The 288358-nt window shown below is 38.4% G+C and overlaps 1 protein-coding gene across 3 annotated transcripts; it reads right to left on the bottom strand.

Annotated features, from left to right (window-relative positions):
• Window positions 1–90385: 90385 nt before the first annotated feature.
• NXPH1 (neurexophilin 1) lies at window positions 90386–225812 on the bottom strand. Of its 3 annotated transcripts, none has more exons than XM_063152076.1 (3): window positions 225309–225812; window positions 224445–224606; window positions 90386–92324 (listed from the first exon to the last, which is right to left on the bottom strand). In XM_063152076.1, exons 2-3 carry the CDS (start codon window positions 224496–224498, stop codon window positions 91563–91565), a joined length of 816 nt encoding a protein of 271 aa, XP_063008146.1. In that variant the 5' UTR covers window positions 224499–224606; window positions 225309–225812; the 3' UTR covers window positions 90386–91562. The 3 variants fall into 3 exon arrangements, with proteins under 3 accessions (XP_063008146.1, XP_063008159.1, XP_063008154.1); XM_063152089.1 differs by having other exon boundaries at window positions 225562–225812; XM_063152084.1 differs by lacking the exon at window positions 225309–225812 and adding an exon at window positions 225126–225185.
• Between the last annotated feature and the right edge of the window lie 62546 nt (window positions 225813–288358).

Here is a 288358-nt window from a genome sequence, read left to right as displayed (position 1 = left end):
GTACACAAATTGGAAGCAGAGCAATGTGTCAAAAAAAGGTTTATTCAGCCTAAAATCATAAGTAACTATATCTGAATAAAGTATGGTCTTTGGCAGGTTGCAGTTGTGTGGTTTTTCATTCCATATGCTTAGTACTACTCACTATCTGAGAGTGGTGAAATATTGTGTATTAGTAATAATCTTATCATTAGTAATAATCTTATCATTTTCCCACTGCTTAACTTCTGCCTTGAATCCAGACTTTACCAAAACTCTCCCAGGTTGCAGAGTGCTATCACTCCAGGCTTTACTAAAACTCTCCCAGTTTGGAGAGTGCTATCACACACAGTCCCACCAAATCTGTTTTACTGTTATTCCACATCTCTAACTTCAGTGGTTAGTCCCTTGCCTCCCCCCACCCAGGTTTCCCACAAGGTCTTTACTAGATAAAGGCCTATTCTACTTATATTGACTGTAAATCAATAATTTACTGTGGCTTATCAGTTTTGTCCTCTAGTTACTGCCTACTGATGAACAATCCTCTTCAAGATCTCAATCTTTCCTAAAGGACTTAAGGTCCAGTAAAACATTCAGCTGGAGATTATGCTTTGGTATTTTAATTGCATATCTAGGCCTGACAACCTGCCCATAAGAAAAGAGGATTTTCAGTGGACCTTTGGCTTCGTCATGTTATCGAAGACTAGAATTGTGGCTGTCCTGTTCAATACCAACAGAGAAGGTAATCTCCACCAAAAAAAAGTGCTTTCTGCTTCCTAGATACTTCCTGACAAAAGAGGAAAGGCTGTAAAACTCTGTGCAATGTTATCCAAATAGTAAATATAAGGGAACTAATCTAAAGCAATCATGTCAACACTGAGAAAACCAGAAAAATATCTCCATAAAATGAAGGGGAGAAAAGGTAAGCAATATGTTGAAAAGTGTTTCAATGTGATCACCAAAGTCAAGCTTGTCAGAAGACTATGCTCTCTCAGACAGTAGTGAATATGCTGTGACTCTTCTATTGCTACCAGGTGCTTAACAGGAGAGAAATTCTCAGTTAATGAGAACAAGATCTTTTATATATATACATTCAGAAATGCAATTTAGGATCTGTAAATAGTTGTTATTCTTTCATGTCTAGGACATAAACATCCCTTATTTGGATGCCTGTGAAATGCTCACACCAATGCTTATTGCACTCTCTGTGATCCTCAAAAACAACTTCATGACATCAGAATTGCCATTGATTCCTTTCCAAATTACTTGTTGTTGTACAGGAAACCACCAGATGGCGACTGGAAATGCAGATCATAATTTCCTGAGCCTGAATAATGTTCTGTCTTCAGGCATGGCTTGCTGGTGGCCTCAAAGGGCAGTCAAGTTAGAGTCGATGAAAGAAAACCATTTATCACCTTCTGCAGTTTACACCTGCCTGCCAGCCAAAATCTTAAGAGAGCTGCAAACAACTTAAACATGCATAGATCTGCTCATAATGTCATAGTCTGCTATGAAATTTATTTTACAAGCTCTCCTTTACCCCCAGCTTAGCAACACATACAGTCTCTGAATGTGGCAGAGATAAATCTGCTATTGCACTCGAGAAATTCTAGGTCACCTATCAGCTCAGTGTCTGAAAGCAAGTCATATTGTAACAGAGAACAGAACCCAATTGTTCTGAAAGATAAAGTATATTAACTGCAGAAGAAAATCAAAATAAAGGGGAAAAGGCTGAGGGCAGAAGTGAGAAAGTTTTTCTATTATAATAATGCACATATTTATTAATCTGTCTCAGTGTTCCTTTAGTCCTAAACCTCTGTGTATCAAATGAATGAGAGTCTTCTTGTTGCCAGTGTCAGCTTAACTGGGTTTATGATTTTCTTTGCTACATCTGCTTCATTAATTTGCTGTAAATGACCTGAGAAACTGCTGGGAACATATTTTACTGCTAAATAATTTATGTGGACAGTAATGATATGTGGATATTAGTCTGCAGTTGCCTTCCTTTGTACACGTTACAGTCCACTCTTCCAGATAAAAAGCTAATTACCAAACATCCACAGTTTTTGAATCCTCTGGTTTGACTAGCTATGCAGCTTCAGTGGCCAATGGCACTCACACTTGTCCATGTTACATTGGGTTTCCTCTGTCTTGCTCAAAAGAACGTTTACCGTACTTGCACTGTGTACATTGTGTATATGAATATGCAAACTATGGGTTAGAAGATTTTAAATGAATCTTTATGCTCAGACTCTTAAGTTTATATGAGGAAAATATAGCTCTGCATGGAAGAGAGTATTTTGATATATTCAGGAGCTAATCTTTCTTCTTTCACTTTTGAAATAAGCTGTTGAAGTGTTTGGGGTGTTTTAGTGGATGGGAGAGAGAGGGTTTTTTTGCTTGTTTTGATACTTCTACATATCCTGAACATCTTTAACAAGGAACAAAGTAGGAATTCTTCCCAACTATCTCTTGATAAAAATGACAATGACTATTTAAAATTCAGTGGAAGAAGCCAATTGTCTTTTGTTAATATATTTTCACAGCTTCAATCTGATTAATTGAATATGACCAAGAATATTATTTCTTTATCATGTTAAGAATTTTGCTTTAAATAAAGACATCAAAATATTAAGCTAACATGTAAAAAAAGCTTGGAGAAGCTGAGGAATCACTACAAGTGAAACAAAACTTGTCATCAAGAAATGCTTAGTTTTATGAATTTTGGTTTGCAATGAATAGGAAAAGAACTAGATTCAAAACAACTTCACCAAAGAACTAGATTCAATACAGTTATGGTATCAAATACCAACTGCAGTTATAGTACCAAACACAACATTTAATAGTAGAGGAATTAAACATGATTTAACTGCAGGTATAGCTTGCAATATATTCCTATCATCCAGAAAACTCTCTTTGCCGTTCTCTTTAACAGAGAAGATTGTTCAATTGATTTAAATTTGAACTTGTTTTTTAGTAGACCTAGAACCTGATGATGTGCATCTTGATGGTGAGTGGAATTTGAGGTGTCAGTTTCTTCGGTTTTCAGTCACCTTTCCAAAGAAATGTTTGGAGCTGGGCCTGGAGAAGATATCGAAAACTGAAGGCACAGAAAGTGTTCTTCTATATTGGAAAGTGGCCTAAACAGGTAAATCATCTCAGAGACACCACTGGAATTAAAGGACTTATAGAAAATATCATGTTATTGCTACTATTGCTATTGCAAATATTTTCCTTGCTATTCCTTTTGGTACTGCAGCATACATTCTCCACTCTCCCAGCCAACTCCACATGAGGTGTATAAAGATGCAAGGGAACAAAGTAATTTCCCATTTTCTTCAAGCATGCTTGAACATCAGCTCCATCATTCTCTTCAGATCCTTTAGTGGTTGTCAGGTGCCTTATAGCTTCCACAGAAAAAGGAGAGATGGCAGATAAAAATGTAGTGTTCTTACAAGACCTGTCTAACTCTTACTGTTCTGCGGGCATTTGCCATTGTCTGAGTAATTCAGTTACCTGAATTTCATGTTGAACATTCTGTATTCCATAGTCTATAAAAATCATATTAATGCATGTGTTATGTGTATACATGATATATTATCCATAATGTCAAATACATATTCTATAATATATTAATATCCTGAGCTTTGTCTTATCCCAAAATACTCATTTACCTGCCCTTGATGACCAAAATATGTCTTGAGTGCAAATTTTTATTTCTAATTTTTATAGATCACATGCAACGACCATGCCCATTACAGTTTAATTGGATTTGAGCTCTTTAAGACTGGTACAAAACTACATCTACCACAGTCTGTGATATAAAATATTGCTTCATAAATGCAGTGAAAATGTACTAAGAAGTACAAAGAAATGAAAGAAATTGAAATATTCTTTAGAGCTCTTGTTGATAAGCCTTTAATGTGTACTTGCTCTGACAATAAGATTTCACTTACTGTAGGTTTCGTTTCATAAATAAATAAAGTAGAAAACATGCATGTAAGAAATTTTTAAAACCACCTATTTCCTTCAAAACCAGAGCATATTCCAAACGCTCTGTTTTTTGTATATCTAGTAAATGGGAATTGTGAACAACAAAATGAGAAGCATTTTAAATAAAGTTTGGGTGTGCTTTTCTAACACTGTTCATTAATAAGTTAAAATAAAACAATCAAAACTTCCATTGACCTTTTGCAGGACTATTAGTCAGTCTCCCAAATTTTGGCTGAACTAACTCAGAAAAGCTTTTTTGTTGATATATGAGATGTACAAACAGCTGTGAGAAAAAACATAAACTTCTGAAAACAGCCTTCTTTCCCTATGGATCATGGAAATAGCCATCATCATCTCCAACATACAAGGGTGAGTGGACTAGGCCATGTCCTTTCTTTGTAATATTAGGTCAGATAAAGCCCAATAAATTTAAAAGAACACATCTCCATTAATGGTGGAATCAAACTACTTAACCAAGTAGCAAACTATTTTAATATTAAAATTTACCTTGATGCTGGCTTTTGAGATTGGAAAACCAATATGTGGACATGGTAAGGAGGGAATGTATTACCTCAGTGGTGCTCTTTCTAGTCTGACTTTTCACCCATCAGGGCAACTCAGAAGATGGTAATTTCAAAGGCACACATTCACAATTCTTGTCCTTCACTGTATGTCACAAATTTCAGGATCTAAACAATTTTAAGAGGCATCAATGCTTGGTGTGATATAAGCAAAATATTTTAATACTTATCTCAGATGAAGTCACCACAAATCTAAAGAAGACATATTACAAGATTAATGTAACTAAATGAAAAGTTTGTTTTAAAAAATATGGAAAAGAGGATTTTGCTATAGACCCTACTTGTTCAAACTTTTAACTGTAATGATAACTGTAAGCACAGTTTTCTACTTTCAATTGTTTGCTATTTTCTGTTGTAAACTTCCATGTTTACTTGAAAAATTTATGAGAACATTTTCTATGCTAGAGAAAGTGTAGTCTGACACTACAGTGAGGCAAAGACACAGAGTTTTATTCCATAAACTTACTGTTCCCACCAGAAAGTCTTGCATCTTCATTTTCTCTGTAGTGTGGCAGATTGTTCCTCATGAAAAATGATTGTAACATCAGACACAAGAGGATTTCACACAATTTTCAGTGAGGCAGATTTCCTTTTATACTCAATTTATGAGCTTCATTCTCCCTTGACACCAAGACAGTCAAGATGTCCAGTTGGAAACTGAAATCTCTGAGTGTGCAATTAGAAAGTCCCAAATCCAGACTTTATGGGGCAAGTCAAGCAATGCCCACTGCTGTGCCTTTCAAAGTGTTTTGAGCTAAGGACATTTTCTCTGTTTCTAATAACAGCAATGATAAAGCTGTAGATGGGATGCCCAGAGAAGCTGTGAAATCTTTGGAGATCCTGGGAACCTGACAGTACAAGTTGTCCTGGTTTTGTTCAGGGGTCACTAAGTTACAGTTCTCTCCAGGTGGCAAAGTCACCCTGTGTGACTAGGTCTCCCTATGACTGAACAGCTGAAAGCCAAGAGGCTGAGCAGGCTGTGTTACTTCTCCCACTGTTAGAATGGTAGCTGAGGGTTGCTCTGGACATTCAGCTCAGGAGGGACTGTGTGGGGGGTTATGCTGTCTTGTCATTCCATCAAACAACCCCACAGACACCTCTAGCCCTCAGTTCCTGGGTCATTCACTATCAGAATTTTTGATTTCTCAGATCTCAGAAAAATCCTTTCTTACCTGCTCTCATCTTCTGTCCTCTTCTGTTACCCATTTCCTCCTTCTGTCCTAGCCTATGGATTAACCACGAAAATGGGGCATCATAACCCATTATGGTCTTCTACGTTAATATCACCTTAGAAGAAACAACAAATCTTGAGCCCTGCCCCCTAAGTGCTTCCATTTAAAGCATACATCATCAAGTTGGACATCCCACCATCAAAGATTCCCTTGCCTCCTCTAGATAGAAGTATGCCATTCCTCCCTGATAAGATATAATAATAGAAGAATGTCCTGTTGTAAAAGCCAAAACCCTCAAGACAACACCAGCCACTAAACCAGAACTTAGTTTGCATAATATGTCTGTCTCTGGCTGCACCCTTTTCTCTAACTGGTAAAATACAAGAAAATGGAACTTGGGTACCAATACTTTAGTTGTACATCCAGAGCTTTGTCATTTTCTTTGATTTTGTCCAGGTCCTGGCTTGCAGTGTTGTTTATTCCCATGTGAAAGGGTAGCAATGGAGAGAAGTTTGTGCTCTTGACAAGCTGTGGCACTCTCTGGACAGCATCTTGTACTTTAGCTCCCAGAAGGCAGCACAGCTCTCATGGCTCTCTGTCAGAGCAGCAGATGAGCTCCTGAGTGCCCCTTAACACAGAATCACCCCCTCATTGTTTCTTTCTGCTGTGTATCCATTTGAAATATCTGTAAGGTAAGAAGCATTTTTGTCCCCATTTCTGAGCAGAGAATTGAAGCACTGAGAGATTAGGTGAAGTGCCCAAAGTGATAGAGGTAGTAAGGAATAAATCCTAGTCTCTGACACCAACTCAGTGCTTTAGTAATCCTCTCAGTTACAGCTGCTGTAAGAAAATAAGCCTGATCCCTTGTATATTGCCTAGACCTCCAGATGTGTAATCCTGCTTGAATGTGTGATGTCTGTTTCATTGGCTGGAGAGCAGAAAGCCAGCCAACAACATGAAGATACCATAACAACACTTTGAGAGAGCCCATGACCACACTGGATAGTACTGACACTCTGACACTGTGGCTGCCCTGTACTGCCACAGTAAAGCCAGGTCAGAATCTGCAGAGATGTAAAGTTATAGATTCTTCTTCTATCCAAATGTTAAATAATGGCTTTGAAATTTAGCGCACATATAAAAGATTGTATTTGTACATATTCCAAACACAGTACTTAGGGGGTTTTAATATTTTTGAACCAACTACTTATTACACCTCAAAACACTGCCTTCATGAGCTAAAGGCAAAGGCCTACGCGTTGAAGTCCTAGTAGGTCACGAATAACAGAGAAAAGCAAAAAATAATCAATATTACACAACTAAAATGTACCTGTGGCTTCATGGGACTGGTTAGTTATTGCCAAAATATGTTAATGTGAATCCCTGGCATTCAATTTGGAGGTATGTAAATGCACAGAGAATGCCCAAATTTTGCTCAGGTTATGACAGGAGAGACTACAAAAATACTAATGAAGGCAAAATCAACAGGAGACGAATTTTTAAAGCACATCCAGAAAAAAAAAAAAAAAAAAAAAAAAAAAAAAAAAAAAAAAAAAACCACAACTAGAACAACTAGAGAAGATAAGATTCAGTTAATACTTTCAGGTATATTCATGCATTTGAGAATAATGACAAAAGGAAAAAATATCACAAATTTGAAAAGACTTTACAGGTTTTTTGAGTTTGATGTTTATAAGTGGTGTTCAATTGTAATGTTAGTTATTTTATCTCTAAGCTTTGCTAAATGGTTCACATGTAGCCAACCAGAATAAATCTCCACTGGTTCAGAAAGGTTAACTATACAGTATACTGTGACAGGATATTTCACCACATATTAATAAAATCTCACTGTTTGCTTTCTCTTCTACCAAGTATTTTCATTTTAATTCCCAAAAGCTTCTGCTGTTTCTTTGTTCTCTGATTTACTCTGAAACACTTCCCCGTTCTTTAGAGGGGTTATGCAGACACTGTTTTGTCCCCTAACACAGGAGAGACAGCATGTGAATGAATCTCTTCATGTCCTTCCTTGGCAATTTATTAATTCAGATAAAATTGTGGAGAGTCACACAGCACAAAAACTCTTCTCATTATAAATATGGGTTGCAAGGGTCTCAGTGTCTTTCATTCCATACTGTTTTTTCTGCTGTTAGACTCAATCTCTGCAGGCATTCTGTCCCACAACTCACCACCACTATTAAAAGCTCTTTATATTATCAATATTCCCTTCTCACATCTTCTCACCAAAAGCAGATAGCTGGACATGCCTGCCCCAGCTCATTCAGGCTGTCACAACCAACCCCACCTCATTATGAGCACAAACCAATAAACCTTTAAGACTCAGGTGTGATTTTGTCTGCTCCAGAGGGGTCCATCAGCCTGCTCAGAACTGCTCATAGAGAATGAAAACAGAATAGGCATGAAAAGGGGAAACTGGGGGTAAAGAAAAGGCAAACCAAGGCAAATTTAAGGCTAAAATAAACAATAGAAGTACTGCTTTTTTAATGCCATGTACCAAAACAGATTAACTTGAAATATGCAAAGATTAACTGCAATAATGGAAAATATTAAATTGATTAACAACTGAAATTTATCTGACTTTTGTCGGGAAACTATTTTATGATTCACTCCTCCACCAGTCATGCTGAGGGGTGTAAAATCTACCCTTTTTTACAAAGAGTTTAAAAATCTCTTTAAGAATTTCTCATTAAACTAAACCTTTGGAATAATAGAAATCTCTACCTGGGACCGTGTTACAGCAGAGAACCTAAATGCTAGAAATATCTTGGAGGAGCAGAGAAAAGGGAATTACACCATGCAAGGATGCCGTGATGTAACCAGCAGATTAATGAAAAATAATGTAGGTTACCAGCAATAGCATATTAACCATCCTCCTTGAAAACCTCACTAAAAGTATCTCCAGTCAAAAATTAAGATGTTAAATGCTGTTATCTCCAAATCAACATAATCTGCAAAGTTAGAAAAGATTCATTTTTGTGGGAGAGAAAATTCCAAAAGATCCTAGCACTTTGTGTGATAAGGTATTAGAATGGACAGATAACTTTCCAGGTTTCAGTGCAGCCGACAGAACTCTGCATTTGGCCTAATCTGCTCAGTAGCATTTCCCTGAGCAGGATGACATGAAAGGTCCTTGGCCTGGTCACAGGAGGTCAGTGCTGACTTCTGACACAGCACCTCCCTTTGCCCTATCCCCTCACAGCCAGGAATGTGGTACAAAATCAGGTACTTCTGTGATTTTTTTGTTGTTGTTGTTGTTTTGTTTCTTTGTTTGTTTTTGTGTTCTTCTTTTGTTTCTGCTGAATGGAAGTCCCTTCCCTCAGGGGTACCCCACTGGCAGGCAGGCTTTAGGAAGGCAACATGGGGAAAAAGTTGGCAGGGAGATAAAATGTAGCTACTCTCTCCAAAGGAGTTCCCTTAAAAAAATATCTGAAAAGCTACCACCATTTATTCCCTTAAATCTCCATGATATGTAATTCTACGGCACTGGGAATACTAACATTTTTTTAAAGGCAATGCAAAGTGATGCCTGGACACTGAAGAAGCTACTTATATTTATACAAAGTAAAATATGCCATAGAAACATGATATATATTTGCACATAATTACACATGCTTTGGCATACTGCTGTCCCTGTAGGTTTGTGAATTCACTGTCTGACCAAATTGGAAGTGTTCTGAGGCAAAGGGTGGCACCATATCTTTATACAATGCCTCTACCAGTATCAGCATTTAACTGTAAGAATATTTGCAATGGGAGTTTTGAATTAAGCTTTTCCCCAAAAGGGAAAATATCAATATGCCTTGGAAAAATTGGGACAAGAAATCATTATTTGAAAATAAGCTGGCGTTATGCTTTTGATCATAAATTTCTTTTCTGATATTAACCTGAGAAGCAATTATCTTGAATTTAGTTTAAAGGAAAAGTAGAATTTGTTTGCAATTGGAAATAGAAAATTTTCAGAAACAAGAAATTAACAATTTAGAGAAAGCATTTTATATTTCTGAGAGAAGTGACTGTAAAATAACAAACAAAACACTCTGCCTTCATCTGCTTCCTTACACCCCCTGTGGGGACAAACAAGAACAAGAAAATAACAGAAGAACAGTGGGAATTTCTCTGTCTAAAGGGGGAATTGTTATCCACCGCTATAGCTTGAAAGCAACAGGTTGAAAATGTTTTGACAGCCATTCTTCTGGGTGAAAATTCTATTTCCCCTAAAGTAAAATTTTCAAAATGAATGCAGCAGGAATTTTGTGTTGGAAAGAGTCTTTAAGTATATTGGATTTTTTATCCACAAAAGAAAAGAGATCTCATCCAGAGAAGTAATAGATCAGTAGTTGTGCAGTTACCTGCATATATGGGTCCTCAGTTTAAGGCCCTTTTTTTGCCCAGCTCAGAAAAGAACATTTTTATACCCCAGCTGAGTATCCTAGCTATGGAAATAAGATCAATCAAACCCTTTCTTCAGCATGGCGATATTCTATATAAAAAACCCAGTGGGGCAGCTACTTAAAGACTGATCCAGTAGTAGCTGCATTCTCTTGAGAAACAAGAAACAAAGACCCAATGTCCCTCTAGGATAAATATTTAACTATTTATCTGATATGAAACAGCTCCACAAAGACAGCTTGGAAAAGGACACTGTACTCTGCCAGCTACCATACATATCTAGTCAGCAGGAAAGACCTTGCTTATCTTGTTCCATCTATAATTATACACTAAAGAAAGAGAAACATGGTAATGGACACCTTTTTGTTCTAGCATACTGCTTTGATCACTATAAAGGCTAGAAAAGTTCATATTGGAAATAAGGGGGAAGGTTTTAGCTAGAGCTATTTATTGATGACAGTGATAGATAATTTTTCACCAATTTTTGAATCAAGATGTGGTCCAAGTTCAAGCAGCTATTATTCAGGGAACTCTCAGGGCCAAGTCTGTCAGGATGGCTTATTAGGCAGTTACAGTAACTTCTTTGGGCTCTGTAGGTTTAGAATTTATGAAGATGACACAGTACAAGAAGGCAAGTCAGCAGTGAAGGACAGTGAAGTAGCTGTGAGTGACCTGCTGATCTGGTTGCATGGTTAGGCCATTTGTTCTGAACAAGACACATACCAAACATTGAGACAGTGGCCACAGTCCCTCCAGATTTGAGGGTAAACATCTACCCTGAACAACTATGAGATTTTGGACAGAAAAGGGTCTTGTGGGCTTCTCAACAAATCCAAAAGAGCAAACAGAAATCAGTTCTTTTCTTCCAAGGCTGTTTGCTGTTTAGGCAGCCAGAGCTGCAATATAAAGTTCTACTCCTCTATGAAATTTTTTGTAACCTGAATATTATTCTTAAATTGAAGTGCTGTCACCAATAAGTAAATTGAAATAAGTCACCAGTATTTCAACCAGATTCATTGCAGAGCACAATGGCTGAGAGTATGAAATTCTTACTCTGGATATCTACCATTTAGCCTGTCCAAAGCAGACTTACTGTCTGAATTCCATTATATTCTTGGGGAGATAATCAATATAGTTAATGGAGTTTAAAGAACAATTCATCTGATCAAATTTAGGACAAGATTAACTGCTCTCTAGATGCCATGGACTGTATTGGCTATATCTTCATTGATTCTAATGGGACTTATACAATTAATTCAAATATGGCCAGATGCATTACATGTAACCAAGGCAAGATGAATCTTAACTAAATCCTTTCCATTAAGTGGGTAATGAAAATACTCACAGCTACGTTAGACAGTGTACATGATATGGCTGCACAAGACGTTTTTTGTTTAAACCTCTTTGTTTCATCTGAAATTGAGCTGAAGACTGCCCTCAGCCTTTATCATGGCTAAGAAGTTGAGAGCAAGCAGACATATTGCTAATAGTACTGTTCCCTGTGTGACATGGTGTAAAAGAACTGCAAATATGCCCAATTCACTAACACAAGGGATGACTGGACTTCAGGGTTGAAATTTTAAAATATTTGACTGTTCTAACCTACACTGATTAGACATGAGAATTTTGAATCTTCAGTATTCTACTATTACTTGCCTTAGATTATAAAATATGTTTAGTTATGTGTGACATAATGCAATTATTTTGACAAAAATTTGAATCCAAATACATGAATACAAAAATTTAAATATAGAAAAAAAAAACAGAAATAAAAACATTATGGATCTTTTAGAAATATCTAAATGCCAAAATATTTTAAAGAATGCTAGAAGGTGAAAAGTTTCTTGTAATAACTGTTCTCATAAAGTATATGCAAATGTTCACTAGTATGAATAAAAGATTATTAAATTCTTTTGTACCCTGAATCCATGTTTGGCTCGACCTTATCTCATTAAGAACTTGGTTCTGAAATAATATCTGCCAGATGGCATTATAATGCTGGGTCCAAGGAGCATGGGCTAATTCCTTCAGGTGAAATGTTTTCAGCCAGGACATATCAGAAGTGGTCTCCAGCTACCTTTAAAATGTGTTTAAGGGAGACTGACAGTTTGTTTAAAAATAAAGTCATACAGTTCAGTCTAATTCCAATACATTAACTGATAGGAACACAATTTCAAATGACCAGCTGGGCCATTCCATTTTATATCTTGTTCTTGATTCTGGCAGGAAGAATAATCTGTAAGGTTTTCTCAGAAGTTCAGTAATACAAAATAATTGTTTTCTACAGAATTATAGGGAACATGGATCTTTCAGATTGCATATCACATTAAAATTTTGTTTCCATTACTGCCAATATTTCTGTAAGATACTTATTTTCAAAAATTCTATTCCTCTCTGGCCACATATTATTTACCGGTAAATGTAAGCTAAAGGATGTATTTCCTACAAAAACATAGGACGACCTTCAGTTCCTATGTCAGATGGCAGCAAGGAGATTCTTTGTAGCTTTACAATTGAATATATGAAACTTGCACGTGCAGACCATAAGAAATGACATTTGAAAGGGACTTATGTCATTCTGAGCATGTAGTTATGAACAAGCACAACTGCCATAGGTCACTAGAGGCAAAAGGATAAAGAAACTCTGTTTAAGCTTTCAAAACCATCGGGAAGTAAAAAAAGGTACATGAAGCTATTAAAAATGACATGATACAAAATCACAGATCTCATCAGTTTCACCTTTATTTGAGTCATGATACAGAATTGTCATGGTTTAGGAATGATATTGCCCAACTTAGTACTCTCCAAAGGAAACCACAAACCCTCCCTCTCTGGTGGGAGACAAAAGGCAGAGATCACAAATGGAGATAAGAATGACTTTCTGGAAAAAGCAATGAGATAAGAAAATGAACAGAAGTAGCAACAATGCTAATAACAGAAAGTCTACAAAAGAGACGATTTACATGATGATTTACATGAAAAATTCTCACTCAGACTGACCCAAGGCAGTTTGACCCCAAGACAAAGAACAATGGCTAAAGGGTTCCCCACCCTGTTCCACCCAAAGCTATGCCCCTCTTCCCAGAAACAGACTCCCTTCCTTCTGCCCCCAGGGGTGATGTATTTTCTGTGGAATAACCAACCCAGATATGCCCACAGGGCTCTGAGTCACCACCTACTCACTGGCTCCTGTGAAAAAAATTAACCCTGTCCTGGCTAAACCAAGAGCAGGAACCACAGTGGCACCAGGTGGATTACATAGACTGTCCTGAGTAGTGAAATTATGGGACAAAGTAAATAAAAAATGAAGATTAAACAAAAATAAAGGCAGAAATATAATTTTAAAAGTCCAAGTGGAAAGAAAAGTTGCCAAAAAGTCCTGTATGAGCAACAAGGACAGTCCAGTCATCCCAGACAAACTCTCTTCCACTTAAGAGTCAGCATAAGGACATGAACACTGAAAACAGTTCCATGCAAATATTCAGGAAAGGCTGAAGACCTTTTTCTGAATGAAAACTCAGAGAGAGACCAACGGGCCAGTAGTGTAAGACTAAAACTTGAACATAGCAAGCCCTAGCTTATACAAAGTATGTGTTTTAATAGGGCAGTACAATATTTATTGAAGGTATGGCCACCCTGAGTGACTCATTCAAAACCTGAATTTTTAAACAGTATTGGGGAAAAGATGGTTTTTGCCAGTCAGAAGGTTTTCAGACAGAATGATAACGCTCAGAAAGGAACTTCACAGATTTGCTTTAAATACCAGAGAAACGCTGTAACTTGACGTGGACAAAAATCACCACAGACTGAATTTATCTACTAGCAGAGTATACAAACACCGCTACACTAATGATCCTGAATATCAGTGGACCTCTACAGGATCATAAACTAAACACAATAAATCCATTCAGGTCTTCTAAGGAATTATAGCCTACATTATCATGGTCAGGAATTTGGAGATGTCAGACCATAGTCATTGACTATGAAGACACATCAGTATCTTCTGTGTTGTGGATCCACTAGGTAAAACTACGCTGCTACCCACATGTATGATCATGTAATACACATACAACCTCAACATCTCAATGATAGTAAGAGATTGCAGAAGTGCTTTATTTTCTCCTTTTTCTTTTTTGTAGTTGTCTGTGTGTGTTTAATAGCATTGTGTTGGTCTTCAGTTTCATTCTTCATGCTTTGGGACTAACACAAAGTAACCAAAACTAATAGTCAGCAAACAGCAGGGAAATATTTTCAAAGAAGGAGGAAAAGAGAGGATATTTTTGATCATGTTTTTGACCTGTCCCAGTGACCCTGTGGGCACAGCACAAAACTTCATGAAAAGAAATATTTGTTTAAAAAGGTCTCAGAATCCCAGGGTGTTGTAGGATGTTGTAGTAGAAATTGTAGGCTGGGATTATTTTACAAGTCTCTTTGCAATGCCAACTGTAGTTACGATGTAGAGTCTATTCTTAGCATCAATGTTTTATACTGATCTTAAGCAGTATACTCATTTTTGTGCCTCACAGATCTCACCTGTGAGATTTACCAAAATTTAATTTTCAGCATGGTCACACAGCATTTGGTCAGCTTAGCATGCGGATGTAATCTTAGTTTGATGATGTTTCTTTAACATTAGCTACATTACGAAAAAATTCTGTGCATTTTCAAATGTTAAGTTTCCACAGTTGTAAACACCAAAGTAATCAATTCCATGTGCAGAATTGCAGATTGGATAGTGGTATTAAATCACATTAATCCTTCTGCTTTGATGTACACCTTCTTTATCCAGCAACAACAATCACCCTAGCAGGGAAGACAGTAATAGCAGATCTTCTGACACTGAGAGGGTTCAGCCACAATCTATGAGGTTTAGCAGAGATAACTCCTTAAATCTCTGAAGCCAAATTAGAACATAAGACAAACTAGTTTTGTTTCAACTCTCAGCTTCCTGAGTTTTTCTCAGTTTTCTTTACAGCATTTATAGACTCAATCTTCCTGTGCCTAAGACCTTTCAATTCCATAATCCTCCTCTAGCTGTATGCTCTGTAACCTCTAAATGCAAATCAAGGGACCTCAGCTGGTGATTCTGACTGGCCGCTAAACAATCTTCTCACGCTCCTGGTAAAGTCCCCATGTGTTACATAGAAAATGCTCCCTAATTCACTTACAGTTACCTTACACTTTAGAAAAGATAATGGTGCAAAGGATTTGCACCAAACCATTTCAGACTTGTATATTTCTGCAGAGGTATTTAGGTCTGAATACATAATTAGCAATTTTATTTATGGAGAAGAGCAAAGAGGAATTCCACAGGACTTTGGATCTGATTCGTACCAGTTCATCTGATAGGCCAGAGAATAACTTTGTGTCTCCACCCTCACTCCTGACCTTGTATATGAGCATAGTCTGCCTGTAAATTTGAAAGTTATATTTTATTTTATGGGGAAAAATTTTAGATTTGCTTCATTTTCGCCAATCAAGCATAGTTCCTCCACAATATCAGTTAATAAAGAAAGAGAACTAAATAGAAACATTCAACAGCTGAGAAGACAGCTAATGGAATTTATCTATTGTGTAAGTCAAACTTTTTCTATAAGTTCTACATTCTGTTAACTTTGTTTCCAATTTTTGTCTCCCCTCTTTTGCATTTACTTGAGTCCCATTCCCCCTCCCAGGGCAACAAAAAGGCTGATAAACATCAGCAATCTGAGTACAGGCAGGCCATTTTGGAATAACTCTCAGAAGACTAGGAACAAGCAGATCCTAGGATCGACCATGGCCAGGGGAATTGACACAGATCCCTACTTGCCAAAGGTGATTTTTCCAGCCTGAGTTTTCTGCTGCAAATGCTAAATGCTTTGCTCAGCTGTTAGAGTCAGAACGTAGCAAGTTCTTTGTAGATCCTGCAAAGTATTTGAGCGTATCTGGATGGTGCCATAGGGTCTCTACAGAATGCATCTCCAGATATTATTGATGACCGATCCTGTGCATTGTCAGAATGAAGGTGCAAAACCTACAGATGAACATAGATACCATGGTTGATTGGCTGGTTAGTTGATGGGTTTGGGTTTTTTTATTCCATATTCTATAAGATCTGACATTGTTTCTCTGATTGAGGAAAGGGATAGCTGAGACATTTTCACTCCAATGTTAACAATGAAGTAGATAGATATTCCTCCCCAGAAGGAGGAAAGTGTAATTTTCTTGAAGGTTATAGAAGGTCAAATGTATGCCTTTAGAAGGTCAAATGTATGCCTTCACCCTGAATAACATAAGGGGAGTTTTATGGATGTTTGACTACCTAAAAAATTATGACAAAACCATCCATATTCTTTATAAACAAGTTGATTTTGGAAATGATGACTCTATCTGTTGGGAGGTCTTGCTTGCAGGCTACTGACCTCCGCTCTTGGGGAAGAGAGATGATGCTACTCAGGGCTCTTTTAGTCTATTGTCTCTGAATGATGGTGTCCAGATGAAGCCCACCATGTAGAATAGGAGCATAAATCAACATAGTTCTTATAGGATGTCAAGAGCATTTGTTGTTTGGGAATGGTTTTCTGACCTGTTCCAGCAGGGGAAAGAGACAACACCCCTGTCCTGTTTGTCTCTATGAAAGTTCACCAAGTTTCTTATTCTCAGCCTATTCTGCAATGACTGCTTCTCCAGCTATCCTGGAGGGCAGAGCAGTTACTTCCCATGAACATAAATGCTTTCAGAACCACCCCAACCTGAGTAGTCAAAAGACTCAAAAGCTATAAAAGAGAATTGATAGGCAAAGGGATCATAGACACACATTTACACAATTCACACACAAGATTTAAAGTATGAACATCTGAATCTTATTCTCTGATAAGATCAGACTGAAATACATTAAAATGTGTGTGGAGACATTTGTTTAGTAACTAGCAAGCAGAATATTTTGATCTGGCTCATGCAGTCATTAGGACACACTAACTATACAGGCTGACATTCCCACAGGCAGCAAGAAAAGAGCTACTATTGTCAACAGCATACACACATATGTCTTTTTTGCATTACTTTGTTTGGGCTTGGACTAAAAAGATGTGGAAGTAAAAGACTACATGTATTTCACAAGATTAAAGCAATGTATCCAAGTTCAACAACTATCTGCTTCTGTTTTTTAAAAAAAATACTATCTTGATGTTTTTCTATGTCATCAAACAGCTCTTTATCCTTGCTTTTCTTCCACTCCTTACAAGACAAAACATCTCTTTTCCTACAGAGTTAAAGAAACAACAATCTCACTGGTTCTAAACAGGGGAAAGGATGGACAAGTTATTGTATACTTGAAATTCCCAGTGTGAATTTTAGGAGAAACAAGGAGAGGGTTAATTTCTCTGTATTGTCAGCAAGCTTCCTTCACTCCACAGTGAAAATTCCAGAACAGAACAGTAAGACCCAAATAACAAGGCAAATCATAATAATGATAGCAAATAAATAACAGTATTAAGATATATTCCAGTCATCTCTTCTGCCTTTTATTTTGCCAGAGGCGTTCTACTTTTTTTCTATTAAAATAAAACAAATAAAAAGCAGCAATGTTTTTTATCAGCTTTGAAAATATTACTTTAAAAATGGGTCCCTCTCAGCAATTTTATTAAAATAAAGTTGAATGTCTTCTGCTTTTAAAACTGGAAATGATTCCATGCTTTTAATTTCTTTCTGAAGTAACGAATTGCACAGCACCAGAATGCTGCTTACCATTACTGGTTCTGGCCTTAGGGAATGTTACTTTATTACCTTTCCAAACCATACTTCAGAGGAATTAATTAATTGATGCTCTTAGCAGCCTCATCCTGACAAAAACATATGATACTCAAATGTTAAACATGGAAGCTAAGATGAAACTGTCAGGAGAAGGCTGAAAGTGGTTATTAATATGGGTTTTGATAAATATCTTCTCAGGCTCACACTGTGCCTCGTCTACTTTCATCTTGGAAAGTAGTTAATCTGATTGATGAAGATCCTGTTTCAGATTGTCTCCATGCTGAGTTTAATAACTGCTTCTTTTTTTTTTTTTTCTCAAAAATAAAAAGTCCCTTATTGCACGGCAAAGAAGCTGTGCACTGGCATGTTTTGCAATCATGTAAGAAGCCTAATGGCGAAACCCTTGGGTTTTTTCACATTCCATGCTTGAACAGTGTTGCTTAATTACCACACCATTCCATATATGACAGTCCACTCCCTCCTCCCTGAGTGCTTTGCAAAGCAGACTCTGATAAGAAAATTGTCATATGCTGCTAATGTTAAGCCCTTAGGCTTAAAAGAGTAAGCTCATCATGGCATCCTATCAGGACTGCAGCACAAAGGGGTAGAACAGCAAGCCAGTTTTGTGTCATTACTAACATTCCAGTGTTAAAAATCAGCAAGCAGGGGGCTTTGTTATTATTTAAATTATTCTGTTTTAAACATATAGTCTCAGATATGGTTGCTAAGTTGAATAGAAAAGGGTACAGATTAATATCTGCAGATGAATTTCCATACAGAAAAAAACCTTCAAAATCCAGTATATATTTTAGAAGAGAACTTAAAATATTTTCTAATCAACTAATTCTACAGAAAAACTTGGATAACACTGAGGGCTAGTGCAATACTGAGGAATAGGTGTATCCACGATCTAGCCAAGACTCTACAGCCCTTTAGGAAATTGTCTGGGAAATGTTATTTTGTGTGAAAATACTGACTCATCAAAAAATAAATTTAGAAAGGTCCAGTTTTTGCTGCCTTTTTTTCCAAAAACTGTGTAACAGAATGTCCTTTTTTGTGTGTGTTTTTATCTGAAAGAACTCTTTGTTTTAGATTTTAGTTGCTTTTCCTAATTAAAAGCATCAGGGGAAAATATATCTAAGTAAATGTAAAAAAAACCATTCCAATTCACTGAAGCTTTGTTTTTATACTGGTAACATGTAAACATTTCTGAAAGGGCAGCAAAAATGTTTTCATTCTGTAAAGAATTATGATCTATAAGGGCAGAGTTCCTTGAAGTCTTCTCTTAACAATGTAGGCAAACTCAGTTTTGTTCCTGCAAGAACAAGGGTTTACCAGGAGCACAGTGCTGCTTGTTCCAGCAGCTGAAGCCTTAGCAGACTTCTGAGGAGACAGGGAATATGGGAACCTGTGTAGACTGAAGGAAAAACACCTGAAGGGCCCCGCTGTGCTTTCCTGGCAGTAGCAGTAAGGAACAGGCAAGGTGAGAATGGAAACTGGACATCAATTTGCTACCTTTCCCCACATTCCCAAACCCCTCACTGGTGGGACTGGTGGTGCTGCAGAATATGGTTTTCAAGGGCCTAAACATCGTTAAATGAAATATGAAAATATGGCTGTTCCTGCAAACGAGGGTCCTTCCTTCCTTCCTTCCTTCCTTCCTTCCTTCCTTCCTTCCTTCCTTCCTTCCTTCCTTCCTTCCTTCCTTCCTTCCTTCCTTCCTTCCTTCCTTCCTTCCTTCCTTCCTTCCTTCCTTCCTTCCTTCCTTCCTTCCTTCCTTCCTTCCTTCCTTCCTTCCTTCCTTCCTTCCTTCCTTCCTTCCTTCCGCCACTTCCTTCCTTCCGCCACTTCCTTCCTTCCGCCACTTCCTTCCTTCCGCCACTTCCTTCCTTCCGCCACTTCCTTCCTTCCGCCACTTCCTTCCGCCACTTCCTTCCGCCACTTCCTTCCGCCACTTCCTTCCGCCACTTCCTTCCTTCCTTCCTTCCTTCCTTCCTTCCTTCCTTCCTTCCTTCCTTCCTTCCTTCCTTCCTTCCTTCCTTCCTTCCTTCCTTCCTTCCTTCCTTCCTTCCTTCCTTCCTTCCTTCCTTCCTTCCTTCCTTCCTTCCTTCCTTCCTTCCTTCCGCCACTTCCTTCCGCCACTTCCTTCCGCCACTTCCTTCCGCCACTTCCTTCCGCCACTTCCTTCCGCCACTTCCTTCCTTCCTTCCGCCACTTCCTTCCTTCCTTCCTTCCTTCCGCCACTTCCTTCCGCCACTTCCTTCCGCCACTTCCTTCCTTCCTTCCTTCCTTCCTTCCTTCCTTCCTTCCTTCCTTCCTTCCTTCCTTCCTTCCTTCCTTCCTTCCTTCCTTCCTTCCTTCCTTCCTTCCTTCCTTCCTTCCTTCCTTCCTTCCTTCCTTCCTTCCTTCCTTCCTTCCTTCCTTCCTTCCTTCCTTCCTTCCTTCCTTCCTTCCGCCACTTCCTTCCGCCACTTCCTTCCGCCACTTCCTTCCTTCCTTCCTTCCGCCACTTCCTTCCGCCACTTCCTTCCGCCACTTCCTTCCGCCACTTCCTTCCTTCCGCCACTTCCTTCCGCCACTTCCTTCCGCCACTTCCTTCCTTCCGCCACTTCCTTCCTTCCTTCCTTCCGCCACTTCCTTCCGCCACTTCCTTCCTTCCTTCCGCCACTTCCTTCCGCCACTTCCTTCCTTCCTTCCTTCCTTCCTTCCGCCACTTCCTTCCGCCACTTCCTTCCGCCACTTCCTTCCGCCACTTCCTTCCGCCACTTCCTTCCTTCCGCCACTTCCTTCCGCCACTTCCTTCCTTCCGCCACTTCCTTCCGCCACTTCCTTCCTTCCGCCACTTCCTTCCTTCCTTCCGCCACTTCCTTCCTTCCGCCACTTCCTTCCTTCCGCCACTTCCTTCCTTCCTTCCTTCCTTCCTTCCTTCCTTCCTTCCTTCCTTCCTTCCTTCCTTCCTTCCTTCCTTCCTTCCTTCCTTCCTTCCTTCCTTCCTTCCTTCCTTCCTTCCTTCCTTCCTTCCTTCCTTCCTTCCTTCCTTCCTTCCTTCCTTCCTTCCTTCCGCCACTTCCTTCCTTCCTTCCTTCCGCCACTTCCTTCCGCCACTTCCTTCCGCCACTTCCTTCCGCCACTTCCTTCCGCCACTTCCTTCCTTCCTTCCTTCCGCCACTTCCTTCCTTCCGCCACTTCCTTCCTTCCTTCCTTCCTTCCTTCCTTCCTTCCTTCCTTCCTTCCTTCCTTCCTTCCTTCCTTCCTTCCTTCCTTCCTTCCTTCCTTCCTTCCTTCCTTCCTTCCTTCCTTCCTTCCTTCCTTCCTTCCTTCCTTCCTTCCTTCCTTCCTTCCTTCCTTCCTTCCGCCACTTCCTTCCTTCCGCCACTTCCTTCCTTCCGCCACTTCCTTCCTTCCGCCACTTCCTTCCTTCCTTCCTTCCTTCCTTCCTTCCTTCCTTCCTTCCTTCCTTCCTTCCTTCCTTCCTTCCTTCCTTCCTTCCTTCCTTCCTTCCTTCCTTCCTTCCTTCCTTCCTTCCTTCCTTCCTTCCTTCCTTCCTTCCTTCCTTCCTTCCTTCCTTCCTTCCTTCCTTCCTTCCTTCCTTCCTTCCTTCCTTCCTTCCTTCCTTCCTTCCTTCCGCCACTTCCTTCCTTCCTTCCGCCACTTCCTTCCTTCCTTCCTTCCGCCACTTCCTTCCGCCACTTCCTTCCTTCCGCCACTTCCTTCCTTCCGCCACTTCCTTCCGCCACTTCCTTCCGCCACTTCCTTCCGCCACTTCCTTCCTTCCACCACTTCCTTCCTTCCGCCACTTCCCCAATCAGGGAAGGAAGCAGTTACTCACTGTGAGGGAAGTTGCACCACTGCCTGCACGCCACACACACTGCGGCATGCCAGAGGGAATCTGATTTTGCTGCCAGTCAAAAGACTGATGATATCTCTGTCTCTTTTGAAATGGAGGAAGTGCTTCTCACATACCCCAATTCCAAGAGAGCGCTAAAACATAGCACTAACAGAACCCTTTCTCAAAAAAATGGAGTGGAGGGAAGGGGAGGGGAAAAGAGGAAGTCTCACTTCCCTGAAAGTTAGTCTCCTGAAAGTTATATGTCTTGGTAGACATATAATACAACATGGTTAAATGGTACTTTTATCAGTATCATTTTATGAGATCATGCTGCTCACAACAATTTTAAAATCACACAAGTGCCTTGGGTGCTGCATCATTTTAGGTGTACTTTCCTAGAGGAACAGCATGCTGAGCCAACTGCCAGCAAATCTAGAACACAGACTTTGCAGGGAGGACTGGAAATGCTCAGGCTGGCTCTCTTCATAGAGCTGGTGGATTTCCGCTCCAAATTGTTGTGGCTTGTATTGCTTTGTTTTGTTTTGAGATAAGTTACAAACATTTTAAGAAAAATCAACTGATCCCAAGGGCCAAGTAGAGACTATTTCATATCAAAAGGGAAATAAAATCACACTCAATTCAATTTTTAAAAAAGAAAAATATTTAAAAATTAGTATTTTTATAATGATGCTAACTCAGATTTTCTCTTGCACTCTGACTTTTTATCGTTTCACAATATAAGACAATAAGAAACTGTATGTCTGCCATTGGGAATTATTTTTGCATGGTTGTCCCAGCAGAAGAAAAGCAGATGCAGATTTTGTCATAATGGGCATCTTCACTCATTCCCGTAGCAGGACTGATACACTGTGTATCAATAGAGCAGCAGGAGGACTGAAACGAGATGGTCTCATTCATCCATGATTTTAAAGATGAATTGCTAAATAAAAACCTTTCATCCCCAAAAGGATACCCCAAAAACTTTCACAACTGATTACATTATCAGAACTTTGCTCCCCAAACCCTTCATGGTTAGCCTATTTTTGCCAAAATAGGCTAACCATGAAGTACAAAACCAAAATTTATCTTTCAGAAGGGTACTTATAATCTGCACCTAGTAAATATGTCTTGCTTGTCTGAGGTTTCCTCAGACATGCTGTAGTTGAGTCTCTCATCTTTATGCATTCTTATAAAAAAGGAGCAACTTTACTGTCTTTTGGTGGGAGCTTGATATAATCAAAAAGAGAGAGATGGTTTCCTCTGGTGAAAAACAGCATTATGAGTACTGTAAGTACCAAAGGCAATGCAAATAAGTGCGGTTTCTCAGTAAGAAGAGACAGAAATCATGTCCAGGTCAGAGAGGAAGGGGAAAAAAAAGGAACTTTTAGGTAAGAAAGATATTCTTGGTGGATGAAGATAATAAATTCTTTGTTACAGCAAACCCAGGAAAAGCAAGTAAAATTAGATATTTTGCATGCAAAATTTAATATTTTTATCCTTCATATCCTGGGTATAAAAGTTTTTTGTGGTTTCATTGAAATTTTCCTTCAAATTACGAACATTGTCTTTCATGTATGGATGAGGAAGGAGAAGGGGAAGTGACAGAGGAGTGCTGATTCTACTCATGATGGTTCATAGTAAAGAAATTAGTACAACCATCTTCTCTTTCTCTCCATAAATTACTAGTATTTTCCTGTGTCTTCCTATCAAGGATATATGTAGCAGAAAAAACTCAGTGGAGGAACTCTTAAAATTTCTTAAACCATCCATTTCACTAGTCAACTAGGTCTTCCCACTCCATCCACTTATCTTCTCATTTATGTATTTGTTCACTGTCTTTCCTCCCATGCCAAGGCTGCTGGGTCTTATTGAACCTGGGAAAGATTTTACAATTGACTTAACTCCTCATCTTGGAATATAGTATTTATCTGTCAGGCCAGTGCTCAAGGAGCAAATTTGTATCCAGTTCTGGGCCCCCTAGTTTAGGAAGGATGTTGAGGTTCTCAAAGGTGTCCAGAGGAGGGCAACAAGGCTGACGTCTAGACAAACAAGAGTCTAGAACACAAACCCAATGAGGAGGGGCTGAGGGAGCTGGGGGTGTTTAGCCTGGAGAAAAGGAGGCTCCTGGGGGGACCTTATCCCTCTCCACAACTGCCTGAAAGGAGGTTGTACCCAGGAAAGGGTTGATCTCTTCTCCCAGGCAACCAGGGACAGGACAAAAGGACACAGCCTTAAGTTGCACTGGAGGAAGTTTAGGAAAAAAAGGAAAAAACTCTTCCCAGAGTGATTGGGCATTGGAATGAGCTGCCCAGGAAGGTGGTGGAGTCACTGTCCCTAGAGGTGTTTAAAAAAAGACTGGATGTGGCACTTAATGCCATGGTCTAGTTGACAAGGTGATGTTAGGTCATAGGTTGGACTTGATGATCTCAAAGGTCTTTTCCAACCTAATAAATTCTGTGATTCTTTTGTAATGAGCACATTCTATTAACATAGTTAAAACTTGTCTGCTAACAGGTAAAGTTAATTGGCCCATCAGCTTGTATGGGGTGAGGGGGGAAGGGGCTGGTAACAAACCTGCCTCTTGTTTTATTTCTTTGCTATTCCTACATTTTAATACAAAGAAAACATGTAGTCTTCTGGAAAAATGATAGCTGAAGTTTCATTTATTTGAGAGGAGAGAGATTAAATTTCTACACCAATACAGTAGCTGTATAAAAAATACAGTACACTGTTGGCAAATTACTATTAATGCTGTTTTAAGAATTCAAATTGGTGGCAGTTCTGAGCAGCTGTGAGGATACATATTAGTTACTTTAGCAGCTGTGGAAGAAAATGTAGGCCTGAGTGTGTTGCTTTTGTTTATATCAATCTGTGTGACTGTTAAAGCAATAAGTATGTCTGACGTTTCATTTCAAAGAAACCTCTTCGTGACTAGCAATGAGTTGATCTCATTACCTGCTTCTCGTATCATTCTGGTGAAAGAGTAAATCTGAAGTTCAATTTGTCAGTCTTTCTTCTTAATCAGTCTGGAAAAAAAGTCTTTAAACTAAAGTGACTTATTCCGAAAAAAAGAAATGGAAAAGTCGATGTTCTTATCTTTTGAAATCTGGGCTCTAGCTGGAAGCTATATTTTTTTATTAAAATACCTTTTATAAGCCTAAGATATTAACTAGTCTAGAAAGAACATTTATCAAAGCTGCAGTTAGTCTCTGAAAAGCAGTTAGGTTTGAGGAAAATGAAATTAAATATGAAAATTCAGTGCTGCTGTGGAATGATCCCAAAAGCAGTGCATGGTAATATGAAAGTATTGGTATATATTACAGTAGTTTAGCATGTACCACACAGAACAAGTCATTACATAATTATAATTAAAGTTTTTTATTTGTATTCCTACATTATTATTACCAAAGGCCAAGAATCAAGAAACCTTCACTCATATATGTGAGTCTCCTTCACTGAAGCTTATGGCCCTTGGCAATATAGGCAGCCACAACAGAGTGAATCTGAGCACCAGATACTCTCTTGGTTTGCTGCTAAATCCTCTATACCACTCCACCTTGTAAAATATGACCATTTAAGAATGCATTGTACGTGAGCTAAACTTATTGTAAAGAATTTCAGTTTCAAATAAGAGACTAAGAGTACTCTCAAGAGTAGGACAACACTACTCAAGCAGGAGAAAATGCAGGTACTATCAAAAAAGCAATATTCAAACTGAGTCATTGAGTAAGGAACAGAGCAAGATGGAGTTACTTGAATGGATATAAGAGCAAAAGATAGCGGACAAATTGGTGGGGGAGGGGAAATAAAGGGCAATTTATAGCATCAGTTGAAAGAAGAGAGAAGTCCAAGAAGCATCAAGGTGACCTCAAAGACACTCAGTCATAAAAGGACCTGAAATGGGAAGACTTAAAGTGTCTAAGTACAAGTCTCTCAAGGAGTATCAAAGAGTTCAAGGTGAGATTAAGCAAACAACATGAGCTAGAAATGGAAAATGAAACATTAAATAGATAAGTAATATTTCAAGTGTTCAAACATGCTTATTTAAAGTTCAAGTTTTGACTAAAAGAAACAAATATACATGTTGCCCTACTTTACATAGGGTATGTTTGAGTCAATAATTTCATCTTCACAACCATGATGTGGAGGAAAAGCTTTTCAGAAATGAAAGTTGAAAGACATATTTTTACAAGAATCCAAAGGAACATGCCAGTTTATTCAATTTTTAAAAAAATTGTTTTAAAAATATGGCTTGGTGTTCCTAATGACCTAAGAAATCATGGGGAAGAAATCCACGTGAAATTGAGTGATGAGTAAAAATTCCATACAACAAAAAGGAAGTCCAAGTTTGGTGGGGAAGGTTTGCTAAGCCTGGCACTGAGCATCTCCTGGCATGGCCCCTGGCCTGGTTGGGGCTGTGTAGCACAGGGCTCAGTCTGGTAATTTTGCTCTACCTCACTTGTCTCCAGCAAACCCTGCTCTCAGCTCCTGCCACTCCATCTCTTCAATTAGCAAGCAAATTTGTGCCCTGCCCATGGCATATGTGAATGGGGAACTTCCGCAAGATTTGTTCTTTCCTGCCCTATATTTAGCACTTTCCCACCTTTTTTTATGTTACATCATGAAACCTGGTGGCAAGAACTTCCTAGGCGTTTTGATTTGGATGCCAAATTATATTTTCTTCTAAAACTTTGGCTTTTTAAAAGCCAAATTAAATCTCTCACAATAGACCAAGTTTACAGAGTTTCTAGCACATTCCTGGAAATGAGGCAAGGAAGAGGCTGGAATACATTAAGAGAAATGCAGCCCATACAGAGAACTCAAATCATCAGAGAGAAAACAAATAGGAAGTTCCAAGACTGTAACTGGAGTGCATTTATTGTTGTTCCAAAATAAAATTTCTTCATTTCATTTAAAAATGAAGATATTCCAGTTAAGGACAGCTCTACTTGTGATATTCCTAAATTGGTAACAAAAATGTTCAAGCAGTACCCTATCTTCACATTGACAATATATTTCCATGTAGCAGCCCTATGCCAGAAAGTATTTTGACAGAAAATTGCCAATGAAACCTTCCTTTGAGGATAGAAATGGAAAACACTACTGCAACAAAACAAAAAAGAAGAATAATATCAACAGAAAACAGGTTTAAATGCATAATTTCACAATTTTACTAAAAATATGTTTGCAGCAGACACATGAGGTAGAGACACCAGTGAAGGTTGTTTAGTTCAGTCACTCACTCAAAGCAAAGCAAGTGATGTTGGTTTCAGAATTTCTTTCTCTTTGCCAGGAGGAGAATGGTGTTAATTATTTCTTCCCCCCCCCCCCCATATAGGGAAGATGGAAGATTCATTCTTCCCCTGTGTCTTAACATTTTCCAATATGCTTTCATGTTGCACTCTCTCCATTGATCTTCATCTCGACGCCACAATGTTACATGCAAACATACGATAATCAGAGACATGATGGAGATTTGTTTTTTGCTTTCTTGTTTCCTTAAAGCTGTTTTTTCCCTTGCTCACAAGGTTGCATTCCATTAAATGACCAGTGGTTTGTAGAGTTGGTATATTTGTTTTCAGCTCCTGTCACTTCCGGCAGTGTGTGCATTCTCTCTTTCATCCTGTCTTTATCTTAGCTGCTCTTTGTCTTCAGATATCAGGCTCTTGCATTTTGGTGATAGCAGATGCGTTAATTTTTTTATTATTCTTAAAACATTATTTTCCCAGGGGTTGTAAACAATACCTTTGTATTACTAGCTAGGTTTCCTATGCATCTTAAAAGGCTAGATGATTATATTTATTTTCTAAGGGAAAAAAATGAAAAATAAAAAAGGTTTTTTCAGTATTAGATCAGTAACCTGATATCAGAGAAGAAGAAGGCTGAGTCATGATTTCTGAATGCTGAACTCCTGAGATTGGCCATACTGGTGATTAGGAGAAATGTACTCAAAGGCAATAGCAAAAAAGAAAAGAAATGATTGTATGCAGTTGATTTACAAGTATAAGAATGAAACAAAGAGGCAGATGGTGGAGAAATATAAGGGCAGGAGAAACTGGATGAACATCGGTATTTACAGGAATGGTGATGAGGGAGAAAGAAACAAGGGCAGTAATGGTAAGTGAGGAACATTGTCTGTGACAGTCAATACTCAATGCGAGCCCTGTTCAATCAATATGCAAAGAAGCAGCTAAAGTGGCTGCAGCAAAAGGCTCCGGCAAGAAGTGAAAATGGCTGCAGCACATACAGGGCTCATTTGTTAATCAACAAACAGCTGGAGTCCTGCCATCCACTGCAACATGCAAAAGAGCAAAAGAGGCAGGGAGCAGCAAACAAAGGTTAAGTGACTAAAATGTGATTGATTATTAACAAGGCCAGCAAGCAGGTGAGAAGCAAAGGCAGTTCAGACTGGAGGATGAAATGCACAGTTCTTTGTAATGACAACAGAAAATGCCTAACACACACACACACACACACACACACACAGAGACACACAGAGAGACACACAGAGACATACACAGAGTTCTGAAACCCTGCTCTGCTCAGAGCCTTTCCAGCCTCCCGCACACCAGAGGAGCTGCAGAGTAGCTCGGACAGGCTGGAAATCTCCCACATAACCCCATCTTTTTTGTCTCTAACTGCTAAAGAGAATTCTCTGGTGCAAATTTTGTCTTGTTCCAGGCATATCTTCAACATTCATACAATACCCCCCTTTTTAGTCCTATATTATAGTAAGTAGGAGCTATGATTACCTGCTATCACCACATACATTTTATACAGCTAGAAATAATGTGTACTCTGCTGTTTCAATTCCTTTCAATATTCAATGCTTTGCTGGTTCTTTAGCTTTTTACCTGTCCGGGTCTTTACTATCGTTTGTTACTTCCACTTACGAAGATTATTGCAACATATGATGATATAAATACAACTTGCCAATGGAACAGAGGACACATACAGAGAGTACATTGGCAGTAAGCCTGAAAACAAAGAGTAGAAACATTTAGTTTAGATCCCTTAGAGGCAGGAAGGACAGCCATTACTAGACTTCCTCCAGTGATACTGTGACATTTTTTTATTATGGTTTGTGTTTGTTTGTTTGGGTTTTTTTGCACATGGGGTAGAGTTGGGGTTTTTTTCAGCTTACAAACAAACTGAAATGATTCCCAAAGGAGCTATATTATAAGTAAAGGTTCAATCGGTTATATCACTGTTCTTAAGCAGGATCTATCAAGAAATATGTGACCCATAAGTTGTATACCTTGTTTGTTTAACAAGACTGCCCAGGACAGCTGTTCAGAGGCAGTTTGTCAGCATAATCAGGAATCTGAATATTACCTTTTTAACATCTGAACAGATCATGAAATTATCCACTCTGAGAAGAAGGATATAGTCAGACTGTGATGGAAATAGCCCTTTTGAGCTTACAGTACCATTTTCTGCCTGGATGCTGAAATTCTACAGCACATTGCCCATTTTAGGTAAAAAATATTCAAAACCAGTAAAAGGCCCTGAGTTATCAGCAAATCTGATTTAGTTTTCCCATAGTAATTTGGAACGGAAGACATTTAGCAAAGGAAAAATACCATATGCGTTTCTAAGAATGACTCCTGCAAAACTTGCTCTCTCTGGTCCAACATAATTTTACACCATGATATGCTAGAATTACATGTTATAGATTACATATCACTCCCTTTACACTCCTGCAATAGTTAAACAGTAATGGGCACAGTATAGAATCGAGTATTTTTCACAGGTTGGCTATGTTTGGAAATATATTTTAGATAAAAACACTAGGAAAATTTTTTCCAAGATTCTTTTCTGATGATAAAACAACTAATTACTTTTGATTAAGAAATCAATATAAAACCATATTTGTACAGATCCTCAAAATAATTTTTGCTTAAACTCCTATAACTTAAAAAAAATCATTAAATTTATATGCAATCATGTTCTCTAGCATCTTTTATGGCATTGGCATTTTCCTGGAGGAAAGCATATAAACTCCATGAAAGCATATAAACATCTTACTCTCAAAAAGATTTTAGTATAAAGAAAGAAAAAATAGCTGTTTCTCTGTGCTATTTCGTACAGTTACTCTCAGATATCATTACCAACTAAAACACTTATTCCACCTAATAGATTTATCTACAGACACATGGAGTCTGCATGCAGCTCCATAACTACCATTAAAAAAATAGACATCAATATTCAGATAGATTGATAGTATTATCTCCTCTTTCACCTGCAAATGAAGAAAAAAAATAGTGTATAACTTAGAAGTACAAACATTAGCAATAATGCTCAGAATACCACAAGTTTAACATTGAATTTTATATTTTCTATAACATAAACAGTGAGAGTATAAGCATGCTCAAAAATGAAGGGGAAACAGCACTCTATAACAATAGGTGCACATTGTATTAGGTTAAGAGAAAAAAAAATCATAACAAAGGCAAGGAAATTCACACATCTTGAGGAGCTGCTTAGCAGAGTTTCACGCAGGTGTGTCTACATCTACTGAGGTTTGGGAGCCCTCAGTAATGATTTTCAAACCTATTTGTTAATCTCACCCACAAAGGACAGAAGGTAAGAGCCTCTAAGATATCTGACAGAAGAGAAAGACAGCATCAATGAATAGTGATGGAGGACTTAGGACTGTTTTGGTGTTCAGCTATTGCTGATTACTGGGATTTGGTTCATCTGAGAGCCATTACAAGCTTCACAATTGTAGAAATTCTACAATTGTAGAATTTTCACCTTAGCAAACATCACATAATACAACAGCTAAATCCAAATCCAAATCCAAAGGAAATGGAATTGGATTATTCACACTTACAGAGAAAGTTTTCAGAGGAGATCACTGCTCTTTATTTATTAACATAACTATGAATTTCTGCAGCTTGAGCAGAAGTAACTTGTTGAGTAATATGATGCTAGCAGTAGAGACTTTACAATGCCTTGTGGAAGTGATCTAGACAGAGGCCAGGGATTTGTAGGACATTGCCACAAAGGGGAGCCTTTCCTAAAGGAAATGTCAATGGAAAAGGACTCTGAGAAGGACAGATTGCCTAGTCATTGTATCTCCCATAAGGTAAAGTTCTCAAGTGAACGGGGAACATAACATAGTCAGCCTCAGTGAGAAATCTTTATCTACAAAAGAAAAAGTGATGGTTACTGGAGGAGGAGTTCCTTCATATAATTATACATATCTGCATAATTATAAACTTTAGCCTACCCAGCTGCTGTGATATGGATTAAGGTACTGGAGTGTAAGGGTTTATTCAATATTAGTCCACTGTGTTTCAACAGGGAGGAAGCTATATGTTGAAAAGGGAGTGGGGATAGATATTTTCATGCCAGCTGCTTTGATACCAAAAGGGCTGAGAGGGAGTTTCCCACGCTCATCTCCATGGGTCTGAACTCTTAATACAAAGTGAGAAGGTGACATTAAAAAGACATTTGTGTGGGCTGACAAGAAAGAAAATGATGAAACCAGACAGAGGTCTGGAGATGTAATGCATTGATAGATAAGCAATAAGCAGCTATGGCAATCTGAGTTCATTTCAGAAGACATAAATCAAAAAAACCTGATTCAGTCAGGACACAGGGAGATGCCATGCAGTACAGGAAAAAGGCTAATCCCGTGACCTGTCATAATGTCAGAATTATTTTAAGGCAGAAAACATGGGGCTGACTTTGAAGAGTGCTTCATGACATATGCAGGCAGGTTTGCCAAATTCAGGTACTGGGGTATACAAAGGAAGTTCTGCCAAAGCACCCCAAAGGACACTGCACTCAGTATTGATCCTATGGGAAAGTTACCTCAGTATCAATTTAAGAAACTTAGTCTTGCCCCCCCTTCCCCACCTTTAACTTTCCGAAAGAGAAAATGCTCTGTAAATTGTATTCTAACTACTCCAACTGTATAATTCCTGAATTTTTTTTCCCAGCATTGCTCTCTTGCAAGCATATAGTGTGCAGTGTATAATGTATAGTGTATAGTATATAGTATATACATGTTGAAAAATGCTATAAAGATAGGGCAATGTAATTCCTTCAGACTCTTAGGGGATCTGTCAGTTATCCCCAGAGCAATAGTACTGGGAATTGGGAGGTATGTTTCCTTGCCTTTCCCTTCCCCTGGGGAAGCCTTAAGCATCTTTCAGGTAGGATTTTCTGTGAAGGCCATATTTATATGGGCTATGTAGGCACCTAAGGAATAGTAAGAATCACAGTGAGATTTATAAAAGCATCCAATTTAACGGTGGATTAAAATTTCAAACCTAGGCTGAAAAGCAAGGGGAAAAAAGTGAATATAAGACTCTCACAGTATTTAAACACTCAACTAAAAAGTCTCAACTAAATCAAATTTAAAAGCATGCAGCACATGATAAAAACCAATGGGCCTTCTGTTCCTACATTATCTATGAGCTTATGAAAATTCCACCTTTAACAACTGTCACTTTTTGATTTTGACAGAAAATGCAAATGTCTCAGTTCTAGAAATAAATGCAACATCGTCTTATATTTTCTGTATTAAACATGAAAATAATTAGGCATATAACACTATTCTTCTGGTCACTCAGGAGCAGTGGTTGCCAAACATTTTATAAAGTCAGTGAATTGACTGGACTGTTTCAGTGATCATTGATGGCTGCTACCTATTTCACTGTCTGTAGTTTCTGCAAAAATTATTAGTCGAACTAAGACAAAAATAATGTTAATATCCCAGAATTCTGTTGCAAAGTAAAATGAGTGAAGAGCCAGCTTTATGTTTGGATCCTATTTGAAACATTATTCATGACATTTTCCAACAAAAGTTGCAATTAGTGTCATGGACATTGCTGTCATTGCAATGCAAACACTTTGTTTCTTGTCTGTCAAAATCAGAACAGCTGTCACAATTTAACTAAATTGAAAAGAATTGTAATTAGGAAGCCCTACTTTATAAAAATTCTCTTATAGTTTAGCTAAAGTCAAAGTAGTAATTATACAGATTTCAGTCAAAAAAGCAGTCTTCAAACTTTTAAAATAGAAAATATTGTGGTTTTTGCTTTTCTGACTGCCAAGAGCAATTAGAAAAAATGGGGGTTAACTGAGATTAAAATATTACTGTATATCCTTACTATTAGAAAGTAATACTGTAAAAAATATTAAATTACATAGATTGTATATAATCCTCTATCTCTTAAGTTTTTTCTGTATAGAAAATGGATGCATTTACCCTAGAACTAATAACATGTAATGGGTACAATAAAGAGGCATTTAGAATTAGAGATTGAGATTGCATCATAATTTTTCAGGTACTCAGACAGATTCCACAAAAAAATTCGTGTTCTTTAAAACCAGTAAATGATGCTGAAAAGTATCTATAGCCCCAAAATAGCTGCTGGTTTGGGCAGAATAAATAGGGAAAATTAGTTTTAAACCTTTCATCTGACTCAAATCTCTATGCGGCTGGTGTTATAGTGAAGGCAGTGTGGTATCATAAAATTTATGAAAAATTTTGCAGCTGTGACTGGCTTTATTAATTTATTAAGAGGTATTTTAATTAGTCTAAATGTCATTTAAACTGTACAACCATTTGTTCTTAAAAATAAAATAGTTTTCAGCAAATTCCTTTGCCCTTTTGCAATAATTTGCAAATATTTCTGCTTCTTAAAAAAAGTCTTTTTAAAACTTACCCTTTGTTGTTTAGCAGTCATTATTCAGACAATTTTTTTTGCTGTTCGCTTGCCTTTAATCTCAGCAAATTCACCAGCATTTCTTACAGAGTAAGAAATAGACTCAGCAAAATATTAACAGTCAGGTCTCTGTCCCAAAATTTCTGCAGAAAGATAACAAGGCAGCTGAATAATGAGGGAGTAAAGCTTCGTCATGAACAGACATAAATGTTTGAGTTTGTTGAATAAATTACTGGCTGGTATTCATTTTTATTATTTCCAGGTATTCTTGATTTACTTCTCATTTGAATGCCCATTTCATCTTTTTAAATATATTTATGTCTCCCTTTATACAAAAGCCCATATTTTCAGAGTTAGGCATATGAAATAAAAGTACATTGAGTTACCCAAGTAAGTGACCTGATTTTTGGAAATGTTGAGACTCAGCTCCCAGTGTGATCAATATATATTGATTCTACATACTACATTCTCTTTATGCAGTTGAAAACATACCAATATTGCCATGCAGTATTTCATCAGGAAGCTATAAAAATTTCTTAGGTATCTGTATTATTGACAAACTAAAAATAAGTGTTCAACTAAAATCCCAGTGGTGTATAATCTTAGTAATGCTCAAAACTGATTTTTGGAGTTTGAATTAGAAAACTTATTTATGTATTCTCTGAAATGCAACAAAAGTTTTCAAACAGAATGCTACAGAAAGGGCTTTGAAAGTGTCTCTTACCTCTCAGACAGTTCACTTGAATCTTTTTTCTTAGAGATTTGGTTATTAAAAGTATTCTACATTTCATGTAAGAAATGTTATAATCATATTCTACATTTCATGTAAGAAGAGTTCCTCTGTGAAGCCAAGCCACTGATCCTAAAAGGTTTGTTATGTTTTGCTCATATCATTCTTGCCATCCTGAAAATGCCATAACTTCCCTTACCTTATAGCTCTTACTGGATTATAAACTGGAAAAATCGACAACCTATCTCTGTTAACCTTTGGCAAAGCTTGAGGAACTATTTCTTGCTCATGAAAAAGCCATCTAATTGCTAATCTATAATCCTTTTAATATGCTCTACGTTGTGGATTGATCTACTGCCAGCTGACCCAGCAGTGCCCATGGCTATATTAATCCTATTATTCACATGTTCCAATGGAACTCTTTAATGAAGTCTGAAAGGCTTGCATACTACTGATATTAAGGATGGTTACACTTGTATTGTACCTAATTATGGAACATTCTATTGTATCACCTAATTGTGCAAATTACTTTTTTTCCCAAGGCATAATTTATTTCGACAACGAGCTTTATCATATTGTTTTCATCTGTGTTCTTTTTTTTTTTTTGGAGGCAGTGACTTATTTACAGCTTCACTGCTATGTTTTTAATATCCTAATAAGTGTTACATTGCTTGACCAGACTGAAACTAAAATTAGCAAGGTAAAGAAAGATGTTCTGAAAAACAGGAGTCATAAATAGTAATATTTTGTATAATTAGAATTTAACTAGAGGATTTAAAACTACTTGAAAAACAATGACAAATTGCTAGACCTTAAAATACTCTTTTATGAAAGCAGATTTAACAATATTATAGATCTGTAGACAAAGAAATTAATGAAACATGCTAATAGCAGTGACACTCTACTATCAGCCAATAGTTCTTCAATCCTGACTCTTTGACTTTCTTCCTCACAGAAAATACAGTAACAGCATTTGTATTGCTTTCTCCTTTAGGAGTTTGAAGCAAGTCACAGCTGTTGTGGCTGCTGCAATCACTTTCAGTGTCCCATACTAAAAAACAAATTTGTCTTTCCACTTCATGTATTGCACAGAAACTAGGCACATCATCTGTAAGTACAGCATCAGAAAAAAAGGTTCTAATCCAGGCATCTGTAATCCAGCGCAACTTTGAAAATAATAAAGGCCCCTATTTCCTTCACTGATGCCCTTCACTGAGTCTTATTATGGTTTGGGTCATGTATCTCCACAAAACCTGCCCTGCAGTTGCAAAAGAAATCACTTACCCTTCATGATGCCATGAGAAAAGCAATAGCCTGTTCACTCAAAAATCACTCAAACCAATTGTCACATGTTTCCCTGTCAATCATCCCAAAAAATGGTCAAGAACACAACTTGTGTTTTCTGTACTGCATCTCTGGTATGTTATCATCTTACTCCAAATTAGCAGCAGCCTTTATTTGCATTTTATTGGTAATTAGCATTTTATTATTAACCCTTAAAGAATAGTAAGCATGTTGTAATGTCTCAGCTGTTGAGTGATCAGCAGAATACATGTGCTCCTCACTGGTAAAACAGAAATACCAAAGCCTCAACTGAATAGTAGCCTCCAGGTACCTGAGCTTTTTCTTTTAGGTCTATTTCAAAATATTAAATTTATCCCATGAAGCATAACCTTAGACAAGTAATGTAACAGTGGAGTATTGATTACTTTCTTAGTCTTGATAAGGTTTTTGGATTTATACACAAATACAGACTCACAACAAAATACACTTAGGATAGCCAGCTTATACTACACAATATCGTGCAACTGACTTTTGCTTGTGCTTCCTAAACACCAGAGAAAATGAGGATGAATGTATGTTGTCTCTGAAGCACTTCATTAAGGTTGTCTAATTAGAATGCTACTCAATTATCCAATATAATGGCTACAAGTGCTTATAAGACATGCAAATACTCATAGACACGTCTAATTCAGGATAATATTTTAAAAGGCACTACGTTGGTGGCTTTGGGTGTCATAACTGTAAATAAAACTGCAGCAGCTGCACATTACTCAACATGTGTGAGTTTTCTTGACAAAATACTGGTCTCACAAAATTCTCTTGAAAGAATAATCTCCTCTGGCAAGAAGTAGTGCTCGCTTTCAGTTGAGCTTTTCTTGTGAGTCAGTTGCTTTCCTAGGTCACTCTGCCTAATTCCTTCATGAGTCTTTCCCTAGAGCATCCTTCTTTCCTATCAGCACATGTGTCTGAAGTTCCTGACAAAGAAAGGAGAGACCCTAAGGAATTCATTCTGCATCAGAAATTTGGGACCTACTTCAGAGGATTTGTGTCTTACAGCAGAGACCCAGACAGCATTTCCCTCAGCTAAGGGGCCAGGAGCATCTCCAAAGAACTTTCTCACACTATTTTATGTCACTTCCCTGTCCTGCACAACATAACTGTGCACCCTGCCTGAAATTTTACCCGCACTACAGAAATCACTTAGAAATGAGACATACAGCACTTAAAGAGACTTGATAAGCCAGAACTGGAGACCAAAAATTCACCTGAAGTTGCGGTGCAGATGCCCACACTGAGTATTCTCCCTACTTACCAGTACCCTCATTGTAATCCCAAAGAACTTCTGAATCAGGTGAGATTCAGCATGGACAACAGTGTAACAAGTTGGGAAAGAGGATGTGTAAGACAGATAAGTGAAAAAATAAGTAGTTCAACTAAGGGAAATCAATACATTATTCAACCTTTAGCAATACGTGCAATTAACATAAATGTGTTCATTAGTGCTAATAGATTTATCAGCCAAAAGCATTCTTCCCTTTAGGAGCATGAACATCACAGAATAAAAGAGTCTCTGACTGTCTTAAAAGAAGAGAACCATGCCAATATTGGCTGCATTTCCTTTGACCAACACTTGCAAACCCTCACCAAACTGGTAACAACAACCCACCCCAGTCAACAAACTAACCAAACAAAACAAAACAAAAAGCTGGTTAGGCAGGAAATCAGCCTTGCTCTGTTGATAGCAGAGTAAGAACTAAGTTAGTACAATGCTATCAGTCACATAGGCTGAGAGAAAGGATATGAAAAGCCCAGAGGACCATGGATTGCATGCAAAAAATGAAAACCATCTGGGAAAATATATGTATAAGTTTACTCTTTTTTTCTATTTCAGATTCCTGAGATCCTGCCCAAATCCATTATGTTCTCCTTTATTACAATTTGAATTTATTTTTGGCTCAATTTTAATATCTTATCTTTGCAAGAAACTAAAAAAAGGTGGCTAAGATTTTTGTTTTGGATGGAAGGAGAAGAGAGAAGAAATTATGTCTGTAATCTTAGATTTTAATTAAATGACATTGATATTCACTGTCAGTTTGTTCCCACAGTATTTCTAAGATATCTCTGATAGTTTATACTTAGCAGCCATATGTATGTATCACTTATCTGATATGTTATCTAGGATCTGTTGAAGTAAATTGGCACAGATTAATTTGGGTCTTAGGTTTTAGGTTTCTGTTTTTCTTTGGTGTGTTCTTTTCAATCAATTTTAACCCATCTTTAATTGCCATTAAAAAATCTTCAGTTACTTCCATAGAAGTAGTAATAGTTTCTTCATTTTTTAAAGTTAAAGATGAGATGATCTTTTCTTTCTGGAAATTAATGAATTTTTAACTCTGCAGGTTGTCAATTTGTTGCTGGAATGCTGCTGAACTCGACTTCCACCACCTTTACAAGGATTCATAAATTTTCTGTTGTTGAGGATACAGTTAGAGGATCTGAAAGAGTGAAAACAGTTGAGATACTTCTGCTAATTTATTGATGGGCTCTCTTAAAATTATCAGATTCACAAGTGTCTTAAATAATTTATCTGTTGTTTTCTGGATTACATCTGTTATTTGCTTTCTCCGGAAATATGTACTAGAATTCACATATCACTGGTTCATCACAAGGATTTAATCCATCATAAGAATTTGCAAGTGCAATATGTGATGCTTCTCTGTACAAAGTACAGCACAAATATTAAGTTTCCCAAAAAATGAAACTAACTGGCCATTGTATCTTTTTCCTGGTAGCATACTGTGCTCCTAATTTCTACCAAAATATCATGAACAAGTCAATATTCAGAAAATAAATAACAGTAAATTTACAGATTAAGCACCCATTACAAAGAACAGCTCAACTATATTTAGAAGCCCAAAAATCAAAGTTAATTGTAAATTGTCATAACTATCTGATTTGGGAGTTGATCGATCAAACAAACTTAAGCAGCAATATATTTCATAAAATTGTGAGAACCTTGCGGCAAAGCCATCAAACAAATAGCAACATTAATCAAAAATGGCTCACTGCAATAAGTGAAGGTTTAATAAGTATAAATGGACTGAAGCAAAACATTTAGTTAACCCTACATGCTCTGCTGAATCAGAGCATAGGTTGTTCTAGTAAAGCATATTTGTATCATAGAGTAATTGAAGGGATCAGTTCCTGTGGTGTCATCCCTGTCTATATATGTGTGAAGAAAATTTTAGTGTGGAAGAAGAAAAAGAGGTAGGCCGTTCATTTGCAGCAGATAAAAATAAATCTTTAGTTTATGCTAAGCCAGCAGAAAAAATATTACCTGACGACAAATTTAAATATTTTCTGGAAAATCTTATAGTTTTTCTTAAAATCTGACCAGAAAATGCCTGCTGTAGGTAAAAGTTGACATAAATGTTGAAAAACATTTAACCTTTTTTGGGGGAGATATATTTTCATGTCCTTGTTTTATACTAATGCAGACTTATCAGAGGTTTTTGTTTGGTTAGATTTTTCCCCAGGCTAATTCTAGAGAATATTTCTTAACAGTCTAGTTAGTTATTCTGAAATACAGTTACTGCTCTTAATGGACTATTATGAGTTACACTGTGCAAAATCTATCCAGGAGAAAAAGTTCCACAGGGGAAAAAAATCAACATCCTTAAAACGAGTCAGTTTGGAATGTACTTCAAGACAAATTTCATTAGAGTGGGGAGTTTTCCCCTCTTGGCTACATTTATGCTCTGTATAAGTCATCAATGAAAAATGTGGTTCAATGGAAAAAAAAACTTTTCCCAACCTGACAGTGATATCTTTTCCCAGTCTTAGGAAACTGAGAGCCGGACACAGTTAAGGGATAAGGAGGTTTTGCCTCAGTACTTCAATAAGGGTCCTTATTGGTGAACAATTTTGCCAAAGTGGAATGCGCCGCAAGGCACACACATGACAAACCACATTTGCAATTTAAAGACTTTACAAATTAGCACATCCTATAAAGATAGCTCAGTGGGAGGCCTGGATGAATGACATGGTATTTCCATATTTGTGGAATTCCCCCTTGGATGGGACAAATCTCTGTTTTCCAGGACATGTTCTAGAGAGGACCTTGGTTTCTCAAGATAGTGTAGGTTTTCCAGCCTCCTACTATGAGGCTTTTAGGATGTTTGGTCTCCTGACCTATTACAGCGTCCTGAGTGTGTCGCTGAGGATGAGAGAGAGACGGCGAATCTTGTTTCTAGATCAGAAGGCTGGATTTATTGATCTATCATATATAATACATTATAACTATACTAAATAGAATAAAGAGAGAAGTTTGCAGAGCTGCTGCTAGGCTAAGAATAGCAAGAAAGGATCTATAACAAAGTTGTGTCCAGGGACTCGGTCCCTAGCTTGCACTTTGTGATTGGCCCTTAATTATAAACAAGAAGCATGAGCCAATCAAGGTGCATCCCATTACATGTCCCAGCAGCTGATAACAATTGTTTACATTTCCTTCTGAGGCCTCTGCCCTCCAGAAGACACAGAAATCTGAAAGAAAGGATTTCTGTGAAGAAATGTCTGCGACACTGACCCAACAGAATACTGGGGCTATGCTAAATTACCAACTTAAGGAATTACAAGTATGCCTGCTAAGAATACTGAGGACACATAAAAGTTATATAAAAGGTATATAAAAGAAAATACAAAAAAAATCATGTTGGCATCAATAGAAATAGATGACATAAATTCAACCTCAAGAACAATTCCTTCAATACATTAAGATAAACTTAGTAAAGTCTATGTGCAGTTCAGCCTGTAATGCCCTATGCACTATGAACCAGGCAGAGGACATGCAGCTAATCCAGGCCCTGAAGTCTTTGATATTTTTCTTAAAAGAACTATGGCTGAATAAATATAAGGGTTAAGATTATAAGTGTCTGGAAGGACACGGAAATATGGATTAAGAAATAAAACAGTCTACTGAGGATGGACACTGGGTCTGGAGGGCTGCTATTCAGTTCAGGGAAAGTTAAGATATTAAAGATCTGTGCAAATAGTGTGTGCTGTGGAGAAAAGCAACAAAATTTTTCCATCTTCTAAGCTTTTGAACTAGCATCCAGAGGAACTTTTAAGCATGCACTATCCCAAAACAATGTACTGCAGGAGGGTGAGAATAGGCAATCCTCAGATGAGTCTCCTCCCACTTCCAATCCATCCCACCAGTTTCAGGGTCTTGTGGGGGCTACTGCTGCTATGAGTTAAAACTTCTGCCATAGGGAATTGTCACATTTCATTTCTACCCATGTGTTTTGAATGGCTCCCAGGGCCAGCAATTGTGTGGGGGAAAAGATCTATTGACTCAGTCATACAGCAAAGAAAGAATTTGTTTCTTTTTGTTATCTCTTCCACTTCCACACTAGGCTTCTATTAAACTCTTCAAAGTATTGCAAACACAAATGATGTAAATACAGTTAGAAATTTACTTATTGGGTCAAATATTTAAATCCTTGGAGAACTAAACTGAAACTATTTCTGAATTCAAAACAGGGACTTGGGTACCTTTTTTCATATTACAAGACTACTCTGACAAATTTTTTACTGGCTAGGGTCCAACAGATATTTCTTGCTATCTCTCTCTTGGTTTTGAATTGTTAGAGGTACAAAATAACTTCCCGCACTGTAAAAACTCTACATAATACATATATGTCAGGTAAAAATTATAGAAGAAAATGTATCAGATTAAGTAGCTGGAAATAAAAGACTTAAAAATTAAGGTTATTTTCTGATCCTTAAAAAATAGAAGCAAATTTTTAAAAAAATTTAAAAATATGAAACAACAAATTTAAGCTAAACAATTATATTTAGTCATCTGCCAGGACAAGGTAGGTAACTTGTTAAAAATAATGAATCATGATCCAGGAAAGAAAAGAGACTGTAATATCTGAAAAGCAGTATCACAATTAAGTACATAAAGCTAAGTCAGAGTTATAATTTTAATTGAAAGATTCACCTTTGCAGCTTTTTTGTACTTCTCTGATGACCATCAGATCAGGAAATAGCCATTCTGTTGAAAATTTCCTCCCAGTCTTAGCTGACCAAGCAGATCCATTTTGACACAAAGTGATTGCTTTGCTTCACCTGCATAGTTTCAGTGTAGCATTGGGCACAGAAATTCCACTGGAAGGATGCCTATGAATTTTGATGTTCCCTCTGGGATAGCAGGGAAAGAGATGGAGGTGACTCTGCTGGCTCCAATGGACAGATTTGTCAGCTGTTGCTCTGATGAGGTCTGGTTATATATATTAGCTTGGTGGATGTTTGGTTTGTGTGGTGAGTTAGCAACCTCAGAATGTTCAAATTAACAAAATTGTCTTTATTAGAGGGGAAATGAAGGAAGATATTTTAAGATACAGTGTTCCAGTACCAATTGCTATCATTCAATGATTTTCATATAGATTCGTTTATGTTATACCACATGAAAACTAGAACTACAGAGTTTGTGGTGTTTGTAATGTGTTTAGCCTCTACTTTCTGCTTTAAATTTGTGCAGGATATTAAAGCATTGAGAAACTAGAAAATACATACATTAGAATTGTTACCTATTGTGATGCTTTGTGCTTTACAATAAGGTTCTTAATTGCTTGATCTCAAATTTCTGTGAAAATATGTAATAATTTGGAATAATTTTTCACTACATGCGCACAAACACTTTTATTCACCAAGGTTTGTCTGGAAGGAGATAGCAAACTGAAACCTTTTCAATACTCAATACTGGTATCATGAGAATTTATTGAAAGTTTTTGTTGGAAGATGCTGGACTGGTCTGTAAAAAGTCACAGTCTCAATGCCATGACATGAGCCACAGTATTAATTTATTTTATAAAGGACCTGGAATAAAGTTCCCAAATCTCATTCTTCCATTTTTCTATGCTATTTTTTATTGTGGCTTAAATCTCTAATTTTGATTTGCTGCCATATTTAGATCCAAAGAATCTTTCTGCACAATTCTGAACTTATCTCCCACACTACAGCAGTTCCACAAAGTAGTTCATGTCTAAGGGAAATTTTCTTATTATCTCTGGTCACAGGTGTAGTAAACAGTCATTGGGGGAAAAGCTGTCTCATCCTCTGTGTCTAGGCAGATATCTTAAAATGGAGATTTTTGATTATTCCAATTAAAAAGTAAATCTTCTAATGATATTCACCTTCTTCAACAGATCCTGAGATAGGAAGATGAAAGTTCAGGGAACAAAGAATCTTATAAAGACTGTTGTTTGATTTTTACTGAGTAAGGTTTTACTGATCAGGACAGAAAGGTGCATGTGTTTTTAACCTCATATTAATTGATCATTATTTGTGAACACTGTTTTAAAGACAGAGATTTGATTCATTGTAAGGCTTACTCATGCATGGAAAATAAAATCTTATATTTCTGCCAGTTCCTTGACTAATGTTTTAAAGAAATTAATTAAATAACTAAATATAAATTCTTGCATTTTCCTGTTTTTAATTTGGTCCATATTCTAAGAGTAGTTTAGAGTTTTTTCAAAGTCGGTGCAATAAAAATTAATATAGAAAGAAAACACACACAAAAACACGTGCGCACACACACACAAAAAACCCATAACAAAACCTTTGAAAACTCAGAATACTTTGAACACAGAAACATTTCAAAATATTGCAAGTTCTTTCTCTCCTGCAATTTCTTACCTCCTTAAGGGCATCACCTTTATGAGAGCACCTGCTAAATCACAGTTATATGTGTAAACTTTGAGATAGAAAAAGACTTAATGACAAAATACAGAATTTGGCTTGACATGGAAACAGAATATTGATTCTTCACAATAGAGAGTACTTTGACAACTGAAAGCAGAGTAAGACTCACTGAAGTGAGCAAAAAGATCATTGATATCCTTGTGTTTTATATATTTTAAGTAAATATATAAACACATTCTTTTGTAGTTGTACCATATGCATTTAAGGAAAGATTCTGAATTAAATATGGAACTTTTGTTTAGAAAAAGCCAATTATTCACCCTGGTATTTTCCAAGATAAACATTATTGCAAATAGTGAAAATGGTCAGAAAGTATCATTTGAGCATGAAAACAATCTTAAATAGAAAAAAAAAGCCCAACATTTTCTATTTCAGATTTCTCATCTTCCTATTAAACATTATCCACTTTCTCTAATGCAGAATTCAATTTCCAGCACAAAAGAGATAAAACACTGATAATGGTAATGGATATTAATCTGAAATGGAGTGAAGAAAAAAAAGAAACATGCATTAATATATGCTAATGTTAGTGTTTGCAAAATATCCATAATATCTTGTTTTTAATGTATTTAGGCAAGCTGAAAGCAACTGACATTAACAGTGGATTACAAATCCCTTTATTTTCTGTGTCCTCGTATAATTTACATGCTGAGATCATTATGTTTCTTGACACACATTTGCAATGAAAATAAAAATGAAATAAATTGAACTGGAATGACTGAAGTGGGCACTACTATACTGCAGTACAGTATCTCTCAGGTTTTGAGCCTCAAATATACCCCAAACAAAACAGGAGACACAGTATCATATATCCTAGCTTACCCCACAGAGATCTCCTAACATACAGAGAAACTGCCACTATGCTCTTGTAAAATATATTACATTAAACATGTCAATAGCAAACATTATCAGCTTAATGAAACAGCTGTTCAGGATTCCAAGTGGATTGAATGACACTGATAGCTTTATTCACAAGTAATAGTCAATATAAAATATGATTTTCTTAATAGAGCAGAGCACAGTATTGATAATTAAATAAACTTTTAATAATGAATCTGTCACAGAGCAAGAAGTGCCATGAATCATTCATCGTTACATGCTTGAGGCAAAAAGTGAAAAATGGCTGATTTTCTTCACTTTTTTTTTCGGACAGATTTTCTTTTCCAAATTAGCTGGCCAAATCAGCTGAATTAAGAGGTCAAATTTTTGACAGGGTTAAAACATCATAGGTTTACATATTTTAAATAAGGTGGCAGTACAGCTGTAATGTTCAGTAAATTATTCAATATTATTTAAAGCAAGAAGCTATGATAGAATGTACATGAGGTTTCCATTGCAAAGCTGTAGTAAACAATAGGTGATCTCAATAGTTCACTGTACCTAATTCCTATGAATATATTTTTTATTCAGTTCAGTCCAGTCTGGAGGTGTCTGACATGACTTGGGGTAAGAACTGAAACACAGCACAGCTGTGTTTTACCAGGAAAGCTCTGAGGCTTCTAAAAAGTGGTCTGCTAAAGTGACCTCAGACAGGCACCTCACACAAAGCTGTGTAAAGAGACAGAATTTCCTCAAGAAAAAGAATACTGGGGGAAGATGAAAAGTTCTGTCAAGTTTGCAGATGGCACCATATTGGAGAAGACAGTCAACAGGTTCAAGGGCAGAGCTGCCACCCAGTGTGGAATCTGGAGGAATGGGCAGCAGGAGCCTGATGAAATTCAGCAAGGACAAATGCTGAGGCCCAGGCCTGGGAAGGGAGATCACCTTGTAATGATACTGGCTGGGAAGAAGCTCTGCTTAAATGTTCTGGGGCAGTTTGCAGAAAGTGATTTAGGTGAGCATGAACTCACTGGTAGTTATTGGTACTGAAAGGTTATAAACTGGTACTGAAAGGTTATAAACTGGCCCTAGTATTTTTCATTCAGTCTGGCTCTGCTGAGGTTTGTGAAGATGAAGACAGACCAGGCAGAATAAAGACTACTTAGGTAAATAGGCAATGAAGACTGGAAATGGTGCTAGAGACCTTCTTGGATAAGACACTGCCCAAAGGATCTTGAATGCTCCTTTTCTACTCTTCTCTTCTTTTTTTCTGTTCTAATTACAAAATTAGATAAATTAGCTTGCATTGAGCTCCATTCTGCTGAGACTAGTTTTCTTCCAGGTAACTCACTGACAACTTATTTGACCATAGTGACACAATTGCTGCAAACTGCAAAAGAAAAACAGCTCAGGAGAGAAACTACTCAGAGATAATTAGTGACCTCCAGTATCAGCTCATCAGCGATGTCTCGAGCATCACTGCTGTTCAGCACAACTCTGCATGCTCCTATAGGACCGTGCACTTTGTTTTCTGCAGGGCTGCATGGCAGGGTTAATCGTTTCACAAAGGCATTTTCTAGTCTGTCCCATATTCTTTCTCCTCTGTGCCATATTTCTTCAGTTTCTTCATTCAAAAGGATTTCCTTCCTTACAATCAGATACATATGGTAAGTAATGCAAGTAGCTCTGTATTGTACTCACGTTCTCAATTAGTTCCTCCCTATTGAAGAAGTAGATCCAGGACAGTTTCTCCTCTGGTTGCATTTTCTACTTTCTGGATCATAAAGCTGTCTTCTCAGTATTCTTGGAACTACTTCTGTGTTTTACTGTCTTCATTACCTAATGGGTTTCAAAATGGTTATTGTTAAGTCCCTTATGAATATAGTAGCTTCTGCATTTTAACACTTCAAGGGTTGATGTAAGAATTTTCCTTTACAAGTTAGGTGACCTATAACAAACACACACAATCATATCTTCATCATATTCATTTATTTTTTCCCCAAATATACAGTATGTCTAGCTGGTACTGAGGTTTTTTTCCACTTATTTTTATATTTAATTATTCAAATAGTTTCTATTATATAGATGTATTATCACTTTTAAAATTTATTTTGTATTTTAATTTTCCCCTAGGAATATGTTGGTTTATGTTTTCACCTCTTTTGATGTCATAACACTTTTATTGCCCTTTCTTTCTCCTGACACATGTTGCATCTTTCTTTTCTATTCTTTAATCCAAATAGCCTAGAGCAACTAAAAGATTTCTTTTTTCTATCAACTGAAAATTAAGCATTTTACCCTATGGGCTTTGCCAGAAAAGACAAAGATCTTTGTCATGTATTTGTATACATTCCTTTAAGAAAGCATGTTCTGTATATCAGCTAACAGATACAGTAAGGCACGATAGTTGCTAGGAGAATTTTTCACTACAATAACAGAACAAATAGTGATTTGTCTGAATATAATTTATAGCTTCCCTAAGGCTGCAGTAAATTATGCATCTTCTTTTACTCACAGAATGTCTTAGAAATGTCTACTGAAGATACCTCTTTTTTCTACCTGTGTTTTTTTCTTGCAATGCTTCATATTTTTAATACAGACAGAAATATGTTCATAAGAATGAATAACATTTTGGGGTTTCTTTTTAAAGCTAACATACAAAATAAATGTGATTTCCTAATATGTACACTCTGTAAAGTAGCCAGCTTCTAATTACATCTAGTGATCGTTAATTTCAAATCATTATGGAACATAAAATTGGTAGAATGTCCATTCCTTCTTCCTTCTCACCAAGGGCATTAGGACATTCTGTGAGCAACTGAAGTGTTTAGGAGAATCACAGAATGGGTCCCATTGAAAGAGGGTCATCTGTCCAACCTCCCTGCTCAAGCAGGGCCATCCTAGAAAATGAGTGCTAAGTTTTCAGAAATGCTTCTAACTTCTTAGGGCAATTTTAAAACATGCCCTTTGAGATGCTGAAAATCAAATTTTTTTTTAAATGATTTTTTTAAATGAGTTTCCTTTTACAGAGAATAGTTCTAGTGAACTCCCTAGAAAAAGAACTCTAATTTTATGTTGCTCATCTTGGTCATAGAGTGAAGCATCAGCGACTGTCACTTGCTTAACTGCTTTTTCTTGTCGGAACTGACTTACTGACATCACATACTTCTACTAAAATTTTTGGGAAACTTCACATCTTTCAGTTTCCAGACTACAAAATTATTTACAGAATAGCGGTATAATGCACCTATAGAATAAATTTGTTCCAAAGGAACTGCAAATTACCCAAAATAAAAAAAGAAGTCTTGCATGAATCACAGTTATGGCTTCCAACAAGTTCCAGTGCTCTCAAGAGAGCACTGAGAAAGTAAAGTCAAAAATAAAGAAGTGAAAGTTCGAGCACTCTAGATTATAATTTTTGCAGTGTCCAAAAGTTAAGAATAGTCGCATTCTTTTGCAGGATGAATTTCAATATTTTAAATTATAGTTTGCTTTCATGGTATTAATTTTAAAGATACAGGTATTTGCACCCAATGAAAATGTAGTTGCATTTTATACACTGAGACAATGTGGAGTCTGAAGGCAGTGGTATTTTTGATGAATGTAAAACATAATGTCTAAGGTGATGAGTGCCAAAAATTACATTAAAAACCATGATAAAAACTTCTAGTAAGAAAATTTCTTATTTAAATGATCAAAGAATTTATTATTTATGGAAAAATGCACTTTTGACCTTATATTTCTAAGCTTATATTGTCCTCAAGTCATGGCAAGGCATAAAAGGCTGAACAAATCCAAGAACTTATGTGAATTAAATGATTCATTTCAGTCATAGAGCAAGTGCAGTAAATTATACTAAATGCAGAACAAGACAGCAGAAGACAAAGCAAATAGCTCAGGAAACTGACTTTCATTTTAGAAGGCAAAATGGTCTTAAACTTGCACAGCAAATATTGAAGAAAATTCATAACCATATTGTGCAGGTTATCTATATTATTCCAATGCATGACTGTAGCAGCTTGCCCCTGGCTGGATATTGGGTGCCCACAAAGCTGTTCTACTGCTCCCCTTCTCAGCTGGGTGGGTGGGAGAAAATATAAGGAAAACCTCAAGGACAGGATGAGTAACTCAGCAGTTACCATCATGGGCAAAACAGACTCAACTTCAGGAAATAAAATATTTAATTTTATGCATCAAAATATGAATAAATGAATGAGCAAGCAAAATCTAAATCTTAAAACACCTTCCACCTACTCCTCCTTTCTTGCTGGGCTCAACTTTACTCCAAATTTTCTCTACCTCCTTCCCCCCAGTGGCGCAAAGATTAGGGAATGGGGTCTGCAGTCAGTTCATCACACATCATTGCTTCTGCTCCTTCCTCCTCAGGTAGGACTACTCACAGCCTTCTGCTCCAGGGTGAGGTTTCTCCCATGGGAGACAGTTCTACATGAGCTTCTCCCACATGAGTTCTTCCCACAGCTTGCAGTTCTTCATTCACTGCTGCAGTGGGAGACTCCACAGGGTAACAACTCCTGCCAGAAAATCCGCTCCAGCATCATCTCCTCTGACTCCGTGGCTCCACAGGTCCTTCCAGGAGCTTGCACAGTCCAGGCTTCCCATAGGGTCACAGGCTTCTTGGGATGCACCTCCCTGCTCTGACATGGAGCTCTACACAGGCTGCAAGTTGTTTTCTGCTCTGCTGTGCACCTTCCTGGGCTGCAGGAGGACAGCCTGCCTCCCCACTGCCTTTTCCAGGGGCTTCAGGGAAATCTCTGATCTGGCACCTGAGGCAGCTCAGCCCACCCCTTCTTCACTGATCTTGATGCCTGCAGAGATGTTTCTCTCTTGTATCCTCAGCCATCCCTTCTCTGTCTGCAGCTGCTCTTGTGCAGCACCTTTTTTCCGTTCTCTATTACATTGTCCCAGAGGTGCTACCACCACCACTGACGGGCTCAGCCTTGGCCAGCAGTGGGTTCATCTGAGAGCTGGATGGCTTTGTCTCCACTGGAGATTAGAGAAGCTTCTGGCAGCTTTTCACAGAAGCCAGCACTGTAGCTCTCCCTGCTACCAAAACCTTGCTGAACAAACCAAGTACAAGGACTTCCTCTTAAACATTTTTATTTAAAGAAAGGAGACAAACAGTTACATCTAAACAGTTCTTTTTTTTTTTTTTTTTTTTTTCTTTTCACTGCTGATTTGATTTTCTTAACTGACTTTGTTTACAATATTCAGCAGGATGATACGAGTGTCATTAGATGAGAACATGGCCGCAGTGGGCGTGGGCAAAGATGACCAAAATATGGACAATTGCAAAAGAATGCCTTAAACTTTCCTAGAGAAAGCCACTTTATCTGCTGTGTATGGAAAACCAAATCCTCATTTATATTTTCAGGACATGTTTATTCTCTTAGGCCTGTGACATTTAGTTTTAAATTCGATGCTGTTCCAAATTACTCTGGGAGTTTTAACTTGCTATGCAAGAAGTTTGCAAATATTAGCTAGCTTTTAAGGAAACGCACTGTGCTGAAAGGTATGAGCACTGAAGAACTGTGTAGGAAATTATTTTCTTAGCCTCTGGTAAGTCTGCATCAAGCCAAACCTGAGACTTCTGAGGGGTTTTATGGGAAAAAATAGAGAGCATCTGTTCAGAAGAGGCAGTAGCTCCCATGAGAGATGAGAATTGCAAGTTCAAGACATTAATTTCAAATTAGTCAGGGCAAAGACATAAAGTCTGGTTTTTCATACCATCAGTGCATGGCTATCTGTTAGCAACTACAGGATTGTGGGGCTTTTTTTAGTTTCGACAGAATAAGTGCTGACTAAGAGAAATCTTTCCTGACTTAAAGAAAAATTAAAATTCTGTACAGTCATGTGGGTAGCTCCCTCCCAGTAACTCAGTATTTTCTACTGAAAATTTCTCAACTTCTAGTATCATTTTTATAAACTCTGTTACTTAATTCCTGGCTTTTTCAGACTACTAAAATTTGTCATAGTACATTACAAAAGTCTTCCATAACAGAAGGAAAAAAATAGCCTAGAGTTAGTGATAAAAGATTCTTCAACTGTAGCTCTGCAAACTAAACCATTATACGGGCTCAATATTACCATTAACTTTTAGCTTTTACTAAGGAAATGTTCCTGGTCTCTAGTTCTTTCTGCATTTCTAAATTATAGCCAGTCTTTAATTCCTGAATTTGAGACAGTGATATATTGTGCATGGTTTTTCCTCTATTGCATCTTGAAGATAGTTTTCTGCAGTGTTAATTTTCTCATGTGTCACACACCCAAGGAACTCAGGAGGTTCAGAGGAGTTAATAGTGACAAATGTTTTAGAATATATGGGGGTTTGGAGTTACTGCTGATTTGAAACCTATGACCTCATACTACAAGGTCCAGGGTGATTCAAGGGAAAATTTTCAGATATTTTCAAATTTTCCAAGTTAATGGTTGATCTGACTGAGCACATAGGAAAATTTTAAGCACAGACTGACACTTCACCTTGATCCCTGACTCAAGCAGAAAAGGGGAAAAGATTTGACTGTCAGCTGTCAAGGAATGTAAATGAAGATTGCTGTTTTATTATTAACTTGATTGATATATTCTAGGTAAAAGCACTCTGGAGAACTCCTGTTAGGTAGTGATATTGGGTGAAATAGCTGTTTTGCATCTCCCCAGCTATCATTATGTTAATTAAGTTAATAAAGTTACAGCCTCTAGCAGTAATCATATTCTTATGTGTGAATCTTATTTGCCTGAGGTGTTTAGATCAACACACAGGTGTTACCAAGCCCGACAAAAATCCATATTTTGTTACATGATTACCAGTTTAAAAGAAATTTTGGGGGTTTGGGATGTATTCAGTTACTGGTACATTGAAATTTTTCCATTGTTAGGAAATATACCAAAGGGATATATACAAAACTTTCAAAGTACAGCTGCATCCCACACATACAAACTCAGGTTGCATCAATGAGGATTTTTAATGAGCCCAGAGTAGTGTAGACAATCATATTTCTTTTTAAACACTATTTTATAGGTCATTATGTCAAATGGGTTAACCTCTACCTATTTATATTCCTTTTATCTAATTGGATGGTATTTTTCCAAATATCCTAAAACTTCTCATTTCCACAGTTTCCACAGCAATTTTTGACTTTATAACTAAGAGAGCTGTTGTCTTCTCTTGCCCTTAATAATGATAGTGTAATTGGATTTGAAATTAAAATAATAGTGAGAGGAGAAAATTCACTTAAAACTGAGTCAAATAAACATTTATCATTCCTATAATTTAGCAGTTGTAAATTAGCCTATGGAATCCAAAAGGCATGATGGAAACCTAAGGATAAACCAGCTCTATCACAGTTTGACTTGTTATAGTTTGAAAAAAACTGATATTGAAATAGAAACATCTGTATAAAAAAACCCCAGAAGCCATTTTTGTTTAGATATAAAAATATTTTGAGGACATCTGAAAGAAAAGATTTGATGAACAGGTTAAGCCTGTTGATCAAGATTATTTCTACATTAAACCACATCCAGCCCTCTGAGGAATCCAATTTCAGCTACCGTCTGAGAAAAGCAGTAAAGTAAATGTTCCTTTGATTCTACTGAGGAATATCATTATATCAGATCAACATTATTAAAAGAATTTTACACATCTAAGGTTTACTTCCTGATTTGTTTCTTCACCTCACTATAGCCATTCAGTATAAATGCAAAATAGAAGGTGGCAACCAGCAGAAGATGTCACAACCAGGAGTTGTGGCAAGATGCACTCAACAGAAGATTAATCTGTAGGCTTTGCACACTGTTCTGGAAGACTCTTCAGGCTTTTCAGGGTGGAAGGCAAGTGCATTGATGGAGTTGACAGCCCTGAAGGATGGGATGACATCCAAATGACCTGGACAGGCTTGAGAAGTGGCCCATGGGAACTCAAGAGGACAAACCAAGCCAAGTGCAAGGTCAGGGCAATCCCCATTATCAATACAGGTGGGCTATGATGGGTTTGAGAGCAGCCCTTCCCAGAAGAGCCTTGGGGTGCTGGTGGATGAAAGGCTGGGCACGACCCAGCTATGTGCACTCACAGCCCAGAGAGCCAAACGTGTCCTGGGCTGCACCCAGAGCAGCCTGGGCAGCAGGGCAGGGTAGGGGAGGTTTTGCCCCTCTGCTCTGCTCTGCTCTGGTGAGAGACACCCCACCTGGAACCCAGCACCCAGCTCTGGGGTGCCCAGCACAGGAGGGACATGGAGCAATTCCGGAGGAAGCCAACAAGATGATCAGGGGGATGGAGCACCTCTCCTAAGAGGAAAGGCTGAGAAAAGAGGGATTTTTCAGCCAGCAGAAGACAAGGCTTATTAAGAGGAGATCTTATTGCAGACTTTCAGTATTCAAAGGAAGCCTATAAGAAATATGGGGACAAAAGTTTTTTTGCAGGGTCTGTAGTGACAGGACAAGGGGAAATGGCTTCAAACTCAAGGACAGTCAATTTAGATTAGATGTCAGAAAGAAGTCTTTTCAATGAGGGTTGTGAGACACTGGAACAGGGTACCCAAAAAGGTGGTAGATGCCCTCTCCCTGGAAACATTCAGGTTGGACAGGGTTCTGATCAGCCTGACCTAGCTGAAGATGTCCTTGCTCATTGCAGTGAGGTTGGAATAGATGATCTTTAAAAGGTCCTTTCCAACTCAGACTATCCTATGATTCTATGAAAAAACAATGAAAAAATCTAAGTGAAGGTCTGGGTCAGAATATGTGGCTACATGCTGCTTCAGGGCATGGTCAGATATGGTGGTTGAATTCAGACTTTCTGTGGGCCCTTTGGGTCCAGTAATGATTTGGCAGTTTGTGGAAAGAATGTAGAAAAGGAATTGTTGGTGAAAGGGACATTGTTTAAATAAGTTCTGAAAATTCAACTCTGTTAGGTATTTCATACCACAACTGACAAATTAAAATTCAGGAACCAAAAGATAAACACACTTAAAATGTATTCATTAAAAAAACAGTGATCTTATTATTTTTCAACTAAAGTCAAACTCATGAGTCTCTGATTTGAAAACTTATTCTGGCTGGGTTTTTGAGTTTTTTCCATAATACCAAGTAGAATTTCTATGGTGATATTCAGTAAAGCTCTTCCGTGTTCATGTGTGAAGTACAACAGAACAATCAGTTGATAGACTACCAGTTGCAATGAGACTTTCAGTTGTAATGAGATGATGTGTCAGCCACACTGATACCATAAACAAAAGTCTTTCTTTCTATAGAAACCAGTAAATTAAACAGAAATCTTACTGGTTTTGTTTAAAATATTTGGGTTATAATAATAAATTTCAGATCTAATCTGAGATATCTTAAGGTCAATAAAAAAGATGCCAACACTCACCAGGTCTTTTGATCAGGTTTATGGGTTTTTTCTGAAAGGGAAATCACATCATGTTTTCCTGTGGAAGGAGTTCACTGGAGATAATTTTTACACTTTATTTGATGATGTATGGAGAAGTTGGACAATGTTCTTTTCCCAGATAGTTCCTTTTCCCCCCTTCTATAACTACAGCAAGTTCTGGTTTACCTATAATGCAAAGATTTAGCTAAACTCTATATTTGAAATTTTGCTCTGCAATTTCATTCTCAAAAAAACCAAAAAAAAACCAAAAAAAACCCCCAAAACAAAACAAAACAAAACAAAACAAAACAAAACAAAAAAAAACCCCAAAAAACAAACCCCAAACCAAACAAAACAAAATCCCAATCTACCATACTCTAATGTACGATTGCCATGATCATTTGATTAAACTGTGTCTGCCTAATTTCAACCAGCAATGCTAACATGTCAGGAAATATTATCTCAGTGTAGCCCATTTTCAAAATTGTCACTGTCTCAAAATTTTTTTTTAGGTGAACACAAAACACCTGAAGTCAATGGGCATTTTCTCTTGAATGAAAGCTAGGACAGACATCACATGCATAGTGTTGATATCAGCACTTCCATAGTGTGCAGTCTGTTCTGATTTTACTGTAAATGCTTTTTCCTGCATCTGATTCACCTAAAAGCCTCAGATATTATGAAACAACAAAAGTGTTTATGATAGCCTGTTTGTATAGTCATAATTTTAAAAAATACTGATTAAGAATATCAATTTTACAGAGGTTGTCATCCTCCTTAGATTTAGAGAACTTACTTCCATCATGTTTGTGTTTAGTTTTCATTTTCTTTGGGTTGGAGAATTTAGAGTGGAGTTCTTTTCCAGTTCTCTCTAGTTCAGAAAAATTAGCAATGCTAGTTCTAGTACAAATCTCAAAGTTTTGGTATTGATTTCACAGACACCTCAAACAAGATTTTGAAAAGGAAAACCTATTAGGAAATTTAATCATTTATAGTAAAATTATGTTAGCTACTACTTGGCAAGATTGCTTTAGAACTAAGGCTTTGAAGCCTGTCACAAGTCTTAAAAATAAAATTGCTTGAGTAGTTGAGGAGAACTGTATTAAAATGCAAATTTCCAGCTGCTAATATTTCTTCAAAAACCAATAATCCCTCAAGGCCACCAATATGTCAAATACTTAATGGAAAAATATCCCTTAGGCAGAATGGCCTTTCTAAGTTGACTTTTGATTAAACTTAAAATACTATATAGCAAAAAAACTTAAAATCAAAAAGAGGATATAAATATAGTACTAGACTAAAATGTCATAAAGAATGCAATTGGAGGGGCAAATTTAAGGTCGCTAATTTTTAAGTCATTTTCTAGCCTTTCTGAGGATTAGTCAAGGAAATAATTGCTAATATAAGGTATACCTTATAGCACACACCCACAAATGGGCCTTGGAGGAACAAACGCTAATATTTTTTCAAAATAATACTGATGTAAACAAAAAGTTCTGACACCGTTGATGTGTATAGCACAGAAATCAAAGTCTCCACTGCCAAACACTTCTGCTTCTGCTCTGTCGTACAAAACCTCAGACCTAAGGCTCAAATTTATCAAGTGAGAATGCAATGGATCTTATTTTTCCTGGCCACCAAATTCCAAGGCTCTGTGCATCTCTGTTAAACACAGGAGAGAATTTTGCTTTGAAAAGGAATGACTCAGTAAAAGTCTAACCCCATTCCTATGAAAAGCAGCGACAAAACATTAGTGTGAGGAGAACTGGGGTATTGTTTTGCTCCAGTTGCAGTACACTTTGAGTACATCAAAATTTTGAAGAAATTAAAATGTTGTTTGTACATTAAATCAATCATAGAACCACTAGCTGCTAGCATATTAAATTCCATCATTGCTAAGTGTTGTCCAATGAAACAGATTTGTGGAAATCACAAGATGTCTGTTTACAGATTAGCATACTCTCTGACAATCATGAAATATCACCTTTTACAATGAAAACTTCATGGCAGAGAAGGTAAAAAAACAGATACACAGAGTTTGTAATCTGTGTCAGATTTGTAATCAGAGTTTGTAATGTCCCTGAGTGAAGAGAATATTTAGTAATATAAAAATGCAACACCAGGTGTCTGATGAATAATCCAGGCACAGCTCATTTCTAATGTGAAGCACAATTGGTTTTGAATAGGAATTGGACAAGTGTTTTGGCCAGATAAGAAAATCTTATGTGATCATGAAGAAACAGCAGCTGAATTCTCAGCTGGGGTGAAGCAGAATAGTCTGACTGAAGTATCTTGAACATACAAAGATCTGTATCAGTAAAAGACGTGACACTGCATTTGATCTTTATGGAAGATGAGTTACGATGTTCTTAATCTGCAATATAATTCCAAAGGACATGTTTTCAGTACTAAAGGTATCTTATAGCTCTTCAAAATATAACAATTTGTATAGCTTCACCTTAACTTTTGAGGCTTCAGTCACCAATGCATGAATCTAGTGAATGTGAAACAAGTAAAAGGAATGAAATTACCCCGAGGAAAAAGTATGATGTAGAAACAATATCAGGCCCCTGCTTTTAAATAGTTCTAGATTTTTAGCAGCATAGATCCATAGCTTCCCTGAAGAGTTACAGAGTCACCCTGAAATCTGTATTCCTCCCAATCAGCTCCTTACATCCAAGGAAACAAACTGCTTTAGGTCTCACCCTCAGATGTCTGACCACCTTCCCAAATAACATATGGTTATGATACAGGATGCGGAATTTTAACTTTCAAGTTTACAGAATATAATGCATTTTCTCTCAATAGTCAATAATCTAATCTAGTAACCTTCAAAGACTCTTCAAAGAAAGGTACCCATCCTTTTGAAACCCTATGTTTCTGGTTGAGCAGATAAAGTAGTATCAGACATGGACACTTCACATGATCAGCAGGTTTCCAGTTCACCAAGTACCCAGCTGTCTTTGTAAAAAGTGATTGAAGTCTAAAGAAACTTTAATTTATTTTTTTCCTCGATCACAAGGAGGTCACTTACTGAGTGTTGAGGACACTGTGTTAAAGGCAATGACCAGTGATCATATTCAAATCTTGGCTGTGATCAATGATTAAAATATACTTGTTGACAAAGTGTGTCACAGTAGCATTTCTCACTGGATCCAAACAGCTACACAAACTGTTTCATTTGCACTGGGTGGAGGATGAAGAGTAGTACTTCTACATTTTCAGTCTGACAATTATATGCTTAAGAGATGGTGGGAAAATAAAACCTAAGTAAATTTGGGTCAGCTGGTCTAATTGAGTCCCCTCTCAAGATCTTGTCCTCTTCCAGCCCCTTTGCTGGGGGAGGATGTTGAAGACAGAGCTGATGCTGTGCCAGCACTGCCCAGAAGTAGCCAAAACACTGGCGTGTTATCAACACAACTACCAATTCCAAACTATCAATGCAAAGCACAGGACTGTGAGGGCTGCTAAGGGAAAGTGAACTCCATCTCAGCCAGACCAAAAACAAAGACATATTTTGTCTTTTAGTTTGGTTAGGAAGTTACTTGAGCATTGTCAGATTTCTAATTAATTCCCCAAATGATAGTGTTATTTGTAACTCATTTTAGAGGTTTTGGGTTTTTTACTTTGTTATCCAGTTATAGCATCAGACAGCCTTGTTATATTGTAGGTAATTTTTTAAGCATTCACACAACAATGGAATCAGGAAGGGATTATTCAATGGTTTACATTTAGACATATGGAATTTTTAACTACAAATTTCAAAAGAGCTTTATCTTAAATAGCTGAGAAACAATTAAAGTTTCTGCCAGAGAAAGAACATGAATAAGTTAAAAGAAATGAGTTTCTATAAAACATATCCCAACAATCAGTGTTGTCTAAAAATTAAATCCTTTGGCATTCTTATAAAAATTGCTTAAACTAAGAATTATATTATGTTGTAAAATGAGGGTTTATCATCAAAGAAAGAAAAAAGTAAGAGAGAAAAATTCTGATAACTGACTTGGATTTACTGCCCAGCAATAATGCTTATTCTGAATGGCCACTTTGAATCACTATAAGTAATGGAATTTTCCCTGTTGTGCCTGTTGAGTAACTGTCATTTTGTTGGGTGGGCAAGACTAAATTTATCTGTAAGATTGACTGGTATCTTAAAGGTGAATTATTTTCTTTGTCATGAACTTATGATTTGCTTGTGTTTTGACCAAAGTGGCAAATAGATTTATGACCTGTCATTTCCTACTTTGGTGGCTTGAACTTGGCCAGGTGACAGATTCCCACCCAGCCATTCCCCCCTTTTTATTCCTCTCACAAGCATCTGCTGGGAGAGACCAAGGATGAAAGAAGCTTGCAGGTTAAAACAACACCTTCGTTCTATCTGTCCTTCTTCCCAGGCTCACCTTCACTCCTTCATTCCCAACTTCTCTGCTTTCTTCCTGTTCCAAGTAGTGCAGGAGGATGAGGAATGATAAGGTCACAGTCAGTCTGTAGCAGTTCCTTTCTGTTGCTCCATCCTTTTTCTCTTCTCCAGTGTAGGTCTCTCTGTGGACTGCAGTCTTTCAGTGAAAACCTGCTCCAGCAATGGGCCCTCCATGGAGCACAAATAATCTAGGAAATACCCACAAGCTCCAGTGTAGAGTCGTCCATGCAGAGTGGATGTATTCTTCCCATGGGTTGCAGAAAAATACTTTCTCAATCATCCACAGAGGATTCTCTGCTCTGTTCCTCCTCCTCTTCCATTTGTTGCATATGTCAACAAACTGGCAAAGACTGCCAATCATACTGCACATCATGATATTCATGTTCTTTAAACATTGTCTGTAGAACCATGTGCCCTTAAGTCAGAAAGAATGCAAGCGAGAGTTTAGTAACACAAACTCCCCACAAATAAATTTGAATTATTTTATTGAAGAGCATTTTTGTGTCTCTATTAGTATTTACTTCCTATAATGGTTTTGCAAAATCATGCAAAGCAAGCAGCAGTTTTCTGTTTTAAATGAAAATAGAGGCAATGATACCAGATGGATGAGGAGACAAAGGGTCAAATTAACCATAAACAGAACTGTCAGAAGAAATCTGATTACTTCTCAACTTGTTGGTAAATAAGGCCCTTTCATTCCATTTTCAGCCAAGACAGTGGCTGTAAAACAGCAATACCATAGGCAGACAAGCACTCTGCATATGCATTTTATGCATATGCATGTATGTGAGCATTGTGACACCAGAGGGGCAAAGATGTATGTGGTTTAATGTAGAAGGGATTCAGGTAAAAACAAATTGAAGAACGAAATAAGCACAAGAGGCAATTATATTATATTGCCTGCAAACAGGCAGAACCTATTGCCAAATACATTGGAAGGATCCTCACATATGAAACACTTATTAAAGTTTAGCAGCTATGTAGATGCAGCGATCATAACAAATAACTTGTGGAGGCTTTAATGGAGGAATTTGGTCATGTCTTTTTCTAAACATCAGAACTGTTCTGTTTTGTCAGTGTCTTAATCACCTCCATTATATCGGTCTCTAACTCCCTGAATTTTTCTATATCTACATATATCTGCACATGTAATAAACTTCATGGCATTTCTCTATCAGCATTTTTAAATTTGAAAATTTTAAAATTTTCACATCCAGATGTTTTCAAAATGCCAAAGAATTACCTAGGCATCACTGCACAAACTCATAACAAGTCTCAAAATTACTTCAAAAGTATCTCCTTAAGCACACTTCCCAAGAGCATCTTACAAGCTAAGCTAATCTACCAACTCAGCAAAGCCAACAAAAGGAACTTAATCAAGGCATGTTTCTTCCTCTCTTTACCCTAACATGGTGCTATCACCTGCACTACCAAACCCTAGCTCCCCAGTGGCAGAGAAGCTTGAGATACCAAGTCTCTTCAGTGTTTCTTCTCTACAGGGAGAAGCAATGTAACTTGGAGAGAACAAAATTCAGGCACACAAAACTGCCTGTAAAAGCATCAAATGTGTAAAGTCTAAGGCATGAGGCAGCAATAGGAAATCTGGGAGGAAAGGTGTGGTAAAGGTGTGATCATCAGCATTAGTCTGCTCAGATCTCTCTGGGAGTACTGAAAAACTCATTTTTATAGGACTCCCTGAGGAGTCTTCAAGAGCTGGTTGTCACATGAAGTTCCTCAGTCTCCTCAATTTCTTTAATCACATTGGCATTTTCTGATGATGATGGAGATTGTCCACATCCCATATAGGAAGTTAAGGTTCAGTCTCTGGTGATCAAAAGTCTCTGCATTTGGACTCTGTAGAAAACTTTCCCTAGAAAACATATGCAATGCACTCTCAATGTCTACTCAATACAGTCACCCCTTTCTGGGGAAAACCAAAAAATCGAACAGAATGAGCATCTTACAAATGCAACAAGTTTTGGTGTATGGGCTAGACAAGAACCCTGATGCATCCTGGATCATTTACCCATAAAATGTGTATCAGCTGTACATCACTCCAAAAAGCAATCACAGAAAGGGGAAGCTGTGTCTGTTCTTTACTATTATCCCCAAACCTGATGCATAGATGGCTTTGTTAGTCTGTGTGTCCAGTAGTACTTGGAAGGAAAAAAAATGACAGTATGAGAATACACTTCAACATTATGCAATGTGTTATGTAGAGAAACTTTCATGTAGGAAAATTCTGTTACCTTAATTTTTCTTTTGAAATACCTTATGTTTTGATTTGCTGTTCATTCAAGTGACTGAAAGTTTCTTCTGAGAGCAGATTTAATAGAAAATAAAAAAATAAGTGTGGAGGGAAAAAAAGGAAAAGAGAGAGCTAATGAATATGATGTTTAGTATGCTATCAGCTATTTAAGGCTTATGCTGCCTCAACTCCAGTTAGCTGAGCACAGCAGTAGTTATGAGGAGTAATGAGTTTGCCAGACATTTTGAAATTCCTCTCCTGCTGTGTCCTGTCAGTTGAAAAAGAGGGAGACAGTGATGGCTAACAATTTAAACATAACGGATTGACCATAACTGGCACCTAAAGAACAATAAAGCAAAGACCAAATGGCAGCATCTGACCAGCTAGTTTCTAAGTTCTCTGAATATGACAAGGATTGTTACATTTCATGTTTTTCTTGAAAAGAAAAATGCAGCTATAGATTCAGCAGCTGGAAAACATTTAATTAGAAATAACCACATTCTATTGGAAAAACAAGATAATTTATGACATAATAATGAATACTAAAAATGGCCACATATTTTTTTTCTGCTCAATTTAAGTTAGGGAGGTATTTCTTGATAATTTTGGGTAATAGATAAGAAAAAATGCATGTCAAATGTATTTTTCCACTTATAGTAATGTGTCTATGAAAGACCGGAGATTACTTTCCTTCTACATTTCTCGTCAGAAAGATTGAAATCTGGATTTTTAAAAAACAAAGCAGATATTCATAGCTGTCACCATGCTGCACAGAGTATTCATTATATTCTGGTAGAAGAGGGACTGGACATCAGATTTTCCACTCCAAAAGAATATGCCTCTGCCAAGTTATTTAGATCAGATCTATATGAACAATTTATCCTGCTAGAACTTTATTTCCAAAATAATACTTTAGTATTGATAAGAAAGATGAAAAAAAAAAAAAAAGAAGAAATCTCAAAATCACAACAAATGGCTTTTCAGTTCTACTATTTAGCTGGACCAAGCCACTCTGTGAAGCTGTTCCCTCTTCTGGTATGAAACAGAAGATTCATCAAAGGAGGGGGTTTTAATTTCTCGTGCTAAGGAACCCAAACCCTAGTTTAAGGAGCTGAGCTACTCACCCCATGATTCTGCTATAGACAGCAAAGAAAAAGGAAGGCACATCTAGACACTGATTTCTCTCCCTAACATGACAGATCAGATTAATTGTATACATTTGCGTTTATATTTGCTATGAGTGGAATCTCAAGTGTTTCATTCTGAATTAAATATCCAGTTTTTAAACACCTAAAATTTGTGAAAATCTTTTTTTGCCACCAATGTAGCTTATTTGGCTATTTTTCTATACATATTCTATTTCAGTCCTTTTGAAATAAAAAACACAAAGCTCTTTTCCCTAAAATCCAATACTTCATGATTCCAACAGGCCCTTTTTCAAAGGGCAGAACCTTCGGACTAAATATATAAAATTTGTATCATGTGATATCAAGTTATGCAAAGCAAATAAATGTAATATTGATCATGTCTGATAATGCATATCTGCTGTACCTGTGACACAAGAAATAACAACCATTTATTTTTTTTTTGCAGACCTCAACAGTGACTTGTTGCAAGGCACGTTTGGACAACTGTAAGTTCACAGCATTACAAGATGATGTGGGAGCCCCCTGCCCCTCAATCTGTGATTCAGCCCCTCTGGAGTTCACCAGAATACTGCTTAGTTCACAGACCATTAGCTTGATGGAATAGCTATCTTAAATGCCTAATTAATTTCCTTTTATTTTAAATAGTAAAAAATGTTGGGATAGATTTATTTCAAACTAAGAAAATAAGGATTGGGCATGCTAAGCCCAGACCTTCATCTGCTTTGTCTCCATCAAGCATCCTGGCTGCAGAGGAGTTATGCAAAGAAGCCTCTGGACTACCTGAACAGTGCATGAAGCTCAGCCAGATTTACCTAGGGAAGGCAGTGCTGGATCACAGGGTTCAAATGTCTGCGTCCAAAAGAAGCACAGAGACACAGAGTCAATGTAATGACTAAAATCTTCCCCTCCACATCCATTGGATGCAATTGTATTCCCACTTTTGTCACACACACAGGGAAAAGGGAAATGTTGTCACGTTACTTGGCAGCAGCCTCACAGCTTGGTGTCACAGCACATACCCAGGAGAGCTCGGGCTGCAGCAGTGCCGGTGCTGCCCACACGAGCAGCAGGAAAGGAGCTGCAGTTGGGGATTGGCCGCATGTAAGCTCCCAGTGCTACTGCACCGAAGGAAAGCCTGGCATCCAACTTGCCTAAATAATTCCCTTAACACACTAAGCACCACAGAAGGACTGCAGCTTTTACAACTAGATAAGGAGAGCAGCTTACAGCAAGAATGGCAATAGGCTTAGGTACCATAATCCACAGCCATGGCTGTAGCCTTGACAGAGTTTTGTGAACTGCATATAAACCTATCCCGGTCTCACAGAGTGTTCTTGCTATTCAAAACCATTTCAAAAAGTGCTTTTACATGTAGCTCTGTCATCCACTGTAACAGCTGAACTGTATCATCTTTTCTGCTACATGATTATTTTTCATCCAGGATTCCTGGTACAGTTCCTACTCCTTGAATGGACAACACAGAAGTTTAAGCAGGGAACTTACAAGGGAAAAACAGGAAAGACTAACCCTCTTCAAATAAAAAGAGGAATATTCTTGTTGAAATTTCTCCTAGCCTTTATATTTGGAAATATTTTTATGAGGAAAATAATGATTTTTTTAAATAATAACACTAAAAAACACAATAGGGGAAACAGACACAACAATCATTTCCAAAGATATTTCAAACCATTTTTTCATACAAGGACAATTCTCTATTTCACTGCTTTGCTTTATCACTCAAAGAATAGTATCACATTAAACAAGGGAATCCAGGGTATTTCCAGAAAATGGAATCCAGGGTGTTTCCAGAACATGTAAGTCACAACTGAGTCCTTGAAGAAATAATTTTCTCTGTTTGGAGCAATAAGAACAAAACATTGAGTGTTAAAAGGAGGTGTGACTCTAATTCTCCAGTTTTTGAAAGCAGCATTTATGAGGTTAATCAAATTTGCAATTAGTTAAGAGTTTTGCAGTTAAATGAATGTAATGCCTATACCCACATAAACGTCAGTCGTACAATAAACTCATATTGTTTGACTTAGCTGACAGGAGCTGGTTTATTCTAGGTTGGGGACTCAGTTCCTGTTCTGACATTGATCCTAATCATGTTTTGAAAGCAATAAAGCTTTGGGAAGCTATTGTTTTCCAGAGCTGCCAGTGTAGGGCTGATATTTTATTCTTAAATCTGAATAGGAAAGCAGAATGGTCTATGTTCTTAGGGTCTTCAGAGGGGCCTGGCTTTTACTCTGGTCTTGCCTTTTTTCTGGTGTGTAACAGGACGCCACTCACCTGTCTGTGTTGCCGTAGTCTGTCTAGATTCTGGCATTGTCAGGGAAATTCTTCTAACTATAAATGCACAAATTAATTCCAAATTGCTATACCTTGGGTTGGAGGCTAAATCTTAGAGCATATTGACTGCACAGTCACTCATCTCAGTACAGACACCTAATCTGAATCTTTATTCATTTTTGTCCATGAGAATTCTTTGCTGTGGTACTGAGATGCCTCTACACAATAAAGAGTGTTTATTAAAAATCTGTCTGAAATTCAATAGCAATAATTTTGTTGTCTGAACCAGGTTATCATCTTCCACTTTAAACAGAGATAAAGAGAGATTTCTGAAAGAAATCTGTCACAAGATACAAGACAATATCTAAGTTCAGAAAAAGGAAATGATACATGTCAAGCAGGAGACATAGGAGTCAATTTCTTCCCTTGTCCCTAACTGTTAATGTCCTAAGGCATGACAATCAGCTTTTTTTTTTTTCCTGTGTTGGCTTTCCTTCAAAGGTTAATAATATCTCCCCAATAATATTTGGCATATAATCCATATAAAATTCTGAAGCATTTGGATACAAGGCTACCAGTACTAGTCTACAAAAGGGTATTCAATTGAGGCTCAACCAGACTCTTATTATGGGCTCCTCTTTGATGCCTTCACTCATGGCTTTTCATTTCCATCAGACCAATCCCCACCCTGCACAGCTGCACAAAGTGCAGCCACCCAATGATCAAGATCAAGACCAGCTTCCACACTTCAGTTCATGCAACCAGCTAGACGAGGGTTGAAACATTTCTATTTTTTTTTCTCAAATTTCTCTTATATTTTTTCATTTCTTTTCTTTGTTGTTCCTCCTCCCACCTTTCTTTCCCATTTCTGATCCTGAGTCACACTGAGTTACCTCTTGAAACAAAGGTTTCTCAGTCCTTTCCTAATTGGCAAAACCCTCCTGAGAGGATGACTTTTTAGCATTTCAACATCTCACATTATTGCTGTGATCTTTTGCATAAGAGCCGCCAGACAAAAATGATTCAGGTTCAGTTTTCCAAATGAAATGAGTAATGTGAGTAGACAATGGATCTGCAGATGGACCTGTTTGCCTCATTCTACCCCATGAATGTGCAGATTTATTACCATATAGAAGAGTGGCATTTTGGGGGGTTTGCAGGAGTTATTTATAGCATTTTTACACATTTTACACAACTAGAAAATAATCCTCCTATTTTCAAAACCATTATCTCTTAGAGATTACATAGCCTCAAAGTCATATTAAATCCTAGTGTTGGATATAAAGACTTTTTCTAATTAATTCGATTTGGTTATGCAGATTTGGTCCTGTCTACATAATTTTTTCATAGACCATTTTTAATATTACCTCTTTTACAAAGAGATTAGACTTCAGAAATTAAAATAAAAATCTATGTGAAAAATAGGATGACATTGGTCTGCCTTTAACCCTAGCATCTACTTCTTCTGTAAGATAATGGCTGCTGAGCAGACTAAAGTTCTTAAGTTGAAATGTGAATGCATAAATCATGCAAAACAATTCAAAGTTTCTAGGCATCAAGAGGCTTGCAGACTTGAGGTGTGATTGAAGAGTAATAATGTGCGTTTGTCAGTGAGTTAGCTTGAATCTGAAAAATAGACTAGCTGATTGAAGGACTTGACCTAATGATCTCATTCTTCCATCTCTACTCTGTCCTTGTTTCCAGTCCACTCTAGATTTTTGTTCCCCAATTCATAGTAGACTAAAATTTTCCCTCCGTTCCACTTATGTAAATGAATTTCACCGAGTCTGTTAGTTTAGGTGGCATGACTCTTTATGGTACCCTTACTATTTTCAGCTGATCTGACAGACCTAGCAATAAGTAATAACAATAACTTTGGCACAGAAATCACCAACTTTTTTCCCAGAAAATTCCACATTATTTAGGTAAAAATTTATTTAACTAGAACAATAGCACTTTAGGTAAATATAGGTAAGATTTTTTAAAAAATGTTTGCAGAAATAGTAAGCATGAGAAAATATACCAACTTAAATGTGACTATTTAGATTTACCTTGATTATATCTGTGTTGATTTCACATAGCCTGGTTTTTGGCAGCAGGTTGGGCCACAAAGGTGGCCTCTGTGAGAAGCTGCCAGAAGCTTCCATCACATCAAGCAGAGCCAGTCCCTGATGGCTCCAAAGATGGACGTGCTGCTGGCTGAGGCTGGCCAATTAGAGATGTTGGCAATGCCTCTGTGATAACATTTTTAAGAAGAAATCAAAACAAGGAACCCTTCATTATATTTTCTCCCCTGTCCAGTTGCAGTGGGGAGTGAGTGAGAGGCTTTCATGGGTGCCTGGCATTTGACCAGTCTCAAACTATAACAACATCGTTTGATATAAAGTTTAGTCTGCTTTATATTCTTAAATCATTCACAATCTAGAAAACATTAGTATGAGTTTACCAGTACCTTTCCCAGACCACATCAATAATTTCACAAATATTGTTCTTACGTAAAATCTGTGCTAAAGGACTACCTGAGTTTTTTTGACCTACACCAGACTGTACTCACCTCGTTACAGCACAAAAGAGAAAAAAACCTCCTAGCTTGACACCTGAAATAAACTGCTTTCTTAACTTCACACAAAATTTTGTATATTTCCAATGCAGGAAAAGCATATTTAACATTTTAATAAACACTGGAAATAAAAGGTCATTTAAGGAACCAAAAATGCAATTTTCATTTCTTAGTCCTTTCATAAGTTGCTTTATCCATAGTTGTCATCTTTGTCTTCAAAGCAGAAGGATATTCAAATTTTAATAAAACTTATGTGAATGACAGTGCAATAATTCACCGGTGATTTCGGATTTCAGTGTTCCTGAAGAAAAATGCAGGTTTAATTTTGATTGGTTAACAGGGAAATTAATGAAAATGTATGATTTAATTTAGATATAACTGAAAATGGCTGCTATTAGATGCTTTCCAAAAGTGCATTCTTTCTAACCTGCTCTATCACAGAAAATAGAGAGATCACTTTAAGATATCTTTCCATGATCTTTATTATCAATCATTTACCACGTGCTTTGGTTGCTTAAAAATAAGAACAAAATCATTGATCTAGTCTTGCTAAAGATAATGCTGCTTGAAATTAAAGGAATAGTTTTCCTTCATGTTATAATTTTCAGAGTGCAACGAGCAATTGATTTTTTCAGTATGCAAACTAGTGCTGCACATTTGTAAATGCTATTTCTCTGTCTTATGCCAATATTATATTTGTGCTACTTCCCACAAAAGAAGACATCCATAAAGGGAAAAAAAGTTTACTTTGCTTATTTTTATAGCTGATTTATTGTTTCTAAGGATTTAATCAAAGTTTCCCCTCAGAAGCCTAATTTTTGAAACCAATTTACATATACCAGCTATTCTAAAATGCGACTAATCATCAAAAGATCCATTTTTATGTTCAATTCTTTAGCTGAGAGAGTGGTTTTTAAAGGGAAATTCATCCAGCACAAAAATGTTTGCAGAAGTTTTGCACTCATTTATGCACTCCATTCAGGCTATAAGTGACACACTCAGTGCTGCTTGCTCAGGAGGCTTTAACCCAATTAAAAAGCCCTTGACAAAATAGGCTACAGCATTTCAGGCTCAGTTAGCCTCAGGAGAAAACATCAGGGATAGGGACATGACAACATGGTCAATTAACATGGCTTCAGATATGTTAGCCCAGCTCTTCAATGCCATTAACTAAAATCAAGTGAACTAATACAATTAAACAGAGGAGCCTCTTTATCCATCCAAATATACCCCAAAGACTAACAAAGATGACCCAATGCCTGCCAGATCTTTTCAGGGAAGACACAGTTAAAGTTCCATCTGGAGCAACATTGCAACCTTAGGAACAGCCAAGTATTTAAGCCAAACTAGAAATCAGTCACAAATTTTGCACCTAGCCTCTGTTTCTCTTGCATGGACACCATTCAAATGCATTTTAGGAGCAGTGAAGCATCATCCCTGCCCTTTTTTTCTTCTGTGATCCATCCACACTGCACACTCAACAGGCTGGCACTGGTACAGGACCTGCACAGCTTGGTTTCTGTTTCCTCAATGTGTTATAATGACCTTCTTCCAGGAAGGGCTTACTTGGAGGTTTTCTCCAACATCTACTTTGTCCATTGAGGCAGTTTGATGGTAAGATTATTCATCTTTTCTGATCAAATGTGGTGACATCGACATGGAACCAAAAATACTACCACTCACTTTAGAAGTTTCTTTGACCATGACTGGTCATTCTACCAAAATTTCATTGAGATATAAAAGCAAAAGTGGAATATTATTTATAATGTATTGACAGAACAAAAGATACAAAACTAATTTAATGTTTCTTGAGTGTAAAAGTCTCATATATTGTATAGACCATAAAGAATAAATCCTAGCAAATTTTAAATACAAGAATAGAGACAAACCCAAGAACTGCATTGAGCTGTGACTTGATAGTGGAATGCTGATAATGTTAAAAATATGGTTGTCCAATTTAACTAAAATAATTATTAAAATAATGCAGATGGAAAGAGAGAAAAATGTTAATACTTTCACAGCACTACATAAGTTCTCTAAATTATATTGGATATTAACCCTCAGAACCTTTATAGAACCTTTATAGTTCACTTAGTCAGAACTTTTATGGAATAACAATGTAGTTGCACAGTGCACATCAGGAAATACCTTTCTCACAGCTGGAGTCCAGAGCCTCTTGATCAACATGTATCACCTGCACCACATTGTTTACACACTGACTTGAAATGAAGCTTCTATTTATGGACGTAAAAAACAAGGCAAAACTTCCACATGATTTGTAACTACCAAGATCTGTGTGTGTCAGTGTGGCAAGTCATGAAACTATTACACATTTTCATCCCTATCCTTTCAATTTTTTCTTCTCCTTGTCTTCTTGTTTATTGCATTCATTGTGACCAATTTTTGATTTGATCCTGACCTCTCCAAGGGAGAGATTTTTTCCTCTGGGTATTTTGCACAGTGAATTTTGTTTTTTTTTAAATCAAGTAATTTTTTACAAATAATATTTGAAAGAACTATTCATTGGTTCGAATAATCAGTTTTAGGCTTTTTGATATTGAATCAGAAAAAATAACCATATTTGCTAAATAATAATTTCAAATTAGAATCTAAAAATATTTGGAAACTAATTTGACCAAATTCCGAAACGTCTCAAATTTCTCCTGGAAAAGTCTCATAGACAAATAGTGGTAAATGCTGTAGGCTGTTTCCAAGATTTTTTCTATCATGGAGAGAGTAGGATTTTACAGGCTTGTAATGGCTTTCAACCATGCAGGTATGGATTACACCTCTTTCGTTTAAAGATCCTTTGGTTATTTCCAGATGGTAATCATTGCTGTCACTCATGATACTCTGTAGTTTCATGGTTTTCATAACAATGAGAAACAATAAAAAAAAACTCAAAAAAACTGTAGCTCTCCATTCTCACCATTCTAAATGTCTCCCTCAAGTCTCCTTTTAATTCAAAATAAAATTAAGATAAATATTTATTTCTGCAGTATTTGACCTTCCAGCACATCGCATTGAATGGGAATATGAACCACGCAGCAATCAGAGAATATAGATTCAATAAAAACTGATTTTTCAGTCAAATAATATAAAAATATATTGTCTGTGGGGATTTGTACAAGATTGTCATGGCTATTGATAAAAATTTAGCTTACTGTCACAGAAGGAACTGAGTTTGCTCAGTCTGGAGAAGAGGCAATTTAACAGGGAACATGAATGCCAGAACCCACAAGGAGGGCATCAAGAATGGCTCTTCACAGAGGTGTGTGGTGGGAGGATGACATGGACATAAGCTGAAATAACAGAGGTTCAGACTAAATATAAGGAAAGCAAAATTTTACCATGAAAGGAGCTTGAAAGAACCAGTTTGCCCAGAGAGTTTAGGTAATCTCTGTCCTTGGAGATTTTGAAGACTGGATAAAGCCATGAGCATCTTGCATTGAACTCATAGTTAACAACGAACAGAATTTTCCAATGATCCTTTAATCCTATATCTAACAGAAATGTGGAATATGATAATGAGTTATTTGTGTGGTTGAGTAACACTTAGAATTGTATGGAGATACACTGAACACAACATTCTTCTTTTTATCCATGGAGAACCATTGCTGCTGGTATATAGGCAGAAGAATTCAGCTGATATAGTGGTTTGCACAATACTCAATACAGTAGGGGACCAGGCTAGGGGAGTTTAAGTGCTCAAGTAGCACAGATCCCAAATAATGATATTAAGCATACAGTACCAAATATTTAAGCATTATGACTTCCTTGCAATAAGGCAGGGCATTCATTGATTTTAAATATATTACTAATACAAAAGTATTCCTCTGGGTAATTACGCATATTTCTGTAAATTCTTATAGACCTACACATACAGCAACACATAGCATATTATAAAAAATAAAATAATTGAAGTAACTATATATAACCCACAATATAGTCACAGGAATTTCAACATACACATGAAGCTAGAGCTGCTTATAAATATAAATTTCAGCCTTGACTTCACTGGAGAGAATTAGCATAAACAGCATTCGCGGAAAGTGTCAGCACTTTTGGAAGCTATTTCATAAACCTGGTTATCATTTCTTTTCAGGCTTCAGAGGAAAACCCCTTCACCAGCTACCTCATATGCACTTATTCATGTTGCCCTGTTTTTGCCAACAAAAAAGAATTCCACCTTCTCTCTGAGTGTGTGTGAATAATTTCTCTAGCCATCTATGGGTACAGATACAGAAATAATAACTGGAAAAGAGCAGGCTGAAGAGATTAAAAGGATACGTTGAGATGTAGCACTTGACAGTCTCCAAGGAACTAGTATGCTCCAGAGAACCAGAAATGCTACTGAATCTACAAGAAAGGATCATCTGAGAAAGCCAAGATTGGACAAATCTGTGCAAGGGCAGGAGCACACATGGGGATCAACAACAGACTGTGCCTTGGGCTGCTTCCAGAGAGGTGATGACTGCAGGACTAGGGGACTGTGCATTGTCCCTCAAGAAGGGACCTCGAGGGACTTTCCAAACACCCAACTACAAACCATTGGCTCATCAGTTTGCAAACATTTAAAATAGGTGGAATCTGGGATTTTTGCCTTGCAGAAAATATAGCAGGAAGATGCAATTATCCAACTTATCTCAAATAAAGGCAGCAATGAGATTTAAGTTTCTTGAATCCAATCTTGTGATTGGTAATTACTAATCATGCGATTGGTAATGCCTAAGAACATATTTCAAGAAATGTTACTTTTGTTCCAGATTTTATTCATAAGTTTACTAACTCTAATGGCACTTACAAAAAAGGAAAACATTTTTCAACATCTTGATATTTAATGCACAATTTTGTCTTATTTTACTTACTGTTCCCATAAACAGGAGCTGACCTCTCCTTTCAGTTAGACACAAGTTATAACTTTTGAGTGCCAAGATAGGCACAAATTGCTATTTTCCTTTACTCTGTGATTTTATATTATTTCTGTGATTTGTGCTGCAATTTCATTTGTGGTCTACGCTGTCTTTCTAGGGAGATCAATTAAAGATAACAAGACAAATTCTTGATTATATTCAGGGAGTCAATTTTAATATTACTTCCAAGAGGGGATTGTAATCTTCTCAAGGATGTAATCTCTCCAGTTTTGCTTTTACTTAATGGGAGGTTTGAGCATAGTGATTCAAACCAATATGATATGGAATATAAGCAAAGTCCAATTTAACAGTGTTACATCACATAATTTAAATAAATAACAGTGTAATGAAGAGAAGTCAAAGCTTAAAAAAATCTGCCCAGAAGTGCAGTGACATTTCGGATGGCATATTCTAAGAGGCAGTGAATCTCAAAGCCGGTGCAGAATGTGAGAGAAGTATCAAATTAATACCAATTTCAGAGAAAAATACAGCCTCTTACTGTATTCAGAATGACTTTAGTTCATCTTTATATTTAAAAGATAGCATAGTATCCTTGGAAGAGAACAATGAGGTAGCTTGACTCCATTAACTGCTGCCTTCAGTGAATATGGAAATGTCAGGTACTTCCTTTTCACACAGGATTTGATGAATTGTTGATAACAGAACACTGGTTATGAGGTGGGTGTGAGATCTTGTCTTATTGAAAATCAGAACTGATATCAGATTGCATCATTTTAGATATCTAACTTGAGACTTTTGTAAACAAACTGTTGAGATACATAGATTATATTTCTATCAAGCTTTCATTTTGCATACATACCTGAGGCACTGAAAGTCCAAAGTTTTTGCTATTGAACAGATTTAGACTTTTTTGGTCTGCTGAAATTAGGCAAATGCTTTTGCAAACTAACATATTGGTGTGAATAGGATTTGATCAATAATTTAACAACTTCCAAAACACTTTGCTAGTCATTTGCTCATAGGTCTAGGTAAAGAGTTCTGAGAGAGGATGGAGTAATTTCATGTATTCTGGAGGCTTTATTCCTACAAGGCTGGTCCTACTTAAGTTAATGGAACTATCCTCACATATAAAGGTGCACCATAGTGTAGTACTGTCTCTGGTTCAACAGAGGTTTTAATTTCTGCTTGATCTTCACTATGCAAGACCTAGTTCAGCTCATTTGAAATTCAAAGATAAATTTAGGCACAACTGTATTTAATTATTTGGGCTCAGAAGATCAGGCAAGAAGTAAAAAAACATAGCATTTTTTGTTGCTTTCATTACACTTTTGTAAGAATGTGACTAACCTTAAACAAAAGAAAGCTGAGTGTCCTGAGCTTCATTAGGAGAAGTGTTGCCTCATGCAGGTCAAGAAATGTGATCCTTCCCCTCTGTTCATCACTGGTGAGGCCATACCTGGACTACTGGGTCCACTTCTGGTTTTCCCAGAACAAAAAGACATGCTGGAGACCATCCACTGAAGGGCCACAGAGAGGATTTATGGGCTGGAGCATCCTTCATGTGAATGGAGCACTGTTGAGCCTGACTAGGGGAGTAACCCCATCAAAGCACGTGAATATCTGAGTGGAGGCAGTAGAGAACATGAAGCCAGGCTACTTTCAGTGGTCTGTGGCAGAACAGGAGTCAATGGACACTGAAGGTTTCATCTGAACTGTGAGGGCAATGGAGCACTGACACAGGTAGAAAATTCTACATCCTTGGAGATACTTAAAAGCCATCCAGGCCTGGTCCTGGAGTATCTGCTCTAGGTGACCCTGCTTAAACAGGGTTGGATAAGATGACTTGGAGAGGTCCCTTTCAATCTCAATGATTTGGTGAATCTAATTCTGTGGCTCTGGTATCTCATATTCTTTTCAGAAAGTATCAGAAATATATTGTCTTTGGTTTTCTCCCACAGGAGCAGAGCCTAGAGCTGTGTGGATGTGGCTGAATTGCTGTTCTACACCATCCAATGCATCACTCTGGGCATGGCTTTGAGGGAATTAAAGAACAACCTCAGGACAGAAGTTCACTCTTTTGCTCCATTTCTCCCTTGAGGAAGCCACCAGGACCAGCACTGAGGACTCTGTACCTCTCCTGCTGCTGCCCTTCCTGTCCCCCAGAGAACGCAGCTCCAGGCAGTGAACACATCTGACCCATGGCACATCTCCAAAAAGCAACAAACTCAGCCAAGGCTCAGTTCTGAAGGGGCAGTGAGATGAGCCTGAGCTGAGCCCAGTGAGTCCAGCGGAGCCAGGCAGACAGGTCCGAAGCAGCAGCACCACAAGGAATTCAATCAGTGGAGTCAAGCAGTCCGGAGGTGAGCATTGCAGTGCTGGGCAGATGATCCAGATTTTGGGGGGGTTGTTCATCATCATTTTTCACAGTGTTGGGCATGGAGATGGGGAGCAGCAGCTGTGGAGAGCCTCTGCCAACTTGTCTTTGTCTTGGCAGCCACATAGAATTTTTGTGTAAAGCACCTTTGTTTTGTATACTTTTGTTATTGTTGCTGTTACTGCGTGTTTCTTATTCCATTGCTGTTTGTGTTCAGTAAATTGTTGTCTCAACCCATAGTTTCTGCCCTCTGTCTATCTCTCTCACCAAAGGGGGACTGGGGGTAGTGGCTCATTTGGAGTTAAAATCCCAGCTGTTTCTTTTTTAACCACCACAAATATATAAGGCTTTCAAGACCAGTTTTGGCAAATAGGGGTTTGTGAAACCAGGGGAGTGTGAGGAAATAAAAAACAGGAGATACAAGGAACTGAGCTCACAGCTCAGCACTGCAACCCTTCTGTGGGCCTGCAAAGCCCAAATTCAGCTAGATCCCACCACACAGGTGCATCTTGACTTCTTAGTACTTCATGCTGCTGCAAGATCTGCATTCACTGAGCACCTCTTCTATGAGCTGGGCCAATCTGAAAGTCTAGTATGCGCTGCAGGCTGCAGGGAGCCTCACATTTATCTGGAAAAACATCCACAGGGCCAGTGGGGGCACGTGCATCTGCATCAGCACAATTTTTTATAAAAGTCTTTGGGCCTCATTTTTAGAAGTATTTAGGGGTCTTTTAGCTGGTCAATTCCCAGTGGTGCTAGCCAGATTTGAATGACCTGCTGTGTAGGCATCCAGGATCCACCACAGTGGAGAGTGAGAGAATAAAGTGTAAGGACTCAGGAGCTGGATTTGATAGCACCAAGACTGATAACTTGTCCCACTGTGCATCTCACATGAAATCAGGCTTCTCAGTCTCTCTTCCCATTTACAGTACCTCTTTCAGACACAGCTGGTGTCACTTGACTGCTTATGCAGATGTTCCAGCTGTTAAGGACTTTAATCTGGCCCTTCTGCTACAAGGTTTACAGGATAGAAAGCGTAAGGCAATTTATGTGAATTATATATCATTTACCAACTAGATGATCCCAGCCTCTGTAATAGTCCATCTTCAAGGCCTCAATGGTGGAGCTGGTGCTCCAAGCAGCTAATCAGTGGGGAAAGTTGCAGCAGTGCTTTGGATGCTGTGAAGCTGCCAGTTGCAAGAGACTATACACGTAACTGAATTGGACACCTGGGAGGTTGGGCTGTAGTTATAGCTGTGAAAACAGCAGCCGTGCCAATGCCATGATTCTAAGCACCAATCTGTTGTTTTGGGAGCCTGAGTTATTTTGAAAGACCTAGGAAATGACTGTCAAGGAGACTTAGAGCTACAGCTATTACTTGTGATGGGATGTTTCACAGGTCCTTTCTTAGGTCCTGAGGTATTCAGATCTATCCAGGTCCACTCCAATATGTGTATTTACTTTCTCAAAATGGGATGGTTGCTTAGATAAGAGCCCTGCAGAGACTGGTACAATTGGTGACTGGGAGAAAATTCAATTAGGAAAGAGCTACCTTTTCTGCTCACAGCAGTACAGGGTGGATATCCCAAAACTCCAACATCCCTCTGTGACTTACGAAAACTGGACTTCAGGTTCCCAAGTTGTTTTATACTGTCTTTTCACATCTCTTTCTGAATTTCTAGAACAAAAATAATTGTTTAAAACCAGTGAGAAGGCAATGGTGAAGTTAAATATGGTGCATTCAGGGTTTATGTTCCCATGAAACATCTGTCTCATGAATATAAGTCTCTCAGTTTGCCAAGTGAAGACAGAAAAAAATCTTATTTAAAGCAGCACTGTTGAAAAAGCAGTTTTCTCATAACATAGAGCTTCTAATGTTTGCTTGTCTTCCTCCTAGTTTTAGTAAAACTAATTTTATATTTGTAGCAGTATTTAATGAAAAAGCAGTTTTCTAACTGTTTTTTCTAACACACAACAAAAAGAGTTCTTCCTACCTACTCAACCATTCCATCTGATGTATTTTAAACTAGCTTTGAGATAACATTGAATTTTCTAAATACATTTAGCAAAGTTAAATACAAACTAAAAGTCAGCAGGGCTAGTGACAAAGCATAAGGCTTACTGACACTTTTTTTCCTTCATAAAATGAGACTTGTAATTCAATTATGTACTCATAGGGGGAGAAAATGGTGCATGTTCCAGCCAGCAGCTCCCATTGTCCACATGTGCATTCTCAGATCAAACAGATCTAATAATTCCTTGTTAAAGTCATCATTTCCCATTAGATGAGCAACTGTGGCTGGTAAAAGGTAATGGTTACAGTGTGTTACACAATTAACACAGTGTGAAATGAACTGAAATATGTTTTCCAAAGAAGATTTTCAATGGAAGTAGAGTATTTAGACTGTATATATCAAAAATACATACCCAGATGAGGATTGTACTGAATATTTTTACAAGACTGACAGTGTGCTCAGTCACAGCAGCTCTTATACTATAAATAAAATTAGTATGCTGTCAAAAGCATAGCAAACATTCTTTAGGGCTGTGAAAGAGAAAACTTGCATTAGAAGAAAATAATTTCAAGTTGTCTGGAAATACATAAATGATGGAAATATTTTCAGGCTTTGTAATGGTTACTGCCACAAAATGTACTAAAAATTCAGAAAATGAGAAGGACTGCAGTAGATAATAGACAGCAAGTTTAGTGTAAGTAGAATGAATTCAGGGTCTGGTGATTAAAAAAAAAAAAAAAGAAAAAAGAAACTAGCAAACTCTTAAGTGAGCAGTTTACTGTGTTGTCTGCATGATATGTTTCAAACTACCCCAGAGTAACTCATGTAGTCAGTGAACCACAATATCCAGCAGTTCTGAGGTTCAGAAGTTGCTTATCAATTCATGCTGTTTCTGCCTATCAATAAAGAGAGCAGGTTTCCTAGCAGATATCTGATCTGAATTTAAAAAAATAAAAATCCATATATCCTTTCATGTTGTAGAGCATTTTCACTACCTGTAGGCTAAATGCAGTTCTGTGGAATTTAGCACAGTGAAACCATTTTATATGTCACCTGGGTAGTGGCACACTGCTGGAATTTGATAAAAAGTGCTCCAGAAGATAATGATGTGAAATTTGTTCTTTGAGTGCATAAATCATTACCAAAACTAGCTGAGACTCTAGAGTCATTTAGACAGATCTGTATGTGACCATGTCCCTGCTAACAATTCTTGCTTCTCAAATGGGTTTATTGATATAATAAACCTGGCAGTCTGACCAAGTTAGAACACTGGGCAAGTTAATGTACAAGCAGCAGCCTCTGACCATTTAGACCATTCCTGAGGTAGTTGTGCTTAATGGAGCAAATATCTAACTCTCAGGCGGCCCTTAGGAACCTTTAGTGTTAAGAAGCCCCATGTCAGAATTATAAAATCACAACATGGCTTGGGCTAGAATAGAATCAGAATCACAGAATCATAAATTATGCTGAGCTGGAAGAGATCTGTCAGAATCAACTCCGGGCCCTGTGCAGGATCACACCTTGTGTCTGAGAGCATTGTCCAAATCCTTCTTGAACTTTGACACACTTGGTGCAATGACCACATCCCTGAGGAGCCTGTTCAGTCATCCTCTGGGTGGAAAGCCTTTCTTGATATTCAACCTACACCTCCCCTGACTCAGCTTGACTACAAGAGTAGAAAATCTCAAATTGGGGTGGAAATTCCTATCATACAGTCAGAGAATCATAGAAACATCACAGAACCATAGAATGGTTTTGTTTGGAAATAACCCTAAAGAACATCTCATTTCAAGCCCCCTGAAAGGAGCAGACACACCTTTCACCAGGCCACTTTGCTAAGAGCCCCATCCAGCCTGGCCTAGAACACTTCCAAAGATGGGGCATGCGCAATTCTGGCCAACCTGTTCCCGTGCCCTCACCATCTTCACAGTGAAGAATTTCTTCCTAATATCTAATTTAAATGCATTATTTTCACTTGAAGCCATTCCTCCTTGTCCTGTCACTCCATGCTCTTGTAAACAGTCCCTTTCCATCTTTCTTGTAGGCTTCCTTCAACCTTGCAGTTGGAAGACCACCATCAGGCCACCTTTCTATTTCCAGGCTGAACAATCCCAATTCTCTCAGCCTTTCCTCTTTGAAGAGGTGCTCTAATCACCACTCTAATCATCTTTGTGACCCTCCTCTGGACTCTCTCCAACAGGTCCGTGTCCTTCCTGTGCAGGGACCCCAGAGCTGGAGGCAGCCCTGCAGGTGGTGTCTCACCAGAGCAGAGCAGAGCAGAGGGGCAGAATCTCTCCCTTGGCCTCCTGGCCATGGTGCTTAGGATGCAGCCCAGCATACGGTTAACCACGTACAAAGATATAGGTAAGCATCTCAGAAAAGGATTTCAAAACACTGACACATACTACATTTAGAGAAAATCTGGCTGAATCTCAAACACAGACAATATTCTGCAGGTCCCTTACTGCAAAAAGATGAAGTTCTGCTTCCAGTCAGGATGAGATCACACCATTAGTAATTTACTTACTCAAAAAAAAAAAAAACAAAAAAAAAAACACACAAAAAAAAAAAACCAAAACAAACAAACAAACAAACCACAAAATACACTTATATATGTCTTCCTTTTGGGTCAGGAGTACCTGACCCATCTCAAGTAACAAGATACAGAGGCTAGATGCTAGATGTGGAAAAAAGAAAGACTTAAAACCAAGGGTCTATCTATACTGTATAATGGAGCACAGTATAGTAATCCCACTTGTAACTACTGAAATAGCATGGCAGATTTCATTATCCATTTTTTGTATGTTGCTCTCATGCTAGACTCCTTTTTCACAATAATTCTATAGCTCTTCTCTTGAGTGTTGCTCTACTGTATACCACTATGCTTGTCCTTGAGGCTTTCATTCTACAAGACTACCAGGTATCAGGTATCTGATGAGACCAGTTCAGAGAATAATTAGGAAATGCCCCTTTTATGCTATCAATAGGATACAGTAGCACTGAGATAGTTTTGAAGCACCATGCAGCATCTCCTATTAGCCTTTATGCCTAACCTTCCTTTTTATCCTCCATAATGCACATCTTTAAACTCCCATCTCTGTTTGTCTGGTTTTTGGGACACGGACTGTCTGCTTCTATCTGCACAGTAGGATAATATATCCCATTATGCAAATAGTAACCAATAAATAAATAACCATATGAAAAACACCAAAAAAACCAAATTATTTCACTGCTCTGATTGCACTCCTTTGAAGGGAGACAACTTTTTGTAGGATAGTTCCTTTGGCAGTATCAAGATCACACTGTTCCCTGGGAATGGGATGGAGAGGGATTTAGTTTCAAAGATGAGGAAGAAAAGCCACCACTAAAACATTCACTGACTAGATCTTGTCTCTCAAAAATAGTGCAAGATTTATTCAGCTATCCTGTCTCATTGAGAAGATTCAGCTATGTTAGTCTGTGAGACAATTACGACTTTATATATAAACATTATGCCTTTGATTGTAGTAGTATTCATTAAAATTAATAAATTTAAAGTATTCATTAAATTTCTCTGGCAGAAAACCCAGAGACTCCAAACTGAATATTGATGGGCTTGAAGTTGGACATCACGTGAACACTCTGATATGCATTTGAGACTGTTCCAAACCTGAGTGCTTCAAATAATGTCAGTGGTTTTGTATAAGCAAAGAACACCAGAAATTACAGACCAAAACTTGACCTAATATAAATACTCAGAAGACTTGATTCCCTCATAGTGTAAATTTGACCTTTTAATTATGCCCTCAGTCAAGATGGTGTCATGCAACTTGCCTGAACAGTGAAATGCTGGAGCATGATATCTCCTTCTATAGTTGAAAATACACACAAAAGAATATATCTGCTCTTAGATCAAACACACTGTACCCATTTGCAGATGATGTCCAGATAGGTTACTTCAGATGATTGGCAGACAGAGTTTACAGCCAAATCCTTAGAAACCAGCAATTTATTTTCAGTCCACAGACCTTCGAAACTAGTCATCTTGACTCAGATTGCCTGAACATGATTTTTCCAATACACTAAGTTCATTTGATAGTTCAAACTTACAAAGAAGAAATTGGCAATAATGATGCTCTTTTCAGAAACTCCAAAACAATGACCTGTAATTGTAAGTAAAAAAATATTGTCATGTCTCAGCAGAATAGCTTTTCTTCAAGTAGAATATGTGCAATAAAAAGCCCGTACATAATTGTCTAGAATAGTGGTGCAGGGGACAGAGGGAAGTGTGAGGTCCTTCCCACAGGTCATGCAGAAACATTCTAAGGTAGGAAAAGGAGGAAGATCTATCTTCTTTCTTAGAACAGCAGGAAGCAGTATTAGTGAGGAGAGACCACATGGATGCACGAGCTGATGCAGCTCCACATGGAAAAGCTGCTCTGCAGTTATTATCTCCTCACAGAAGCATAGTCCTTGGAAAGCAGAGGTTCCACACTGTCTCTCATTTAGGCTGATGTTATACAGGGCAAATAACATCAGAAATATAAGTGAAGAGTGGAAAGACACTCTTCTGATAGAATTTCTGCAGGAAATGAGGTAATTTATGCTTATCAGCCTGTTAGGCAATTGAGAATAACTGGTATTTTAATTCCAATAGTGAACAACACTGTAAATAAATTCTGAGTATATTGATTAATCAGTGAACAAGTAGCTAGAGTGAGAGAGACACTTTCTTCCACTAGAATGTAAATGGTCTTTCATTTATTTTTTGATTAAGCTTTAGAGGTTAGCGCCACAGAAGGACAAACGCACTTTGAAGCCCATCAGGTTTGTCCTCATGATATTGTACCCAAAATTTTATGCTATTCTTTCCTAGCTGACTGACTAAACTGTCCCCTTGAATAGTTAGATCTCCTTCCCCAAAAAACACAGGTCAAAATTGCCCTTGTTAAGTTGCTGTCTATCAGGAGAGAAGGTAAAGCCTATACTTCTTACAATTTCAAATTATAAAACTCCCGGGTATTTGAAAGCTTCTATTCTGCTTAAATGCTGAACAATTAATACCTAAGCCTTACTCTTCTCTCTTCCTGAAATCTTGGAGGTGTTCAGAATGATAGTTTTATTCAAGCACATAGAACAGAAAAGAAGAGAAAGCATAGCCTTAGAGAATGCAAGTAGAATGGATGATTTGGCAGGGTAGGGAACACTGAATTTTGAACTAGAATTCATGTCTTCCACTTTCTAGACAAGTGATGTAACCAGATGGTTCTCATAGAAATGGTGAGAATGAAACCTGTACATTTTAAAAGGAAAAACTTTTTTCATTGTTTTGAAGGAAACACAGGACTGAGGACTGATGCAATTTATACTGTAGGTGTCATGAGATCTGATTCTAAGAAAAAGAAAAGTCTGAGTATTTGGAGACAACAGCACAAGAGGCAAAAAAGCAGAACATTTCTTTTAGGAGCAAACTGCAGAAATTAGACTGGTGTTAAATAAAATCACTTCCTCAGTTGCAGTCCAGGATCCACAAATTTGCTCATTCACTTTTTTACAGCCAGGTGTGAGCTGACTTCACTTATGCTATGAATTTACCTCCTTTCAGCCTGAAAGCTGTGCATATTTATCACCTCAGAGATATTCTCACATTTAAACCCATCATGGAGGTCTATTAGCATAGGTGAGTGTGTTAATGCAGCTTTTTTCTCACACACATTTTGATCAGAGCACAAGCAAAGTCTCTGCCTGCAAGTAATCAAAGAGACCTGGACCTTTGTTTTCACACTCTGCGTGTTCTGATAACCACATTAGAACCAGAGGTAAACAGAGTTGATGGCTAATAGGAAAATGTAAAGAGTAGACATAGGTGAGTTTTGTTTTACAAATATTAAAGTTAAATTTTTATAAAGAAGGATCAAATTGAGATTAAATCTAAATGATGAAAATTTAATGATGAGAAAACGGAAATAATATTTAGAGAGCTAAAGTCCTTGTTTGTCTAGAAGATACCATTAACATTTCTTAGACATGTGATGCTCATTGAAATGTGGGAGCTTGTCTTATAGTTATATAAACGTCATTTTCCCAAACTAGAACCTCTGATCTAGGCAAAGATTTTATTTGTAACATATACATACTAACAGGCCAGAGGTAACAGGTACTTCTAACATATTAAAAAATGTCAGCATAAATCCCAAAGGAACTATGAACAGCATTCTCTAAGGAATTATTGCACTCATTAATATGAGAAGGAATTAGATCCTTATTAATTGTCACTGCTTCCAAGAGAAATACTTTTCTGCCTTGACTTTACATGCAAGAATCTACTTAAAGTTTATGACCTTTCTTCCTTCCAAAAGCAGGTAAATTATAAAAGTAGCTCATTCCCTCAACATATTAAAAGTATCTCTTCTGGTGAATAATTTTTTCTGTTTCTCCTGTTTAGTCCCCAGTTAATCATTGCCTTAAATTTGTGTGATTGTAGTCTAAAAACTGTAAGTGTAAAAATGCCGGCTTGGTTACTCTCAAAATGTTCAGACTCCACCTGTGCCATCTTGCAATGATTTACAATATCATTAAAGAGTGCAAAGACTATGAAGAGCTGATATAACTGTGAAAGAAAAAAAAGAGGGAGGAGAGAAGTGCTTTATTGAATACCAAAGTTATCTTGATAAATGGGGGGATTGGTCTGAAATCAATAACAAGAAATTCAATAGAGACAAGTGCAGAGTACTACACTTGGGGCTTGTCTACACAAACAGATTAGTACAGCAAACTAAAGCATGAATTTACAGTACCCTTGCTGCTGCATACTAACTTTTCATGCTGACACTTTGCTAAGCAGTAAGTATAGCTCTCTGTGATGTCTTCTACTTCACATTCTGCACGGAGACAGCATTAGTGCAGGCTACAAGTATCCACAGGGGAATCTGGCATGAAGAAGCAAGTGTGCTGTAAATTTATGCCCTATCTTACTGAAATTTGGTAGTTTAAATTCTACCATAGGCAGGAAAAAAAAAAATTGAATGCTCAAAGAGAAAATGTGGAATTATAGGTTAGACAACATTACTGCATAAGCAGATTGTAGTCAGCATAACCAGCATAGTCATTGATAAATAATGATAAATAACTGTGTTATTGGTATTACATAGAGCACTGCTACAAGTACATAAAAAGAAAAAGAAGAGAATTATTCACATTCTGCTTTTCTCACTGTTGGCAAGACATAAGCCAGAATAGTCTGCTTTCTTTGGAGTTCCACTTAAAAGGGTAGGCAGGTTTTGGAGTAGTCAGAAAAACGCAGTCAAACATGCTATAAGATCCAAGATTGCTAAATCCAGAAAAACTAGGACTGATGGCTGAGTATGGTAACATTCTTCAAAGACATAAAAGGGCGCTTTAAGAGAACTTCCTTTTTTTTTTCCAGTCCAAGAAGACTTGGAAGGAAACAATTGTTTCATTTTCAATTTTGATATTTCACACCTTGGGAAACCAAGTGTTGATGTATAACATCCTGAGAGGTACAAGAGCAAAGCAACGCTGGAAACAATGGTAAATGGGTCCATTGCTCTCATTTCTAACATCATGACATGTTCTAGGAGTGAGTGCAAGAACAGCAGTAAGAAAGAGAAAGCTAAAGATTCAAGATTAACTTTCTTTGAAGAAAGGGTACAAGAACATAGAGTTTGAGAACTGTTGAGTTTGAAGACAATTTACCCAGAAAGAATAAGTAATTAAGCACACTGGAAGGTCCTAAAATCTATTCATAGACAAACATCTTTCCATGTGGTCTAAACATTCTTGAACCTTTCTCTGGGCAGGAGCTCAGAAGTAAACAGCTTTGCAACTCCTTTCCATTTCTTTTTAGACGTATAGCAGCCTTACTAAAATGTAGACCTTGTAGTGACGTGTACTTGGCTCAAATATATTATTTGCAATTTGCTATGGAGCAGCAGCACCCTATTGAGTGAGGCCTAACAAAAGTCAATGGGGGTCTAATTTTATATCTGATTATTTACCACCCATTTTTCAGTTTCTCATTTAACTAATCATCCTCATCTTTGCTATATGCAAGAAGAAACTTTAGTGTTATATTTCTCATAGTTGAAAAGAGAAATAAATATGTAAATTACAATATATGCGAATTATGCTTATATTTATATGTGCTCTTTTATTATTAATTTGCATTTGCTTACTTAACTGTCATTATATGTGCCTCCTAGTTATCCATATATATTTTTCATTATTGAATATGTTGTATGCTGAATTTACAACTTGCATGTTACGACGGATTTAACCCATCATATATTGGGACCCAGCTAGCCTAAAAATAAGCTTTTGAGTTGGCTGCATTTCTCTTCCACAAAGACAGCACATAGAAATTATCTTAAACTGAGAAACCAAAAATCAGTACCTGCTAGAAAAAGAGTGAAGAGTAAATATAAAGTATGCCAGCTGGATGAACTAAAAGTTCTGAAAATTTACAAATTCAAAAAGTCCAAGGGGAGAGTACAGTTACAGAAAGTTAGTTGCCTTCTCTTGGCAACTAGCCATCAGATGGTCTAAGTAATATAAGAGTAGCAAGAGGAATTCATCGTAAATCCTTTTTAAAATGTTAATAATATCTGGGAGAGAATAAGAAAAAGTGAAAGGAATAGAATAGCCCTACAGGCTAGCAATTACAATTGTATATTAGCCTTCTACCTAGGAAGATACAAGAAATATTGGGAAACTAATTGGAAATGGTGTGTATTTCCTAGGAATGATATGAAATTTTATTACTGATTTGTTCTACCACCAAGCTAATCACTTTGCCTTTAGTGATATTTGGACACAGGCAACACCTTTTTTTACATTAGTTCCCAGTCCTATGAATAAAGTAACTCCTGATTTTTTTAATGGTATACCTAAATTCTTATCCAAGGATTAGTTACCACTACCCCTTGTTACTTAGTATTGCTAAATGAGTTCACCTCATTAGATCAATTTTTAACAGAAAACATGTACTTCATCCTTTCCTATGTGTAAATACATCAGTGACCACTACTCACATCTGACCTGAAGCCGACAAATGGACTTCAAATCAGAGTAAGAAAAAATACACCGAACAGGGATGAAGGCAGGCCAGAAGTCAATCAGAAAAGAACAACAAAGCATTTCCTATCTTTATGGCATCACAGCAGTTAGCTAGAAGTCTAAGTAATGTGCTAATGAAGTTCATAGACAATTCCTCCATCTGTGAGGTTAGAAATGTATTAAAAATGGGTCTAAAGAGGTAGACTTGCATAAAGAAGTGGCAAAGGAGAGTAGCCATGAATACTGCTGAAGACTGAAGACTGCTACTTAACTCAAATGAGAAGGAACACAGGAAAGCAGTATAATTAAGACTTGCTTCTAATAGAAATAATAGTGGAGAGCTCATTAGCAGTAAATTTTTTGCAATTTGGGACCTGAGAGAAATCACTGTAACTATGAATATGAAGGAATTTCATTAGAGAAAGGTGATGAGACCATGTAAAATATTGCATTCATTTTGTAGTCTTTAACTGTATCAGAGACTGATGATGTGGGAGTTGCTCTGAAAAGACCAACACAGTTCTTTTGGAGTGGTTAATTAAAAGCAACTTTGCAGGTAATACTTGTGCAATTAGCAAAAGTAAGTAAATTGGGCAAATTTATGTGATTCCCATGAATTAAAAAGGGGTGCTCTTACCACAGTAGGGGGAAAAGCCTTCTTTGGGGAGAGGAAATTCAGTAAAACCATAGTCTGCAGGGAAAAAGCAGAAACTTGCTCAACATTTGTAGAAGAATAGTACAAGAAGTTTTAGGAAAAAATACCTCACTGAAAAATGGGAGATTATTTGCTAAAACATTTCTCAGAGTAATACCTTTGATTAAAGAAATGGTAAGTCTCAGATATGCAGAAGAGCTATCATAATTGCATGAAATGGGATGGTACTGGAGAATATGGCTGAGATCTTGAGAAAAATACAGTTCAAAGTTTGTGAGTATTACTCCTGTTTTCTGAAGGGCTACAGCTACCTTACTGAAGTTCCTCAGCTAAAGGTTTCAGTGATTTTTTTCTCAAGTCAGGGAAGATGCATTTGGGAATTCATTTGATACACAAGCTGTGATGTTAGTGTCTGTCTACCTTGTTAAGTGGACATGACCTACAGGTTATTAGCAAAATAAAGACTAGAGCACCTATACACCTATTTATCCCTTTGTTTCATGGAGTTTACAAGTGACCTCCACACTTAGAATGTTAAAGTGAATCATGGCTGAATAACTGCATTTCTTGTACCTCTAGATTTACAAAAATACAAACACAAAACCAGAAACAGACAAACACAACAAAATTAGCATACAATGAGCTCAAGATCACCATGGTTCCTGCCTTTCAAGTTCTATTATTGCTGTTTTGTTCACTATCAGCAATCACAGTTCTGGACTCCACATGAAGCCAGCTGAAAGGAGTTTAGAGTATTTGCCTCTGGAAGAAGTATGCTGCAGTTGTAGAAATTTCCTTGAAGAAAATTCCATCTTTATTTCCACTGTATAACTAATCAAAATACTTTACTTTCACAAAAGAAATTTTAAAATGCTTCATAAATATGCCATAATAAATTTAACAATTATAGCTATTGGATACTAGAAGAATTAATATGACTTTTCATTTACACTCCATAAGTGAGCTCAAATTTTCCTTAGGTTACCTGGTTCTAAGTAGGCTTTTGCATCTCATTCCGGATTTGCTGTGACCTAGATGAGGAATTAAAGATCTCATGTTATTTATGCCTTTGCCAACTCTGGTTTTATTTATTTCCTGTGATGAACAGGTCTGCAAGTGCATTGAGCTTCTCCCAAAAACTCAGTAGCCCTTTCACAAACTAGTGATTTACTTTTTGGAAAGGCTAATTGCCACATCTTCACTGATGTGTATGAACTGCTTCAAACTTATAAATTTTCTTTTGATGCCTCTAATTTCTTATTAACAACAGGAAGAAGTCATTTCACACACCACTTAAGCCTTCCCTCATAGCAATATCCCTACTAGATACATGACTGAGGTACAGTTTGAGCTAGGAATAAATCCCAAACATGCTCTTTCTTTCACAATGGGAATATAATTCTTAGAATTAAAGTTTGAGTCATTGGCTTGCTCCTGACCTAAAGCACCTACAAAAAACTACATTGCTTCTTTATCTCAAAGGCAAACTAAGATAAAGGATTCAAAATTATGTATATCATACACAGGACATCCGTCTAAGCACAAGCAGAGATTCACCAGTGTCCCTCAAACAGAATTTAAAAATTGTATAGGGATTTTCCAATGAGAAAATACTCTTGTACAAAACAAAGTAATCTGCTTGCTAGTTTGGATACATTAATTATCACAGAATACAGGAAACAATGAGAAAATGTAATTTTTAACTATAAGATGGATCAATGTTTTTGGAGAAATGCTACAAGTATTAGATCATATTGTCAGGTGTATACTACTCAAGGAAATACAATATTCCCACAGTGCCAAAATTTATTGTAAATTTACACAGGACAGTTTATTTTCAATAGTGTTCCTCTTGCAAGCTGCAAAAGGTGTTAACCATATCCACAGATATTTATTTTGACAAATTAATCCAGAAAATTATGTAATCTGCCAATTTTATCATAATTTTAGTAAGATACTGACCATTAAAAAAAAAGAAAAGATGAAAGATTATTTTACTACAAAATACTCTGTTTTTTCAATGTCAAAAGATTTTTGGAAATAGTGTTCTTATTTATAAATTATTAGGCAACTGTAGCTAATCAGAAGGGCCAAAAGTGCTTGTATTTCATTGAGGTGTGTATGTATGAGATATTAAAAATGCTTTTTTTGAGAACTGTGTATATTTAACAAAAAAATCATAAAAAGTATGCTTCAAATTTATAAGTACATGGCTCACAATACCTCTGCAGTACACTGTCTTGGAAATTAGGAGTTCTTGGCATCCAAAACTTGGCATTCCCAAATAGGTATTGTATACATTATATATTATGCAGCTCCTAGCACAACAGGTCCTTGATGCAGCCATTTGAGTTTTCTGGCAGTCCTAAGGCATGCAGTTAAGTACAAATCACTGGAGAGAAGCTGCTCTTCCTTTACTAGATGCAGTCAGACTCAATTTTACTACCTCTGCCATGGAAGGACAATAGAAGGACCCACAAGATGCCAAGACTGAGGTTCATTGTCTTCTATTGAAGAATAATTTTTCAGATCAGTTGTCTATGCTTTAGGCTGGTTTTACTGTAAGCTTAGCAGTAAAAATGGATATTTTTAATCCATTTTCTTCCACAATTCTCTAACACATGATTTTCAGGGTAGCTTATGATATTCTACTAGAATTGCAATTTACAACACCGAGTTCAGAACTCATGATGTCATGATTCAATGGTAGCAAAACTGCCCTCTGACCAAATGACTTGAATAGTATTATTTAAATTTCTGTGTTAACATATAACACTAAAAAACTTTCATTCTGCTCTCCTATAAATGGAGTTTGAATATTTCTAAGTTTGCTGTAAGTTACTACAGTAATTTTTAATGTTTTCTGACATCATTACTTTTTAAGTAAGGGCAAACTTTGAAAAACAATATCTGTATAAAGATGAATTTATTAGTTTGGTTACTATCAGTGTCAGAGGAAGAAGGGAGAAAGGGATAAAATTTTACAAATGATTTCATAAGGAGAAAAGATAATATATTTTCTGCTCCAGGCTGAAATATTTTTATAAAATTAACAAGTGAAAGCCTTACAGGTCACTACCACTGTTTAGAACTTTAATCAGTGATTTTTGGAGGTTTTTTGCAAACTACCCATTTCCTAGATCTTAGACTCCTTTTTTCAAAAGCACAGGAACTGACACATAAATAATATCACCAATCCATGCAGGGCAATTTTAATATACTGATACTTGCTCAAGTGCATGATCCATGTATTTTTCCACCAGAAATCATTGGTTCCATTAAAATATCTCTATCTGTGATTCTCTATGAAGTGCAAATAAGAGCCAAAGCATGATTTAAAAGGTTAAAAAAAAGGCTGAACAGAAACAGTCTCCTCACTTCTTAAAAATAAGTAACTTAATCTTCTTTAATCTAAAAATATACCATTAGAGATATACATCTTTATTACTCCTAGAATTAGTGAGTTATAGTGTGGCAACATTTGCCTGGCCTAGCACTCCATTAAGGCATTTTTCCTGTGCAAGACCCAGACACTCATACATACATTGTTTAACGGACTTAACACATTCATGTGCATTAAAATCCTTTTCCAAGTGACAAAACCAAAAACATTCTTTAACAAAGTTAGTAAACACATAATATTTCCTAAATAGATTGAATGAAATGCAATGAACTAGCACCTAAGTAATACATTATCTGTTCTGGTATTAGATCACTGTTTCACAACTCAATCACCAAAAGAACTCTTTCAAGCTAAAACTCAACAATGCTTATGAAGAACAGCAAATTCTTCAAAGGCTTCAGACTAATTAATAGTATGAATGACTGTGACAGAGGCAGATAAAATACCAATGACCACAATTAATAGGATCAAACATTGCAGGATGAATAGTTCCTTTTTGTATGGATGCTACCTGAAAAGTGGACAAATATTTAAACATTTAGAGAATGTAAATGTTTAATATATTTATGAGAAGTTTTAGAAAATATAGAAAATAATGAAACTGTACCAGCAATAGTATTTCACATCAATTTTCCAGGAATATAAACGAACCATATAATGCTCAATTGTAATATGGATTGCTGAGATTGTTAATCATATTTAACACTGGAGTTCTATATACTATTAAATGGAAATTTATATTGAAATCAATAGCAAAATTCCCATTGATTTAATGGACCGAAGATCTAACTATTGGCAACAATACAAATTAATTTATGGTTTATACTGATAACAATTACTTTTAATAGAGCACAAGGGGTAAACACTTTAAACCAGTTTAATCATGATCCCTGTTAAAAGAAAAAAAATTGTGTCAGCATATTCCTGAATGAGATCAGAATATGGACTACGCAGTTTGGAAAATATCTTTCTCCAAATATAGACATGGTTTGGGGTCACAATTTTGTCCTGGGAAATGTCACACATAATGAGGAAATTCCCACAAGCATATCAATTCAAAGAAGCCAAAGCAATAATAATATGAAAGTCTCCTACTGGTACATCAGTGGGAAAACATTTACTTTCAATGACATTATCCATTTGCTTTGTTCCATTCTCATGTTCTGCACATTTCAGCAAAAGAGGTTCTCAATTGATAGTTGTTTTGAACGTTTCTGTTCTTGAAACACTAGTAGAGTGTTTATTGGGATTTTGGAGAAGCTGTTCATAATGCTGCACATAGTTGGAAGCTGACCTTGATTTGCATCTGTGAACCAAGAGCACAGAACATGGGGGCAAGGGTGGAAGGGGAAAGGAAACATTTCCAGGACTGATAATTCTGAAAGATATGATACGAAATACTGAGTTCTTTTGGTAGCCTTCTTTTAGGCAAGGACTTCTTGCAGTTGCTGGTTTTCTGGATGTTGGGGGTAAAATATGCCACTATCCACAAAATATATATATATAAAAGCTATGAGCTTTTTTTTACAGGAAGAAAATTCCCTAGTACCATAAAAAGGGATCTCTTCATTCCATAGAGATCAGGACCTCACAGGAGGCTAGAATTAAGGCAAAGACAGGCCTTTGTACACAGAGAGTGGCTCTATGTTTTCCCACTTCTAAATTATAATGACTCATTTTAAACAAAGCCCTGCAATTTCTTATCAGAGTGGGGGCTTCTGCTTGAACTAGCAAGACTTTCAGTAATGAGATCTGCTTGCTAGGAAAAGGGGTCCAGAAAGTTTTATGTATTCAACATATATATGTATTTTCACACACTCACACACACATGTACTTATACACACACAAATATGCATACACACAAATTCATAAATAGATGTCTATATATGTACATATGCAAAGGGACAATATTGAAAATCATGTTAGACTTGGAGTATTACCCGCTTGTCAGAACTATTTAAACTACTATCTACACAGTACATATTGAAACTCAACTTTAAGATTTTTTATTTTTATGTACAGTTCATTTTTTCCTCTGGAAATAAAATATCTAAATACAGACAGACTGTAATGTTGTATATGTATAGCTTTCAACAATACTTTAGCTGAATAAATGCTTTGTACATAGTTCTGTCTTTTAATGGAGTTTACAGCTACATTGATAAAATGGATTCCTCATTTCCTTGATTGTTTTAAACAATAACAAGCAGAGAGACAATTACAAGTTAATATTAATAAGCAGCTCAAATAACACTGGTTAAATTATGTACAATACAAACCATTCATACAAATGAAGACTAGGATATTGAATTTCTTACAATATTTTGTAATAAAGATAAGACAGCCACTTATAACTTACATGTTCTCTGCCAGGCATTTTCCTTCTTAGAGATCAATTCCAGTTTTTAAGCAGTTTAGCTGGCCTAAACTCAAACAAGTTTAAAGAATCAGAGCTTAAAGAGTCAGAGAAACGTTAAACCAGAATGTCTGCTCACATGTAAATTCCAAATGTTTGCCCATCTTTACTAGAAACGGGCTTGCTCCATGGAAAAAGAGCCACCAACACCACCTTGAATGTGCCTACTGTGTGCTGGGAAAAGTCACGACGCTTTGCTGTGTTCATATAATACGGAATACTGAACTCTAAACACACTTTTTCCCATTTTAACAAGTACTTATTCCTACAGTATTATTTACCAGTACAGCTGCTCCAAGCAGTAGAATGCATGAGTGAGGATTATTGATTGGCATGTACTCAGAGGACTTTCAAGGAGATTTCCATAACAGTCTGCCTTAGAAACCTTGTACTGTCTAGTTAATCCATTTTGCTTGATGATAGGTTATGCTGAATCCTTAGGTATCAGACAATGAAAGATTTCTTAACAGGAATCTCAATAACGTGAGCTGAAAAGTGTGTGTGTGTCTCAGTGTATGTGAATGGTTTTATTTCAAATCCATAGTGATTTACACCTAGATGGATACATGGAGCTGACTGGGCAAAAATTACATTAGATTGTTTTCCACTAACATATTTGCAGCCATTTGACATCAGCAGCAGCAGGTAGACACATTCCAGGCAATAGATGTGGCCTTCCTCCTTGAGGTTACAGCCCTGTTATTCGACCTCTTTTATTCCCCAGGCTTCAGTCTCAGACACAAGTTGGTCCTCACCCTGAAGGGAAGTAGGGTGTGTCACTGTGGTAGTTGTAATCAGGACACACCTTCTGTACTAGTTTATAATCTGTACTATAAAAGGAAATGTAAATACAGATTACTTTAAAGGGCTTGGAGCAGAGCCATGACACGTGGCTCTGGGTCTGCTCCTGATAACAGGTTTTTGAAGGGTCATAGTTGCAGAGTGTATTCTTGGTAGCCTTGTCAACCTTTTCGTACTCGATTCGACAGTTAAAGGACTTGGAATCTTTGGCATCAATCACTGTCTGTTGTGCCAAGTCAAATTCCACTATTTTTGTAGGGGGCACTAGGCTCACAGATACATTTCCTTGACCAGTGGAGTTATGCCTGAAGTAAACACTAAACGTCCCATTGCCATGGTCAACGATTTTCCCTGTTATTAACAGATTTAGCTTCACAGTCTTGATGTTGGAATGAAAATCTCCCCAGCCAAACATTTTCTTAAATTTCCCAGTCTTGACGATGGGCCGTCTCTTTGCTCTGGGCCGAGGCTCTTGCAGATCTGTGGAGTTCCTCAGCCAGTCCCAGAGATCTTGCTCAGAATAAGTTTCTGGGGCATCGTATCGCAGGTCCAAATCTGTATCATTTTCCTTTCCACGAAAAGTCTGTGACAGCAGTCGGCTGATGGACAAGTCTTTGCTGCTTTCTGTCCATATGTGCTTTAGTGTGGATTTGGAGCTTCCTGATTTTAGAAGTTCTGTTTTTCCTCCATTTGTTAAATTTGCACAGGTAACCTGAAAGAGAAGGGAAGAAGAAAGAAACAATATATTGAGATATGTGATACAAACCCCATCATTTCTACCTGAGACCAAAATAACCAGATTTACCACAAACATAGATAAATATTTTTTTGAGAAATTAAATTTTACCTCTCTACTCAGTAAACCAAAAGAGAAATGTCTGTTTTCCTATACTTTCCAAGTATTATTACTCAATTCTCCTTTGCCAGTTTTTTTTAAATAGGCCTTCAGATTTAATCACAGACATTCACATTATTTGTCTGTTATGATGTCTGTTAGTGATGAGTGCATAACAAAAACTGAGTTACACAGTCTTGTCATACTTCAGGCTGTATGTGACATCTCAGAGTGAATTGTTCTTGCTTGAATGTTCACTCTACAAGGTTGCTGTGTCCTCTACCATCAGAGACACATTCATTTACTTTTGCTGCCCCTGGAGTGCACTGTCAGGGTGCTGTCTTGGTGGTGCCAGCCTGACCATGCTTGGAGTCCATGTCATTATGAATCTAATAATAATAATACAATTTCCTTACTCCTTTTATGTATACTCATTGGTCTATGTTCTTGACTGGGATCTTCAGTCACAACTACAATATTAATAACAGAATAATGAAAATTTTAATGAGTTTTGAGTTGATAACTGTACATAAAGTGTACTCCATGTCAGTTAATGCAGGAGGAGTCACAGCCTATTCTAACAATCCCTTATAGACCAACTACTGGTTTGCCTTGTCTGTATCTAATATGACAAGCATTTCTCCTTTCTTGCTTCACTTCTTTTTTCACCATTTCCTCCCCAAATTAAATAGAGATCTGTGTAAGACAGAAAGCCTTTTGTATATTTACAAAAAAAAAAAAAAAAAAAAAAAAAAAGAAAGAAAAAATAGAGGCACCAATTTAAAAGCAGTAATAAAAAAATCCTGCAAAATCACATTTTAAAAGAACACAAAATCTTGCACCAAGTTCCTACAAAATCATATATTTCAGACATAGTTTTTCACAAAATTTACTGTCAGAGCAATTTGTCTTATTTATATTTTTTCTCTTTGCTTTAATTGAGTGGAAAACAGAGAACAGATGCAGGCTTGCAGCTGTCTAACATGCAGCACTGGCAGAGAGCTCTGACAGAGCGTACCTGGGAGGGCTGGAATTTGTGCAGGGTGGATGGAAAAGGACTGACAACATGTGTAGTCCTATTCCCCCTAAAATTTGCACCTCACACACTGCCTAATTTTTTAACATTTGCACTGCTCTGAAGAGGCCATCAAGTTTCTTATTTCCATTTTCATGGCTACATATGAGATTCCAAATATGCCTGTTTTATTCCTCTGTGTTCTGGCACTGATTTATGTGCTTCTATCATACTTGCAGTTATATCTTTTTCTTCACTTAAAAATGAATTGAGTGCATTTCATACCTAGGAAACCCATTGGAAACCAGAAAGTATTTAAATCATGTCCCCTCCCTACTGGTACAACTGGAGGTATATGTCACAGAGGATATCTATCACAGCATGGCCTTTTCATTTCTTAACAATCATGAAATTGAAACACACTTTCATTAACTTCAGTAGTTTTCCAAGGTCATTTGAAGGCACATAGATAAAATCAGTCTAAATTGTCTTAATACACTGATCACACAGGAGATATGCCCCCAGCTTTTTACAGCAGCTAAATAGGTAAATAAATCTGTCGCATCCTACACTATTCCTGCCCAATCCATTTCATGTTGGGCCAGTAAGGATAATAGATAAAATATGGATTTAATTCAGGATTTTGCCAAAGAGAAAGCTTCCCCCCCTTTCAAATGGACAGAAGGATTAAAACACAGACTAGCATTTTGATAGCCAGTTCATAGCTGCATTTTAGCAATAACACAGTAGGCCAAGAGAGAAGCTGTAATAAAATGCACTGATGGTGCACTGGTTAATGAAGCAGCAATGAAGATGTCACAGGGAGAGAGAAAGAGACTCAGAATATTTTTTTTTCCTATGTCATATGGGGAAGGAGGGCAAAATAAGAAAAGAAATGTGGTTAAAAGGAAAAATGTGCCTGTGTAGAATGAATCTATCAACCATGATGAATCAAAGCAGTTAGCTAGCAGAGCTAGTAAACCAGCAATCTGTAGGTAGGATACAGATTGCTTACCACTCTCATTTTCTTTGCTTACAGTTTGTTTTTCCTTTGTTTTCCTCTCTTCATCTAATGATTTACATTTCATAGAATTAGACTAAGGGTTCCATGTAACAATATGTAAGAGTTAAAAAACCTTGAAAATAAGTCTCTTTTTTTTCCAAATATGTGAAACTGAAGACTCAGGAGAAGGAGGAAATTTTCTGAAATGATTGATGACTGATCCTATGCGTGGTTTTTTGAAAGCCAACATATTTCATGGAAATGGATTATTTAGGCCATAGGCATTCTATACTGCTTCACATCCAATCTAACAGATACAACTGATTGTTATTGTCATTGATTTTGTAATACCTGAAAGATGTCTGGCTGTGCAGTTAGTCCTGAGACCTCTGTTTGTGATTTTCAATGTGGGTAACTGGTTGTATTCGTGAGTAAAGGCCTGAACCTGTCTTTCCTAGTCAAGAGTCCTTGTTAGCACTAAAAAACAGCCCACAAGCATTAATAAAAAAAGCTCTAGAATTCATTGTGCTTCGCTAACATTTTCCATCCAACTGCTTTTTCATATACTGCTAGTATACTACACACTATAGAAAGTATCCTCAGAGACTCACACACCCAATAACACAGAGCATTGCTGTGTAATAGAATTTCTGCAAATGCAGCAGTTCTTTCACATGAACTGATTCAGTTTTCTTCAATCTCTCTTTTTCCCAAACACAAGGTTGCAATAGTACAAGAAAGACCATGCAAAAGCATGAGGTTTTGCACTTAGTATTGTGAAGCTTAAACATAGATCTATTTTAGGAGATCATGGAAAAAGAGCCAATTTGAAGTGAGCAATAAAACATGGAGCAGCTTAAAATCCATGGTGGTTTTCTTGTCCTCTTCCTTGAGGATACCTACATATAATTCAGAAACTTGCATACTCTATCAATTAGTACACGCTAACCAGTTTTGCCTCCTTTTCCATAGCCAAGTGTCACTCCTAGATGAAACATTTGAAACCCAATTTTAATGGCCCTTTCTAGGATGGAGTCCATTTTCTTCACAGAAGCTCATATGGTGCTGAGGTTGAGACTTTTGACCCAAATGCTGGTAACACACTTATGTTCTAGCTCTGGTTAAAGAGTACAGCGCCAAGGCCCTCTCTATTTCTCTCAGCTTCTCAAGTGAATAGACTGGGGAGGTGTACAATGGATTGGGAATGGACACAGCTGAGCAGAGAACCTGAATTCACCAGAGATATTCCATAATATGTCGCATCATGCTCAGCAATTAAAAGAGTGGGAGTTTAGAGGAGGTAGACATCTTTTGTTCAGGAACTAGTTGGTCATCATTCTACCTACTGGAGTAGGTTGTCTGTTCAGTATTGCCTTTGCATCACTTGTTCTGGTTTATTTTCTTATTTTCTTTCTTCTTCTTCTATTTATCCTTCAGTAATTAAACTTTACTTTATCTTGACTCCCAAGTTTTCTCACTTTTATTGTTCTGTTCCTCTTCCCTGTCCCACTGGGGAAAGGGGGAAAGTAAACAAAGAACTTTGAGGTGCTTAGTTGCTCACCAGTGTTAACCCAAAACACCACTGCAGTGCAATAAATCAGTGTTGCAAAAGGGCTGAGTAGGGGCATTTCCTCCATGTTGCATAGCTAGAAATGGTTCTGAATGATGATGATGGCAGAAATGTTTGTATAGAAAAGTAGTAAGGGGTAAAAAACATTTAGAAGTGCTTATCTAGTGTTACAACTGTCATTGGAAAAGCACTTATTAAGCATGGCAGACTGATATTTGGTTCTGCTCTTGTACGTTTACGGGAAAGTATACATTTACAATATCTAGTAAAGTCTACTGATACCAAAAAGGCACCAGGAGATTTTACTACTGCCTGGCAACTGTTCTCCAAAAAATACTGACAATTTGTAATTCCATTTCTTCTACTTCTTCTTTGAAAAAGGAAAGACAGTGATTTCATTGGGCATAATTTCAGAAAGCATCATTAAAACACAGGAATTAATCTGTAAATAATTTTTTAATGTATTAAAATAGAATACTCCATTCCTTTTGTATCCTATGTTTTGAGGGTGATTAATTTTTTTAATGTTTAGCCTCATTAAGCATGTTTTAATTAATATAGTTCTTTAATTAAAATAGTTCTTTTAGAACCCCCTAAAGGATAGGCAGTTTATTTATCTCAGAAGTTTTGGAGTTCTCTTTCAAGACACTGAGCTATGAATTCTTTGCCAAATTAAACCTTAACATTTGGAGCAGAGAAAATGAAGTTAAAAAGGAATTTCAGGAAACCATGAAGGGTTCAATTGGTGATTTAAGTCCTCTTCTCGGTGTAAAATCAACCACAGGTATATTAACATTATTAAAGACTGATCAGTTTAAGATTTTAAAAAATATTAATTAAAAAATGTACAGGATGCATCTTGATTTCTCACTCTTTTCCTTTTATTCTAGCTCTACTACAGTTCATTACCTATAATTACAGTATTGGTTTAGAAATTATGCATTTATTTCCCAGAATATATGACTACTTCAGAGCAAATGAAAATGCAAACAAACAATCTAATACTCAAGGTGGAAAATCTCTCTCTTCAGGTAAATAACTAATCAAAAACCAAGACTGTTTTTATTGGCCTAGAACTGTAAGAATTTGGCAGCACTGTGTTTGCAAATGCTCTGTATAAAAGAATTCAGAATTTCCTTTCCTCGGTAAGATATCTCAGATACAACAAAGGCAGGATAGTATTGATGGACACTACAATAAGCTGGGCCATTATCAAGGCAGGGCAGCACACAGAAAGTTGTCACTGAGTCCAGTGTCCTTATATTCATCCTGTTTATGCAATGGGTGGAGGGAAAACAAGACCAAATTTACCCTTCCATTTAGGTCCATTTTTCTTCCTGCAGCTGTCTACACATTGTACGAAGTTAGCAGTGGCATGGAAATATTTTATTCAGTGAATAATTTCCAGAAAAGTCAAAGTCAGTATTCTACAGGTATTTGGTAATAAAGAAACTGAGAATGCAAATTAATGGAGATATTACTGTAATGGGAGAGTGAAACACACTGAAGGACTTGTACCTCTTAAATGGACACTTTGAGAAAGAAGGATGAAAACAGAAAACCATACACATGGATATTTCACAGAAACAGGCCTCTCTGGTTTTAGCTTACAAACCTTTTTGCTGAACAACATGAAACAAATAGGGATGTATGTTGGTCATTCAAAAAATCTGCAAACTCAGATGAGACTGACAAACAGGACAGTAACCCATGATCTAGTATCAAATGAGAAATCAAAAGTCACTATGCAGGATCAAACCTAAGACTCATTTAGAAAAATCATCTTGTCTCCAACAGCAACTATAAGAGATGCCTCGAGAAGAACACGCAAGTGCCTTGCAGATGCCTTGCAAGAATATGGCAAGTGTATTTTAGGCCCCTAATTTCTTTCCAGCTGTCCAATAATTCTAGTTTCCTCTGCTAGATGTTGTTTCTGTGTATGTTTTCTGTTTCATCGTTTCCCTTTCAATTTCACAATATTATGCTATCACATTTAGAAATCTGTGAACAAATTAGATTTCTGTTTCAGTAACTCTAAACAGACTGATCTTCTGTTCATTTGATCACTTTGACACTTTGCAAAATTTAACAATCATAAGATGCTTCAACAGTGAGTTCGACAGCTCTGTTTCCTCCTAGGGTTTGTTTTAAACCTCATTCCTGACACCTTCTTTGGAGAACCCTTCATGTGGAAAGTTCTGCCTCTATCCAAATTTCCCATGCTCCTCAATATTTCTCTTTGTTGCTATGCTTTAAGTATTTTTTCAACAAATACCACTGAGTGGAAAATTTGATGATTTCTAGCTGCATGAGGAAGCCTCCCTCTCGCTGACTAGTGCATGCCTCAACTATATCCATTCATAATAGTAATCAGATATTGACCTCTTTTCCAGCCCTAAAAGCCTCCTGAATCATGCAAATAATCCCTGTACATAAATTGTTCTATACCTATAGCTTTAAATTTCCTTTTTGTCCTTCTCCACTCCCAGTTCTGTTTTTAAATTGAGAATGGTACATGGTATTCAGGATGTGGCACAAACATGGTCCTGTATGATGGCAAATATAGCCTCCCATTATTTGTTCAGTCTTTTTTCTCTACTTATTCAAAGTATTTTATTTGGGTTTGGTCGTAAAAGAGCACTGAATTGATTATTGACCATATACAAATAAGTTTCTGAAGTTTTTCATAATATTTTCTAAAGTAAGCTCTTTGGATCATTTATTTAAGCATAAAAAATGATAACTTGTCACACAGAAAACAGAGGGAATGTAGGTTTGTTGTTTTTTTTTTTTCTTTTACTATCTTTAGGTTAAGAAATTGAGTTTAACATACACTGTTACTGCAATTTTTGTATAGAACATCCTTAGGAATCACAAAATGCAGAATACTTCTATTAACTGGTCGGCTCAGCTTTAAATTCTGTATTTTTCTGGTTTTAATCTATGAGCTATCATTCTTGCTTCAAATTGCCCTTGTTAAAACAAAAATGTAGCTACCTGAGCTTTCTTCATCATTCACACAACAGCAGTTATGCAAGACAAGAAGCTGATATAAATTCAGCTGACAGCAGCTGATATAAATTCACTGAAATTTAACATCACTGAAATTACAGTGCCTGTAGCAGTTGATATCTTTTTGAGATCTGACTAAGAATCAAAGACTAATTAGAAAATTTGTACCCACAGAAAGATGAGGGTACTAATAAAACAGTAGCAACACAGCTTTGTTTAGGTGCATTATAATTCTTAACAGTTGTTATCATAAAATATTAAGATATTGGAATGGCTGTTCTGCAAAAGAAAAAAGCTAGCAAAAATTACAATTTTGCAGTGCTTTCTACACAGTGAAAGTTACCTTACAAATAAATCCCAAAATTAGCTAGTCTCAAACAATTTTCAGGAAATGCAAAGGTGGTAAAACACCTCAAGTATTTGGTCCCAATAAAAATCCTTAAGAATTAGAGTTTCATTTCCTCTCCCTTGCATTCCTGGACTGTAGGCTAAGCTGTGACACTTCCACAAGCTCTGTGAATAGTAAAAGATTGATGAAAAAATCTGATGGCCTGCCAGCTATTAGGTCCTGAATTATATTATATCCTTTGCCAGTCCAGACCATGATCTTGGGAGGGATTGACTGATCTATTCATTCACCTGGAATTCTAGGCCTATTCCATAATCAAGAGAGAAACAGAGTGGATTGTGTCCTCTACCTCCATGAATGTTGATGAACTTTCCAAATTGAATAAATGCTCTTCACCTAATCACCCAATGGTAACCAAGAACAATCTGACCTATGGTGCATAACTTGCCCTGGAGACAATTCTATGGAGAGAACCCAAAGGCTGCAGGCTGGCAGCAGGGCAATGAATGCTCTGTGTAAATGCCTTCTGCTGTTCTCCAGTCCTGCTGAAGCGCACTTCTCCCTGTACATCTGTAGGCATGCTGAAACTGATGAAGTTATATGGTACTCATGCACCAAGGCATGCACACTTGCTAGTATTGCTCCTCCTTTTAGATATAGGAAATTCCCCATCTGGAGGAATTTCCTGTGAGAAACAGTATAGATTTGTACTATTCTGTTATCTCTTGAGTTTGATTTAATCACATGAAAGATTTTCACAAGTATTTAGAATCTGAAAAATTAGTCTTCTTGATCCTGTTTTGTCCACTAGTGACTTGTTTAGTAAGCAGGCTTTTTAAGAAGTGTTTAGTCATCTGAGACAGATAGGTACTTTAAATCAATCGGACTTAGATTGTAATTACAGAGACACTTCTTCTAGTAGCAGTGTCCTAATGGATATTTTTCTCTTCCTCCTTTTTTTTTTTTGTCTGCTTCATTCTGCCAGGGCTGCCTTCTCCCCATGAATGTCAGATATATAGAAGGATTTTCTTTATTATTTCACAAACTTTCAGAGTGGAAATCAGACTCGGAATTAAACATCCAGGCTTCTCTATCTGCCTGGATAAGACTGGGACCTTTGAACCAAGAATCAAAATCACAGAACCACAACAGGAAGCAATGAAAAGCCAGCCCTACAGTTTGTTCCACCCTTTTCCTGGAAAGCAGGAGCGAAGACAGGCACTGCTATCACTGTTGTTTCAAAGAAGATAACTCATTGTTTTCTCTCCAAACACATAGCTTTTAGAAGACAAAAAGAAAAAAGGAAATTATTGCCATTGTCTCTGTCATTTAAGAATTTGAAAGAATTAGGAAGTCAAAATGGAAGTCTATCTGGTCCTGCACCATGCATTCAACAATGGCTAAATGTTGATTTTATCACGAAATGCAAAATGAGGAGAAGAACATACTACTTGTACCAGCAAATATTTTTAATTTTCAAGCCTTTGCAGATCAATGGCTTCTTAAGTTGTGAGTGGGGCTATGAATTTCTTCATTTTCAATAAATATAGCTTACAAGCACTACAAGAACATGAATCTTCTACCATGTGAAACACCCTACCACCTCATCTCTACTTCAGACCCTCAGAACTTTCTCATCCTGTTGTTTTGAATGAGTCCCCTGCCAGCTTTACCTGATGCCACCCAAAATCTGGTCCAGCATGACACAACAAAACGGAGGAAGGAGGCAGGATTTTTCCTGTGGAGTTCAGGCAGGAGTTTGGTGCCTGCATGCTGAGGCAGGCAAAGCTGTAATCATCCATGGCTGGCACTAGAGGAGCCTCCTGGTTAAAGAAAATAAGGTGTTGTCTGTGTTACAGCTACTTCCAGAACTAGGCAGCTCCAAAGGTTTAGTCAAGGAAGAGTGTAAAACTGTAGGTTTCAAGTACATAGGAAATGCATGAGTCTTTCCCAATCAATTTGTGGGCCAAATCTTCACCCACCAATAAAGTCAATCATAAAACTCCCAGAGGAGCAGAAGGATGAAGACAGTATGGTATTGTGTACCTTAATTTCATTTTTGTGCCCAGTTAAGACAGAATGGAAAGTATTCAGTTTGTAAAATGTCATTTCTGTTTCAGTTTAGAAAATATTATGCTGTCACATATAAAACTCTGTGAACTCAAGGACCAATGAGTTACAATACCCTGTGAAAATCTTTGCATTAGAATTTTGCAGCTTTCTGGTTTTTGCCTTAAAAGAACAGAAATCGAGCCCAAGTATTTCTGATGGCAGAGATGCAAGTGAATGTACGACGATTTGGAAAAGGATTGAAATATAACTGTATGAAATATCCTATTAACTCTTGCCCTAAGTTTAACATTTTTGGAAATAATTTAAACTAAACTCTTGAAGCCTGCTGTCTATGTTGTCATTACAGATTTTTTACTTCAGTGGATTATGACTTTTGAAAATTCACTCCATCTCCATTCAGCAGGGGATTAAACTACCATGGAATAAATTAAAGTGGGTTAAAAATGTCTAACAGAGTTTTAAAACCACTGTATTATGCCAGTATCACAGAGTGCTGCTAACTTTGAAATGAAAGTCTAGCTAGGTAAATAAATTTTGACAGGGATCTATTGTTCTTGTTCCACATTCCTGTAAGCCTTCTTTTATTAATATTAGCTTGCCATTTTCTGCATACATGTAGAAAGTAATATTAAATAAAATTAGATTTTATATGAAAGGCCACAGAGCAACATTTTAATCAAAATTTGCTCTATAGTTTGCTTTTCCCGTAACACACTGAAGAAAATATCCATTATCATATGAGTAGCCATATCTTCTGAAGAAAGTGAAAAATATTATAACTTGACATATCCTGGTACAATATAATGGACCACTGTGCACAGTTAACATTGCTCATTTTCTAAGTGACGTTCCAAATCATCCAGTCAATGCAAAATTTAAATAAAATTAAATCCACCCAAAGAGTTTGTTGCTCCTGTGTCTGATGCTATATTTTTTCCAGAGAAAAGCATCAGAATGTTGATACAGCTGAGTCACTTTCCACACAGATATTCATGGGTGCTTCCTAGAAATCTGAATTTGAACAAAGATGCCATTTGAGGAGATTTAACTCCCACTGATGTTGGCAGGGTGCACATTGCCACACAAAGGAATTTTATATCTATATGAGATGCTTGGGGGAGGGGGGAGAGGGAGAAGGGCTCCCACAAGTTCAGGAAATTCTATAGCAAAAATACAAATTCCTTTCATTAAAATTCCCTGTTCTTCACCATGTGTTATTCATTGATTACAAACAGCTGAATACTTCAGGAGAGGTATTTTAAAAACATAGAGGAAGCTGTTCCAATGTTCAGAGTTTGACATATCCTTGCTAGCTTTTATGCCCTCCTCTTCACCCTATGCCCTTGCTGCATACATGTACTAACTTCTCAGAAGTCTTTTGTGATCTCAAAGAAGAAGGGTTTCTTCTCTTTGAATTTTAACCAGATACAACAACATACTGCTTTTTTAATTGTGTTTCTTTAAGAGGCATTGCTCGTTCATTTTTTTGGTCAGTGGATATCAACAGCTATTAAAATTCATTTCTGAGGAAAGAGGTGTATTTCTTTAAAGTTGTTCTGGTAAGGAAGGGAAGCATTAAGCAGCTATTCTATTGCAAGTGTATTCAATTAATTTTTATTGAGATTTTCTTGATGGTTTTGTCAAGGTCTGCTAATTCTTACAGGCGTATGCTCAGCAGTAAGCAGCATGTGGGCACCAGCTCTGCTAGGCCAGCCAAGCGCTGAGCATTGTTTTCCTGGCGATGACATACACAAACATGCTGCAACGCTCCCAAAGTGCAAAGATGTCAAAGAAATATGGATTGGCCTGTTGGAAATCAGGAGACACAACATGTTACATATTTACAAGATCCAGGCAAAATTTAGTCTTGATCCAAATCTGAGCAGGACTCTATCATCAGTGTACACTTGCTCAGTCAGGATGCAGGGAAACCAAGCAGCCTCAGTAAAAGTCCTGGCCACACTTGCCTGCAGAGCTGGTCTTTATGTGACCCTGGACACTGCATTATAAGAGATTATTATGCCATTAAGAGAAATAGAGCTACTGAATACTGGAAGGGGTTACCATAAACCAATTTCTCTACATCCTATAAACTATTGATATTCAATCTACATGGTGCTTCTTTGTGCTGACTATGACTGAGCTTGCACAGACCTGTTTTAAGGTCTCTGGTACCTTTCTGAGCTGATCCAGACAGACATTGCCAGGGAATTTACCACAGCCAAACAAACACAACAGAATACTCAACAGAAAATCAACATTGTCTCTGCCTGATAGTAGTCTTGTATTTTCTCCTGCAATAGTATCACACCTAATTAAAAGTGAAAATTGATAGCCAGCAGGATTAATCAAATTCCATATGCAAATAGCTGGCTCATGAGAGCCATGGTCCAATTGCTAATACTATCAGTAAGGTCATTAATTTAAATTGAGATGAGTTAAGAGTCCTTTGGGCATTGACACATAAGTTGAAGGAGGTTATTCATTGCTAAGTTTTTCACACTGTAACAAAAAACTTAGGAAGAGAATATGTGAATATTGCTCCAGCGGGCCAGCTTCTAGGATGAGCAGCACTGTGAACTTGTCTATGAACTTGTCTATGGGGGCCATGAGGCTTCTCCTGAGTAGCTCTTATACATCAGTTTAAATTCTTATTAAGATGTACTAAGCAAGTTAAATACAAGACAGTCCAAGGTCTAGTAAATTTACATCTTTGGGATTTATTTTATGACTGCCGACTTCAAATAACAGAAAGACTTCTATTTTTTCAACGAGACTTGAGGACCAGTTTCATAAATCCTTCAGAGACTTTCCCAACCTTCAGCCTTCATAAAAGGTCCAGACATTTCCAATTAGCAAGAAGTATTAACTCAGCTCATAAAGAGAAATACTGCAGCAATTCTAATGCAAATACAGTGCATTTTCAGTTTACCAGCTCGCCTCAAAGCTAGTTCCAGTGTCTTGATCTATCACTGCATTTCTAGACAGGGTGACTAGAAAAAAATGTAGTATTACAGGCAGATTATTATATAGTGCTACACACCTATGAGCTTTCTACAAATGCTGATGGCAAAAATATTTTAAGTTGCATAGTAACAAAATTACTGCAGAGTAATAAAGTAGTGATGTAATTACATAACTTATCCTTCATGAAGAATAAAAACATTACATTTATTACTCTGACCTTGTATCCCAAGAACTTCTCAGGAATGTAAAAAAAATTCAATTGGTCTATCAAAACAGGCTTAGACTAAAGTGAGACCTGCAAATCTTTGTTGCCAGAAGGCTTTTTCTAAACTTATAGAGACCACTGGAGTCTGGAAAATTAAGCTGGAATCCTTAGAAGTTTGGGCTTCATTACTTTCTCAAGAACCTGTTTTTATATTCTTAGAGTATAAAAAAATTCAGGTTTCAGGGACAATCAGGCATTCTTTGTCCAAAATCTGCTCAAATTAGGAAATGAGACGGACTCCAAAAAATGGATAGACAAACAAAATCTTTTCACATCAGGTTTCCAGAAGCCTTCATCTTTTTTGACTGATACATGAAGTCTGCTCTGCTTTGATCTCAGACAGTTCTAAACATCAACACCTTGACCACACTGAAATATTTGAGCCAATTCTCCCTGCATTTCCACTCATGCAGCCTCCTGCATGAACAAGATTTCAGTGGAGTGATTCAGACAGGAATTAAGTGCTTCGCCTTTCTTAGCATAAACATTTCATCAAGGGCAGATCAAGAACACTGTTACATTCATCTGTCTGCCCAAAAATGCAAGTGACTTTTTTACATTGTCTCATCCTTCCATATATTTGTGGCTGAGCAGCAGTACAAAACAATTTAACATTAGCAAGAAAATTTCATTTGTTACCTGCCAAATGCTGATACAAAAGATAAATATGAAAAAAGCAATAATATCTTTATTCTAAGGCAGAAGGTAACATGTCTTCATTATAATATACTTCCTAAATAATATTCAATAAACTCGTAAAAGCATTTAATTCAAATATAAATGCTTAGCAGTTCTGTTTTTCAGGGAGTAAACGACACTCCTGCTTGTGTTTATCTTAAATGTATTTTCAGAATAGATATCCTTTCATAACCTCTAGTTAGTGTAATATATTATTACTCTTGCTGCAATGCTCACAGACCTCCCTGTGGTCAGGGTTAAGGTGTACTAGAAGCTAAACATACATAGTCACTGACCTAGAAAGATTTCTCACTGAAACAGATTTGACAAAGGCAAAGCTAAAAGAAGAAATATTACTGATGTCCTAACTCAGTTGCAGAGTTAAGAGCTAGTACAAATCTCTGGACTTCTCTTTCCCATGTCATATCCAGTATGTACCAATGAAAAGGCCAATTCCAATGATTACTTATACGTAATGCCACTTTAAAAAGGATGCAAGGAAACAAAGTCAGCTTTGAAGTGAATTGTGTCAACAAGAAGCCTGAAAATAATTTGTAGACCAGTTTTCTACAGGAGCAGGAAAAACTGCCCTTGTTAATGAGAAATGTTTGATTTGTTCTTCTGCCAAAAAATGATAGTGAAAATAATCACTATCAATAATGTCTTGCATTCCGTCGCAATGTGGTTAGAAAATCACAACAAAAAAGAAATAACATTGGATTTACAATTTGGAAGACATTATAAATGTCTTTCAAAATGTGAATCCCTTTATCTTTCAGCAGCCAATCAACACCAGCTCTGGGTAGAATATAAGCTACCTAGTGAATAACAAGAATATTTTTCCATTGTTTCAAATTTAATATATAAAAATCTAATTATATAATTTTTATAAACTTAGAGGAAACCAGAAGAACTTTTTCAAGTTATTAGCTTTTTAGAGTGTTTTCTTTCTTATAGTTTGCTCTATTGACAGCCAAGACCGTAGAACAGCAAAAAAAGTCCAGTTGGTACTTGTTACATGATACTTTAAGCTTTTTATTAATCCATTACAATTTTTTGTCCACTTATCTTTTGGATTTTATTGCTAAAATATGGAAGAATTTTCACCTAGTGTAATCCAGCAATATTCCTAGATGAACTAATAGAACAGATTTCCTGGTAATTTCAGATCAGCTTTTCCATGGAGAACAGGATGTACACAGACTTGCTCTAAAAGATATCATATTTATGAGAAATACATTATATCGCTCATGAGTTACAGGAGTATGAGAATACAAAGCTTTGGAATTTAAAGTTTTGCTATATCATGGTAGTAACCCTAGGCAAATGCCTGAAACCTGAGCCCCAGCCCCAAACCCTTACTCATTCCAAGCCCCTAACTACAACCTCTCTCCTTATCCTAAGCAATTTGATGGCAAGAAAAAGAAGGGCAGGCCTTGTATGTATAATATACATAATTTTGCAGTACTTTCTCTAAAACAACTTAAATATGATTGTGTACTTTGAGTAATGCAGAATTGGATCTTTTACCAGGTTCACTGACTACTACTTAACTAATTTTTCAGCAGATTCACGTCAGATTAATCCGGCTGAGGATCAATCACATATATTTGAAAATATCAAACAAAACCTTCCAGAGTTAAAATGCAGGTTATTCTGCATTCAGAGGCCTTCAAATAATTTTCAGCTTTATTTTGGGCCCAAAGTATGATTTCTTATAATTTCTTTCAGGGCAAAAGATAACCAAACAGAATACAAAAATCTCAGACAGAGAGACTGAAAGTTTCAGCTTGTCCTTGAGACAGAAAATGGCAGTAATTTTGGTTATGGGGAATGGCAGCAGCAGCTTCATGGCAGCTCTCCATGCCTGTTCAATTACTGTCCATTCTAATCAGATTGCTAACAAGGGATCATTAGGAGTTTGGTGTCTATGATGTAAAATATCTACCAGGAATTGGATTTTGATCATCACTTCATTTTACATCTGTTTCCCACTAACCAATGGAACAAAGATTGTTAATCACTCTTGACCTTTCCTGGACTCACACTAGTAATTTAATTGCTAATCCTTACCGAGGGACTCCGAAGTGCACTGCAGAGCCCCCGAGGCATGCAGCTTGACCCTCTCTGCTCAACACTGGCTTTAACCAACAACATCATCAGGAGTACACTCAGGTTTGACAATGTTAATTGCAGCCTTGGCCAGAGTTTCCAGATGAAGTAGAAGAAACTGTCTAACTAGAAACATTAAAAATATCTGTCGAGCTCTAGGTGATTCTACATGAATCAAAAAATGTCTCTCCAGCCAAGAAGACTTTGCAGCCAAGACAAATCTTGCAGACTCACACTACTGCACTGTCAATTTGCTCCTAAGAAATGCCCAACTCCTGGCAATTAGAATTCTTAAGGGGCTGGTGAAAATCTGTTAGTTTTGGCTTGTTTCAAAATCTTCCCCCAGATGGTAATATAATTCCAAACCAGCTGAGATTCACTTTGTGTTGAATTTCATTCTAAAAAAGGATCCTACAGAAAAAAACAGGAACAAAAGCTTTTCCTCTCCTCAAATTTCAAGTTACAACATGGAGAACATTTTCTTTGAATCATTCTTCTGAGTAAAATTAGGTTATTCTAAATTCTGTATCTCCAAATCTAAACTTTCTCCTTGATTATTTTCAAATCTACACTCAATTATATTTCAGACTAACATTTGCAAACTAAGAGAGAAGAAACATAAAGCAGTATGATCTATCATGCACTCAGGTCTTAATGCAAAGCTTTAAACCAGAACACAAGCTTCTACCTGCACATTTTCTGCCATATTAAAATCACATTAAACTGATAATTTTCCTGTAAATACCAGTGCGTAATACTGCTATCGTTTGTCACATAGTTTCATGCCTCTTACATGTGTTTGTCAATATATATTGTTTTATTACAGGATTGAGGGTCATATCTGTAACTAAGATTAGAACCACATTTCTGTTTTAAACCTGACTAAAGACTACATTTACTTTTCTGTAATACTTAGAGGGCTTTGTCATTGCAAACTGGAATGCAGTGTCTACTGCCCTGAGATTGTAGTGATTAGTATCTCAGACAGAAACACTAGCAAGGTCCCTCAAAGCAGACAAACTCTGTGGACATGAAGTTGCGCAGCAGATAATGAAATCCCCCTATTAGACCTTAACTGGGGCACTGTTTAGCTCTGGGGTTACTGGTTTAGGAAACAGCTTGCACAGAGGTCTGTACTGAATTTTTTTATAATGTCAGAGCCCTATTCTCTTTGTTTTTATCCATTGAAAAATGTAGATCTTCCAAAGTAAATACAAATCACTGTAGTTGTTCACTGGAGGGAGTACTTTCCCATGAAAACTGAGTTCAGGCTTCACAGAGGAAGGCATTAAAGGTACCTGTCAGTTTGATGGGATTCCAGGCATTTGGGTTGCACCTCAAGGGACAAAAAGAGAATGATAGTTTTCTAGTATAAAAATAGATTCATTGACTATACTTTACTGGAGTTATTCCTGAACTATGCTGTCATAAACAGAAGTTCTAATCTGTTCCACACAGTAACTGAATAGCCCAGTCAATGGCAACTTATTCAATGAGCAATTGACATTTGTCAGGATTGAGAACACTTCCTATTTTCTACTGTCTTGATCACACTAAGACAGGCCTACACAGGTAACAAAAATTATTTTTAAATAAATATTTTTGGTAGTATAAGCCAAAAATTAAAAAACTCCCTCTGCCCTAAGATCTTGGCAAGAGACGCACGCAAGTCCTCGCAGAAAGCTGACTGAGAAAGTGTGTTGTGTTGGAAATATTTCTTTGACCAAGGATTTACAAACTTTCATTTAACAAATCGCACACCAAATTTTCTTAAGCATTTCAAAGAGCCAGCAAAACACAAGAGCCATGAAAAGACTCGGGACTTTTGAACCATTCCCAGCCCTGTTTCTGTTGCTGCAGCTCCTCCAGGAAGGCAGCTTGCCAGCCTCCACAAGCAAATCCCCAGCACGAGGGTACCGAGGTGTTGGATGGAGGCAGTCAACAGGAACTTGTGGCCAGCGTGCCAGGCCACCTGTTCTAGGGGGGATCAAGCCACAGAGAAGGGTTGAATTCAATTTCCTTAGCAATTCTCTTTACACAGCTTCCCAGCATTTATCAAATCTCTGCCACCTGGAGAAACCCTCTTTATGTCTGGCAGAGAGAGGGAACAATGCAAGAGAATGTGTTTCCCCATCCCCATACCAGATTGACACTGGAAGCCCCTAACTACTACAAATATTACAATGGAAATACAAATCTTTTCCTCCAAAGAATGAAGACATTTCTGGCAAAGACAAAAAAAAATAGCAAAAAATAGTCATTAATTTCTGTGAAAATTAATTAAAACTTCAGGGGGCTGAATTAGTGAATCAGATGCAGTCTAGAGGGAAGTTTCTATCCATTGTTGTCTCATGTTATTTACCACAATAAAGCTCAAAGGTTGCAGGAACTTAAAATTATTCACCACAAACTTAGTATTCTTCTTGTTCTTAGTATTGTTATAGTCCAAGGTCAATGATCTCAGCAATAAATCAAGAGGAAAATATAACACAGACAAATACAAAAATAAGTTTTTTCCTTTACTTCACAGCATAGAGAACAATAAATACTTTATCCATACTGGAGAAAAATATTTAAATTATTCAATGCTAGTATTGACCATTTATAAAATGCTATATTAGTCTTATTATCTGTGGGAACACAATATAAACAGTTGTTTTTGTTTTTTTTTTAATACTGAATTTTCCTAAACTTGTCTAAGAACTTTAAAATAGAAATAAGTTGGTCAACTGCATCAGAACTACCAAAGTACTGAAAGTTACATAATTTTCTCACAGCAACCCAAAATTTTTCTGAATACTGTTTTGACTGCAAAACTGTAAAATTGCCAAAATGAATCCAAGAAGAACCAAGGACAGTTGTGTTGGATTTTCAGCAAGAGTAGTATTTCAAATGTGGTCCTGGCAGAAAAGAACAGGCAATAGATTTTTTTTTTTTTTTAAGTAGAATCAATTTGAAGTTAATAAGTATTTGCTTCAATTAAAAATTCAGGAAGTAATTGCAAGATTAAAAATAGGAAGTACATTTAAGTACTAGCATATTTTGAAAGGAAATGTGTACATTTAAATACAAATTATTTTTTTGCCCCACTACACTACTAAATTTGGCATAATGAAAAATGAGACAAGACAGACAAGAATGCAAAGCTTCCCAGTGCTGGTCCATCACTGGCAAAGTCACAGAGAGAAATGAAGGTTTATACTTGGTGTGGACCCGAGTGACACTTTCTGGAGAAGCAAGCTTTTTATTCAGAAAAGGAACAGATGTTTTGGCAGATAGCATAGAAAGAATCCTGTCAAAGACTATAAACTAGGCTTGAAGGGGAAAAAAAGACTCTGGAAAAAATGTGAAGTATAAAACAAAAGAACCAAAATGACATGGATAAAATAGAAATGCAGAAAAAAGACAAGGGCTTTGTTAAAATTGAAATGAGAAAGTAAATGTGTTCAACTCTTTGTAACTTTGTAAGAAGTTTTAAGGCAAAAAAATATGAAACTTATCTCTCTTCCACTGACACAGCTCATTGCAGCATGACACTGGGAGATTAATTTTATAGCTCCAGACAGAAATCAAATAAAAGGAAGAGTCAATGCCCTTTTTAAGCATCAGTAGAGAAAGATCACAAGTACACAGCCAATATTAAAATGCAGCCAAGGTTTATGGCCAACATTTAAGTAGATTTGTACTGGAAGAACAAAAAATAACCAACTGTGTAAATGGAGATGGGCATACTACCACCTCACCTGCTCTGCACCCAGAAGTTTTCCTCTTTCATTTCTTGGCAGTAAAGAAGCTCCTTCTGAACCAAACAAATATGCTTAAGACTCAAAACTCAAATTCACCAAGCCATTTCCTGTCAATACCTTCAGTCTTCATAAAAAGAGCTTTGTCAAGAAATTCTCAGCCTACTCCATCTGCAGCTGCTGGACAACATTCTAAAAAATCCTGTATAACCTCCAAGAATAGCCTTTTCTGAATAAACACACCCTGGTATCAAGGTGCCCAAGCCAGTTATGCACAGCTCCTTCCTGCCATCTGCTAAGAATGAAGAACCAGCCAAAGAGACTGTGGCACGTCTTGGTACAGACATCAAAGTGGGAAAAAAATGTGGCCATACAGAAGTTGCACTGCCAGCTAGCTGTGCATCTATCTAACTGTGATGACACTGATACCTGAGCAAGCAATCACAAAAGATTCAGGTAATGTATGTCAGCCGTTTCACAGTCAGAGCCAACGCACCTATCCTTACCATGGTGTAAACCCAAGGCAATTGAAGACCACTTGTGAATAAACAACAACCAAAATTTATCACAGGAAAAAAACAAGAGCATGCATTTTTTATTAAATACTCAAATTTACATTTTAAATTCCACTGCAATAGGCTTCTCACACCCAAAAATGGCACTACCTGGCCTGGAGGGATGCAGCTTAGGGTGAAAATATCTTAAAGACTTAATTTGTTGTTTAGATGGTGTCCCAAATCGCTGTTTCTATGAGGAAAGACCCATACAGTAACACTGACTAGAGTAAAAATTAGAAATTTAATATTGCAATGAAAGTTCTATTTTTTTGTCTTTTGGATTGTAACCCCTATATTAAGTCTGTAAGGAGGTGCTGTTCCTCACACAGCAAGACACAGAATATCTGTAAAAACTAGAAACCATGAAAAAATTTATAGTCAGAGAAATATACAAGGAAAAACTGCAAGAAAATGAATCCAAAGTCCCAGTAAAACTGACAGGAAGAAATAAGAAGGTTCATCTGGATAGAAAATTGACCGTATAAACACTTCTTTGCATTCCATATATATTTCCATCAAGGGTTTCCATTTGAAATGTTCTCAGTCTGCAGTCAAAACCAGATTTTCCTGTCTGATGGACATGAAAGCTCAAATTCACCTCTGCAAATTAACTATGTTCTTTCCGCTTCATACATCAACTATTAGAAGCAACGTTATTTCTGGAACTGTATCTTAGCTTACAATTTGATGATTATGGTACATCAGGGAGAAGAGAATGCACCTTACACTGCCACAGCTACATTTTTATTGACTCCACAGTACTGAATTGGGAAATTTCTTTTTGTCAGCAAACTAAGCAGGTCTGACTTGGAAGATTTAAAGGCTGCAGATCTGGCATCTGTGATCAGTTGATGCCTGCAATGACAATGGGATGGCAGAAAGAATCTGCTTAGTCTAGGAAGCTACTGCAACTATTTACAACAGAAACACTGAGGGATAATAGTGTACCAGACTTTTGCCATCATTTTCTCCAGGCAGAATGTGCTTCTTCTTGAAAGGCGAGATTTTTGCACTCTCACCTCCAACCCACCTCAGCATTTGCAGCCTCTTATTCAGGCTGCAAATTACTAACCCACAATACAAAGTTCATTACTGACCAACAATGCAAAGTAATGGCCCCAGTGGTTCGCAGTGAGTCTGTAGATTTTGGGTTTGGTGATATATGATCCATCCTTCTGGGTAAAGTCTCCAGCTTCCCAGTTTAGACCCTCAGACTCCAGAACCATGAAACATAATATTAAGATCTCTGAGCTTGCACTCTCATGAATTCTCTGAGACCTTTAGCAAGACCTTTCCTCACGTACTCCTAAAAACAGTACTCCTCACGTACTCACTTCTCAAAATCTTCTTTGACCCTGAAAACTGGGTTTCTCTCTCCTGAGGAACACAATCTTTAGTGGCGATGTCTGATTAAAAGTCTATCTCCCTTATTCTGTGAAGAGGAAACAACAGAAATCATTTCTTGCTGAAGGAAAAGCCACGAGTCCAAAATTTCAGAGGAGAGGGGGCTTGATCAAAACAATTAACTTTGATAGTCTTTTGGTCTCAGGTCATCAATCAGCACTGTTAAGAACTGTGGATCTTGTAAGAGGTATTGTACTGGAAAAATAGAGAGAAAAAATATAATCTTGACATTTCTACTAGACAAGAAAAACTCAGGGGATATACTCGCAGACAAAGCAGAGCTGCTAGATTAAAACAACCAGCTTTATATTTAAATAAAGCAGGTCAATGACAAATTAAATATGGAACTAATGGCATTTTGTTCATCACTAAGTTTTAGGACTGATTGTTGCCATAACTGGTGGCATACACATTTTTATTTTCATTTTAGAAATAAAATTAGCTGTGGCTAAAATAAACACATTTATGCTTTCCTTTCCAGAATTATTAGCCCATATATTTTTATACAGACATCCTCCGTGTATCAAGATATAACTAGAAGATTAAAAATTACACAGACAATAGAAATTTTGGTATCACAGATTTTGTGATTTTTTTATAGCAGGCTAAAATAATTTATATTCAATGCAGTATTTATTGAATTTTAAAGTCCCTTTGGGTTTTTGCTGTTATTACATAAATAATTATGTAAAAAAAAAGCTATATGCTTATAATTCATTTAGATCATCCTCCTGATTAATGTTAATTTGCATGTGACTTTGGCGTGTTTGCTTTTTCTTGTTCCTCCTACAATTCTCTTACATTTTTTCACTCAGTATGTAGAAATGAGTTCGCTGAACTTGCTTCCCAAGCTATCCCAAGTAGGTATGAATTACTTTGCTTACTTGCATCAAAATGCCAAATCCTACACCAATTCTACTTTTTGCTGTTTTACTTACTTATGCTCTCTGTTTGCGTCACTCTAGTAAGCGAAAATTAGCAGTGCACTGACCCTCACAAAATGGCTGAAGTAATTTGCTTTCATTTGTGTCTTTTATTACCTGGTAACTCCAGAACCCTTTCATCTCCTGAAGATAATCACTTTCCCTGATCCAAATAAGATGAAGGTCTCAGTGGTTGCTGCAGCTGCCAGTGACCAACATTTATCCCAATCTGGCACCAATGCTACTGAGGATCTGATGCATGCGGAGCCTTCCTGGTTCCACTGAACCCTCAGAACACTTCAAGGAATCACCAGCTCTGAAAAGGAAGTCCCAGGAACATACACATGCAAAGAGGTGCTGGCTGGTTAGAGAAGCTTCTAAAAGTCTGGCCTGTCCTTTAGACTGTGCTATAGACAAGGTGTCTTTAAATCATCAGCACTTACATGCCTTTCTTCCTCTCCCTAGTTCACTTTTAATCTGAGACCACTACTTAAAACAACTAAATGTTTTCCCTTTCTGAGTTCTGCCTGTAAACAAATACCTTTCTGAAAATGAATGTTTAGCTGTCACTGTCCTCAAGAACAGAGGTGATACCTAAATATCATTAATTTTCTATAAGTTTCTACTCACCATTTTTAAGTTTATCAGTATTTTCTATTATAATATGATATTGCCTCTACTCACATAGATTCTTGGGTTTCTCATCTCTGGGACAGACTCCATCTGCCCCTGAAGTTTTGTTAATCTTTAGACATTCTAATATCCTGATCATCTGTTCAGGTATGGTCTTGATTTCCCTCAGTATTTCTTCTTCCTCTCACAGGAAATTTACAGCCATTTCCAGCATCTGTCACCCACTCACTTGTGAATGTTAAGGCAAATCATTAATTTAATGTTTAAAAGTTCTGTCCATTAATTATGTTAGCTTCTTACTCCAGCTACCTTTATGGACTTCCCATGCAAAGCACGTTAAAATTCCTTCACAAAACAGCTCAGCATGTCTTTTCTCATGTTGACTTTTTATAGGATTAGGCTTCCCACAAAGAATATGTATTTGCCTTCCTCTTCCATAAAAGCTAAAATAGAAATCTATTGTGTGCACTAGTTTTTTTTTCAAATCTCCCATTAACTACCTGGTCTCAACTGTGACATGTACTAATTGCTTCGATCATCTATATTAAACCCCTGATTTTCATGGAACCTAACCTTTTTTTCTTCAAGCTTTTCAACATAATCACTTTTGAAACTGAAGTTTGAATTGTGAGGATTATTTTAAAAATCAAAGTAACCAGACCTGAAGCTTTTGAAAAAATGTAAAGGGATGGCATAAGTACATCTTCCAGAAAACCAAGCAGAAGTTTCTATTGCTATGACTACTCACTCTGTATTTTTCTACATATTTACCTTTTAACTTCCCTTATTGTCCTCATTCAGAAAAAAAATATTTATCTTTCCATACTAGAAAAGAGGAACAATCTACACACTGACACAACTTTTTTTCAACACCAGACAGTGTTTGTCTTTTATTTAAAAACTTATCATGTGTTCCTCTAGAAAGTTAGATCACATCATCTGCTTTGTAAACAAGTCAATGTCTACTGCCTTCAGCCTAAATTTTTTGGTTATTTCTGCATAGCACCTTTAATGAGTGCCCATTGATGTTCACCCACAAAACTCTTCTCCATACTGCCATAATCCACTTCAAATCTATATCCATCAGAACGTCTGTTCCTCTGTTTACCTATGATCCCCTCACACAGAATCTGATGGAACAAAAGTGCCAGCCGTTTTGACCAATGCTTGTTTATTATTTGCAAAATAATCAGCTGTAAGCTATTTGCCTTCATCTTCAAATTCTTCCTCATTTTCATCCCACCTATCATCTTCTATGATGATAGAAGATGTGTCTTCTATGTCTCCAGTTAGACCATAATGTTGGCTTCCACTATCCATTTGTCAGATATTTTTAAACAAGCTCCTCTGTGATTTTTTCCAAGCATCTGCCACACAACCTCATTATCTTCCTTCAAATCCCTCATTAAAACTCTCTTGCTGTGATGCCTACAAAAAAACATGAGAAAATATTTAAGCTAATAATGCACTGAGACGCTTTCTCTCATACTGACCAACATTGCCTCATTGTTTCCTTGTGCTCCTTCAGCTGTCTCAATACACGTGTTGTCTCTTACATTTGAATCATAACCTCCCCATGTGGTCCTGGTTTATGATTTAGAGCTCTGGTGTTGATAATATAAATAAGAATCAGAAGAAAGGCTTTTCCCCTCATTATACTTTGCTAGCTCCTGCAAACATGTTCACACTTCTCTTTTGTGTTAGTTTCTGGCAAGTAATTATAAAAAGCACCTCTAATATAATCTCAAAAACCTCTCTCCCTTTTCAGAGGGAAACACCCAGCTGAAGGACTAATTCATTCTCTATTCAAAAAAAAGTATTTGTAAAGGGGAACTATGGGTAAGAGGGAAAAGCTAGTGTTTCAGCACACTTTTTCCATAAAGGAGGGAGAAGTTCAGCTTTGATTTCTCTCCATCTTGTTCCTGCCCCTTAGAACAGTACAAATAGGATTCACTTCAAGGTAAGGATGAGGTCTTTCTTGGGAATTAGCAGTTTCCTTTCCTCCTTCCCTGACTGCCATTGCTTGCTGGATAAAGCCCAAATCCTGCTGCTTTTGAAGGCACAGACTCCTGCTCTGGCACTTCTCATGGAAAGGATTTTCCTTCAGGATGGGAAGGAATTATTTTTCCACAGATAATGGAGAACAGAATGAAAAGTGAAAGTTTTTCTCATCCCATATTTCACAGTCTCTCAGTTCAGCATTATTTTCATTCTCAGATCACAAAGTTATTTGTAATCTTCCCTAATACATGTACCTAAAGCAGCTCTGTGCCTCTACTAAAAGGAGTTCTTTCTAAGAACTGAACCTCCTCTGCATGGACCTCAGAGTTACAGTGAGTGTTGATGTTTCCAATTTGGCTTTTAAGTCCTCTATGTATATAATATGTCCATAGCCACTGAATTTTTCCTTTTGCATCTTGTCTCTTTTAGTCCTTTTTAGCAGGATTGATCTAACACTCATGGGAATGACCCCTATTCACAAGAAGGATAGGTATTTCCCTGGTCTGACACATTATCATTGCAAATACTACAACAGAGGTGTAGAAATCGGTTTAGACAGATATGATTTAATAATGTGCTCGGCAGATATCTGTTGATCAGCTGGAGAACTTTAGCACCTATCCAACAAGAGATACACATACAAGAAAAAATATATAAATTTATACACCTACCAGATTTCCCACAGACATCAGTAAATCCTACAGCAATTTCTGATTTTGAGATGTAAGCAGTCAGTTTTGACATCTGTATGTTCAATGTTCAGACAAGAACACATTAAGTCATGGGGTTTATATTGCTCAAATTATTTAGGACTTTAGGAAAACTTGATACTATTTTTTTCCTGTGTTTCCATTTTGTTAATGCAAAGCACCAACAATGCAAGCTACAAAATTATATCTGTTATGCTCATGAATTACACAACTCTGCGTCAAATCCTTTTATTCCATTTGAGTTATGGGAAAATGATTTAATTATGAAAATTGAATCAGTCATAGAGTTCATTAATCCCATAGCACATCCACAGGAGGTGAGCATGGAGCTGCAGTGCAAGTACCAGGCAGAGCCAGAGGCTATTCTAGCACAGAAGCAGTTGGGAGACAACATGGAGCAGGTGTAATCTTCACCTCTTCAGGAAGCATTTCAGGATTGCAGCCATGGAGTTTCTTTGTGCTTCTAGGGGAGTGAGACAGCTCCATGCTGTTAGCATAATCACACTCTACAAAGCCATCAAACACAAATGCACTGTCCCCCCTTTGATGTCATGTTGACAACATTGTGTCATGGCTGATCAACCAATCTCCATCCAATTGTAATTTTTTATCTCAAGAGAAATTCAACTCTTTACAACTTTCACATCAGAAACCTGTTGGAAAAATAATAATAAAAAATGCAGCTGAACAGGAAGCTGTTTTCTATAGTTAGCACCTGCTAGTCCCTTACTAGCAGCTATGCAACTCTGATGGACCCATTAAAAAAGAATGAACTTTTGCTCCATGCGACAAAGAGGTTTGCTTATTATAAACGCAGCAGAAGCTCAGCTTTGAGAACTCACGGTGTAAGGACTTTTTCTTCCACATAAATATGGCTAGCAGAGTCCTCATCTTAGCCCATGAGAAAGCTACCCAAAGCAAACAGCTTCATCTTAAAATGCTGAACCACTTTAAGAAGAAACTCAAGTACCCTTGGGGAAAAGAAATCTAGGAAAAAAAAAAAAAAAAACGAAAAAAAAACCACACAAAAACCCCCAAACACCTAAGTAAATAATCTTCCAGAATTTCACTACCCATTTCTGGTTTCCTTCAGAGGGTTTTGATCACTTTTCTAATATCATTTCCACCATATCTCTTACCAATATCAATTTCAATCTGTCTCCAAATTCAAAAAGACATCTTTACCTGAAATGTGCTCTGATTTAGCAAGAAATGACCTTGCAAGACAGTATGATGGTCAATTTAAGTGAGCTGAGGAAATGTTAATTAATAAGAGATTAAGATATTAGAACTTGGTTTAGATTATTTGTGCAATGTTATGAATTAAAAAAAAACTTAATCAAAAAAGAAAAAGCAATAATGTAATCATGTAACAAATGAAATTAAGGAGGAGAATCAATTACCTGATCTATAGTCTATGGATCCAATTTGAAGTTATGCACCATTTACAAAGATCTTCTGAATAATTCACCCAGGGGAAAAAAAGTTCAAAAAGTGCTGCCCAATAAAGCACAGAGCTTTACAGTTCATTTAAGCTATGTTTCTTTATGCACAAGTACCCATATCTCCATTATGCATCCAAGGGTGCACTACCACAAAACAAGGTGGACTGTGACAGAAAGAGACATGACCTGTTCCAGCACACAGTTCTCATTTAGTTGAGGAAAACTAAAATGGGTATAAAATGTCAAACTGCCTGATGTACCCTAACTTAAAATAAATGCTCATTACCTTTGATGGTTTTATTCTGAGCTTTGCTGTAATAGAAATAAAGGATGAAGGGGATAAGAAAAAATGTAACCACTTAAAGAAATTTCCCAAGGAAATATTTTTATGCTGAAGCTGAGACATGCATTTTGCAGCTTTTGTTGCCCCACATATCTTACCAACATCTTTCACTGATACTGCAAGGTAACATCACCAGTAAAGGTTTTTGATCAACCAGATTTCAAAGTCATAGATAGCAAGCCCACAGATAATTAGACAACATAAATCCATAGGACAGTTTAGTAAGTTGAGCAAAAGCATCAGAAGGGATTTTTTAAAGCCTCCCAAAAAACATAAATTCTATGAAAAAGGAATTGTCAGGATCTTATACCACTCCATGATCTACAACATCTGAAACCATTGATAAGGAGGAGACTGAGCCAGCTGAAAGTTCCCATCACCTCAGCATCTTTAGAAATTTTTAGTAAAAGAAAAATTTAATGGGAAAATGTAGTAATGCTATTTTGTATATTTGAAAATGGCCTAGGGATTGTGAGAACATACTGTCCCAATCTGCTGTCTACATTTCAAGAGAAATGTTGATACTCAGTTGACAGAAGAACCTTCAGTGTGCATAGCAGATCAGATCTCCTCATAGCTAATACTCCAAGAGCTCAACACTTCTACAGAAGTTTAGGAATTATTTCATCTACAGCTTAAAAGAATGTATATGGGAAGCAGAAATTTAATAATGGCTTCTCTGATTTACAGCAAAGAACAATTTTAAGGAGTCGTCCCCAAAACTTAAAAAGCTATGAATAACAATATGAATAAAAGCCATCAGCTTTAGAAAAAAAATAGGAATTAGAAATGTGGAACATCTGATCTTATACAGGCTAAAAGTTCCCCAAACTCTTATAGCCCAAGCAAAGCAGAATCACAGACTTCTCAGAGATAAGATACATGGAAATAGAGAAGGATCTACATTCACAATGACAGAAAGACTACAAGACATTTAATGAGAACAGTTAAAATATATTATCAACAGAAATACCTTTGAAGCCATTAGTGGACAAATATTCAATTAAGATTAAAAGGAGATAGCTCAGTGTTGACTTCAGCAATATATCTACTTTCACTGAAGATAAATAAAGCTTATTAGATGATGAATGCACTGAATATGTTCAACAGCTGTAAGTTTACAGTTTCTACTGGTTTAGTACAGGAAATGAAGATGTTAAAAAATGGAAATTAGTGTTTCATGATATTGAAACTAGATTTATTCAAACAGATTTTATAAAGTGCCTTTACAGAGTACAGCATTTTCTGCTACAAGTACCCACCAACATTGGTGAAGAGCACAGATGGAGTTGCTATTAGCTAGACTGATCATGCACTTACTAAGTGAAGACAGAAATCTTTGCCTCTTGGCATCAAAAATCTGGAGGGAGGTAGCAGTAACTCATATGACTGTCTCGTAAGAGACTCATAAGAAAAAAATTTACATAGTAGAGAAAACATAGAATATATGAGCACATAGAGAAGACATTGTCTTTAGACAATTCAAATTATGCGCACAAATGGGAAGTATTGATTCAGGAAAAAATTCTGGAGTCTGCTAGATTAAATTGCAGATGCGTTGGTAGCAAAGAGAAGGACATTTGGAAAACAAAGGAGAGCACAAAAGTGGAGCTCCAGAAACACATCCAAACGTAAATGAGCAGCTTTGACCTAGTATGCAACATGGCCAGTGTGCCAATGCAATCAATATAACCAAAAACTACAGAATGTGAAAAGACTGAAGAAGAAACTGCAAATCTACAAAGAAAATAACAAAACTTCAAGGAAAGAATGAATCAGAAAAAAAATTACTAAAAACATGAGTGTCCTTCATGACTTCAGGACACATTTAACTGCACAAAGAGCGCTGTGTTCACTCTTGGATCCTTGGTACAGGGGGGCAATCCCCTGAAGCACCATGAAAACCTCTAAGGTGCAAAAGCAGATGACACATGCAACTAAAGAAACTGCGTTCAGTCTAGAGAAAAAGTGTAAGGAAGGACCTTATTGTCAGATTCCTACTATCTAAAAGGGAGATATAGAGAAGATGGAGACAGGCTTTCCTAGGAAATTTTGTATGAAAACAAGAAATAAAGAAAAATTCCTGTTGAACATGTTGAGAACATGAGTGTGATCAAACATGGTAACAGTTGCTTGAGAGACTAACGCATTTCTTTACAAAACTGGATTAAACACAGCCCTGATCAATCTGATTAGCTTGAAACTTAGCTCTGCTACGAGGAAAACATTGAGGTAAATTACTTCCAGAAGGCAAAAACAAAATACACAACTGTAGTTTATGTAAGCCCTCCCTCAGATCAAAACGAGTAACAAAATTCAAAGTTCAATGAGTTCAAAATTCAAAGACAGGCTGAAAACAATAGCTGTATTGAAAAAACAGTTCCAAAATCTGAGAAAGAAGAGTTAATTGATAGGGAGAAGTAGGGGAATTTTAATAGGACTTTGGAAAGCTGAGAGGCCGAGGAAATTATTGGCTGATTATTAGCAGAGATATGAGAATATATAAGAAAAACAAGGAAGTTGGTTTAAAACAACTGACCATTACTGTTCCCTGAGGTCTGTAGTTACAAAGATTAGCCTTTTAGTTTCCAGTGGCATAAGTAATTTTGCTTTACAAGCTTTTCTTTTAAAGGTATTTCATACCTTTACTGCATCAGGCCTGAAAGTTCAGAGAGGGAAGGAATAGTTTGTGAAAAGCATTCCCCCCCTGAAAAATGGATGTTTATAGCCACTGTTGTTTGTCTGCAGGGGTTCATTCAAGTGTGAATTTGTTGTTTAGTTATACCAGTTCCTATCTCCAGTTTCCCTAAGAGCTTTTGGTGTGTTAGGTGAAATACATTATATTCTGGGAAATTCAAATACAAAATTCAGAGCTTTCAGTGGTTCTTTGGAGGAGATCCTTACTATGGTGTGATGATGAGTGTTGGTAAGTTTTACATGTGTTCCTTGGGCAAGAGTGGACCTTTTCACAGGATTATAGTTTGTAGACAATTTGCTTCTGATGACTGAGTTTAAGGAGCCTGAGACTGTTCAAAAATTTTACAGGGGTATCAATGCATGAAGAAAAGAATATCAATAACAAGAAAGTCTGATAAAATATAAAACTGAAAATAATCTTATTACAAGGAATGGAAATAGAGAAATATGGTAGGAGTGCTTAGACAAGTCCGGTAAAGAAAATGAAAAGGCCAACAACAAATGGCCACCTTCCAGGCAGCTGAGCCAAATTTTAAAGAGATTCAAGAGGCAATCAGAACCCTTAGGAATAACAAGCACCAGGTGTCAACAGTGTTGCTGCTGAAATGTTAAAAACAAGAAGCTGTAATCTTAGAGACCTTATCTATATATTTTTTTATATGGAGGTCTGTGAAAAAGCTAAGGGAATTGAAAAAAGCAGGCATATTTCTAATTTCAAAAGGGAAGACAAATGTAAAGAGACAGTCTGCTTTCTCTATTTATTATGATTCATAGAATCCTAGCTTTAACACTTTTATATAGATTTTGCCCTTAGAGGCAACAAACAATAGGAGAATACAAGTGCTTCCAGGCATATATAACATTCCATAAATCTCATATCTATGTATCAGATGTTTTCAATGCTTCAGTGGCAAAGAAAAATTGTAGTATGATCAGCATACATATTTAAATAGATTCTAAGGTCTGTGTGATAGCACCCTCCAACATGGTCTTTGTACTTCAATGAAAGAGATGCCTAATAAAATAGTTAGGGTAGCCCAGTTGTCTTTACGTGACTGAAATTTAGACTATGGAATAGGAAATTCCTATGCATTTTGTCAACAATATAGGATTATGAAGGGCAAGAACTGGGTATGGAAAAATTCTGGCATGAACCTGTAGGAAGATTACTACACAGGACAGAAAAAAAATAGGTCTCAAAAAAATTCAGTAACAGATCATACAGTCAGAATTCTGGGAAAATATTCCAGTTAAACAATTCAATATACTGTTCTTATACCAGTATTGGATAACCACATAAAATGCTGACCAAGGAGGAGGCAGAAAAAATATGGCAAGCATTACCAAGAATCTGTAATGTCAAGGTGATGAAAAAGAAGAAATGAGAATCTGAACTTAGTGTATCAGCAGGATATAACAGTTCACCTTCTTCACTGCAGTTGATTGTTTCTTGAGTACAATTTCAGTAGACACTCAGGATGGGTATAAACTCAGTAGTGAGATTTGTTTATTCATTGAGCAAGAGGTTCCCTTGTTAAAGTGAGTATTTATGGCCTGTCCTTAACCATACCTTGTTGAAGGTAAGCTTCTGAATTATTGTTATATTTGACTTCATATTGTTACATTAAAATTTTCCTGATGCCCAATTTTAATATTCAAATGTAAGACACAACATTATTTTGTCTCTATTTTGTTTTAATTTAATAAAAGCTACCTACCTCAATCATTTCTGCACTCCATTTTGCTTTCAATGACCATTTCATGCCCTTCTTTATCTAGTAATTATCCCTCTAGGCAATTGCTAGATCCAGTTACAGTAAGTTCATTACTAGGCTTGATTTGAAGATTCACATTGTTTTTCAAAATAATCAGCAGAAGAATCACCTTATATCTTATTGAAGATTAGCATATCTTGCATAGAATATATATTATTCTTGTCCCTTTCTAAAATATAATTTCTAATAGGAATAAAGCTGCATATTGGCATCTCTGAGCCAAAAGAAGGATAAATAGGTCATTGACCTTGGAAAAGAATCACATGCAGAATTCAGGGCTATCATGTAGCATTTCATCATTATGAGATTTTATTCAAGAGGCAAAGTTTGCCCCTGCTCTCTTTTCATGGATCATTAATAGCTTTTTAATCAAGAAAAATTAGCTGAAAATAGTGTCATTTAGCTACAGCTATATAATGATCTTTATAAATGTCTCCTGAATACAGGGTCAAAACTGAGAGATCTCCCCAACAGTTCTTTTATTTATTTGCTATTTCTGTCTACTTTATTGTCTGGCTACTGTGTTATGAAAATTACAACTGCATATTACGGCTGAGGAAAGAATTGAAATAGAAATAACAAAATAAAATGCATCTTCTTCTAGTTCTCTCTTAAAAAAATATTGAATGTATTGATCAGTTTATAGAATGCCATAAAATTCAACAAACAGTTTCTATTGGGCCAAAATGAAGAAATAAAATCAGAATCCAATAGTGTCATGAATAAGGTTTTTTCTAATCCTTCAGGATTCAAATCAGAAATCATTCCATTAAATCTCCTCTTTTAAAACTATATAGTTTCAGAAATTTTGTTTTAAATTCACAACTAAAAACATAAATTATACTACATAGACAAAAATAGACCGTACCTGCATATGAAGAGTGCCATTTATGTACAAATACTAAATGTATCTCTTGCAAAAACCAACCCAGAGGCAGTGGGGTGTTCTATTTAAATTGGCTATTTCTGAATAAAAGTGTGATTTTAGGAGTATTTATTCAAACATCCAGCATATAATAATGATGCTAAGACAGAAGACATTCAAAGCTTGAAAGAAAATTCCTTTGTTCATCCAAAGATTTATTTTCCTTGAATTTAGAGAATAAAATTTTCCATCCACACAAATCTTAAAAATTCAAAGGTAGGTGTGATCCAAATTCATAAACAAACACAATATAAATTATGCAGATGTACTGCTAGATCACCTAAATAAATAACATCATCAGTGCACTACTAGTCTAATCTGAATTTTAGGAAAGATTACCTAATTTTTATAGCATCTGGCTATAAGGTTCTGTTCACTGAGGTACAACAAAGACGTGTATTCAGAAAGAAAGAAAAATAGGCACCTACACATCTGATGATCCTGCTGTACCCAACCATATTGCTAAGCACATGAAAGCCTGTGTGCTTTTAGTTCCAAGTCATTTGTTCAAGACTTCGTGGAAGGAAATGATCACTAAGCAAAAGATGCAGAAGGGGATATCTTCTACAACTGGTTGTTTTTCTTTTTCTAAGATAAGTTTGCCATAAAAAGGCATCTTCATTCAGGAACTCTTTAACCAGGAATTCAGAGCTTGCTAAACATTGTCAAATGCATCTGAAACACTACAAAAGCATCAAATCCACATTATGTGTTTAAACATAGCCATCTAGTGCAATTTTAGATACACTCAAGTTATCCAAGTTATCAGATAACCTAAGCCAATAAAAATAAATGTATAAAATCAAATGTTAGAAAGAGGAATCTGTCTCAAGATGACTACCAGTACAACAATCTCCATTTATCCCCATGATCTGGTTGATCCAGTCATTTTTTATTCTCCTGGATTCTGCCTCAATTGTAGATCAATTCTAAATAGATTTCTATCAGTTTGTGGCACTAGACAGCAGTGTACACTTCAACTTCCAGCTTGCAATTACACAGTTGACCTGGTAGAAACTACTTACAATATAAAAAAAAAAAAAAAAAAAAAAAAAAAAAAAAAAAAAAGACAAAATAACCCCAAACAACAGCAAAAAATGGTACACAGACCTGCCAGCAAAAGTCTGAATATCTAACTACCAATGATGTATCTATGTTATGAACTCAAAAAAGGTTTGAAATAAGCCCTGGAAGTTCATGCTAGTCTAGTCCCTCTCCCCAAGAGGGCAGCTGTAGGGTTTCATCACACCCCTAGGAATATTTGGGCTTGCACAGAGACTGTGCACAAGTGTAATACAAGCAAAAGACTCTAATCCTGGGGTTAATGCTGTCATCACTTAGCGTTTTAACTCGCCCTGAAGAAGCAGCACAAACAGGATATCTTGAAGGTATCTTCTGCATAAACTCAATTGGTGCTTGGCTTTAAGTAATCCCCACAGATCTATTATTAAAGGTAAGATGAAAGGAAAGAACGTTCTTTTCTGAAACAAGGAGAGGGTATTTGAATTGCTCTCTAGATTAGAGAAGATCTTGGTCAATGGCAGCTCCCACCAGCACAGCCTACCTTGGATCTTGGGTGACCTAAACAAAGGTGGTACCTGAACTGAAGGGTTTTAAAACTGAGGGGTTTTAAAACTGAAGGGTTTTAAAACTGAGGTCTATGTGAAATGAGAGACCTATTGTCATTGCAATAACTGAAGTAAAGATGGCTTGAAATTTCAAATCAATGTATAAATTCAAAGGAAATTATGGAGGAAATGCAGAAGATTCATGTTATGGCAGAGCCTCTCTCCCCAGAGTTCTTGTCCCCTCACCATGTTTTACAGCTAAGTGACACTGGCTCAGGAAGAAGGGACTCCATGCAGAGCACTGCTCTCACTGTCTGGACTCACCTGAGTTCCCCCTGCAGGCTTTCTGCACCCACTTGCTTTTGCCCTAAACCACTTCATTAGTTCAGAGGCCTGTAGCAGTAATTTGTAATATTCCTTTTGAATTTGGAACATACATAAGATATTGCTGAGTACATTATCCAATACATGGGTGTCCACATGGATTTCTCCCCTTCTTAGGTGTATTAACTTGCTGGCTATTCCATGTCCTGTTCTGATCAGAAACTAAAGAAGATCAGCAATAACAATAAAACCAAAATATTCTTCTAATGGCCTATCTACAGTATATTTTCTGGAAAACATCAAAAAATACCAAACTTACCTGACTCACAATTCCCCATGTACTTTTACAGGATCAAGAACAGCTGGGTAGATAGGCAATGATAAGAGAGTTCAGAAAAATAGGGTGACAGCAAGATACAATGGTAAATTTAGTAGAAGAGGAAAGGTACAAAGAATGGTCAAAATAAGTGAGAAATATCAGGAAATCTAAAAAGAATTCACTTTCCTATATAAGAGGTGATTTCTGAGTGTGGATAGAGGGACCATCTCAAAGGAAATGAAAACTGCTGCTACAAGTGGAAGGGTTTCATGGTGGGTGTCAGAGGTTGGTTGTTGTACTGAGAGGTGGGGTGGAAGTCAAAAGGGTCAGATAAGAACGGAAGATCCTTGCTCCAGGTAAAGCTCCAGGGTGGCTTTGAAGAGACCCACCTGATCATAGACCTAACTCTGCTGCTCATTTTCTGCCCTCAGGCATTTAATTTTGTTTCTTTGAGATTCTGTTTTTTCCTCCTGTCGTTCCTGACATCTATCTTGAACTGTATGTTGTTTAGGATAGCAGCTGTTCTTACACACTTCCTTGAACAATGGGGGTCTGATCTCACAGGAATCATCTAGATGCTCCTGGAACATAAATAATAAGTAATCTTAATTTAGCAAATATTTATTGAGTTCTCTCAGGTATTAGAACTAATTACTGCCACTTTCCCTTAAAGAAATAATCCATCACTCTGCTGATGATAAAAGAGCTTTTTGAACAATGGATTTAAAATCTATCTATTCAGATAAATAATTTGTTCTTATTTCTTTCCTATCGCTTTATGCAAATTTCTTCCTTCCCTGTGGGATAACTCTAAACTCTCTAAATAGGGTGAACTAAATCAGTATTGAGCAGGTTCAGATTCTGTGCAATGTAGAGATGGAAAGAGATAGTTTCTATTTCCAAAGAAATAGAAATAGAAAATGTGTACATACAAAACTAACATTCCACACACAAGTAGTTAATAGAAGAGCTGAACTATGTGGGAAATGACTGCATAACCATATAATTTGATAATTATATATTAAAAGTGGCATTCTCTATTTATTAGATTTGTGATTACACTATAATAATTCTAAGTAATCCATTGTACCCAGACTATTTTATAGTAGCAGACCATATAGCTCAACTACACCTGTGGTAGGCACATTTTCAGGAGTAGACATTTCCTTCAAATGGATCACTTTAAGAGCTTAAATTCAGGTATTCAAAGACTTCTTTTCATATTTAAATGGGACCTCACAGCCCACTCTCAAGAAAGAGACAGAAATTTTGAAGTTTGACATCCTGCATGGGATGTTTGCCTGACTAGAAATTGTTTACTTCAGCTACTTAGAAAGGGTTTCTCTAGTCATTACCGGAAATATTCCCATGAATTTCAAAGAACTCACCACAGGGAGATGGCTAAAAAGTAGCAAATCTCCTTTCTAGTAGAACAAGGGGAAATGTTTTACATTTTGTCTATGTATGTCAAATATGTGATGCATCAATACAAAACCACAGAAACCTATCTTAAATTTCAGCTCAAAAAATGTAATGTGATGTGATATAACTGAAAAAGAAATGCTGTAAATAAATTTTTTCATTATTAATTAATTTTGTGGAGGTCTGAAATCCCATTCTATGTACATGCAGCAATTTGAGCTACACACTGTTCTGACATCAAGCTGCTGGTTTGCCTGCTGTAACTGGAATGTAACAGGAATGAGAATTTTGGCTCATTACCCTAAATTTTTCTAGGATAAAGGTTTAAAGAAAAAGCCTTACAATAAAAAAAGGCTAATGGCATTTCTAGCTGGCTTTTTAGAATTTTATCTACCATTAAAAGAGAGCTCTATTATGGTCCCACATGGTAAACCAGATTAACCTAGAGAGGATGCTAAAAAGAGAAAGATACTGATAAGATAAATGAAGTAGTTCTTCATTTACCCTATTCCATAAGTATCAGTCTCAGGGAGCAAAACTGGATACTAATCTAGCGACAGAGGGCTGAAAAAACCCCATACATGAGAAATACTGTGGTGAGTGTGAGTGTGAGTCATGGGTCAGGTGATGAGAGATGTGGTTTCAGTGACTGTTTCAGTCCCTGGACTATCAAGCAACTGATGGTCCCTAAAGCTGTATCCATTCATTCCATTTAAGAGTATTCCTGGTCTAGCAGTGGACTGAATTTCAAGGATTAGGAGGTTAATTCAAATTTGGCTACTCTGAGGTGTATAACCTTCCTTATTTCATTGTGAGACTGACTTTTCCCTTTTGTCCCTGTACTGTTTAATCTTCAAGCTTTGTGTGGCAGGCACTGTCTCATACTATTTATGCACACAGCTCCTAGCACAAGATGGCCTCAACCTCATTCAAAATCCCTGGGTACTTCAAAAACTAAAAACAGAATCAGAAATTCCATCGAAGCAACTCACTACTCCTCTAGAGGAATATACACAGACCTGGGAACCTCATTTTCTTCCCAAGTCCGTATGGAGGCAAACCCCCAAAATGAAGGCAAACCCCCAAAAATGTGTTTAAACATCATCCAAGCACTGAAAGAATCTGGTTCAGTCACAACTTTTTCTAACCAGTGATACAGACATGAAGAAGATTAAAGGAAGAAAAAAGAAACTGGAAAAGAAAATGGACATGGAGACTGGAGAGATGAGGCAGTGGAGATTTCTCACTCTCCAGAACTATGGGCACTAGGAGGATAGTATGTGATTTTTCTTGATAAACAAGTTCAAGCAACATCACCACAAAATAGCAGGGCCACAGAGCTGCTCATGTGAGACTTTCTTTGGCTCCATGAGATATCTGACAGCCCAGACTTCTGCACTGTAATCGTGCCTTAGGGAGATGATGGTCTTATGCACTGCCTCAGTGTTAGTTTGCTTTCTGCTGATAAGTTTCTGAAATAAGCTCAGAATCAAATTGCATCAAATTAACCAGTTCCACAACGGTGCTCCAATCTCCTGGATGCCTGTTGATTGTGGAAAGTCTGCAAGCATCAAAGCAGGACTTGGACCTTTTAATCACCTCTGAGATTCTAAGCTGATTCCTCTCTATGAGTTTAGCGTGGTTCCCACATACTCATTCTGAAGATAAATTTGATTTTACCCTGTTCAAAAATACAAATTAAAAGAACAGAGGCAGATTTTCACTTTCAGCCATTGGCTTCCGGTATCAGCGCAATTACTGCTGCTTGTAATTTTGTGCCTGCTATTAGAGTAAATAAATCTGCAATCATGTCAATCTATTAAAAATGAGAACCAAAGGTCAGCAAGCTATTATTATTATTATTATTGTTGTTATTATTATTAACAATAATAATAATAAGAAGTTTTTATGTATTTAAAATTCTTATGTATCTTTCCAAGCAGCACAAAACCATTCAGTTTTACAACAATAACTAATACCAATAGGTAGATTCTCAGTAACCTAATGACCATTTTTAATTCATTTTGGGCCTCTACAGTATAAAACTGTGTTTCTGAAGTCATGCAAGACTAGCAGAGTCTTTCAATAAACAAACAAAATAAGACAAAAAACCCCCACAAAAATAACCCCTACCATTTGAGCAAGAAGTTTGCTTAAAATGTCCTTTTCTCTCATTTGTAAAAAAGCTGTCACCAGATGGAATGTGTTCTCGACTGCGATGCTCAAAGGTACTCATTAAGTCCAGGAAAAAATATATTTGAGATGAAATTTGTACATAACCTTTGCCCACAACACTTTTGAGGTTCAGACCTATTCCAATAAGCTGGGAGTAGTGTTTGTTTGAATAGCTGGCTGGTGTTTTTGTGATTGCACTGTGTCAGGTTGGTTGGCAGACTGGCTCTTTATTTAACACAGACCACAGTCCCTTTGTAGTCAAGCAGTTTGCAATCATTTGTTTGTCCTCAGAATATTTTAAAATTACAGGAATGTCATTTATGCTATTGCCAAGCTAGAGGACAGAGGCAGACACAACTGAACTGTACCTTGGTTTTGGTACTGACTTAAAATTTTTGATTATCACTGAGTGTAGGATCAGAGAGCATCATCATTGGGACCAACCAGGATGAGTAAAGGTAGCAGAATTGCATCCAGATCATGGAAAACTTGGAATGAAGTTTTCCGCAGCATTTTAAGGGAAGAAAGGACCTTCCTCATAACCTTGAGTGAACTGCTCCAAGTACACAGATAAAGCCACTCACTAAAACCCCCTCACACCTGGTCCAGCTGGGTCATTGTACCTCTCTTCTGCAACAGGTATACAAGTTTTCCCATTAGCAAAATATTTCTCTGTCCATCCTGAAGCAGACAGGGTGTTGGGCAGGGACTGTGAGAAGCCAATCTGTGCTCCCAATGCACAGCATCTCATCCTGGATTGATGCAGGCACTTAAAATGATTACCTAGAACAAAATTAATTTTCTCAGTGTACAAGGAACATCACAGAAACAAAGCCTAAACCCCTGAGCCCCAATCCCGTACCTTTGGCTATGAGATCATCTTTCCTGATTGGCCGTAAATCACTTGGAAAGGCTGGTGTCAGACCATGTCCAGCTTAATTCTGCAGGTGGCTTAAATTAAAGAAACCTGATCTAAGATGCACTGCAAACACTGGGAGTGATTTCCTAAAGGTATCCGTGGCCTTGATATTGCAGATCAAGTATGCAAACACAGCCTGCTTGTAAAAATAAGGATATCCTTTCCAGATCAGTGTTCTCCATATGCCTTTCAAAAAAAAACCAAAACAAAACCACAGGAAAAAAAGCCAAAATACCAACCATTTTCATTTTATTAGGACATTTGTAAAAGTCTTGTTATAATTTCAATTTCCCAGTCAGGTTGATTTATGGATTTCCCCCCTTGTTTATGGCTTTTTCAATGCTCCATTTTATAGAAGCCATGAATACATCAGGATTTGCACCGAGGACCTCAAATAAGTAGCTCAACATCAGCTGACAAAGCAGCAGACTGATCTAATAAGATTTTTTTGCTCCAGGTTCTCTCAATCTGCTTTGCACCAATTACACAAGGTAGGGTCAGAAAGAAGGCTTAACCTAGAAATTTTTTTCAGAGATTTTAGCAATGCCATGTTCAGAGCTGTTTTCCTGATCCCTATTATGTTGTTAGCCCAGCGGAGGGAAGAAACATGTCACAGCAGGAGCTGTCTTAATATTAAGTATTACATCATTGATGGTAGGTGTGAAATATTCTGGCTTTGTTGTAGTGTGGGAAGGATTGTACAGAATTGCTAAATAAAGAAACATGATTTTACTTTCTTTTTCTTTTTTTTTAGAAAAATAAAATAAACATGAAGGAATCACTGCACGACACTGTTAATACAAATTGAATTAAGCCTGTGGATGTATCATGACTCTAGATGCTGTAATAAATAGATCAGAAAAAGACCTGCTTTGCTGGACTTCTTTAAAACTGGGTCAGAATAGGTCACTCCTAAATCTCCCAGAAACCAAAAAGAACTATGTTTTTCCCAAATGCAAAGTAGTTCTATGAATATTCAAATATGATCTAATTAATTTTCTAAAAGCCAATGTCCTTTTCTGCTAGAACATAGATTATCATAATTTTATCCTTCAAATTTGAGAAAGAAAAGTCATAAAATCCTAAATAATTTTTAAAAACTTCAAAGTATTGTATGGAAGTTCCCTATGCACAGGATAATAACAAACAGTTCACAGGTTTCTTAAGCTGGATGAAGAAAAATCCCTTTAACCTTGTAAAACTTCAAGGTATAGTCATCTAATGCTTTCATTCACATAAATTGGTATGATTTTTATCAGGACTAATCAGACAAGCTTGTGGGTTTTTTTAATTCTTTAGGCTTCCATAGCAAACCTTTTCTGGTGTTTCATGCTTTGATCTTCATGTTGAAAAATTTGAAAAAAAAAGTATCATTATATATGTGATAATAATATACAGACATATCAGCAATATAGAATAATTTCCCTTCATTAAAAAAATGCCATTTTTTATGGTTTTTTCCTGCTTACTACAGAAGGAAAAATGCTAGCCTTGTGTATGACAGCAAACAGTGTGGCTCCCAGTCCTCAGCAATAAATATACCTGGAATATGGACAGCAGTGGCATTCAGCCTGAACATCCATCACCATTTGAGGAGTTTGAAGTGCATCTGGTCCTTCGGAGTATAATTCCCCTGATTGCCCAGTTCAAGTCTTTCCCCACTATCGCATGTGTCACCAAATGACAGTAATGAAAATAACTGCAGCCATTATTATAGGGTGTAGGACTTTGCCATCTGTTAAATATTAGCCTCTGGCTTCCCCAAACTAGCACGCTGTTGTGCCAAAGTCGACACATCGGCAGTGTCACCATCCCACATTTGTGTGCATTTTTGTGGCTCTTCTGTTTACACATATCCCACAGAATCCCACAGAACACTGCTAATAGAGCCAGTAATCACCAATAAAAGAGGTCAGATGGCACAAAGGTAGTTCAAGCACTGACACCCAAATACCCCCGTGTGCAGAGGCAGGGGCTGCAGCTGAGATTCCCCATTGCAAGATATGCATGCTTGAAAAGCTAATACCACTGTGTTAAGCATGTGTTAAGATCTGGTAGTGTCAAACCCTGATTCCAATAGACTTTTTGCTTTGCAGTCAGCACGTGTGAAGAGTCTTAGGTGGAAGGGAATGTAAGGCACTAACATAATACCCTAGAGAGCAATTAATATATTCACAGAGCTCTCCTCATAAAATATCACCGTTTGTTGTCATGTACAACAAAGCACTGGAACTGTCCTAGCAGCTGAATGCCAGAAATCACTGCCCAGACTTTAGACCATAAAACTTTCTCTTGTTTTCTGAAGACTCAACTCCTTTGAAGATAAAAAATGGATATAAGCAGTCTGATATCAGAAATTCCCTAGCTTAGAGAGCTCATCAGTCACAAGACTGCATCATCATTAACAATATACACATTCACATTACACCTTCAAGAGACCATTCTAAGCAAAATCCTCACAGTTGCATTTCACTTGCTACATCACAGATGACTAAGGTGACTTGTAAAATTCACCTGCTACTTGCTGGAAAATGCTAGAATTTAATTGTGACTTCATCAAAGACAGTATGTCACCATTAGCTGGAAAAAAAAAGCTCAAGATAAAGCTATGCACTAAAGAATCTCAACAGGAAAATACAGTCAGTGTAAAAGAACTATAGTAGATATAGCAATACCAAAAATCCTGTGAGGATTCATTGTGTTGACTAGGAATGTAAACTAAGAAATAAAGATTGTTATATGAAGATGGAAAGCTCTTAGGGAACATTCATACTAATCATATCCTTCATGTTTTTATGCCTGGAATCTACCATCTCCATTACATTTTTGTTCAGAGGTTATTATTTTGGAAAAATTGTGACTATGGTTTCATTCTCCAACCCATGGAAACAAGCTGAATAAAGGAAAATATCCCAATCTATTGTCTTCAGCTGAGGAAGACAAGGAAGTGAGGGTGTCTCAAAAGTGAATTTGACTGAAGAATAAACACAATCATGTGTGAAGGAGGTTCTTGACAATCTTTTAATAGCCCAAGCTCTCCTCACTTCTGAAAATTCATATGAGTCATGTACATGTATACAGAAAAGTACTACCTACAACAACAAAAAATACTAAGAAAAACAAACAGAATTGTTTACTCTCTGGACAGACTGCAGGACAGAAAATGCAGTTGGTATTTCCTGACAAATCACCTCTGGTTCCATACTCAACTAATCAGAGTTGTTGGTATTAAAATAAAACTGAAGTAACTTAGAATTCACAGCTTTATCCAGCACCTACTAGCATGGTACTTTGGCAACCAGTCTAACCATTAAACACTTAGTATTGCTCCTTCAGACACAAACCAAGGCTTCCTATCAGCGCTACAATGAACTGCTGTCCCTCTTTCTGGAGACTGCTGATTTAGCAGCATGAGAGAAAAGAGATTTAGAGCAACAAGAATCAGCTTCAGTAAATCTAATTAAGTTTGCTTAATTGAAGACACTAGATGACTCTCATGTCATCTTTATAACCTTAAGCTCTTAAATTACATAAACTGAGCAACAGAGGAAAGATGCATTAAAACATGTGGAACCATGGCCAGAATTTTCTTTTTATTTTCCTCCAAATTCCTTCTCAGCTTGCCAATATGTCTGTCCATTTCATTAGTATTTTCCCTATTATCGTTACCTTTTCCATTTTTGAAATAGATTAAAAGTGAAGAAGATTGGACAGAGTATCTTGCTTATTTCAGCCCTACCATTTTTGGAACACTTGATTTTCCAAAATATGGGAAGTGACTCCTCTTAAGGAGAAGTTAAAAATGAAAATGAATGAGCACAGAACATCCAGAAGAGTTGATATATTGAGGAGTAAAGTGATCAGCCACCAATATGGTGAAGATTTATTTTCAGTTCCTTTTCATACTCTCCCCACATTAATGTACTAAGAGATAGCAGCTCTCTTGGGTTTCAGCTCTCTCTCTGCCTATCTCACTGTTTTTAATCAGAAGTTGAACCCTTAGAGGATAGAAATCTTTTCAATTAGGCTTACTGAAATGCTTCCATTACTGTGAAAAATTTTGGCTTCCATAAATTGCTATATTTTTAAGACATACCATGTCATCAAAATATGCCTGAACAGTGTAAGGCTTCAGAATCAACTGGATCAGAAAAAAATGCAGGATAAACTCAGACACTGTAATAGAAACAGAGCAACATGCAAGTCACATTTCACCATAGCTCTGTGGGAACTGTAATCAGGCTAAGTGCTGTAAAATGTAGCTGCAATTACTTGCAGATTAAAAATTCCAGCCACAGTAACTTCTTGATTCAAAATTGAGGATGAAGAATTAGAGGTCACTCTGTTAAAATAAGAACATTTTAGTGTAATATTTGTCAAGGTTGTCTTGGTTAGGTTTTTGTAGTTGCTTTCGTACCATAGTGTAAAAATAAATTCTATAAATCTGCACACAAATTCTAAATATTCAAATGCAAAACCATGGACTATTCAAAATGCTGCCAAGCAAAATAATGCTACAGGCCATCTTCAGTGATAGAAGCACAGCTGTATTGAGAACCTTCACTGAGATCTCCACTAGAGCATGGGAGTAGAAAGATTGGAGAAATGGCCCTGTAAATGTGCAATGGGCAATCTGCTGTGATTTTTAAGGACACAGAATTGGACCAAATTAGAGAAAATTATAAATCCAGACTATTTAGCCATCTCTGGAGTCAAAATGCAAAGTACTGGAGTAGACAAAAAGTCTAATATTTTCATTAGACTATGAAGTTGATTTACAGTTTTGTATATCCCAAACCATCTGGGAATAACCTGGAGATTTTGAATCATGTGCAAGAACACTAAGCTCTGTCATCCACAGCCCTAAGTAGAGAGAGCATATTAGGTGAAGGGAAAATGTGATAGAAGCTACAAAGGAGATAACAGAAGCCAACTGGAGGGAAGTCTGCCTGGGGAATACATGGGGGGAAAAGGCTATTTATACTGCTGTGCTGAAGAGACACAGATTTCATGCTTTCAGGAGTACTGCATAAACATATATACAAAATTCAGCTTAGTGTTACTTTCAACTCTCTGCTGGCTACTAGCTGTAAGACTAATCTCTTCTTACATATACAGACTTTCTGAAGAACATAAATAGCTCCTGTTAGCTGAGCCTAATTGACATCCAGTCCCTCATTCTGACGTGATACTGAAATATAAGTTTCTTATTTCATACCAAAACTAATTTTTAAAACAGAAAAAAAGATTAAATTATGACTTAACTATTACTTCTTGAAACTGAAACTAAGCTTCTATCAAAAGGAATTACTGATATCCCCATGTGTTAAAGGTTAGGCAAAAGCCTGTAAAAGAAGTAGCATCCAACAAATATGCTATACAGTAGGACTATGTGGTACAAAAACACCCTGAAAACTATATAAACATAAATCCAGTGAAATTCATTAAAAACCAGGCATGCCTGCAGCCACAGTTGCATAAATCATCCAGAATTTTGTAGTAAATGCTAAAAAATATTTTAAATACCTTTGAAAAGAGAAGCATGTTGCTTTCTTAACTCTGTGAAAGATCCAGAGTCCCTAATAGACACACAGGGATTCAATCAATATATCTATATAGCCAGGAGATATGGTAGTTATTACTCATTCATTATGTAGCATTCTCTGAAGCCACATTAAAAGGAGTGAGATGTTAAGGAATGGCAGGCTAGTAGATTGACACATGCCATTGTGCTGTATTTGATCAATTACACCATCCAGATAGTCCTTTGAGGATAAATGAGTAGATGCTCAAAGAACATATCTGTGCAATCTGATGAAGACATTGAAACAGCAATTCATCATTGCTTCAACATGAATGGTAATAAAGACTAACCAAATGACAGATGTTCTATACAAAGTCAGACGTTGCAGACAAATGCAAGAGATAAGAACTTTAACTCTTTCCAGTAATCACTGAAAAAACATCAAGCCAAAATCCCAATGTTCATAGGAATATTCCACTAGAAAAAAATCTCCTGCTGTTGGAATAGTCCATTTTGCTCTGCCAAACTGCTGTAAGCATGTACTCTTGACACAAATAGAGTGAAAATCAGGTTTCTTTCTACTAGCAACAAATCCCATAGTAATTCCTTAATACAAATCACCATTTGGTTGAAGAGGAATTAATTCAACCACGAGAGATATGGCACCACTGGAAAGTGGCTGGCAAGAGTGAGGAACACACGATCCGCCAGCTTAGTTTAAAAGGTTGATGGGAGCTAGTTTGCAGAAGTGAAAGGAGTCTCCGGTTCACACTAAGTCTACAGGTGATTCTTAAAGAGATGGTACACCACCCATGCATGATGAATTACACTTGCATTCTTTGTCCCTTTCTCTTTCCCAACTGTGTTTTTGCCCCTTGAGAGCTTAGAAATTATTCAGAGGTGATCAAAATGTCAGAAGACCTCATTGGTTCATTTTAAGATGATTTAAGCCAATCCAAGGTTCCCCTGCTGTCAAAAAGAAGGATCCTCTTTCCCATGGCCTCAGATTGCAATTTTTTCCTTTTCATCAGCTCTAACACTGAATGGAGCCATGAAATGAGTCACGTCAGTTTAGTGATATCTAATTTCTGGAGGGTTAGTTTTGGTGTAAGCCATCACATAACAAAGAAGTGCCAGCACAAGTAGGCAAGGCCAGGGGAAAGGGAATGACCAACATTTTCTTCATGTTGTTCATGTTGGCCATGGGCTAACATAATCTGAACACAGCATAACTGCCTTAGGAGGACTAATATTTAGCAGGAGTTCCATCCTCCATAGAGCAGGGAAGTGAAAAGCTACTGCTATTTAGTAGCTGCAAGTGTCTGCACTAGCCAGGGGACTACTAAACACTCATAATTTCTGGCATAAGCTCAGATCCTCCAGGACCAAGTGCATATTTACAGCATCAGACAATAATTAGAATTGATTGCCATTCCCCACCCTCCAGGAACTGAGCTGCTGCAAAATGCCCAGATCAAACAGGTGCTGGGGAGCCCAAAAGTGTCTTACAACTTCAGAAAGAGGTCCAAATATGGATTCTTCCATCAGAAGAACGGCTCTTCTTCTCAGGAACAAGGGCCCAGAAAAATGCGGAAATTGAGTTCTCCTGCAGGCTCTTGAATATTAATGATTTTCTACTTGCAGATGGTTCTGGCAAAAGATGCTAATGGATTGCCTGTAAAGGTTTGATGATGTTCCAGCAGTCAGTGCTACCTCAGAGAAAACTTAGCCTGCAGTAACAGCACTCAGAGCAATCAAAAGCATTCTGTAAGATAGAGGCTATTGCACTTTCTGGCGAGGGAAGATGTGTCAGCTCTGGAATGGGAAGATATATATCTTGGCTCACCATAGGGCTTTCAGCCTTTTCACACAGCTACAGACTGATTTTCCGTGTAATATCGCAGGCCTTCAAGGAAAATGAGTGGTGTGGCAAGCATTAGATCTTTGCATGTTTTACTGAAGATGGCAAATTCCCAAGTATGGACCGAGGAAAAGATTGTTGGTACTAAGTCAGGGAAGAAATTAAACACAATATATAAAATCAGTGCATGTCTGTACACACTTGAACACCACCAAGCCAGTGTCAAGAAAGCTTTCAGTGTATCAGTGTTGGGATTTTCTCATTTATGCCAAAAATTAGCATCTCCCAAACCAAGCTTGCTTTCTACTTACAAAAGAATGTGAAAATATTTCTCTCCCTTAATTATCCCAGTAATTAAAAGGTAGAATACAGAAATAAACTAGACACTATTTTGTGCTTTTTCTTTTTCCAAATATTTACTTGTTTCTCATTTGTTTAGCTCTTTTTTCATGGACACATGGGCCAATTCTTGAAAAGTCCTCATCAGCAAAGACCCTTTCAAGTGCCAAGGTGTTAGAAATTTTATTTCCCAGAAACTTGATAGGTTTGCAGTATAACACTTGCCAGTATAATGTCAGATGAGAATTTTTATAAAAATGGACCTTAATTAATATTTAAATGGAGTTTTACACAGTGAAGGTGTTGATTTTACTCTACAAAGCATTCTACAACAGTTGGGTTTTCCAGAGAGTATTACTTTTAATAGCCAAGCCAGCAGCTGACATTTCCATGTTCTAGATTTCTCCTGACTGTGCCCTGTGTTGGCAGGAGGACAGCCTTATTGTAGTACTATCATCCACATAGAATACAAAAGGACAGTCAGCTTGATATGCTAGAGAGACAACCAATGGAAAGAAATGAAAGCATTTTATTTTGGACTGTTCTGTTGGTTAAATACAAAATTATTGTGCTTTTATTCTTTTCAAAAGCTGATTGCTTAAGGAAGATCTCTGTAATTGTTGTTAGTATATTTATCTTTAGCATACATAACACTAACGACAATATGACCTTCAGAATTTTCATTATATTAAATCTCATTGCATAGGAAATTAACAGCTTTGAAGTCATATTTTTGTTCAATTGGTCATCATTCCTACTATCCATCAGGAAGATTAGGCCTCCTGGCTTGTCCTACCTCTGTCCATGTATCGTACCAGTATCATTCTGCATCCTCACCCACAGGAGGTCCTTGAGCTGTAAATTGTTGGAGAGTGAAGATGCATGATGGAGACCTGCTTTCCTAGACACAGCTGAAAATCTGCCTGTCCAGAAAGTGATGAAATGGTAAATTAATTCCTTGCATTGCTGTGCTTGTGTGTGCAGCTTTTGCCCTACCTATTAAACTGTCTTTATCTCCCCGTGAGTTGTCTCAGTTTACCATTCTGATTCTCTGCCCATCCCAGTGGGGGAGTGGGGATAAACAAGTGCTTGTATGGGGTTGGTTGAGCCAGGACAAAGAGGAAGACTGTCCTGTGCCCCCTGTCTGAAGTGCTACAGAGAATTTCTCCATAAAGCTTGTTTTGTTGTATTTTACACTGGGATAACTGACACTTATTTTTGTTTCTGTTTGCCATTAGTTGACTTCAAAGGTATTTTATAAATGAGAAGATTCTGACAGTAAAAACATCTATTCCTTCTATGATCTGTTTTTATTTGCTGGAAGATTTTCTTATGAAAACACTATTTCAAGACTTTCTTACATTCCCAGTTTTGTAAATGTGAACTGAAAGGCACACACAGAATATTAATCAAGTCCTAATTCTGTCTTTAAGGTCAAACAGAATTTTTGAAGTTGATGTATCTGACAAAGGATTATGACTAGAAGAGTCATATCTGCATCTTAAAAGGAGATTTGAGAAATGCCAAATGATTCCAGTTCTAACTGCAAAGCCAAAAGACAACACCTTTCCACAGAACATTTCAGCTGTTTTCACTAAAATATACTCAAGTATTAACTTTCCATTTAGATAGCAAGTATACAATCAGCATAACAGTTTCAACAATGTTGTCACAAGTGTTGTGCTACCATAAATTAGATCACCTACTACTCAGCAGCACCTGAGACAGTACAGAAGATTCCCAGCAAAGTCTAACAAAGATGATTTTCTGTCCTCCCTCTACAGAACATATGGAAACAACAACCTCTCTCACCAGCGTGCGCCCTTCAGCAGCTTAGGAGTTATATCACGGAGTATTAGTATTTCACTGTCTCCTTTTGGATTCATACAGGGTGATAGGGGTTAGGGGTGCAGAGCAGAGGGGCAAAAGCATGCCTGGGTTTACCCTGTATTTTATTGCTACAGAGGTACATTGCATGACTGCACAGCATCAGGCTGTCCTCCTTCAGGGCAGGAGAGCCAGCTCATTCAAGCACAATCTCACTGCAGCCTATTCATCTGCCATGTCCAAGTCCCCTCAGAAACAGGAGTGTCCAACAACAACTGAGGCTTGAACTATGCGTAAAGAACACTTTATATTCTTTAATGTCTTCTCTAATGATCCCGAGACAAACAGATAAAAAAAAAATGTGCAACACTTGAGCAACTAAACAATTATTGCAGTGTATTGGTGTAGGCTCTGTAGTAAACTTCTGTGTTCTTCATTGAGACTATTGTCTTGGAGAGCAAAGAATAAACTTGTTTTACTCTGAATCCAGGTGATGGCATGGCACCATACTGTCCAGTCAAGAAAGAAATCATGTTTGGTCCTGCTTTTGGCTTCTTTTAGGAGAGGATGCATTAGTATTAATGCACTAATCTTCTCTGGAAAGGAAACTCGAGATAAGAGCCTCCTCCCAAGGAGAAAATATTGAAAAGGTCATATTTTTATAGCAAACTGAAGAGCAAATATAAGCACAGAGGCAATTTTGTGCCAAATCCTATTTTGAGAGCTTCTTTTTTGTTTTTCAGAAGCAAAAATATCGTCTGAACTGATATTTTTCATTTTTGTGCTCAGTCTGCAGTTTACCACCTTTCATGATGAATAAAGAAAAATGTGGCTATTTTTCATTAAAAGCCGCCTTTTGTACTTTAAGGAAAATGTCCTTGTCATTTTCTGCATACTGCTTCGTCCAGAAAAGAGTTATTTGGCAAGTTTCAAATGCTGTATGTATATAGTCAAACGGGAAGATTTCATACTTGACTGAGTTTGGAAGTAGCAGATAAGAAACCAATGCATTAACACATAAAAAACAACACATTCTAGAACATCTATTGGCCTTTGTAGAGCAGGATATTTATAACAATCCTGACTCAATGCTCCAATGCAAAAGGATTACAAGTATGCTTAAGGTACTATAAGGTCAAGGCTTCAGGTATCATCCAGTTCTGTAAAGTCAAAAAGGAATGTCTGGGTGTTGCATTGAATATTAAACACATAGAAAATGCATCCTGGGAAGTGTTGAAATGCACATAACATAATCAAAACAATTTCCTTGTCTGTTCAGCGCTTCTGATCATATGTTACCGTTATGCAAACATGGATATTGTCAAGCTGCTGATTACATGGTCAACTAGTTGTCAAAAAACTTCAACACCATACAATTTTCTTTACAATACTACACATCATAATTTACTATTTTTTCTTTTTATGTGTCTACATTTTTAAAGGATGGAAAGCACTCAGTCTTAAAAAGGAAAAAAATCCTTTAAAATAATATTTTTGTGACATAGGTTAAGAAATTCACACTCATCAAAATGTCAAGCATATCAAAGTTATGATTTTCAGGATAAACAAAACATCCACACTGCAAGTAGACCTAGAAATAGCTGCCAAAGAAAGTGGTAGAAAATTCTCTGCAAGGTAGAAGAGGACTAAGTTAAAATTCCTGTGAGAATCATCACTTCAAATTTCTTGACTCCTCTGTGCGTGTACATTCTTATCATGACATTGCACAGACATACTTTTTTGCATTTCATACTACACTTCCACTACATTTGTAACACCAGAATATTCCACTGTGAATGTTAAGCACTAGGATTCTAATACCTTGTTATGGAAAAAGCTTACCAGAGCAGAAGCTGAGCTGTATTAATTTATTGTCATGATGAAAGGGATAGTGAGAATCAGAGCTGACACTAACTCTTTCTATTTTCTCTGCTACTTTTTGATTGCAATCATTGTGGTCTCCACGGATGTCATATCCACAACAGGCACACCAGCATTTGAAGCAGTTTACTGGGGCTGGAAAACAATTCTGATAAAAATGTGCTGCTGCCAGAACTTGGCATATTAGAGTGTCTGAAAAGATTGCCAAGGCTGGCATTTTGCCTCTGTTGCCCAGGGCCATAGAAGATTGACACAAACTAAAAATAGTTGTAAAGATCAACTGTGTGTGTTTTTATGAGGTGCTTTTCTTTTCTTTTAAAACACAACCTGCCTGACAGACCACAAGCACCTAATGCAACAAGGTGCTGATGGTTTCAGGAATGGTGCTGGGGATCATATAAACTTTGTTTAGTTTGAGAGCATTGTACAGAACTGTATCTACAGCACATGTTAATCTGCAAAATATTATGTGCAAGCTGGAATTTTAAAAAAGCCAAAGGAGTCAGAAAAGCAAATGTCAGTAAAAATCCTGCAAATCATGTAGAAGTTGAGAGACAAAACTAAAAACAAATAGGGGATTAGTATTTGATCAAGTTTTTGATCAAGCATTAAATTCTGTGGCCTTTCTATGCCCACAGAAAATTCAAACCTCAAGGCACACACAATCTGAGTAATAGTACATGGTACACGATTCTCCCTCTTTGGATTTTTGGAAACTTGAAATTTTGCCCCATTTCTTACAGAACCACTTGGATGAATGCAGACACACATACACAAAATTATTTATTTCCTTTTTATTTTTACATAATTTAGTGTCTTTATTTTTTGTGCTTTTCTTCTGTAAGTCATCATGAAGAGAAGTTGTACAGGCAAAAATGTGTGCAGAATGCCAATTTCCAAATCAATTGTAATTGACTAATAGGCCAGATGTAACAGTCTCACAGCCAATATCCAACCTCTACAGAGGATTTTCCAGAATGTAAAGATTACATTTTTAATTGATTGTTCTAGGACATGAAGGAAAGATAAGCATGGGACAGCATTATATTGAACATTTTATAAATAGAAAAATATATGTTCACTATGTTCAAGTAATTACTGATTGTTAACTATTTACAAACTTTAGAACTTCTTGCAGTCTTGAAGAAAAGAGCCTAAGACCAGATTGGACATGGCTCTGGGCAACCTGATCTATTAGGTGGCACCCCAGCCCATGTTAGTGGGGCTGTAGCAAGATGACCTTTAAGGTTTTTTCCAGTTCAAACCATTCTATGATTCTCTCATAGACTGTATACTGAAAGCAATAGGCTGGACAATTTTCCAGCGCTTACTGCCCTGCTTGACCAGACCTTCACTAGAATTCCTTTGAAACAGGAGAACTTTGTAACATATAAATTTGTATTGCATAACTGCAAAAGCTCAGGAGAATTTTAGGTTTCTTCTATGGGATTTTAATAAAGCTGCTAAGAAGCTCCTTTTGGGTTTTGTGCACACAAATGGTATAAATAATTCACACTAAAACCTCTGGCACCTGAAGGAGCTAAAAGGAAACCTTTCCCTGGTTTCAGAGAGGTAGAACCAAGACCAAATTTCTAATCAATTAAATTAATTTTACATTAATACAAAATGAGATCTGTTTACTACACAATCTGTCTCTGTGAAATGATATTGTGTTTCTCTCACTAGAAAGCTGTTTCTATAGACTAGTTACAAGCAGTACTGTACCTGAGGAACATTATGACTTTCAAAACCATTGTCATTCAGCCATCTTATAAAAAATACTTAGTTTCTCAAGAAAAGTAAATAAGAAAAATATTGTGTCATGATGAATTTCTCTGAAGAGCTAATAAAACTTCATTTCATAAACTTCTCTCGAATGCTGATCCATACATTTCTAGTTACAGGTTGTTGGGTGACTGCCGAGTCATCAGAGTGACTGACATAATTTTGACTTTAAAAAATGCTTATTTGGTGCATCAGTAGCAGTTTTCAATACACTGGTTGCTGTGCCCTGCAGACCTCTGAGTGGAATTAGACTGTCCTGGCCCACAGAGGCAGATTCTCCAATTATAATTTCTGCAATATTGTCTCTCCCTGCCACTTGAAGATCAACAATGGTGGTGAATGCTAGAAAGTACAGACTCCATTGGACTTTCACACTCACAGCTCACTTCCATGCTACTTACAGTTGTTGTGGCATAGATTAATAATAAATACAGCCTCTTAATCTGTAGCACAAATACTTCACCAAACTCCTCCTCATTTGTTCAACCTTCTTTATTTCTCCTTTTCTCAGGAAGGAATTTCTGTTTTTCTGAGGAACACATTTGCTATGTTCATCAAGTTTTCTTCTTCATTATGCTGCTAGTAGTGGAGCTTGTCTCTGCTGGTGGCTGTGATTGCATCTGCACGTTATTGGCCTATTACCTATAGGGACTGAGGGCATGTGTGGATGATTTTCACTACTAGAAATTTCATACTGAAAGTTGCCCATATGGGAAATATCTCCACTATTACTGGGAAAGAGGTTAAAAGTATCAATGCAATTTTGTTGTTTCCATTGAGGGATTCATGGGTTGTGAATTTCCTCTTTTGTGTCCCCGTATCTACACAGATAGAAATATATGTTAACGGAGCAGCTGTCGCCAGTCTCAGGCATCCAGAGACATCCTGATTCAATTAGATTGTCACTGATGAATTCATATTTGTAATACATTTTGGTCCTTAATTTGTACCCTGGGCAAAACCAATAATTCCTACTTTCTCTAGTCCTACTTTCTTTAGTCTGCAACTCATTTCACCAAATCTTCATAAATAAAAGCATAAAAGCACAATAAATTAATGCCATTAGTTTAATGCCAAAGGATACAGTAGTACTTTTAACTTCTTCCAAATTATTGTGCAGATACCACTAAAATAAGAGGCCATTTCAAGGCCTTCATTTTCATTTTTCTTATGCTAAAAAAAGGTATTAAAATGTTCTCTGTCATGAAAATTTGTCATATATGTGATTTTATACCATATCTTAAAAGCATTGAAGAGTTTTCATATTAAACCAGGGGTTTTGACCAGAAGATAACTTGAAAAAATATTTGTGTCATGTCACAGTCATGAACAGCACTTTGCAGAAAGAGAGACCTTGACTAATTATAGAACAGCACAGTCACCAACCATTATGAAGTTCAACAAGGGACAGTGGCAGATTCTGCACCTGGGATGGGGCAACCCTGGATGTACAGACAGACTGGGGAATGAGAGGCTGGAGAGCAGTGCCACAGAAAGGGACCTGGGAGTTCTGGTTGACAGAAAGTTAAATATGAGTCAGCAGTGCCCTGGCAGCCAGCAGGGCCACCCTTGTCCTGGGGGCATCAGGCACAGCACAGCCAGGCAAGGGAGGGGATTGTCCTGCTCTGCTCTGGGCTGGGACAGCCTCACCTCGAATAATGTGTGCAGCTTTGGGTGCCACAATATAAAAAAGACATTAAGCTGTTAGAGAGTATCCAATGGAGGGCAGCAAGGATGGTGAAGGGGCATGAGGGGAAGCCATATCAGGAGTGGCTGAGGTCACTTGGTCTCTTCAGCCTGGAGAAGACTGAAGGGAGACCTCATTGCAATCTTCAACTTCCTCATGAGGGGAAGAGGAGGGGCAGAGGAAGGATCTCTTCTCTGTGGTGAACAGTGACAGGATCCAAGGGAATGGCCTGAAGTTGTGTCATGAGAGGTTTAGATTGGATATTAGAAAAAAAGTTTTCACCCAGAGGGTGGTTGTGCACTGGAACAGGCTCCCGAAGGAAATGCTCTCTGCACCAAGGCTGCCAGAGTACAAGAAGCATTTGGACAATGCTCTCAGGTACATGAGACCATCTTGGGGATGGTTCTGTGCAGGGCCAGGAGATGGACTCAGTGGTCCTTGTGGGTCTTCTCTAACTCAGCATACTTTTTGATTCTGTTTCCAGAGCTCTCTGATTTCAGTCAAAATACAAATAAAAATGCACAGCAGATCTTCTAAATGACACATTTTCAAAAGCAGCATGTTTACTCATCTACCTACTCTTGCATGGGACTCTAGACAAGAATGATATCTACCTTTGAGTCAATTACAAAAACTTACTGAAGCAAAGACTTCTGATACAAAATCCACAAAAGCTTTTTTAAGTTAACAACTACCACCCAAATTATCATAACACTCAATGTGCACACCCTAGGACTACCTCAAATCCGATATACTGACACTTAGCTTAGGCTTTCCTTTGAGTTTTAATGCAAATCCTGTTCTCTTGCAACTGGACTAGATTAAATACATATACACTTGCTGTGTCTGTTAATCAGATGACTTTTATGACTTTTGATCAGAAAAACATATAGGATCAGGACCAGGTCCCCAGGATCCAATACAGTGCCTGAATTTAACTATTGAAGCTTTGCCATTAAATTACCTAGGAGTTAACTGAATAAGCATAATTAAGCTCAAAATTAACATGAGCTAGTTATAAAATGAAAATATCTTTTCTGGTTTGTCCTTTTGTTATATTGAAAGCAATAGGAGCTGAATTTATTTAAATAAATGTAGTGGTTATTTTCTCTGAACCTTTCAGTCCCCCAAATGCAACCTAAGACCTAAAAGAGCTACAGTGTGCATACAACTCACAAATTACACCGGGATCAGGTCTTACATGCTGAGATTTCTGCATCCTCTTGTGTTAACAGTCTGTCTTTAACACTCACACAACACAGGCCCAGGTACTCTTTCTTGTCCATTATACCATGCCTTCAAGTATGTTCTCTGAGCTATCACACTCACCCACTGGAAAAGAGATTTTTGAACTTTTTGAGAAGGTTTGAGACCTTCGTAGAAAACTGTTTGGTGTTGTTGGAAAACCTAATGTGTATTCCCACAGCTGCAGGCACTGAAGGTAAAACTTGATCTAACCATGAAAGCAGTCAGGTATGTCTACTAGAACACAATTTTGCTGAATTCAGCATGAATAAACTAGTTACTTGATCTCCTGAGAGCACTTGCTTGGTCTCTTGAGAAAGGGCCAGTTTATAGAGATACTTTTCAAACTGTTAAGCAATGCAACTGTTCTCCCTATGATTTGTTTTTCCTGTTGCAGCAAGCTCTTAGCTCTTTGCTCTTGTAAACAATTAGTACAGTCATTCATTAATTCTCTGCTTAACCGGGTTCTTCGTCAATCTCTGTTCTCTAATAGAAAAAGAAGAAAATATGAGAGCACTTTCTTGTGGTTTATTATGGCCCTTTAACAGCATTGGAAATATTCCATCAAGAAATTTTAGTCACATTATCTGCTGTAGGATGGATTAATCAAAAAAGAAAATTCCTTTAAAGCCATTAACCTTTGCTAAAAATTGCAGATGGCTGTAATGACAATTTTTATGCCTTAGGTATTAGATGATGTACAAAGTGCCTGATCCAGCAAAAAATATTCATATCCTTATGGACCACTCAAGCCCTGGATGCTGGTTCCACAGCAGGTGAGTTGACATATTCAGATGAAAGGTCAAACTGCAACAGAAAGCAAATACCTCAAGTACAAGTAGTGAATGGACTCTCTGTGTCCATCTGTCACCACCCCTGTCTCTAGACAGTCTTCCCACTGAGAGTCATGTGAATTACAAGGCTCCCATTTCCCTGCTCCACTTCTTTCCTCTCTCTTTCCTTTCTTCTGGTCCTCAGTACTGAGAACAGCACACTGCTCCTTCACTACTTATCTTCACAAGTACCTTCTGCTTCCTTGCTTCTTAGAAATGTATAGCAAATTATTAACAAATCCACTGGAACAGTAATGACATGGATCACCAAAGCCAGATCACCAACTCAGAGTGGTTCATACTGACTCCTGTTTGTCCCAGCTGATGATAACTGCAAATTTCTCCACACCAAATAAGTTTTAAATGTCTGGACTTTCTATTATCATTATTCAGATAATCAGAAGATATCAATTTTTTTAACTGCTCACTTAAACTAACACCTCTGTGGGACAACTGACAAAACCTTTATCCATGTAGCACATATCCCATACTGTACCAATACCAGCAGCTTGTTCTTACCCAGAAGTAAAAAGCAGGAAAACTTTGAAAAGGTTTGAGATTAGTTCCTGTTGCCTAACAGAAATGCCCATTATACCCACATTCAACTGTGTGTGAATGAATAACCCAAACCTACTGTACATATAAAAGGGGGCTGAACAATAATGTTCAGGGCACATCTATAGGATAAATTAGACTTATTCTAAAAATTGTGTATTGTGATATTCCTGTTCTGTCCTGGGTGAAGGGGGGAAAAAAAGGACAAAGAAGGCAGTAAAAAGTGAAGAAATACAAAGCACAGCTCTTGAGAAATATTAAATATTTGCCTTAGGTTCAAATGCAATTTTTGTTGGAGGTTCATATCTAATTCTGTTTGTCAAAGCTTGATTCCTACAGGAAGGATTTCTAAAAATAGATGCAAATATATATTACTTTTCTTTTCTCTAAATGCCCACAAACATTTAAATTATGTCTTCTAACTACACACTGTTCATATACTTGCCTCATTATTGCAATCTATCATATCTGTACAGGTAATATTAAAAATCTGGTCATGTACATGGGATGCTTTAAATCAAACAATTAATTACTTTTAGAAGTAGGGTTCTTTTTCAAAGATGAAGGAAAATATTTTAGTTAGTCAAGATATCTTATTACTTCTCCATAATATACAGAGCTTTAGGGAAAGATTAGGTTTATTAAGTCAGATTCACAATGCAGGCTTTCAACACTGCCATTTCCAATAAGTACACATTTGTTTAATATTAAAGTTCCCTTTCAAAACAAAGTAGTTAAGCCTACCCTCACATTTATACATCTGCAGTTTGTTTGATAACTTACAACATAATTACAGGCTGTCCTCCCACTAAATGCTGTATTCAGACTTATGAAACAAGGTGGTAAAATATGCACTGGTGTCTGAGTACTAAGCCCGTAATTTAGCACAAGCACTAGGAAGAAAAGAAACAGAGGGGAACCCTGCTATTTAAACTGCTCAGTTATCACGTTTTCCTCCCCCACACATGCAGTAGCATATAACCCATTCATATTTCAATTTTACATTTCCCAAACTGTCATCTTGTGTTTCAAGTTCATTTGAGATCCAATCTGCTTATCAGAGCAGCAGTGAATGCTATTGCAGATCGAGAGAGAGCTGTCACTCCCCACTAACAGATAGGTCTGTGGCACATGGCTTGGTGAAATGAAGCAGTCCTTGTGGGGTTAAGAAAAGAGCCCAGAGTGTTATGGAGGGAAGAGGCATCCAGCCCCTTTCTTACCTCCCATGTCCAAGCAATGAGAGAGTATCCTCCCTCTCTGTGGGAGTTGCAGCTGAAATAACCAAGTGAATTCCCAGGTAGAACCAGGGAATGCGGGAAAATGAGAGACTGACCTCATTTCAGCCTTTTCAGCCAAGCTTCTCGCGGAGGGTGGGCTACCCCAGGGAGGCACTAAAGAGGCCAGCTGCTCACTGTCCTGCAGTGCTCACTGTGGGGTACCTCATCACCCCTATCCTGTCCCCAGAGCTTCTTGCTCACGTAGAAAACAAAGCTCACATGGTACCAGGGTTCTGTCCAGCCTTTCTTTCCAGCCTGGCTTCTCTTGGAGTAGGAATCTCCTGTGTGCCCCTTTCCTCAGAGACTGCAAGCCATTAGCCAGAAACAATGCTTTCAGGTAGTCACATTCTCTTTCTTTTTTTTTTTCTTTTTGTTGTTGTTGTTGTTGTTGTTGTTGTTGTTGTTCATTTTACTCTCCCATCATAGTTAAACAGCAATCACAGGTTCTGAATCATGATTTGCTGTGATAACTTGCAAAGCTCACCTTGCAGCATGTTCTCAGAACAACTCCACTCTGTAAATTTGCCAGTTCACTTGGTGTGCTTCAGACAGAATTTGTCTTAGACACTACATACAGCTGTAGCAAATTACCCAAGTTTTAGATTTTAAAGACTGAAAGCTTCATCTTCACATATACTATCCACTAAACACATCCTGTACCAGAAAAAATAATAACTATTAAAGGCATATTTATCTGCTACTGTGTTTTTTTTATCTTTTTGTTGCCTCTCAAATGGGCACCATAAGTATCGATGAAAACACAGTCACTCTTAATTACATTTTAAAACCTCAAAGCTACATTTGGCCCATTGCAAGATGAAAGCAGAGCTCATTTGCTGTGAGAAAACAAGTAACACTGGAATAACTTCTTAAATGTAGGTATGTGACTTTCATAACAGTGAAAGATTTACTAGGGAAAGAAAGGAGATAGCATACTGAAAGCTGAGTGTTTTGGAGTCTTTGGTTTGCTAAAGCATCTCCATAATGTGGTGCTGAGAAACCTAGGCCCATCCCCACTCATTCTGAAGTATATTGAAATACCAAGAAAATTAGAAAATCATATTCCACACCATTTGCTTGCTAGGCTTCCTCTTAGTTCTCCTACCTCTTTTATTCAAGGACACCCATCTCAGGTTTTGTCTGGGCTTTCAAAAAACATAAAGGATGTTTTTCTCAAGCCAAACTCCATACTGTTTTTTTCAGTGTTCTCGACAAGCAAATAAAACTGGTAAAGGCACAAACTACCAAGAAGCTATTGAAATCTGTTGAAATTTTGTCTCCTCCAATTACATCCAAAGTTGCAACCTAACTGGGATTCTACCTTCTATGTGAGCTCAACTAAAGTGGTGTCTGACTGTGTCTGAAATAGTACAGGAATCTTTAAAGCACAGTTTGAAAAGGTAAAAGCTTTTCTGACCTGTATGGATGCAACATATAAAACATGGCTGGGGCATGAGACTTCCAATAGGGGTCCCTACATCCCTACAGCCCTTTAAGTTGAGCCAGGGCTGGTTACAACATTCAAGTCCCATCATCTGCTCCAGAAAAGAATTAAAAGGTGTTAGTGGAAGAGACAGACAGATAAAGAGGAAAATCAGATGGGTCTCTTTCAGTATTTTTGCAAGCTCTTTTTCAAACTGTGTTGAAGAGCTAAGAAATTCAGTGCAACTGTTGCAATATCAGCAGAAAAAATATGGCACTGCTATAAATGAAAGGATGTGAGGCAGTGTGTCAAGGTGTTTGATTCTGAAGTAATAATTGGACTTATGTTTGAAATTAAGTTCCAATATTAAACTAATTACAATTTCTGTTCTTATCTGTCAAAGCTAACTACTTGCATGTCTAAGGGCATATATAACCTGAACCATAAAAGGTATAATTTATGCGTTTTTCCCTAAATCTTTGTCCAGAAAAATATTTCCTTGGACATATTTTCCAAAACTCCAGTTTGCCATTCTCTTCTTTCCCTATCTATCAGTTAGCCAGAAAATATTCTTCAATGCACTGGTGAAACATGAGTGTAGTGTGATAAATCCACCTAGAAGAAACACATCTTCTACGATACAGGTGGGTATTTGGGCATGTAACTCCTTTGGGTTTTGAATCACTGCCCAATTAACATCCATCTATAGTTCAAATAGTATCAATTAAAACATGAATGTGATGATGTCCACAAAAAGAAAGAAAACAGATTATAAGTGACTTCTGAAAAGACATTTCACATCTGTGAACTGACCCACCTGGCATGAAAACAAGAACAGGAAGGCACACACAAGGCTTTATGTTATGGTATGCCTAATTATCCAGTTGTACCTTTTGTCCCATGTAATTAAGCCAGCAGTAAGGGAAGGAATGGTGTTTATGGCTGCATTCACAAAAAAGTCTACTGAACAGTGTATTTTGATGATGGGCAGTGTTTTTATTTTTTCTTGACTCCTGCCAGTTATAGGAATCAACTCCTGACAGATGTACTACAATTCAGAGTTCAATTGCTAGGTGGCTTGGCTCTGGATTGCCTGTTGCTTCTTTAAAGTTCAACAGCAATGATCTTTGGCAGTAAAGCTCTCTTGTTTCTACAGTTTCTAATGCACTGATTTGGGGTTTACTCACACTACTCTTTCATGACAGCATCTTAAGTGCTCCATCATGGTGAGCTCCATGAAAAATTGTGATACAACAACAAAAGTACAGCTAAATTCCTTTTGGAGCTCTTTGATCTGGAAGCCTGAAGTGAAAGGTCTGCTCTTGCTCTAACAGTCCTTATCACCCCCAGGCTCAAGCACAGGTTGTAGCACCCATCTGAGGCCTGGGCTTCAGCTACATCCCTTCATTTGCCAGAGAGGAACAGAGCAGTGACATACATGGTTATCACTGTGCACCCTGGGGCCACCTCTTCAGCCTGAACAGGTAGGGAAGCCAAGCTCCCATGTGGTCTCTGACGTAAGGAAAGATTGCTGCAGTGCTGGAGAGAGAAAGGGATCAAAGCTATAGGCAGCCACTGTTCAACTTAATAATTTGCTGATATTTTGGCGAACCTGATTCAAGCCTGGGGAAACCCCAGTGCCAGGGCGATATTTATCACTTGTCCTATTTCAAGCTTCATCTTTGGCCTTTAGGAAAGATCTCCTTTTAATGTCATTATTATAAATAAATCTATAGCTCCTGCAGAGTGGGAACAAATTTATAAAAGGAGTATTTTTGCATTGTCACTTCTCAGGACATAATCACACTGGAGTAGAGACCCCATGGTTATGTATTCACACTAACAAAAAGCAAAATTTTCCCTCCCACCTGCCGATTTGCCTGCTCCTGAAGTGCAGCTCAATAAGAATTGGCTTGGGTTAAGAAACATGGAATAGAAGTGTGAGTTTTCAATAATTTCAGGCTCTATCAGTTCCAGTAGAAGTCCAAACATGCTGCTAGACCTACAAAAATATATTCACAGGCTACATCCAGTAGTACTGATGTTTTCCATTCATCATTATATAAGCTATGCATGAGGACAAAGTATGCTGAAGAGCTGTTAGGGAAGGTGATGCAACACAAAGTACTCATATTCAAAGCAGACTTTAAAATGGATTGCAACAAGTATGAGATATAGTAGAACATAGCAGTCAACAAGCCAAGGATAAAGACAGTAATCTACACCCCAAATGGTCCCTTGAAACAAGGCTAATCATTGCCAATACCTAACAGCTGAACTATTTCAGACACTGTCAGCTTCCCAGACAGTCACTAATGCTGACTGACATGCAAAGTGAATGTGGAAATATCAAACTATAGTCCAATTCCTGAGGTTCTTACTCATACATTTAACACAGTTGTTAGTAGGGGAGTTTTTTTTATTGAAGTGAATCCATTCTGACACCCTGCTCTGAAAGCTTGTTGGACTTGGCAATAATAATTCCTTCTGCTTCTTTTCATGTGTTATCCCTTCAGCCTTGATCCTTTCATCTGTGTCCCCTGTAGGAATGATGTGCAATCCCTACTCTCTTTCAAATTATTGAGACATCTGTAGATGGGAATAAGGAGGCATGACAACCAAAATATAACAAAGGACCCTAAATTTAAAACGCAAATTGACCTTATAGTTGCAGAAAGAAAAGATTGCTATGATTATAAACACACATTATAAACACCTGATAATCTGCTCACTATCTGAAGTGTGTTTTCAACTGAGTGCAGTATCTTTTCTCTTGCAGATATATTAGATTTGAGTAAAAATAATTAAATTGTGATGAAAGATGAAAAATATGAAAAATAGGAAAACTCTGACTTTTTTTGTTGAAAACAACTCTACCAGTTGAGAAACAATTGAAATGAACAAAGAAAATCCCAAGTCTCTACCAAACTGTTTCTGCAAAAAAGTGACATCAGTTTGAAATTTCAGCTAAGTAAAAATGGTGTACAAAAGAGCAAACTATAGAATCCTTTTTTTTTTTTTTCTGCAAAGAAAGACTCTCTGATTATTTTCAATCTCTTATATAAACAGTCAAAGCCACATAACTGAAAGGAAAAAAAGCTGTGAGATATTAGATGATGTTTAAATTCAGGATGACAAAGATATGCTGGCAACAAATATGTTGATACTTTGCATCACGGGTCATGGTGAAGACCTGTTCAGCAACTCAGCAGAACATCAATGTTATGTCTGCCAAACAGGCAGAATTGAGAACATTTTGTCATGCCTCCAAGGCAAACTCTGTCTAAATTAGTCTACAAGCCAGATCGACCCTACCAGCAGAATAGAATATCCTGAGTGTTTATGTGTTTTAGGCTGCCCCTTGTAACCTCCAGCCCAGGTCCCACTCTACCACATGTGCCATAACATTAGTGCTCTGCCTTGCCCCTTGTCAGCCACAAGCTCACAGGCATGCCAGGCACCCTCCCTGAATTCTCAGCAATCATCTCCTTTCAGGGTGACTGGTTTGAAGGTTCCTGTATGGACAGAGGAAAGCCTGCTTTATAAGCCTGCATCATGCTGTGAGACCAGCTCCCAGCTTTGTGTCATGCAAACCTTAATCTCTTCACAACCTGTCTAGTTGCATCTCAGTCTGGTGTGAATATCATTTCTCTGCTGAGGGATCTGGATTGCTCATGATCTAATCATACCTCCTGTCATCTCGATACAGGTTATTTCTCCTACATGTTTATCATAGATGCAAGCTTCCAAATGTCAGCTAAAAACAATGTGACAACACCAGCAAAATGTTTTGCTTTATCGAGTGCAAAACAGCTAGTTGGGTATTTGAGCAAAAAGGCACCATCTTCTTTTCTACCTTTAAATCCTAATGCTTGCCTTTTCAATGTGCTGGTTGCTTCCTCCTTGCTTATCCTCTGAATCAGACAGTGACGGTATGTTTTCATACTGTACTGCATTTTAGTAACTCATGTAACCTGAAAAGTTGTCTCTGTGTCAATTTTTTTTCTGTCATTGACTACTTTAAATGTAAGTCTTCATCCACTGATATTCACAAAGCATTTCTGTGAATATCCCTGAATATGCCTTCAAAAGCAATCATTCCCTCTTGCACAGAAATGTAAGGTCCTTTTAAGTACATAACCAAAAGAGTGCACATCCTTGGGCTCTGTGTGTGGGTCCTCCCTTACTTTTACTGTGTCTTTATTTCAATGTTTATTGAACTTTTTTACCCTCAGATCCAAACTCATAAAAACAGAGGAAAAAACGTCCTCTTGCAAGTGACAGAAAAGGAAAAGGGCAGCAAAGCCCATGCCAAAATCTGAAAGTTGAAGGAAGGATCCCAGTGAGGTGATACAACTCTGTGTGCAGGGCAATAAATAGGAGAGAGAGCCTTCCTTGTATTTAACCCTAGCTGTAGGAGAAGGACAAAGGGCAGCAAACTCAGGTCTTCCCAGTAAATGAAGAACCAGAGAGAAGGAGGAACAGACAAAACCAGGCACATCACTGGGAGCAAACTCTCCCCAGGAAATAATTTTTAAAAAATCCTTCTTTCCCCCAAAGGGAGGCAAGCAGGTGAGACACTGCCCTAGGGTCTGTTTGAGGAGGGGTGCAGGCACAGAGGGTTTACCCAGACCTTTCAAACTATGCAGTATTGCCTTCAGTATGACATTACTTTGAACACATTATAGCACAGCTATCAACTAACACAACCATTCACACCCAGGCAGGTAGAGCACTTCATACATCACTCTATCTAGGGCTTTGCCTTTAAATCCTCTTATTTCACTCCCTCAAAGGCACCTCAGTGTGTCCCAGCCAAAGTGGCTGCACAATTTATCAATAACAGCAGCAGCTGCTGACACATCTTGCAGTTACTTGGAACAGTAGCAATCCACCTGTAAGGAAACAGGGGAAAAAATCAGCATCTGAGATGTGCAGGGCTAATAAAGGCAGGGCAGTGGTTTCATGAGGCCTACAGGCTCCAATATGGGAAATTTAAATGAATGTGGCATTGATTTCTCCTGTAGCTCGATTCAGTGATTAAAGCTATAACCAAAGGCTTTTTTCATTTTTTATTCAGGCAAATTCTCACTGCAGTCAAAAGAATCTATCCAATGAAACTCCAGGAAAACCTCAGTAGTAGTCTGTCCAAAGATTTAACACTACTTGCTTTATTTCTAATCACTCTCTTTTAGAAGGGTAATTAAAGCCACTTGACATGTGAGATGCTGTATACGTGCTCTGACCTAGTATGAGAAAGTAACAAGATAGCCTCCTTTGTTAGAAAATAAAAAGCATGAACCAGAAGCAATAATCTCCTCTGGGTTTTCTGCAGCATGCCCTGATTAAAAAGGAAATCTTTCTCCTGTCTACAAATCGAGACAGATGAAGTCTACAATGCAGCATCCAGACTCCAAAAGTTACAGAGGGGCAGTGGGAGGCAGCTGAAGGCAACCCTTGAGCCAAGACTTTCCCATCCTTTCCCTTGTACCCCACCCTGACCTTTGTTACCTGTCCTGCCACCCCACACCTGCAGTGCCCATCAGTGCTGCCTCCCCTGCCCCTGCCTGCCTCCCTACACACGGGCCAATGTCCCCTCCACTGCTGAGAGCTGGGTTGTTGCCCTTATTTATTTAGTTCCCTTTTTCCTAACCACTGGAGATGACCACATGGGGTTGCCTTTGTCCCATCATGACTGCTGCCTTTTATAATTACAAGACACTGGCTTTCCTGTGCCTTTTCAGATGCAGTTTAAGGATTAATGCTATTACATATCCATTTCTTCTGGCAGAGCTAGACTGTTTTCTCCCTACTGTTTGTAATACATTTACAATAATCTCTTAAATTTCACCAGTGGAAGGTACAGCACCATCAGAAGTGATCATCAATTAACAGCATTAATATACTGTGATCTCAAAGTCTCTTGGAAATAATCCCTATGTTTAAATTTCAGGGTTTTTTAACATTCAGAGGCTACTTAATGCAGTTTAAAAATAGTAGAATAGGTCACTTGGAGGCAAAACAGTTTGAAACCAGTTATACATCTGCCTCTACAGCAAAATGCTAATGCCCTTTGAAATACAAAGGTGAGGGAGTTGCTCTATTCATTGTTTAGTATTTTGTACATTTACAGACCAGGTCCAGAAGTACTTATCTTTCATCTCAAAATCTGATTGCTGTGCTAATGTCATTTAAAACTAAATAAAAGAAAATTATATTCTCCACAAGAATTTGATTATTTCCTTTCTTTGGATAGAAAAGGAAATAATAGTAGTTTTTATCCACACAAATGCCTGTGTAGAAACCTCTGTGCATAAATCACATTAGGCCTCCATAATTTGTTATTAGCTATTGGTTATAACTGGGATAAATGCATGGGAACATTGTTTATGTAATTGTAAGCAATGTCACTTTTGGATTTGGGTGTCAGACCTCCTGTAGCTTTATACAAATCTTTCTCTAGTTTTCTCTTTTCCTGCAAATATTTGAGTTTAAGCCAAACAGGAATAATGTTCCCAGTCACAGGAAGAGTCAGACTGGTTCTCAGAGGGAGCAAAGAACCCAAGGGAACTCACTAATTTAATTCCTAAAATGCCACTTCAAACATTATGTACATGGTTGATACAACTGTATCAACCATGTACATAATGTTTGAAGTGGCATTTTAGGAAGTAAATGGGCTGAAATATTCAAGAATAATTCAAGTTTTCAGTGACCCACATGATGCTTAGGTCAACATCTTTACAAATTCTTTACAGAGTGGTCCAGTGTGTTTTCCTGACTCCTGGCATGGTGCAGTCCAAAGGAAATGGCTTAATACCACATACCATGCTAATTCTCCTTATCTTTTCCCTTCATATTTCATCTTGTCATCTTTCCTATCTTACTGACAGTATGAGACATAGCACAGGACAACAGAACCAACTTACTGATCCACAAGTGTGGAAGCCTTCAGTTGAAAATGCTAACAGTTGGGTGGGATGCTTGGATACCACCTTTCCAGATGAGGAAGGAAAGAGTTGAGTATAAAGATCTCATCCTCTTGTGCCCTTTCAATGATGATAATTAGTGCCTCCAGAAACACAAAAAGTAATCTACGTGTCTTTTCAGAATATCATTCAAAGAAATAATTTTAGAATATTTAAAATGTTAGCACTTAACAGAAATAGAAAACTGTACTTGCTTTGTGTGAAATAAGGGTTTACAACAATAAGATTTATTTGCAGGTACTAAAAGTATATGTTCAGATGGCTTACATATAGGCAGCAAGCTGAACACCCACTTATGAGTTAAGTTTGCATGCCCCACTTACAGATATTCTGTGTTTAAATTAGCTACTTAATTGCATAGTCAAAGCCTTGATTTCTGTTTGTAAATCTGATTTTTATTGGATTTTCCCTCTATAAAATATTCCCAAAGCACCTCCACCACTCTCTTGCAAGTATTTTCTTTCTTTTCCTAATCTTCAACTTTTATCACAGATTCCTTGAGGCAAATACACTGTTTACTATATAAAAGCATGTTGCAGCTCACCTGATATTTCTATTTGCAAAAGTACAAGAATAATTCTGTAGATCTCCCAGCTGACAGTGCAAAAACTTCTTTTCCTCATGGGAAAGAAAGAAGTTAGAGCCTGCCCTCATGCCCACTGTCTGTAAAGCAGGGCATGTATTTGGAGAAATGTTCCTTGCTCCCTCACCTCCTGGATCTATGTGCAAACATCAGGCATAACATAAGCTGCTGCAAATTTCTTTCAAAGCTGCAGATGTCCAGTCTCAATTCAGACCACAACACAGAGTTCCTATTCTCACTCAAAAGAAGACAATGCCCCTCTAGACTCGTTACTTTACACACTCATTCAGATTAGGGCCCTCAGAACTAGGAATACCAAACTGTCTTACACATTTTTCCAGCTTGTGATGTATGCTACAGTCCACTAGGAACAGATCTGAAATAATTATATTTCATTTCATCTCACGTCAGACAACAAATTAGCTTAGCACATTTTAATGGAGTGGTGCACAGTGCCTCTTTCACTTAATGAGACCACATTTTGATGAGGGACTCTAGTGGGTTAAGGAATCATAACCATAATGAAATACAAGGTTTGGGGTTTGGTTCATTAGGCAACAAGGAGAGCTCTTCAGAATACTTGCTTCCAAAAAGAAATACTTATGCCAGGATGTTATATCCCTCTGGAGAGTTTTTCTGTGAACTGTCATTACTGGAGAAATGTACTTGGAGGGAGAGTAATGGAAAGAGGGATTAAAGAATTCAACTGAGCCACAACATATTTATCCATCCAAAGAGGATAAAAAGTTGATTTTTCAGTCATGAAAAGGAAAAAAACAGTTCATTAATCTAGTTTGATAATCAATCTTACACTGGAAAAAGAGACATTTCTAATTCCAGAATACCAGTTACTTTGCATACATTTAAGGTATGCATGATACAACTGGCAGTTATATATATCTCTTTCCACCATGCATACAAAAAAATACAAGCAGAAGATATGGGCAACATGCATGTCTCCAAACTCTGGCAGATATTTTCCTAGAAGAAATTAGTATGGCAACTTCACTAGCAGCAGACACCAATAAAAAGGGGACAAATGAGCAATTTTACACTATTTAAACCCAAAGAAACTGTATTTCCTCTTCACAATGAAAATATGATCAAGCAAAAGTTGAAGATTACTGTTGGGAAATGCGATGCGTTTTCATACCAATTCTCCTTATGATTATAATTTTCATAAACTTGCAAACATTTTGATAATAGAGAAGGAGGGAAAAGTTATGGATTACCTTGCCCAGAGGTGGTCTCTCTAAAAAGGTAAGCCAAAAAGTTGTACAATTTTGAGGGATGTTGAAGAAAACCAAATAAAGGAGGGAGGAGTTTATCCTTTGGTGCGCTTATACCCATGCTTGTCCCAGAAGCTAAACCATGCACCTGCAGCAGCAAGCAATTGTGTCCATGTTAAAATTTGAACAGAAGGAGATAAGAGAGGATTGTAAGTACTGGCAAATAATCAAAATGCCTTTCATTAGTAGAAAGGGACACTTTGAAATCTGAGCAGAGAGCTGGAAGCACTGAACATTTCTATAAAAAAATGTTAAAAGTCTGAGTCTGGAGACTGAAAGAGCATTCCTGGGGCCTCTGTTCATCTTTACATGTGCATGTTCCTATTGACGTGCATACCACAGATCACACAAAATCTCACAGAAAACTGGATGATAATACCTTCCATCTCTGAATTACTGAAAATAAAGTGCAGTGGATAGAGCAGAAACATTCCTTTCAAAGATTAACATGCAGACTGTATTAGTCCTCCCAGGCATAATCATCCAGCAAAAATCATAATTAAAAGTCATAATACATACTTTTTTCCCAAATCCCACACTTGACTTTGATCATAATATCAGATTACAAGGCCCATATGATCAACAATTTTGTAATTAAATCACATCAAAGCTTGCTGACCTTTTGGTGCAATCTTTTGGGTAAAATTCGCAGTACACAAACATGTTTTAATCTATGTGAAACATTTAACATGCATAAAGAAAGGTAACTTTTGACATCAACATAATTAGCCCTGGCATATTGACTCTAGATGTCAGCCCTTGGCTGTGAGCTAACTTGTGTGAGATCTTGACATAATCATGTTAAGTGCTGCCAGTTTGCGTAGTTGCCATAGATTAAACAAGAAAAATGGTATCAACAATGTAGGCCTATGCTCTCTGCTGCATGCTAATGAAGCCATTTGCACTAAAATTGTTGATATTTAGAATTTCCTTTGTTTTCATTATGGTAACAATCAATAGTATAGAATCTTAGTACTTTTTGAAATAGGCTATTAATTAACCCATTGATTCTTTTGGAGAGTGAGATTAATAATCTTCCTGAAAATAATTCCTTTTTTTAAGGTCTTCTCTGTGCCTTCTAGGATGCTGAGATCTACTGACAGAATAATGTTGCCTTTTTACCGTATGAATAAATAGCCATAATAGCTACAGCATAATTTGCAGATTATTTCAGTTCTCCTTGAACCAAGGTCTGAAAGCTGCTAAAACCACTCAATAAGGGAAACTTGCCATCAGATGAAATTTGGATTTATATCCACAGCAAAGCACTGGATTTAATTTCTCTCAACTTTATCTGGAAGTTGCATACTGAGAGCAGGGACCTCTGAAGACTTTTCAACTTGGCCTGTCTTTGCATACTCAATATCCTGCAATCACCTTCTGAGATCTTAGAGCAGTGTCATTTCTCCTAGCAATGGGAGATAAAAGGATGTACTTTGCACATTCCTTAAGCTTGATAACATTAAAGTAATGTATCTTGGCATCAGTAGAAACTTCATTGCAAAGGTAACACTGTAGGGCTTAATAAATGCAAGGTTCAAACTATCCAATTTTAATATTTTCTTATTATTTTAGGTAACATGATACTAATGCTTATTTCAGCATATGCCTTGGTGATTTGATGATTTGGGGCAAGGTACGTGTACAACATAATTATGAGACCACAATTTAGGGCAGTAACAAAAACACAGTTTCAAACTTGTCTATTTATACCATACAGAAAACAAAGTTTGACTTTTGAATATAATTATTTCATAATCACAAGCTACAAGCTCAGTATCAGCAACATCCATTAGAAAAATCCAGCATTATCTTTCATTGTTAAAAATGCACTTAACAAGTATTGATTATAAAATGACATTAGGTGTTGGCCAGCTCCAGAATTTAATTTTTCCACATTCCAGTGCATTGCAGGGTAACAAGTTTTGAATGTCTAAATCTGAACCCACTCTAAGGTTCTAAAGCAGTCCTTCTGTTTAGGATCTCTTTGAAGTAAAATCATACTTTTCCCACAATTTAAGCACAGGGGAATAGAAAATCACATAATAACACCTGTCTTCTCAGTAATTCCACCATTTTAAAAACTCTGATTCTAGATCCCTTGCAGTAGGTAGGTGCTGCTGATCCAAATCCAGCCATAACCCTGATACAGACTGAACCTGTGCCATTCTGGTTACAGACCTCATGGGCCAGGAGCTAAATCCTGTTAGAGTGATTGTCTTCAGAATCCTTTTTTGTACAAACTTAAAACCTGCATCTTTATAAAGTATTCATATTAGCACATTAATTTTCTTCCTCTAAAAATACACCTGAAAGTTAGTTAAATCTTTTAACAAAAGTGATTCTTTCTAAAAGGAGAATTGGAGCATCCTAATAACCTGGGTCCATTCTGGAACATTTTTAAGGTTCTTGCTAACCTTTTATTCCGATCTTCTCAGATAATATTTATTTGCCTAGAAACAGCTATTTACTGACATTGGGACAGCCTAGGATTGCCTGCCTTGCATCCAGCTACCACTCCAGAAGGGCACGGGCACACTGTAGGCCCCGTGCCATCTGTGCCAAGGCCACATTGCTGTCACAGATGCTCACAGTGGCTTCAGTGGCAGGGGACATCTTGATGTGGGAAATTGAACTGAGTCCCTAAGCACTGCTCAGCCACACAGGGTAGAATTGAGCATGGAATTAAAGGACAGGTTTTTGGTGTCTACATACAAAGTAGGTGCCCAAGCTCCTACTATAGGCAATGGAGAGCTAGTCAAAACAAGTGGAGGAGACCAGAGACTTCTTACCAATCTGCTCAGTGTACCTTGGGGTCCAGTAACTGTACTTACTGCAGATTCAATTTAGTTGCCTAAAATTGGTCCTTTCAGCTATTGTGATACACAAATGTTGTAAATGTGACATAAGATACGGGAAATATGAGCCTTTCTGGAATAGCTTGAAGCAGGAAAGTCTGAGTTTCAAATAGCACCAGATAACTATGTTTAAGCCACTGAATCAAGCTCTGCTGTTATACTATGAATTTAGACTCCCAGATGATATGCAGACCCTTATTTTTATGCATCTGACCTGGAACTAAATCCAAAAATGGTGTCCAATGACAAATTCCCTTCTAGAGCCCAGTTTTCCCATAACCCTCACAAGTTTGAATCAGAAACAGCACAAAATGTAAATTGAATTAGTTTGATGTACAACTGAGAGAGATCCACCTGTTTGGTTTCTTTTTCTGTTACAGTCCAGTAAGAATATAGATTTTACAATTCTGCAAATCATAGGCTTAGTCTTGCCACTCCAAGCATCAAATCAAAACCAATTCCGGATTAAGACATGAACATCAAAGAGGTACTTCTACTGCTCCTCCTCCTTCCCTCACAGCGTCTTCCTCAGCCATTTAAGGAATTAGCTGCAGTCCATGTACAGCAAAACAAGTCTGCAAAGGAATTTCTCTATTCTGCTTATTTTTTAATAGGAATGAGCCTTTCTGAAAGAGCTGTTGATGCGCCCTCCTATTCTGCATGATGTTTATAAAAAGCACTTTACAAGCAATCTTGACAGTACCAATATTTAGTGAAATGGATTTTTTTTTTTCACTTTTTGCATTGCCACACAGGTTATTGGTTCTGGAAATTTAAGTATATTTATTTCCTAGTATCTCAGCCTTTCACATGTCGTTTTAGTATCCTTTTGTCTCATCGTGAACACTAGACATGTTAATACCTCCAGGGCTCTTGATGCATCCTGGACATAAAGAACAGGTATTTATCCTGCTGCACAGAGAGAATCTAATGCTCAAAAATATTCCACTGTGAAAATTTTTGTTCATCTTCTCTGCACAGATGTTAGTTTTACATACATACACTCAGGTATAAATAAATGTTAATTGTCAGTTTTCTCTGGGGAACTGGGTTTGTTTCTGAGTGCTTAACACATCAACTGTCTTATATCCTCTGATGGGATATGTACGTAATCCCTTGCTGCTCCTTCTCCAGAACTTCAAGGAGTCCTGGATAACACAAATAGCTGGTACCAACAACAGGTGCAAACATCAAAAACAAGTCTAGGAAATCCACTATTTTTTTTCTGGCAGCAGCAAAATATTTTTTTTCTGGCACTACAGTCTGCAGTGTTACTACTGAGCAGAAGCTTAAAATTTCTCTTAATTTGTCAATTCCAAAAAGAATAATTTGAGTGCCAAAAGGTACATTATGGGATTCCTAGAACTTTCAGAATTTTTCAAGCTGCAACACTCGAATCCTGTGAAATATAATAATGTGAGAAAGATTTCCAAACTTCTTTTTTCCCCCAATTTCTTTGCTTAACTGGAAAATGCTGAAACTTCAAGAAATCTCTGAATCTCCTCTGCATTAAGCCCATTTTCACTTAATTTTTTTATATGCACTGAAAAACAGTATCAACATTGGGAACAACATTCCAGAGCAGTACATGGTACATAATCTGGTATTCTACGTTAATCTTTATACTTTACCAGATTATTTTCATATGTGATTTCAAAATTGCCTACTTCTATCTTCCTATCATTGTTTAAACTCCTTGTTGTCTTCTTTTTACAAAGGTAATGTCACGTCCAATTTTTTTTTTGACCTGTGCTTTGTTACCTTTCAATCACCTATAATTTCTGCTACTTTTATTCAAATCAGAGAAGTCGACAACATAAAATTTCACTTCTTAGAAATGTCATCTGCACTCTAGACCCCAGTGTGATCAAGGAGTTTTGCCATGGGGTAGTTCTTTAGATACTTCAAAAAGTTTAAACATTCCTTCCAAGTCAGTCTGCCCATACAGGCAGATGGTCTTCTGTTTGAGGCTAAACCTTGGAGTCATTGATATCAATAAGATCACTTTTTTTTTTCCTACAACACATTATTTGATGCTTAATCAAAGACATTGATTAAATTGGGATGTATGCACCCAAATATATGCACTTCACATTTTTTATGTATTACAAATATATGTATATATAAATAGATATACATTTATACACAATCCAATAATAACTGGCACCTCACGCATGCTTATTCTGTCAAAATTATTATTCAGATATTTAAACCTTTTTAAAATTGGATTTTTCTCAGCTTGTTTATATAGAAAGACCTTAAGATGTTTATTAAAATGTAGATTCTACCATAACCTGGATAAAATTTGCTGAAATGTCTTGCCTCTTACATTTCCTCATTCTGCCTTTGCCATGGAAGGTGTTTCATTTTGACTCGAGCATGCAAGCAATGTGTTGTGATATTATAGATTATCTTACTTACAAAAGCTTATCAGGAGTGCAGTAAACAGCATGTATGGTCACATCATTATCTATAGATTCAGTACCTCACTGAAGAAGACAGACATTTCAGGTGTTTTCCTTTTCATAATAATTTCTAAACATATTTTTAGACTGTGAATTTTCAGCCTACTTTCAGCATGCCTGCTACACTCTTTTGGAAGCTTACGATTAAGCCCTGCATAGCAACTGCTCCCTATATGCTCCCTCACTGTCAGGAGGTTAACTGGCAGATCTTTATTTGCCACATTTTCCCCCAGGCCCCAAAGCCCTCATTCCCTCTGCCACGATAAACAGAGACCCTGCGAGCACAGCTCCAAGTACACACGACCCTCACTTCCATCTCTGCAGGAGATTTCTGCTGGCTATTCCCTAACCACGACATGCAGCAAAGCCACACAACGCTTTGCTATTATCCAGGCACTGTATGCCTCCTGAGGGGATGGAAATGCCTGGGTCTTCTTTATAATAGTTATTGTCAGAGCAAAGCCCACTGGAAAAAGCACAATAATTTCACCTTATAAAGAATAAACACTGCTATTCGTGTAACACAAGGAAACGCAGCTGAAGCCCTGAATGCCTTTGGCATTCAAAATTCATTGCAATCCGTGTACCCAAAAATTGTATCAAGTCTGAGATTTCTTATAACTAACCCTGATTTTATGAGGACTTCACCCATCCGTCACAACCTCCAGAAAATTAAAGTTTACCTATGCTTATTTTTAGACATGAAGGGAAAGAGGATTTCATTTTAACAGGCTTTAAATAATGACTTGTGAAGCCAAAAATAGTTTCTGGTGATAATATACTGAAACTTCAAAATGCTTAATGCTAAATCCTAAAAGTACTAGACAGCAATTTTTACTATTTTAGTTACATGAAAGGTTTCTACTTGCATGAAGGTGTTGTGGTCTTCGTGAGCACATCATTTGCAAACGTCAGTTTACAGCTTACCATGAAATTTCACAACAGGACGTCACCTTGTAATATATATGAAATTTCTTTACTACTAGTCTATAAATCACTATTTCTAGAGAGCATATTAGAAGATCTCCAGCACATGAAGTTCATTTGCTTCACTATTCTGGTGAACAGTAAATCTTCTCATGTGCAGAAGGAAATCTGGCCTCCATTTTTTTTTCAGATATTTATACATCTGAAATTATTTTCTCTTTAATAATTTTTTTTGTTTCAAAAATATTTTCTTTTATTCAGATCACATTTGACTCATCATTTACTGAAAATTATATTGCTATATTTCAATGTGTCGTGACAAGTGAAAAACCACACCTGTAAAGATAGTCAATTTGCCAAGAGTTCTAGTATAATAGTTTTGGATTAGAGTGTTAGCAAACTTAGTTCCTCAACAGCAGTCTTCAAAACTGGCTTGTTCCTTCCAGTAGATTTCCAGTGGAGCTAAGAAAGCAAGTTTCATCTTTCTACACTGAACAGCTCACTTTTTCCCTACTGAAGAATGAAGGAATACTGTAAAAAAAGTGGTTAGCAATGAAACTTTTAAAATTGAGTATCATTAATTTTGACATGGTCTCCAAACCCACAGACAGCTTTTGTAACCACTGAAATGACTCTGAAGGTCAAGCCAGGATATTTTTATATGTGGTGAGTATTAAAATTTGAATTATCATTTTTCTTTGAGCATGTCTCATTTTGTTATCTCAATAAAGAAATTACAAACTGAAGACCATCTACAATGTATCAGCATATCCTACCACAATTTATTGAAACATATTATAAGGATTGAAGGTCATTAGAAGCAAATGCACAATCTGGTATTTCCTACCAGTCTGAAGGGTTGATTTTTCGACTTTAATAATCCTTGATAAACGTTATTTCTCTAGAATGCATGAAAAGAGATCCTTTTTATACCAATACCTAATGTCTTCCATATAGAGATTTATATGCATTCTTCTAAAGCAATATCTTGTTTCACACTCATAAACTAATGTTTCTCTTCCAAATAATATACGATTAGTAGATATTATGCCAAGAATAAATCTACTGCACAGTAATATAATGCATCTGTAAGCTTCAATACTTGCACAGTACGCTAACAGAATACCTTGTAGCAACCAATAATACATTTCACACTATCAATGAATAGCATAACACAGTGAAAGATTCATGGAAGTCTTTGCTATATCAAATAAATTTTGTTTCTTAGCCAGATTTTGTTTTAGAATAGGCTGCATTACAAACAACTCCTGGGAACTATAAGTTCAGGATCGTTTCTATAATATCTGCAGATATATTGATGTCAAATCTTGAGCATGAGGTTCCAAACTGATTTGATACCTAAGCAAATTGGAACAAATGCTATACCAAGGGCATTTTTTTCATCATTAATAAACCTGACATACAGCACACCACTGAGCTATGCTAACATATATTTTCAAGGATGAGCCTAACTGCAGGTAATAGAGCACATCTTGAATGTAGATGTTTATATGCAGCAGCAAGAACAAACTTAAAGCCCACTCTATGACATTTATACTCTCTAGCCAAGGTAGACATAACTTTTGGCAAACTTTCTCTGACTACAAGTGACAAGGTTTCTTTATAGCCCAAGTTAACAAAACACTTGTAGCTGTGCAGGTACTTCAGATGAGAAACACCACTTATCTAAGCTATTCATACCACATCTAAGTCACCATGCCTCCCTCTCTTGAGGAGTTGCAAAACAGGAGTTATAAGGTCGTGTTAAATTTTTTCAGCTGTTTCCCTCTGCTTCCAGAAGGCAAGTGTATTTACAACAGAGAAATAGGCTAGTGACAGTAATTAAAAAAAAAAAAAAGGAAAACAAGGAAAACAAAAGCTGTTTCATGGAGGAAATATTTCAACAGCTAATATTTCATGTCTACAAGAGAAATAACCACGAGTCTGAACATCTGCCTACTTTTAGGCTGCTTGTCCACAGACCAAAGGAACTTTATGAAGACGTGAAGGATGCATGTTTGAGAAACAACAGTAAGCAAAGTTCTGAACCCCAGATTCCCATGGTCTTGGCACGTTCCATAGATGGTGAATGAATCTATGAAGACCTTGTGTTGGAGGATCTGACAGAGTTTTTCAGGTAAAATAGATAAATTGATGCCTATTGTAGATATGAGTTTTGTATTTAGTTTTCATTTAGGGCTCAAACATTTAGATCTGAAAGCAGCTTTAATTGCCTTAGAGACTGAGGTGCCATTTCTCATATTTAGGGAAAATTTCAGGGAAGGGAAAGAAAGAGAAATGATGATTTAAGAGGCACAAGACAAGTGACCTTGTGAACTCTATCACTCAATACAGAACGATATCAATTTTCGAAATTACCATAGTAATTCAAATTAATACCAAAAAGAACCCAAAGACAAAAAAAAAACCAAAAACACCTGTGATGAAATTTACTGAAATTTCCACTAGAAATGGACAATCCCTATGACATAAAATAGGTCATTACCTATTTACTTTTTTGACAGCAAAATGCTGGAAACACAAGCTGCTGCTGAAGGATAAGTGGGAATGCATCAGGCAATAATCTTGGTTGGTGGAAGAGGCCCCATCAACTCAGTAATTGTGACAGCAAGACTGATAAACCAAGCTCTCTGTAACTCTAAAATCTCTGTGTAGTGCAACCTCCCTCATGCTCTGGCCCTTCTCCCCAGTTCACTGTTCTCCTCATTCTTGCACCAGGACTGATGCAAAAAAATTCTCAGTTCTACGTAGGTGTCTCATAGCTCTATACTCACACTCCCTTGTGTGAATATAGAGCTTTCCTATAAGACACAAAGCGATAGTTGGAACATGGAGCATGGACAGATCTTCTTCAAACTCAAAATACAACACAGTTAAAATTTGAGTAACTCAAATCAGGAAAGCAATTAGGGAAAACCCTATCTAACCCATGTAGGTGTCAGGGATTTTTCTCCCTGATAATTATATATGTATTAGTGAGGAAACTCTTTGGCACCGTTCTCTTTACCAAGCTAGCTGCATAGATAAATCACCTCTCATTAACAATTCAGAAAGATGCACTGATGTCTGAGACCTCAGAGGAACCTAATTTTCTAGCCATTCTCTGACCAGCTTAACTCAGACCACTTTGTATGAAAAGCTCTGGCAGGTATGAATGGTACCCACTTCTTACATTGCAGCTGAGTGTTTGAAGCTCTTGCCTCAAAAGCAGGAGTCTAGCTTCAACAGAAGGGGGATATCCAGAAAGGATAATCCATCCCTTTGATCCAAAAAGGTGATGTTGAAGGCACTGCCTAGCATGCAAAACCCATTAGGATAATGCAAGTGAGAGCTCTCATGGCTCCATAACAGCATAGGAACACTGTACAATTTATAAGGTACCATCCTGCAAATGAGAGGTCAACATCTTGCCTCACAAAGACACACAGCAATTCCAAGCTCTGATTCCTGGCTTGATACAGGAGCATAGCTTATAGCTCCCCCCCGTTCTTCGTGCTAACCTACTGAGATCTTTAACACTTTGAGACTCCCAGACCAAACCTGCGTGCGGGGGAACTTTGGCGTTATGAATTCAACTCCTTCAGCAAAGGTCAAGTACCAAGGGAATTTAGAAGCTACGACTCAGATAACAAACTTTTTTACAACTTCCATAATCTCAGAATTGCTTGGGGCATGTAACCTATATATTGGTCTCTTGCTAGACTGCTGAATGGAGAAAGCATTCCCTGACAAAAGAGAATAGCTGATAAAAGTGTTACACTGCATGTTTGCTTCTTTACTGAAAAGTAGTATTTGTCTGAGCATATTTATTGTACAACTAATTCTATCTTTGTTTGCACTTTGTAGATACTGCCTACCAGCACAGATGTCCTGTTGAAAAATATGTTGAAAAATGTTGAAAAATATGTTGAAAAATATGACAGTTTTGAAATTAGATTACTCGGCATATATAATGTCAACAGATGTTTTGGAAATATGGAAATATGTCCCATTTCCACACAGCAGACTTCTGCTGCTTTTTCCCACAAAACATCCAAGGTAACAGGAATGTGATGAGGCTAACAGTTTTGGAGCAGCCATCAGCCATCCTGAAGGATCACTGGCTGGGAATTGTTGTGGTAGGCTCAAACAGGTTAAGGGGAATCCCTTTGGTAACCAGGCTTCCCACGCCAATATAATTTCATATTCCAGCCACTGATTAAAACCACTCTACCATGATTGCTACAAGAATGTGTGTCCACTAAAATCCATTCAATCACTTACCCAGGGAGGTTAGACTCATTTACATGAGGCCTCTTTATGTTAGCTTAGCAATGTGGAGCAGTCATAAAATGGATGCAAATGCAAAATAAGCCTTTTTCCATGCTGTGCCCATACCATCTCTGCATAATCTCCCAAGCCTTAGTGCCCTGATGCTCCCCATCCCACTCTTTTGTTGTCCCTCTTAGAGTACCCTGTGTGAAAGTAAATCATTAGCTGCTTAGGGCAGGGACATGTAATTATAGGCATTGAAAGCATGCAGAGAATGCACTGAAAAAAATGTTTTCATAAAGAAAATACTCTCTTTGCTAATAAATAACTTAGAATTTCCTCTCATTGTCAGTGGATGGGAGAATCTTGGCTGCTTTATTTCCACTACAGTGCGGCCTAAGAATCACACCTCCCTTTCTAAGCCCTTTTGCATCTCAGGGATGACAGTTTTCAGCATTTGCAGATTACTTTCATCCCTCTCCTCCCTCCCCACACATATCTCCTGTCAGTTACAGTTTGTAAACAGGTTCTATCTGAGGAACAGTTAAGGCTTCCCCATCTCCAGGTATTTCATACCCCAGTGCTTGCCCCTCCACAATACCTGAGGTGGGCATGAGCTCCTCGACTTTCCTCATCCTCTGAGTACCCTCACAGAGACAAATAATGACTGCATTGATTTGATTTTTGAGGGCATTATGTGTGATCTCTGAAAAAAAGTTCTCAGAATGTGAACCAAATCTGAAAGAACCGGTTTATATATATATATCTCCATGAAAAAGGCAATCTGTTTATGGATGTGGAAAATTAACATGGTCTTCTAAAAACGACTTATTAAAAATGCAGTCTTAACCCTAAATGTCCTTAAGAGATATGCAAATAAGCCATTGCCAGCATGTAACCTGCAAAGAGATTACCAGGGAATTCATCACGGGGCGCAAGAGCAGAGTGGTTAGAGCATCCTGGTGTGGCACTTGAAATGAGTCCACTTCCTAATGGACTTCTGCTGTAATCACACACTTTCCCAGCCAGTCTATGTGAACGCAGACAAGGTCACAAGCATGGGGGATTCAAGGACAGACAGATAAGATACAAATCACATCACCTTCCTGCTTCTTATTGGTATGCTTCAACCACACCAGCCCAGCAAACCATCCTAATCAGGAGCCACAGCCTCAAAACCTCACACAATCCTCAGATCCAGGGAAGAGGGCTCAGGACCATCACTTCCTTTCTTTGTCATGTTGGCCCATTTCCCAAATAAATAACAAAATACACATGGGATTTTCTGTTTTCATTCCATCCTTCACCCATATTTACAAATTATGAAAACATATACAAGCATACTACTACCTATTGTTACAGTCCCTTACTTTGGGACAGAAAATTATTTCCTTTTTCTAAATAAAGAAAATTATACAAAAAATATATGTGAATTCTCCCATAATATTTTAGAAGTGTTTTAAAAATATTCCATCTACAAGATTTGAAAACTGAGATTTCAGAGAGCATCTGGGAAGTCAAAGTACTTACTGTCACTTTTGCAAGGGATATTTTTGCATCTATCTTTTCATCTCTTTTCTAAAAAAAATGACAGAGATGCTCTGGGAACCTAGACAGTATCCAGTGCATGAGAGAAAGTGAAAAACCAAATTAATAAGTGGCATTTTTTAAAATAACCTGCTCACAGACACTTTTTTTTTCCAGGCTGGTAAACATGCTGAGATCTGAGGGCTTAAGTTACTGATTATTTTTTTGTTTGTTGTTTCCTGTTTAATGTCCTGAGGATATTTGCATTGTCTACATAAACGCCACAGGTTAATTAAGTATTATCTTTAAATATATTTCCTTTTATCAGTTTTAATTGCAGAGGCTTTCCATTTCAAAGCAAAGTCCCTTTTGATGAAATCTTCAGAAAGTAAATAGAAGCTTCAGATTTAGCTTCTTATTAATATTCACTATCTTGTATACCTTCATTGTGTCTTTTTTTCTTTTCTAAAATTCATTGCTTCATCTCTTTCTTCAGATTAAAATTGCCTCATGCTTCTATGTTTTTGCCATGTACCTGTTGGCCTCTTCTCATTTATATGTATTGGAGCATAGAGTTAATAAAGTGATGGCACTATATCTTTCCATTTTTTCCTTGTTACACTATTGCTCTTTGCAGATGACTGGGGAGATTTATAGTGAGCTGTCCAAGGTAGGCTCCAATACTGTACTTCCAACTCCGTGGTCACTTAATAGAGAGGGCTTAATTATATCAATGTCACATCTGGCATTTCAGCTGTTTCCAATTGGACTGCCTCATATGTTACAAAAAGAGTATTATTTATTCCTTGTAGCTTAGAGCCAGATACTCAAAGTCACCTCTTTTGGAGTCTTTAACCAGTTGTTATCTTACATCTTATTATTGATCTCCTTTGGTTTTTTTCATGAAAAATAGTATGGTCAGGACACTGGTAATGAAATAAATGTCATAATCTGTGAAATACATACAGGCAGTTTATATCTGTAGGCATTTCATGTGTTAAGAAAGTGTACCTCTTTGAAGAATATAAAATAATTTAGGTGCAGCACTATTCAACTAATCAATTACTTAAATCTACTCATTATGAATAGTCAAATCCAGTTTTTTAAACATTTTATTTCTATCTTTCATTCCTCCAGGTTATAGAAGGCTTCTTACCACCTTACCAAGTAATCATGTTCACATTCCTAGCCTTTTTAGCCTTTCATTAAGACATATAAATTTTATTTAATATTTGGCTTTTTTATTTAGCTTTGTGCTCTGATATGCCATTATGTTTTCAGGATGCTCCTTTGTGAGCAGCATCTGTTCCTCCCATAGTTCAATTGTAATTTTCCTTATCTTGTGTGACTGATGTCTTTGGCAGATGTCTTTGTCTGACCTGAATACTCTTTAGCACCTGTCAGCCTTCTCCTGCTCTTGCTTTGTATAATTTCCCTAAATATTGTCAGTTCTCTGGGGTAGCAGTTTTGCCCTGTTAGAAAAAGGAAGAATCACTTTCTGTAGAGGACTTTTTTTTCTGCAAACCTTCCTGTATTTCTAAGCACATTTAAATTCCTTGTGTTAACTTGTGTTTTCCTACTACAATTCTGAGATTCTGAGTACTCATCCTGTGCTACACGTGTAGGTAAGTTGGTGTACATTTCATGAAACTGTTGCTTAGAGGGGCACCTTTTTCCTGTTAATTTAATTTAATTTTGATTTGCATAAGTCTCATTTTCCTTCCCACTGTCAAATTCATAGGTAAAAGTTCAGAATCTGGCCAGAAGGGTCCCTCAGGTCTTGCCAGAACTTCATTGATATCCCAACTCATCTTCACACCTGTGGCACTTACCTTCCCATCACCTACCCAGTAAAAGACTTATTCAGACTAATAAGTGAATTTCCCACTGACACCTCCACCTCCTGGTGTTAGAGGAGCAACGATATCACCATCAGTTCTAGTCTGAACTGCTGACATCATTGAATGTTTCCACAGAAAACAAATTGCAATGAATGAGCAAACAAAATATCTAAATTATTTTTCCAAAGTTTTTATTTTAGGAAGTTGCAATATATTATCACTGGTATGGTTTGCATTTTTTTTTTTTTTGCATATAGAAATGATTTTTCATTCTCTGAAAACATCACACACAAGGAACTGAATTTTAAGTGGTAGTGGCACAGTTCTCCATTGACATCATTTTTCACATTATTTTCCCTTGTGGCAGTTTCCCTCAGGCTAGAGCACAGGCAGCTAATCGTTCCAGGAACAAAACTTGGGATTAAAAGATTTCCAAGGCTGTTACAGAAGTCCTAATGAAAGTGCTTACTTTCAAAGTCATATTCAACAATCAAACACAGTTCCCACTCAGGCCATAGTCAGTCTTAGAAGTAAGCCAAGGGCTGACTTTAGAATATAAAGCAAATATTCTGCAAAAATTTTCTGCACATTGAAACTTCAGAGTAGTTTTTCCAGTTGTAAGCCCTAGCTAAAGGCTTGCCAGATAGCATCTTGCCTCCTCTCACATGTATTTACAGTGACTGTTAGGGAATATCTTTAAACAAGCAGGAAAAATGGGTAAGGAAAGTTCTTCCAGACTCAAGGGCACCATTAAAGATAGAAATAACTGGCTTACTATTGCCATAGGTTAGGCTGACATTTTAAATTGTGATTTGGAAATATGAGGGAAGGGATATTATTGACAGGAAAAAGGATGAAGGGAAATGAAAAAGAAAGAAAAGGGTAAAGTGACACTGAGACAAAAAGACTGTGAAAGGCAAAATGAAGAGATTTCTCACATATCAGTAATCTTCTAAAATATAAACCACTGGACTGTTTCTCTCCTGCAGAGATAATCCTGAATTTTTCCTTCCTTTGTAAAGGCCATGTAAAGATTCAATAAAAACATCTCTTATTTAAACTGAAAGTTGTTTTCTTTACAGGTCATCTTTTTAAATTTTCAGATTTTGAATCTTTTCAATTTCTGTCAGTTGTAAATAGAAAAAGACCAGACCTTAGCTGTTATAAATATCATAGGCTAAAGAGACATCATCAGTTAAATATAGTTAAAGAAATTACCCTTGGATATCCCACAGATGCCATTGATCTGTTCTTGCACTGGTTTTTGATACTGCAGCAGAGATAAACTTGCCCTATGCATGTTCTGAAAAGCTTACTCCATCACTTTGGAATTAGGTCGTGAGGTTGCAAAGCACTGAGGACCCTCAGCAGTGCACAAGAACTGAGGGGTTTCAGCATCATGAGGGACTGGCATTTTTAATTATCAAAGCTAGAGTCCTTGGACAACATCATTCCCCAACTCAGAGCATTATTTCCAGCAGTTCTGATGATGAGGTATAAGCAAACAGCTCTGGAATCTTCTACACAGTAGGAAATTTAGAAGTAGTTTCACTGCAAATGATTTCCTACAAATAAAAGACACCAACAAACACAAAACTGTGATTTTCAATTTTCAGAAATGACCTAATGAACTGAGACAGTGAAGCTAATGTGCTCCAATTATGTCAGGGAAGAGAGAGGGGAGAAAGAAGAAATGAAAAAACAAAGAAAGAACATGCATTATAAATGGTTCTGATTTCACCTTTCTGAACACCCCATTTTAATTCACAGTGAACCAGTCAGCAACTGAAAATAGACTGCAATTTTCTGAAGTGGAGAGTTTTCAAGGTGCACAGAAGGTGTATGCTTTGAACTCAGCATGGAAGAGCACCACAGCCAGTGCTCCTGGAGGCAGTGTCCTTGGAGCAGGTAAAAAATATAGTTGTGCCATCATCCTCTTCCAGTCTACAGGACACATTTCTTTTGTGAAGGGCCTGCCCTACAATGACAGACATGTTGCTCAATGTAGAACGTAGCTTCAAAGGTGCCACCTCTTCCCTTAGCACTTCCCTGAACTGTGCTCGAGACACCCTCGAGAATCTTGACAAAACACTCCTTTCCATTCCTCTCACACTCCTTTCCTGCTTTATGTCTTTAAAGACAAATTCTGGTGTTTGCTCAGCTAGAGACGTGTTACTTGATAGAGACAAAATGGGGACCTCTTGGCAGACAGACTATGTTATACAGTTTAGTTTGGAATTTCTTGGCTTGTCTGACTCTTTTCTACAATCTCCTCCCAGAACCTTCTCCTTTTATTTTATTTTTTTTTCAAATTTTATTTATCTTCTCCTTCATTCCCACTACATTGCCCTTAGCATGCTCAGTCCCCTTCATTTAGCCTCACTTCAGTGTATGCTTCCCATACATTTTTGCATTCCATTTCTCTCATCAACACAACTAAAACATTTCCTAGAAAGTGCCAAAAATCAACATACAGTTTGCCACCTTTCCATTCTCTGCTAAAACCCTTGCCTCTATTTATAGTTTCCTGTGTTTAGGTTACAAATTTAGCAGAGCAGGACCATTCATATGAATGCAGTACCTAAAACAAAGGTCCTCCTGCTGAGGAATAAAAGTATATTTTTCTCCCTCTTATTTTTAATACATGTGATGGAATAAGCATTGGAAAACTCTTGCTAACAGAAGGATTAACTTTTCTTGCCTTTAGGTTCTACTGTAACAAGGGATTTTACTTCTTATCCCAAAGCATAGACTCATGTCAGCACAGTTGTGGCCATTGTGCCTTGCCACTCCATAAGAATACAAGCAGAGGAAAATCTGTGATCCTTTCCTGTGTTACCAAACTGAACACAGAGAGGCTCTGAGGTAGCAGACCTCATTTTTCACCATTAAAAATGAAGTTGGTGATTTGAAGAAGTGGTTTGAAATCAATAGGATGCAATTCTGTAAGGACAAGTGAAAGTGCTACAGTTAGGCAGAGTAATCAACTGTACAAATATAAGGTGGAAAATGAGTCTGTAGGAAACAGTTTGTGGCCTGTGGGGGATCACAAGCTGAACAGAAGTAAACAGTCTCACCTCCCTGCAAAAACTATTGCAGAGGTTATCTGGGCAGTATCATGTGTGAGATTTGTACTTACTCCAGAATCAGTAAGCAGCTAATGTTCTGTATGCACCTCTAGGGAGCCTGCTTTAAAAGAGATGTGAACTCCTAGAAGAAGTCCAGAGAAAGAAACAAGGTGGATTAGAGGACTGGGAAAAAATGATGTGCAGGTAAAGATTGAACAAAACCAGAGTTGTTCAGTTTGGAGAGTGAAACACTTCAGAGGAAATGTCATAACAGACTTGAACAGTACCCTGCTGAGGAATCGGAATCAATTGTTCTCCATGTCCACAGGGATTAGAACAAGAAATAATGGAATGTGGAAACTTTAGACTAGGCATTAGAAAAACTTTCTAACTTGATGAGAGCAAAGCATCGGAACAGATTGCCTGGAAAGACTGCAAAATCCATATCATTGGATTTTTTAAGAATAGGTTCCAGACACGTTTTATCAGATTTTGTGATAACATTTGTAATAATAACACCTTATGCCTCTCTTCTGTGTTTTGTAACAAAGAACCCCAGGGTGCAGCTACCCTCTAAGTAAAACATACAGACAGGAAAAATTTGCACTCCACTTTTTCAGACAATGAGAAAAATGTCTCGAAGTAGTTAAGTCACCTGCTTACTGAGCTGTAGGCATGCCCTAAAAAGGATTGTGCTGATAATTTGGGGTCTCAGCTCCAAGGTCCCTTCAAGCTATAATGACTCCATTGAGTCTGAGTCACCTGATCATCCTACAGATGACTATAAAGTAAACAGCTAAAACAACTCACCATAGTGCTCTCCCTTTGTAGTCAATGAAAGCAAGCAAGTGAATCACCTGGCCTCCTAAGGTATACAATATAAGCTATATTTCATTGTTTCCTAGGCTGGGAGTGGATGCACCAGTTAGGAATCTGAGCTTTCCAACTCCTCCCTTTGTAACCCAGGATTTGAAATAAAGTGCTTTGAAGCTACATATTTGCATATAGAAAAGTATGGCTGTAACATGGCCATTCTCACTACATGGTTGGGTTTACTATGGAGTAAATTATGTATTTAGGAGCAGAAACAGGAAACATTCCCCTTCTACATTTTAGCATGTTAAGACGACGGCTCAATTTAAGAAGATGAACTGCCTTACAAATCTTGTATGATAGATGAAGATGGCCATAGGAATATGACCTCTTCAGCTCTCATGTGATTCTATAATTTACCACATGATCCATCCTGCATCTATAAAATGAAAAGGATCTCTCCAGATGTACTAGAATAAAATTCAATTCTAGTAACAGCTTTCATATTGCCTTTGCCCCAGAAATCAATCTTCTTTCACACTAGATTTGTTTTGCAAATATGAAAACTTTCTCCTGGTCTGCTTCCCCGAGGTTTTCTTCCTTACTTCAAAAACATCATCTCTTTAGCTTCAAATCTCTCTCTCTCTCTTCCCATCTCTTTTTGCCCTCATTCCTACCATGAGGTCTCACCCTTAACTGTGTCATGAGCTTTTAGAGAGACCTGACAAATCCTGAGAAAGGATGGCTTGTTTAGGTGGCAGAATCAATATTCTCCTTGGGACCACAACACAATTCAGGAGTGTTATTAGCTAGGCATTCTAGCAGAGGGGATCAAAGTGAGGACCTGTGCCCTTGACCTCCTGTGCTACAGGCGAGGGAGTTGCTCTGCAGCCACAGAGTGGAAGGCTGCCAGGTCAGCTCTGGGCACCGGGCACAGCAGCAGACCAAAGGGACCTTAGCAGGAATTAGCAGTGTTTGATGTGAGCTCCAGGCAGGTGCTGAGCCATCACCATTTGCTTCCGAACAGCTCCTGCCTTAGGCTGTGCAACACCAAGTGGGCCCCCTGTTAAAGGGGGAGACCCATCCAGCCAGTGCCCCACCGAGTTACACACAAGGCTGAGTTACTAATTTGGAAAGCATTTTACTTCCATGGATCATGACATTTGGAGAAGGGGCTGCAGTGTCTATTTGTAATTTTGCCATTGCCCTGGGCTGGGATGGAGTCAGAAAAGTGGGGAAGATTCCATTTTGCTCATACATTTGATCTATTTAATTGCAGATCCTCCAGGATGTGGATGCAACAAAATAAAATGTCTGAATTAGGTTCCTGCCGACAGTGCCTCTTATTCTGAAAACACCAGTACAATCACAGTACTCATTTGGCTTTGTTTTACTCCTGTAGTTGGAAAATTGCCACTACTGGTCCCTTTGGCCACTTTCTGTCATCTCTTCCAAAAAAGCCAACTAGCTTGGCTACTCTAAGGGCTAACTTGGCAGCTGTTATCTTCCAGATTATATTTCTTGAGCTCTGGCACCTGCACCCGTGACCAGCCCTTCCTGTGGCCTCTGCCCTGGCTTTGTTCCCAGCAGCACAACAGCCTCAGCTTGGTGCAGGGTCAGTCTGCTGCTGGAATCTCTTCACATCCTGGTGGCTGCTCTCCTTTGAGCCCACCTTGAAAACAGAAAATATGCTTCACAGGAGCTGCCACACTTGCAAACAAACCCAATGGGCTGCATCCTGTGTTCAAGACAACCACAGGCCTAATATCATTCGAAACACACCTGGAAATTGGTTGATGCCACAACATGGCTGTAAGAGGTGCAAATCACTTGTGTTTCAGCCTTTTCTTCATAAACAAGGCAGAGATTTTACACCTGCCTTATTTTCTGATCCAGTTTTCTCAGATTTCTTGTATACAGTCACACAATTGAATGCAATAAAATTTAATTATCACCCATCAGCAGATGCATAACAACTAACAGACTATGTCAGACTATCCTAAACCTGGATGAATCAATGTAACATAAGAAGGCAATCCACATTTTTATAAAGCACTAAAAAACTCTTTAAGTCCAGAGTCTGCACTTGAAATAGGACATGGAAATGGATAGGACACAAATTAATATGAATAAGGATTTGGTAGATAAAGATCATGAAAGCCCAAGAAATATTGCAAAAGACTAAGTTCTACATCAAATGTGCAGCCTATGGAATTTTAAAAATAAATGTTCAAAGCAGGTTCCAGGTCCTTCTTAGGTCACTAAACTAAGTCCTGTCTGAGACCAAGATTTCAAATGAATTAGCCTTAGTATGTTTTTCTAGCAGAAATCTAACTCAAAAAAACATGCCTGAGGAAACCTGGTAGGAATTGCAATCAGTGAAGCAGGCAGTGTGTATTCTATGTCCATTTCATCTTGATGTAACATTTCACAAATGCAAATATAGGGTTAATTTTTTTTGAGGTAAGTTCAAGATGCAAAGTTCACTCAACGCCTCCCAAGAACTCCCATTGCCTACAGAGTTACTCTGCACTGGAAGGAATCATGTCAGACACTCAGCTTGCAGAGGCTGCTACCCTGCCTCCTGGGACAGTTCCCAGCACCATCATTCAAATCCTTTGCCAGAATGCAACATAATAGTCAAGAAGCAGACAAAGGGAAAGCAGAGGGACAATGACAGACCAAAACAACTCTGTGTCTGTCCCCTGTTTTTGTGAAGATTTGATATGCTGTAGGTAAAGTATTACTTCACATGAGATTTAACTTCCCAGTCAGGAATTGTATTTTTCTGTTCAAGACCCCTCATTGACCAGGCAGTGGTCAGATGAGAAAGTTCATTCTCCCAGTGTCATGGCCCTGTAGATCACATTGAATTCCTGTAGCAACACATTGAATCTCACTTGTAGCCAGGACAGTGAGCCAGTGAGTGAGTCTGATAAGCTGTTGATCAAATTGAGCATACACAACAGCTGTATTGTCTGATCCATTCTGGGACATTCAAGCTAGACCAAACTTTGCTTCAGAATCACAGCAACCTTGGCCACAGATATAAATGAATGAAAATTTACAGAGCAAATTTCTCAGGTGTACAAAGTGTGTTCAGCATTTACTGTGCAATAATAGAGTCTTTTGCTTAGCAAACTAGAATTTACATGGGCGAGTACAGGAAGTTTGGCTTCATTACAGAAGCTGAAAAGATGGCAGAGGCAACCAGGCGCCTGATAATTCTTCCATTAAATAGGAAATTTCCAAATGGGATATCACTACATACCCTCCATTCTGCCCACTCTACAGTCCTAGGGCAGTGTGTGTAGCAAGGGAAAAGTTGCAAAATGTCTGCATTTTCTCATGCTCTGGTTCATCTAATGTTCTCAAGAGATTTCAGCTTCAAGCTATTCTAGCTGAATTTCTGGCTTCAGAAAAATCACAGACCCCTGACCCCTCTCTTACGCCTTCACCCTTGAGAGTGAGTTCATGTGAATCTACTAGCCATGGTTGTAATAAGGATTCTTTTTAAATCTCCTATACTCTCTACAAAACATCATTTGCATTTTAAGTGTAAAGTACTGCTACACTTAATACAGCTCTGCAATCAAACTGAAGTCAGCAGCCCCACATCCTTTTCAATTGGTGGAATTAGTTCATATGAGGTAAAAGGCATAGTCGCAAAAGAAGGATCCTGATAAGATACTACAGGCACCACATCCCATCATGTCTTTCAGAACTATCAAATCCCTATTAATACTAATTGAAGTCTTCATTTACCTCTCCAAACTGGTCAGATGTTCCAGAATCCACTTCTCAGATTGCTAGATGATTTCTAGCCTGAATTTGTGTATGGGCAATTACAACGCATTGATTCTTATGGCAACGTTGCTGTTCAGCTGAAGGAAGTGTTTCTTCTTCCTTTGCACTTACTCCAGGATGTATTAAACAGAGCAGACATAACCCCTTTCTCCTAGGCCTAACAAGCCATGTTTCAGTCTCTTCTCAAAAAAAAAAAAAAAATAGCCTAGCATTTCCCAGAGTTATTTATTTCTTCCTTAAATATGAGTTACGAGAATTGCACATAATTTTCCAGATAAAATACAAATAATATAATTCTCCAACTCACTAGAAGTACCTTACCTGACTTGCCTTAGGAACATTTGATCTTTTTCATGACTAAATCATATTGGGATATGTTGGTCAATCTGTGATCATCTGATTCAACCAAGCTTCCTTACTTCCTTAGTAAATTCCACAACTTGAATTCTCCAGCTTACCAAATAAGTTCTTTCTAAAAATTCCTAGCTGCAGTGGCTGAGTTCTAAAAATGTTCACTATTCTTCCTCTCTGTTTTTCAAATGAAAAGTCAAGTTCACTCATGGTATAAGAACTTTCCAGCTGTATTTGACTGCATGGATTGGACTTCCATTCCATATCTGAGCTGGACTCTCACTCTGTGTCAGGCACTTTACTCATTATTCACATCATCTCAATATCAAGAGGGTAGTGATGGCTCTTTTATATCTTACTAAATGCACAGTCAAGCCTCATAGTCTCAACAGATACTTTTCAAAACAATTATGTCTTTTATCTTTAAGCAAAGATACAAAGAATCTCATAGATGGGGAAGCCAATGCAGAAAGCCATGATGAGACTTTGCCCAAGCAAGTAACACTGCTGGCTGCACAACTCACAGCTGTAATCCTTGCTTGGAGGAATGCACAGAGACCCGCATTTGCTGCACTGAGACTTAAGTTTTCATAATAATAAGATTGGTAAAATAAAAAGCATTGTAAAATGAAATTCAGTTTCTGGTTTTGATTTCTTAGCCGAGTTTTGGGGGTTTTGGTGGTTTTGGGGTTTTTTCTGTAAGTGTAATGAAGCTATTTGTGCTTTAGTTTATTTTTCATTCAGTTGCTACTCAAGAACTGTTTCACATTTTCCAGAACGGATTATATGAGCTTATGCTTTGTTGAAAACCCCATCAATGCAGAGATGAAGAGAAAAATTCCCCTTTTCATGTGTATTTCTACTTTGATTTAGTTTAGGTCAATCTGGGCCAGAGATATATTTTTACCATTCTTTAACAGGCAATTTCTCTCATTTTCGATAAATATTATTTTCTCATGCCCCTCTGTAATAACAACTACAATGCAATCACAATAGACAATTAACTTCTGTCAAATCCCAGACCAGGACATTTATGTCAGAACAAGGTTGAACTATTTACTGCAATCATGTAATAGACAAGCTTACCTCCTACCCAGGTCTCTGCCCAAAGTGAATTAAACTCACCTGAGCTCTCATTCTATGAATACACATAGTTTTTAAATATCATACAGCAAATTGCTAATATTCTTGTAGCATCTCAAGGAAAATGAACTTTGAAATGGAAACTGTCATGTCAGAGACACCACAACTCTTTATCTGAGGAATTTACCTCATACAAGGGGTTGAGACACTGAGTAACAGAGGTTTATTCTTGAAGCAGAGGTTTTTTCTCATTATTTTGCTATGCAAATATTACCCAACACCAGAACACTGAAAGGTTTACGTAAATCCCCCCCACTTTCTTTTTTTATATCATTCTTGAAGGGCTTTCCGGGTGTTTCATCACTTGCATGTGTGCACTGTTCACTGTGCAATGAGGCTCAGCCCAAGGAGTGGTGATGAATGGAGTTAAATCCAGATGGCAGCCAGTCATTAGTGGTGTTACCCAGGGCTCAGTACTGGGACCAGTCCTGTTTGATATCTTTATCAAAGATTTGGGCAAGGGGATTGAGTTTTCCTCCAGATAGGTTGCAGGTGACATCAAGCTGGGCAGGAATATTGATCTGCTGGAAGGCAGGAAGGCTCTGCAAAGTGATCTGGACAGGCTGGATTGATGTGTCAAGGACTAATGGCCTGACATTCAACAAGGAATCGTTCCAGGTCCAGCTCTTGGGTCACAATGACCCCATGGAGCACTACTGGCTGGGGACAGAGTTGCTTAAAAGGCAACTGAGGACCTGGTCTACAGCCAGTTGAACTTGAGCCAGCAGAGTGCTCTGGTCACCAAGAAGGCCAATGTCATCCTGGCTTGTAGCAGAATCAGTGTGGCCAGCAGCACCAAGGCAGTGATCATCCCCCTGGTGATGGCTTGGCCCCGGTGAGGCTGTCTCAAAACTCATGTTGGGTTTTGGGCCCTGCACAACAAGAAAGACACTGAGGTGCTGGGGTGTGTCCAGAGGAGGGCAACAGAGCCGGTGAAGGGTCTGGAACATAAGTATGATGAGGAGCAGCTGAGGGAGCTGGGAGTTTAGTCTGGAGAGGAGAAGTCCCAGGGGAAACTTTATCACTGCCTACAGATACCTGAAAGGAGGATACAGCCAAGTGGGTGTTGGTCTCCCAAGTAAAGAGGGACAGAACAAGAGGAAATAGCCTTAAGTTGGGTCCAGGGAGGGTTTATGAAGGATTTTAGTAAAAACTTCACCACTGAAAGAGTCATCAAGCATTGGAACAGGCTGCCCATGGAAGTGGCTAAGTCACCATCCCTGGGGGTATATAAAAGACATAGATGTGGCATTTAAAATATGCTTTAGTGGTGGACTTGGCAGTGTCAAGGTAATGATTGGATGAAATTACTTTAAAGGTCTTTTCTAACCTAAATGATTCTAGAATTCTATATTTATGTATTAGATTGCAGGTCTCAAAACCATGAGTTAAATTAAATAATTGAGTTTTTTCTGTCTCAGAGAATCCCTGAGATTCTATTTTTTCAGAATTGTTTTTCCTTGCTATACACAGCAGGAAACTAAGAACTGGATCCCATCACAGAATGGGTGGTGAAGGTTGTGCTGGACAACTACCACTTTCAAGGTTAGAAAAGATTGCAATCGATTAGAAAAATAAAAACCAAATCTGCCAGGTCTCTTCAGCTTTCTCCCATGGCTCCTTTGGTGTGGATCACAGAGATCACAGTGCTTCCGAGGGACAGCAAGGAAGGGTGGGCCTCTGGGGGGGATCAGCAGATGCAATATTCAAGAATAAAAGGTTCAGTCACAGAAAACAGTGCAGTAAGGAACAGAGTTCAAGAATTAGGTCATTATTAATCAAATTACAGATCAGTCCCAATAACCACATATTTCCTTGAGCCTGCATTCAACAGCCCTTTTGTAAGATATTCACAGAGTAGGATCAATACCTCTCTGGAGGTAAGTGGCATAAATTATGTCTCAACATATACACCACAGGAGCTTTACTGTGTGTTGTATACAGTAATTGCATTTTATAGATGACTGTGGAAGGTTTCAGCTTTCATTGATTTTTATCATAAACTAAAAGGTGGCAAGAAGAAAAGAACAGCAGTTTATATGAAAAAGCCAGTCAGCTGAAGCTGCAAAAGAAAATGAAAATTTGGCAACATACATGCGATCAATCTATGTTTCATGCAGAAATGAATGCAGATATTTGAGCCTTTCCACTCAAAGTAGCAAAAATCTTGAGTGCCACAGAAATCCCAGTTCATCTAGTGCAGTCAATTGTGCTATCCATCAGCAGGGTTTAAGACTATAAGTCTTTCTAATTACAGCACTTTTAACATTTCTTATATCATGAATGTCATCTGAATCATTTATGAAACAAAGCAACAGGTTGTGTTTTCATTATCACACATAATGTGGCCACATTCACATTGTAATTGAGGTGAAATAAATAAATTAAGATCATCATCCTATGCAACATTTGCAACTTTCAAAAGTGTATTTTTAAAACACTGCTTTTCTGATTTCCTGCTTTTTCATGTCCTTCACAGCAAGCAATTCAGAAGAGATGTTAATGCAGCATAACAACTCTTTACCCTTTTTCAAGGCCAATTTTGCAATATGGGCAAAGTGATTGGAAATGTAGTCCTGAAAAAGCTTAAACCATCTGTCAGGGACTCAGTTAAGAAGATCCACACTGTTTCACAGCCAAAGATGTGGATAAATTATGCCTGGCTAGAAATGTCCAAGGCATGTGGGTTACCATTCAACCTTATTAGGATGAATTGCAATTTTTTAATTGTTCATTACCCTGGTAACATAATATTTTCAAATTATAATATGCAATAAACCATGCAGACTGGAAAGCAAGCAAGTGGTAAACATGGGTACTAATGATTATAAAAGATCTATGTCCTATTATAACAAAAAGCCAAGTATGTGTATGCACCCAAAACCCTATTTGTTTGTCTCTGTTGACATAGCTTTGTCTATGTTTCTGTGCTCCATATATATTTATGTCACTAATCATATTTAATCACGTGCCATAAACCACTTGTCTATTTTATTCCTGAAATGTATTTCACATTAAAAAAAAAAATCAAATGTGGAGAATGAGAGGTTGGGATTGCTTTTGTGACTTAAGCTAGATAAAACCAATATTAATGTTATGCTGTTGTTTTAATATTATTATTGGTTCAATAGAAAACTGTTATCCCAACATTTCTAAACAAGGATTTTTCCAAAGTATTTCATAAACACTCTCAATCTAAAACCCTTTAAAGACTGTAAATACTGTATGAAGCTTTTATCAGAAATATGAAATTGATTATTACTTGAGGGAAGGCCTCCGAGCAATATACAAAATAAAAATAAATCAAATTTTCCCATCCAAATTACTGTGCTATGACTCTTAAAACCCCCACAGACACTGTAGATGCCAAAAGGTGTGTGAAGATCCATGCTTATTATATATGTGAGAGTTGTGAGAATTATTTGATAAGCAATAGTCATTTTGTGCATAAAGGCTATAGCTAGTGCTTAGCTATCTGAGATTTTCTTCTCCACAGCTATTAAAAAATTCTTCCCAGCACTAAAATTCATCCCTTACCTGCTTCAGAAATTATCACTAATTTCACCTGGGAAAGTATATGACCTGTAAACCAAGCCTGTTCAACAAAATTTAACAAAACCTTTAATACCTTGGCTTTCACATTTATGAGTGCTTTTTCTCATTAGTCTCTTAAGGGCAAAAATAATCTAATTTGATTTTCTCACACTACTTTCACTGTCTAAGAATGAAAGATGTTAATAGATCTGAGAAAGCCCACTGAGAAGGTGAAAGTAAACAAAAAAAAATATCTGAAATGCCGATGCAAATAAAAATCTCACACTTTTCTCTTTCTTTCATCTTACCACAAAAAAAATTTGCATGTTTGACACCAGTCTTTTTTGGGGAAAGAAGATAGGATTAAGAGAGGCATGGAATGATTGTTCAGGGTGATGGCAGCAATTCAGCAGAGTATCTGCTGTAAAGTGATGCAATGCACAGAGTACAGGTACCCTTACAAAACCCAGAGTGGATCCCTCACCACCACTCAGAGCATTTAACAGGCCACATATTTTGTACAGGTGTAATCAAGTGAAAATGTGCAATGATCACCAATTCCAAAAATGGATGCTGTGCAGCCAAATTTCTCCACAAAACCACCTTGGCATCCACACAACCGGAATGGTCTTTTTCATATTTTCACTGGATAATAAAAGTGATGTAAAATCCATTAATACAGCAAGAAACAAACAAACAAGCAAAACAAAACCAAGCAGCAGCTGGCACATTAGGTGCTCTTCAGGTGCCAACACAGCAGTCTGCAACTAACAAGATTATTTTGTGTTTGTTTTGCTGATTACATTCAGTGGAAAATAGATTGCAAGCAGGAATAGCAGCTTTATCAGTGAGGCTGACTGGAGACTCCAGGAGGCTTTCTGCAAAAAGTCACCTGAACCGCTTTTTACTCACATCACTTTGGGTTTTGCCTCTGTCTCCATATTTATACTGGCAAAGTTTGTGTTTCTTCTTACAGTTGCTGAGTGTATGACAGCACTGCTAGTCAAGCACAACTAATTTACAGAAGATTGGGCCAAATGACATCTTGGACCAAATATGAACAGATAAGCTAGATAATGGAAAATCAAATGACTTTGCAGTACCATGGTAGCTAGGGCATGGGTTAGTTTCAGACACTAGAAAAAAACCAAGGAAAAATATGGTGCCCTTTCCTGATGTCATTTATTTGAGCAAACTTGTGCATTCCTGAAAGGTTATCCTCTTATGTCTTTAAGCTCCCTCCTCCACTATAACAATGAGCCAGTTGAGCTATCATTTATCACAGCAGGCTAAAGTTGTCACAGCCTTTTCCAACTGTTCAGGGAAAGAGAGGAAAGGAAACTCCTGATGAAACCATAGGTTCTTGCCTGGTTCTGCTCAGAATATGAATTTCTCTGCTGTGAGAAGAGCAAGAAGACTTTTTCCAAGTTATTGGAAAGGGGGAATTAAGAGATGTACAACCCATATCCAGACTTACCAAGGATATGAGAAGGAATCTAATCAGTAAAACATGAAGAAGCAACTCATCCTCTACAAAGAAATTGAATGGGGGAGGAATAGAAGGATAAAGATGGAAATCTTACTGGCAATGCCCTAACATACATGCCAATGTGCACTACACTATCTTAACCTCAAGCTTAGATTGTCCTTTGGCTTATTCCTGCAACAGGGCAAGAAGTACAGCCCTGTTTATAGTCTTGTACAGCCTTGTACAGTCTTGTTTATTCCCCACCACCCCGTGGCAGATTACAAAGCCTCAATGTAGAAAAGAAATCCTTCCTTTTCCTTTTGTACTCACAGAACTCTGAATAGTGTATCTGTCAAATTACCAGATATAAGCCCTACTGTGAAAGGCCTATAAAATATCTCCTAAAGCATGAGAAAACTGTGTTTGAGGTCCGTTACCTTAGCTCTGTTTATCTGTTATGTAGACAAATTTCATTTGCCCAAAGCTCTGAACTGTACCAGCTGCAAAGCATTTTTTAAAGGACAGCTTCTTTGAAAAACCCAATATCTGCACTTCTAATATACCTTCTATTCTTCTACTCGCCATTAAATGGTATTTACAGTAGACTTCAGAATTTATTTATGGCATTTAGATTGTTGTTTGTTTTTTAAAAGAGAAATAAAGAATAGATGACAAACTTCACATTCAGAGATCACCAAATGAAAGACAGAAAACATCCAGTGCGAGAATAATTGTTAGAGGATAAAAAACACAAAGCCCATTTTTGATTTAGCCTTTCATATAGCTGGCAGTATTTAAATGTTGACTCGTTTATGAACTCATGTTTTGAAGTTCAAAACAAATCCTGAATGCTATGCAAATGAGCTCATTATCTCACCTCTCATCTTTATGTATCTAATTTCTTGATGACCTGTTTTACTTTTCCCCTGCCTCAAAAGCAAGAAATAATTCAGAGTAATTCAGAGACAGAGGAATATTTTACTTTTTTTTTGTGTCTCTTACCCAGATCTGATTACTAATCACAATGAATAAATCATTCTCAAATGAATACTGGGTAGACACAAATTACTGACTAGTCAGTGTTCTCAAAACAACAAGGTATTTTTATGTAGAATAGAAAAATAAAGTAACCCTGTGGTAAGTTTTGAGATGTTAATAAAGATAAACATCTGTAGAATTAAAATGATGTTTTCTTAGTTCACCTGACAAAATGACAAATCACAAATGTTAATCAAAATAACCTTTTCATTTAATCTATATAGCAAGTTAGTTAGCAAAATGCTTGTTTTAGGTGCTGAATGATGAACTTCAGAAATCTGTGCCAATGTGGATGGATCAGTCTGCTGCTTCTCATTAAACTCTGTTCACAGTACCCGTGTTCATCTCCTCCTTGTGTGGGGATTTACAAATGAAATGCTTCTACTCAAAGCACTTATGTGCTGGCTTTGTCACTAATTGAAGTATGCTAAAGATGAAAGGAGCGGACCATGAAACATCAAAATTATTGAAGTAGCAACCATGATGCCGACATCTAAATGTAAGGATATTGAATTATACACACTTACAAACTGTCAGAGGAAAAAAAGCTTGAATTCCAAAACAGATTTGGAAAAGCTTGCGAATGTACGTCTACAGTCACTGGCAAATCTTTTCTGCTCCTTTTTCTCTCCCCATACAATGCACAGGCTGAAGTGAATGCTCAAGTTCACACGCTGAGTGGGTAGATTAAATAAAGATCAGCAATAGTTTCTGGGATCTGAAGTTTACATCAGAAATTAGTGGCTTTTCACTGAACTATAAGGAATTTATACGCCACAAAGGGCTGTGACTTAGCCCACTCAGATTCACTGCTGACCTGCCTGACGTTCAACTGTTGTGGATCTTTTCAAAGCCAAATACACAGACATGTCTACGTGCTGTTCAAAGCTTTGGGGAAAAGGAAATGTGTGTATATATATATGAAAACAACAATGCAGAATATACATAATGACAGACATTGTTTCTGTCCAGTTTGGAGCAACGAGGGCTCCTACACAAAATTGAATTTACTGGTATACAGAAGTTCAGCTGCTGCATGTTAGAAACAAGCACCCAGGGAGAAAAGCCCTTTCATGGTGACCAAAAACTCACCTGCAGGTCAGTGAGGTCAAATGCTGCCCTTGAATTATGCAGAAACAGACTTGTAGAATCCTAAATTTCCCCAGCCTACACCAGCTAGCAGACTTCACTCACCATGGACGTATCCTGTACCTCTTCTGCGTGTTCTTAGTGGAGGTGTAGGGGACTGTCAGACTCATAAAATATTTCAACAAGCAGAACTGATGATTACATTAGAAAGAGCCCCCTCTCCTGCCCACTCCCTTGTTCCAGCACTTAAATTTGCTTCCTATAAATCAAGGACTGTTTATGGAGGTAAACCATTAGAAACATTTCTCTTTAGTTTGTTTTCTTGAAGAATGGGGGAGAGGGTAGATAGGAAACTAGACACAACTTCCTATTTCTTTGCTTTGGCCCTGATGTAATTCAGAGTAAACTTATATTTGTGGAAGCTTTGCATTACCGCAGTACAGCTGTATAATCTTATCTAGTTTGGAGTACTGGCAAATACAATCTATAATCTCTATGCATAATGAAAACAAAATTTATGTAGAGACTTAGACCATGATTTTGATGGATAAATAAACATTCTGTCTTTTAAACAATAGACTAAAGCAGCAAACTAATGTCAGTAAAGAACACTGCTAAAAAGTAGTCCAATACTGAAGATAAATTGAATGCCTTTGGAAATGTATCACCTGACCTTTTGATATTCAATGTTAGATACAGTTTGGCTCTCTGCACCTTAATTTACCAATAAGTCTCATCTCAGAAAAGTCACTTTAAGTGATGTTTTATGACATTTGGGATATATTTCAGAGGTCTCTCTGTGGTTTTTCACATCTCAGAAACAGCCACACCATCTGGCACAATAACCTCTGCACATGTAGTCAAAGCACACAACTTTGCAGCAGCTGAGCAGAACAGTATGGGAAAGGTTTCCTGACAATTTCTCCAAGCAGAGCTCAAAATAAGAACATTAGTTTCTCACATGCTGGAGCACATCATTAACATGAGTAATTGGAAATGAAATAAAAGGAAAAAACCAAGCTACATGACAACACCACTGCTACAATGTATGAAAATACATTTACTTTTTAATTGGACTTTTACCGTCAATTTGAATTGTGGATATGTGATCCAAAATAGTCACAGCATGCCTTCGTGAATTGCCTAATGAGATGTCCGCTGACTGCTGAGCCCTTCAATTAATCAAATAGCTGAATACATTGAAGGTAGCTAAATATTCTTCTCTCTGCTACTCTATTAAAACTCAGCATTATATCAGACACTTTCACAAGAGACTAAAATCTGAGTTCATGTTGGGATAGCCTTCAAACAAAAAATGACACTCATTTAGTGATTTGAAGATCTGCTTAATTATCTTTACTACCCTGCTACTTCTTAGGAGTAATATACCAAGAATTTGACTTACAAAATAAATTATCTTTAAGACAAAGAATGTCAGATTAGTTCTGTGTTAAGACACCTGGGAGAGAAGTGGGTTTAAATCCCAATTCTACCATTCTTTTCGGTTTGACCTTGGCCATGACATTTAGTTTTCTAGCCTCATAGTCTATATCTATTGATGTTACAAGTGATGGTTAGCTCTTCCTTCCCTACAGCAAGTTAGAAGCCATGGAACCCCTGTAAAAATGATGCTATACAATGATCAGCTAAAAGATATCCAACTCTTCAGAAATGCCTAATGAGAAGCTACTGTAAAGAAGCAACTTCTCAATATTCCTACATAAAACTTTCATTTGCATGCAGAGGAACAGTTCAGGGAACTTCCCAGACATTCTGTCTTAAGGACACAGAGTAATATTGAGTATATTGACCTTTTTATATCTCATCTTGTGTTCTTCAGAGACTTATGTTCATTTGCCTGTTGAATCCAAGCCTAGTATCACTCTGTGGGTTGTGCGAAAAAGAGACTATATCCTCACATACCTTCTCTTTGCAGTTCTACTGAGATATCAAACCAGCTTCCAGAAACAACTGCAAATTAGGGGCTACTAACATTACCTTTATAACAGTGATCTCTGCAAATTCTAGTGATCAAAATAGTAAAGGGAAAGTCAGAAGCATAAAGTTTTTCATAAAAGACACCATTAGCTACACCCATATTTACTCACAGTTTGCTGCATACAACTTCAGCATTTTCCCACCATGCAGCTAGGCTTATGCTGTGGTCCATTTCCTGGACCATTCCACAATGGGGCCCTTCTGGACACCTCACTTAGGCAAATGAAAATCTTATAGCTCAGAATCTTCTTTTTCCAGCACTAGAGGTTCCTAGTCCCTCTCTTCAGCATTACACACAGTTCAGGAAATCATCTGTTGCAGAATACCCAAACTTTAAAGCTGAACTTAAAAATAAGAATATTCAGATAATAGTGCTCACATCTCATTCACTATTTATTAGCATTTAGAAATTGTGATGGGATGGCCCCATGTAGTGTCCAAGTTTCCACCCAGTCAGTCACTCAATCTCTCCCCAGAAGGACAAAGGATATAATCAGAAGAGCTAAAGCAAGAAAAACCTTTTGGGTCACAATAAAGACTTTGTTAATAGAGTAAACAAAAAACAAAAACAAACAAACAAAAAAAAAAACCCTAAGTGATGCAAAGGCAATTGCTCACCACTTCCCACAAACAGACCAAGTCTGAACAATCTCTACTTTGGAAAAACTCCCCAGATTCATTGCTGAACATGAACTTTATATGACACTGTGCAAGCACTGTTCAGCAATAGCTAAAACTTTAGTGTGTTATCAGCAATGATTTTATCACAAATCCAAAATGCAGCACCATACAGACTGCTTTAAAGAAAATTAACTCCATCCCAACCACACCCAGCAGAGAAATGAAACATTCCCACGGTTTTGGGAAGCCCCACAACAGTGACCTCCTGTTTTCAGTCATACACAACAACCTCTCCATTATATTCCTCAGCATAATTTCCAAGTATGGAACATGACTGTTTGCTGAATATTTGAGTAATACTAGAAACTTTTTAAACTAACAGCTTCTCCTTAGGCACAGTCACAAAAAAAACTGTCTTGGTCTCAATGGCAAAACAAATAAACAAGTCTGCTACTCCAACACACTTCCAGCAAGAAAACTCATGATTCCTAAGAGAAAATTTATTCCAGCCTAAAGCCTGAACATATTCCAGGTTCCAATTCCTAAAATTTCTGGAACCACAATAACAATTAGAATTTCTGAAAATCTTGCTTTTCTTTTTTGTCAGTTCCTCAGTAAACCTAATTAAGTCATACTGCATAAAGTATACTTCAGCTGGAAAATTGAACTTATCTGATTTTGCCTGCTTCAGCAGCAAGGTGGGCATGAAATATTGCATCACTTTTTCTGTTGTGACATCACACCCAAGACAAAGTACCCTCAAGAAATTTTTCCCAAACTGAAACAGAATTATTTGGTTAAGCCTAGCTGCTTTAGCCAAACCTCTAGGAAACAGATCCATATTTCTAACTCCATGCAGAAATGTTCTGTTGTAATAGTCTAGGCTGCCAAAATGGGAGTGTAGGATTTTCCTACTGCTTCCAACCCCTGCCTCCACATACCAGACATGAGGTAGAACCTCTGTATTTCATGGGCCCCTCTGCAACAGTGTAGGAAAGACAAGGGCAATAAACTTTGAAGAATGTTTGAGCAATTGGCTAGTGAAAAGACAGAAATATAAGTTTGGGAATACAACCTGTGGTTCAGCTTAGGTTTATGAGACAGGCTGTTCTCCTAGTTGGTCTAGTTCATCTATTTTCTATCAGTCCATTTCCTTTGATCTGTTAGTAATATTAAAGTCTTATTCTGCAGTGCTGCTTTTGAACTTGTCCATTTTTCCTTTTAATTCCACTCTGGCAGGAAGGGCTATTGTCTTGATCTTCTTTGAAGATAGATTTTCTTGTTGTCACAGCTGATTTAGAGATTCCCATGACATTCAGTTCCCCTCTTGTTTCCCATATTGCAGATGAGCAAAGCTTTCCCTTTGGAGGCACTGACAGGTAGACCTAATTTGCAGTTCCCAGTAATTGACCATTTCTTAAAGACTAATGATGCAGTTCACACCTAACCAACCTTACAAAAAATGCAAGAGAGAAAAGCATTTCAGAAGAATGTATATTTCAAACCTCATTAAAGAGCTTTCATTGGCAATTCTTCCTCAGTCTTGACAAATTTTCACTCTCTTTTATGTTGATGCTATTTGTAAACTTAAACAATTGGCTCAAGCTAATCCTATTTATTAGATGTTTGAATACAAAATTACTACGCTTTCTATGGATTAACCAATGTGTATTACAAAAAAAAAATTTACTTTGTTAAACAGAATAAAAATTCCAGACCATATCTGTGGTTTTTTTCTTATCACTGTAAGGTAATAAATCTATTACTTGTACTCTTGAAATATATGGACTCTCATAAAAAATGTGTTTAATTGTGTGTTCAGTGATTACTATATGTTACTTTTCTGCAATTTCCTATATATCTTAAATAAAACCTGGGACAAAGCCACAGAAAATACAATGGCATAAGTGAGAAAGCATGAGTCAAAGAAATAGATGGGAAAGGGTTAAACAGTCACAGAAACCAAGAAAAATACATAGATGTGTAACAGGAAGCCTACAAAAAAAAAAAGAGAGAGACAATAAACCTTGAACAGAGAAATAGTACCAAAAAAAATTAAATTAGGAGAAAAAGTCTTGAAAAAGAATTCTAGAGGAATAAAAAGAGATTGGGGAAGAAATTAGATAGATTAACCTAACATAATATAAAACACTGGTGAAATTTCCTGGGAAAAAAAAGTAGTCATATTCCAAATTAAAATGGGTGAAACAAAGGAAGAAAAGAATACTAATAACAGTAAAATGCTTTTTTACTAATTTCTAATCTATAAGAACTTCATGCTATTCATCATGTTTGATTTCACATAAATTCATTAGCATACACCTTCTATAAACTATGTCCTTAATTTTGATAGCACTTCTGAATGTGCATGTAGTTATAGATATTTGTAGGACCAATATTTCAATCTCCCCCATATTTAATGGGCCGTATTCATGTGGAAGAATCGTTTCTGTTGATGCAGATTGTTCTAATAGTTTCTTGTTGAACAGAAAAAAATCAACACCTGTGATCAGTCTTACATTGCTGTGATACACACATTCCACCCTAGAATCTCATCATCTCTTGGAAGTCTTCTTGGTGACACACACATCTAAATTGCATGGAAAACATTTCATCCAGCTGTATTTATCCAATGTTAGGTAGACAGTCACAACACACAACTTCATCTGCATATAGATTTTGTACTCATTTCAACTAACTTGCTGGCAGCCATTTCAAAATACAAGCACCAAGAGTTTATTTTGCTTAGCAGCTGCACAAGAATATTATTTACTCATTACTACCTTCAGACTGTATATTTCTCTTTTCCTTAAGAAGGAGAGAAAAAAAAAAATTGTTAGTAGAGCTCTCCCATAATTCCAGATTTGGCATGAAGAAACCATGCTGACTAGGAACATATTATTCATAAAATTACAATTTTAATCAAAATTGTTATTGATGTTGACTTTGGGGATATCACAGGACATGTGTTAATATTGAATATGACACCATGGTTTCCCTGATAAAAGAATTTACCTTCTGTATCTTTCAGAAGAGAAACTTCTGAAGTGGCAACTTCTCAGTCATGGGGCTCTTACAGAATTAGACTCCATCTATCTTTCTGTCAACAGCACTTCAGGTAGCTAAAGCACAAGTTCTCCCCCTCTGATCTACTGATGATTTACACCATGGCCTAAAAGAAGGTATTCACGAGTAAGCAATCTTCTTTACAGAAATTAATATTCCAAGAAAGTTGTTTTCAGGCATCTCCTCTCCAGAGGCAAGCAACCAGCAAAAATGCCACAGCAGTTGGACATTGAACACTTGATATTATACCAGCACAGAGTCATCTAAAATAAATTTTAAAGCATTCTTAAATTAAAAGGCAAATACTTTTGAAAGCAAGTGCATACTGGGTCGTTTAATGCTCCATGATTTATTTATGAGGATTTTCACCATAGTAAGGAAAAAATATCGTTGAAAAATAAATGAAAACCAGCATGACATTAATATGACCAGAGAGAACCTCTTGCTCTTGCCTTTGGGATATGATCAAAGGACTCACTTCTGTGAGTATAGTTCTGAAAAATAATCATGTCTGACAGACAGCATATGGCCCCAATCCTTAGTTGTACTGGAACAGCATTTGCCACACCATCAGCACAAAGAAAGCCTAAAGAAAACACAGCCTTCTCCTGCGGACACTACACAGAATGGGGAACTTCCAGAAACACAAAGGAAAGCACCTTGCTCATTCTCATTGTCTAGATAAAGGAAATGCATGGGAAAAAGACCAGATAGAAGGTCATCCCATAACTAAACAACGAAACAATGGCTTTTGTCCATGGACAGAGACGTCAAAGGAATGTGCAATCTCCAAAACTACAGGAGATTAGTTCTTTGAAACCACTCCCTTTTCTCTCAGAGTTGTGCTGCTCATCTCAGTGACACAGCTGAAAAGCAAGGGCTTCCTCCCACAGACTATACACAGGCTGCAATGAATGCTCTCTGTGACACAGCCTACAATCCCTGTTCACAACTGCTCCCTTGGGGATCTACCCAAAGCTGATTGAAGTTCCCCCAAAGCCCATGTGACCCTTTCTTCTAGGAAAGTGAAAGCATAGGAATAAAGAGGATGAGGAAGAATAAAACTGATGGAAAAAAAAATAAAAAGTCAGGAAACACACAGATCACACACACAAATACAGAAGGTGGGGAGAAATTCTTAGATTTTGCAGATTTGATAGAGTGTATGAGTAGGAAATCATGATAGACACTTCCAGGAATGCTTCAGATCATTTGCCCTTGTTCACTGAATAGTTTTGTCCTTTTCTGCTCCTCCTTGGCAGATCCTGGTATCAATTTCCCTAGCAATCAGGTCAGCACAAAGATATGTGAAAGGAAGGTCTCTGATTCAATGCCCACCATAATACACTCCTCAAAACAGTCTATCACATTCACTGTAGGTGCCTAGAAGGTGCAGTTGAAACCACATTTTTCAAGTAAAAATCTCTTGCTCTTCTCTTCCAGAGCTCTTCCTCACTATAAACAAGCTCATTCAAAAACCACTGATCATCTGAAATTACACCTCACTCTGCCTGTCCCTTTCCATTGCTGCAACAAGAATTGGTCTCCTTCTCACCATGAACAACAAGAAATTGCTGGATTTGGCCCTGAAATTCACATCTCTTTTCAGCACCCTGTGAAAATGTCGGAACCGTGATTTTTTTTTTTCACTGAGAATAAAGATGTACTTATATTATTGAACAATCTAGGTAATTCTGCATTTTACTACTCAAGATCTGTGATTTTTAACAGAGTTAAATCAATGGAGCATTAATAAGTGTGTCACATCTTCAATAATTTTCATGAAGTGTTTTTACTTTAATTTGTGAAAATATAATTTGGACATGTTATTAAAAAATCAATATTTCACTTCTCATATCTTTTCACTTGCATATAGAAAGACAGAGGGGGAGAGAGAGAGAAGTTTTTCCACTTCAGCTTCTTCACCTGGGACAATGAAAGGGGAGCAACATTTATTGAGGGAACCAACACAAAAAAATCATAACTCCTTCTACCTGAAGTGAATTTAGTGCATCCATTTCCCACACACATTAGCATAGTCCTGTTTTCACCTCTGTACTCCCCCACACATGAATGTTGTGATCCCTCAACATGCCCTGATATCAACACATCCTGCTATCAAGTCTTGAGCATTTTTACACATACACTCTTGATGTTTTTGAAGTTCCCTTTAAGGAAGCAAAAAAGGATCAAGTAGCTACAACTGATACTTATGGTCACAAATGGTGCATGCTGCAAAAATCATCACATCCAATGTTATTCTGCCCACTTTTGGAGTGGCTATAATCCTTTTCTGTATTATTTTCAACATAATTTCCAGTACACATTAATAAAAGAAAATAAATTAAAATAAATCCATTTAGAATTTAGAATCTGCATTTAGAATTCCATACTGTGAAAAGCAAGGGTTTTTTTCCTTTTTAAAATAAAAATTAGAACATTGGGCCATTTTTTATTTACAAGGAGTACTAAAATACCAAAGTAAATTATGATGTTAGACATCCCTAGAGAGGCCAAGATATTAAAAGATACTTAGATAAATGATTTTCATTTCAAAAGCACTAAACAATTAAAAATATCTGTTGTACAAATCAGGAAATTCTGTATTTTCACTACCTCTTACAACTTGAACTGTTTAAACACAGACTGAAGAATCTCATTTTAGGTTCAATCATGATGACCAGCTGCTCCTTAGTCTTCTCTTTGCAAGATAAGCTCTGACCTTGATTTGTCATTCTGGCCTCCAGATAGTCATTTATGCTCACAGAAAGTGTAATGCTCTAGTGTTTTTCTAATCATTGTTCTGGTCAACAAATGGCTATGTCAGCGGTGGTGGAAGTATAGAAAATGAGGTCCCTCTCTTTTAGTGTAATTAAAACCACATTTCAAATAAACCTGTAAGACACTGTATGGAAAAAGAAAATTTGAATTCTTTCATTACATAGGTATATTTTCTACTTTGTACCATTTCCTCTAAGATATGTCATCCTCTGAATACGAAAATATAAAGAGTCACACATACAGTTACACACCGAAACTTCTACATAGACAATACTGGTTGAAACCTCAATTAAAGCTTTGAAATACAGATACTGTTTTATTAAAAAAAAAATAAAAATTGAAATTAACTTTGTCCTTTAAAGAATACACATGGTGATTTTAGAAACCCACAGAGATTGTAAATACCATACAGATCTGGTAGATGAACAACATATCATATCAGAACTAGAAACGGTATGAAAACAGAGTACTTAACTTTCTGTCAGGGAATATTCAGCAATACATATTTTATAACTATTTTTAATGAAAAGAAGCTGCCTGAACAGCAAAAGAACAAAGTAAATTAAAATTCAGCCCCAATGAGCCTCTCATTTTTCATGTGGCCAATCTCAAGTTCAAGATTGTCATAGAAAATGCTAATTTTTTTAGAGTTTGCCAATTTTATTTTTTCTGAGCTGAACCAGAGTATTTAATCTCAGGAGTAGAGGCAGATGTTTTTTAGATAACACACCTGTTCCCTTTAAGTTGGAAAGTATAGTCAAATTGCATTAGATTATCCACCTGCATGAGAGTATTTCAGCTGCAGAATTGTCTGCAAAGAGTTGATTATAGTTAGCTTGCAGCAGTTCAGATACTTGTTTCTGCTTCAAGGGCTGAATTCAGACATCATAAGACTCAGACTCAGTTGCTGCACTCTATCTCAGGGCTGTGGCACAGAAAACCATTTTCCTTCCTCCACCACTCAGAGGAAATTATTACCATGTGAGGCAAGCTCCCCACCACCCACTGAAGCACACAAGAACAAGCACAGAGGTGGGACCAAAGGTCTGTTTTCAACACCAGTGAACAAAAGGTGCTTAGTGCAGAGTACAAGAACAAGGTAAGTCTGTAATGCTATTTCCCCATAATAACCTTCCAGCATCTCACCATTTGTGTCTCAGACAGTTCCCCGAGCCACAACATATTTTTTCTGGAAATCACCACCCACTACCTCACCTCAAGCAATTTAATGTCCAGAAAACCAAAAGCTATGTCTATTTCACCCAAAAAAAAAAAAAAAAGGAAACAAAAAAGGAAAAAAAAATAAAATTAAAAGAATGAGATTCATTTTAGTCCTAAAAATTTCCTTTCCTTTCCACTGGTATAAGCCATCAGTTACTCTACACATGTTGTACCCATCTAAAATGAGGGCAAATCAGTAAAGGCAAATCAGGCCTAGCTACAAACCTCTCTCAGTGATCATTGCAGGGGAAATTGAGCCCACTTTCTCTTTTTTCCACTATAGAATTGCCAGAGTTTATGGCCAGGTAAGCAGAGGGTTCCTACAAATCTGTCCTTGGCAAACCTGGTACTCCAATCTCTGATTCTCCTTCACAGGACCAGGGACAGTTGAGCAATCCCTCTATATGAAGAAAACCAAGAATGCCAGTTATTTTTGTTCCTCACTCCACATAATGGTAGTATTAAAAACTCTAATAGACATTGTGTTCCCTGTGCACAGAGAACGTGCACTCTTTGTGCTGTAACACAACATATGCACTCTAGAAATCTACAAAAGAAATAACTTGACATTTTAATAATAAAGATACCAAACTATTCCCCTCCAAGCCTCTATGCAGACAGAGGAAATAGTGACTATTGATAAGAGGTAGGTAATTTCCTCTGGATTCCTATTCATAAACTCCTTATGAGTGTTAACAATATAGGTCTTGCATATGATTGAAATTAAGATTTCTGCCTGGCAATACCTGCATTCCTCTAATGCTTGGCCTACAAAGGCTTTCAAATTTTTAAAATTGCTTGCATAGAAGGAGAAGATTCACTTTATTGTGAGCCATGGCAGCTTGGTAGGCAGATAAAGCTTTACCTGAGACTGGTGTGTTAACTCCTTTAGAGTTCTGATCTCCCTGTTCATTTACTTTTTAAATAGCAGACAGAATAGTGAATCAGATAGAAAATGGATGTAAATGCAAATTATGCATCTATCATGCTTACTGCATAGTGGTAATCTCTCTTTGACTTTCAAAAGAGTGAGATGGGGCTCTTTCAACATGACAAAATGTAGAAAAGTAAAATGCAAGTTCAGCTTAGTGATGGCATTGAGAAATCATGATTATTGAAAAACAGTAAATAACAACAACCAAAAGATCCCTACCTAATGAATTGGACTTCTATGAGCCAAGGGTCAAATCCTGGGCAAAATCCATGGAAATATCTCATAGATAAGGGTTAGTGTATTTGTGTGAGTTTTGTCAAAAGAATTATTATAAGATGCATTTTTCAGTGCATGTTAAACTTCTCTAGTCAATGGGACCACATGAAAATGAATTATTTTTATGTAATTACTTTCATGTTCTGTAGTGACACCCTGACTGTACAACAATTAAGCCTCAGAACATCACATTGCTATTTTCATCACTCACTTAGGCTTCTCCCCCCAAGGGATACCCACACTATAGTTAGTGTGGATAATTGCCCTGTGGCAACTATCCACATTCTTGACCATGCTGTACGAGCTCAAACTCCACATCCTGACGTGCCCTCAGGCCTTCAGCTGTGCCTCCAGGATTCTCCACATCTTTGACAATTGCATCCTGAGAGCAACCACAACTTAACCGGCCCTGCCGGAGTCTCAGTCTTTGATTACTTTCTAGCCAAAGGAAAAGGACACCAAAGACTGGACTTGTCCATCAGCCCTTCACTGGCTATATGTGCACATAGTATCTGGCAGCCCAAAAGGGCCATGCATCAAACAAGTACCTGTTTTGCCAAGGAGCCAAGCCAGAGCATTCCAGAGGTATTATGTCCTGCTTACATCATTTTTCTGGATATAACTCATGCTGCGATGTACTGGAGAATTCTTCCCCCACTGAGAAGATTCCAAGTCCTCAGAGGCCACCAAGATTTAGAGATACAGCACACAGGACAGAACACACAACATTGGATGCAATATTCTTGGGTTCATGTGAGGAGGTAGGGAGGCAGTGGGAGAACAGAACCACAGCCAAGGTTCTCTTCCCAAGTCATACAGACAGCAGATTAGTTACATGTCAACAAGTCACACCATTTTTAATCCTCCCAAAATCTTTGTTGCTGTTCAAGACAAAATACTTTCATTCACCTCACTCCACACTTTACTCACTTTACAAAGAATTAATTCTGACAGCCCTGCTTCAAGGAACAGCATCCTGAGTGTTTTTCTATGTTCTTGGTTCATCTGGAAGGCAAGTACATCCCTTTTTGCAAAGGACCCTGTCTTTAGCACACCCTGTAATGCTTTGAAACATTTGAGTTGGATGAGGAAAAACACCTCAGCTGTCAAAGCCCTAAACTGAAAGCTCCATCAAAGACAAGCAATGCTAAGAATCCTGTGCTAGTATGGACTTCCACAAAAGCAGGACAAGTTAATAGTCACACACACATACATATATTTATATCTATCAATATGTGTTCATGTATGTCCTCTTTATACTTAACTTTGATCCAAAGAAGTATTGATCTTTACTCACAGGAGCCTATGCTCTGTCCTCCCTGGCTTATCTCTGAATCAAAACTTGTTACCACCTGTCCAAGCAATCCTGCATAGTAACCTGGACCAAAAAAATACAAGGCAGTACACTTTCTAAGAAGAAAATCCTTGATAAAAAACAGCACAGGAAAACATATTCTTTAAGATATACAGGCTTCCTTACGAGCCTTTGCACTCAAGCACAGGGTGAGTCTTAGGTGTTGAGTGTTCTTCCAACACTCAACACCTGATAATCACCCTGTGCTTGAGACACCTTAACAGAAAATCCTTTTCTCAAACGCCTGTGCCCAGGAGAGCAACCACCTAATTTGGTAGGATTCTCTTGGAATGTCTTAAGTTGTGGACAGGGTCTCTCCTCCCTCATACATCAGTGAAAGAGAAGAAAATTTAAGGTGTCACAAAGCACCTACATATGGCTGCATAGAATAGTAACAGATGGTTCTCCAGGAAGAGCAAGCAGGAGAAAGTGTGAGAGAGCAGAACCTCAAACAAGACAGAAGCAAGGCCAAACCAAATGTGTGCAGTAATCTTTCACAGATCATGATCTCGATTTTTTAATCCCTTCAGATGGCAGAGGAATGGCCATAACCCAGGATACTGATTCAAAGAATGTGAAGCAGTAACTGAGACTGGGATAATCACAGAATCTGAGATGTAGCAACCATCATCACAATTAACTTTCTTAACAACACAGGAAAACTTAACTGCTGGACCAATTATGCCATGTATTTTTCCAGATGTCACTCTCATTTTGTCTTCTGCATGGGTATTTATGCTAAAGCAAACAGAATAACATGGGACTTTGTACAAATATGCACACATGGAATGTATTCAACCCCTACCCCTGATGCTGTGCATCAGGCATAGGATCACCAGCCAGGCAAGGGAGGGATTGTCCCACCCTGCTGTGCACTGGGGCGGACTCACCTTGAATGCTCGAGGCAGTTTTGGGCACCACAATATAAAAAAAGAGATTAAACTGTTGGACAGTGTCCAAAAGAGCGAGACAAGAATGGCAAAAGGCCTTGAGGAAAAACCACTCCTTGAGGAGTGGCTGAGGCCATTTGGTCTGTTCAGCCTGGACAAGAAGAGACTGAGGGGAGACCTCATTGCAGTTACAACTTCCTGTGAGGGGAAGAGGAGGGGCAGGCACTGAATTCTCTGTGACAACCAGCAACATGACCAGTGAGGGAATGGCCTGAAGTTGTGCCAGGAGAGGTTTAGGTTGGATATTACAAAAGGGGTTTTCACCCAGAGGATGGTTGGGCACTGGAACCCCCAAGAAAGTGGTCATAGCATGAAGCCTGACAGAGTTCAAGAAGCATCCAGACCATGCTCTTGGGCATGTGATGTGACTCTTGGGAATGGTCCTGTGCAGGGCGGGAGTTGAACTCAATGATCCTTGTGGATCCCTTCCAAATCAGCATATTCTGTGATTCTGTGATATGCCTCTATTCAGCAGGGGATGGAAGCAAATATTTATATATGTGAAGAGTCTCACTGCAACCCGTGTTACATATTCATAGTTTAGAATATGTTTTGTTCTTTCGCTTGACCGGCACTAACAGAATCTCCATATCAGAAAAAAAGTGACATCAGTAATTCCCCTTTCGTTTCCCTTTTCAGTAGTGAAAAATTTACTAACACTAAAACTCTGTCTGGATTTATTTGCAACAACACAATGGACAAGTGCAAATATCCTTTGGCTTATCTGCTATTATCTTCAAAATAATATAGAAAGCACATAAGTAATGTGTAAAAACTTGCAAGGAGCTCAGTCCAGCTATTCACCTTACGTCAAACACAGCAAAACATTTTGGCTTCCAAAGATTGTTGCACAGCTCTGCTAATACCAAGAAAAGAGAGTGTTTACCATTCTTCTGCAAGGCCTCTCTCATTGACAATGAGCTATGAATAGATTTCTGAGATATTGGATTTGTTTGGTGCTTTTAAATCCTTTTCTGAATCATATTTCTCTCCTCACATCCTTTTATTACAGATGAGTTAGTTGCAAAAGCACATAATATCCCAAAACATCAATCTGAGATGGCATAATGAGAGCAGGATTCATGGGGTGTTTTTTTGATTTTTTTTTTAAATCAATTACTGACAAATCGATACATCTTATACTATTTCTGCCTCCCAGTTTTATTATTTCATAAGGTCTGCAACTTCAATTAAAGATTAAATGCGTTGAGTTATCATACCATTAATTGTTCTGAACTGGTGAATTGTTCCTGGTTATAATGGGTGTCCTTGTTTATGACAAACAGGACGATTGCCTCCTGCAGAGGCGCTGTAGCTGTAGTGAGATGTCCCACTGAGCACCCAGCATTACTGCTGCCAGGGGTGTGTGTGCTTAGTGTGACTTGCAGGGAGCTGCTCTGCACCTCCAACTTCCCCACCCATGTCCTCATGGTTAGTCAGACAAGTGATGGAGCTGTTTGGAGATGAGCATCTAAAACTAGCCCGAGATAGGTAGCACCTTCCACTCCTCTGCACCTCTGATTTAGCTTTGTTGTGAGGTTCCTTGGGTTGTTTCTTGTTTTCTGGGGTTTTTTGGGGGGTGGGAGGAGTTGAAGTCTTTCTTTGTAGGTGGTTTTGGACATTTTAAAAAGCTCTGAAATCTTTTTTGTGGAAAACTTTGTTAAACCTGTCTAGAGGTAGTGCAGAAAAATGTCCAGTTTTTTCACTGATGGGCTTTAGATCAGACTACACCCAGCAAATACTATAGGCAAATATTATACTTTTCTTCACACATTTGCTGCTTTTTATAATATATTGAGAGTACATTTCATAACCCCTAGGGCTCTCTCCTGCTAGTACTTTTCCTCAAAAAAGATGGCATAAAAAGGTAAAAGGAAAAATAAATCAACATAAAACCCTCAAGCTTTACTTCTCCAAAACATGTAGTAATCTTGGTTATAGTCAGCACATATTCTTAGATCTCATTGAGTTTAACAGGAGACTTCTTTTAAACACATCCATTCTGAAAAATATCCCCTCTTGGTTAATAAACTAAAGAACCATTTTCTTTAGACTCCCAGGCTTGCTTTTACTTCAAGCTGAGTTTTGCTGTGAATGTTACAAACACACACTGACCTCATATCGCTTTAGCCTGGAAATTTAGCCTAGAAATACCTTTGTAAGCAGAGGTTAAGTAAAGTAGGCAACAGGAGGAAGAACACGGCAATTTCTGGAGGATAAATCTTTACTCCTGTGCCTCGGTCATAATATTCATCTCGTTCATTTATGCTGAGGCTCAGGATAGAATTCAACAACGTATCTGTTTGGTCAAACACAGAGATTTTCTTTGCCAGCGTGTGAGTAATTTCCAAGATGAAGACAATTACACTTGTGCACAGCTACCCACCCATGCTAACAGTTCACCTAAGAGGAGGGTGCTCTTTCTTTGCTCAAACACTCTGATTTCCCAACTGAGCTGCATATGTGCAGGACTAGGGACAGTTCCTGCTCCTGTAGCTCAAGGACAGCCTAGCCAAGCACCTGAGCTGTCTGCATCTGGCTATGCAGTTATAAGAGCCCCAAGTATGTTCTCCACAATAACTTTTTACAGACATCTACTTCATGAAAGGTACTTAGTTCCCCAGTACCAGCCACTGGGACAACTCGTTCTGTTCCTAACAAAATAATCTATGTGAAATCCCACTACAGAAAACTAAGAATATATTTGTGAAAATTTAATCCACAGTATCTTCGCTTAATACTGCAAGTCATATCTTTTTAGAGATCCATGGATATCTAGGGGGAGTCTGGGAAGTGTGTTCCATCAAATTCTGTTGCTGTAAAGTGTTTGTAGAGTCTAATAGTGGTTAGTTTTTACTGGGTCCTTTCAAATCAGTTGAGATAATCTCATGGTAGTGTATTCAGTGTGTTCCACAGGATACAGAAATGAAATTTTGGCCAAATCAGTTCATTTAATCTAGTGTCCATATCCTACCTATGGCCGATATCAGGTATTTCTAATGAAGCTCTAAATAATGCAGCACATAAATATTTACGAAAAATATATTGTTCACATTCTGGGGAAAAAAATCTACTGTTTCTCCTGAGCAAATGCAGAATAAGCTCCCTGTAGGAAAGTCTCTTATGGCAGCATTAAGCATTTAAGGGTTTGTTTCTGTTTCAAAGCTTAACAGTTTACACAGTTTCAGTACAACCAGCCAAGAGAGGAAGCAACAACAGAAGGTGTGCACAGTCACATATGGCCAGATCAGGGGAACCATCCGGACTTAATACCGGCTGAAGCTCTGGCCAAGAAATGTTCCAGATATCCAGAGAGAAGTCTGTGGGCACTTGGGCAGTCTGCACGGTGGCAAACAAACTTCACACTTATCCTAGACCTTGCATTGTCAAAATTAGAAAAATTCTATTTAATTAAAACTATGGTTTTATCCATGCCCACCTCTAAACAGCATGCACAGTAGCTTTTACTTGTTTTCAATTTTAGAAGAATGCAGTTTATGCCAAGCCTGCTGCAAAGATGATCTGAGAGAATTGTGTGAGATAAGCACATAAAAGTTTAAAGTAAATATATCAAAGAGCCCTTGAACTCCTTTGCTAGTCATTCCTACTATCTTTTACAATATTCAGTCTTGTTACAAGACTGCAATACAAGATGTCCTGGCACTCTAAAATCTTCTTATTTGATACCCAGACATTCTGTAAATAAATCTGCAATGAAGTCCTTAAGGGTTTATTTCTTACTTTTTAGCAGCTAGGCACAAAATGTTGGGCTACAAAGTGCTTACAAATTAGATCACTGGAAGGGAATGGAATGCACTGTTATCTACTGAACCAAAGATGGGTCAAATGGCACTTTGAATTCTTGTGGTGAATATGACTGCGACCTTCTCATAGCCCATTGACAGAAAGCAATTTTATTTACATTTTTAAATCCACATAAAGGTGAAAGATGTACCACTACAAAATGAAACATTAAATTTTTTTGTCACAAGGCATAACTGAGATCCCCCAAGGGCACATATAGTCTGAAATGAAGCAAGACTTTCTTAATCCTGCTACCAGTATGTTTCACCCAGACCTTGTAGTACTGGTGATCTATTTTTCTTTGCCAGTCAAAAAATCTCCTAATTTTAAGATGGAGAAATAAGAAATAATGAGAGACTGTTTCTTTGTCCCTTAACTGTTCTGCACAAACAGACCATTAATTATGTTTGAGCTACTAGAACAAGCTAGTTTCATCTGTACAGATAAAAAGATCTACCCATAAAGAGATGGCAGCTTGAAAAAGCCTTATTCAAAATGAAATATATCACATCCTCTGGGGCCAACAGCACTATAATGTCTATACTTCTAGAACAGAGTCTTTAGGAAATAATTAAAGCTGTGTATAATTGGATACAATCTGCATGTTAAAACACTTATAGAACAGCATATTTTTTGTATGTATACCAAATGTGCCTGTCACTTTCAAATTTTAAATGTATATTTTAAAATCTATCCATTACACCACTGTATTCCCTGTGCATTTTTTAAGAACCACATGATGAAAAAGTTACTACTAAAATTCTTGTTTGTAAGCACCACAGAGTGGTAGTATTATAAAGAAATTATAAATATCAACAACAACTGCATTTTTCTAACCATTCTGCTTAACCATGGAGCTACTCCAAAGTACAATATTTGAAAAAGGGCAACATTATTCACACAATAACACCATATTGCAAAGTACTGTCACACAGAGCACCTAGGAGGATACATATGTTTATAAACTATAGATGGTTCTGGTAGAAATGGCTGTGATTAAGGCTGCCTGAAACTTCATGGAAAGACACTTTTTTTCAGTTGCTTGTAAGTTTGTTGAACTCCTTGCTACTTGGAGCAAAATTTTTCCCTGCAAGGTATCTACCTGACAATTTATACAGTCTTTGTGAAAAGATTAACACAAAATCTTAGAGAACAAGACTTCAGGAAAATATCCCTGGCTTTGGAAAATAAAGAAAAACCAGTTCTTCTTTGAGAAGTCCTAATGCTGCATTTCTGGAGAAGGAAAAACCTTTAAAATGTGTCAGGCATATAATTTTTATGATTCCTAGAATGCCCATTCAAAGACAGGGTAGTTTGCTGGGTGTTTTCAATATCAAGCCTTAACTACTTCCCAGAATCAGCTCAGTTCCTACAGCTAAAAATCATTAGTATTCTTTATATGTTTTAACACTCAGAATGACCTATACATGTTTCAGCTCTGGAAAACAGAGTTTGCTTTCTTCAGCCCAGAGAATTGGTTGCACCAAGCAAGAACATCCCTTCAATCCTTGCTCTATATATTCTAGACCAACAAAATAAGATGCTGGAGCCAAGTCCTCCTATTCTTTCCTGACAGTTCCTGCAGGTGCACTGAGAATGAAAAAGCAGATAGACATGAAGAGAACTTGCAATCCAGTAATTCAGTATGGGTTTTTATGCATGGATGATAGATACAAATCATCAAACAAAGGAAATTATAAGCTTAAAAATCATGGATGGGGAGTGAGGGTAGTGGTGTGCAAATTGGTAACTTGTTGCAAGCTAACATATGCATCCATAGCTAACCACGGTTATTGCTCTTCAGGAAAAAAAAAATAATGCTTTCAGGATCTTGGGCACATAAACAGCTTTCTAGAAGCAATTAGTTACTAATTAGTTACTGTGCTATGACAGACTGACAGGGTTTCTTAAAATGTAAGATGAGAACGGGACTTGTATGTAACTGTGAAGATAATGGAGATTCAGCAAGCAGATGAAGTTCAGAACTGCCTATGCTTACTGTTAGCAAACTTGGAAGACCCTTCAGGCTTCATCCAGAAGGTGCCTATAATCACTACAGTGGAAGCCTTACTCTCTTTGTCCAAGGGACCTGTTAAATTTCATAACCTGGAATTAGCTGCCCTCATATTTCTGTTGGGAAATGTTTCCTGAAAGCAGCATTCATAAAAGCTACTAAACTGTCCAAACTAAACAACCAGAGACAAAAAGGAATTAACTTAAACACTTTCTGACATTTCTGAAGCACAAATGCTCCTAGAATTAGGTACCTTATTTTGCTGTTGCTAGTATGCCCAATGAATAGAATTGGCAAGGCAGCATATCTTCAGCTTTCTGGTTCAAGAATTTCTTACACATGATAATAAAGCTTTTTTTCTGATATAGGGCTCTCAAAATCTCAAGTGCTTCCATTATGGGTGAACTCAAATACATAAGGCCAAAGAGCAAGAGACAGAGACTTAATTACACAAATGTCTCAGAATCTACCTACAATGAGATCCTGTTTCAGATTAAAGCAGTCCCTGACTGTATTAAACCAAGCAGAATAAAATGAACAAGAGAATCAAGAAAATTCCACTAAGACTATTCCACCAGGCAGTGGTTAAAGCAATTACCTCTATTTGTAAGGTTTCGATGCACATTTTCTGAAGAAGTAAAGAAACTGAATCTCTCAAATCCCTAACAGAAGCTTCAGTCACTGGGCTGATGAGAAAAATATGAACAAGTGACAGAGAAAATGAGAGTGGAAAAGTCCTGTGACCCTATCAAATCTTTTGTAAGTCTAGGGTGTTACACACCCAACTAGAACTGCTTCCTGATGGTCAGCATTCCCTTTTTTGATTTTGGAGTTTTTTGAACCTTGAGCCTTGAACCAAGCCTGTGACTGAACTCAGAGTATCAGGTTTGTGGGTAACATTGACTCAGACACCAACAATGCAAGATGTAAACAATTCTTAAGTAGTCAAGAATGAAATAGAGGTCTAGGCTCAGAGGTGGAGACAGGCTCATGTAAAAACAGACATCAAAGCTAAGCAATTACGACAGGATGAATCTTTATTCAAATTCTGGGGGGTTTGAGATTTTATTTTGATTTCTAAGAAGGAATTTGTGTTAAGATTGCCTTTTGATTACTATACCTATTTCTGTGCAACTACAGTGCCTCATTCATATTTTAGAACCAACAGTATTCCATTAAAAACTAACCTCCTGTTTCTTCAGGGAGAGGAAATAATATGCATTTCCTACCATTCCCAATGAGTCTTCTTGCAAAAGTAGAGGTCACTTTTATGCTGATATTTCTGCTAAGAATTCTCTGCCTAAGCAGTGATACATTTAGCATCCTTAAGTAACTTGAAATTACTTTCACTGTCAAAGAGAAGTATCTCAATTCAAAAAAAAAATTAGTTGAGACCATTTTCTGTCAGGCTATCTTTATGACAGCTTTTGTTTCCTAAATACGTACTCAGAAGGCATTGGAAACCAGGATAAATTCATCAATGTAATTTCAGTTGTGTAGATTTTTCCATCCCCACTGGGCATATTTATTGGAATCTTACTGTAGCTGGTCACATTATTAATAGCAAACAATTTATTTGATTCATTTACCCTATACTTCTGTTCATTAAAAAGCTTCTCCCATTTTGATTTCTGCTTATTTTATTCATAAGCATTCAGTGAATGTTTCCAGCATATTTTAGTCTGGGAAGCTAAATTATTTGTTTGGAAACTCTTTGCCTCATCTAATCACAATGATTATTTCTTTGCTGGAGATGCTGTGACTTGAAATCTTCAGTTAGTATTGTCTTTGTTCACCTAACTGACTTTGCCACTGTAAGTGCAGTATCAGGAACACTTCTGACATGAATAGTGAATATCTAGGATCATATTTGAAGCACTGACTTACCAAGGGATACACAATCCATAGGAAAACAACCTTTCTCTAAACATTCATCAGACAAAACAAGGGGTATGTTGAAAACATGTTTAAACAGGTGCATGTTGAAAAATGAATAAAAAACCATGAGAATACAGAAAATTTAAATCCTTAGAGAAGCAAGAACCTTTATAGATGGATCCTCACACTATTATCCCAACTCACATCAAGCCACTCCCTTGTTGTCCAATGATATATTTTTCCAACACAGAATGATCCTTCATTCATTCCAATCACCAATTGATCGGCTCCAGCTAAATCAAGGCCAAAAAGGGCGGATAGGAGTTGTAAGCATTCTATGAAATGAGAATTTTAGCATGTATGAGCAATAAGTTTGCTGGTTTTATAAATGTTATTAGCATAACTCCACTGGAGCTAGTTTCCTCTAAACACGCTGAAGACAAAATTGCTCCAAACATCTCTACAGTCTTCAAAAACCTAACAAAAAAACAGGTCACAAAATTCAACCATGCAAGGTGGACCTTGCTCAAAGAGGACTAAATTAAATAGACTCATGTTAGACTCCATCTAATTTCTCTGTTATTACACAAAGCTGAGGTGAAAAAAATCTCCCACAGAATCTCCCTAGAACCACCACTTTCCCACAAACTGTTCTTGATGAATACAAAAGCATATATGCCTCTCATTACCTGAAATGTTTTATAGGTCAAGAGGTTAAAACCTTTCCATCGGCAATGGAAATGTAGGTACAGATTTAGAGAGTGTAAAACACCTGAGCAAAATTGAGTCAGGGACCAGCCCAGGGAGATGAATTTAGCCTGAATCAAGAAGCTAACGAAGTCACAGCTCCACCTGTTGAGCTAAAGCAAATCATCCACCTGGAGCAGCTGGCAGCACAGGTTTGTTCTTGTGCCAGACGTAGATGACTAACACTGTGCTGCTTGGATAAAGTAAAATATCAGAGTTTAAGGACAATCCATGCAGTCATTCCTGTAGGTGAAGGAGTACTGCAGCCATGGAGCCATTCTGCCAGGGGACAAAGGGACTGGGATCTACGGGAAGGGTCTTGTGGCAGGCCAAAGAAAGGATGACATTCTTCTGGGTAAATTTACTAAAGAATAAAACAATGACAGAAACAATGCTAGAAATAAAAGTGTATAGAGCCTGCTCAGCTCTTTTTTACTTCACAGAAGACTAAGTTGCTCAGAGCAGCGGCTATGAATGCCACATACCCATACATACATATTCTTTCACAGTCATCAGAAATGTTCACTACCTCTTTCCTGTGTGAACTATCACTAGCCAGTTCTCACAAAGAAAATCAAGCTAAAATGGAATTAAATATCCCAGCCATCTTATAAAAATGGAAATATTTATCAAGCTAAAGACCCCATTTTACAGCCAAAGAAATCAATGGTGAAGTTCTTCTGAGCTGAGTAGTTCTGAATCAACATGCAAGTTTCTTGCAGAAGAATAAATAAAGCTACATTTTTTTGCTTTACATGGTCATTGTTCCAGTACATTTTTCTTCTGAAAGAAAAAAAAAATAAAAAGAATCTGCAGTGGTCTGCAAAATATGTACAACAATCGTGCAGTTAGACTTCAACTTTAGACCTCAAATATAGTTCTGCAAAATGGCCACACATGGCTTTCTGGGCCATGTCACCATTTACATCTCTTTGTAGTTCTAGACAGTAGTAAGGGTGCTGTCTGAATGCTTCAAAAACATATTTACAGGAAGGAAAAAAAAGACACATTAATTATCTATTTGAAAATCCTAACTTTAGTTTAATTTCATAGATAAATGTATTTTTGTAGACTATTTCTTCAAAAGCTGGAGCAGTAGTCAGAATGAGTCATAAATCATGACTCAAAAATTAAAATTAATCCAAAAATAATTATTATCTCATAATTATAGGAATTTTTTCTCATTAATTATTATCCAATAATAATAAAGACAATGTTTTTAGGATAAGGGATAGTATCAAGTGCGCTATTTGGTAATAGAAAAATATTGTAATAGATCCTGAGTAGTCTAGAGGTAAATTCAGCAGATTCTTGGCAAAAAAACTACTCTGTGATATTTTTGAAGACATGGATCTGTTATCTTTTCCTCCATAGAAGAAGTTTTATATCCCAAAAAAAGAAATGCAGAAACAATACTGCACTCACTTTCTCCTAGCTCAGTAAAGCACTGAAGCATATGAGACAAGTGTTCTGACTTCAGTTGAGATTGTGTTTTGCTTCTAAAAAGTAGTTGCAAGTTATTGGCCTTCACTCTGAAGTGTCTGCTACAACACTGCAATTTCAGAATATCCTAAAAATTGTGAAGAACAACAACAGCACCTCCTCTAATGTTCTTAGTCATACATTTCCATATTCGAGTTGCGTTAGACTGGAAGACTGAACCCTATAATTACAATCTGCTAATCCATACAATAACTTTTCCAAGACTCACAGTTTGCCCTAGCTAGCAAATATTCATCACATTTAACAGATAACAACAATCTATATTCCAATACATTTGCAATCCTGTGGGATGGTATCTTACAGCAATGACTTGTGCTGGCACAGAGAGCAGGGCTGCTCACAGAGGAAGGAGACACACAGCAAGAGGTCCCACTGAGTCAGCACAGACAGAAGCTAAAGAGATAGATGATGATTCACACGTGCCACAGTCTTGTCAAGGACCAGATAATATTGGTTTTTTAACTACTCTGAGTGACCACTCCCAGATATGATTCCACTGAAGGTATCCATGCACTTCCCTCTGCTTGCAACACGTACTACACTGCCACCTGCTACAAGCAAGTCAGCTAAGCAAATGTGATGGTTTGTGAAAGCAGAGAGAAGAGAAAAGCAGGAATATAAAATGTGGACATTGTCAAGTAATATCCATTGCAGATAAAGGCAGCTGGATGGAGCCCATCTTTTTAAATGGTGAAGGTTTTCATATACTATTTATTATGCGCATCGTTTATGTCACATTTCTGTAGTCTTTCTTATCTTCCCCATCCTTTAAGATCTGTTCACTCAGCAATTGTCCTCTACAGAGCTACAGTATTATTGCTGTTTTACCTATCAATATTTCTTACAAAATCTCCTCAAGGTGCAAAGCATTCCCCACATAAACATTAAGAATAATCTCTATGTAATACAGAGTAGTTGCAGTAAGTGACAGCAGAAATTAGTCTAAATTAGAGTCAAATTGCAAACTAACATTCTGATTTTAAGCACACCAATATTTTACAATACTGCTATTGACAGTGCAATAAGCATGAAGACACAGTTTTAACATTATTCCTATTTTAAGTCTATCTCTTCTTTTGCAAGACCTCAAATGCTATGCATGAGAATGTAAATATCAAAAGCAGTCCATTAATTTTGTATAAGCAGTTTTATGTACCTGAAGGCCTATGACAATATTTCTTGACAAAACAGCCTAGCAGAAGGATTATTTTTCTAAAGTTCAATCAAGAATAGCTTATAAAAATGACTGCGCAGAAAAATATTATGGTACAGGTGGTCTGAACTACCCATAACAGAAATTCCATTAGCTAAAATCTTTTAAGAGCTGCCAATTACACTTTCAATTTGAAGTGGTATCTGAATAGTGACAAGCAATTCCCAGAAACAGAAATGGTCTCCTTAATCTTCAACATAAACAGAATCTGTCCTCCTCACACAAGTAAACAAACCATTGATTTACATGGAATCCTCTCTTGTATTACACTGCAGGATCAGGGCATAGGATCTGCAGCAGGGCAGTCTTTGTTTATCCACAGTGTTCTCAATACATGGGCAGAATGTTTCTCGTTTTCTATTTTTACTTTTACCCAGTAGCTCACATGCACCTCTAAAACAAGTGCAGGAAATATTGTGCCAGCTGAAAGTTAACTCACACATAATGCAAGGCTGACATAGGGCAGGGGAAGGGGAAAGAGGATCATAAAACACTGGTCACTAATCATTGGTAATCCTACTCCTGTTATTTCAGAGCATGTTCCAACTAGGAAGGTAAGAAGCACCTTTTAATTTTCAGCTGAGGATACTGTACTGATGAGATTTAAGTGACTCTCTACTTTTCTTTCTAAATAAATAAATATAATTCTAATGTCTCATATATTACTATAATATTAATAATTAATTAATATATATTTTTATATATTGTATCTATTATAATTATGTGCCTTTCCAAGAACCAAGGTTATTAGATAACTTTCCTACTATTATTTTGTCTGTCAGCTCTGCTTCTAAAACAAGTCCGCTGCACAGCTATCACCACATTTTCAAAAGCCCAGCAAAATAAGGGCATTCACAAGTGCTCTTGTGCACACAATAACCAGGTTACCCAGACAAAGAAACAACCAGGCTCTTTGTTCTTTTGTTTTTTGTGTCAAGTCTGGGTTAGAATATGAAATCTGAGGAAAAGAGGGCACTAATGTCATAATCATTTGGTAGGCCTAATTTCTCTCCCTTCGACAGCCTGCAGATCTGAAAAGAGCAGTTCATCTTTGCATGCATTGGTCAATCTGTCATCAAAGTGATCAAACAGATTAACAGGAGAGGTGATAACTCACAGGACAAACTAACTCGTGAATGGGCAGGACAGAGACCACCTAGTGGACAAAACATTTTTGAGCAGATACAGGGGGTAAGGAAGAAAATATTACTAAATCTCTCCTCGGAGAGGAAAAGACAAGGCAGCGGGAGAGATTATGCAGTGTGCAAGGCAGATGAACGTCCCTGAGAATTTGTCACTGGCTGGACGGTGAGACATTGACATTAATGAGGGTGGCATTTGGAAGATAAAAGCAGTATCTCTGCAGCAGACAATGCAATTGTGAGACACCACGCACAGGGATATGGTGTAATCAAAAGGGACTGGAGAATGTTCACATCCAGCAAAAGCATCACAATCACTACTGGTATTCATGGGAGGATATGGATTAGGAATAAATGGCTTATGGTTTTGTCTGGAAGGCTGGTAGAGATTGTGGGTTATTTTACCTCTCAGCCCAGTCAATTCCCATCACATTCCTTTATTGAAGGACTCTTCATCAGTCATTCACTTACACCTGCCTTGCCAAAAGTCACTGTTTCATTGACAAGTGCCTTTCAGGCAGTAGAGCTCTAGAGGATAGCTCTGTTGATAGTAAGTGGGATTTACAGGGGTGGAGGCAGTTGCCTGTGATTATCTCCTTGTGAAAGCAAGTGGAGGGCTGGGAGATACCCTGAGCACTGTCTGCCAGGACACAGGCAATCAATTGAAAGGAGAAAGATCTGGCTGCCCCTCACAGGTGCCTCAGAGCGCCACTACCCCGAAAAATGACATCAACTGTGTCTGAGAGACACTCCTGCCCCGACCCATAGGATTAAAAAAGTCATTGTTAATTAATAACTCCCTGTTCTCATGTCTCAGTGTCAGCCATGTCTCAGACCTCATTTTTTACTCCAATGCTTTTGCAAATCTCTGGTCTCTCTCCAAGAGTATGTATGGTCCTGGAATACAATGAGACAAACCTGAGCATCTCAGAACAGCTTTCCTATCCCCAGATTCATTCTACCACCCCTGCTCTACCGCATACTCATGTATTGTCCTTCTGACCAGCTTTTCCTCAGAAAACAAAGCTACCATTTCACCACTGAGTGAAAGACAGTCTGCAGCAACAGTAAACAAATACATCGACCTGCTGGTCCACCCGTCCCCTCCTTCCTTCAGGAAAACTGGCACAGAGAGCCAAGCCCCAACTCCACAGCGTGTTGAGGATGAGGTCTAAGCAGCAGCAGCCCAAAACCTTGAGCAGCCCGGGACGGGGCGCCTGTGAGAGAGCGGCCGGCGGTGCGGGCCGGGACCGGGGCCGGGCGCTGTCCGTGGTGCTGCCCGGCCCGGGCTCTGTCCAAGGTGCTGATCCGGCCCGGGCTCTCTCCAGGCCGGGGCTCTCTCCAGGGCACTCCCCCATCCCGGGCTCTCTCCAGGGTTCCGCCCCATCCCGGGATCTCTCCAGGGCGCTGCCCCATCCCGGGATCTCTCCATGGCGCTGCCGCACGGCGCTGCCGGCCCGGCCGAGGGGGCAGCGCCAGCCCCGGCCCGGCGCCGAGCGGGACACTCAGGGCCAGCCCTCTCTCGGCCCCACTGCCAGAGCCTGCCCGCTCTCCCCGCAGCGCCTGCACTCGCCGTCCGCGGCTCGAAACACTCAGTATCTCCGACAGAGGGGGGGAAAACATACTTTTTAAAAATAAACAAACAAACAAATAAATAAATAAATAAATAACAGGTAGACTAATCATACTCTGAATAAAGTTTCAGACACGGATCCCGCAACGAATGGGAAATAGGAAGCCAGACTAACCCGATATGTGCTAAGCACAAGTTCTTTCTGCTTCCTCGTTAATGCTTTATGCAAGGAGTGCAGCCCCACATGTGAATGTAACCATGTCCCCGTCCTACTGCAGAGTTTTGAGAGCCTCCCTATTGTCCTTCAATACCGTCTCTCTGCTTTGATACAAAAAATTGAATGAGTATGGCAAAGCAATAGAAGAAATCTGACTGAATCAATCACAATCAAGCCCAGCAAGACGGATTATCGGAAAAGAAGCTGTACTCTTGAGTAACGACCGGCGTCACCGTAGTTAAACTAGAGCAGAAAAGCCTCTCGAAAAGTCAATTCTTATGTAGATGAGGTAACAAGAGAGATTTTCTCTCCCTTCGAGGGCTCACTGAATTCCTAATTTGCCCCTAGAAGCCCTAGAGGAATGAAGAAGAAAGGATAGGAATACTGGCTTGCTAGTCACAACAAATATTACCGCGATCTGGATTGTTGCCTAGAAATGCACTGAAAATTAGGGGATCCAATGCCATTGTCTCAGCCGAGCTATTTGTCTTGACCTTCGGCTTTGTCCATCCAGGCTGAACAAACTTCCTGCAATGAGCGTCGTCCCCGCTGCCTGCCAGCCACACAACTTTGATCTCTCTGGGTCACAGAAAAGGAAAGAGGATGAGAGGCAGTTTCCCCTCTGAAAAAGGGCACTCGCAGAAGTTTATACAACAGCCAGAAAAACGTGGTGTTAAACAATAAACTGGGAAGTGTGCTGTCCTGTTAAACAGAGAGTAGTTTGCACAGCATTGAGAACCCGCCAATATATATCATATCAATAAAAAGGAGCTCTTCGAAAGCTTGCATAGTAATTGAGATTGGAGATCTTTTTTGATATGGGTTGGCATTTCCTCATATCAATCTGACAGAGCCAACTCAGGAAATTGCTGGTAATATTCATCTGGGGAGCACTTTCATTAAACGTAATTCATTCGACTTTCACAATAAATTGAGTGACATCCTTACAGCAGAACCTTTTTATCCTTGATGAAGTGCTTGCCAGCCTTTGGGTTTCAACTTTATTGTCACATTCCTTAAAGCAGAATCGTCAACATGTCAATCTGCTGCATGAAAAAAATGCTAAAGCTGTATTTACAAAGCACCCAGGAGGTGGTTTAATGCTGACTTACAAGAAGAGCGAGCTGGGTGTTAAACTATCTGCTAAATCACATTAAAACTTCACCCAAATCCAGTCGGGAGAACAGAAGCCAATCCTAGGGAGGCTAGGATGGCTCACACATTCATTTTCTCCAAGTGCTGGCTATTCCGAGCAATTGGTTTCTTAACCTGCTTCACCGCACTTTCCAAGACGATTAGGAAATGGGTTTTTTGTTAATTAAAATGGCGGTTTAGAGATGCAGGGAAATATTAAAGAGGTTAAAATGGACACCTCCAGGTACCGTACCGACTTGGAAGATTTGGTTAGTCGAAGACAGGCAGGGATGTTGGATTACATTCAGGTCCCTCCCCAGAAGGTGAAATCTATTCCAGATTGCTTTCTCCAACTATATACTGAATTAAAATAGTGTGTACTAAGCATCAGGAAAAAGAAAGTTCAGTACAGGAAAACCCCTTCTAAAACTAGCACAGGTCTCTGGTGGTTAGGAAGCAGGGAAGGAAGCCTGGAAAAGAATACACTATCCTCAGCTTGAAAAAAAAAAAATCTAGAGCGCAGATAAGTTTGTTTCACCTACACGAGGTCGGGGTCCCGTTGTTATTCCCTTGTCTTACCTTCCGAAAGGGTAATTTTTCCCTTTACACCACCGCTACAGCATCTTTCAAACTCGTTAAGAAAGAGGGAGCGGGAGCTTCTCAAGGCTACATAAACTCCCCCGCACAAAAAGCCACTTCTGTCCCTGCTCGCCAAGCGCTCTCCCCCGCCCTCCCTGCCTTCGACGTCAATTTGAAAATTGAAAGAAAACGCTTATTTGGGGGAAAAAAGCAATACCCGAATGCATTCACCACCAAATGCCTCTGAGAAAATACTGTGGGTGGTGATTACGATAGGACAATGCCTCCTGTCTCTTTTGTTTTCTGCCTATAGAGGTGTAGGTTTGTTTGTTGGGCTTTTTTTTCCTTCCGTGACAAAGTAGGACACAATCAGCAACAATCTTTAAAAAGAAGGAAGAAAAAAAAACAACTTATCTTCGCCGGCACGTGATATTTCCTCACGTTCACCACAGCTTTCATTAACCGGGGTGAAATGACCGCAAACAGTGCGACACGCAGCGAAATTAAATGTACACAAACTCCAGAGCCGCTAACCCCCTGTTTACCCCCTCAGCAAATACTGTACCAAGTGTGCCACCACTGAGAACAATTTTAAACCCCTGTTATTCACAACAATTTTGCAGGGAAGCTCCTCTCGGCTGTCAGAAGGCCTCCAAGCTACAGTGACGGTGTGAAACAGACCCTAAAATCCCAGCCCGGCGCGGCGGGGAGGTTAGCAGGCTGTTTCCAAAGCCCCTCTGCCAAAGCCATGGCCGTGTTTAACAAGGTGCCCCGTGAGCCCCGCAGTTCTGCTCCTCTGGCAAAGCGCCGCGCAGGAAAGCTCCCCCCGCGGGAGGAACAGCCTTGGCCGCGGGGCGCAAAGCCGCCCCTCCTCCTGCTCTGGCGCTGCTCAAGTTCTGCACAGAGTTCAGCACTCAGCCACCCGGCTCCGGTGCGGATCCTAATTAAAGCCACCGGTGAATAAACGCTTTGCTGGGAGAAGACGACAAGCCGGGCGGGGGATGAAGAGGGGGAGGGATCCTTACCCTAGCAGCATGCCACGCAAAATTCCGACTGATTTTAGCTCCGTACCCGCTGCTCCGGTGTAGGAGCACCTAAGTAATGAGCCGAGGTGATCCCGGCAAAAGAGGTGCATGTACGCACTCCGTGCTTGTGCGGGGCGGCACGGCGTCCCCAGGGCGGGCGGGAGTCGAGCCTGTGACCGTGGCGGGGGTGAAACCCCGCCGTGAGCCAGCCCTTCGCCGCCCGGGGCTGCACAGAGCCCGGGAGCGCCGGGACACGGCAGGACGGGACGGGACGGGACGGGACGGGACAGGACGAGCGCCCGTCGCCGCCGGGAGCTGCCGGGCACAGCCCGCCGGGCCCCGCCGCACGGAGCGGCTCCGCAGCTGCCGGCGCGAACACGATCTGCCTCCTCCTTCGAGGGCCTGCTTGACCTGTCCCTCTGAGAAATAATACTCGGGATCCTTGCCGTCCTTCCTAACAGCCCGCGCGGTCTGTAGCCACTTCTACAGCTTGCTGCTTCCACACAGGAGGAAAAAATATGAGGAAGAAATGAAAAGAAACAGGCTGGCCTTTTATTGTTCTGTGGTGTCGGACTGGAAGTTCACAGGCAACTAGGCAGGAGGTACAACGAGAAGGTTTCCCTTAAAGGAATGGTGTAAAATCCCAGCGTCCTTATAAACAGAACTCAATTCTAAGAGAGTCTGCAATCTCCAGATGTTATTTTGGTTTTTTTCTTTATTCTTTACGTTCTTCCTCACTGACGATTTTGAGCTCAGCACTGTTAGTTAAGGAAACATCATCCATTAGAATCAGACTAAGATGCTTTTGAAAGAACAGCAGTGATGTGGAGTGTCGTGGTAAATGAGACCTAGTGTAGGTGTTTGAATACTTTCTGCAGCTTTCTAAAAGTAGAGAAAGAAAACAACTGCATGACTTTAAAGGTTGACTCCTAATTCTGACAAATAAGTACTAAGTCACCCATTTAGGCCAAAGGAAATGCACTACCATTGCAAATCAAATATAACATTTTCAATAAACTGCACAGCTCAAAACAAGAAGAAAATGCACCTTGCAATGCACAACTAATGTTCTTTTCAATAAACATAACAACGTGAACCATCTCTACCCCAGCAAAATTCCTACTCATTCAGATCGGCCACGATCTCTATAAATTTCAGGCAATAAGGCTGAATAGCATATGGCCCCATTCAAAGGGGAAGAAAACCTGAAGCACTGTTTTTTGGTTTTTTTTTTTTTTTCCTTAAGATTTCTTACGAAGAGGTTTAACAGAGGAGGGGGAAAAATAATAAAAAAAAAAAAAAAAGAAAAAGAAAAAGAAAAAGAGCAGCGGTTTGCTGAGTGAAGAGAAATTACAAGGCAGACAGTGTCTGTAAATGAGTGACTTCAAGGCAGCCCAGCCTCACTGCAGCTGTTCACTCTCCATGAACACCTCCTAATTCAGGCAAAGGGGAAACAGGCTATTTTCCCTCTCACCTATATTATTAACCCCTCTCAAAAAGGTTTTTTTTAACAAACTCGATAGGAAGCTGTTTGTGCTGCCATTTCATTTACCCTTCCGAACAGTTTGAGCATTGAAAATTTAATTCCTAATTGAAACTGCTTTTGTCCACGCGGAGCGACGTGCACATATGGAAAGGCACAACAAAGTGCTGCACCTTGCTGCTTTGTGGTGCCACATTAAAGCTTTAATCAAAACTTCATGCTTCGGTGCTAACAAACAGTTTGTTACCATGTGATGGCCTAATGCAAACTTTCAGAGTCACTCCTGAAATATAGAGAATAGGGGGAGATTGGCATAAACGTGGAAGAATGGAGTTAGAAAGAAGAATCATGCTAGGGAAATCCTTTGGATCCTTCTCGAGCGTTTTGGCAGAAGACACAGACGAGCTGAAGGGCGCATTCCCTCCTCCTAGCTCGCCTTTTATTCCCGATTTTTTTTTTTTCTGTGTCATATTTTGCATTGTTTCGAGGGAAACTTGAAAATCGTCTCCTTCACTCTGCAATGCCAAGTCCTCGGGAAAAAAAAAAAGTATTCAGGTAATGAAGTCTGTAACTAAACGGTAATTGAATCAGCATAATTTGCACACTGAATGGTTTTCAAATGCTCCCAGTTTACAATTAAAGGAGAATTAATGCGCTTGTTGTTCAGACTGCAGCGCATTAGAATAAATCCAGCACTGTTGTTGTAATGAGTCGAGAGCAGTTTAACTGCCAGCAAACACATTTAAAATTTAACACGACGTATCGATCTCGCTCCGGCTTTTTGATGGATTATTTGCCACGCGCTTTTCTCCCCATTTCCCCCCACCCTTCCACCCCCACCCCAGCTATAAAATTCGCAGGGAGGAGAGACGCCCGCGCCAGACGTGGCACCGCCCGCCGAGGGCAGGACCCCTCATGAGGGAGCCACATCGGGCGGGCACGGGAAGGGCCGGGAGGCGCCGGACCGGGCCGGGATGAGCCGGGATTGGGCCGGGATAGGCCGGGATTGGGCCGGGATTGGGCCGGGATTTGGGCCGGGATTGGGCCGGGATAGGCCGGGATTTGGGCCGGGATTTGGGCCGGGATTGGGCCGGGATTTGGGCCGGGATTGGGCCGGGATTTGGGACTGGATTGGGCCGGGCCGGGCCGGGCACGCGGGCGCTGCGCGGGCGCGGTTGGATCGCGCGCGGCCCCGCCTGCCCCCCCCACCCCCCCCGCAGCCCGCCCGCGCCCCATTGGCTGCCCCGCGCGGGGCCGCGCGCGCTGCCCCGCAGCGCCCCCGGGCGGCGCGGCCGCCACAGCGCAGGGAGCGGCGGCACGGACAGCGCCCGCAGCCCGGGAACCGGAGCCGGAGCTGGAGAACGGGAACCGCAGCCGGAGCCCGAGAGCCGGAGCCCTAGCCGGAGCCGGAGTGGGAGCCCGAAAGCGGGATCCGCAGCCCGAGCTCGAGAGCCAGAGCCCGAGAGCCGGGCTGTCGCCGTCACCACCCCCAGCACGGGCGCCGGTGTGCTTCTCTCGGCAGCGCTCCTGGAAAAAGGTCTTTTCCCTCCCCCGTAGCCACGGGGATGAGCTGCCGCCAAGCGTTTGCCTGCTTAACGCATCACAAGAGAGAGAGGATGCGGACTGCAAAAGGGCAGTCTGCCTAGGTTTTGTTCCTTGCAATCGTAGCGGGAATAAAGTGTGTGTGTGAAAGGAGATAACGCCGGTGTTTACTCGTGTTCCCGCGGTAATCTTAAAGGAGATTTGCTACGAAAGTCAATGACACTTCTCGCGGAAAATACTAGCTGTGCTCGCCGCCGAGTGCCCGCCCGCCTGTGCCGCACCGCCCGTAGCGGCACACGGCGGGGTTCCCTTCCGGAGGGGCTCCCACCCTCGGCAGGGAGCGGAGGGCACGAAGTTGCCTCCATCCCACAGCCTGGCCGGGCGCCCCCGCGGCGGTGCTCTGGTGCCCGCGCAGACACACAGGGACCGGTCCGGGAGGCAGCACCGGGGGACGCAGCCCAGGAGATCCCGACCCCGGTCCGGCCCGGCGGAGCACCCCGTCCCCGCGGAGCAGTTTCAGGTCCTCGCACCCCGCCGAGATTTCCCGGCCGGGACCGGCACCGCCCCGCACCATCCCGGCCCCAGGAGGACGGGGCAGGGCTGGCTGCGGCGTGCAAGTAGTTGCCGTGAGTTTGCTCGTTCTCCGCCAGGCTGGCGCCCTGCTCCCCGACGAGCATCCCCATGCCCGGCCCGTGAGAGGGGCCGGGGACACTCACCAGGTAGAGAGTGGGCTGCAGCAGAAGGACCGCGTACCAGTACACAGCCTGCATCCTCGCCGCTCAAACTTCCCCCGCGCTGCTTTCGCTGCCTCTTTGTTCCTTCCAGAGCATAGATCCACCTGACATCCACTTTACAGAACAAGCAAAGCTCTCACCAGCCTAGACAAAAACGAAATTATAGATCCCATGACCACAAGACAAGGTTAGGCTCAGCACAAGGGGGGAACAGAGGTGTATAGGGAAAGGGGGGGCGCGGGGGGGCGGCGGCGGGAGAGAAGGAGGAGATGGGGTGTGTGAATGGGGGTGGGCGAAACAAAAAACGATTAAAATCGAGTTAATCCATCGTCAAAGCAAAGTGATCGCACGGTCCGAGGTGGCGGCAGACCGCCTACAGGCAGCGCTCCCCGGCGCTCAGTCCTTTCCCTGGGCGGGAGAGCCCCGTGGTGTGGGCTGGGACGGCCCGGGGGTGCCACTGCCAGCCCTGCCTGTCTGTGTGCCCCGGTGGGGACCGGGCGGCAGCCGCCCGCCGGTGGGCTGCGGAGCCCCGGTAGCGAGCTAGGGAGCGGCGCGGGGAGAAGGCGACAGCGGACGCTGGGGTCGTGGCTCCGGATGCTTGTGGGCGCTTAAAGCCGAGGCAGAGAGCTTCGCCTTCGGGACGCCCGAGCAGGACCTGCTTACCCCTGCAAGAGCCCACCTCCCTCTGCCGCTCCTAAAGGCGCGCCGTGCCCTGCCCCGGGCCGGGACCGCGCCCCGGGGCGCCCCGACGGGCGAGGACCCCCATCCCCGGCCCCAGCCCTTCTCCGCCCCCGCGGCCCGCCGACAGCCCCGCCGCCGCGGGGGGGCCGCGCTGGGGATACGTACGGCGTGCGGGATCCGACGGCGGACGGGGCTCCGCGGGACGCTCCATGGGCGAGCCTAGAGGGGCCGAGTGCCGCGGCGCAGCCCGCCGCCCCTGCGCATCTCCTGGCCGCGCTCCGCGCCGAGGGGTCCCGCGGCCGCTGTGCATCCAGCGCAGGCACTGTCAGGGCGGCGGGGCGGCTGGCAGGCTCTCCCCCCCTTGCCTCCCCTTCTCCGCACACGGCCGCCCTCTGGATCCGCCGAGCAGGACACTTACGGAAGGAGGGAGCAGCCCGGGCTGCCCGCTCGCCTTCGGCGGGGGGCGCGGGCAGGAGCGGCGGCACCGGCGCTCCGGGGCGTCCAGAGCGATTTGTCTCTATTAAAAATGACTTATTGGCGAGTGAGCGGCGAGCGCCTGCTATTTAACTTCAGATAAAATCTATCTGCAAAGACCTTGGCCGATCATCTTAAAATAAAGCGCTGGAGCCGAGCACTGTCCGAGGCTCACTGCTTGGGGAAAGAGAAAGAGCAGCGGAGGGGGGAGGACGGGGGGGGCTTGCCAGGCGAGGGGGGAAGGGAGGAGGGAGGAAGGGGAGTTTAGCGGCGTCCCATCCTCTCCGCTGAACGGGGTGATGAATTAGAGCCCTCCCCGGGCGGCGCGATCTGCCTTGCGCTGCCCGCCCTGCCCACCCTGCCCGCGCTGCTGCCTGCCCTGTCCCTCTGCCTGCCGTGTGTCCTGCTCTGTCCCTCTGTCTGCCCTGTCCCTCTGCCTGCCGTGTGTCCTGCTCTGTCCCTCTGTCTGCCCTGTCCCTCTGCCTGCCGTGTGTCCTGCCCTGTCCCTCTGCCTGCCCTGTCCCTGCTGCCTGCCCTAGCCGCCCTGCTGCCTGCCTCTGCCCGGGAGCGGCGCTGCCCTCCCTGCCCTCCCTGCCCTCCCTGCTGCCCGCTCTGCTGCCTGGGCACAGCCCTTTCCCTCTCTGCCCTCCCGCGGGAGCCGGCTGTCCGCCTTAAAGGAGCACGGCAGAGCATCTTCTTCCTCTTTCTTCCCTTTCATTTTAGTTTTTCCGCCTCCCTCTGCGTTGTCCCGTGCACCGCCAGTGCTGCTCCGCCTGGAAGTCAGCGGGCGCCGCCAGCCAGGCGCGGAGGCGGCAGGATCGCGGAGCCCAGATGGGTGACGGCTGCGGGAGCCAGGCTCCACGATGGAAGGGTGGCTTCTCCCGCGCCAGCAGGAACCTGTAGCTGGACAGCCCCTCGGAGTGAAGCTGGAAAGCTCACCACTGTCGGGTGCTGTGGCTTATCCTGCCAGCTGTCATACAAATTGAAAGGTCTCACCGACCTGTTTCTGCTTCTACTTTGCAAAGAATCCTATGGATGTTTTTCATACACTCTTCCATCCCCTAAACGGTATCATTACTAGCGTGACATTGGGACAGGGTGAAGGGGAGGATACCAGCAGCACAGAGCAGCCTTACCAGATGCCCAAGCTCAATAGCAAACCTCAGATTTATCACTTCCCAAAGCCAAAGCAAGAAGCACACCAGTACGCTGTACAGAGAGGGAAATGGTAAAAAAAAGGAAGACTTCAGTTGTCCTGTCAAATTCTTCTCTCAGAGCACATAAGGGTAACTAATTTCTGTGATCTGAAACTTCAGTATCAAGCTGTAAAACACTTAATACTTAAATATGTTTTAATTTTGGGGTCTGAGTTTGGAACACTATAACGAAAGGGGAGCAGGAAAAGAATGGGGAAGGTAATGAGTACTCTTTGAAAGAGCCGCACCAGAGCCCTCCCCCATAGCCATTTCTGATCCAAACACCTGGAAGATGGACACCTCCATATGCTTCCAGCATCATCACTCTGCTAGACATGCAGAATGCTCATGTCACAGCTTTGAACAGAAGTGTGCAGCCTGCGAGGAATCATACTGTCATCCTGCCCCTCCAGACAGCCTCTGCGTTGCAGTGCAGGCTAAAGCTGCCTAGGGACTTCTCCTTTCAAAAGGAGAACAAAAAATTGCAGCTGACTTTTCCCTTGCAACTCTCTCCTTCCTGTCTCTCCCAGTCTCACTTCTCCGTTAGTCTGGGGCTAGGACCACACCTAATAAACAATCTCCACACCTAATAAACAATCTAGAAAGATGAGAGATGAGAGAGGGAGAGAGGAGATGGCTCGATAGATATTGCTCTCTTTGCATAGAACAAACTTGCCATAGACAGTGTGGAGCATACTGCTGATCATTGCAATAACTTGCTGTTTAACACAGCACAGTTTCTCTTATTTTAGATATGAAATTGCCAGGTAACTGTGGAGCAGAAAAAGCAAAGTCTGCCAGGTATCAGTAGGTCATGCTCCTGGAGAAGACATAATTTCTTCAGGAAGGAGCAATTCAACTCTAGGCATAACTTGATTCACTTTACCCAAGTTCTGATCACTGCCTTCCTATTAGAGTGACAAGGCAGTAGTCCCAGGAGAATAATCATTCCTTCAGCTGCTCAAATAGAAGGTCCTCCTAGTCTTTCTCATCTAGATTCTTCTACCTTGTCTAGAGGAGCATTGTGGAGGCTCCACTATGCCTCATGACTCCTCATTCCTGCCTCCACTGGAATCACAAGCATGCCTCATCTTTACTTCATCCCATTGAAATGTCCTCACCCTGTGAATTCAGCAAGGTCTCCTATAAACTGCCTGATCTGTGTGGCATCTATTTGAATTGTTGGGAAGACTCTTGAGGCAAAGTTCTGAAGGATGGATGGATCTGTTTACTGAAGGTTCAGACTGTTCCAAGGTCTCATCGGCTTAACTGAGGGTTTCTTTTTTTGCCCTTCAGCTGACCTCCTTAGCCAGAGGCCACCGGGACAAACAACAGAACTGAGTGAGATTTCCTTCAGAAATGCTGCTTGGATTGCTCCTTCCCTCCACTGCCATTCCAGAAGAAAGGAGTAAGGAGTATATGGGAATCTGGATTAAGCGCTTTTATTATTAAAGAAAAAAAAAAGCAAACTCCAAAGTATTCCACCTGTGAACATGTGATACTTTTTAAAGGAAATAAAATGATAAAATGCATATAAAAATCTGACATTTAAGATTTTTGGATACAGTCATTTGACTTCCATCTGATCCTGTAATATTGGTGCAGCAGCTTAAGTGGAGTATTAGATTTTTGCAGTGAATAAGTGAATTTTAATTTCAAACATTTGGATGCAGTTTGCAATTTTAACAATAAGGTCCTCATCAAAGCAGTATCAGCTAGTGAGGTTTTAAAGAATCACAAGTTCTGGGCTTAGTAACAGACTTTGCAAAAGACCAATTAGAGTTTAGAATGTAATTGGACTATTTTTAAAGCTTGGAAATACATTCTAGCCTTTAGATATCTTCCCTGTTTCTGCAAAGATAGCGTCCTGGCTTCAAGAACTGAAAGGGTCGCAAGCAGAAAATCCAAAGACAATGGGAAGTGATTAATAACTGTTACAGGTTCCAATGGAAGATGGGCACATGGTTTAATTGCTTGAGGCACTGGAAGAAAATACAATGCCGTAATGATAAATATCAAATGATTGTGCTAAACTGACTGCACAATGTAGCTAACCTGTCTAAACATGGACAGTTATTTATGAAATAGTAAATAGAACTGAATCTCATGGAATCCTATTCATAGAGACCACACATCTCTTATTTTGGAAATAAAATACTTGGGGGAAAAAAGCAAAGCAAAGGAGGCAAAGGTGGGCCAGAGAACAATGAAATCCATTTAAAATGTGAAGAAGCAAAGGAATAAGAAGAAAAAGTCTGATGAATCAGTGTCTGGCAATATGAAGAATATTTCAGTAAGATTATTTACATGAGTGATAAGGAGTGTCCAGCCTGTAAACTGTACAGCACATATGTAGGGCATGTGCAACTCCGCTATCTTATCTATATGCAAGCTGAATTCAGCTGGAGTTGCATATGCACTACAACGACAGATTATGGCCTCCACAGCTTTTCTATATTTGTACCATACAGTGTGTGGGCCAGATGCCTCATATCACTCATGTAAATAATCTTATTGAAATGTTCTTCATATTGCCAACCATTAACTCATCAGACCTTCTCTTCTTATCCCTTCCCCTCTTCACATTTTAAATAGATTTCTTTTGTTTCAAGGAAATCTTCATGTTTGAAGAGAGCATTTTTATGGTTGGTATAAATACTACAAACAGAGTCCCTTGTCACATTTTATTTCCATTTTTCAAGGTCAGAATATGACTGTATGTACTATTGCTATTTCTAAATATAAAAATATCTCTGTGAGACTTTTATTTTTATTACATTGATTTCTGCCTACTTACAGTCAAAGGCACACCACAAAGTGATGTTTCTCTGTGTTCCATATGGAAAAATACAGGAATACTCCAACCCCTTCAAGAGAAGTGTCTTTTATTCATGGTGTTCTTAACTATTTCTTCTGACACTATACCATGCTGGAGTGAGATGTGATGTTCAGCATCAAAGAAGACTAAAAGGTAATGTAGAAACAGCTCTGTCTGGACCACTCAGTGCTTCTGTGATATAAACATGAGTAAGCCTGCAGGCTTCATAAGACTTATTGCAGGTGACACTCAGTGTGCACAAAAAATACTTGAGATGAGGTAAAACATAAATTATAATCTATATGAATAAAACTTACAGCCAAGATTATCTATGGGATTGTCTCATTAATAATGTCTTTAAATTCAAGGAGGAGGGGAAATCATGAATTTAATAAGTAAAAATCTTTCAAACATCCATTGCATAGGGATCTTCTTTTCTAATAATATTTATAAATATATATATGTATATATATAATTATAATTATATCATTATATTGAGAGATTTTCATTTTCATTCCACTTTTATTTTATCCATTACATCTAGATAATTTTCTACAGTGGGAATAGAGGAAATAATAGCTATAAGAAATGGAGAAAAAGAATTTAAAGTAAGAAAGAAGTCTGTACTAAGTCTGTATATTAGGTCCAGAAAATACCACAACTTGGGTGAGTTTCCAGAAGACATAATTAGATTTCAAAAATAATGTAGGACTAAGTGAATTGCTTAATTAAAACCCAATTATTAGAATATTTCATGATGTCCACTCTAGGGATTGTTAGCTGACAGCAACACTTGTTAGAATAATAAAACTTGATAACAAAAGTTTCATTAAAATTTCTATGTCTATGTGTATGGGTTTTAACTGCAAAATAACACAACGTATACCATGTCAGCTGGGAAGGCTTTATACAGGAGAGCTAAAATATGAGAGTTAAAATGTCTTGAAGAAGAAACTGATGTAAGGGAGAGTCTGCAAAGCCAGTTTTCTTCCTTTCAGTGATGTTGAGATAGAGAGCAGGGAAGTCTCTGAAGGCTTCTTGGGCTGCTGGCTGAGCTGAAGGAGGGAGCAATGCATGGTCAAAGCAGCTGCCCTTGTCTCCTGGGAGCTGTTTGCTTTTCAAGGCTTGAGTCAGAGAGCTGCATAAACCTTGAGCATTCAGAGCAGAAGGACACTCGACAGAGAATGAGGAAGAATGGCAAAATTTCACCCCAAAAGCCTGCCAGGGCAGACATCCTGGCTCTACATCGTATGTGCCAAAACAACACTGTGAAGCCACACCTTGTGAAGCAGCAATCAACTATTTTCCATTCACTGTATTATAAGCAGGAATAAAATCTCTGATGCAGTGCTAAGTTCACTGAAGGCAGATCTCTTTAGTATCTTTCCCTCTGCCTCTTTTTTTCTACTTCATCCTGTATTGACTGAGTACACCCGACAGCAGTGCTGTCCTGACGCCAGAATTCCCTTGTCACTCTATGGAGTGGCTGCAGCTGCAGCCAGGCAGGGCAGGACAGCAGGCTGCATGCCCAGTCGGGCTCTTCTTGATGCTGGAGCCATCACACTGAAGGCTCTGGGGGCAGCTCTTTCCACCCACTCCTCTGCCCCTTGGGGTTTGTGGTGGGCACACTGGTGCCAGGCTGGCAGGCAGCCCGTGCTGGGTGTGCTGCCCTGCGCTCACCCGCTCACTGAGCCAGGATGGGGTACAGCTTTTACACACTGCAGGAAAAAGCTCTGTTGACCTCAGGAAGGGAAGTGCAGGTGGTAAATTACTGGAATGGCTGTGTCCAAAAGGAACCTTATTCTCTTTTAAGAAAGCATCTGGTAAAAGGATAAATGATCTCAGATAGAAGAGCCTGAGCTCAGACACAGACCCTTCATGTCAAATATAGCTGTAGCTGTAGCTAGGAAGAAACCAGCTTCTGAGCGAGTGTTCCATGTGTTTTGTGGAGATCTGAACCATTTCACATTGCTTTTGCTTCATGGTAGGTTTGTAAATTACCAACCACACTGATTTTGCCTCTATCTCAGTAAGTAGCAGAACCTGAGGGGTTTTATTTACCTTTCATAATGAATAACTTAATATTGTTTTACCTATAAGACAAAATGAGCTATCAGGAATCTATTCATAAAAACTTTGTCTTTCATGTTTTAGACCTGTAAATTTGGGTGACCACTCTGTTCATCACCAGATAAATGAAAGTATTGAGACTTCCTTTGAACAAGGGGGAGTTGAGCTTTTGTGAGAAGTCTCCTTTGGACATATCTTGCAGCAACAAAAACCTGTAAAGACAAATTTTTTCCAAGTCCCCGATCAAGTAAATTATTTCATGTGGTCAGGTCTTAAGACCAACAAGGAATATTTTTTAAGCTATTGAAGGCTGTTTACATTTCACGATCAAGATTGTACATTTTAGCTATAGTACTTAGGACTAAAAAGGCACCAACATGTTTTATTTTCTTTGTTAGCTTGAGGGCATTCTCTTAGTCACAGGTGTAAAAGACAGGCTTCAGTTAGCCAATGGCCCACCCAAGTGAACAACATCTTGTTACTTCACTTAAGTACAAAACAGCTCAGATATTTTCACTGTTTAGAGGATCAGAAAGAAATGTGCCTATATGGGAAGGAGCTATATATTTTGCAAAGCCATGCAAAAATGTGTCATATTTCACCTGTAATACCAACAGTAATTAACAGGTTTTGTTTACCCAAGCCTACATCTGGTATTAAAACCAAGGGAGATATTTTGGATGAGACTATTGTGAAATCTATTAGAAGCAGACAAATGTTGGGAGAATTTTCACCTTTAAGGAAAACCTGAAATAGATTTTCAACTTTATAAGGGAAGAGAAAGATTCAGACAACATATCAAAGAAATTACAGAGGAAATTAAAATCCCACTTTTGCATTACAGTTGCTGCTGAGGTATGAACAATTCACTACAAAAACAGAGACAGCTGTTAGGAATGCCAGTATTAACGAATACATGTTGGAAAACAAAGGGATCTCAATTTGTCTAGTTATGCTTTTGCAATAGCTACGCTGCACACAGACACATTTCCCTTTCACTCTTGAGAAAACTTCACTAAAAAAATTTTAGTGAATCTTAAAATCAGAAGAAATAAAAAATTTCCAGTTGCCTTGGTTTACATCCTTTAATACAAAAATTCGTGCTCTCTGTCAGAGACTGCGGGGTGATGGTGTTAATTACGTTGGATTACAGCAATCTTCCAGTGCCACCTCGTGGCACAGCGTAATACCGCAAAAGGCATCTAAAACATCGCCCTCGCCGAGCAAAAGCAGCCAGTTATCCACGCGGCAGTCCATAAACATAACAGAGAGGTGGAGGAGAGTTTTCATCTTAGATATTAAACTTCTGCCCTTGCCACAAGAAAATGTCAGCTTTTGCTGGTAGAGGGTAGCAGTCATCACATCTAATGCTGGTATTTGGGTGTTGCTCTAAGGATGTACACAAAGCAGAAAGATCCCCAGGGAGGCTTTGCAACAGGCTGTGTTGTAGTACATAAGCATTGCTCTAAATTCAGCATGTAATTCAGCACCAAAGATATATATATATTTGTTTAAATCACTATTCTTACTTTACAATGTAATGGAATACATAAGCAAGCATCACCATATGTGGATGTCTAGTCTTGACTACTCTCCCTGTGTAGATTGTTTCTCTCAGGCCACCAGGATTTGCCTTGCTGCAGTATGAGGCTGGGTTATCACATCACACTCACATCAATAGAACCACAGCTCCTGAGCAGAGCCCTTCCATGCTGCTACAAGAGCTCCTTCCACACACACAAAGTACCTTCGTGCCACCAACTGATAAGTGGACTTCTTAAAGCTGGAATTTAAAAGATATAAACCACCTGAAATAAAACTGGTTGATTTCATTGAGCCATGTCCCAGAGGACATAATAGTTTTAAACAGGGAAGGGATATATTCGAAAAGTGTACACAGCACAAGGATGTCAGCAGCAGTGGCAGCACACTGGCGAGAGCTGCAGAACAGCTCATACTCAGACTAGTCCTGTGAGCTGTGATTTGGGAGAGGACAGTCCAGTTCCCCAGGCTGGTTAACCTCACACCCTACTGTCAAACTGCCCTTCACAGCTGTACAGGACCTGCAGTGACTGCAAGGACCTTTGGAGGATAGAAAAAAAATTAAACCAAGAGGAACCAAATGGGTCTATTTCCTTGAGTGTGAAAATCCATGAAATCCACAAATGACACATGAATTAAAATAATCTGCAGGATGCTAAGTCTGAGTTTACTAATAAGACCAATATCAGTCCTGGATAGTTATGCCTCAGATGATCATGCAGTGCCAGGCAAGCATCATCCAGCAGGCTTTAAAATGGGATTCATGTTTTGGAGAGTCAACCAATTACCCTACTGACAGATCCCTCTTTTACTTTTCATCCTATACTTCTTACAGATCTATGCTGACAAATCTTTTCTTTCTTGTCATCTGTCAATAGTATATATTATGTTATTTTCAAAGGTGCTGAGCTTATGTAGTGTACCACTCATAAGGTAATAGGATCATAAAACATAATTGCAAGAAGCACATTTCCAGAAGATTCATCTTCCTCTTGAAGGCATAAGATGCGTCCATGGTTTTATTTCTACACATAGATTTAAGGAGACTATCAGATGCTGACAGAAGCCTGATTTAAACAGCAATGGTGTTAAAGTCTAGCAAGGTGGCCATGATCACCCCAGCTCCCCAGGTAAATTGAAGCTTGCAGATCTCATTTTTGTCTTTATAGAGGAGGACAGTTTTAAGATGAAGAACAATACTCTTCTAAGCCAAGCACATGCTAGCTACATAGACATCTATGTACACATCAGAACATGGATGTACAATTTTTTTGAAATTCAGATTGCTTGCAGATTTAGATATATAGTATGAAATATATATTCTGCAGAAAGTATAGACTATTTAGGGTAAAATCTGCTTTTCTTACCTGACGAGTTTCAAACACTACAGTAAAATAAATTCAGTAAATTTGGATTCTACAGATCAGCTAGTCTGAAGGGGAAATTACATTTAAATTTGAGACAGGTTGGGAATTGTGGAATTCAATTAGATTTTAAGTTCAGCTAATTTAAAACTTTGCCAGCATGGTACAGTGTACTTAGACAAAACAGACATACAATTTTAGAATTTGTTCAATTTGAGCACCACTCATTAAAATTAAGCAAGTCCTTGAGCATGGTAGTTCAAATTCCTAGTTTGAATTAAATCCACAGCTTTAACAATATTAACTGGATTCAGTACAAAGCTGGTCTGAAGGAGTGATAAATAGGTTGCTGTTTGGTTTCCATTCGAGTGCTGGGCACTGCAACGCTAGATTAATTACCCTTAATTAACTATCTCCTTTGTAGAAGCTTGGAGCAAACTGTCTAATGAGAGCAGAAGGAGAGTGGAAGCCCCTTGATTCACATAATGCACAGGTATCATCTGTACCATGATTTGCCCCTGAGCAGATGGGCTGTGCTCACAGCAACCCAGCTCCCGGCCCTGGCCAACGGGACAAATGGGAAGAGCTCGGGGAGACAGCAGAGCACCAGCAAGCCACGTGGAGACAGCACAGTCCCAGCTGTGGGCTACAGCACCTGTGCTAATAAACAGTCCTGCAGCAGGGCACCACTCATCTGAGAAGGAGCACATTTTTTCCAGTACTTGGCTTCCCTTAACCCTAGGATGTCCATATATTCTTTTTCACCAAGGATACTGCTCAGTGGCTAGCTTTCATTGTAAAAGACATACACTACAGAAAGATTCAATTGTAAACTACATGGATAATCCAGTTTCCAAAGCCATGGAAACCTGGCCAGTGTTTTGTAGGCCACGTATAATAGCATTGAACCTCTGAAGGTTTCTAGATAGTTTCTTATACAACATCAAAGAGGATGTGGTAGCTGTGGACCATGACAGTATCAATATCAAAGGGGAAAATGTAATCTTTTTGGGCTAGGAGGTGTACTCTGAAACTGCCACAGAGACAGAGAAAAGATCCATTTGAAAAGCAAGGTTATGAAAGCAGTAGAGGCAGAAAGGGTAATTTTTGGAACTCTTTGGAATAGCTGAAATTCAGGAAGGAAAACCCAAACTAGAACTAACTCATTGATTAATTGAAACAGAGAGAAGATTTATTTTTTTTAATAAATAAAAGTAAAGGAAAGCCAATACCTATAAAAAAGGTACATACTCTTTCCAACTCAGTAGTGTTACAGTTCTGTCTCTTTCTATCCAAACAAATGGCATACCTCTTCACCAGGTATGCCATCATACCTCTGTCAAGGCTCCAGGGCTTATCCCCATGTGTAGTATCTGACTTCCATGCTGTTTGAAGGGAGGCTCTCTCCCCTCTGTCCCTCAGAGCACTCATAAATTCTCATTAAGGAAGGCCTATATGCATGACAGCCCCTGGAAGTAGAGCTGCCTCACCTCCATGATGAAAATCCAAGGTGATTCAGACACCCAGAGCACCTGTAATTTCCCAGTCCTTTTACAGGCAGCAGATACCCCTGTTCATGACATGGGACCCCGCTCCAGAGCTGACAGCTGGGAACAAACCCTGTCTGGTTTCCTGAGAAAGTACCCTGAGATGGGCTGGACACTGGAGAATTCAAAGCTTTGGGACATTCTTGACAAACAGAGCCTGAAAGCACCGTGGACTCGAGGACTAAGAGAGAGTCTGTTCTTTGTTCACAGCCACAGCTAGGGAAATGAAAAACAAGGATTCCTTCTTAGCAAGGAGTCACAGGGAATAAATGTTTGGCATTAGATAAAAACTGCCTCCTTCTTGGACTAAATACCCCAGGGAAAGACTTCTGCTTCTGAATCTTTGTTTACTTCAGACATTCCCTCCTTCTGCTGCAAGACAGCGGTGGATAAATCAAGCAGGACCCTTCCATCACACAGCATGTGTGACAGAGCAGGTCAGTGAGCTATTATCAGTCTGAAGAAACCTTCCCAGAGGTCCAAGAGTCCCAGGAGCTGCTGTTGTGCTGAAGGGTGTCAGAGGCTCCTGCTGTGTCCTCTTGTCAGGGCTGAGGGCTGGAGCCATTGCCCACTTGTGATTGCATGGCAGAACAGCCTGGAGAGTCCCCACCAGAGAGAGCTGTCATGGACTCAGGCCCAAGCAGGGGACTACCTCAAACTGGCTGCAAAGGAGACACAATATAACCTTATATTGCAGGCACAGTGACTGTGCCAGTAGGAGAAAAAGAGTTGGAAGAATTAATGTGAAAGGTATTTGACTTCAAAAAATAGAATTCCCAAAAAAAGAGGAAACTAGGAAAGAGGCAAAAGGGCAAAATTTTTTGCATGGCATGGAAATTGTTTTAATATGCCCTGTTAGAGGTTGGTTCTAAGCAAGCCAGGAACTTCTATCACAAAACTTTAAAAGGAAGAAAATCACAAGTCAGTTAGGGTTAACAGGGTGATGAAAGATTTCAAAAGTAAAAAAGAAAAAACAGAAGTAGTTTCATCCAAGTGAGGAAAAGACATCATAAAAACTGGAAGGGTTACAGAAAACCACAAGGAAGCCCAAATATTTTTAGGAGCAATTTACTGAAGGCATAAAAATGTTTCATTAAAAAAATCTCCTCCTTTTAAACACATCAGAAGTAGGACAAGTGCCAGCTAGTTAGTCAGGCAGATATGTGATCAAGATGTAAAAGGAATGTGCATGGAAGATAAGGTTGAAAATGTTTAATGAATTTTTCCACCACTGTTCATAGTAGAGGATCTGAGGGAGGCTCAGGAAACAGAGCACTTTATATGGGATAAGAATATGATGATCTGTCTCAAACTGAAATGTAGAAGAAAACAGTACAGAAAAAGCTAAAAAATAAGTTGTAACAAATCAGGCTCCAGAACTAAAAAATTTCACTCGGGACACCTAAAGGAATTCATGTATGAAATTGCTGAAGAGCCAACTCCATCTCATATCTCAAGACACACACCAGTATTGTTACCAGAGATGTTAAGTTTGGTGCCAATTTTTTTAAATAGTTGTTGACATGAACCTAGTAAATCTGTTTTCCATCTTGGGTAAATTTGTAGAAACTATATTAAAGAACAGAATATATAGACTCAGAAATAAACATGATGCATTGGAGAAGGGTCAGTGTGACTTTCATGGTGAAAAGTCATGCTTCATAAATCTACTACATTTCTTTGAGGTGTCAATTAACATGTAAACAGGGATACTGCAGTGTAGTAGGAATATGAGAATTTTGTTTAAAGTTTGCTTATATTCTCTCCCCAAGGGCTTTAAAAACACTCTGCTTGCCTGGAGGAAGATGGAGGTCTTGTTATGAACTAACATTTTTCACAACAGGGAGATTGAGCCAGGGGGCTCACAAGGATCCATGTAGGCATTTCTGGTGCTCAACAGCTTGAAAGTCTGAAAGGAACATTATACTGATATGCCAAGATTGGCACATCATGATGACTGAAAATTATTCAGGACTGGAAAAAAATTAGGGTGGTAGTGAAAAGTTGAAAAGGGACCTCATTTACCAGTGGCTTCCACGTACAGTGGCAACAAACTGTAAAGTGAAGTTAAATATCAGTAAATTAAAACTTTAAACATGTGCTCTAAATAAATGTTTTCCTCTCAGGAAAGAGATGTGTGGAAAGTGGAAAGTTTAGCTTAACAGTCTGTGGGAATCATGATGAAAAACAAATCTTAATTATTTAATAATAAAAAAAAAAGAGCAAAGAAGTCAGAAATCAGGAGTACAAGAAGTATATTGCTCACAAATGGTTACTACATCCCCATTGCTGACTGTGCACAGGTCTACTCCTCTATCAGCAAACGGCTTTAACAGAAGTAGAAAAGCTGAAGAGAAAGATAAGGTCACCATTGTGTTACAGATTCCACATAAGGAAAGCCTCTACAAACCACTTTTCTGCTAGTAAAACCAATGGCAAAGGAGTAAAATGATGTGAAGAAGGAAAAATCCCCTTCAAATGCATCAACTTGTCTGTCCTTGTATTCTAAAAAATGCAGATGCCTGAGAGCCACTGTTAAAAATTCTGATGCTACTTTTTCCTTTCTCTGTTGCAATTTTTGTTTAGGTGCATCTGAGTGACTAGGGCAAGAGAGATGCCAATTTTCGTAAAAGGAAATGGAAGAGCTGTTATTCAACTCTGCTATAAGATCACTAAATCTTAAAGCTTGTCTCATAGTGCAGGAGCAGTGAAGCAGGAAATTGCTAATGCAAAGTGTATAAGAGAAGATCCACTACAGCAGGATTCAAGTTTCACCCCAAAAGCCACTCTTGAAAACAGAAAAAGAATAAATATGTGAGCAGAGGAGAGCACTATGAAAATTAAACAGCTTTCCAAAACAGAACAAAAAAAAAAAAAAGAACCCAAACTAATCCTTTTACTACTACATTCAAAGTTTAATTGTGTTATTAATTTGTGTGTTGCATTTAGTCTTCAGTAATGCAGACAGTTGAAAAAAAACTCAGCTCCACAGAACTTAAACTGTATCAGTCCATTTCATGGAGAGCAGGAAAAGTTCCATGTTTTATTTTAAATTTAGTGATAATTTATCTAGGAGACAGTTTGGTAGCAGCACTTTGGTTTTAATGAATTCTAGCTAAAAGTAGCTCCCTGTCCCTGTGGTGTTTTTGTGACCCCACATGCATTGCTGGTGGGCACTTCTGGGGTGTCTTTGCAGACTCAGGACATGCAATTCTCCAGTGCAACTCTGAGTGAAGAGGTAAGTTTTTTAGATCCTGAGTAATCCATGGACTTTAGGCCCCTTCTTTAATTCTGCCCACTTAAGCAGTGACCTGCATCAATGGCATTATTAGCACTATATACACATTTACATGTTTGCAGAGTTAAGGCTTGTGTACCTGCAGATAAGTGACCAGCTGTGCCTGGCAGGTAGAGTCATGTACAATATGTAATGATGCCATTTGGGCTTTGCCTTTTCTCTTTTATATGTTTTCCATATTCTTCACACATATATTTGTAACTCTGTCATCTATTGTATTGGCAGTTAGTTTTCCCAGTACTTTTCCATGGCCTTTCCCTAAGCAGAAAGACAAAACAAATTCCAGAGTTCCAAACCCCAGGGGGTACAAGGCCCCTGTCCTATCTTGGCTCTTCCTGTATTGGTGCTGAAGGGGACGTTCCAGACAAGGGGTTTGCATCACCAATTGTCCTCTTCATTGGTACTTTTTATCAATTATGCTGATTTCCTGAAACCTCTAAAAATATACTCCCCCCTGGAGCAGGTGGGCTTTTGTGCACATCTTTCCATAACTGCTCCTTAAGGTCTTCAAATAAAGATCTTATTTTATATTACCTCCTTACTAAAATTATCTCGAGTTTCCAGGCTGGGAAAAAGGCAAGTGTTAGTTGACTGGCAAGTGAAATTATGTGTTTGCAGAATTGTTCAGTACAAAAAGTCCATGTGCAGATAAATTACATCTTGTCTTCCTGTGGTGGTGTAAAACATAAGATTCAAAATCAAAATTGATTTCCCACTGTTTTCTCTACCCAGCTGATGTAGTGTCTGTGGTGAATGTCTTCATCTCTTCACAACACTGCACAGACCATTCTGTAAGCCCAAGTGGGAATCTTCCGCATGTCAGACTGTTTCTGGTGTCTTCTCACCAAAGGAGGCTGGGCATCCTAGAACCCCACTGACTGGAGAAATGTGCTATGGACAAAAGCCTAGCTACATTTTTGATTAAATACAGCATCATCCAGGTGGCTTTTATGTTTTTTAAAATTTATTTATGGAAAACATTAAATCCTATGCAGAAATAATTTTGTAAAAAATATAGCCACCAGAATGTAGCTGCAGACACAACAGACAGTTTTCAGTGTATTTGTATCTGTTATAAGACAGTACCTTAAAAAACCTGAAATACACACCATTATAATGCACAGTCGTCATTCTGACCATGTGATGTGTTCATATGTTTCAATACTTACCCTGCAAAGAGGTTAAAAAATATTAAACAATTCATTCTCACAACAATAACTGAAGTAGAGAAGTTTGGCTATGCAAGAGAATTGCAAGTTGGAAAATTTAAGGGCTTAAACATATTCTAATAGCTATAGAAAAACAAACTGTAGTTTATTCAACCTAAAGCTATACCTGGCTCCAATTTTAAGGTTAAACTGTGGTTTGTACTTGTTGTAAACAACTAGCCTGGTGCACCATTATGTCAAGAGATGCTGCTATGGGTGAAATTTCCCATTTGTTGAGCTTGTGATACAAAGCAAAATGATTCATATTCTTAACATCCTTCTGAGCAGAAACCAGGAGCATTTATTCCCAGAAGGACTGTTTGGCTGATGCCTTTCTTAAACAGTGTTAGCAGTACAGAGGGCCAAACACAACAAACAGATGTAGTTTGGGCAGTATTTCCATAGCTATCATTTCTGATAGGGATTCAACACCTTAAATGCAACCATCAGCACACTTAGATAGCTGTTTCATTGTCAAAAGACCAAGGCAGGAAACTCCAGAGGGAAATTCATCTTGCATACCTCGAATGTGAAGCTTTAGAGCACTTAGAGATTTGATTCATCATTTTGAAGCCAATTAGACAACTGCTTTATTTAGAGTATATTTTTTTCCAAGAGGCCATATTTCTTCATTGGCTGAGGAAGGGGGCACCAAACAGACTAGACCCTGGCTTTCAGACAGCTAAAGCTGGAGAGAATGAAGCACACCTCCTGTGTCTTTTAACTTGCTGGAATCATTAATTGTGGATTTTAAACTACGGTATGTAGGCAACCCCTTTCCTGACTGCTTCCAGACACTAAAATCCTAACCCTAAAGTCCAAATTACTTAATGGTCAAAATCAGAAGCTGTCATGTTAAAAAAAAAATCCTGATACCAATTTGAAACTACTTCAAAGATCACACTACAAAGCCTTTTATTTTTATCCAATATGAATGTTGAGCAGTCATCAATTAAGGAATAATGTAAAGCTCTTGCTCAGACACAGGCATCAACGTCATATCACCACATATAGATACAAACTAGCCAGGAACATTGACTGTCAGGGACAAGCAGCTATTTTCAAACACAGCCAAGGTGCTTTCAGCAGGGATATTACTCACATGCTGCTTTATGCAAACAAAGAGCTTTTTTAGAAACTCCCTAGTCATCTATTCTGCTGAGAAGTGCACCTCCACCCCAGTCAAAAATAAAAGAATAATATAATGCACAAAGGTTTCCGGGGTACCTTTGCCATCCTAATTACAGGCAAAAAAAAATTCATTCAGTGTTTAACACAACAGATTTAAGTGATGAATAGCCTAGTTTTATATCTACTCTAGACGCCACCTTGGACTGTGCCACAAACCAGCACCTGAAAGTCCCCAGTTGTGGGATTTCTGTCTTGGGTCCTTCATCTCTCTCTTAGACTGAGATGTTCTAATAGACATGAAAACAAACAGATGTCATGACAAGCAGTCTCAATATGGCAAAGATCAGTGCGGTGGAGCAGCAACTCAAATTTATGTAGCATTTGGCCTCTTCTAGAAGAGGAATAGATCAAAAGATTAATAGAATAATATTCCCTATGTAGCTCTCCTGGCAATCTTTCTTACAAGTCAACATCCTTACCTGAGGAAGAGAAGGGACAGGTACCGACTTCTTCACTCTCACAAATCATGACAGGACTTGAGGAAGCAGCATGAGGCTGAGTCAGGGGAGTTTAGGCTGGATATCAGAAAAAGGTTTTTCATCCAGTGAGAGGCTGGGCACTGGAACAGGCTCCCCAGGGAGGGAGCACTGACAAAGCTCAAGAAGTGTTTGGAAAATGCTCTCAGGCACATAGTGTGACTCATGGGGATGGTCCTGTGCAGGCTAAGAACTGGACTCAGTGATCCTTTAGGGTCCTTTCTAACTCAGGATATTCTGGGATTCCATTATTTTACTGCTGCCAATGAGCAAGCTGTGTGACCTGTGACCTGTGTACCATTTGGCTGAGTTATATGCTGCCTGCTTCACTCATCCATTGTACTCATTAGCAAAGGCCTGAAGAAAAATGACTTCATTTGTATCTATTTCTTATCCAGAATTCCCACTGGATGTTCAGCTGTCAGAACATCTCTGTGTTTGAAGGTATTCGAGCATTTCTGAACTAAGATTTGAGTTTTCTCCCGTATTAATTACAGGAACATGCTGAGCTGCTCTTCAATCAGAAATCTCCTTTTTGCCACACAAGAATGTGTGACATACAGCTTACAACAAAGGAAAAGAAGTCACAGTTGTATTTAACACTTAAATGAAATTGAACTTGATGTTTCAGAGACCATTGCAAAATAATTTGAAAGAATCTCACAGGATCAAAAAACATAATTATAATCTGCAGCAGTAGCATGATGTTGGCTGAGGTTCACTTGTCCTAACTTTATGCTTCCTTCCACAGGGAGAAATGTCAAAATTCTGAATTTCTCAGTTAGCAAATCTGCCAACAACACAAAGCATTTTTCTTTGTATCACAAGCTCAACAAATTGGTTGATGTGCTGGAGGGAAGGGATGACAGGCTTGGGAGGTGGGTCTGTGAAAACCTCATGAAGTTCAAGAAAGTCAAGTGCAAGATCCTGCAACAGGGTTGGGGCACTCCCAAGCATGAATACAAACTGAGCAGAGAATGGAGTGAGAGCAGCACTGCTGAGAAGGATGTGGGGTGCTGGTGGATGACAGCAATGTGCCCTTGTAGCACAGAAAGCCAAATGTGTCCTGGGCTGCATCTACAGCAGCATGGCCAGCAGGGCCAGGAAGGGGATTCTGCTCCTCTACTCTGCTCTGCTCTGCTGTGCTCTGCTCTGCTCAAACCCCATCCACAGTGCTGCATCCAGCTCTGGGATCCCTAACATGACAAGGATGTGGATTTGTTGGATGAGTCCAGGGAAGGGCGACAAAGATGATCACAGGGCTGGAGTACCTCTCTAGGGTGAGAAAGCTGGTGTTGTTCAGCCTGGAGACAAGAAAGATCTGGGAAGACACTAGAGCACCTTCCAGAACCTAGAGGGGCTACAAGAGAGACTTGTAACAAGGACATGTAGTGACAGGACAAGGGGTCACAGCTGCAAACTGAAAGAGGCAGGTTTAGATTAGATACAAGGAAGAAATTCTTTACTGTGAGGGTGGTGAGGCACTGGAACAGGGTGCCCAGAGAAGCTGTGAATGCCCCATCCATGGAATTGCTCAAGGCCAGGCTGGATCAAGCTCTGAACAACCTGGTGTAGAGGAAAGCATCCTTGCTCATGCCAGGGGAGTTGGAACTGGATTAACTTTAAGGTTCCTTGTAACCCAAACCATTCCATGATTTTGTATTTCTATGATCCTACTCAAGGTACCTCTGTGAAGGGGTGAAAGGAAAAGAAAAAAGAGACATAAGCCCAAGTCTAAATAAAGAGATAACAACACAGCAGTGAGATATGATGTGACACTGTCCTTGTGAGGGAAGAGAACAGAGAGGGACAAGGCAAGTGAGATGAAAGCAAGAAGTTGTTTATGTTTGTAAACAGGCTCATTGTAAAGGGAAGTGAAAAGGTCACTGGACTGGAATCAGTGACTGACAAAGATGAAAGAGAATATTGTGTGATGAAAGGATTCGTATTATTTATAGAAACAGGTTTTTGAAAATGGAAATAGTGTGTAACTGTGTATCTGCTGGTGCTAGATGAGCTGCTAGTGACTGCATTAAAGTGACACTACTCAAGGAGAAAAATGGGAAAAAAAGTGAAGGAAAAGATTAGAAAACTTCTGGAATTTCTGCTAAATTGCTTAATGAACTAGTGAGTGGTAGGAAAGTGTTTGTGACTGTATGTCCTTATAAAAGAGTTACATCTGTTCATCAGAGTCCATTGCAAAAGCAGCCATCAAGAAAGTGCTGCAGGAAATCAAGAACTGCCAGAAAACAAATGGCAAATATTTGTGCAATGCTCCCACCATTACTAATAGGCCAGCCTGTGAGGAGGTGTTTGTGACTCAAAAAAGGATGTGGCTGAGTGTGCAGTATGTCCCCAGAGATGGAGGTAGTGAGAAGAGTGATTGGTTTGGGGTCAGTCATCCTGCAAAACCACAGAAAGAAGGTAATCCAGGCTACTGAAGAAAGACTCATGGAACTTATAGGTAATTTCATGGACGTAATCCAAAATTTTTTACAGGGGTTTCTACTCAAGTGTCAACCTGAAGTTCACTTCAATTCTAAACAAAGAGAAGAGAAAGAGCAGTAGGAGAGTAAGAGTAAGAAAGTTAGAAGTAATAGAAAAGAGTAGTGCCTAGTAAGATAAAAAAGATAGTAAATATCTTCAGAATAAGCAGAGCTGTGCAAATGGCACAGTTTTATGTATTGCCTCCTAAATAACTCAGTGGTAAAAACATGAAGCACCGGTAGGTAAGCTCAGTCAAGCAGCAGTGTGGGTAGAAGAGTGAGGAAGGAGCACAGGAGAGCACTGGGGGAGAGAACACCCAGACTGTCCAGGGAAGTCTGCAGATTGCCCTCTTGCCTGTCCCTGCTCATACAACAGGCCTGCCAAGTCTGAATGAAACAATCTCCTCTCCTTTTCCATTCCACAGGAGGGGCTGCTAGAACAGCAAGTGTTTCAACATGCACAGGTCCTGTTGGTCTTCTCACTTAGTCTTGTAGTTCTTCCTGAGTCTGAGTTTGCCTGCTCACATAAAACAGGGGAGTCAGACTTCAGTGACAGTCTTCTGTCTTAGCTAAGCTACAGGAACAAGAGATGTGTGCTAAAACAATGCCTCAAGGTACAGTGAGATTAGTTCATAATGCTGAGCCTCAGCTGGACTCTCTGGAAGCTGCAGCTGCTGGGTAGTGTGGCTCTGAATAATAATAGGAAAAAAACACAGAAGTGTCACTAGTGTTTTTATCTTATAAAAAATGTATTAATTGTGTCATCCAGCTACTTCTGTGCTGTACTGAAAGGGTGGTGAGAGGGTCTCTTAGCTTACCATGGTGTTTCTGATCCAGAAATTACCTGAAATACCCTTGGTTATCTTTGCACAGAGGTAAGGTGTTCCGTCCTGAAAACACTGGCTGTGCCTCTGCTGAGTGTTTTCCCTTTGGGCCCAGGCTACCACATCACAGCATCTCTCCATGCTACACTTTCTGATAATGGCATCTCTTTGGCTTCCCTGACTATGTGATTGCCTAGAACAACTAATTTGTGACCTACAAAACTCCTAAATAAGCTAATATTTGATTAATACGCTTCCAAAGACCTGGTTTAGAAGAAATTCCTAGTTATCTAAAGTAGATGACACCCATTTGAAATGACATCTCAGGTCATCTGTAGTCCTATTTTAACTTTATTAATTTTTTTATTGATCTTAAACAGAAATTTCTTTTGCCTTTGCAGTACTCCTTTCTTCATTCTTCATTCTTCATTGAGTATATAGCAAAATACACATGGCTGTAAACTCTTCATTTGTTAAGTACCATAATGATTTCAGGATGATTGATTGTGACAAATTCAAGATTCTCATTGCTAAAACTACCTTGAGAAGGCTGTGAGCATTAGCTGGCATTCCCTGAGTGTATTTCTCATTAGATCCCATCATTTTAGTGTCTTTCAACAACGATGTCCCTTGCCTTCATTCCAGGGCTGCCTTGGGATACAGTAATGAGTCCTCTGACCATTTTAGTCTCTCTCTAAAGGGAAAGCAAACAAAGTGCCAGACAGAGAAGAAGATAAAAAAGCTCACATAGTAGGAAAGCAGGGAAGGAGATGGGACTATACAGCAAAGAAATCATCAGTAGTTTTGTTTCACCCTGGGTCCAGGCATCACTTGACCGATCTGTAAGAGACACCCAACTTGGTCTCTTCTGTAAAGCTCCATTGAAATAATTTTAGTTTTCTAATGCTATCTGATCCCTTTCTCTCTGTCTCAGCTGCTTGATTTCAAGTGTTCCCCCTGAGTATTTGAACATGGATGCAAAACAAGTATTAGAGAATTGTATGATAGAGCTTGACATTTATGAAATAAAAGGAAAGACAGTCAAGTTTTGTTGGTTTTTTGGGTTTTTTTAACTCTGCCAGTTGCTGGAAACCTTTCCATGGCTATGGTATTATCACTAGTTTCCAGTATATAACACTGAAATTGAATTATGGATAAGCTTCCACATCTTTGTCTTTCAGCTATTGGCAGTCTTGAGAAAACTGTATGTCTTGGACTGTCCACCACTTCAAACATGGTAATGTCTCTGCTTCAAGGACACATCTCTGTTTCTTCCCTTCAGAGAATCATAGAATATGCTGAGTAGGAAGGGGCCTATCAGAATCATCAAGTCCAACTCCTGGTCCTGCACAGGACATCCCCAAGAGTCACACCATGTGCCTGAGAGTGTTGTATTAATGATTCTTGAACTGTCAGGCTTGGTGCTGTGACCACTTCCCTGGGGAGCTTTTCCAATGCCCAGCCACCCTCTGCATGAAGAACCTTTTCTTGATATTTACCCTAAACACACACCCCCTCCACACCACACCACCACCCTAGCTCAGCCTCATGCCATTTCCTGGAGTCCTGTCACTGCCCACCACAGGGAAGAGATCACTGTCTGCCCCTCCTCTTCCCCTCGTGAGGAAGTTGTAACTGCAATGAGGTCTCCCCTCAGTCTCCTCTTCTCCAGACTGAAGAGACCAAGTGACCTCAGCCACTCCTGATATGGCTTCCCCTCAAGGCCCTTCACCATCTTTGCTGCCCTCCTTTGGGCACTCTCTAACAGCTTAATGAGTTGTTTGGTTTTTTCAATTTTGGACCCTAAAACTGCCCCCAGGACTCAGTGCAGAGCAGAGCAGGACAATCCCCTCCCTTGCCCAGCCAGTGATGCTGTGCCTGATGCCCCCCAGGACACAGGTGGCCCCCCAGCTGCCAGGGCACCGCTGACTCATGTCCAACCTGACATCAACCAGGACCCCCAGGACCCTTTCTGCAGCTCCAGCCTCTCATTCCCCAGTTTATATTCACAAACAGGGCTGCCCTTCCCCAGGAGCAGAATCTTGGCAGAAATTACCAGAACCATTATTTTCCTTCCCCTCCTGGCACATCTCCTTCTGCTTCTCCCTTTGCAAGGCCTTTGTAAGGGGAAGGCCTTCACTGCTGACACTGAAAGGCAAGCTGGCCATTGCTTCTCCCAGCTCTGCTGCTTTGCTGGCATGGGGCTGGTTCCAGCCCTCCCCAGCTTCTGTTGCTGCAGGACTGACCAGGGGTTAGGGCAGTGGACAGCTCAGCTGGGGCTGCTGCTGCTGTAGCTTCCAGCTGAATGAATGTTTCTCCACAGCACAGAGACTGACTTGGTCAACATGTTTGTGCCTGGATCCCAATGGTGTTCACCAGCCAATGGATATCTCAGTTCCCACTCTTTTTGATCAGGAAATTAATAATACTGGCTCTTCTCTACTTGACTGAGAAGCCAGTATCTATTTGAAATCGCTGCAGTTGTCAGTGTTGTTGTCCTCTTTAAACTGATGAACCTTTGACAGCTTTATGCCCTAGCAACACAAAGCAAGGCAGACTATGCTGTTCAAAATAATTTCCTCCTGCCAGGAATGTGTAGAAACCACTTGTGATATAACATATGCCTTCTCACCATAGTTCTCTGCAGCCTCACAGACTTCCTAACCTATGACAAACATCCTAGGGAGGTTTGGAAATAGCTTCATGGGAGGCATGAAAATCACCTGTAAAAAGCACAGCACATTGCTCGGGTTTGCCAGGGAAGTCAGAAATAAATGCGTGATTTATGGAAGAAGTGTGCAGAAGAGGTTGTTCAAGTTCTAAACATGGTTGCTGTGGTTCCTGATGAATCGTTTACAGAAAAAGACACTTGATTTCCTTTCAAATGTAAAGAAAAGGTAAAAAAGAGGGTTTCCACAAGAGGTTTTCATCCTTCTTTTTATGCATTGCTTTAACTGCTTTGTGAAGGACTGTGCTACCCAAAGCTAAAGAAGCCACTCACAAATCCAGTGGAAGAAAAGAATACAGCTATACAAATCAGAATAAAATATACTAGTTTCTCTTTTCCCCTTCACAAAAATACATCAAGAGTGCAAACCTGATTTTCTTGCAAACACATATGACAGTTAGAGGGGCAGAGTTTCTTTGGGTCACATCCCATTGCCACCAGTCTGACCCTCCTCATCAAAACCCTCCTCTGCTTATGGCTGCAGCTATTTCTCCCTTTAACCACATCAAGTATTTGCTCAGTGACCACAGCCTCACAGGGGCTCTCAAAAAAGATAAGCACAGCACAAATACAGCAATTGTTTCCTTCCTTCCTTCCTTCCTTCCTTCCTTCCTTCCTTCCTTCCTTCCTTCCTTCCTTCCTTCCTTCCTTCCTTCCTTCCTTCCTTCCTTCCTTCCTTCCTTCCTTCCTTCCTTCCTTCCTTCCTTCCTTCCTTCCTTCCTTCCTTCCTTCCTTCCTTCCTTCCTTCCTTCCTTCCTTCCTTCCTTCCTTCCTTCCTGTTTCCAGTCACATCTATGGAATTTTGTCCCCATCGTTGGTGCTTTTCCTCAAGCCACTTCAGAGCTGCAAAGTGCAATCCTCATTTCTTCATTCTTAGCTGGGACCTCAACTACAAAAGCTCATTCCCAGAGAAACAAAATTATCCAAATGATCCTAAAACATCTAAACATTTCCAATCATACAGAACTATGGATAAGCAAGCAGATACAGGTTGAGATACTCTAGGGAACAGGAATAAATATTTTTGGAAGATAACCTTTCCTCTGGTGTTTTTCTGCACTGGCACTTTCAAACATCTGCTGCATCCTTCCACCTGTTACTGCAATACTGTCATAACTTATCAGTGATAGCCAGGTGGTATTTGCATTGCAAAAATCTAGGGAATATCTGGATTCCTCAGGAAGGTAAAATCTTATTTTACCCTCTAACATGAATTCTCAGATTGTTATTGCAGGTTGATGTAAAGAGCACTGACCTGCAGAGAGGATTTTGTCTTCCAGATAAGACATAAAGTGAGAGTCTGCTACTGCAGTCACTAAAGATACTGTGACACTTTTGTTTAAGGTGTATTATTTCCTCTACTCTGGTGAAATCCCAGCTGTGAACTTTACATTTCTCCTATCTCCTTTCTCCTTAAAATTAAATTGGATAGGATGGTTTTCATTTCCTGTCCCCTCACTTCTCGTGTGTGTGGCTACAGGCAGTTAAAAAACCACAGTGTTTCACCCTGGAGGTGCCTCTATCTCAGTAAAAGTTGAAATAATCTTTTATGAAAAGATTTACCTGTCTCACAGGAATTTTTTGAAGTTTAAGCCTTTTCTTTTCTCTTTTTTTTTTTTTTTTTAAGAGGATTGAGATAAAAAACACCACGACTATACAGATGACCTGCATATTTACAAGGAATTGACAAATTTTGAATGCAATTAGGATCATCATTTTCTGAGATTTCAGTATCCTTCATCATTTTTGAGAGGAGAAATCAAAATAAAAGCAGTTGAAAGGTAATCCAGACAGGAAAGGAAAACCAGCCACAGTGCTTTTCTTTAAAGGAAGTAGCTCTCTCTGCCAGGCATGATCTCTACAGGATGTATAAAAACTATTGTGAAGGATGGCTGTCATATTAATGCATTTTCGGGTCTTTTCCTGCTGACACTTTGAAGACATGTGACTCAGCTCTATTTCTTTCTATTCAGCAAAGCTAGTGCTTGCTTTGAATACCAAAGGGTTAGGGAAAAAGGGACACAGAGAAATCTCTGTCAGCAGTCACACAGTCAGTGCAATTTCTGATGAAAATGATGGCAGATGCCTAGGTTACCTTGGTACCTTGCACTTTCATCCCTGTTTCACTGAGTTTTGCAGATCTGGAGGCTTGACATCCAAGAGACATTAACCCCTTGAAGTGAAACAAGTAGATGTGATTAAAATCAGTGTTAAAATTGTTTTCAACAAATTTGGCAAAGGTGGGGCATGGTTAGATGTTATTCCATGCAGTCCTGGCAGAGGGAGACATCAGAAATATCTCTAGTTATTACACTGGAGGATCATCTGCCTTGGAAGGATAACAGCCACTATTAATCCTGGTTTTCAGCAGCATCCAGCATGACTGAGAGACTTTCAAGTACCAACAAAGATCAGTCCTTAACCTTATAGTCTGAAACTAAATTCAGTGTCAGAGGTAAAGGGGAAATAGTAAAATGTACTGAGTGCTCCTTTGGATGGTCTGAACTAGACACGGTAAATCAACCAGGCAATCTTATAAGCAGGGATGACCTTGAGAACCCTCCAGTCTATTTTAGTCATACAGTGCTTGTAGAAACTTGACTGCTTCATTCTTGATGAGTTTTGTCAAGTACCTTCTGTGAAAGCAGGCATACACACTGCAGGAAGAAAATTAAGTGCAGTGTATTCTCATTTATTTTCAGGAGAATTTTCCAACTTGAAGTTTAGTTAGACTTCACAGGACAACCCCAAATTCTTCCTGTTTAAACCCTCCTTTTAAAGTCTTAACTTCTTTTCTTTTTTTAATTTTTTTCCAACAGCAAATACACTAACTACATGTTGGCTTCAAACTCTACAAATGTTTTATCTTAACCAGGTGTTTATTTTGTTTGCATTATCTCACCCACTTCTTCCATATTTGAGGATTAGCATATGTTGTGGACAAGATCAAAGCAATCAACTTACAGTTTGTGAGCTTTATAAGGGAATTATTTTATTTTTGCAAACCCAACACAGCTGTTGTGCATGAAAAAATCTACTTAATTTTATGTAAAGAAAAGATTTCTATGAATGCTTTTGTTTGACGAATTCACTTCTCCGTCTCATACAAAAATCAATTAAGATGAAAATGCAACTGGACTGTGTATGTGTATTTTTTTTTTAATCAGGAGAGCTCCGTGTCTCCAGATTCTATTGAAGTAGGTTTTCAAAGCCCTTTTGTTCTCACCTGCCTATGAAAAATCATTTGCAGCATCCTGGATCTGAGCTCACAGTGACTGCCTGGATCCAAAAGGTAAAGCAGCCCATCCCCATGGAGGAGGCCAGCTGTCTCATCGAGTCTGCAAGGCTCTTGGCTGGCACTGAAGCAGCACTGGCATCATTTCCAGAGAGAGGTGTATAATGAGGTAGCACCATGTTAACCATTAGCAGGGAGAAGTCAAACATCTGGTCTGGAGGAAAAGAGGAGTCCAGAGCTGAACTATCAGCATCAAAGCATGCATTTGTTGGGGACTGTATGCCAGGATTCAACACCTAGAAGCAAAAGCTTTGGGGATGAAAAGGAATGCAAAAACAATAGTAAAAAATAATAGGAAGAAAACTCCTTGTTCAATACACTTATTTTCTAGGAACTATAGTCTTGATTATGTAAAACCAACCCTATTACAATTCTTCTACTGTGGTGAAAGAGAGGATATTCAGAATAATCTTCATTTTGTACAAATGTACAATTATTTCCTCAACATGACTTTTTAAATGTCTGTCTCTTTGTCTTTCACAGACCAAGCTGACAGTTTGATGCAATTCCACTAAAACCCCAGCCCAGCGCAGCCTTTTCTCCTTTCTGGGTTGCAATTCTACAGCAGCAGTTTATGAATGCCAAGAAGCCCTGTCAGTGAGTTGGGAGAAATTATCTCATGGACTTCTCCTACAGTTTGGAGGGATGAGAATATAAATAGTGAAAATTATTTAGCAGCACTTGGGGAAGATGAAGGGGAGTGTTTTAAAAACAGAGGCAGAGGGTGAGAAAAGGACAGAAGTCATCCTAGGCAGCCCTTGCTGGCAGGTGCATTCACATCAGGTGCTGGCTCTGTTCTCCACTGATTGTAGCAGCAGGACACTGGCAGGTTTTGCTGTGCTATAGAAATGTCTGGGTGTATTTCAGCTTTATTTTTGTTGGGTTGACACTTTTAAAAAATTTTGGGTTCTATCAACAAAACAAAAGGAGAGAAGAAGTGTCTTCCTGTAATGTATAAGGGGTAAAACAATCTCTGCATCAGTTTCCAGAGCGCAGCTTTCTCTTTGGCTGCAGTGTCACATACCCAAGTGAGTGTATGGCACATTCACAGGTCTCTCATCATCATTCTGGACATGCTTCTTGCTGAACAAAGTTGCCTCCTAGAGAACTGATCCTAAGGTCAAGTACTTGTGATGCCAAGTCCTGGTGGCAGGCATTTCACAATGAAATTCACTGTTCTTTCTTACAGTCATGGGGGAAGGTGACTCTGACCTGCAATCTGCTGTTTGCTTTGGCAGGGTCAGGATTCCCAGTATTGCCCAGTCTCATGACTGATTTAGAATTGACTGATTAACACATCTTGTTAGTTGTGTACTGAGACTTTGATCTTTTTGTCTGTTCATCCCTGAGCGGTGATCTTTGCAAAGTGTTATGAAATTGATTGCTATTTTCTTACAATGGTAAATATGGAATAGTTAAATCTGCCAAGGACTTTTTAAACAGTATCTCTACCAACTTTCCTGCATTCCTATCTGGATGTTCATAGTATGGATATGACATGCTATTTGCTATGCTTTAGTTGATACAGCAAGGAAAAGCATTTTTGGAACATAAGACTCCCACAACCTCTCTCAGCCCCAATTAGGACTCCCCAAAGTTCCTTATTTCACATTGCAAGGAGTCAGATGCACAACAGTAAGTTATCAGATCCTAAACCAGAATACTAATCTGTCATCCTCACCCATTTCCTCCTCTTCTACTCACAAACTGCTCCAGGTAGTTTTCTACCCTGAACTGCCCATTGCTCTTTCTCCACTCCCCCATATGCCTGCTCAGAGCAATACATCATCTCCTTTCCTAATCATCTTTCCTTACTCTAGTTTTTAATGTCGAAATATTCTGTGCCTTTGGGGATTTGCTAGTCCATCTTTTCCGTTTTGCTGCTCACTGACTCTTTCTGGTCCTCCCTTCTTTGAAAATACCAGAAACACTGAGTGTTGTAGCATATATGCTGTATATGTGTTCCCATTATAGTGCTATGAGTCTATATTTGCATTTTTGGGGATGTGAAGCCCGTGAAACATCTTCTCATTCCCTGGCTGTTCAAACTGGTGGACCTCTTGGTGTAAACTGTGTCCCCCCTTTCAGTCAGCACATGTGAATATATTTTTTGGCATAAAGGAAGGGAGGTCATGCTCCTCAGTTCTACCTCAGGAAGAAGGTGGAACATTGCTGATGTGTGCCTCCATAGCCAGAAGCTGCAAAATCCCAAATCCCAAGGTACAGATGGAGCTAGGGAAAAATGAAAAAAAAAAAAGAAGAAGCCCCACTGCATTTAGAACAGGCCATATAAGAAGGTTCTTTACAGATCCTTCAGTATAAATGTAAGTGGTTGATGCATCTATCTATAACAATTCTGGTGTCAGTCACATGACAAGTTACTGGGGGGTCAGAAATAACATGCCATCAAAATAAGCTCCTTGAGTATTTCCATTTTGGTGCACAGAACATCTGATAAAAAGAGGCACTTGTCATCACTTCCTTAAACATAGTCTTCTGCCTCTTTGTTCAAACCACTAAAAGCTAGATAGCATATGCACGGGACTAAATTCTTCACAGGCGGGCATCTGGATCAGTATATTGAAATTGAGTCTATTTTTAGGCCACTGATGCTAGCTTCCCCATGAAACTGCATATTCGTAGTTTTTCAGGCTTTCTGAAGTGGATTCTTGCCATAAATTGATTGTAAATCATTTTGAGTGCATGGGAGGAAGGGCCTGCTCCAAAGTCTATTGAAAATACATTAGAGTCTTTCTATTGATTTGAAAAGCTGAAGATCCAGCCAGCAAGAATTCATTCTGCCCATGTAAAATATGTGCAATTTGCATTAGAAATGCAACATAAATGTATTTCTTATGCAAAACTCAGCTGAACAACACACTTCACTGCATATCTAGCAAATTCCACAGCTGGAAATATTGTTCTCTCTTTTATACCCCTATTCTTCTTATCCAAGCAGCTAAGGAGATATTTGGGGTTTTCTCAATTGTTTCGTTAGGGGGATAAATTAATGAGAGAGAGCCTGTGATTGCTCTGGTACAACCAATTGCTTTACAAGGAGCAAGCATAAATCCCAGATACAGCAGGAAAAGCAATAAAATGTCTTCTTTTTTTTTTTTTTTCCTTTTTTTTTTTTTTTTGTCTTTAAGCATTCTAAATCTGTCTTTTTAACAATTATTCTGCCCCAAAAGCTGTTTTTATCCCCTTTGTCTTTCCTTCCATCATGCCACACATATTTCTCTGTTACCTGTTTTTCTGGTCCTTTCTGTGGTTTTTTCATGACTGCTGATCCTCTGCTCTATGTATGGTACCCTTAGGCTCTGAGACTGCTTTGCAGAAATTTGCAGCTGCTGGGATCTGCTGTCAGTGCTCATAGTAGCAATTCCACTGTGTCAGCTGCTGCTTAACACCTACTATCACTTCACTGTCCTCATTTATCTTAAAAGAGAGTGATTGTCATGCCCAGGAACTTGAGTGAGATCTCTGATTGTTTCCAAATCAAAAAGCTCAGACCTACAACCAAGTTACAACATATAAGCAGTTATCTAACTCTAGATGATCCACAATAAGTGCTCAAATATCCATCCTTTCAGGCCATATCAAATACATAGGAAATCCATTTAGCTAAGTCCCCAAAGAGCATCGTCCAAATCAAAATACGTTTTGTATTAGCTCCCTTGATGTTCTCAGACCACCGAGGCACAGAGAAGGCTTTATATAAATCAATAGGTTCATATGGGGTCAAACAAGAGGAGCATGCAGTTTTCAATCTCTTCAGGAAAAATTTGAGGTACCAATCAAGCTATTCCTCATTCTGTGAACTTGTATTACCTTGACTGATCACAAACTGTGAAGCAGTGGATATTTATTAAGTTATTACCTTTTGGGGACAGTGTAGCTTGTCTAAGCCACACACTGCTAGGATAAGAGAAATTCAGTATTAAATGCAATTCTGTTATGTTATTTTTTCTCTTAAGCTCAAATATTTTTATTTAAAGTTTAATTTTAAAGTTTTGAAAAATAAAATCTTAAAGTTTTGAAATACATGCAAAGTCAAGACAAATTCATAGAACTTATGTCCTATGAATACAAGTGTGTGTGGTGTTTGGCCATAAAGGGAATAGTGTTTCCTGGTGTTTGTTCTAGGGTCAATCTCCAAATTATGTAGAGTTTTGAAACATCTTCATATTTTAATTTTGGATCTTGTGTGATGGCCTGAAGAATATTTTTAAGTAGACTTATGAATTCTCATTAATTTGTGAACTCGTTTTTTGACTTATTTTCAACATGGAATAAATATACAGAAAAAGAAACCCTGCCTGTGAGACAGACATGTCTCAGGGCCATGAACAGCTTCTCCCCAGGAAAACAGTGGAAGTCACTGCCTGAGACATTTACTCTTAACTATTTTTAGCCTCAAATTAAAGAAAGGATGGAGAATAGAAACAACACAGAGGAAAGGTAGAAGGACGAGATATTTAAAAATGGATTTTACAAGCAAAATTTTAATAAAAGTGGCAAAAAAAACTACAAAATCCTAAAACAGGAAAGAAAGTATGGCAGGAAAAAACCCAAAAGTCCTAAGAAACCTTAACAACAACATTAACAATCCTTTAGAAAATCCTAAAGGGTATTTTGTATTGTTTTTACATCTACAATTCTTTGGTTTCCATTTCTTCCATTATTGGTATGCTTAAAGTCTTTTACAAAGGCTGAATGTGTTTAGCTTCAGCTGTCACAGAGCTCTGCAGAGTTAAATAGCCTGTCAGAGCTACCTCAGGAGGGCCTTGATGAAACCAAAACTATTTTAGCTGAGTGTACGTGAGCACAGTAACATTCTAATGCTTCTGGAGTCATATTAGTATGAAAAGGTATTGCTTTTGTGTCTCTTACTGCTGAATAAAAAAGCCTATTTACACCAAAAGTAATAAATTGTGACATTGCATTCATTGAAAAAACTACTGAAATTAATGACAAAAAAACTACAGCATGTTCAGTCTTCTATATGAATATTACTTTCTGACTTATTTTGTGTCTTTGCTCTTCTTTATCAAGACAAAAATGTATAAACACCTCTATAATCTGTTTACCCAGGTCTTCAGCTCTCAGATGGAGCACTTTCATCACCCAGCCAGTATGTAAGAGATGGGCACTATTGATCTTCCGAGCCTTTCTCTGTGCCTTCAAAGAAGAAAAGATGTAATTATCTGTTCTAATTAGTTGACATGGAAGCATAAAGAAAAAGGAATCCCTTTCTCAGGGTCTTAAATTTCCCCATACGTTAGGCATCTAAGTCAGATTTGTCAACTCCATTCCCAGAGCCAATTCAGTTTCAGAACTGAACACCACCATATGTGCAAAGCTAGGTATACTTCACCAAGGTCACGTTGAAATCTGGGAAGGAGTGAGGGATTGAAATTCTTTCCTTCAAATGTCTTGTTCCCTTCTAGTGCACCTGGAACAGCACTGAAGACAAAAGCACTAGCAATTCATATAATGAATAGCCCTTCCATTAAAAACTGCTCCAGGCACACTTGGCAGCCCCAACAAGGATAAGTGGGAGGACCAAGGTAGATGATAACACTTGGTAAACTATTAACCAGCCCACACATGGGCTTGAAAGGTTTGTACGTGTATATATTAATCTTTTGTGTAAACACATGGAGGACAATTATGGACACAGTGGCTTAAACTGCGAGTGTTAAAGAGATTGCTGACCCAGCACAATTACTGCTGCACAACTCCCTCAGACACCTGTCCTTTATGCTGAGAAGGACATCCTAGCTGGGAGTGCTTCTGTATATACATATGTATTAAATGGCACTTGGTTCACACTGGGAAATATAAAAGATACCACAGAAAAGCTTTTTGTGACACCTAATGGAGATCATCTTGACGAGTTTGTGACTTGTCCTCACTTGAATCCAGTAACTCCACCAGGAGAATGCAGAGAGGCTGCAGTTTTTTGGCAATGGCTGCAACAGGAGCTTTACAGCCCTGCTCAGTAGCCCTAGGTTAAAAAGTAGGTTTGTCCCCTGCAGACCATTCATATTCCATCCTCCTAAAGCCCAAATACTGAGATTATAAAAGCAGAGCAGCTCTCAGTGAGGGTGTGCAAGTATGAAAACCCCCTGAACACAGACAAGTATTGATGTCTCTGTATTTGAGTACATGTCCTGTCTGTTCTGGAAGCCCCAAGATCCCAGGAAAACTACTACACCCTGCTCCAATTTCTCTGGCATTCTGTTTTAATGGCTGTGTGGTATTGCAGGTTGCTTTGACAAAGGTCTCTGTTTCACCACACAAGTACACACATACAAACTCTGAAAAAAATAATTCCTCTTTACATCATAACACCTGGCTTCCTTTTGCAATAAAAGGTGCCATATAAAGCAAGATATGACAATCTGAGCAATAAAATTAGAAATTGTAATCTCTCCATGCTGGGCACAGAAAGAAGTTCATTGAGGCGTTAGTTTACTGTAGTATGTTATCGAATTGTGATAATGCAGATAAAAAGGGAATGGAAATGGCAAAGTTATTAAACTAACTGTATCAGCAAGGATATTAATTTGATTTATCTCACTTATTATTATTGCCATCAAGCTCAAACGCAAATCCCAAAGTTTGAGTTAAATCGATGACTGGATTTAGTTAGGAGGAAGGAAAAGGAAGGATTAACAGTTATAAATGCTACTCCCTTACATGAATTTGGAAAAGAAAATCTTTCTTGTAAGTTATTTTTTATCTCCTTCTTGTTTTCTAATCTTCTTGTTAGTAATTTTTAATGCTCCAATTTTAAAGGGACAAATAAAGACATCTAGTGTGTACAACTTTGCTTTTCTGGACATTAATATGTTTGCCTGATACTAACCCAATTCTCTGGTGTTTCAGTGGATGCTCAGAGGCTGCTCAGAAGCATATGGAAATCATAAGACCTAGGGCCCTTAGAAAGATGAACTGTTATTCTCTGCCTACAAATAAACAATGTGCTCTAATAAGTTTTAAAGTTTGTATTGTGTTACCACAGTGCTAGCACATGCAAAAAAAAATATTTAAATGTGAAATATATGGTTTCTAGTTTATACTTCCACTTCAGTGTATGGTATTCTTTATTTACATATCACCTTTCTTTAAGGAAGGAGTTAGGGTTCTGTTAGGTTTCTTATATTGTATATATTTGAAAGCTCACATCCAGGGCCTAGCACAATAAACCAGTGTATTTTGATGCACTAAAAATGAAATTTGGTCTTATTTTGAAGAAATGTCAAAAGTCCAGGGTGACACCTAAGGTATATATTAAGGTATATACATAAGATATAAATACTAGAGTCAGATAATCCTCATCCTGACTGGGAATATATCTATAATATTTACAACAGTTTCAACTCACTTGCTGAAGTGAATTTAACCTTAGAAAGATCATTTCATTAGGATGATTGTGATGCTTTTGGTACCCAAGTAGGCGTCCTCAGAGCAGTATTCTCCAAAGACATCAGGGTTTTATAACAATACACAATGCTTTGGTATATGACATATACCCAGTCATTGTGTCAGGATTAAATCATTCATTCTTAAGGTAATATATTTGAGATGGAATACATGCTTAAAAGACTTGTTAAAATGCAGTCATACTCTGTGATGAAAGTTAGGATTCAGATCTTATGAATTTAAAATAAAAGTTAAGCCAAGGGTAGCCAAGGTTCATTATTATAGCTGTGTGCAGCATGGTAATCGAGCCTGTGGAAGTGTCTGCAGCTGTACCCACAACATCCCTTCTGAAATGGTTCTGTCACTAAGCTGAGATCTTGAACTAAGTGGATTGTTGCCTACCATTCAATGTACACAGAAAAAAAACCCAAGGAAAAAAAAAAAAAAAAAACAAAAAAAAAAAAACCAACCCAAAACCAAGGATAGACAGCAAAATCTAATTTTGGCCACCATCTCCCTAAGTTAATAATCTTCGTAGAAGTACATGTTGAGTTTTGGTATTAAAACAAAGTGTTTCATATAGATTATGGGGAGACTCATGTGAACAAAGTGACAGATATAGACAATCAAAGTGTCTATTGAGGCATGGTGCTGCAATACAAAAGCAATCAGTGCAGAAAGCAAGGCAGAGACAATACAATTTTAAATCCATTTGACAGACAAACTGTATCAGTTGAAGCTTCTTAGGCTGAATGAATATAAAACTCATTATCAGTATTGCAGCATGCCCCATGACACCACTTTATTTATTTGGATGAAGATTGGAGAGTGTGAGTAAATAAAGCAACCCTGCTCTCTACAATTTCTTTGCAGGTAAATCCTTTGCCTATATTTGTTCTTTGTTTTCGCACTTCCCACGAGTCTGTCATGCAAGCTCCCTGCCCACCGAAGGAAAACAACCCTAATAGAAAGTACAGGGCATGAGAAGGAAGTGTATTTACCTTTTAGAATGGTCAGTGCACACACACAAGTCATAGTGATACTGAAAGCACTGACTCCTTAATCTTGACTTTTATCATATAATGATCATGGCTGACTATCTCAGATGTCTGTGAAGCATTACAGACTATTTATTCAGTCACGTCTTTAAATGGTGAGAATTGTTTGGCTGGCAGAGTCCATTCAGTCAAACTGTGTGGTAACTTCTGGACACAAATATTTGGGGTTTTATAAGTACTTTCCACATACCAATGTTCCCACACGGACTATGGATCCCAAGCAGTGTGCAACCCATTTCACTCATATCACCAGCCAGCACCTTGAATCCTAATGTGGAGGATCTATTCTTCTCCTCTCATTTGAATACAAAGAAGTCTTATAAACATTCCCAAAATATTTCAAAAGCACATGATTAATCACATTTGTACATTTTTCAAGATGAGAAAACTTTTAAAGATCCCATTTTCAGTGTTTACCAATGGTTTAGACAGTTATTTTTTACCCCAAATCCAGAACTAACCCTACTTTGATAATGTCTGAAGCCTGAATAATCTCATATGTAGGGATCCATGCTTTTCAGCGAATTTTGAATCAGACTCACATACAATAATTATTATTTTCCTTGCTCTGTGGTGGAAAACTAGTTCAGTTTCAGACTTCCTTTTCTTTTTTCCCCTCATCCTTTTTTATAAAATCTGTAATTGTGACAATAACTGTGAGTAATTTGATTTGAAAGCAACTCCTGGTCTCAATTTCAGCAACCTTAGGGAAGAGGTGAAAGAGAGGTCGTTCAAAACAAAGAGATTATCAAAAAGGTTTAAATAACAGAATCATTAAGATTCCATAACAGCCTTTGCATGAAAAAGACAGTAATGAAAAGAGGAAATAGCACACCATGCAATGTATTCATTGGGAAAATAACTGTAATGAAACTTAAGCCCGGGAAATAATACAAATGTAGCCTGTTCTCATTATATTCTAAAGATAGACAACAGTGTATCCCTTTCTTCCCATCATTGTTACTCTTTTAAAAATCAAACCATACTTTCCTCTTAAAAGTCACATTTTTCTCAACATTCAATACAAATGTGTTACAGTCAAGTGGTCAGGGTATTTCTTTGCAGTTCATACAAATTGGGAAACAAATCTTATGTTTGAATCTGTAGGCAATATTTTTCAATCAATTACAAATATATTTAGATTTATGGGATATAGAAGAGCCCTTGGAAATATCAAAAGGAAGTCAATCATGAACTAGTCATCACCTGGTGAGACATGAAGTGAAATCACAAGTTTTCCTTAGAAGATTATTGTGCAGATGACTATTCCAGGAATCTACAATATTCATGGACTTACTTGACAACTGCAATGCAAAATCAGTAAGATGTTGTGGGTACTTCCACTCTCCTTGGTGGCCTTGATCTCAACTCTTTCAATCTCCTATGGCCACAAATACAGAAGGGAGACTGTAGTAGGGTCCAGTACTCCTCACCTTATAAAATCTGCTATTAACTCAATGCAGTGAGGCACACTGGATGTAAATTTTCCGTAATCTTCATTTTAAAATCTATTAAATGAACAACAGGCATGTGTTATCAAAGGATTTCTTGTGCAGAGGCACTAGTATACTGGAAGAAGATGTTACTTTTATTCTTTAGACTCACCTGCAAAGATGTGACACTTGACAGGTGTGGATTTGTTCTCTTCCCATCTGTCTTGCTTCCTTTGAGCAGAATTCCAGCACTCAGTGCCTGGTGTCCCCTGCATCAATAAACACCCCTAGGTTTCTAGTGTTACATTTTCACCTGACATAAAAACAAATGAAAAGTGTTCTTCTGTATATCCAGTTCTGTTTCACACAGCTTTGGCAACTGCCAGCTGGAATAGGAAGAGACACTCTGATTTCAATAGTTGACAGAAATGATACGCAGAGAAAGCCAGCCAGTGACAACTGAAAAGGAACAGGACATTACAGAAAACCTGTATGTTAATACCAGAGTCCAAGGCCAAAGAGAGCAGATTCAAACCTAACCCTTTCCTTGCCCCAGCTGTCACCAGGCATCAGACCCAAACAATTCTCAAGCTCATGGTTTTGATAGTGTCTCCTACTAAGTGCCCCCATACATAGGTAGCGCAGCTGCTGTCAAGCACAGATCACTTTGAGTACATTTTAGAAAGAGAGGGGCAAAATGACTGCAACTCAGCCCCGTGTACTTTCTGGAGCCCAAACTATTGCAAACTTGGGAACAGCTCCACAGGCAATCTGGGGTACCTCATGTACCACACAGTGGGGACTTAGAATCCTGCATAGATCCAAAGCTCCCAGCCAACCTACACACACCAGCTTTGTCAAGCACTGCCCCCCTCCAACAAGGATCTGTTAGAAGAAGACAGGAAGGTGAATCAAGTGAAAAGACACAGATATTCTTCATAGCTTCAGCTGTTCTTCTTTTCTTCTATCCCAGTGATGACATCTGCCGCCAGTGAAGGGGAAGAAACAAGAAAGGCATAAAACAAAAAAGTTTGAGAGCTGCTAATAGGGCATATAATGGGCACACTGTATAATATTTTTCTAATGTAAAGCCTCTTCTTATATTGGAATAGTGCTTTTTTCTCATGACCACCACTGCATGTGTGCATCTGTCCTTTAAAATGTGCAGATGTCCCCTTGTGGGTACATCTAAAGGTTTGGAGAGCCAAGGAAAGGGCAGAGAATTTGTCATGAATATTTTTCCTATCACAGTCAAACATTTTGATCTGAGTAACAAAAAAAGGCTCTGTGACTATGGTAAAACCAGAGATTTTGCTGTAGATTTCACTTATATTAATTTCTCATTCCCTCAAATTTCAATATAGCAAATTCCAAGGCAAGCTTGTCTAGAGACTTCTAATATGTTTAGAAACTTTGTTTCAACATTTCATATGATATTTCCAGGCACATGACAAACTCTGGATGGAGCATTTATGACACCTGACATCCAGAGCATTCAAATGCCTTTTCAATGACAGCTGCTGAGAAGAAATAGCATCCTCCAGCTGCACAACTTTTTTTCCTTCCCTCACTTGTGAATTGAGATGTTTGGCTTTAAAGTGGCTCTCTGTACTGTACTCTTAAAACTGCAATTGTCACTTGATGAAAGGAAGCCAAATGCACCATCAACGACATCTCACAGCAAATAAAAATCTCTTTCCTAAGGGCATAATGGGCAGGATGCAGCCATATCATTCTTTCATCTTATTAAATCACACTATCCTTGGGATTAGCTATCAGGCACTAGACACGTGGGCTCCACAAAAATATACAAAGCAGAAGCAGGGTACAAAAGGCAAGCACATGCTCCTCCTCAAAACTGAGCACTATGACATTCCATGAATAAATTAATGTGATTACTCCTCCAAAGAAATACCAAGGAAAACATCAGGCACTAATGCAAGGCCAGGTACTCCATCACCTTAAGCCTGGCCTTCACAGTGGGATAAAACTATGGGGGAAGAAAGAAACATCAGCTTCTCACTATCTGCAGTTTCTCACTTGCAGGATAAATTTTAAAGAACAACACAAGTATATGCACAATAATTGCCAGATAGTTAAACAAGGGTGAAAAACTTGATCACATGAAACAAAACTCTGAGTTTGCTCATTCTTTCCTCTCACAGCTGCTGTCCAGCCGCAGTCTCCTTCTCAATTCTAATTAGCAGCCCAAATTAAGCCTTGATGTTACTCTGTTCAACAGAGTTTGCAAGTGGCATACATTTGCACTGATGTGCTGGGGTAGAGATTTTCTTAAGTGACTCTCTGCTAATATTTAGATGTTGAGGAATCTGATTTCAGAAAGGGCTGAATGTCTTGACACACAGATAGATTCTCTGTATAAGGACTAAAATGTCAAAGACAGTCCAGAGTGAATCAACTAGCTGTGCTTCTGGAGGCAGTAGATCCACTTGGTTCCCAAATCAGACCCAGCAAGCACACACACTCAAGAGCATCTTCAGTGATACAAGACATCAGTAGTTCAGAACCTTAAATGTGCCCCACAAACCAAACAAGGAGATTTTTGGCTTTTATGTATGCTGCATCCAGGCACAATTACCTTAAATTATTTATCACACTTTTCAGCCTAATATACAGATAATAATACTGCTAATAAAAATCAGATTAAATATTGGTAATAGCTTTTTTTTTTTTTTAACTTTTTAGTATTTCCCTTATTTAGTCCTATGATTTTATTTGCAAGTTACAGTTCAGTTCCAAAAGGCCCACATAGGACTAGCAAAAAGATGCCCTCTTGATCACAAACAACTGCAAGGCCAAGCACAGACCTCCCTTCTACTGCCACTGGGTAGAAGAGGAGCAGCTTAATACAGAGATCCCCACTGTACACAGAATCATAATCACATACTCTCCATGTCCCTGTTACATCCTCCCCAGAGAAAAGCTTACCATATCTCCTCTTCACCACAAGCAAGAAAACACAAGGGTCAGCAGAATCCTTTTGCTTTTATCTATCCTCATTTAGAAGCATAGGAGGCAGGGGTTCTCACTGTGAAACCTCCCTCCTTTTATTTCATGATATGGCTTGAATCCCTAAGACACAACATTTCTGTTTCTCTCTTGCACAAAGGAAGGGCAAAATCTGTCTTGCATGGGATACATGAAGACTTGGTTTGGGCTCTCCCAAGCAGATATCTGGTGCAGACCTGAACTGAGAAGTGGATTGCATGAGAAGGACTTAGATGCAGAGTGAGCAAGGAGAGGGTGCACATCAGTGCACTTATCTCTGACTGCACAGCAAGCCCAGAGCCCGGTGCTCCAGTCAAAAGCACCATACAAATTACCTTAACTGACCCCAGTTTATTCACAGAGCATTTTATTCTAGAACATGCATCCTGTGAATCCCCTTGGCAACTAGCTAACAACCAGCAAAATACTCCCTGCCAAATGCCCATTAAACTTCACATAATGTTCCTACACCAAAGAGGCTTTATCTCTAGTTTGTAGTCTCATTTTTTAAAACATCCTGCAGTACCAGATAAGCTTTTAAAAAAGGTATTCATTATTTGATGTTTCTTTTGTTCAGATAAAAATGACAACAAATAAATTCAGAAAAAAAAACCAAAACCAGACACCACTTTCATATTTTCAGTGGTGCTATTCATATGACAAAGATACATTTTTAACACTTCTGCCCAGAATATTAAAGTCCTGCATTTTGCCTGAGAGAGAATTTGGGTATAGAGAGCTTCATTATCAAAGGTCTCAACACTTCTTCTTCTCTGTATCTTCCCTAACAGCATCTTGGATGTCGCAATCATTTTCTGGGAAAGTAATTTTGATCTTCCACAGAAAGCTATTAAAAGTGACCTGGATCTTATAGATACAGCACTTTAACTTGAGAATTTTAAATAAGCAATAGCCCTTCTAAATTATTTAATAGAGATTTAGCATCAGGTATTAGCTCCTGGACAGAGCTGTATGTCAAGTATATGTTGTATAATTTGTTACTGAAGGATGAACATTAATGTCTGTTGCCACCTTAGAAGACAGGCTTGACATGAGCAATACTTTACTAATAGTTTGCAGGGTGGGAGGATTTTGAATTTCCATCATTTTTAATGATTCATTTGTGTTTTAATGGGGAGCCAGTTTCACTTCACATCCCTGGGCCATTAAAGACATTTTAGCCCCCTTAGTTAATTCTGTGTTCATTCCCCAAAATGAATATTCATACCATTCAAATGCAATTTTTAATTAACAGCACCAGCAGCATTTTCATTATTACACCTGAAAGATTCAAAGCCAGATCAGAGAAATGTTGCCACAATAGAATTCACTAAATTCTGCTCACATTCCCTTCCAAGGCTGATCACCTTAAAAGTAACAAGAATAAACTGCGGGATAATGTAAGACAGATCTAATTAAGATAATGAACTGGGGATTATGAACATTGCTACTCCATGTCTGAAGAATTTTAATATATTAGTCTAACAGAAGGTTAAGGATTTACAAAAGGAATCATAGTGAAATATACAATGTGGGCTTTTTGGACAAAGCTTGAGATTCAGCACCTAAAATGTATAAATAAGTGGGATAAAAAGAAATCAAGGAGGATATTTCAGGAAACACAAATCATAATTTCTTTTAATTAATTTATCTAATACTTCCATAGAACATACAATGAGAGAATTCTCCCTACAAAGCAAAAGCAGGCAGGGAAACATTATGGGAAGCTGAGAGGCACTTATAAGGCTATACTGTGGAGAGTTTTATCCTAGCTTCCATCTGATATGGCTATTATGGCCTTGGATGAATTTTTCTTGAGGGAGCAGCCTAATTAGCTTGCCAGCAGCAGCATGGAAAGGAAAGGGAGGGAGGCAGGCAGAGAGGAAAGAGGTAAATGAGCTGTTAGGTAAAATACAGTTGATATCAATAAGACCCACTGTTCAGTTTCTGAGAAGCTTCATCTTCCAAAACAAGGCAGCAGAGAGACAAATATTTGAGGATGAAACTAGAACTAAACAATTTTCTGTAATCAATAGCAGATTGTCAGAAATCGTCCTTCTCACATTTGCAGAGGTCCATTCTTCAAAGCAAGTGCCTGGGAACCGCTGCCTTGGAATCGTACCCCCAGATAATTCACTGTAATTATTCTGCTGCAGGTAAAGTTTCACTCCAGAAGGAATCATTATTATCCTTCTAGAATAGAAACATCAGGTTACTAGAATATTTGTTGAGGAGTAAATACAATCAGGTCAGGCTGTGCTGGCTCGGTGCTGCACTACAGGCCTCCTCTGGAAAGAGGGGGCACTGGAAAAACACAACTCTTGGGGGGTAAGTCAACACAGAGGCACGACTGCAGCTCAGGCAGGCTTAACCTGCCCAGCACTGGCAACAACAGGAGCATGTCTGCAGCAGCACAGCTTCCATCAGACTGCACTGGCCTGCCCAAAACCACAGGTAAGCACTGAGCTGTGAAGCCTCAGCTGCCACAGGGGGATTGCTGCTCCTGCCCAAACTGGACAGAGTAACACCCTCCCCCATACAGGAGCCCTCATGTGTGAGGGTGACACCGCTCCTGGACATGATTTGCTCTGTGCTGCATGCTGCTGCTGTAGGCTAACAGGTCCTTGATGTGCCCCAGTACCTGTGGAAGTATAAACATGTCAAAATGTCCACAGTGTTATTCTGACTCATCACAGACTCCTGCACAGGAGTGAGCCAGCATCGCTCGAGGGAACAGGAGGCACAGACCCTGCACTCAGGGGAGAGCACAGCCCTGCACAGAGGCTGGTCACTGGGCACAATGGGGGAAGCAGCTTTATGATAGCCAGCTCAGAATCAGCCATTTCGTGTTGTGTTGCCATAGCAATACAATATAAGGAAAATAGAATAAAATTTTCCCTGATTAAAGACAAGGTTTAGCTTAGAAAATATCCTTTGACAGAAGGAAGTATCTGAGAATAAAATGAAAGTAATGTCATTCTGGTTCACTTCTATTTCTTCAAACAGGATGCCACAGACAATTCATAATGGCTCCAACATTCGTTTCCAAAAGGATAATTCTCAATGGTGCCACCTGTCAAATTCTCATCTTGTTCCAGACACAGAGGTTGTACTATAGATAAGCCTAATTGTCATTGTCTTCACTGAAATAGCTGTGCTATTTCTCTGTATTTAAGACCACCCACTTTCCTCAGAAAAACAGATATCTATGGCTCTGGAGACGGAGAAATTCAATTTTTTTTTGAGCTTCCCTTCATATTATTCTAGTAAAAAAAAAACCAAAAAACAATCCAAACAAACAACAGCTTTTTCTCCCTAAAGCAGCAGAAAGAGAATATCCATAACACATTCTCTATAAAGAGTAAAGCCTGTCTGTGAAGCAGACAGGTTCTGGAAGCTTGCTCAGTGCTTGGGCTAAGCAAGGAAATAGGGACATAACAACACTCACTATTTATACACTGAACAACAAGATCATTTCTTTTACCCTCGATTCTCTCTTATTAGCACAGTATTTAAAGTAATTCCAAAGGAAAATATTCAGCTGGGCACACTCATCCCCCTGAGGAGAGGGTGAGAGCATAAACATACACCAGCTGTTCCTCATGCTGCTCCGTGCTCTTTTGCATGTCACTCTGGTGCTTTGGTCACGAGCTCAATACAAAACCCCAAAAGAATAAACTGGAAATGAAGAGTGTCCTAGTATCTCTGAGAAAAGCCTGAAAAAATCAGAATGAGAGCACTGAAGCAATTCCTCACAGGTCTGCCAGCTGTCTCCTATACACCAGCTCACTGGGAGAGGACAAATTAAATGAGGAGTCATCTTCAGTCCTTGAATTTTAAAACAGATTCTTAGGGTATGACTTGAAAAAAAAATCAGTAGACTGTAGAGGTGGCAAAACCTCTAAAAGATCTACAGATCTTTTAGAAAAAACTGGTTTATCTGAATGACTTGTGTTGATCAAATTGACAATGCACTGCAATAAATTGTTAAAACTGCCCTGGTTTGTACACATTTAATTTGGCATTTGACACAAGGCACTTGCGCTGTGATGGGAAGGAGTATTGCGACAATATGCAGCAATGAGCAGGGCAGTCAGTCAGTGAGAGGACGAGGCATCTCTTTGTAAACCCTTGGGGGACAGCAGGAGGCTCCCTAGCCATAGGCAGACTCCCTCAGACTGCCAGTCAGCCCACACATTTTCCTCCATGAGAAAGGAGACGAAGGAAAGGAAAGGGCAGCTGGAAATATGTAGGTACATTTAAGCAGATAATGGTTGGTGGGGTTGATGGTTGGCCTGCCTGCTTTTAGGAAAACAAAGCATTATTTCAGGGATACTAAGTGACTTGTTTTAAAACCTTTTTCTCTAACTGCTACATTAGCTTGGATTAGGAGTGATCTAGCCACTAAATTCAGGCTAGTCACTGTCCAGTGGAGACAAGAACTTCGTTAAAGTACAGAAGGGTCACTTGATTTCACACCAAAAGTTACAGGTACAAAAGCTAAAAGAGGAGATTTGATAAAGGAGAAATAACATTGAATAAAGCTTGCCTTCCAAATCATTCCAGTCTTGTGAAAATTTTTTGTGAAGAAAGATGCAAAATAATTTTATTTTCCTGTATGATAATTCTGATATTTTTTCAGACAGGTAACATAACTGCAGTTTGATAATTTTTAGTGTACCTTATAATCACCATGGAGAAATGACACAGCACTTGTCATCTCTGATTTGCAGAGCTGAAATATTTCTCCCTGTATTTACAGATTGTCCCATTCTGACCAGGATTTTTTAGGCCTAAAAAGAAAAATGAAATCCAAAATTGTTCACATAGATACTAAATAAGTTTTGATGTTTCTCTTTTCTTATGGAAAAACAGAGAATTCATTCAGAGATGGAGAACCAACACCTGCCTGCAATGTCACTTAAGAAAGTTATTTATTCTGATTTAACTAGAAATTAATGAATTTTTTTGTTGCAAGATCACAATCTGAACTCCCAAACCAATGTACTACGTATTATTTCTCTTTTGCTATCAATGTTTAATGGTTTTTTGACAACATTGGATTTCCCTAATACTTTTGTTTATAAATATTTTCCTTCCACAATATTCAAATCTATGGTTTCAAAAATTCTTTTACACTCCATTATCTTTCCAATTTTTGTTGGCCTCAAGACCAAATTTTTATCCCATGCATATGGACAGAGCTGAAAATATCAAGAGACACAAGCACACTTAAATCTCATCATCTGTCTTATATCCAATGTACTTTATATTAATGGAGCATAAAAGTTTTTGAATTAAATAAAAGCACAAAATTCAGTCATGACAATAAAGGCTGCTATCATCCAGCAATCACCATCTTAACTGCTGCATGCATACATGAGTAAGACATATGATTTGAATAACAATGAGAATATTGACAAATATTGAGTAGCTGTGTGAAAGTGCAACATTTAGTGTGGTAGATGCATCACTGTCAAAAAATGAAGGGGAACAGACATGTCATCAGGTCAAGGACAAAGCTCAATTTTCACACTACCTTTATATACTGAGCTTTAATTAGTTCTCTTACAAGAAAACTCCAGGTACTAAAGTGTATCACTTTCTAAAAGTTTTAAAGAACTTTGATATTGGGCTATTCTGTTTAAAATAAGTCAACTTAAGGAATAGTCAGTTGGTAAAAAGACCAAAAAGTCTCCCAAAGAGAGGAAGCTACCTCTCACCACTCTTTAACTCAGCAGCTGCCAAGATGACCTGCATCAAAATTACCAGGTCAATGAGATGCATCTCCAGCTTGATATGAGGAGGGAAGAATTACTGCCCTGTCATGAGTTCCTAAAAAGAATTTTCCCAGAGTCTGGACTTACATTGTCATTGTGGGAACCTTTCTGGAAGGTGTCCTCACAACTAAAATTCACCCTAGCAAATAGAAGTCATCTGCTGGCCCATTGACCTTTCCACGCCCAAGAAGTAAAATGGCTTATTGAAGAGTCATGTACTGTAGTTTTGACTTGTCCTAATTGAATTATTCTCCAGCATTGTAGGAAACCACAGGGAAAAAATGGCACCCTTTCTGCTAGGCCAAAAGCATGGAATAAAGTCCAAACCCAACTCAAAATCCAACCCCAACACAAAGAGATTATCATTTAGGGACAAGCCTCAGGCATCTTATACCTAAGACCTAGAGAGATTAAACAGGAAAGCCTGTTTAATCATCATCATCAATGTTTTCCATACAAAAGAAATGTGGAGGCCTAAAGGGGCCCTAAAAGCCCTTCACACTGAGTAAGGTTTCTTTAGAAGAGGCACTATGAAAGAACCCAATAAGCTTTGTTCCTAACATCCTTTCTCAAGGTCTGGTGAAAGGAGCATGCTACAGCTTGGAGTGGGGACAAAAGAAACAGTATTATGGATATTCCAGCCATGACATTTCTATTTCATGCAATCCTATTTCACATTCCCATAGGACACCGACGAAGAACCACAGTTTGAACTGAACAGATTACACTAGAGCATTCACCAGACCCCAGGGCAATTCAAGGTTAAAAGAACTCGGAAGTCTCTTGAAGCTACTTTTGCCTCTCTTCCTACTGGGTCATGATTTCTGTGCTTCTACTCTAGGGACAGAACACAGAATTTCACTGTGATTTGCTCAAAGTTGTCAGTTCCAGAACTATTTCAGATGTCAGGAATTCTCAGTCTGCCTTTTTTATGCTGCTCTTTAGCAGAGGGACTGCCTAGCCTGGAGATGAGACAGCTCAAGGGGATCTTATCACTGTGTATAAATACCTGATAGGAATAAGTAAAGAAGACTCTTCACTGTAGAACCCAGTGACAGGGTAAGAGCAAATGGGGCACAAACTGAAATACAAGAGATTGCACTTTTAACACAAGCAAAACTTTTTTTTTTTTTGATGGTAAGAACTGTTGAATATTGAAATATAGAGGTTGTGAAGTCTCCATCCTTGGAGATACTCAAAACCCAACTGGACACAGCTTTAGCAACCTGCTCCAGTGACCCTGCTGTGAGCAGTGACTTGGTTGGACAAGACAGAGTTCCTCACAAACTCAGCCACTCTGAGGTTAGGAGCCCTTCCAGACACTAATAACTTGATGGCTACTTCCCTGTGAGTAACTGAAAGTCGTCATAATCTGTGATGCTTGCCTCAAAATATTTTCCTTCTCTGAAGGAAGGCAGAATGTGCTAACATGGATGTGCAAACGCAGAATACAGCACAGGATGAATTTCTTCCAAGTTAGTATTTCTGCTTGTTCTATGCTTGATTTGCAAGGGTCCCTTGGTGGAAGAAATGCAGCTGAAACTTGGAAGTAGAGAACTTCCATATGCTCCTCTGTCTTTAGTGATGCCCCAGTTCTCTGCTTAGTTATGTACAGACTTTCTCAGGAAATTGGCCTCAAGAGATGCTTTTCACTGAGGTGTGGGTAGGGTGGGCATGACTTGGGGATGAGGTTTTCAAGGGCATCTGAGGGATTTAGGGAACTTACTTACACTAGAAAGTGAGAACTGAGACATCCTTTTCTTTGGCTGGTGATGGACACGCTTCCCACCATGTTTATTCCTTGCTGTGTATGATTACTTGCAATGAGAACTCCAACATCAGTGATGTGACACCACTTTAGCCTCACAGGCTACACAATTCTGTAAAAACAATAATCTGTTGTGCTTCTTGTCACTCCAGATGCTTTAGAGTAGCTCTCCATTTCCGGAGACACAGACATAGAGGATCACAGCATGTATCAGGTAGCAAACAGAAATTCTTTGCCAGGAAATAATAACAAGGTTTTCAGGTTTCCTAAAATGATACAGTTCTGCAAGGTCAGCTGATTAACCTATTGGGACTTTGCACAGCACCAAAAGAACTGACTTTCTCCTTACCTTTTTTTCACAGTATCTATAGCATCAATCACTACCACTACCATTCCCTCAACTTTGCAAGCTGTCACAGAAAAGTACACAAATTAGGAACTATATGAAGGGCCACATATTTGCATCTAGAAATATATTCAGTTATTCACACTGGCTTGTCTGAATCCTAACAAAAAACCAACCAAACAAAAAAAAATCACCTTTCATTTTCATCTCAGAATCCCTGACAGGAAAAGAGGAAATACCTGTAGTAGGCACATCATGGACTTCTGAGTCCTAGAAGAGCAGGACTCGTGAGACCACTTACTAAGTACCACACTATCCTGACACTGGGATCTAAGAACATCAAATAGAAGATGAGGCAGGAATAAAACCAGAAAAAACAATGTCTGTCAGGTCTGCCTGTCACAGATAGGAGCTTCTTTGACTCTGCTGTAGAGCTAACAAACAGAAGGGACATTCATGGCATGAACACCCTTAGCCTCCCCCCTCCCTCCTTGCCTCTCTTTGAAAAGCCAGAGCTCTTTGCATCTCTACTGCATCTCTAGTTTCAATGATGCTCAGTTTCTTTGCTTCCACACTGATATTTCACAGATTCTTAATGGCTCCTTATTAAACCAAAAAGTACGTTTTCATACATGCTAATGAGAAGAGCATAATGTCAGCTCAGGGATTGGGAAGTACAGCTCCACAATGAAGCACTTTGCCAAAGTACCTCAGTATTCACATGGGCAGGTGAAAAATATACTTGAGGACAGAGTAATAACAAAGTCATATTCACACACAAGGACATCAGAGCATACATGGCATATAATGAATTTGTGTTTAAACATCTGAATGTAGTGCCTGTGCATAAAATGCTGTGAAGGGATTAAGCCAAAAGAGTCATGTGGCAGTGACTCAATAAGAAAGATAAAGCACAATCATTTAGGCCCCAGTTTCCCCAAACCTTAGCGTCAGCTGCTCAGGCTTCATTAACATTACCACATCTTGTGCTTCAGCTATTAACAGCACACTACATTGTGACTGGCCTTTTGTGGGGACACAAAAAGAATGAGTGGTCACAAGGAAACCTTTGTGCCTCTTCCACAGTTGCATAGGAGAGCCAGTCCTTGCAGCCCACAGCTGTATAGGGAGTTTCAGAGTTAATAATGCCAGCAGCAGAACACTTTTCAAAGGAAAGTGGAGCAGAAGGGAGGGCAGTTAAAGCTCTGCTCTCTTTCTCTCACATTAGCTACCAAACTAAACAGAGGGAGTTTATGCTATACCCTCACAAAGGAGACGTACAAACTACTTGTCATTGAAGAAATCCTTCCCATGACACTGAGACTTTCTGCCTGCCCTTGAGAGCTGACAGGCGCAACACTTTCAGGAATTACCAGCGCTGCAGTGCACCTGCAGTTCCCCCATGATTCTGCTGTGCCCTTGGTAGTGTCAGGAGAATAGACATCATACAGTATTTATGCATGTCCTATTGCCGGATTTATTCATGGATTTTTAAGCACTGGCCATATGCATGGTGCTTAGTAAGACACTAGCTCTGCCTGGAAGAGATTATTTGTTACATATTTTTTCATTCTCTGCCTCAAAAAAAAAATCCCAAAGAGTATTTTAGAAGTTACATAAATTGCCTTATTCATTCTCAAAACACCAAATCCATCAGCATGCCTAGCTAGCCAATTAGCACCACTGAATTTGTCTTAAATGTCAAACTTTATGAATAAGCAGTCTGGGTAGTAAGAATTGGAAGCTTGTTTTTACTGAGGACATGCTTACAGTCTGTAATATGAGTTGCAAGCTCTATATAAAAATCGTTCACAACCTTCAGAAAGAAAAGGATAAGAAATAGGTGATGATACTAGAAAAATAAAATTCTCCTAAGGCAGAAGGAATTAGGCTATTTTAAGGCTATTTTAAATAAAGCTGGACGTGTCTCGAACGCAGAAAATCCATTTCTGTGTGAGCAAAAGAAGCCAGCAGGTGTCATCCTTGCTTTATCCAACCAGCCTCTTCCTGGCTCGGTAGCAAATTCTTGCAAATTTATTTGCTCTGATTTTTGATCGTAATTTTCTTCTCAGGAGAAATAGTTAACTGTGTTAGTACAAGTTAACTGTGTTATCACAGAATTCTATATTGGGCAATATTTATATAGGTTAAAATGTTGAAACAGCTGCTACCATAGCAACTGCATCAGATGGATTATCACCAGGTGAACAAGGAGACTGGAACAACTTCCTGATGAGAAATTCAATTAATATGTCCGTGTTTGTATGCAGAAGCCAAACAGCAGTTTGTCTGAGTTGGCAATCACATTTTACATGTGATGTTTTTTTCCACAAGGGAAATGATGACCATAATTCCTTTATGCCTCCCTCACATTTTTATAAATGCCTGTTTTCAAGGCCTGAGACACATTTACTTCCATTATACAAAATTCTAACTCCTGAAATGATGTGCGGGCTCTTGCTCAATAAACACATCACACAGGGAGTGTTTTGTAATGCCAGTGATCACTCCGCTGTGTAATAAAATAGTGTTTCCTTTATTAAAAATGCATATAATATCACTTTTAATCTAAAATTTTATAAAGACAAAGTGCTGTAGGTTAAGGGCAAAAAAAGCCCAGAAGTCCAGTCCTTGTGCAATTCAGGTTTTGAAAGGCTCCTTATCTCCTATACACTGCAATTTCCAGCAATCTGAATTCCCAGGGATGCTGTCAGTCACTGTGATGGGTGCAGCACCCAATGCTGTTCATTTCTGATGATCTTTTAAACTCACTCCCCCCACGCCATTACAGTGTAACCTGCAGGAAGCATCTCTAATGAACAGTGCAAAATTGTGTCTGTGGAAGACTCCTGACTCTTCATTTTCCTATCTACTTAAAGTCGTGGCATAATTTGCTGTAGGGAGTTGTGGTCATTTCTTCTGAGATCCCCAAATCATTTCTTTGCTGTATACTCATGGGAAAGTGCCCTTCAGGTCTCTTACTTTAAAACACTTTAATCTGTTTCAATCACAGAAACCTTCAAATGTTAGTTGATACCAAAGCCATCTTGTTTCCATTTGAAAAAGAAATGCAAAACATGACTTGATTAGTTCCAAAGTTTCACACTTTTTTATTTAAAAGCTCATACAAAGAACATGCACAAATTTCTCAGAAGCCGACGTGAAGGTTTTCCCGCTCATAAATTTCAAGTCTGGATTTCCACCTGATCATATGCTCAAAATAAGCTTCCCTCTCTCTCACAGGACTTCCACCAGGACTACATTCAAGTTCCCCTTGTTCTCTAGTTATTTTTACTTTCCAATTCCTATTTATCTTTAGGCAGACACCAAACTGATGCATCAGACCCTGAATCTGTGGTCAATTTTGAGGCAAGTCCTTTCAGCTGCCCAGATAAAAATCTATTTGGGCCTTGTCCAGCCTAACATTGGCTTTTACTGCTATGTTTATTATTAGAATGAGGGAAATTCTATGGCTTCCTCATTTAGAATAAAGCAGAGATAATGTAGTAATACATACCAAACAATGCTTCTGAGGTGAGCCAAACAACACCACCATCAAGCAGAACAAAACCCTGTGTCACACAGGATATGGTCGAAGTGGAAGTTCATAGTGAGCTTATACTCAACATGAAGTTTGATACTCTCATGAGTAAATCAGTGTCAGCATATGACTTCTGAAAAATGTGGTTTCCTTTGAGGCTTCATATCAGTGCCTCCTTATTACCCCAGTTCTGTGAATATGGAAGGCTTTCTGTGCAACCACAAGTAAAACAAACAGCCTTTAAAACTGATCTGTGAAATTTCAGTTGCCGGCTACTGCGGTTAGGTGAGATCCAAAGGTATGTGAGAGACAGATTAGACTAACAAGCAAGCCGCTGGATGGAGACTTAGATGTCTAAGGCTCAGAAGACTTGCCTTCGGTTTTTATCCTTTTCACTTACATATGATGGGACCACAGATAAGGCACTTCCTCTCACTGTAACCTTTTTTTTCCTGCTGTCCTTTTCCTGTATTCCCTGCAAGGATTATTTAGAGACAAAGATTTATTTCCATTTTATTTACAAAGCAGAGATCACTGTGATTACACAGCAGAGACCACATATTGTCAGGATGTCTGAGTGCTCAAGGAATGCAGTTATCCTGCATTAAACAACATTATTAATAAATCATAGATACCATGGCAAATGTCAACTCACTGAAAATAGCTTTACAATTCTGGTCACATAAGGCCACCCATCATATTCTTTATTGACAGTTTAATTTTTTTCATACAATATTACATTAAACATTTCCCGAAATCCGATTTTTGTCCAAATTCTCTTTTCAGTTCCATTTGTGTACTGAAAGATTCTGGTATAGAAAGTGTTTAATTTGTAAATAAATAATTTCAAAATATAATCCTAAGGGGATTTTATGTAGGTAATTCCTATTTGTACATCAGAATGCAATAAAGGAATCAATTTATTGTATTAGTTAAATATCAGTGCAGTTTCAACACACCTAAATTTCTGGACACTAGAAGTGAAAGATGTTGATTTCACTGACAATAAAACATTTGTGCATTTTTTATTATGTGGGTTATTACAGACATATGTAACTTGATTTGGATTTGTACATGATATAAGATCAGAATTAAAGGAAGTTGATCCAAATCAAATAAACAATTTTGGTGAAGATGGAGTATTTTTCTGTCATGTTGGCAGCCATACTAATGAATTAGAAGACAAATGCACAAATTCTAATTTTCACCTGGAGTCTGAAGACACTAAACACAAAGGCAGCAGCACAGCTAGGTTGAAGGGAAACAGAACAGTATCAAGATGCTGCCTCTGTCTTGTCTTCTTTTATTAGTTTGGAATCAAGGCCATGCTGACAGCATGACAGCACAGTCAGACAGCAACAAATAACTCTCAGCTTGGTGCATTATACAGACATTGCACAGAAGCACAGGCCAGCACAAAACTGGCCACTTCTAGTAAGCTGCATTCTGTTTGCTAGACATATTCAAAGAAAATGGTTTTGTCCAGCTGGTACCATGGAGTATCAGCTTAACCAATACAAACTGACAATTACTAGCGCTTCCTACTGTTAATCAAAAGCAAAATCAAAGTTGCCATCTTGTACTTGCTGGTTCTTATCAGCTGACAATGTTCAACATAAGTGAACAAAGAAGGTTTGGTGAAATTCAGGCACTTGCTGATAGACCTCTTCAAGCAGCTCCTCACAGATTTCTGCTACATCATTTCAGGCCAAAGATATTCTATAATCTGCTGCCATTTCCTATCTGTAATTGTGAATCATATATCTCAACAGAATCTACTGTTCCAGATCTCTTATCACTCTTTTTTTTTAATTTTTAATTTGAGTTTTTTGAGGTTTAGTTAGCAGAAATATGCCAGTATCTATGGACCATGTTTTTCAGCTTGTGCAAGGTTACATAGGTATAAGGGCTTTTTTAGTGGCTTAGTTGAAGAAAGCCTTAGATCTGTCCTATGAGCTAACTGTCCTTTGTGCCTTTGAAAATATCCTGTGGGGCCCCATATTTACTTTTCTAATTATTTAAAACAGTTTGGATCTGAGCCAATAAGGTTCATTAAGAGGCACTCAACCAGGTTCTTCATGTAAATTTCTAACATCTTTACAAACACGTGGCCAGCAAAGCAAAGAATGCTAAGAAACCAGGTTTCCTTTGTATCAGTCACAATCTCCTCTGAATCAAAAAAACCCAACCAGAAATGGAACAAGGATAATTAATTTTATAACCTTAATGGGAACCTCTTCTCCCAAAATCCAGACAAATTGGCAGGTGGTGTGAGGAAAGGGCATGGGGAAATCAGTAAATATCAGGAGGCTGTTATACAAGGCACAGAAACAGCCCTCTCTGCATTGGGTGTGCATCTGCTCACACACAGCGTCTCAAGGAGCCCACTCTAGAATTACAGGGGATTCAGAGAAGAATGGAAGGGAAAAAAAGGGAGATGGAGTTTTACAAAGGGAGACTTAAAATATTGATACTGCTTTTCTTAGAAAAGAAATGAGATACAGCAAAGGCACTTCCTAGCTCTTAGTAACCCTTACCATGTCTATATACTAGTGATATCATGGTTGTAATCGTCAATATGAGTGACAAACAGGCAGAAGTAGGAAAACTTCATGGGTATGATCTTAAATTCAGGGATTAGGCTGAAATTTATATCTGACCTGCAACTAGCTCCTGTACAGGTCTTTGCATCTTCCCCTAGTGCTGGCTGTGGTTTGACACAGGACAGCACACAGGTCTCACACAGCACTGCAATTTCTTTGCTCCTTTAGCCAGGGGGCACAGTCCTTGAAAACATGAAAATGGGCATATTCCCATTTTTATTCTGGAGTCATTAAAATAAGGAAATTGCAGTTGCAACGCTACTCAACTAATTTTCTAACTCTCATTCCTGAAAAACAGAACTTAAAAATCATTCATAATGCATCCTGCCTCCCTGTTCAGTACAGTCATTCCTTCCAGCTCTTTATCTCCAAAATGCCTTGGATAAAACCGGCAGGAACTAAAAATAACAGCATTAGCTCATCATCACACTCTGGTCAATGAGTTGAGTAATTCAGACCTTATGAAAATGTACATTTAGAGCTCCTGCAGATGAGATGTATAACACAAGCCATTAAACACAAATCTATTGATCTAATTTCATTATTTTCAGCAGACTGGAGTTTAGAAATTATGAGTTGCACTAATGAATACCAATCCCAGGGAAAAATGGCTGTACTTGAATACATTTTAGTTGGAAACACCTAAGATGAGATATTTGTCATTACAGATAAAGGTTTAACAGAATGTATGTTCATGCAAAATACTCCAAGCTTAGTTTTGTTCAAAAAGACAATATGCAGAAAATTGAATAATTCTTTCCCACTGATATATTACTGCTTTCTAGGGATAGGGCTAGAGAATGGTATCTTTCTGGAAAAGTAGACAAGATAAAATGCTAAAAATGGTGATAACATTAAACTCATATTTCTATGCTGAAATGGAAAAAAGCACTTTTATATGTTGCAATTAAATAAGCCTTTTCTTTTATTCAGAGAGGTGGGGAGAACTAGACATACAAAATTATTTCCTCATCTCAAAACACTTCTAATTCTTCTTGTTAACAGTGTCCTTCCTCAGTCACAGAAGCTAATTTTAAAAAAATTAAAATTCATGTTACAAGGGTATGCTGGTTGTAACTGCCACAACAGAGTGCCTAATCTTGCCTCCCATCCATGCCAAATAGCAGGACTTCTTTCAATCAATTCCTATTGAACTTGAGTGTAAGCTTTACAAAAGAAAGATCCACTGCTCTTACTGTGATTCTCCATAAAAGAGTCACATTTGCTTGATAAAGATCAATGAATGTTTTTCAATTATTTTGGTGTTTGATTATTCTGGCTTCATAAGTCAAATTCGGACTTCAGTTAGAAACATATATCTGGAACAATTAAGTCCGTTCACTTCACATTTGTAGTAATGTAACAGAAGAATTCCAAATTGATGTGATAAAAGAGGGAGCAAGTAGAAATGTTTACACACTTGTACAACACAGAAATATATGTAATTATGTGCTAAAGCTTGTTCTGTGTTTTTCCATTTTAGGATGTATTATGTGGTAGGTGTTCTGCTTCGTGTCTTGAGTGCCAGACAGGGCATACGGTTGTTCAGAGATTCGAACAATGACAATCATTTTTCATGTCACTGATTAATAGCGCTATTAAACAGGAATAATGTTCCAATACTGAAAGTACTTCATCATAATTAAGTCATACTGCAGAAGAGATGACAAACCTTTCCTGTATAATATCTGTCCTGAGGTAAGCCTAGGTATGTGCTTGTACTCTTAAGACACACATATTAAGCAGCACATCAACCTCTTTGTCCAATTTTTCAAAATACCCCTATGCAGCAGCTTTGCCCTCAAATGTATCAGCTGTTTTCTCCAATTTAGTGGCAGCCATGAACTTGCTGAGGATGTTTCAACCCATCATCCAGTTATAAACTAAGGCATTAAACAAGTTAGCCCATAAACAACTGCAGAAGGTCTACACTAGAGGCTACCTGAACTTCAAATCAGTGACTCTGAGCCTAGCGATTAAGCCAGTTTTCCAGTCACCTTGTAATCCATCCATATCTAATTTGGCTTATAAGGATGCTATGGCAGACTTTAACATAAACCTATTAAAGTAAAAGCATACAACATCCCTTGCTCTATCTCAGTTACTAACAAGGACAGCTATTAAATCATAGAGAACTATCAAATTGCTCAGGGATGACTTATCCCTGGCAAATCCATACTGGTTGCTCCTAATTGTGTTATTTGCCTTTCAGAGCATGGAAATGGCCTCCAGAAGGATTTTCTCCATGATCATCCTAGAGACTGAGGCCAGGCAGAGCAGGCTGCCCCTCCCTGGTCACCTTTATGGATGGCCTTTCATAAACACAGGCTTAATGCTTGCTTTTTCCCAGCCATCAGAAATATCCCCTAGTCATCACAGCCTCTCCATGACACCAGCCAGCATCCCAGCCTGTCCAGTGAACCAGTGTATGTTCAGCATGCCTAAAAATGGTCCTTAATCAAGCTCCTCTATACTGTGGATAGCACTTCCTTCACTGGGATTCTGCCACAAAGAACAGACACTTGGGAGGCCTGCAAACAAATCTTGCCAACAATTACCAAGAGATACTTATGATTTTACACATTCTTCTGTAGCTCACAAAAAAGCTTTATAAAGGTAGATATAAAACCAATAGAAAAGAAAAAGATTTTCAATTGCTTCTTTTTTTTTTGTTTTTCGATTGGCCATGTTTTGTAGTGTGTGTTTGCTATGGCTGAATAGCTCAATGTCTTCAGCTTTACTCAGATTAAATATTTGGTTATGCATTGTTTTCACTGGCTTGAAAGAGACATGTAAATCTGGGAGATGATAATTCAGACATCATAAATGCATCTTGATTTGGTCAAAGTTAGAATATTACAGTTTGTTTTAGACTGCTTATATTGCATTTATTTCAGTTTTAAGAAGCTCGTGAAAAAAAATGTTGCTCAATAACAGAACTGAGCTCAACTGACCTAAAATTCTAAAACCACATAAACAGAAGGAGTACAACATCTTGAACCAGCAGTCATTAAAGTCATCAAGACTTTAGACTGAACTTGTAGTTTAAGGGACTCAAATGCTAATTTTTTTCTCAGCCAAAATGAATACATTCAGTGGAATTTTGCATTGTTATTAGTTGTTCATCCCTATAACACATATCATCAAACATAAAAAGATAGCTAGCTAGCCAAAAACTTTTAAATTGCATTTTCAAAAAGGAAAGACAACATTGTGTGCTTCTAGAGCAACTAGGTGTGTAAAAGGTCTGCTTTTGTACTAATGAACAAGTTACTTAAATCTTGTATTCTAATAGGAAGAAGTAGCAAACACAATACTTTTCACTGCACAGGTTCATTGGGAAGGGGAATACATTGAGTTTTCTCTTCTTTGCACTAGTCAGGAGCCACCTCTTATAAAGGAAGTTAAAATGAGCTGGTGCAGACCAGCAGGAAGACTGTACTACACCAGAGGAGAGCGTCTCAAAGGCACAATGTCTTCAAGCTGCACAGACTGCACACCATTCAGGGACCAAGGCTGTGCTGAAAGGAACAGTCTAGCCCTGAATATTTTATTTTCCAGAATTCAGTCTAATGAATTTTTGTGCTGTAGAGGCAATAGATAAGAAGTAGAGCTGTAAGAAAACAACATATTTTGCATTTCCAAAAGCTAACGAAACGAAAACTATCAATAGTATGTATTATAAGCCAAATTTTATCCTGGTGAGAACTGAAATGAATGAATTAGGATCCTCTCCAAAAAAAGGATGTGATAACGGAAAAGCTGACAGATCTTTCACTAAAGCAGCTCAGGATAGAAATCTACTGTGGTACAAATCACTGGCTTTAACAGCAAATTTTAAAAACCAGCAAATTTAAAAACTTGCTTTAACAGCAAATTTTAGCAGGCTTTATCTCTAAAAGTATTAAGATGATCAATGTTGTCAATAACTCAAAATGACAAATAATCTATCTACTATGCTTTCACAATAAAAAAAAATTATTTCTCAAAAATTCCAGAATATTCATACTAACAGTATCTATGGAATTTAAGAGACTTTTTCAAAACCTGCCTTAGAGAGAAGCTGAACCTCAAGACTTTAATTTTATTGTATATTCCAAGTAAATGTTTATCTCTCTTCAGCAGGAATGAGCTGAGCACATCAACCTAGTGAGCAAACTGGTTTACTGCCCACAACAGTTTCACCTTTGTTAAATGTTCTGTAGATATCAGAACACTTCTCATAGAACCAGAATGAAAATAATCTCATGGCAACATGCAGGAAGTATGCACATCTGTTTAGTTCTGTGGAATATACATATATAAGATGGGAAAAAAACAGCAGAAACAGAAAACAGTGAATCTCAGGGAGGGCACAGCTTATCTCCTGGGACAAATGATTCATGCTGTTCACAAAGAGGAAGGAAAAAGTCATGGCTGAATGAGAGATGCAGCAGCATTTTGATGAATAATTTTTCTATTTAAAACAATACTTTATAATTTTTTTCTCTGTTCAGATCAATAATTTAATTTATGATGAGGTGGGGTGTTTTTTCAACAAAATAGTATGAAAAAGTTAGAAAAAACAAGTTTTCAGTAACAATTTATATTTTCCATCACTTTAAAAAGTGCACCTTAGAAAATTAAGAGGCTTGTTTTCAAATGCAAATTTGTACTGAAGTTGGACTGAGCTGTATTTTCAGAACAGTAGCCTTCATGATTCCTCTTGGCACAACTGAAAAAAAAATAGCTTGGTAAAGGTATTTTTTTGTCAGATAAGAAACATCTGCATATTAGATTATGAAACTCCACCAATGTTCTGTTTCTCTAGCAATGCCACTATTTTTTCTATTAAATGGCAAAAATAGCATAAAGTCCATGTGTCATAAAGAATTGAAAAGCATCTTCTATCTCAAAACAGTTATCTTGGGACAGCCAGTTCATACTGCCTTGAAGGGCAAAGAGATTATACAGGACTGGAACATCTGATTCAAGCTGTTGAAATCTCAGAGATTATTTAAATCACAATGCTCAGTTTTAGGACCATCTTATCACTAAGAACTCTGGCACATGATACAAAGGTTTATTGAGCACAACAGCTTCATTATAATTTCTTTTCAAGCAAATGTCAAATTTTATAAACCCAAATATTAACATGTTTTGGGGAAAAAAAAAATCAAGTTTTTAAAATTATCCACAGATGGATTGTTCAGAATTTCAATTTCCCAAAATCAATATTCAAATTTGTACCAAGCCATAGTATTGCTTGCTAAGTATTAAGTGTCACACATTCAGAAAATTCTGTAAGTATACATTTACAATAATAGTGTTTATGTGATACATGAGGGGTTGAAAGTAAAACAAACTCTGTAGTTGCCTGCAACAATTATTGTGATGCAAATTTATTTTCTGATATAGTGGAATTCTTCTCACACATTTGAGAATTAGCAATATCTACAGTACACAGGATAACAGCTGCCAGATTCTTTTTTAGTAGACTTACACTCCTAACATATGAAACATCTCCAGGAGAGCTTTAAAAATTAGGCGACTCATATTCTTAATGGGCCCGAATATTTTAATGACTGATTCAAAATGTTTGTCTTTATATGGAATAGCTCTCATGAATGCACCAAAGAGAGAGCATGGTAACATCTGGGAGCCCCAGCCTGTATTTACAATATTATTGTCTTCTAAAGAAACGAACTCAATAGAAAATGCATTCATATTAAATGAAGAGCTATTTTATTGATATACCATCCTTCAAAGAAGTTGTATTTATTAAACATGGTTTCTGTCAGCACCCTGCTCCTTTCTCATTTCCAAACCTGTGGAAAAAGCAAGCCCATCTTAGGAATCTCTAGCCTTTGAAAATACTGGAAGATGGGATAGCTAAAGGTGGTGGTAAATCAGTGTAAAAACCCTTGGTCAGTTCTGTCACCAATTTTTGCTGACAAATCATTTTATCTGTGTCTCAATTTCTCATTTACAAAGCAAAACCAGTGATTCTTGCTGTCTCTCTCCCATTTTGCATTTTCTTTCAGACTGTAAGCCTCTTTGGGAAAGAAGTTTGGGGATTATTCAATAATACCGTTGCAGACTATAATAAAATAAATTCATCGTTTACGGCAGGGATCGGATTGCTTATGCAAGTCCACAGTAGATAAAGATAATCTCAGTTCAAGTACATATGCATTTCAGAATACAACACATGACTGCAGGTTGTGTGTATCCACATTAATATTTCCAAGTAAATACTTAAGAAGAATGTTTTTTAAAATATTATTGTTCTCAGATGAAAATCAGTGCAAATTGCCATCGTTCTCCTCTCCCTACCATCTACTTGTCTTATTAAGGATAAACCTGGCTCTTGAATGCCTTGCTAATTCTCTGGTGAATTCTGCAAATACCAGCTCCATCTAAACAACAGATTAACCAACACAGTTCTTTTGATTCAAAATGTCAGGTATGAAAAATAGATAGTCAGTCCACAGGCTCCATCCCTGTCATTCAAATGAAAAGTATTTGACAGGAAAGAATACTCTGTGTGCTGTTTGCAAGAGTATCCAGGGAGCTGGATAATGACAATAAAGGAGACAAATAGTGTAGGATAGCGGAAGAATGTACAAAAATGTTCAGTGCAAACCAGACAAGAGGAAAGAAGAGTATTGCACAGCTCACTGATCAGGAATTGCCAAAAAGAGTATATGAAGCAGCATCTGGACAGCAACATTAAATCTGGACTTCAGACTCTATCTCAAAGTGAACACAAACCTGCATGAAGTAAAATTTAGGCAAGCCCTTCCACTCCGGACTGTTTTAATTTTAAGAATTAAAATAGGAAAGAACCATAGAAAAGTAATGATGATTGGTCATCATTATGAAAGCCACAATTACAGGCTGAGTCCTACTTGGCAATTTTGGTCCCACCTTGATGTTCAGAGATGCTGGCATCACTTCAACATGGAGTCCTCTAATTCTATATTTGGCTGTCATTTCAGGGCCTCTATCATAGAAGATATTGGGGGCAACAGGCACAAACTGAAACTCAGGAAGTCCCATAAGAACATGAGGGAATACTTCCAATCAGAACAGGCTGCATGGAGAGGTTCTGGAGTCTCCTTCTCTGGACACACTGAAAATCCACCTGCACACAACAATCCTGTGCAACATGCTCCAGGGGAGTCTGCTTTAGCAGCAGGGGCTGGACCAGATTATCCCAGAGATCTCTTCCAATATCAACCCAAATTATCCTGCGATTCTGCATTTTCCAGTTCATGAAAGGAGAAATAAATGACTAATTAAGTAAATCTCTGAAGCTGACAATAGGCTAAAGGTTTTCAGTCGATCACTAAGCTGGAATAGTCACACAAACAATACAAGTTACATGCCTTGCAAAGCTAAATTACAGAAACTATAAAAATAAATGCAAAACAGCAGAACACAAACACCTTTAAACTAGACAGATTTTTGCTAAGAAATTTGAAAACCATCAGCAATGTGGCAGGAGAATTAAAAGAACAGCAGTTAGACAAGAGAGGACAAAAAAGACTGGAAAATATTCATATGAGGGACTTGAGCAAGTTTAAGGGAATCATTTTCCTCATCTTGATTTCTAAATTTTGAGCAGAAGCTCAAGCAAGAAGTGACTGTGTCCATAAAACAAAACATTTAAAGACTGTACTTCCTTATGTGGAAAAGAAATAGAGGGCAAATGACATGAGAGGATTAAAAACCATCTTAATATGTGAAATAATAATAATAATAATAATAATAATAATAATAATAATAATAATAATAATAATAATGATGATGATGATGATGATGATGATGATGATGATGATGATGATGATGATGATGATGAGGATGATGATGAGGATGATGATGATGATGTTACTGTCCAGGGAAGATGAGAAACCTTCAATGGTGTTTCTAGGATACCTAATGCTATTCAAGTTTCTGAAGTTACTAATTCCCAGATACATATAAAAAATGGGAGACAGAATAACAACACATTAAGAAACCTTAAGAAAATAATATATACAAATAGGGAAATGTAATTTCTATTGCTTCAACTGAAAAACAGGACACTACTATTGGGATTCCAAAATCTTTGAATTTCTAGTTTCTAGTTTACTCTCTCTTTATGGTTTCCATTTTCTTATTTGAAATTCAATCTTATCACTTAAGGAATATAATAAGCCAAAAACCACCACACACATTTTTAGGATTATTTTATATAGACAGCACAGAACACCTGAGAATATATCAATTTAATGACAAGGACAGCATACCCCATAGTATGCTATAGTAGCCATGTGGTACAGTAAACACAACTGGATGGTGAGTCTCACTGAGTCAACATGGGATTCCAACCTTTATTTGTCTTTTAAAAAATTAAAGGCAGCTGGAGCAAAGTGCAACACAAAGCTCAGATGCAAAAAGGAGCTTACAAGATGAGGGCTAAAAATAATCGCTGCCTCAGTCTTTCAAAAGCTCTGGGTTTGTGTGATTGAGGGCTCAGAAAGTCATTTCTCTACCATAAAAAGTGATGTTTTCAACTGTGAAATTATCAGTAGTTCCACCTCAGAGGGCTGTACTTCATCTTTACTTCCATCTTATGGCAATTTTAATGATGTCACCCAAAGAATCTCAGTTTGTGAGAGGATGGGGTGTTCCATGGAAAGAACAGAAAGCAGAAATGAACTTTTTTAAGGTCAGGGAACCAGCTGCTTAGTTAATTTCATCAACTTAGAGTACTTTGATGCTCAAATGGGGAAAAACTGTTAGTAGCAGAAAGGTATGAAGAACCATGTTTCAAGGTGCTTCATGCATCCAGTCAGCTTTGTCAAAGAACTAAGCCTGAAAAGTAGAAAGTACACCTTATTTCAAATATCACTTACAATAACTGTTTTAGTTACATCTATGTATTTCTGCTACCCTAAAAATATATCCATGGGAGATAAGAGAGGTGCTAGAACAACCAGATGGCACTTGCTTATATTTATAACATTTACATCTGGTGATAAACTACATGAAACATGAGACAAGATTAAGAAATGCCTTCCCTTCAGTGAGGAATAAAGCTTTAAAACTAATTTTTTGAGGTTATATAGTAATCTCAGCTAATGGTTTGAGACATTTAGATGGACAAAGCCAAAAGTTGTCTGTGATTTGCAGGATATAGTCCTAAAGTACATGAGAAATGAGCTAGCCTAAGTCCTGATCTTTGGTATATTCACATACATACATAAATATTGGCATAAAAGTAGTTCCATAATTACAAAAGTACAGCGTTTTGCAGAATCAAGGTTTATTCAGGTTTATTTTCCCTCTTTCTTACAGTGGAGCAACTACGAAAAGTAACACTTGCAAATTTACAAAAAAAAAAAAAAATCTATTTGTCTTGGTTCTGCTCCTGCAATGGCTAAAGTAATTCCTTACATCCTGTGAAATTTTCTTTTTACACCTTCCTCTAGAAGATTTGCACATGTAAATACTACTGAAAGACACAACAGATTCTTCATGTTCACTGAGAAACTAAAAGCTATCAAACCCAACGTCAGACGTGGCTGAAGAGATCCCAGATCCTCATCCACTGCAGAGAAACCTTGTGTCACTTATTAGCACCACTTCCCTTTGGTAAGAACTCACTCCATGAACATTTTTTCTCCCAAAACCAGTCATATCTCAAATTTATTTGACTAACGGGGTAATATGTCTAATGCAAGTATTTACACTTCAGTCTGT

This window comes from Melospiza melodia, chromosome 1, assembly GCF_035770615.1.
Source record: "Melospiza melodia melodia isolate bMelMel2 chromosome 1, bMelMel2.pri, whole genome shotgun sequence".
Taxonomy (NCBI): Eukaryota; Metazoa; Chordata; class Aves; order Passeriformes; family Passerellidae; genus Melospiza; species Melospiza melodia.
The sequence above is the reverse complement of the archived record's forward strand: the minus strand, read 5'-3'. Positions and strand labels throughout refer to the sequence as shown.

What these genes read in the sequence shown, in the direction of transcription:
- NXPH1 (XM_063152076.1), bottom strand. Translation starts at nt 224,498, where the DNA reads ATGCAGGCTGTGTACTGGTACGCGGTCCTTCTGCTGCAGCCCACTCTC. An exon ending in TGCAGCCCACTCTCTACCTG is followed by an intron (nt 92,325 to 224,444) that starts GTGAGTGTCCCC and finishes CTTCTCTTTCAG; the next exon opens with GTTACCTGTGCAAATTTAAC.